Source organism: Bubalus kerabau, chromosome 5 (genome assembly GCF_029407905.1).
Source record: "Bubalus kerabau isolate K-KA32 ecotype Philippines breed swamp buffalo chromosome 5, PCC_UOA_SB_1v2, whole genome shotgun sequence".
NCBI lineage: Eukaryota > Metazoa > Chordata > Mammalia > Artiodactyla > Bovidae > Bubalus > Bubalus kerabau.
In genome coordinates, this window is record NC_073628.1 from 118,718,009 (window position 1) to 118,997,394 (window position 279,386).

Consider the following 279,386-nt stretch of genomic DNA (forward strand, 5'->3'; position numbering starts at 1 on the left):
AAAAGTACATCTTATAAAGACTCTGATTCCTCTTTATAACTGGTACTAACCAATGCCACCTGCTAAGCTGAGCAGGTGGAGATTTGAACACCAAGATCGAGCAGGTAATTAACCACCTAGGTAGGAAGACCTGATATCCCCAGAAATGCCTTCTCTACTCTTAAAATTAATGTGGGAGTATTTTATTTCCAAAGCCAAATTCCCCTGAAGAGGTAACACTTTAGACTGTCTGTCATTTACATCTCAGTGAGAATTTGTTTCAGATCCCGTTCTAAAACTAAGTATTGGTAAGAACAAGAAAAGAACATGACAACCCCACATGGCTTGGAGCATGGATCCCCAGTCTTTCTGGCATGAGGGATGGGTTTCATGGAAGACAATTTTTCCATGAACCAGGGTGAGGGGTAGGGGGTGATTGGGGGTTGATTCAAGCACATTGCATTTAGTGTGCACTTTATTTCAGTTGTTCGTGTGTCTTCACTCCAGCCTCTTCCCTAAACAATGCAACGTGACTACAGAGTTTCTGCCCACAGCACCTCCCAGGAGGTGGTGGAAAGGAAACCCTGGCCTGGGCCCCACAGTGTCCTTCAAGGAGAGGCACGCAGGAGAGACTGACAGGTCAGCTGTTAGCCCTGAGCCAGAGAGCTGCCGTCTCCACGGAGGCGTGCCTGGGCTCCCCCACCCTGGGATGAAATCAGGGTTCAGACAAGGGCCTTGAAGCCATCCATGGACTGACAGCATAATACCCATGACTTGCACAGTATGTGTCTTTCAGCTGCAGAAATAAGGGCAGGGTAATTTTAGCTCCGCGTGTGTTAGCACAACTCCATCTCTCCTAACACCAGACTGGCTCCAGAGACCCATTGTGTCCTTCTGCATCAGGGCACTCAGACGCTGAAGAATCACAGACTGGGGACTTCCCTGGTGGTCCAGTGGCTCAAACTCCATGTTCCCAGTGCTGGGGGCCCAGGTTCGATCCCTGGTCAGGGAATTAGACCCCACCTGCCACATCAAAGATCAAAGATTCCACGTGCTGTAACTAAGACCTGGCATGGCCAAATAAATATTAAAAAGAAAAGAACCACAGACTGCAAACTCCGGGGAGTCAACTGGGGCTCAGGCGGAGAACAAGGCTCAAGGCTACCAGCGGTTCTCCGCCCACAGCCCAGAGCTTCGTGTCCTGAAGTGCCGACCTCTGAACATCCAAGGGGACACGGTGCTCCCAGCATCCGCTGGCTGACGCACAGCTCCCCTAAAAGCAGCTCTGTGCAAACAGAGCACAGTGGAAAGAGGACTCCCCTGTGCGGAACACTCGGCCGGCCAGCATCCTGTGACCCAGAAAGGAAGAGTGACCTAACCGCCCTCCTTCTCCTCCTTTTTCTTTCTTTGGTTTGAGAGGCTCCTCTTTTCCCTGATTTTCTTCCTACTTCTGCAGATGTGCTTTTATGTATAAGTTGGGTGTTTTTTTTTATTCCTTATAGGATATTGTCTACTCTCACTTTCTAATTTTATGGGTCTTATATTTTAGTGGAAAAACCTAGGATCTCATCATTTCCACTCGAACCAATTTTGCCCTCCTCAGCTGTTCTCTCTTTGCTTACCAAAGACCAGGCTCGAGTGCTTAGTGAAGGAAAAGATTAAGAATCTGAACTATGAATATGTACAAGTGCACGTGCACATCTGCACACACACAGACACACACACACACACACACACACACACATATGCACACCCTTGCCACTGGGGTCAGAATGTACACCTGGCTCAAACCCATCTGAGCCAGTTGAAGACAAAGACCTTTCCTCTCTCTAATTACAGTCTCCACATCTAGGTGGCACCTCACATCTGATCGCCTTTAGGATCCAAGGACTGCATTTCCTTCGCTCCTGGTGAACAGCAAGTTACTCCAAAGGGCCAAAGACTGTATGACATACCATGGGATGACCAGGCTTTGGCCCTGGATAACACTCACTGGCCTTCCCCTGTCTACTTGGGACAAGCTACCTACTCCCTGACTTTAAGAAAAAGATACTGAGTTGCAAACTATTGTCAAGTTAATTCTTATTTTTTCAAATCTCACCCCTGCCCCTTAATTGCTCTGTAAGCTCAAGCAACTTCGACATTTCTTTGCCTCGGTTTTCTCCTCTTTAAAATAGAGATAACAAAAATTATGTGTCCCTTAGCAGTCATGGTGTCCAATCAGCATGAAACACCTACAGCAACAGACCCCAACTCTGGACAGCTTATCCAACAAGATAGCACACAGGGTGAAGGGAAAAAACTAGATGCTGAGGTCCTAGAAAAGGCTGGGAAACACCAAGACTCCAGGTTACAGTAATGAACACTGTCCTTAGGGCAGCCCTGTTGGGATTAATCAGCTCCATTCTCTGTTCCCACCTTGTTTCACTCAACTCAGGTTTTGTATTTGCAAGAGAAAGAGCCTGATAGGTCCAGGACAGATCACACACCTGTCTTTGTTAATGGTGGAGGACACAGAAATTACATGTGTGGTATAGGCAATGTCACCCGACTCCAGTGTTCTTGCCTGGAGAATCCCAGGGATGGGGGAGCCTGGTGGGCTACTGTCTATGGGGTCACACAGAGTCGGACACGACTGAAGCGACTTAGCAGCAGCAGCATAAAGCCTAAAATTAAGACCCAGGGATTTCCCCTGGCAATCCAGTGGTTAAGACTCCATTCTTCTAATACAGGGGTCACAGATTTGATCCCTGGTCAGGGAACTAAGATCCCACATGCCATGCAGTTCAGCCCCCCAAAAAAAGAATTTAAAATTAAGACCCAGTATTATATGTGCCTTGACATCTGGGGAAAGTTGGAGGGCTTTGACTGATCTAACCACAATTCTCCTCCCTTTCTGCTCCTGCAAATAGGGCCCCCTAGCCAAATGATTTTTCATGCAAAGATAGGCACAATAAAGGACAGAAATGGTATGGACCTAACAGAAGCAGAAGATATTAAGAATAGGTGGCAAGAATACACAGAAGAACTATACAAAAAAGATCTTCATGACTCAGATAACCACGATGGTGTGATCACTCACCTAGAGCCCAGACATCCTGGAATGTGAAGTCAAGTGGGCCTTAGGAAGCATCATATGAACAAAGCTAGTGGAGGCGATGGAATTCCAGTTGAGCTATTTCAAATCCTAAAAGACGATGCTGTAAAAGTGCTGCAATCAACATGCCAGAAAATTTGGAAAAAGCAGTAGTGGCCACAGGACTGGAAAAGGTCAGTTTTCATTCCAATCCCAAAGAAGGGTAATGCCAAAGAACATACAAACTACTGTACAATTGCACTCATCTCACACGCTAGCAAAGTAATGCTCAAAATTCTCCAAGAGAGGCTTCAATAGTATGTGAACCATGAAATTCCAGATGTTCAAGCTGGTTTTAGAAAAGGCAGAGGAATCAGAGATCAAATTGCCAACATCTGTTGGATCATCAAGAAAGTGAGAGAGTTCCAAAAAAAGAAAACATTTACTTCTGTTTTACTGACTATGCCAACGCCTTTGACTGTGTGGATCACAACAAACTGTGGAGAATTCTTCAAGAGATGGGAATACCAGACCACCTGACCTGCCTCCTGAGAAATCTATATGCAGGTCAGGAAGCAACAGTTAGAACTGGACATGGAAAACAGACTGATTCCAAATCAGGAAAGGAGTACATCAAGGCTGTATATTGTCACCCTCTTATTTAACTTATATGCAGAGTACATCATATAAAATGCCAGGCTGAATGAAGCACAAGCTGGGATCAAGATTGCTGGGAGAAATATCAATAACCTCAGATATACAGATGACACCACCCTTGTGGCAGAAAGTGAAGAGGAACTAAAGAGCCTCTTGATGAAAGTGAAAGAGGAAAGTGAAAAAGCTGGCTTAAAACTCAACATTCAGAAAACTAAGATCATGGCATCTGGTCCCATCAGTCCATGGCAAATAGATGGAGAAACAATGGAAACAGTGACAGACTTTATTTTCTTGGACTCCAAAATCACTGCAGATGGTGACTGCAGCCATGAAATTAAAAGATGCTTGCTCCTTGGAAGGAAAGCTATGACCAACCTAGACAAGCATATTAAAAAGCAGAGACATTACTTTGCCAACAAAGGTCTGTCTAGTCAAAGCTATGGTTTTTCCAATAATCATGTATGGATGTGAGAGTTGGACTATAAAGAAAGCTGAGCACTGAAGAATTGATGCTTTTGAACTGTGGTGTTGGGGAAGACTCTTGAGAGTCCCTTGGACTGCAAGGGGATCCAACCAGTCCATCCTAAAGGAAATCAGTCCCGAATATTCATTGGAAGGACTGACCCTGAAGCTGAAGCTCCAATACTTTGGCCACCTGATACAAAGAACTGACTCATTGGAAAAGACCCTGATGCTGGGAAAGATTGAAGGCAGGAGGAGAAGAAGATGACTGAGTATGAGATGGTTGGATGGCATCACTGACTCGATGGACAGGAGTTTGAGCAAGCTCCGGGAGTTGGTGATGGACAGGGAAGCCTGGTGTGCTACAGTCCACGGGGTCACAAAGAGTCGGACACAACTGAGCGACTGAACTGAACTGAACTGATCCAAATGACTGACCCTCCTTATCAAACAAACCAAGTGCAATTCCTGCCTATCCCTGAGTTGCTGATTTCAGTTCTCTGCCAGCTCATGGAATTATTCAAACAACCCGATCACGTCCTCACATGGGAATCAGCAGGTACCTCATCCTCTTGACACTATAAAATGTGCCTCCCACAGCCCCTGCTGGATCAGTCTTTTCCTGTGTGCAGCCCCTGTGTGAGTTTGTGTGGCCTGTGCTGTCTTCCTCCCCCAGCCTGTGAGTCCACGTCACTAATAAACTTCTATCAGTCTCTCCTGTCTGGTGTCAGGCATCCTGTGTCCGGCCACCCCCATAACCCTGTGGAGGGAATCCCTGCTTCACCAATGGAGTGAAGAGGAGCCCCCTTGAGTACCTGTTCCAGGAGCTGGGTAGGTCCCAAGAGGAAAATCAAGAGCTGTAAGCAGAGACCAGGAGGAATGCAGGTCCAGCAAGAACAACAACTGGCCAGTATATCATGAAAAGTGCTTAACACAGGGCTCGAAAACCAGAAAATGGTTCCAAAAATGTAGGCAGCGGTAACATTATTCCCACATTGTCCCGGAAATCCACAAAGTCTCTGAAAATAAACCTCCCATTGTAGCGTTTTCCACATTTATAGAATACTCTCTGCCTCTCCTCTCCAGACCCATCACTTCATGTCGGTATAGAGCATCAGGCATCAAAAAGCCAAAGGCAGGACTTCCCTTGCAGTCCAGGGGCTAAGACTCTGAGATCCCAGCGCAGAGGGCCTGGGTTTGATCCCTGGTCAGGGAACTAGATCCAGCATGCCGCAACTAAGACCCAGAGAAGCCAAAATAAATAAACATTAAAAAAAAAAAAAAGCCAGAGGCATCATTAGAACAACCACAGCTGTGGGTCCCAAAGCAGGAAGTATAAAGAAGACACTGGCAGCCACCCCCGTGTATGGGATTCCTGAGTTGAGCAGACAGATGAGGCAGTAGAGCATCACACAAGCACCTTGCTCTGCAAGTAACATCACTGCATCAGACTGGAAGGGAACAGGTGATGAACCAATGCCCCCCTGCACAGAGCCACGCCCCTGATTATTTACCTCCTCCAGGTAAGAGGAACACAATTAAAAACACTACATTTGGTGAGCACTGGCCTTCACGGAGAAGGTAATGGCAACCCATTCCAGTACTCTTGCCTGGAAAATCCCATGGACGGAGGAGCCTGGTAGGCTGCAGTCCATGGGGTCGCGAAGAGTCGGACACGACTGAGCGACTTCACTTTCACTTTTCACTTTCATGCATTGGAGAAGAAAATGGCAAGCCACTCCAGTGTTCTTGCCTGAAGAATCCCAGGGACGGGGGAGCCTGGTGGGCTGCAGTCTATGGGGTCGCATAAAGTCGGACACGACTGAAGCGACTTAGCAGCAGCAGCAGCAGGCCTTCTGAGCAGAATGTGTAGCTAGTGCCTGTTGGTTTATCCCAATCACAAACGCCACAGAGCCCCCGACCCAAACATCAACCTGTTGCCTATCGTTCTGCCACCAAAATGTCATTCTTCCAGTTTCTGAGAGTCTTTTTCAGAATAACACAGGTCCCACCTTTTTAGCAAATACCTTACATATGCAGTCGTTTGCTCTCCTTACGCTGAGAAACGAAATAGGACACAGGCTGAGTACCTGACTGGAAGCAGAACACCCGACTAGGACAAGACCCAGGAGGGAGGAAAGGAGGGCTGAGCAGTGGCCGGGGACACACACTAGTGAAAACATCAAGACAGCTACTCAGGGACCAGGGTCAGCCAGCACTGACCCCACCTCGAGCTCTGGGACCATCCAGCTAAGTGATGCTGCAGCCTGGCTTCACCCTAATCTCTGTGCCAAGCACTTGGCTTCTGCCTCAACAGTCAGGGGTATGCTAGCCCCGTCAGTCAGTCAGTTCAGTTCAGTCGCTCGGTTGTGTCCGACTCTTTGCGACCCCATGAATCGCAGCACGCCAGGCTTCCCTGTCCATCACCAACTCCCGGAGTTCACTCAGACTCACATCCATTGAGTATGTTGGCTAAATTCCCAAAATCCCCAGATGCTGCCAGGACCTGGGATTTCAGCTCTCTGAGCATCAGAATCCTAAGTGGGCTTTTCACCATGCCAATCCCTATTCTTCTCCTTTGCTTCCCCCCATCCCAGAGATTTTCAACCGTGTTAGGTTTAGAAATCAAAATTCTTGAGTAGCTGCAAGCACAGCTCTCTGCTGTTTAAGAGCAGTAAGGATAATAATTAAATGCTTATTAAATGCCAGGCACTTTATAAATATTATATTCTTATCTCCTATAATAATCCTCAAGGTGGGCTTTGTACTAAACACCAAACAGACGAGTCTGGCATGTTAAGGGACTTGTCCAAGGTCACACAAATAGTCGATGACAGAGCTGGAACTCAAATCTAATTGCAAAGCCTCAAATACACTCATTGCCTCTTGAAAATGTTTTTCAAGGACATCATCATGTCATAATCATGATGGGAAAGTTAACCATACACCCATGAAGAGTCCATGAAAACATGACAAATTTTTCTGAAATTTTTACTCAGGCGTTCAGGATGTAAACCGCTTGGACAGCAATTTCTGGCCACAGTTGATCACATTACTCAGGTCTCAGAGAGCCAGACCCTGTCCTAGAAGCTAGATAAATAAATGTACCTTGTTGCATCTGAATTCTACTGTAAAATCCTGCTATCTTTTTGTCTGTTTCTAGAATCCTTATTGATACATCTTTTCAATGTGTTCACGTATCACCCGCAGCTAGAACATAAAAATGTCCCTGGCTTGGAGCACCATATGAACAGCATTTATACCTTTTAAAAATGTGGGCATCCTTTAAAATATTCACATTTTACAAGAAACAATACCATTTAGGATGTTCCAACAGAAAAGCATTCTTTTCCTTCTGTTCTTCTATTGTAGTCATGGAGACTTCAAATTTGGTTGAAACGAACAGATAAAATTAAAACCTGCACAAAAAGCTGATATCAGAGCAAATAACAATGACAGTTGATATTTCAGGGGGTTTTGTGTCTGAGGAAATCAATCATTCTACAGACGTTACCTCTTGCTGATCTCTCACTAAGGTAGGGAAAAGACAGGTATTCCTGCCCCAGTGAGATCCACATGGGAACCCCGGTGAAGACCGTGGTAAAGGGAGACCGGGTCTGTGCCTCAGGGAAACACACGGCTGAAACAGACGCTTGCTCCCACCCAGTTATTTGGCATCAGACTGGTCAAATTCATCATCTGAAGTTCATGTTTTCATCAGTCAATTCAGCCACATTGATCTGTATGGACAAGAATTGTCAGATTTATCAACAAACCATGGAGATATACATACACCTGTTCTCCCCCAAACCCCTCTCCCAGCCAGGCTGGCACATAACATTGAGCAGAGTTCCATGTGCTGTACAATAGGTTTTTGTACAGTTGAGTCCCTTCACTGTTCACCTGAAACTATCACATTGTTAATCGACTGTACCCCAATATAAAATGGTTTTGGTGTGAAAAAAATAAATAAATAAATAACATTAAAATAAAAAAAAAACAAACCATGGAGAAGAGCTAAGAATAAACCTCAGGTCGTTCCATTGAATGTGGGGCTTTAAAACACCTCCCCGCCCTGCCAGACATTGCTCACCTTGATGGCTGCCGGTGTCCTAGGGGAGGGAGGGGGTCACTAAAACACAGATCTGATCACCTTACTCCCCCCAGAGACTAGGGATGGACTTGAAACGCTCCCTGATGACACAGTCCTTCCTGATCTGACCTCTTGCCTAGTGTTCTGTGCCGTATCACTTCCCACCCCCACTGCCATGTCATAGTTGTGAGACGCTGTTGGCGACTAGCACTCATTTAAATATTCCAGACTGTTGCCTGGCCATACGACTTCTCACGACCAGATACATATGCCCCAATCTCCACCCACCATCGCCTGTATGAAAACAATCATTTATCCCTCTTTTCTTACCTTTTTAAAACATTTTTATTGTGGTATAGTTGCTTCACAGTGTTGTCCTTACTTTTTTAAAGTAATGTCTTATTGTTTTAGAAAAAAAAGCACATGGAAAATATAGTTAATAAAGAAAACTAGAACAAGAAAACTAAAAGTATATATAATCCCATCGTGCACAGACAACATCTTGTTAGTATTTTGGGTATATTCCTTACAATCTTCTTTATATGAACAAGTAGAGACATTTTCTACCACACCAATTTGAACTTCTGAGACTCAGCTTTAGTGCCACTTCCTGTAAGATGATTTTTCTAACCTTTTCTCCCCCTCATCTTCCCAAACTTAATCATGCTCTCTCCCACTCACCCTTCAGGTCTCAGTTTAAATGTCATATCCTCAGACAGTCCTTTCCTGACCCTCCCCCAAGTATATAACTTACATCACCCCATTTACTCTCTCTCTCTGATAACGCAGTCTTTCTCTTTTATCACTTTATCTGAATTTATAATTGTGTATTTACTTGTGTGTTTATACAGTCACGTCTTTCCCATTAGACCGATAACTTCATGAACGTTGGGGACATATCTTGTCATGCTTATCACTGCACCGCAAAACTGAAACGGCATCTAGTGTCATCAAACACGCAGTGGATATGTTTAATAAACGGATGAATGGCAGTTCCCTTCTCCATACCCCCACGAACGTCTTACCAATCTCTGCCATGTCACTGCTTACGTACTTTATGATACCAGTTGCTCACCACTTAACTGAATGTTCCTGGAATAAAAAGACTGTGTTTAAGTCCCCGACTTCATTCTTAACACATGACCTCACTACATCTCTATCACACAATGCTCTGCCTGTGTCATATGTTCAGTTCTTTTGAATGATTTTAAATGAATGAATGAACTGCTGTATGGGCAGGACAGCTTGCCAGGGTTGCTCTTGGGTGGTCCCACTTCTTGTGTAAATTCTTTATTTCTGGTTTTGCTTAGTAACAGTTTCCACATAATACCAAAATATTGCTGAAAAGTGAAAACATTGCTTCTTGCTCCAGATGTTTCATTTTCAGAAGCCAAACATCCTGATCATTTCACACATATGAGAAATTGAGTGTTTTTTCATCCAGGTGTTTGGCATCTTCTTGGACCATTCAGAAGCAAGGGGGAAAAAAAACAGCATATGCTTTGCCGCTCCACCACCAACAAAACTAAACAAATATAAATAGGTTTAGAGACAACTAAAATAATAATTTCTGTGATTAAAGCTCACATTTTCAGCGCACCATAATCTTTCTACATTTAAAGAGCACTGGTTTACATAAGAGACAACCGTTATGTGGGAATATCAGTGAGTTTTCTTTCAGCTATAAATGAAAAAACCCAACTGAAAATGACTTAAATATCAATAATTTTAGTACAGCACATAAAAGGACGTCTGGAGGTTGGCTAATGCAGCACTTGAGGAGCACCTACAAAGATCCCAGTGCTTTCTATCCTTCTGCTCCGCCTCTCTTAGAAAACATCTTCCCCACAGTCTCAAAGTGGCAGGAGTAGGACCAGGTGTCTCACACACGACCAGCAGCTTCCTTCAAAGAAGGCCATTATTGTGACTTCCCCGAAAGTCCAGTGGTTAAGACTCTGCTTCTACTGCAGAGGGTATGGGTTTGATCCCTGGTCAGGGGCTTCTCAGGTGGCGATAGCGGTAAAGAACCTGCCTGCCAATGCAGGTAGACGCTAAGAGATGCAGGTTCGATCCCTGGGTCGGAAAGATCCCCTGGAGAAGGGCATGACAACCCACTCCAGTATTCTTGCCTGGAGAATCCCATGGACAGAGGAGCCTGGCAGGCTGTAGTCCATAGGGTCGCACAGAGTCGGACACGACTGAAGCGACTGAACACGCACGCACAGGGAATTAAAATGCTACAGGGAACAGTCAAAAAAATAAAATAAAAAGGAAGACAGTTAATCCCATGCACCTTTTTACACTGGTAAAGCAAACTTTAGTACTCTTCCCCTCCCCATCTCATTTCTAGCCCTAGAGATCAAGATTGAGTCAAATGTCCATGCTCAACCTAGTGATTGGAAAGAGGAGTAAGATTAACACAATTGCTTTAGATCAATGGTTTTCAAGCTTTAGCCCAGATGGGAGTCATTCAGAGGATTTGTTAAAACAGACTGCTGGGCTCTACCCTAAGCTTTTGATTCAATACATCTGTGGTGGGGCCTGAAATTCTGCATTTATAGTAAGTTCCCAAATGATGCTGATGCTGCTCAGCCTGGGACCACATTTGAAAGCCTGTGGCAGAGAACAGACATGAACTATCTTCCAGGGATGGGGAGAGGGACAACTTGCCAAGTCCCTTGGTTGACTGAGAGCCATACAGATTCATGATTTTCTTTGCATGGAAGACAGGAGTGGCTATGGGCTGGCAATATTAGGGTCTACCACAGTGAAATAGAATAATAATAGTCAGAATGTATTCATTGTTGAGTCCTGCCCCCAAAGCCACAGGCGCGAGGCCTTGCACCAAGACTGCAGAAGCGGAGCCCAGAACCAAGGTCACCTCCGAAGCTGACTGAGCCCCTTTCTTTTTTGTTATTTTTTTAGTTTTTTTAAAATTTAATTTTATTTAACTTTACAATATTGTATTGGTTTTGCCATATATCAAAATGAATCTGCCACAGGTATACATGTGTTCCCCATCCTGAACCCTCCTCCCTCCTCCCTCCCCATTCCATCCCTCTGGGTCGTCCCAGTGCACCAGCCCCGAGAATCCAGTATCGTGCATCGAACTTGGACTGGCGACTCGTTTCATATATGATATTATACATATTTCAATGCCATTCTCCCAAATCATCCCACCCTCTCCCTCTCCCACAGAGTCCAAAAGACTGTTCCATACATCAGTGCCTCTTTTGCTGTCTCATATACAGGGTTATTGTTACCATCTTTCTAAATTCCATATATATGCGTTAGTATACTGTATTTGGTGTTTTTCTTTCTGGCTCACTTCACTCTGTATAATAGGCTCCAGTTTCATCCACCTCATTAGAACTGATTCAAATGTATTCTTTTTAATGGCTGAGTAATACTCCATTGTGTATATGTACCACAGCTTTCTTATACATTCATCTGCTGATGGACATCTAGGTTGCTTCCATGTCCTGGCTATTATAAACAGTGCTGCAATGAACATTGGGGTACATGTGTCTCTTTCAATTCTGGTTTCCTCAGTGTTTATGCCCAGCAGTGGGATTGCTGGATCATAAGGCAGTTCTATTTCCAGTGTTTTAAGGAATCTCCACACTGTTCTCCATAGTGGCTGTACTAGTTTGCGTTCCCACCAACAGTGCAAGAGGGTTCCCTTTTCTCCACACCCTCTCCAGCATTTATTGTTTGTAGACTTTTGGATCGCAGCCATTCTGACTGGTGTGAAATGGTACCTCATAGTGGTTTTGATTTGCATTTCTCTGATAATGAGTGATGTTGAGCATCTTTTCATGTGTTTGTTAGCCATCTGTATGTCTTCTTTGGAGAAATGTCTATTTAGTTCTTTGGCCCATTTTTTGATTGGGTCATTTATTTTTCTGGAATTGAGCTGTAGGAGTTGCTTGTTATTTTTAAGATTAGTTGTTTGTCAGTTGCTTCATTTGCTATTATTTTCTCCCATTCTGAAGACTGTCTTTTCACCTTGCTTATAGTTTCTTTTGTTGTGCAGAAGCTTTTAAGTTTAATTAGGTCCCATTTGTTTATTTTTGCTTTTATTTCCAATATTCTGGGAGGTGGGTCATAGAGGATCCTGCTGTGATGTATGTCAGAGAGTGTTTTGCCTATGTTCTCCTCTAGGAGTTTTATAGTTTCTGGTCTTATGTTTAGATCTTTAATCCATTTTGAGTTTATTTTTGTGTATGGTGTTAGAAAGTGCTCTAGTTTCATTCTTTTACAAGTGGTTGACCAGTTTTCCCAGCACCACTTGTTAAAGAGATTGTCTTTAATCCATTGTATATTCTTGCCTCCTTTGTCAAAGATAAGGTGTCCATATGTGCATGGATCTATCTCTGGGCTTTCTATTTTGTTCCATTGATCTATATTTCTGTCTTTGTGCCAGTACCATACTGTCTTGATGACTGTGGCTTTGTAGTAGAGCCTGAAGTCAGGCAGGTTGATTCCTCCAGTTCCATTCTTCTTTCTCAAGATAGCTTTGGCTATTCAAGGTTTTTTGTATTTCCATACAAATTGTGAAATTATTTGTTCTAGCTCTGTGAAGAATACCGTTGGTAGCTTGATAGGGATTGCATTGAATCCATAGATTGCTTTGGGTAGTATACTCATTTTCACTATATTGATTCTTCCAATCCGTGAACATGGTATATTTCTCTATCTATTAGTGTCCTCTTTGATTTCTTTAACCAGTGTTTTATAGTTTTCTATATATAGGTCTTTAGTTTCTTTAGGTAGATATATTCCTAAGTATTTTATTCTTTTCATTGCAATGGTGAATGGAATTGTTTCCTTAATTTCTCTTTCTATTTTCTCATTATTAGTGTATAGGAATGCAAGGGATTTCTGTGTGTTGATTTTATATCCTGCACCTTTATAACCGTTGCCAAAAGCCCCTGGATTAACAAGCTTCCTGACTCCTGATTAAGCAAAGATGCCCACTCAGTAAACACCCTAGAGCACCTCGACCAATCCCCTAACGCCAATCTTCCAGCAGGAATTTTCTTTGTCTTGAGGCTATAAAAATTGGCTATTAACTCACAAAAATGCTCAACTCTCAGGAGTTGTCCGCCCACTGGGCTCGCAGGGCCCACTTTATCTCTGCTGTTTGTTCTTGATAAACTCCCTCCTTTCTGAAATGCCCTGTGACTGGAAATTCTCCTGCAACCCGTGCTTGGACTGCCTCAACGTTCATTATTGTTGTTATTCAGTCACTCTGGGTAGCTCACTTTACGATAACTAGCTTTCTGGCCAGGACACTCATCTGCACAGAATTAGGGAGATGATACAAGCACCGAGAAAAGGCCCAGTGCATTTTTTTTATTTGAAGAAATATATTTAGTTGTGTCTACATAGTTAGATGAAGGCCACATGATGTTCTGTTATAAGAAAGTGAAAACTGTGCTCAAATTCAGCCTCAACTGAAGGAGAAAGTTGAGGCTGTTTGGGGAGAGAATAGGTGGATGTAGAAGAGGCTACTGGAAACATCAATAACTTCCCTATGGAAAAGAATTGGGCTCATCTTTCCTCCTAGAACCAACCAACAGGCATCTCCTTCCTTTTATCTGCCAATGACTTGAACTGAAATTGGTGAAATAAAATGATGACTCTGACCTCAACACACAGACAAAATCAGCTCTCCAGCTCATTTCACTGACAATACCCCAGATTAAGGGTGTTTAGCCATTAAAAGGACTAAAAGTCTCATGTTTCAGCAGCTCTGAGAGAGAGATCTGCCCTGATGGACCACCCAAACTCAAACAGTGCCCCCCAACCCACTGTTACTCTTTTTCTGATTTTATTTAGTTATTTATTTGGCTGTGTTAGTTCTTAGTTTCAACACATGTGCTCCATCCAGGAGCACTCAAGGCTCAGCAGTTCTCACACAGTGACATGTGGTATCTTAGTTCCCGGATCAGGGATCAAACCCACATCCCCTGCATTGCAAGGCAGATTCTCAACCACTGGGCCACCAGGGAAGTCCCTCCCACTGTTACTCTTGAGTTCCTCTTCTGTTGTATTTTCCTCTGAGAACTTACCAGGATCTCAAATTACATTGCTGCTTGACTTCTTTATTGTCTGCTTCCCGCATGAGAAAGAAAGTTCCAGGAAGGGAGAAATGTTGTCTGTCTTGATCGCTGGTAGGTCCTCAATTCCTAGATGTATAGTAATTGCTAATTAAATATATGTTGAATGAACAAATAAATAAATACAGAAGTGGAAATTTAAATAACAGAGACAAACCATCTCTGTCTCAAAACTGGAAATCTTATCAGTGATGAGACAGAAACCTATTATCCTAACAGTATATTCATTAACATTTCATCAAATGAGAGAAGAGAAACTGTGAAAACTGTCATCCATGAAGCTGGGATGAGGGACTAAACTGCATACTGAGATTTAGACAAGTCTAAGCATGACCAGAGCTGTGACAAGCTTCACATGAGGGGCTAAAGCACCGCGGGGGACAGAATATGTCCTAAGCTTAGGCAGAGTTGACCCCAGGACAGAGCAGTGTTGAAGGAGCATTTTTGAGGCTGGCCAGGGTTCTGTTTCTCAGGGTTCTCAGGTTCTCCTACAATCATGATCTCATATCTGAGTTCTAGAGAGCGGGGACTAGGGTAAAAACCTAAACGGAACAGAACAGATTCAACAGCTGGTGCAGTGGACAACCAGCAACTGCATCTGGAATGGGAAAGGCTGGAGATACCAAGGACAGGCAGCACCATGGTCCCTTCAGAGACATCACAGACATCTTCATAAGGGAATAGGGGCAAAGCCTTCACTTAATATTAGCAACATTTTCCAAGTCAGCCACACCTTGGTTGGATATCAGCAACAGAGCCTTGAGCAGACATCCTTGGCATGATGGTGGCCATAATACCTCAGTGGCTGGAGACATCACCTAAACTGCTCAGAAAGGAGAAAATCAGTGGAGACAGCTGAGAGGATGAGCTCATGAGTACATGTTCAATAACACAGAATCCAGAACCCCAGAACAATAGGAGAGGAACTAAAGAATAAAAACATGGTTCGATACCTAATATCACAACTCTCTTTTACAGAAAGTCTTTCTACAGTTTTAATTGCCATAGTATGTGTACTTATCAAAATAAAGTGACCCAAATAAAACTAGGCCATCTTAAGGAACTCTCCGCTCACCTGAATCCAGGTGAGAAATGAGACCAATCCATTGACAAATTAGAAAGACACAGGCACATTCACAAATCTGACTGTAAGAGCATCAGATGAAAACAAGAGGTTGTTATGGGAAAATGCAAGAGATTCAGAGGTAGGTTTGACAGCTCTTATCCCAAATCAAAACTGTCTTAAAATTACTTTTAAAAATCATTCTTTCCCACTCCAACTGCCTCCAGCAGTGACTACAATGTCCCCACATGGGCCTCCAACCCAGGTCTCCCGTGTCTCAGCAGCTCCTCATTTCCCACCAGTCCCAGTGTCTCATTATTATTCCCAGCCCTTTGTTCTCTCTGTCTGCTTCCTTTCCTGCCCTCTCCACCCAAGGACAGGAGCTGAACAGCACTGAGCAGCCTTCCTCCTGCAAAGAGAGTATTAGCACTTATGGTCATTTTTCCTCTATCACAGAAATCAAAACCAGAGAAACTTTCCTCTGACAAAAGAATTAAAAATTAGATCCTTTCTAATAATTTATTTATTAAAAGGAAATGTACTTTTATAAGTGATACCAAAAAGAAGAAAATTGAGGTGGATGTAGGAGAAATAGGATACCTTGAAGCCAGAAATATAAAGCTTCTGGATATTCTCAAATCCAAAGGAAAAGGCTCCTTTGCATTTATACAGATTGGGGAAAGAGGAAAAAATGTAAAGCAGGAAATCAATATTAATGCAATATGTTTCTATAATTTACAGCTACTGCTGTTAATAGCAAAGGATATAAAATATGCTACATGCTCTAACTGGATTGCTCACAAAATTGTCTTTTTCCTCTAATCTCCCTGTCTAATTTGACCATACCCACCCCCCCATTCTTTCCAATCTAATTTATTCCACTTACCCTAGGCTCCAATCAGAGTAGGCATAATTGGTCTTAGTTTCTGTGCTATTCATACAATTTCTGCTTCCTCAGATGTTTCTCTTTTAAATCATCTGATAGTTTTACAATTGTTATAAAAATTTTATCTTTAATACTTTATTCAGCATTTTAAATTTTTTCCAAAAGATAAAGGAGATTTGAAGAGGAAAAAAGTCTTTTTTCACTTTCTTTTTCTTTCCTTTTTCTCCCTTTGAGCCTTTATAATTTCTATTTCAGCATCCCAAAAGTTGCAAATGGGTTTTTGAAAAGTGACTGAATTTAACCTCAGATTATTATAGGAAAATGACTAGTCATAAGAAAGCAGTGGACCTACATAGTGTAATTTGAGACTGTTGAAAGCTCTTTCACAAATATCTTCACTAACCTGCTCTATGACCTTAAATTCCTATTATGTAAGAGTATAAATCTTTTTAAAGCATTAGGTTTTCTCTTAAAATGAAACTATCCATGGAAAGGATAATGTCTCATTTCTCTGCTCAAAAATCATCCACTGATATCCCACTAGCTACTAAATAAATTCAAAGTTCTTCAACTGGTCATTCGGGGCTCTCAGAGGTACACTGCCGCTGTTAAGTCGCTTCAGTCGTGTCTGACTCTGTGCGACCCCATAGACGGCAGCCCACCAGGCTCCCCCGTCCCTGGGATTCTCCAGGCAAGAACACTGGAGTGGGTTGCCATTTCCTTCTCCAATGCAAGAAAGTGAAAAGTGAAAGTGAAGTCGCTCAGTCGTGTCCAACTCTTAGCGACCCCATGGACTGCAGCCCACCAGGCTCCTCCATCCATGGGATTTTCCAGGCAAGAGTACTGGAGTGGGGTGCCATTGCCTTCTCCATATATATAGCATGCTAAGTCACGGCAGTCGTGTCCGATTCTGTGCGACCCCATAGACGGCAGCCCACTAGGCTCCTCTGTCCCTGGGATTCTCCAGGCAAGAATACTGGAGTGGGTTGCCATTTCCTTCTCCAATGCATGAAAGTGAAAAGTGAAAGTGAAGCCACTCAGTCATGTCTGACTCTTCGTGACCCCATGGACTGCAGCCCACCAGGCTCCTCCGTCCATGGGATTTTCCAGGCAAGAGTACTGGAGTGGGGTGCCATTGCCTTCTCTGCAGAGGTGCACTAACCCTGACTTTTCAGCATCATTCTCACTACCCTGCCAACCCCGCTCAGAAACTCAGTATCCAACAGAATGACTACACTGCCTCCATCATCACACAGCCTTCTTGCTTGCATCTCTGTATGTCCTCTCCTCTGCTTATAAAGACACCAGTCACTGGCTTAATGACTCATCCTACTGTGGTATGACCTCATCTTAACTAATAACATTTGCAAAGGGTCTATTTTCAAATAAGGTCACATTCTGAGGTTCTGAGTGGGCATGATTTCGGGCGAACAATTTAACCAATTACATGCTCCAAAACTTAATCAATATGTATGATTTCACATCATGGTTTCATGAGGTTCAGGAATCCAGGAGTGCGGATGGTTCTGACTTAGGTTCCTACAAATTCACAGTCCAGTTGTTGGTCCTCAGGCCTCAGTTTCTCACTGCATGGGCTTGGTTCCATTGGCTGCCTGAGTTTCTTCCTGACAAGGAAGCTGACTTCCCCCAAAGTAGTGATTCAAGAGAGACTGAGAGCAAGAGGGACAGAGACAGAAAGAGAGAATATGAGCAAAGGAGTAAGAGTGCCCAAGGCAGAAACTGTGAGCTTTTATTACCAATGTCAAAAGTGACATACCACTACTATGCTGGATTCTTCTGGTCCCCCAGACTGTCCCTCATCATGAGAGGAGATGACACAAAGTCTCCTGGAAACCATGAGGCTGGGATCCTTGGGGGCCATGTTGGAGGCTGCCAGCCACAATAGTAATGCAACCCAATATATCATGAGAGCAATTTTAAAATGTATGTAAATTATTCCTTTATATAATGCAATTTCAGATTAATTTTGCATTGTATATTCAGAACTACTGACAATTCTAAATTTTTAAAGTATTATAGAGGACTTCCTCCGTGGCCCAGTGGTGAGGCTTCACCCTTCAGTGCAGGGGGCGCAGGTTCAATCCCTGGTAAAGATGCTAAGATCCCATATGCCTTGCAGCCCAAAACCCAAAACAAAATAGAAGCAATAGTATAACAAATTCAATAAAGACTTTTGAAATGGTCCACCTCAAAAAAAAAATCTTAAAAAATAATAAAAGTATTATAGAAATATGTCTCGAAGTTAATGACTAAAACAGACCCAAAACATAACAGATGCTCACTACACTCCCCTACAGGGCTGTTGCTAACTTCTCTGGACTCAGACTAGATGTGTCTTAACACTTCTTTGTACACTTCTTAGACCAAGAAGAACATCTAAATCTTCCCACATCTTCAAACCTAGCAAAATAAGCTAGTCATCCGGCAGAGTCCCGAGAAAGAACACACAAGAGGGGACATGGTGATATGAATGCAGATGAATGCTAGGTCTGGGATCCAAGAGCCCCTCAAATGAGGAGCAGTAAAAAGGGCCAGGGTAGCTGTGGGACCCACTGAACCCTAGGAGTCAGGAGAAGGACAAAAAAATGAACTTGCTGATACACAGCACCATGTTGTAGGGTTGAGCTTGTATGGCTGGCATTCTTGGGATTCTAGAAGTAGTGTATTTTCAACTAGTCTGTCTGTCTAGAACTCTGGTAGCCTCGGCTACACAGTGATGCCCAAGGTTGAGATCATGTGACTCAATCAGCCAGGCTTTCCTTAGGCCCAGCCAAAAGAAAGACACATTAACTGAGCTTGAAAAATAAACAACGCACAACCCCACTAAACTAATAGAACGTTAATGTTAACAATTCATGAATAACTAAGATTTGCACACCTTTTAAAGGTTGCACAACAGAGAAACTAGTTAATAAATTGTGAACACTTAGGCACAAGTAAGGAGAAGGAAATGGCAACCCAATCCAGTATTCTTGCCTAAAGAATCCTGTGGACAGAGGAGCCTGGTGGGATGCTGTCCCTAGGATCACACAGAGTCGGACACAACTGAAGTGACTTAGCAGCAGCAGCAGGCACAAGTAAAATAGCTGTCTCTGCTTCCACAACTGCTATTAGCACTGCTTGACTTTTCTCTGAATCTTTAACATCTGGGCCTGGTACTCCTACTCAGTGGCTTCTCTGTAGCTTGCAGTTTGTACTTCTTTGTTAATTGCAGTAAGCTGGCACGGATTGCCCTTAGGAAAGAATTTCATTTGTGCCTGTACATTCAATGCCAATCCTAGAAAAACCCTTAGGTTTCTAAACCTTTGTTTTAAAGAAAATAGCTTTGTATTTTAAAGCTTTCTCTGCAGAATGCTTACCAGTATTCACCAGAAGTAACCCTATCTTCACCTAGGGGTAGAGCAAAGTCTATGACAACCCCCAAGGCCAATGCTAAGGTGCTCCTCCATTGAAATTTCCATTCAGCTGCAATCCTTCCCAGCAAAGCCAGAAAGTAATGCACTCAATGTTAAAGAAACTCTTGCAGCCATCTGCATGGTCATCCTTACAAAGTGAGAAGAAATCTGGGGAAGGAGCCCAGCCACAACAGCCTGTGCATTGCAGCAGGTCCTTGAACTCCAGGGGCCCTACAGCCAGGCCTGAGTCTTCTAATACAGGAGTTCATTATCTTGGACCCTCCTGGCTGAAGCTGGCTTCTTGGATCCCTGGGACCAGGTACCTTCTTCTAGAGGTTGAGACAGTAAAAGATGAATATCCCATTGGCTCTTCCCTCTCTCTTGCTCCAGTATTTCCCATCCCAGCCCAGCAACTGATGGTAAGAGTTAACTTTTATGGGATGATTACTATGTGCCAGAAACCCCATCTAAGCAATTTCCAGGTATCTCTCATTTAAGAAATGACACTTTGGTTAAGAGGATGAATTCAAGTCAAAGTGCCTGAGTTCTGCTTTACCACTTCCTAGCTGTGTGACCCTGGATAAATGAGTTAATCTCTCAGAGCTTTAGTTTCTTCATCTGTAGAATGGGCTAATAATACCCATACTTCACAGGATCAGTGAGAGAATTATGTGAGTTAATATAGAGAGAGTATGTAGAACAGTAGATTATAAGTATTGGATTGAAGATCGTTTATGATGAATTCTGTTTTTTATGATTTGAAGTTTTTCTCTTTCTGACATTTCAAGGCAATAAAATTGACATTCTGCTTTTTATTCATCCTCATAAAATGTGAGCAATTTCCAAATAGAACCTTTACTTGAGAAACTCATGACCTAAATGGAATTAAACAACTAAAAACTCAATGCTAAACAGTGGAGGCCAGAACAGCATTGTAAAGCAATTATCCTCCAATAAAAATATATATTAAAAAGCTAAATACAGGCTATTTTGTTGAATAGTACTAATCTTAGAATACCAAATAATCCTATAAAAATGGGAATTCTGACATATATTCTATATTTCTCCACTTTGTATTTTAATTTATTTAATTTTATAAAAAAAAATTTTATAAGTACTTGTAGCTTCTGAAGGCATATAGTTTTCTCTAAAGGAATTCAGCTAATATATCCCATTATTATAACACTGACATTCTTTCACTATTTGAAATTCCTTAGGAGTGTTTTTATATATAAAATTATAGTTCTCACAGTCATGTTAGTTTTTCCAGAATTTTACTCTTGCAAAAATATATGCTTACACTTAGTTTGACTGAGAGATTTAAGTGAGTAAAATGCATAAAAACATTTTTTACTCCAAGTTACATCTAAACTAAAAATTACCTTTATTTGAATGTTTTAATATCTCGGTATTTCAACATTAATAAGAAATCTGAATAATATGATGTGTTCATTTTACAGATTCTGTTATGCTGATATTTTATGATGGTAAATAAGTGATTGCACAATCACTACTCACACTCAAGCTCACAGACATCAGAAATGATACTGATACAGACATACACATATCAGGGCTTCGGAGAATAAACCTGAACCAAAGGTGAATAGCATGTTTGGCTAAACACCAAAGTCAAGGCTTCAGTGCGTTTCTAATATATTAGAATAGTCTTCAGTCATGAAGGATGATAATTTATAATATAAAGATATGGGGAAATGCTCTGGATAACTCCAAAGTACATAAGACAATATATTTAATTATATACATAATATTAATACGATCCAAAGCATTTCCATCTGAACTCTTTAGATCCTGAAGAATAGAGACTCACCCTAGCAAGCACAGGTAAAAGAAGTTTCATGTAAGGGTTAACACTGGTCAATACAAAGAGTATCAGTGAAATCCAAACACTGAAACTTAACAAAGCTAAAGAAGAGGAAGAAAAAGCAGAAGGGTAGATGTGCCAAAATCCTCATCTAATATGGCAGGGTATCAGGAAATAGTGTCTAAAGTTGTCTGAACCAGGAAAGATGTAAGGATTATCTTTCTGAAGATTCAACAAAGCAAACCAACAAAAGAACTAACAATAATTGCATTAAAATTAGAAGAGGAAGAGAACAGTATAATATTCCTTCTTAATAGGGGGTACTCAATAGATGTATCCTAAAATAACCAATCACAAATTAGCAGGGCCAGTATATTATGTAGAAACAGAAAGGTAACTATTAAAAACACTAAAAACAGAGTCACTGAAAGATGGTTGTCTCTGGCAAGTGGGAATGGAATGAGACAAGCCACTGTGGCCTCTTTTACAAGGCTTGCTGCATGATTTTTTCAGGTCAAGGTTCAGGTATTACCAGGATAAAAAATTTCACATGGAATGGCTAATTGTATGGGAGACTTTCTTTCCCTTGGGCGTTTATGTCTGCACAGATGATAAAGATGTTGGCTTGTCATAACTTCATCTCTCTTCACCCCAGAATACCTTGAGAGGAAGGAAAGTGGTCTGGGTGGGTGAGGTCCTGACAGATTTCTTCCACATCAGAAGGCAGCTCTGCTTCCACCTCTGTCCGGTCTCTCCCTTTCACTCGTTATGTTAATTCTGATTACCGGCAAAAGTGGGAAGCTTCCATTTTTATTTAAAAATCACATTGTGTCTCCAAAGACAGTACAGCGAAATTGTTTCTCATTTACATTTCGTTAACTCCCTCAGTCACATAATAATTCATTATTCTGTGAAAATGTGCATTAGTCTATAATATGAATGGCTTCAAAAAGCAGCATTCTTAAGAAATATAATGTCCTTCCTTACCACAGAAGTCAAACTCTGATAAAATAACATTAACATACTGATAAGCAAATTTTGCACATCAAAAATTTTATATAGATTTAACACTATTTTCAGCTTTTGTTTAATGAATATTAATTTGGAAAGCTATGAAATAATAGGTAATTATAGCTTTACAAGAACACATATTGACATGGAGTTTAAAAGACGGTGAAAGGTGCCTTGTGCTTGCAGTGAGTTTATAATTTAAACACAAAGAAAAATTTTAAGGCTGCCAATCAAATATTCATCAGAAGAAAGAATTTACGGAGTATCTCACTTCCTCAGGGCACGTAGGCAAAGGAGACCCTAAAAATAACATAGGGCAGGTATGGCAGACCGCGTTTAGGCAAAATCCAAACACACCCAAAAAGGGCTGAAGGAGAAAAAAGTTTCCTGAGCTTGAAAGCAAAGCCAACAGGATATAAGGGTCAGGTTTGGAAAAGACAGGGAGGACCGTCTGCAAAGGCCTTAGAAGTAGGGAAAAAATGGGCAAGCCCAAGAGATTGAAATAGTTCCCCACCCTTTCTTTTAGCGTCTTTTTCTTAACGTGAGCAGTCCTCCACTATCTTCAACCCTGACTCATGATAGAACCCACGTCACTCTTGCTGTCCATAAGAAAATCAATCAGGCTAATGGGTAGAGCGTTAACGGGTTATCCTTCTTAAGCAGGGTTTTAACATGCTTTAAAACTTTCTGGAATGCTACAACTAACCAGTCCCATTCCGTGAAATTCTGAGACTTTGATTCAGTCCCAGAAAACTGTATTTTTAACCAGCACTATAAGCAAGTCTGATGTGACCCATCCCCTGACCCACATTTGAAAATTACTGCATTGCACTGAAAGACAGAGGGGTTAGAGAAACCTTCACTTCTCTCTGCTGCAGGAAAATCCACCAGGGCAGGTCTTCTGCAGAATCTCTGTCCCGCATTCTCTCTTCCCGTCCTCACCCATGACTTGCTTTGAAAAATTCTCAAGGATCTTTAATTGTCCGTTCATTTCCAATCACAGGCACTAATCCTTTGGCAAGCTGGCAGTTCCTTCACACCCACTCAGAGATATTTGTAGCCTCTGGAGATCTTAGACAGGTGCTAACCCAGTAATCCTTCATCTAAGAGATTTGACTTCATGCTAGTATTTTTAATTTCTCCAATTTGTTGCTTGTGGTTGACTGACTGGCAGTTGGATTCCATCCTGATTTCTTGTTGACCTGATACCATAAAGTCATTTCCTTCTGCTTATTCCCCAAGCCTTGTGTCACGCATCTGGGCCCATCCCACCCCAAAGAGAGAGGGTAAACCTATCAGTGGAACAGCTGATCCATGACCTTAGAGCTAGAAAAGATGGGAAAGTCTTTGTACAGATCGAGATTCTTGAAATTACTGCTGAAAAAAATCCTCAATCTGCCCTTTTTTCCCCAAAATCCATCCCAATTAAAGTTTACTACTTGTTCTCAGCAAGTAGTAAATGAGTAAAGTTCTCAATGAGCACAAACACAGGTAGTGAAACTGCATGCCAGTCCTCAGCGGTGAGATGGTCACTCAGGTGGTCTAGCATATGCTCATGGTTAACAGATTGTGGCTTAAATGCAAACACAAATTTACTGAAAGCTACTTGAGAATGTCTTTAGACTTCTAGGGTTCTACAGATCAGTTTGAAAACACCAGTATAATAGACTTCTTATCTCTGCCACTTGGTGCCTATGGGACCGTGTTATTGGTACCTAATCTCTCTGAGCCTCACTTTCAACTCAAGCAGATTGCTCAATAATAGGCTGCAGTACAGAGGATGCCCGATGGCTCAGTGGATAAAGAATCTGCCTGCAATGCGGGGCATGCAGTTTGATCCCTGGGTTGGGAAGATCCCGTGGAGGAGGGAAATGGCAACGCACTGCAATATTCTTGCCTGGAGAAGCCCAGGGACAGAGGAGCTGGCAGACTACAGTCCAAACGGTCGTAAAGAGCTGGACATGATTGAACTACTAAGCACGAAAAGCAGAGGATGAATTGCGTAAGGGAGACGGTGAATCGGAAAGACGAGTTGGAAAAGGGATGAGACTAGATCACTAGCAGTGGGGATGAACAAGGCTGAGAGCAGAAAAGGGATGAGACTAGATCGCTAGCAGTGGGGATGAACAAGGCTGAGAGCAGAGAAGGGATGAGACTAGATCACTAGCAGTGGGGATGAACAAGGATAACTCCAGAAGACTAATAAAGAAAGAACTGACATCTGTGACTGACCTGCATGTTTTCCTCAACTATACTCCCAGGATATTAACAGGGGTGTGTGAAAAGTGTGATTCCATCTTTGAAGAAACCTGGGGGATGGGGATTTCATAGGGGTTAGATAGTTTCATAGGGGTTAGTTAGAGCTAGCAAGTAAGATTTATGGAATAAGATTTATCCTAGGATTTATCCTAGGATTTCCTAGGTTATCTTATAGCCCAATTTCTTCAAAGTTGAAGAAATTATGCTACAGTGTGATTGACAAATATGGATGTGCTGTAACAGAAAAAAAGAAAAGCTGCTTGAGTAGACATCCCTGACAAACAAAAGAGCCTTTGACGATAAAAGTGGGATGGCAGCTATAGCAAAAAGAACCACAGTTTCCTCACCCTGGCAACTCCAAAGATGATTTCCTGTAGCACATACCTCAGGTGGAGTCCTGGCTAGACAGCCAGTTGTTACTGTGGCTTCCCAGAAATTACCAAGTGAAGCCATCAACGGCCTAATATAACCAAGTTGAAAGGTCAAACTAGGAACTTAAAATACCCAATATATGGAACACATAGGAAACCCAAACTCAGAAGCAAGTGCATCTCGTGGTTCTAATAGTCTGCTCTGAAAAAGGATTTAAACATCAAAGGTGTGAGTGAGGTAAATGGATTTAACAACAGAATATGATCAGATATACAAATGCTGTGGTTATAGGCAGTGACTCCTCACAGTGTCTGATAACAGGTGTTTTATAGTGTTTTCTGTTAATTAAATCTCAACACAATTTTGTGGCAAGATTATTTGTCTTGTGTTTCAGACAGTCCCAAGTGCATTGGGTAAGAAATTATATACCATGCTCAATATTCCAGGAAATGAATTACCTGGGGGGATTCAGTGAAGATTGCAGAATTATGCTGCTGCCTTTTAATATCCATCTGCTATTTTTTTCATTGGTTTTGCTGACTGTTTAAACTTGCTAGCTGACACAGGACGTCAGGTATGAAACGTGTAAGGAATTTTGGTGGGATAAGACAGATACAACTAGCACATAGGGGTTAGGCTACGACTGGGATTTGGGTCCAGGTGCAAGCCTGGGCCAGGACAAGACTGGGACAATGCACTGGAGCGAGTCTTACCCATTTCTCTAAGCTGAGGCCACACTGAAGCACCAGGAAGCTGGAGACAGCTTGAAGACTAAGGAAGCAAAGCAGATATTGCTAAGGATGATGTCAAGGGTCAGCCACGGGTCAAGGTAAGGAGGAAAGTAATGAAGACAGAGCAACACTGTCCAATAACATTAGGAGTATATGTAGTCACAACACTGACAGACTAACAGAGATGCATGAAACCAATAGTATTCTATTTAATGGCATGGCTAGAACAAAAGACAGCCTGAATACCAAATTATTTATTTTGGCTTCAGATTTGGGTAAACAATAAACAGATCAGTCACAATATAATTGGGCTTCCCAGGTGGCTCAGTGGTAAAGAATCCACCTACCAATGCAGGGGATGTGGGTTCAATCCCTGAATCAGAAAAATTCCCTGGAGAAGGAAATAGCAACCCACTCCAGTATTCTTGCCTGGGAAATCCCATGGACAGAGGAGCCTGGTGGATTTCAGTACATGGGGTCACAAGAATCAAATATGACTGATCGACTAAATAATAACACCACCACCACATATATAAACTGATTCTCTACATTCATAGATAGGTATTGATTTGACAGGAAGCTGAAGAATTCAATCCTAATAGTTATGGTTATTGTTTTTAATGCCTGGTTTATGATACATGCAGCAGAAAAAGCTTTATGATGTCCAGACATCACACCTGAGAGGAAGGTGTTATTGCCAGTTAAAAAGATCAGAATTTGCTCATCTATAAGCCACAGAGAAAATAATTGAAGGAATCTTGGTCTTGTCACAAACATGTTTTCAATAACTTGGTATTCCTACATCCTTCTCTGACTTTGTAGTTGATCCAAATAATTTCTCGAGCATTTTAATGTTGTCTCATTATAAGGTGTGGTTTTGTAAGAATTAGGCTTGACCAAGATGATCTCTCGGTAATAGAATCTACTAATATTAACTAAGGAGATGAGGGAATTGACCTAAATACCCAAGTTAGGAAACAAATACTTAACTTTGTATTGTCAGCACTCAGAGGATGTTGTGAGGCTCAGAGCCTATGATCACTCAGTGTCAAGTCAATAAAAGATCGGGGCTTACTGCAAGTTGAACTTAGTATTTTCTAAGGCAATGCTGTTCATGGAAATATGTGAATCACTAATAGGGATTTCCCTGGTGGCTCAGATGGTAAAGCATCTGCCTACAATGTGGGAGACCCAGGTTCGATCCCTGGGTTGGGAAGATCCTCTGGGGAAGGAAATGGCAACCCACTCCAGTACTCTTGCCTGGAAAATCCCATGGACAGAGAAGTGTGGCTACAGTCCATGGGGTTGCAAAGTCAGACACCATGGAGCGACTTCACTCACTTCACTAACATGCTAATATGAGCCACATACACAATTTTAAATTTTCTAGTGGCCACATTGGGCTTCCCTGATAGCTCAGTTGGTAAAGAATCCACCTGCAATGCAGGAGACCTGGGTTTGATCCCTAGGCTGGGAAGATCCCCTGGAGAAGGGAAAAGCTATCCACTCCAGTATTCTGGCCTGGAGAATTCCATGGACTGTATAGTCCACGGGGTCTCAAAGAGTAGGACATGACTGAGCAACTTTCATTTTTTTTTCCACTTTCAGTGGCCACATTAAAAAAGGTAAAAAGAAAGAGGTGAAATTAATTTGCATGATACATTTTAATATAGCCAAAATGTTATAATTTTAACACATACTCAATATTTTAAAATTATTAATTGTACATTTTACATTCTCTTTTGTTACACCAAGTTGTTGAAATTCAGTATGTATTTTACGCTGAAAACATGTCTTAGTTCAGACTAGCCCTTAACTATTGAGTTAAGGACTCAATAGCCCCATGTGATTAGTGGCTACCATAAGGCCAACAGAGTCCTAAGATCTCAAATGGGTAGTGAAGTTCAAATAGATAGGGAAAAAACACTTAATGAATATATTGTACAACAAATTAAGCTTTCAAAAACATCAAACTGTTTTAACATATATCATATGACACAGATATTATAAGTATCTATGTCAATAGACATATTATAATTATCTGTAAGTAAAGTCTCTGCTTTATTGTTTAAAAAGAAAGGGTTTTTTGTTTGTTTCCAAATTAAGAAAAGGTATCCATTAGTTAATTTTTGTGGTAGAATGCTTCAATCCAACGGGATTTGAAGACCGATGCTTTGGAATAACATGGGTCACACACAGCTCCAAAAACAATGAAACGAGCACAAATTTGATGGGGACAGGGAGGGAGAGAAGGAAGGAGAAAGGAAAGAAAGGAGGAGAGGCGGGTTCTTTGACAATGACAAAGGACCTGGGGGAGGGGCTTCATCTCCACTGCATTTTGCCAAGAGCCAGTCCTGATATTAAAGACGTTTATGGCTCTATACAGCTTTATTGCACTAGTTTGCAATTATTTATCGCTCTGCTCTTTTTATTCACAAGAGACACATCTGAAAGTGTGTCTCAGCTATTTATTCTGATCACCTTGATGACTGATACAGATCACCATGGTCTGCCCCACACAAAAGTATGGGCAGTGACCTACAAATGTCCTTTCTGCCCCCAAATGCCTCCTCCAATTCCCACAGTGATGCCTGAAATCCACAGAGAGGCTTCCTGTGGGTAGAGAGGATTTCCCAGATTTCAGGCATTTGATTGATTATGTTGGTCATTATTTCTGCCAAATCTGTGTGTGCTGTGCTGTGTTTAGTCGCTCAGATCAGATCAGATCAGATCAGTCGCTCAGTCATGTCCGACTCTTTGCGATCCCATGAACTGCAGCACGCCAGGCCTCCCTGTCCATCACCAACTCCCGGAGTTCACTGAGACTCACGCCCATCGAGTCAGTGATGCCATCCAGCCATCTCATCCTCTGTCGTCCCCTTCTCCTCTTGCCCCCAATCCCTCCCAGCATCAGAGTCTTTTCCAGTGAGTCAACTCTTCACATGAGGTGGCCGAAGTACTGGAGTTTCAGCTTTAGCATCAGTCCCTCCAGTGAACACCCAGGACTGATCTCCTTTAGAATGAACTGGTTGGATCTCCTTGCAGTCCAAGGGACTCTCAAGAGTCTTCTCCAACACCACGGTTCAAAAGCATTAATTCTTTCGTGCTCAGCTTTCTTCACAGTCCAACTCTCACATCCATACATGACCACTGGAAAAACCATAGCCTTGACTAGATGAACCTTTGTTGGCAAAGTAATGTCTCTGCTTTTGAATATGCTATCTAGGTTGGTCATAACTTTCCTTCCAAGGAGTAAGCATCTTTTAATTTCATGGCTGTAATCATCATCTATATCATTACCAAAAAGTAAAACCTACACAATTTGCCATAAAAAAAAACATTCTAAAGATACAAACACCACCATTACACTCTACAGTGTTACATACATAACACTCCAAATGATCACGCCTAGCACCAGTGGTAAAAGACCACTTACTAGGAAATAAACGGGTTAAGAATTTCCAAATACTTTAAAAGGTGACTGAAAAAAAATATGAATATCGTAGAGCAGAGGTAGCATTCATAAATAGCTAGGAAAGCCGCTTGAGGAGGGAATCTGGTTTATGTTAGCATTCTCATCTTTACTGTGCCTAAGAATCACCTGGGAAGCTTATTTAAAATATAGGTTTCTAGGTCCCACAGCAGATTTCATAGATTTAGCAGAACTGGGTTGGGTGTGGATATATGCATTTTAATCAAATTCCTCAGGTGGTTTGGATGTAGTCGGTCTGCAAAGCACCCAAGAAATCCTGGGATGCTGTACTGCAACCCAGTAAGAGATGTGAAGCTAAGTCACAGACAACAGTGCCCTGGGGCAGCAGTGGGACCTAATACAGAGCCGATGCACAGGGGCTGGGCTTGGGGAGGGAGAGATCTGAAGGCAGCGCCATCAGTTCCGCTGTTCTGTAGAATGTCCCTTTCCAGATGACCAGAGCTTAATGCAACCATCTATTCAGTTCAGTATAAACCCAGCAACAACATCACTTCAATAGTTATAAATAAATCATATACATCAGCCCTGGATGGAATCTCTCTGCGGGTGTCTCCTGTTTTCCCTCTCTCAGAGAAGATAAAGGTCATGTGCTTATTTAGGGTATTAGGAATTTATATAAAGCTTCCACTTGATCATGACAATCTACATGAAAGATGCGAAATTTCAGGTTGACATAAAAAGGATGGGAAGAGAGTATGTGCTTGAACTTTTCCAGCAAAGTGAATGAATCAGAATGGATCCTATAGGAAAAAAAGTCATTCCCAACAAAAGCCCTCCAGGGCCAGAGATAGAAAAACCTCAGCAGGGGCCTGTCTGCAATTCGAGATACTTTCTGGTTTCCCCTTATCTCACATCAAATATTATGGTTGCTGTGTGGGACGCTTCTAAGATGGTGCCCAGTGAGGCCTGCCCCCTGGTATCCATGCCCTTGTGTAATCCCCTCCCCTGCAGTGGGGTCAGAATCCAGTGACTTCCTTCTAATTTATAAAATAGGGCAAAAGTGATGGGATGTGCCTCTGAGATGATGATAATGGCGCCTGTGTGCTCAGTCCTGTCTGCCTCTTGCATCCCCATGGACTGTAGCCCATCAGGTTTCCAGACAAGAACAGTTGAACTGGTTGTCATTTGCTTCTCTAGGGAGGCTTCACAACCCAGGAATTGAACCTATGTCTCCTGCATTGGCAAGCATGTTCTTTACCAACGGAGCCACCAGGGGAGCCACCTCTGAAATGAGGTTCCACAAAAGTGATTTCCATCTTGCTCATGCTCTCTCTCTGGCTCTTCCTGCTTGCTCATTCTGATGAAACAAACTACCATTTTGTGAGATGCCCTGCAGAGAGGTCCATGTGGCAAGAGACTGAGGGGTTATATCAGTTCCTATGGCTGCTGTAACAGATGAGCACAAACTTGGTGGCTTAAAACAACAGAAATGTATTCGCTCCATTCTGGAGATTGGAAGACTGAAACGAGTTTCACTGACTGTAATCAAGGTGTCAGCAAAGCTGTGGCTTCCTCTGGAGGCTCTAGGGGAGAATCCTTTCCTTGGCACTTCCAGCCCTGGTGGCTGCCAGCATCCTTGACTTGTGGCTGCATCACTCCTATCAACAGCTCTATGGTCACATTGCCCCCTCCTTTCCTGTGTCGAGTCACCCTGTGCCTCTCTTTCGTAAGGATACTGCTGATGGCTTTAAGGAACCACCTAGAGAGCCCAGGAAAATCTCCTCATCTCAAAAATCTTAATCTAGGATTTCTCTGGTGGTACAGAGGTAAAGAATCCACCTGCCAATGCAAGGGACGTGGGTTTGGTCCCTGGGCTGAGAAGATCCCACATGCCACAGGGCAGATAAGCCCATGTGCCACAACTACTGAGCCCTTGCACCTAGAGCCTGAGCTCTGCAATAATGACAGACCCACACACCGCAACAGAGAGTAGCCCCCATGTGCCACAATTAGAGAAAGTCCTCACTCAGCTACCAAGACCCAGGGCAGTCAAAAATAAATAAATAATTTTTCAAAGCCTTAATCTCATTCACAAAAACTTATCATATGGTAAATTTTATATTATGTACTTTACTACAATTTTTTTTTAAATTTTAAGGTCAAAGTCAAAGTGTTAGGTGCTCAGTTGTGTCCGACTCTTGGCACCCCATGGACTGTGGCCTGCTAGGCTCCTCTGTCCATAGGATTCTTCAGGGAAGAATACTGCAGTGGGTTGCCATTCCCTTCTCCAGGGGATCTTCCCGACCCAGGGATCGAACCCAGGTCTCTCACATTGCTGACGGATTCTTTACCACCTCAGCCACCAGGGAAGCCCAATTTTTTTTTTTTTAATTTTAAGATAACATACACATATTTCAGAGACTAAGACCTGATGTCTTTGGGAGCCACGATTCCACCCACTACAGGTGATTCCTAGCCCACAACTAGAGAAGCACTGAAGCCAGTTCAACAGTCAGTGAGGAACTCAGTCCTGCCAAATGACCACTTGAGTGAGCTCAGAAGCAGATCCTTCCCCAGTCCAGCCTGGAGATGACTACAGTCCAGATGAAGCCCTGAAGACAGTCTGCAGAGACTCAAGCCAGAGAACCCAACTAAACTGTGCCCAGATTCCTGAGTCACAGAAGCTATGAGATAATACAGGCTCCTGTAACCAAGTTTGGGGGTGCTGCTACACAGCACCAGGTAACTGACAGTTGCTTTGTCCAGGCTTGTAGGACGTCAATTCATTACACTGTATTCACATCTATCACATGAGAACGGAACCAAAACTGTTTTGCTGATGGAGGCCACCTAAGCCCACAGGCTGCAGTGAGGAAAAGCCCACTTTCTGCAGGACCTTAAACAAGGTCTCTGCGACTTTGTTTCCACTTGTGTTAGATGGAGTTAATGATACTCTCCCAATAGTATTGTTGATAATACTTCATGACATATGTAAAGCAACCTCTTCAGGATCTGGCATATAGTAAGTGCTCAATAAATAGTAGTCTATGTACTATTTTTACATGCCTTAAGAAAACATATGTGGTCTTCCCAGGTGGCTCAGTGGTAACGAATCTGCCTACCAATACAGGAGACACAGGTTCAATCCTTGGGTTGGGAAGATCCCCTGGAAGAGGAAATGACAACCAACTCCTGGGAAATCTCATCGACAGCGAAGCCTGGTGGGCTACAGTCCATGGGGTTGCAAAGAGTTGGACACGACTGAGTGACTAAGCATGCATGCATGCAATAAACCATGTATTTTAAAACAAAATAGAATTAAGTATATTTTAGCATTGCAGATGTTTTAAATGAAAATATTTTTTCTCCAAGGCCAATGACTTGGTGGTCCGTTAAAAAAAAAAAAAAATCTAATATCTCCTATAATGGATTCTCTCATCTCCATAAGCCATACCAGCTGTACTCTGGGCACCCTTTTGACAGTTGATCCTGTTTGAAACATTAAAAACAGTTAATATAAAATATGGACTCAGGAAAGGAAGGAATCGATAAAGAAATCAAGACCAAATTGTTTCAGCTGGAGTCAGTGAACCATTTCTTGACAGAGAGAGATGATGCAATCACTTACCAGGAGAAAACTAACAAAGGACCTTGAAACCAAGTATGAGTCTGGGAAACTGCTCAGCGATGGATGGCAGGTCGATTCAGGTGGCAGGAACAGAATGAAGAGGTGGTAACATCCCTTGGAGGGCGGGGGAGATCATTTCAGAAGCAGTCTGTGGGGAAAAAGGCTGAAGGTTAATGATAGGGGACTCTGAAAGATGTGGAAGCCAGAGAGTTATGGTGACATTCTCTCTCTTTTGCAAAAGGTTTGATCTAGAGTCTCATCCCTGAACTTGATCAGCACTTAACCTCTGCTCTCTCCTCATCCCCGAAATAAGGAATCATCTGGATCATCTCCCGGGTCTCTTTTAGCTGACATTCACAGCCACTGCCCATGTGAAAATGGATTATTCCCTCACACATATGCTCAGCTTACCGATGAACGGTGAAATTCGCTGGGGACAGTCAGCTACTACTCAGCTTCACTTTCTGCTCTTTTTCTAGTGTAAGTTATTATTCATTTAGGAGGAGAATCAGCACTTAATATGTGAGAGAAAAAGCACCCGAGAGATGGCTTTCCAAGGGCCTCTGCACAGCCTGGGAAAACAATTTATCTTCCTCCTAATGCTGACAATAAGAGTCACTGGGGCTTCCCTTGCAGGCTCAGGTGGTAAAGACTCTGCCTGCAAGGCAGGAGACCCAGGTTCAATCCCTGGGCTGGGAAGAGCCCCTGGAGAAGGGAATGGCTACCCACTGCAGTATTCTTGCCTGGAGAATCCCCACAGACAGAGGAGCCTGGCGGGCTACAGTCCATGAAGTAGCAAAGAGTCAGAGATGACTGAGCAACTAACATTTTCACTTTTCACTTTCAACGCTGACAGTAAGAACCACTGCGGCAGCTGACCTTGAGTACTGAGAAGGAAGACTGAGGTGGTTTGGATGGAGGTGGTTACGGCACCAACAGTCATGTCCATACACACACGTTTTCTGGAGTTCAGGGGCATTTGTTTTCTTTTTAAAGGAGAAAGAAAAAAGTAAGTCATATTGTTTATTGCTTTTCCAAAATATTTTATATTTACTAGCTTTTTATTTGTGTCAGAGATTAATATGCATGGGAAAAGGAGGTGCTGAGAGTGTTTCCTTGTTATCTCCATGTTTCCAGGCCTCCCCTTCTTCCATAAGCATAGAGGCTGTCTCAGCAGCCCTGGTTTATATATACAGACACTGACGCTTCCATTCCTGTCAACCTTGACCTCTGCCTCCTTGCACCTACCTCCCAGTCACCCAGCCAGCGGGCAGCCAAGCACAGGCCGCCCCCCAGAAGGCTTTGCAGTTACCTGGCAACAGTGACAATCTGCGAACAGGAAACAAAACAGCAGCAGACACCAGAAAGAGCAGCTTCATCCAGAATCTAAAAGAGGGAACAAGAAGGGAGGCAAATGGCTCTTTTTATCAATGGTTTTTTATCCCCGCCTGTGCTGTTCTCCTGAATCCCCAACTCCCAATTTCTATCATCACCTGGTAAAAATAGCCTCCAATTGGAGAGTTTCATAAGAGCCATAGAGACTCACATGGAAGAGTGTACTTGGGTAGACTCAGTAATCACTCCCTCCCTTAACCCCAGTGTGGAATGCTCAGGAGTTAATCAACCTAGTTTCCATCTGGGCACCTGCTGTGTTTCAATCCAAGGATGTATTTTGACCATCTAATTATCTTTCCAAGATAACATCCGAAATTCTGTGTACTGAGAAGCACTGACAAGCAATTATCTCACATCTTGCCTCCTTAACCGTAATTCTACAGTGAGTAGTCTTTGGTGGGGGTGGGGGTTGGGGGGTGGATAAGCATAGTAGCTAACAATAGCTAACATTTACTGAAAGCTTACTCTGTTCCAGCCACCGCTCTGAACACTTTAAACTTTCGAAACAGTCCAATGAGATCAATATTATCATTATCTCCATTTTACTGATGGAAAAACTAGGGGTCAGAATGACTAACTGTCAAACGTCATACATCCATTAAGAGCAAGGCCAGGATTTAAATTTGCTTCAGTGTTTGAACTCATGTTCTGAATCACCTCGTTAGGTAAATGAAAGCTGGAGACTGTAGGATTTGCTAAGAGGGAGCTTGCCTGAATGGTAAGACAGAGGTGAAAAGCAGAAACTGTAAGAGTCAGTGGATAAAAATTAATTATGCTACAGTCATCTAATAGAATATGATAATCAAAACTTACTCCTCCATTAAAGTGGGATTGTGTAATTATAGGAGAGGCTGATCAACCCTCTCAGCAGAGTTCTGGGAACTACGTAAACTCCCACAAGTCGCAGAGCATATAAATGTCAACCTACAGGGAATGACCCCTGAGGACTCTGTCATCCTCATCTTCTGCGATTTGATGGGCAAAGCAACATGGGCCATGTGAGTCAGCACAAACAGAACGGGGTGTGGAATGAGATGACCAAGTCGCGGGTTGCTTGTCCACACGCTTTGTGATCTCAAAGAAGTCCATTCCATAAACATTCACAGGGCTTACATGTTGCACAGCAAGTGCTGATGTAAGGACTGAGGAAGTAGGAAATCCCAGCCACGCATCATGTGCTGAAGTGGGGTCACAGGCTCAAGGAGCAGGGAGAATTGTGAACAGTTTCCAACATTTTCCATCTCTCTAGACTGAGATGACTAATTGCAACTTCTCCTGTTGTTGTGAGCATCCAACTAGATAATGGCTGCAAGAAGGACTTACGGACTGCAAGAAAGGCATGCAAAGTTAGTACTGATTATCAATGTGAAGATTGAGCTCTTAAAATAATTCACAGATATTATTATCATGGCTATTACCCTGCATGACTTGACCCCTGCCATCCTCTCCAACTTTATTTCTTACATGCTCCCAGTTTCTCTTCTTCTTTGCACAGGCCAGAACTATCCTTGCCTTAGGGTCTGCACTGTCTGAGATGTCCTTACTCCAGTCATCTGGATGGCTCATTCTGGAAGGACCTACAGAGGTCCTTCCTACTCATCCTATCTAAAACATAGAGAACATGTGGGACATCCCTAGCGACCCAGTGGTTAAGACTCTGTGCTTTCAATGCAAGGGGCATGGGTTCAATCCCTGGTCAGGGAACTAGGATCACATATGTCTCACAGCATGGCCAAAAAGTAACAATTAAAAAAGTAATCATAATAAAGGGCTTCCCTGGTGGCTCATTGGTAAAGAATCCACCTGCCAATGCAGAAGACACGTGTTCAATCCCTGGTCCAGGAAGATCCCACATGCCACAGAGCAACTAAGCCCATGAGCCACAACTACTAAATATGTGCTCCAGAGCCTGTGAGCCACAACTACGGAGCCCGCCACAACTAGAGTGCGTACTCGGCTCACCACAACTAGAGAAAAGCCTGCACATCAGAGAAGACCCAGCACAGCCAAAAAGAAATAAATAAAAATAAAATTATAAAAAAAAGAGATGGGTAAACTGGAGTCTGTCCCTGGAAAGTCCCACAGGATCCTGCTTGGTTTCACTACCATGATCATTTTAAAAAATTAAATAAAATAGAGGTGTGTGCACACACACACATACACACACACATATACAATGCACACATATACACATGCATACACATATGCACACAATCACACATGCACACAGATGTGGGCACACACATTCACTTTTGCGTGCACACACATAACTCTGCTTCCACATCCTTTATTTTTCTTCTGCATACTATCTTGTCCTAAAATTGTGTTTTTACATGTTTGCCCACACACCTGTTACCTGACTCTCCCACTGGAACGTAAGGTCTATGAGGACAGGGACTTAGTCTCCTTAATATTCTATTTCTAGTGCCCAGAGCAGTGTCTGACTCATAACACAGTTCCATACTTATTGAGATAGAACTCACATACCACACAATTTACTTCTGGTGCTCCACGGTTTCTAGTATACTCACAAAGTTGTGTAACCATCACCACAACAGGTTTGAGAACATTTTCATCCCCTCAAAAAGAAACCCCATACCCATCAGCAGTTGCTCTCTGTTCCCCCCCAAAGTTCCCACCCCACTAATCTCCCCCACCCTACTAATCTACTTTATTTCTGTGAATTTGCCTATTCTGGACATTTCATGTAAATAGAATCGTACTATACATGATCTTTTGAACATTAAAGTTTAATGAATGAATGGGAAAAAATGTTGAATCCAATTTTTGCCACTCCTTCTAGATATCTGTAGCTCCCCAGATAGTTTCCTTCCCTGAGTTTTGAGCAATCTATTATTCAACCTAAGAAATCAAGAATCCTTCTGGCAAAAATATAGGAAAAAATCTCATTTATTCATAGTGCACTTTTGTTTGTTTTTTAATTGTGACATTTTGACAGGCGTTGAACAGAAGCCTCCCTTAGCACGATCAACAGAAAAAAAGGAAAGGCTGACAGCAAGTAAATACTTGAAAGTCTGAGGGGCCTCTTTATTTACTTAAGAGACCAACTGTTTTCATACACTCTGAATTACAAATGATTTAATTCTAATCTAAGCAGAGGCCAGCGAATCTGGTACTCTGATATGTTGATTACAAATCATTCCCTATTCATTAAAGCAGGACCTTGATCAAGCAACTTCAGCACACATAATTCCCCACAACCATGGACTTGAAAGTCATAAAATGGCCTTTTATTATTTACAAGCATTTCATAATCAACTTCACCAACCAAACTGGCTTTCCCATTCAATTATTTTAAATTAGTGAGGTTTTAGTGCATAAATACTCTTTTCCAACATACACTGTCAAATGATTTCTCATATTTGATTCCAGTAAGAGTAACTGATGTTAGTATCTCAAACTATGAACCGGGCTTCCCAGGTAGCTTGGTGGTAAAGAATCTGCCTGCCAATGCAAGAGACACAGGAGTCGTGTGTTCGATCCCTGGGTCGGCAAGATCCCCTGGAATAGGAAATAGCAACCCACTCCAGTATTCTTCTGGAGAAGGAAATAGCAATCCACTCCAGTATTCGTACCTGGAGAATTTTATGGTGATTGGGTATAACTTCTCACCCAGTGCTGGAATCCAAACCATAGCTTCCCTGGCTTGACTGCATCCCAGTGACAGGGGGCATACCTCTACTGCAGGTATCTCCCTCCAGCATTCCAAACAACATTAATGCCCTAGAGTTGTTCCTTAGAATAAACTCTCCACATATCCTAACTTAAAGATTTAGTGCAAGTTCTTGGAGTCCAAGAAGAGGGGAAGCTTACTTCTTCCTGGCCAGAGCAAGTGAGTCCCCTGAATATCTGAAAACAGATTGCCTCCTTCAGAATTCTTCCCTCAGCTTAAATAAAAAGAAAGAAAGAAAACCCAGGCCATCTCACAACTTGGTTTCTCTCTGCTGCCACCTCCCACCACCACCACCACCTTTCTGATTACCCACCACTGAAGCAGTTCATTTCTGTCCCTCACTGGGCATGCTCAGTCCCTCAGTCATGTCTGACTCTTTGCGGCCCCGTGGAATGTACCCTGCCAGGCTCCTCTGTCCCTGAAATTTTCCAGGCAAGAAAACGGGAATGGGCTGCCATTCCCTTCTCCGGGGCATCTTCCCAACCCAGGGATCAAACTTGTGTCTCTTAGGTCTCCTGTTACCACCAGCGCCACCTGGGAAGCCCATCCCTCACTGCAAATATGCAATATAGGCACTTCACTGTGAACCTTTCCAGTTAAAAGGGGGTCACATGTGCCTCATATTAATTGCTAAAATACCCTCTTAAATGTAAACACAATCTATATGAATTGCCGAGATCATACAGCTAAAACGATCCATATTGAGGGATGTCTATGGGCTTTTCATATTCATGTGTGGGTCAAGGGCTGCTTTGAGATAAAATGAGCAGATCCCATTGAAACAAAGAACAATATCCACTCAGGAGCTCTGACCTGCAAGTCCTATCTTTAGACACATGTAATTTCAGCCGAAGTTATCATGAATCAAACCAGGAAAGCCAGAGCTATTTCAGCAGCTGTGAAAACAAAAGCCATGATATCAAGCTACTTGTATCCATTTAATTTGGAGCTTTCCTGTGGAGGAAAAAGTAAATTTCAACACGCTTCCCATTTAAGGATGCCACACAGAGAATGTTTTGTGTCTTCACAAGTCCTTCCAGAGGGTAATCGGTGCCAAAATATAAAGGGAAGAAGTGACAGCCTATTTTTGTCAGGGCTGCTTAGACATTACCGGAATGAGAATACTGCAGTTCAAGGTCTGATCTGTTTCCATCCTCTCCATTCAAACCCAATAACAAGTTCACCCAGAAATAACCAGGTCGAGGGACTTGAATCCCACCAACTGTAGCCATTTCCAGCCAGGGAAACAACTCTGGTGCAAGATTAGAACCAACCAGAAGCATCAAGCAGTTTCTTTCCAAGAGGCAGCAGCATACAGAAAAGAAAGAAGGCATTGAAAGTTAGTCCAAGCAGCATTAAATCACAGCTCTACCGTTTCTGATGAGTAACTGAGGAAATGACCTAACCACCCTTAGTCTTTAGTTTTTCCATTCTTAGTTTTTCCACTAGTCATGTATAGATATGAGAGTTGAACCACAAAGAAAGCTGAGCACCAAAGAATTGATGCTTTTGAACTGTGGTGTTGGAGAAGACTCTTGAGAGTCCCTTGGACTGCAAGGAGATCGAACCAGACAATCCTAAAGGAAATCAACCCTGAATATTCATTGGAAGGACTGATGCTGAAGCTGAAGCTCCAATACTTTGGCCACCTGATGCAAAGAACTGACTCATTGGAAAAGAGCCTGATGCTGGGAAAGATTGAAGGCAGGAGGAGAAGGGGATGAGAGAGGATGAGATAGATGGTTGGATGGCATCACCAACTCAACGGACATGAGTTTGAACAGGCTCCAGGAATTGGTGATGAACAGGGAAGCCTGGTGTGCTGCAGTCCACAGGCTCGCAAAGAGTCAGATTGAGCAACTGAACTGAACTGAACCATACTGAATCCTTAGTCTGTTTCTTCCTCTAAAAATAGGGTTCTCGATACTTACCTCAAAAGGTTGCTGTAAGTAGCCATGTATGAAAGTGCACAGGAAGTGTGCCGTGAAGTGTGTCTATGAAGACGAGGCCAGGCACACAGTGTTGTTTAGTCACACAGTCGTGTCCAACTCTTTGTGGCACCAGGGACTGCAGTACACCAGGCCTCCCTGTCCCTCACCATCTCCTGAAGCTTGCCCAAGTTCATGTCCATTGCATCAGTGATGCCGTCCAGCCAGCTCATCCTCTGACGCCCTCTTCTCCTTCTGCCCTCAATCTTTCCCAGCATCAGGGGCTTTTCCAATGAGTTGGCTGTATGCAGTATACAGTAGGTTCTCATTAATAGCGACTAACAAACAAATTACAGATCAGAAAGTTGTTTGAAGACAGAATTACAACAGAGTACATGGAGTATGTTTAAGGGCTCTTTTTCTTGGGCTATGAGAACTTAATGAATTGCCCCCTTTCCACTCTGTCTAAAGAACTGGGACCAGTCAACTAGAATGGCCTGCCCTCTCTCCTAGACAACAATGAAGACATAGTAACACTTTCCAAATTTTCTATTTTCAAGCTCTGTGCAAACCAACACCCTTCTCTGGCACTTGTCATGATAACCCTACCCTCTTGACATCAACAATAGTTTCAGATCCCTGACTTTACAGAGGATATTTCTTTCTTTATAATCAATGGGAAGATGCTTAGGTCCATGGTAAACCATTCTTTATATACTAGGCTGAATTCCTTCTGTAGGTTTTCTAGATAAAATTTTTAATTCAGTCACTGGAATTAATTTTTAATTAATTTTTCCTTGGAGTATCCTGTTCTTTGCTTTTTCTTTTATTGGAGTATTCTGTTCTTTCACCAAACTCATCTGTTTGGGAATTCCTCAGTGGACTGATGGTCCCCTGAAATCCACCATCAGTAGATAAATATAGGCTCTCAGTTTTATCAGTCAACACAAAGGCCTTGGGTGCCTTTATGCTAATAAAATAGGCCACATATTCCAGGCTTTTCAGTAAGTTTATCCTCTCTAATCCCTCCCCAGCAGTTCTAGGTCATTATTCCCGTAGATAAGAAAACTAAGACCCAGAGAGTCCCAACCCACCTAATGTCACAGGTCAAGCTAATATCCAGTTGATATAGAGACTAGAGTTCCAAACAGCACTCCCTCCGCTCCATCCCACCTCCTGGCAGAGTTTGGGCTGAGCCACCTGAGGACATTCTTGAGGGATTACCTTGTCTCCTTGGTGACCAGAGGAGTCAGCACATCAGTAAGATGTGCTCAGAGATGGCCAATGATTCAAGGCCCTGACTTGGAATGTCCGCAGGTGGTTCCTCTCAGAAACTGTCTTTCCTGGCAAGGGTAGCCTGTTATCTCAGGGGACGCTTGGTCAGACGGGACAGTGGCAGCTTTGTCACCTTCATGAGAATTTCCTCCTATTGTGCACCTACAGGAGGGAACTATGCAGCAGAGTGACTAAAGAAAGATGCTAAAGTTGGAACTGGGGACAATCCAAGTTGGCAGCCGCTGAATCATGAGGAGATTCTATGCTGCCACTTGTTCCTCCACCAAGCAAAGTGACTCAGTTGTTTAAATCTTGCTGCAAGACACCTGGAAGCTGTTTGTCTTTTTCCAAAGAACTCATTCACGGGGTAAAAATGTAATGATGTTCATTTACCATCATTCTATTACCCTGAAGACCAGATTGCTGCTAATTCAATGCGGTGCTGATTCAGTCGTCATATCACTGAGACAACATTCTTTTGCAATAGATATTTGTGTCCCAGCACCATTTGAAACACCCTTCTGATCTTTTTTTTTTTTTTTAATGTTTGTGTCCCAGAGAGGCAGCCTGATCTGAAGAGAATCGCATTGGTTGTGGGTCTGAGGAGAGTGTGTCTGAAGGTCAGCCCACCACCCTGGGGTCACACCATCCAGCTTGAGTGATACCTGTCTTTCATCTTCAGACTTGTTTCATGACAAACGCAGTTCACCTGGGCTCTGGAACAGTGCCTGCTCACTACTGGCAGGAAGAAGGTGGAAAGATGGGTTGGTAGCTGAACATCTGATAATGCTTGCTCCAGAACGGCCAATGGCCTGGCATAAGAACGCAGTCATTCTGCGGGGCCTCTCTGTGCGCCAGCTTCCCTAACCAAGAACAAGGATAATTACCACAATGAAAGGAGGAAAATAAATGATGGAATAAAGATAATTAATTACACAGTAGTGGGTAATTGGACACCCACCCAGCATGAAACCAGGGAAAGGCTAATTCTGTGAATATATTTATACACTGAGAGAGTCCTTGGGTTTGCTTCCCCCATGCTCTGCTTCAGAGGGCCTGCGGTCTTAGCGAAGAGTGACCATGGAAAGAAAAACAAGCCAAATGCTGTCCTCTCTTCCTTCATCCTTCCCAGGTACCCCAGGTGAGAGCAGCTGATAAAATGCTTATGGAGGGCTTCAAGCTCCTGGGGGATCAATGCTATATGAATAGAAAGTTTTATTATCATGCAAAACACTGGAGAACGGCTTCCCCGGAAATCATCACACTCCAGGCAGAGAATAGATGAAATAATTTCATTTCCTTTCTTCTGATCTCTGGCTAAAAGCTTCTCAGTCATTTAAGGAGGATTTAATCCACTAGTGGACTGTCCCCATTTGAGGACTGCAGGGCTAAAGTTAGTACTGACCTGAACACGACAACCACAAGGGGAAATAGACCATGGTCTGTCTCTACTGCTGCAAACTAGTCGCCTGCCAGTTTGCACACTTTTTCCTTCCCCAAGGTTTGGGGGAGAGTCTTCCACCAGGATTTCTCCTCTGAAATGCCTTCAAGCCAGAGCAAGCTTAGCAAACACTTCTCTCTGGACTTGGACTTTCTCTCCTCCCTTCATTCTCACCCTTTTTCTTCAAAGGACTTACTCCTACTCATTGGCACAAAGCTTGGCTCTCGACAAGTTGAATTGTAGCCCCTTTAAAGACCCTCTTGTAAACAGAACCAATTTTAAGACTCCAGGGAAGAGTCTTGCCAGGGGCTATGGAAGACCTTTTGAGGCTAGCTGACTTACTCTTTTCCCTTCAAATTTCTCCATAAAAGGAGCTTCCAACTCCAGTCTTCATATTAGTCCATTTTTGAAGGCCTCAACTGTATGGTCCAGAGAGGAAGGACCAAGAGAGGCAGTGGACATCAGGCATAAAGATTAACTGATTGACTGGTCTTTTTCTTAGAGAGGGATCTCTTAGGAGATGCATGGGTATTTTCAGATATGTGAATACATATCATTCACGTAGCCTGTTTTTTATGATAATGTTGTTGCTGTTGCTGTTGTTTAGTCACTAAGTTGTGTTTGACTCTTTGCAACCTCATGGACTGTAGCATGCCAGGCTCCTCTGTCCATGGGATTTCCCAGCAAGAATACTGGAGTGGGTTGCCATTTCCTTCTCCAGGGGATCTTCTTGACTCAGGGATCAAACCCATGTCTCCTGCATTTCAGGTGGATTCTTTACCACTGAATCACCAGAGAAACCCTTTTATGATAATGAACAACAGTAACTCATTCAAACTAGTTTAGGTAAAAAGAGATTAGTACAGACCTAAGAAGCCTCCTGGGAATTCCAGAAATGACGCCATAACAGGCTTGGGCCTCCTAGACAAATGGTGGGAGAGTAGATTTGAACTTCAAGTGATCCAGACACTACAGGAGCAGAAGCTCAAGTGCCTTTTTATAGAAAAGTCACTTTTCACATGACTCATCTGGCCCCCATCTGCTTCTTCCTCTAACAACTAACAAATTCTTTCCAAGTGGCTTCATTTAAATACCACTGAGTGAGAATCTCAGTGGTCTGACTTAAAAAAAAAAAAAGACTATTTTTTAGAGCAGTTTTAAGTTCACAGCAAAATTGAAAGGGAAGTACAGAGACTCCCCATATGCCCCCTGCCCCTACACAGGCATAACCTCTTTCATCATCAATATTCCTCACCAGAGCTGTACATTTGTTACAATCGATGAGCCTACATTGACACATCATAATCACCCAAAGTCTGTAGTTTCCATCAGAGTTCACTCTTGGTTTCATGCACTCTATGGGTTCTGAAAAATGCCATAATTACACGGATCCATCATTATAGCATCACACAGAGTATTTTCCCTGCCCTAAAAATCCTCTGTGTTCTGCCTATTCATCTCTCCCCTCCAACCTCCAACCCTTGACAACCACTGATCTTTTCACTGTATTCTTAGTTTTGCCTTTTCCAAAATGTCATAGAGCTGGAATCATACTATATAATTCCAAGCATGTAACTCTTTCAGTTGACTTTTTTTTTTACTAAATAATATGCTTTTAACTTTCCTCTGTGTCTTCGTGGCCTGATTGTGGTCGTTTAGTCATCAAGTCATGTCCAACTCTTTTGCAACCCCATGGATTGTATCCCACCTGGTTACTTTGTCCATGGGATTTTCCAGGCAAGAATACTGGAGTGGGTTGCCATTTCCTTTTCCAGGGAATCTTCCTGATCCAGGGACTGAACCCTCATCTCCTGTACTGCAGGCAGATTCTTTATGGCTTAGCTACTGGGGAAGCCTCATGGCCTGATAGCTCACTTCTTTTTAGCACTGAGTAATAATACTCCATTGTCTGGAAGTACCATAGTTATTTATTCATTCATTTACTGAAGGACATCTCAGTTGCTTCCAAGGTTTGGCAATTATGAATAAAGTTCCTATAAACATCCAAGTACATACTGTTGTATGAACATAAGTTTTTCAACTCCTTTGGATTACACCAAGGTGCAAGATTTCTGAATCATATGGTAAGAGTACACTTCCTTTTGTAAGAAACCATAGGTTATTTCCCAAAGTGGCTGAAAAATTCGTCATTGCTGTTGTTCTTCTTCAGTCGCTAAGTCATGTCCAGCTCTCGCGACTCCATGGACTGCGTTCCCACCAGCAATGAATTAGAGTTCCAGTTGCACCACATTTTCACCAGCATTTGGTGGTGTTAGTTTTCCCGATTTTGGCAATTCTAACAGGTGTATTTAATTTATGTTTCTCTGATGATATATGCTGTAAGCATATTTTTGTATGCTTGCCATTTGTGTAGCTTCTTTGATGAGGTATCTGCTAATGTATTTGGCCTATTTTTTAATTGAGTTGTTTGTTCTCTTATCCTTGAGTTTTTAAGTTCTGTGTATTTTGGAAAACAATCCTTTACCAACAGGAAGAAATGTAATGAAAAATGCTGCCTTTTTCCTTTTAAACACATGAGCTTACCTACTTGGTTCAAAAGAAGAATATTTCTGAGAAAATTGACACTATTTTTTAATCACCTAAGTGTAAACATATGGGGTTTTAAGTTTTAATAAATCCATTACATTAAAAAAAAAAAAAAAGCCAACCCTTTACCAGATGTGTCTTTTGCAAGTATTTCCTCCAGTCTGTGGCTTGTTTTCTCATTCTTGTGACACTGTCTTCACACAGCAGATGTTTTTAATTTTAACAAAGCCCAGCTCGTCAATTACTGGTTTTTAGCAGACCACCCAAATAATAAATTATAGTCTAGCTATAGATTGGCTGGCAATGAATCAGGGATTGTTCTCTCCTCCAATTAGCTGTAGCAAGAAGGTGGGGTTAAGTGGTATAAACACATTGCTCCTGCCCGGGCAATCTGGGCATGAGATAGGAAGCAACAAATTCTTGAAAGAAGCACAGAAGGATGGGCAAACTAACACGGAGATAAAGAGCATATAAGAGGTACAAACTAATTAGGTATAAAATAAGCTACAAGGATATATTGTACAACATAGGGAATGTAGCCAATATTTTATAATAACTATAAGTTAAGTATAATTAAAATTTCACATCACTATATTGCACACCTGTAACATATAATATTACTGTACACCAACTATATTTCAATTTGGGGGAAAAAAGCATGGAGGTGCCATTTGAATTTCTGCATACCACTTCCTCATGGATAAACCTAGAGCAAGTCACTCTCATCTCTGTGTCTCAATCTTCTCACATGTAAAATGGGAAAAATAAATAAGGTTATTGAAAGGATTGATTAAGCAATCCACATAAAGCACTTAAAACAGTGTCCAGCATAGAGCAGCACTCAATAAATGCATGTTATTATTTTTCTTGCCAGTATAGCATTTCTCCAACTTTAATGTGAATATCTGAGGGGCTTTTAAAGTGCAGATTCTGATTCAGTTATACAGGGTGAAACCTGAGATTCTGCATGTCTAATCAGCCTCCAAGTGATGTCAGTGCTCCTGGTTTATGGTTCACACTTCAAATAGCCAGGCTCTGGTACCTAGGACAAGAGGAAGAAAGAATAGACTATTTCTAGGGAAAAGAACTAGAATAAAAGTCTTTAAAGGAAAAAAAAAAAAGCAAACTTCTAGTTCAAAATAAGAAAGAACTTTCTATCAAGTTAAACTGTCCTTAAATGGAATATATAGGCTGCTCCATAAGATAAAAAGTCTCCTCTTCAGAAGCATGGCTGACTTCTTTAAAGTACAGGAAGCAAGTGCCTAAAGCCTATGACTCTTTTGGGAACCTGAAAAATGTTTTCATTTTGATTTCTTTTAAAATCACAAGAAAAATGTAGGTAATAATAATAAATATATGATAATGAATCCAGCCTGGTCTATAGTCGGCTTTATTTCAGGGGAGTCACAAAATGCAATTTTAAATATTTTTTATGAAGCAAAAGGCCAACAAAAGCAAATATACCTGGGACTCATGAAAATGATAACATGCCCCCGACTGGCTGTTTTCACAAGGATTCAAGCTCGAAAGCACAAGATAAAGAATGGAGATGGAGGATCAAAAGGTTCCTTCCAACTCTGAGAGTCAGTATGTCTTTAAAATTCTATGACCTTGCACTAGGTCTGCTAGTCACAAACCTCACACCTGCAAAAGTTCACTTCCTGCCTGTCCCACATTCTCACACATAGACTAGCCTTGTTTATTATTATTAATACAATAATGATATTTATGATTGTGATTATTTACCACTGTCAATGAATTGGCTTGGAAAGACAAGCCACCCCTGGAATTTATCATCTGTCTCTGTCTTCTCCCAGTCTGCTTCCAAAATAAAGTATGATTTTTATTTTTACAGAATACATTTGATTTCAGAAAGATTTTGCAGACATTGCCTCATTTATCCATAACTCACTTTGTGGAAGGAGCTGGAGTTTTGTTTTCACTTTGAAGGAGGGAAATGAAGCCGAGAAACAATTGAGACCTGTGCTTTGAGACTCAGTGGGAGAAAGAAAAATGCCTGGCTAAAATGATAGCTGTGTTTATGATGATTATTGACATGACTGTGGGTGTGAAACATACATTAAGCACTCCTCAATCACTTGGAAGTGATTCTCAACCATTGGTACAAAACGATGGAATTATTTGTGTAGTCTGGACCCTCCCACATCCTTCTCAGAATATCCAGAGAACAGAGCCCCAGACTGATGTTTTGAAGAGTCTCCCTAAGGGACTCCCCTGGTGGTCCAGTGGTTAAGAACTCATGTTCCCATGCAGGGGATGCGGATTCGATCCCTGGTCAGGAAACTAAGATTCCACGTGCCAGGGGCAACTAAGCCAGGCGTGTGGCAACTACAGAAGCCCACGCACCACAACAAAGAGCTCAAGGGCTGTAACAAAGACCCAGTGCAGCCAAAATAATAATAGTAATGGTACAATTTTATAAAAAAGGAAAGCTCCCTGTGTGAGGGTAAACCACTGTGTTACAGCCCTAGAGAAGCATACTGCAGAAGCCCAGGAAGGAGAAAGTTCCAAGGAGAAAATGGCTTGGTTCCCTGGGGGTGCACAGAGAAGGCGTGATAATGCAGATGGAAAAATGTCCTTTGAATTTGAGGGGAGATTTGTGACTTTGGTGAGAATAAGGACTCTGGGCCAAGGGAGTCAAAGCCAGATTACAAAACATTGCTTGCCCTGTACACAGTCAGCACTTAACAGATATCTGAGGAATCATAAACTTGAGAGATGAACAGAAGATGAGGAAGTGGGCAGGGAGAAGAGACCTTAAACCAGGGCTTTTAATCTGAGGTCCACAGACCAGCAAGGGATCCATGCATAGAATTCAGGAAATCTATGAACTTGGAATGGAAAAGAATGATATCTAGATTTTCACTCACCTTTAGGTGAAATTTAGCTTTTCCTTTGATTATGATGGTAGGTATCACACTTTCATAGTAGTAGTAGCTGCTACTTTGTCACCTGTGACAAAGCTAGTTTTTAAAAATTTTTAGGCTGTGCCAGTTCTTAGTTGTGGCGCATGTGGCATGCAAACTCTTAGTTCCAGCATGTGGGATCTCGTTCCCCGACCAGGGATCACATGTGGGCCGCTTGCTCTGGGTGCCCGGTGTCTTAGCCACTGCACCAGCAGGGAAACCCGACAAAGCTATTTTAATGTCACATCACAGTTGATACAATGTTATAAAATGTTGTTTACAGTTACTTTGACATACAAGAGCTATTAAATCCATTTCAAGATTTGATTATTTAATATATTAATAAAAGACACATAATAAAATGAAAACTAAAATACGAAACAAAAGCGCTTTGTGCCAGGACAAGCTTAACTGACGGAAGCCTCCTTCAAGACCGTCTGTCCTGACCCCTCAGACACGAGACAGGCGACACGCTGTGCCTACACCACCCAAATGGTGATGCTGTCTTCAGTCACCTTATTCCTTGAAAGTGAGGGATAAGGAGCAGAGGAGCAAGAGAAAATAACTGGGAAGAGGTGTTTTTTTTTAAAAAAAAAAAAAAAAAAAAAGGTGGGGCAGGGAGGAGGACTTCCCTGGCAGGCCAGTGGTTAAGAATCCACCTGCCAGTGCAGGGGACACGGGTTCAAACCCTGGTCAGGGAACTGAGATCCCACATGCCGTGGGGGCAACTAAGCCCATGTGCCACAGCTACTGAGTCGGCGTGCTCTAGAGCTTATACCCTACAATGAGAATCCAGGGGTCAGGGGTGGGGACAAGAGAAGTAAATACAGCAGGGAGTAGTGAGCAAGGAACTATGGAGGAAGGAGGAAGGCAACCCGGAAATCTCGAGAGCTGACAACGTCCACGCTCCCGAACGCCGCGTCTCCGCCCCGCTTCAGCTTACTCCAGCTCACTGCGCACTGTTCCCGCCCCTGCCCAAGGAGAGAGAATAAAGCCACTGGACGAAACAGCAAGAAGACAGCATCGCACAATGCTCCCCAGAGGCCAAACCCACGTGGGGTCTGTTCTGGGCGGAGCTTTCACAAGGTCCCAGTGAACTGGGGAAATTAATGACAAGGTACTGAGTATGTTACAAAACGAATATATCCCGTTTCAAAGAATGTTCTTTGTTCTGAAATTATGGCTTTTCTATGTTTTTATATTAAAATGTCCTTTTTGTCAAACAGTACTGATATTAGATAACATTTGGTTTTATATTTTAATATTCTTACTTGGAAGAATAAAGTATTATAAGCCCTGTGTCTGTTCCCCAATTTTTAAAACCATTTTCATTGCTCTTGAAAGCCACAAGGCTGGAAAGCACTATCTTATGCATTCTGTTTAACTCACTCTTCTTCTTTTAGAGATGAATTTTCAACAAGCAATGTGGCTTCTGCTCCAGCATGTGGGTTTAGCAGCATATGATTTAGGGTCAGTTTACTTTGGGTTTGACCTCTGCCTCTGCCCGTCTCTACCTGTCTGAGCTTGGGCAAGGAACTTGATCTTCCCAAGCCTCAGTTTCCTCATCCATAATTCTGAATCATTTTTACCTCATGAGATTGTTGAAGGATTAATGAGACAATGAATGTAAAGGTACTTTGTGTATTGCCAAGTAAAGTTATTATCACCATCATCATTTTTATTATTGTAATTCAATATTACCTGATTAATAGCAGAACTTGATTTCACACTGGATTTTGGCTTCCACACTGGGTTTTAGATTCCACACCGGACTGACCCTTGCCCAGTATTCTTCAAACTGTCCCGTGATTGACAGTTCACACTTAGAGAATCTATATCAAATTGAGTCTTCTATTTAGCTCGTGACGCATTAACCATTTATTTAATATTCCTGCCAAAATTGTGTAATCTGACTCTAGTCATGAGGGAACATCAGACAAAACCCAATTTGAAAGACCTCTAAAAAATAACTGGCCTAAATTCTTCAAAAATGTCAATGTCATGAAAATAAAAGGGCGAGAAAACTATTCCAGCTTTATAACTCTGTATTGAATTCTGGACCAAAAAAAGAAAAAAAAAAGCATCACTATGAAAAAAAAAATGAAAGCAACTTGCAAAACATGAGATGTGTAATTAGATAACAGTATTCATTGTCAAATATCCTGGGGTGAATATTCGTCTTAGAAAATATATGCTGGAGTATTTAAGGACAAAGGGGCATGGTGGCCAAAACCTGCTGTCAAGAGGTTTGGAAAAAATATATATAATGTGCATGCTAAGTCATTTCAGTCGTGTCTGACTCTTTGCGACCCTATAGATTGCCTGTCCATGGGATTCTCCAGGCAATAATACTGGAGGGGGTGGACATGCCCTCCTCCAGGGGATCTTCCCGACCCAGGGATCAAACCCAGGTCTCCTGTGGCTCCTGCATTGCAGGCAGATTCTTAACTGCTGAGCCACCAGGGAAGCCCAATATAAAAATATATGATATATAAATAATATGTATAAGAAATATATATACAGAGAAAGATATACAGATATAAAGATATACAGAGAAAGATACATAGAAAGAATATATATACATACATAGAAAGATACATAGAAAGAACAAATTTGGCAAGGTATTACAAGTAGCTGTTACATGTAAGGCACTACGTAGGGCAATAACAGGGCTGTTCAGGTGGCTCATGGTAAGGAATCCACCTGAGAATGCAGGAGACATCAGAGACAAAAGTTGGAAATCTACGTCGGGAAGATGCCCTGGAGGACGGCATGGCAACCCACTCCAGTATTCTTGCCTTGAGAATCCCATGGACAGAGGAGCCTGATGGACTACATACCGTCCATAGGGTCACAAAAAGTCAGACATGACTGAAGCAACTTGGCACTTAGCACGTAGCAGTTAATATAATGAAACCGTGTCTGCACAAACTATGTGAGGGTGACCAGCCTCAATAAATAGTAAGTTCTCAAATTATTATCCCACAACTTCTCTTCAGGAAATTAAAGCAAACTTTCCTTCATTATCAGTTCATTTTTCACTTCCTAAGGCAAGAAAGAGAGGGGAGGGCTCCAGGCAGAAATGAATAGGGGTGGCATTAATGCTCCAGATTCATTCATAATGCATAGGGATTCAAAAAACATGCTGCAGGAAATTTAACCAGGAGCAGGGGCTCAAAACCCAAGTCCCCGTAAACAAATGCCGCCTCTATCTTACTTCTGAAAAGATGAAAGGAGAAGAGATATGTAGATAACAGAGTTAACATTTACCCAACATATCAGCCTCTTGCTCAAATTTCAGAACACATTTAAGAGGTGAGTAATATTATCACCATCTCCTGGTGAAGGGACCTCAGGCTCAGGAGAAACGAAGGGACCACTCAAGATCACTCAGCTATTAAATATCTTAACCAGCTGGAGGAAACAAGTATCCCAGCCCAGGCTTCTTCAAGGTCAAAGTCTATTTCTTTTACTATTTGCAACATAATGCAGCTCTCCTTAAGGTGAGTGATTGCCAATATTTTTTCCATTCCCCAAAATAGTGTTTTCTAAGCTGAAATAGACACCCATTGATTAAACCCAGCAGCCCTCATTATTAATCAGTTTCTCGAGTGAAAAATAAAACAGCAGGTTCCAGCATTTTTATTCTTAGCTCCCTTACTAGGAGAAAGGAGAGATGGAAGGGGAAAGGAAGGAAGCTGGCATCCAAACGCAAGGTGGCTGACTCAAACCCAACTTTGGCTGCCCCTGGATTCCCAAGTGCACAGCCCTTGACCAATTCCACGGCAGCAAAACTTCTGCAACTCACTTTTGAATCCTGGAGCCATTTACTCCTCCACAGTGACAGGGCCTTGGCATTTTGTGTCCCTATTATTAACAATGCATTTTTCCTCAATGGCAACTGGTTAAGGTTCACAGGTTAGAATAACAATGATCTGCCATGTGAGCCCTCTGACCGCCTCACCCGCCCATCAAGTGTCCAGGTGTTCCCACTGCTGGTTTTGACACTCCTCCCCACTGCCTGGTGATTCACTCATAACTGACACTCAAGCCTTCACTCCTCACTGTTGGAAAAAGAATTTCGAATCTCTGGGAGTTCTAACCTTTCCCCATTTTTCTTCTGTGCTGATAAATTCTGGAGAGCAGTAGGGATAACACTAAGACATCCATCATGTTGCAGGATTTAGAAGCTGCTGGTGTGACATTCTCAGCCAGTATATCCGCACGCTAACTTTAACAATGATCTGTGGCTCTCAGCTTCCAGGAATATTGCCTGGATGCATCATTCTATTCCTCCTCAATGCCAAATGCTCTAAGGAAGGCGTTCTGAGTCTCACCCTCTAAAACCCAGGGAGGAGGCAAGCTACAACTAAATCCCAGTGACAACAGTATATTATTCTGTGGGGATGCAGAGAACTCTTCTTTCATTTGCGAAGGTAAGTGGAAAACACTCGGGGCTTAAAAGTCCACAGGCCTTGAAAGAAGACAATTTCAGCTAAAATCTGAGGACATGAAAGTGTTTGCAAAGGTTAGCAAAATCCATGCCAAACAAGTGTCCCATCTTGCTGAATTTCACTGGTTTCTTCCTATAATGTTCATTATTTCCACATTTTCTATTTTTTTAAATTTTTGGTTGCACTGGGTTTTTGTTGCTGCGCTCAGGCTTTCTCCGCTTGAGTCAAAGTGGCGGGGTGGAGGGGCTACTGTTTGTTGTGGTGTATGGGCTTCTCACTGCAGTGGCTTCTCTTGTGAAGCACAGGCTCTAGGCACGTGGGCTTCAGTAGTTGTAGCTCCCAGACTCTAGGGCAGGGGCTCAGTAGTTGTGGATGTGGGCTTAGCTGCTCCGGGGCATGTGGAATCTCCCCAGACCAGGGATCAAACCCATGTCCCCTACCTTGGCAGGCAGATTCTAATCCACTGCACCACCAGGGAAGTCCCACATTTTCTAACACCATCCTTGGATCACCAATAAGGCCAGTCACTTTTTGTCATTAATGTCAATCTGAGTTTGAGTCTTCCTAAAAATTTCAGTTCTTCAACAACTACTTTCAGTTCCTCAAAAATAAAACTCAGCTGACTTAACCATCATTCCATGATAATTAGAACTTCTGATTATGTGAGGGGATGGCTTAGAAATGGTGAGCTGCTATCTCCTGCATCTGACAGTATGAAACAACCCTGACTATTTCATTAGCATTTAACTAGTCCTAAAACCGGAGAAGGCAATGGCAACCCATTCCAGTACTCTTGCCTGGAAAATCCCATGGACAGAGGAGCCTGGTGGGCTGCAGTCCATGGGGTCGTGAAGAGTCAGACACAACCTTGTGACTTCCCTTTCCCTTTTCACTTTCATGCATTGGAGAAGGAAATGGCAACCCACTCCAGCGTTCTTGCCTGGAGAATCCCAGGGACAAGGGAGCCTGTCCTTCATTTCCATTATAATTATGGAATGTGGGCTGCTGTCTATGGGGTCGCGCAGAGTTGGACATGACTGAAGCAACTTAGCAGCAGCAGCAGCAGTCCTTAAACCAGTGGCCTCCAAATAGTTTGCATATGCGTTCCCTGCTCAAAAAAATGTTAAGCATACTTCTTGTATGCTTATAATAACAAAGAGACCCAAATTATGTAAGAGGGCTCAAATACACTGAAGTTTCTTTCTTGGTTGTATAATAATAGCCTGAGCTGGACGTTCCTTGTAAGTGAGTGCCTACCCTCCCAGCACTGTATCACAGATGCAGGTTCCTTTCATCCTGGGCCTCCAACATCCCCAGGACCTGGCCATTTTCTGCATCTAAGCCAGCAGTGGGGAAAGAGTACAAAGGAGACATGTCAGAAGCCTTGGCCCATAACTGATACATATCCCTTCCACTTACCTCCCACTGGGGAGAACTGAGATCCATCACTTACAAGGGGTCTGGGAAAGTTGCCTCTGGCTGGGTAGCAGCTTCCCAGCTACTGTATTTTCTGGAAAGAAGGACAGATTTTGGTGAACAGCTAGTTGTTTGCCATAACTCTCAATTTATTCTTTCCTTTATTCAGTCACTCTTTTTTATTTATAAATGGTATGCTTTGATGCTCAGTCACTCAGTCATGTCTGACTCTTTGTGACCCTGTGGATTGTAGCCCACCAGGATCCTCTGTCCATGGAATTCTCCAGGCAAGAATACTCAAGTGGGTTGCCATTTCCTTCTCAGAGGATCTTCTTGACCAAGGGATCGAACCCACATCTCTTGCGTTTCCTACATTGGCAGGTGGATTCTTTATCACTGAGCCACCTGGGAAGCCCATAAATGGTGTACATATGTGCAAATATATGTAAAGCATTGTACTAATGTGTATACTGTAAAACATACACAGAAATGTACATTAAAAAGATAAGAAAAGTTTAAATAGAAGTTTTGAATGTTCTTCCTGCAGACCATTGAGTTATGAAGATTCACCCCTAGATTTATTACTCAAGACTCTAGTCAGTCCTAGAAGTTAGAAAGTGCTCTTCTAGGGGAGAGATTGAGGAAATGAAGGACATCACCCTCCCCTAGTCTTTCTCATCTCTGTAGATAGCACCACCCACAAAAAAACTGCTCAAGTCCCAAAGGAAGAAACCATCGTCAATATTTCCCCACCCTTTCCCTCCATATCCAGTCCCCAGCTGCTCCTGCCCACTGACCCTCCCAATCAGACCCAGAATCCCACTCATCTTTCCACCTCCAAGACTCCAAACCTCCCCCAGGCATTATCATCTATCTGGACTCTATAGTAGTCTCATGTCCCAAAAAAACAGCCTCTATAGGACAGGCAGTGTGATCTTTAAAGCTTAATAAAGATTAGGTGACTGCCCTTCAAACTCTCCAATGGGCTGATATTTCATATAAAATCTAACCTCCTTATCCAAGCTCACAAGTAAGAACTCAGTAAATATCTCTTGAATATTGTTAAACGTATGCATGGTAAAAAAAAAAAAAAAAAAAAAATAAAGGTTGAAAAACATTTGCCAAAATGTTTTTGGCAAACAAAATGTACTCATCTTCACTCTTCATTTGCTCAATGGCATCTTTCCTAATTGAAAACAAACTTATTCACATTCTGTAAAGAAGAAAGAGGAAAGGGAGAGAAGGAGGATAAGGAAAAGAAATTAAGGGTATCTGTTTCCAGGTAAATTCCACCCCAAGGACCAATAATTCTTTGAATTACTGTTTTCCCTTTCTAATTCAAGCCGATCCTCACTTACTTGCCTTGCAAGAGATTAGTAGCAAGAAAGAAATGGAAAAGATAGTTTATTTTCCAGCTTTCCTTTTTTTCCTCCCAAAGAGCAAAACCCATTGAGGAGAACAGAATTTAATGAAACAAAAAGCCTCAGAGGGAAACTCTGGAGAGGATTTCCTTCCAAGAAAAAAGAAAAAGCTCTGGGTTGAGGGAAGACAGACAGATCTAAGACCTTGGAGAAAAATGCCACGTGTGGCTGGAAGAAGCTGAGAGGCTGTGTCACTCGAAGCTCCAGATTCCTCATGAGTGTCAGGGCCCCAAGAGCCAAAGGGATCCTGTAAGCTGAAGACAGCAGTAGTCTCAGTGGAACCAGTATAAAGACTTGTCCAGTGCAATATGTTGGCACTGCATAAAACCTGAGAATCTTGGCACAGCTCATGGGAAGTGAGAGAGGTTAGACCAGAATGACAGAGGTTAAATTTCCTGTCAATCCAAGAAGCTAGGTGTCCAGAGTCAAAATTAGGTCAATTTACAGAAACAAAAGAAATGTCATTTCTCTTGAATAGCTTTATTTGTGTCCTGAGATTTATACCCACTATATCCTTGTACAAAAACGTTCAAGGATTTATCACCTTCATAATGAGTTCTGATTCAATGTCATAATTGTAATAATGTCACTCTTACTCATATGCGTTCTGATATGCTTTCCTGGAGCAAATGTGTGGAGTAAAAGAGTGGCGGTGGGGGGTGGGGGGAATTACGAGGAATGCTGATGCTGCCCCAAAGGATGCATCTCATGTGTGCATCTTAGCTGGCATGCATTTCAGTGGGCAAAAGGCTGAGAACTGGTGCTTGGCCCCTGTCTCATTCTGACTTGATTACAGTTTCTTGTTTGCATCCCTAACCAGGCTTATTACATAACTTGGGACAGGAGGAGGTGACATGGCTTGGAAGGTTGTGGATCAAGACTTTCTGGGATGGAAATCAAGGTCTGCCAGCTCAGGAAACTATGTATGTGGAGCAAGTTTCCTAATCCCTCTGTTTTATCTTCCGGATAATAACATTCTTACATTATTGAGTTCATTTCAGTCGCTCAGTCGTGTCCGACTCTTTGCCACACCATGAATCGCAGCACGCCAGGCCTCCCTGTCCATCACCAACTCCCGGAGTTCACTCAAACTCACGTCCATCGAGTCAGTGATGCCATCCAGCCATCTCATCCTCTGTTGTCCCCTTCTCCTCCTGCCCCCAATCCCTCCCAGCATCAGAGTCTTTTCCAATGAGCCAACTCTTCACATGAGGTGGCCAAAGTACTGGAGTTCCAGCTTCAGCACCAGTCCTTCCAATGAACACCCAAGCACTGATCTCCTTTAGGATGGACTGGTTGGATCTCCTTGCAGTCTAAGGGACTCTCAAGAGTCTTCTCCAACACCACAGTTCAAAAGCATCAATTCTTTGGCGCTCAGCCTTCTTCACAGTACAACTCTCACATCCATACATGACCACAGGAAAAACCATAGCCTTGACTAGACAGACCTTTGTTGGCAAAGTAATGTCTCTGCTTTTGAATATGCTATCTAGGCTGGCCATAACTTTCCTTCCAAGGAGTAAGCGTCTTTTAATTTCATGGCTGCAGTCACCATCTGCAGTGATTTTGGAGTCCAAAAAAATAAAGTCTGACACTGTTTCCACTGTTTCTCCATCTATTTCCCATGAAGCGATAGAACTGGATACCATGATCTTCATTTTCTGAATGTTGAGCTTTAAGCCAACTTTTTCACTCTCCACTTTCACTTTCATCAAGAGGCTTTTTAGTTCCTCTTCACTTTCTGCCATAAGGGTGGTGTCATCTGCATATCTGAGGTTATTGATATTTCTCCCGGCAATCTTGAGTCTAGCTTGTGCCTCTTCCAGTCCAGCGTTTCTCATGATGTATTCTGCACAGAAGTTAAATAAGCAGGGTGACAATATACAGCCTTGACGTACTCCCTTTCCTATTTGGAACCAGTCTGTTGTCCCATGTCCAGTTCTAACTGTTGCTTCCTGACCTGCATACAGATTTCTCAAGAGGCAGATCAGGTGGTCTGGTATTCCCATCTCTTTCAGAATTTTCCACAGTTTCTTGTGATCCACACAGTCAAAGGCTTTGGCATAGTCAATAAAGCAGAAATGGATGTTTTTCTGGAACTCTCTTGCTTTTTTGATGATCCAGCGGATGTGGGCAATTTGATCTCTGGTTCCTCTGCCTTTTCTAAAACCAGCTTGAACATCAGGAAGTTCACGGTTCACGTATTGCTGAAGCCTGGCTTGGAGAATTCTGAGCATTACTTTACTGGCATGTGAGATGAGTGCTGTGGGTTAAATGTGATCGTTTTAAGGTGCTTGTCAAGCACCTTAAACAAGCACAGTGCTTGTCGCATGATAAGTTCTATTACACATACATGTAAACTGAGGGGCACACAGATCACTTTGCTGTCCACCTGAAACTATTAGAACATTGTTCATCAGCTACGTTTGTTGTTGTTGTTGAGTTGCTAAGTTGTGTCTGATTCTTTGCAACTCCATGGACTATAGCCCGTCAGGATCCTCTGTTCATGGGATTTCCCAGGCAAGAATACTGGAGTGGGCTGCCATTTTCTTTTTCAAAGGATCTTCCCAGCCCAGGGATCAAACTCATGTCTCCTGCATTGGCAGGCGGATTCTTAACCGCTGAGCCAGCAACTGTAGAGTAAAGAGTTATTAAAAATGATCATCATTATTACTAGCTTTTACTATACTGGCACTTGGAAAAGGCTGAGTGAATGAATGAATGAATGACCTACCCTTCAGTGTATTAAGAATAGAAAATTACCAAGAAATACAGAATACTGCTGTCCCAGGCCAAATACTGTGACATTTAGTGCTGCTGCTAAAGCACACACATTCGGTGCTTGTCATTTATCCTGAGGTGGCCTTGAGATAACGCATGGGACACATGGTCTCACTGATGATCACCAGCCAACGCTGGCAAGAACTTCAGCCTTGATCAGTGATGTACTTTGTCGTTATACCCAATAATTTCCACCTGGAAATGCTATGTTCAGTGGAAATCAATCTTGCAATTTTAGCCCCAAGTAGCAGTAGAATAAATCAATTTCAAGAATAATGGGAAATCAAGAAATGTGTATCCTTCTATGGGAGATATATTTAAGACAACCTTCAGCCAACAACTCAGCAGGGTGAATAGTTGGACAGCAGGCATTTGAAAAACATTCAGATTTTAAGAAATGGTGTTGACAAATTCCTTTTCCCTCTTGGGGGGAAAAAACCTCTGCATTGAAAGAAAAATGATGCATGTATGATCAATGGTCCTGTGTTGCTTTCCCATAGAAACACAAAACAAAAGCCTTTGGGCTATCTCTGGGCCTTTACCTATGCTGTTCCCTGAGCCCAGAATGTCCTCCACGCATCTCCTGTCCTCACTCGGTCCCATAATCCCAGCAAATCAGGGTTAACAGCATGGGCTCAAATCCCAGCTCCACGTTTCCCTGGATAGGTGACACTGAACAGGTTACTTCTCTATTACTCAGTTTCCTATGGGGATGAGAACTGTACCAACCTTGTAGGGCTTTTGGAAAATTAAATAGGTTACTATATGTAAAATACTTAGACCACGACGGTTCCTGGAACAGAGGAAGCACTACATAGTCTTCTTGTTCACATCCTAGCTTCAGCTCTGACCTCTTGTGAAGGTTCTTTCATTCTCCTGGGCAGAATGAACACCTCCTCCTCCAGGCTCACACACATCTCTGCTGTAGTATGTATCACCTTCAATCACAACCACCAGTGTGTATGTCTGCCCTGCCACTCTGCAAAAATATGAATAGGAACACCATCATTAGACCCCGGGACTCTTTAGGCCTTTTACCAGAGCCATGAGCATGATAGATGCACAATAAATATTTGGTTACTATAGGAGGACATTAGTTAAACGCTCCTTAAGCTTTTCAAGCTTCCTATGCAATCTTTTTCCTTCCTTTCATGAAACTGTTGAAGAATTGTTGTTGTTCGGTCTGCTTGGAAAGTCAATAATGTAAGGTCCTGAGCTTGTACGACTATCACTGATTTCATAAAAATTCTTTCTCGGCACCACTAATAATGGTGGATTATTGTTGTTACTGAGAAGGCAGAATGACTTGACCTAGCACATGTTAACTCTAGAGATGACCTTTAACATGTTCTCAGGAAGCCTCAATTTCCTCTGCGTTGCTGGGACATGAGACCAATCACAGTCCTGTGCAGAGATGTGGGAGTGGCTACTCACAGCCAATCAGCAAGCGGGATAGGACCTTAGCCGGAAAGTGATGCAAGGAGACTCTGAAAATAGCAAGTCCACGGAAGGCCAGGGGAATTTCACCCTGTCAAAGTGAGAAGGGGATGATGAAATAAGAAGCTTCCCGGCCATTGAGTAGAAAATATCCTGACTGAGTTGGAAGGCAATGAGGAACCAGGGAAGGTTCTGCCCACCTTGGAAAGGCAGTGGAGCAGTCAGGAGAGCACCAGATAGGGGATCCCAAGAATCGAATCTCTCCTTCTGCACAGCACAGGGAACTCTGCTCAGTGTTACGTGGCAGCTCGGCTGGGAGAGGAGTTGGGGGTAGAATGGATACATGTATATGTATGGCTGAGTCACTTTGCTGCCCGCCTGAAACTATCACAACATTGTTAATTGGCTATATAAAATTAAAAGTTTTTAAAAAAAGAATCAAATCTCAGTTCTTCCATTGGCTGAGTTAACTTTCTCCTCTTCAAAACAGAGAATTAAGTGAAGAAAACTGCAAAGTGCTAGATAAATGTAAAAGAAATGAGGACTTCCCTGGTGGTCCAGTTGCTAAGACTCCACGCTGTCAATGCTGGGGGTCCTGGGTTCGGTCCCCAGCCAGGAAACTAGATCCCACATACTGCAACTAAGATCCAGTGCAGCCAAACAAATAAAAGTAAACATTTTTTTAAAATACAAGAAATGATTCAATATGTTTGAAAAAAGGCCTCTTCACTCAAGAACTCATGGAAAGAGCTCCCACCCTGAACAGAAACCTCTCCATCTTCTTCACTCTACGGTGCTTTTCCACCTCCATATATATAGCCTTCCTCCTTTTTGTAGGTCTCTTCCAACCTTAAATGAAGAGAGACCTTCATTTAAGCCTTCATTTAACTTAAGTTAGCAACTTTTTAAGAAGTTTCGAGAGACAAGAGGTTTAAAGGTTTTATCTTGGGATAAAACATTATTAGGAATCTCCTCTTTTGGCTACTACACCTTTAAAACATATTCAACTATACAGTATGATTTATGGCCTATGTAATCTTTAACCTTAAGAGCAAACATTTAAGATGCAAACTTGCAGTGGTGTGTATTGGGAGCTGGTGCCTCGAGGTAGCAAGATTATTTTGCATATCTCTTCCCAGTTTTGTGTTTTGTGATATCATGTTGGTAACTTTAAGTTAGCCATAGTGCATGTATTTAACCCTGGCAGTTGACAAAGGCTATAAATCAGTTGTTGGGCTTTTTTTTTTTCCTCTCTCTAAAATTTGGCTGACCAGCACACCACTGACTGAGCCCCAAAGGACTCAAAATTCCCCCGGCCATCACTGTCCATCCAAACACTACAAAAAGGAAACTGCAATCACGTACACAAATACTAGACAGGGATACAACACTGTGTGGATAGAACAGCAAAAACAAAATGAAAACCCCTGGTGTATTAACTGTACATTCTTATCACATGAGATTCTGACAAAGAGATGTCTTGAGTTTTCTTCTTTTTTGACTGAGAGTAACTGTAATATGCCAGAGAATTTTGAATCAGCCTTATCTGGAGCTTCAACTGAATCTACTCAAAAGACATACAACAGCTGGAATTCAAACATCTCCATTGCACGTTGGAGGTAATAGAATGATAGAATAACTGGCTTGTCAAAATAGGTGACCTCTCATTTTTCCCAGTGAGCTAATGTAGTGTTGCATTTATAACCTTTCAATCCATGATGGTCAACTGAACACATAGTCTTTGCTTTCTCTTACTTCTATTATCTACTCTTTTAAAGTTTAAATGGATTGTTCCTTTTCTTCTGCAACTCCAAACATTATGCTATGTTCCCAAGACTGACAGGGAAAGAGGAAAATGCCTGCATGTATAGACCACTGATGCTTCTCAGGGGTCCTTCTCACAGGCAATTCTCACTTAATTCTTACACACGCCCTCTAAAGTAAGGTGCATCCATTTTCAGATGAGGAAAAAGATGTTCCTCATGATAAGAGCTGTGGACTCCGCACCCTATTGTCATTATTGTTACTAGCCATTGGACGCTGACTATCATAACCATCAACACTCTGCCACTAGGACGACTATAGTAGGGGAACAAAAATTGCCACCGCAAATTGTGCCTCTTTGGCATGAAAATTAATCTAGGCTGGTTATTTTTCAGGCCTAAAAGATTCAGGAAGAACCACTGAATTTTCCCTAACAGACTAAAAGAGTGTAAATAGAAGACCAATTCCAGGAAGGCATTATCATCATTATTGATACCTGTAGTATGAACTAGGGAGGAAACTGGGAAATTCCTGCTCGTAAAAATCCCTCCCTGTATCCCACTGTCTCTGTATGCCCTGCAAACATTTATTTATCAAGTGTTTGCTTTTCCACCTCCATATATATAGCCTTCCTCCTTTTTGTAGGTCCAAACCATTACCCCCAACATCCTCTTTTATCTTTGGCTAAAAATGGAATTTATGATGAGGGCTTTGGCCATTTTGGCAAGTTACTGAGTTTTCCTGGGTTTGTCCAATGTATACATGTTACAGGACTTTCTCCTATTAATCTCTCTCCTGTCTACATAGTTTTTTTAGATCAGCCAAAAGAACCTAGAAGGGTAGAGGAAAATTTCTTCCTTCCTGACATTACCAAACTGCCCCTGCTTCTTAGGGTCATAAAGCATAGGACAAGAACTTAAGTCTCATGTTCAAATACTGTCTCATGTCAACATTTCAAGCAAACCAGTATCTGGTGTTTTTTTTTTTTTTTTCGCTTTTGCCATAGGAAGATTCTCCACCTAGAAAGACTTACAAAAAGGTAAATTTCCCAAACATAGGAGGGAGTTCAAATTCAGGACAGTAAATATTAAGAAGATGATCATGGGCATCTATCCTATTCATAGCAGTCTATTAGCTTTTGAGTCTCCTTCTTTATTTGGTGAAATAACCAAATTCTGATCATCACCATTCCAACATAAGAAAGAATACAAATTCCCAGCCTTCCTGGCAGGTAGGATTCAGGCACGTGCTTTAGTTAAAACCGATCAGGGATGCCATGATAAGACTTTGATTCAGAAGTAAGCCACGAGGAAAGATGCTCTGGCTTTCTGTAGTGGCAGCAGCAGCTGTGGCTGTTTCCCAGGGATTGCAATGGTGTATTTCTGATGTAGAAGCAGCGGTTGTGCAGCAGCAGCAATTTTCTATTAGATCTATGTCCTGGTTTGTGGTAGTGTTCCTCCAGGCTTATCCTCAAGTCCAGTTTTCCAGTTCACTCAACAGTCCTGTGATCCACCCTGTATTTTTTAAATAAAATGCTTTTCCACTTATTCAGCAGGAGTCAGCTTCTACTGTTTAGAGAACTCTGCGTAAGAACAACTATTTTTCTATTTCTCAGATGTGGAAACGGAAGCTTTAAGAGGTTAAATTCCTCAAGATCACAAAGTTAAACAATGACAGAGCAAAGATTTGAAGCAGGACCGTCATAATCCAAAACTCACATTATAAACCAGGAAAGTTACACCACAAGGATGTAAAACTGATGAATCAGAGTTGAGTGGCTGTTGTTTTTTGAAGTTAGAATAAATTATAGAAATACCTAGTCCTGGCAATGGCACCCCACTCCAGTACTCTTGCTTGGAAAATCCCATGGACAGAGGGGCCTGGTAGGCTGCAGTCCATGGGGTCACTAAGAGTCAGACACGACTGAGCGACTTCACTTTCACTTTTCACTTTCATGCATTGGAGAAGGAAATGGCAACCCACTCCAGTGTTCTTGCCTGGAGAATCCCAAGGACGGGGGAGCCTGGTGGGCTGCCGTCTATGGGGTCGCACAGAGTCGGACACAACTGAAGTGACTTAGCAGCAGCAGCAACCTGAAGTTCTGAGATATAAAGTGAAAAAGCAGAGGCCACAACCCAGATCTTCTGATCTGACGTGCTTTCTATGGTACCTCTCATCCACATAATCCTATCACGTTGTTTCTTTATACATTTTGAGATTTTTAAAAATTATTTATTTATTGGTTGCACTGGGTCTTTGTTGCTGTGTATGGGCTCTCTCTAGTTGCAGCAAGCAGGGGTTGCTCTTCACTGCAGTGCGCAGGCCTCTCTTGTTGCGGAGCACAGGCTCTAGGCACACGGGCTTCAGTAGCTGCAGCTCACGTGGGTCCAGTAGTTGCAGCTCTCAGGCTCTAGTTGACCGTGGCATGTGGGATCTTCCCGGACCGCAGATTGAACCTGTGTCCCCTGCATTGGAAGGTGGATTCTTATTCACTGTACCACCAGGAAAGTCTCTTGAGATGCAATTTTAAGTGCAGTTGAATTCAAGACTTATACAGGGAGGCTTTCCATTGTTTCTTGCATCTCACATTTCCCTTCTATACCCAAAGCCTATCTTACCAAAGAATATACTTTGGTAGTTTTGTCCACAAGTCTATTTTTTAAATTATTTATCATTAAATACTTTTATTTCCCTCTCATGCTTGATGATAATTCTGTTGAATATGGATTTCTGGGCTTCCATGGTGGATCAGATGGTAAAGAATCTGCCTGCAATGCAGCTGACCTGGGTTTGGTGCATGGTTGGGAAGATCCCCTGTAGGAGAGAATGGCTACCCAGTGCAGTATTCTTGCCTGGAGAATTCCATGAACAGGGGAGCCTGGTGGGCTTCAGTCCATGGGGTCGCAAAGAACCAGACACGACTGGGGGACTAAGCACACATAGATTTCTAGGTTGAACATTATTTTTCATCAAAAAAAGGATGGAGAACCTCTCCCTCCTCCCTAATGGCTTTCTGATATGAGAAGGGATGGTTGTATCTTCTGCATGTGCTTTTAGGGAAATGGGCATCCATGCCTCTTTTCCCTGCAATCTCCCCACCACCACCCCTGCCTAGGATGCAGACCAGAAGGCCAGAGCTAAAGAAGCCATGGGGGATCCTGAAATAGAAGCCACAAATTGAAAATAACAGAGCCACTCTAGCAGCCTTTGACCTCTTACATGGGAGAGAAGTAGCTTTCTATCCATGTTTTAGGGTATCTTTTTAAAAACCTTTTTATGTCATATTGGAATACAGTTGAGTAACAATGTTGTGTTAGTTTCAGGTGTACAACAAAGTAAAAAGTGATTATTTTATATATATACATATGTGTGTGTGTGTGAGAGTGTGTATACACATATACATGTATCTGTTCTTTTTAAAATTATTTTTCCATCTAGTTTGTTGCATAACATTGAGCAGGGTTCCCTGTGCTATACAGTAGGTCCTTGCTAGTTATCCATTTTAAATATAGCAATGTGTACGTCAATTCCAAACTCCCTAACTGTCCCTAGCCCCCAACCCCTCCCCTCTGGTAACCAAAAGTTCATTCTCTGTGAGTGTGTTTCTGTTTTGAAAATAAGTTCATTTGTACCATTCTTTTTAGATTCCGCATATAAGTGATATCATATGATAGTTGATGTTCTTTGTCAGACTTACTTCACGCAAGTGGTATGACAATTTCTTGGCAGGACACTCTGTTAAATCTGAATTTCAGATAAACATTTTTACTTTAAGTATGCACAATTCAACTCTTAGGACATACTTATACCAAAAAATATGTATATGTATGTATGTATATATATTCACTGTTTATGCGGAACTCAACTGTAACTGAGTATTCCATATTTTAGTTTGAGAAACCTGACAAGCTTAGTCACCCTGCCTAAAACTGGCCTGAGGCCACATATCCAGTCTCTACATGAGCCTCAGCACCCCAGCCCCCAGATTCTAGGACACACATGCAGGTCCAGGAATATTAGCTACAGTTAACACATTGACTCTAAGTTCCTTTTTCATAACGAGAACTAAACTGTTTCACTTACTTTTTCAATACTGGTTATACATATTTTTAATTGCTGACATGTTTTATCCAGACCTCTACATACATATAGGGGGAGAGGAGACTTGTCCATGTCAGCTGTTGGCCATTGTCAGAAATGCTTTAATTACTTGTCATATGCCTCTCGGCCTCCAGCAGAGCAATGTGCGATGCCATCCAATTGAAAGCCTGGAGCACAGAGGGTTGATTGACCCGAATTAACAGGAAGACAAGGGAATGTGCAGGAACAAGCCCTCACTTGTACTCCAGGGATGCTGCCCATCTCAGCAAACGGAATTATTCCTACAGGATGCACTCTTCAAAAGGGGGGCAAACATGCCCCCATTTTAGCTAAGGTTTGACTTTCCCCAAACCTGGGTATCCAAAGATTTCTTCTATATTTGGGAAACACAGAAAAGGAAGCAAAATTTTGACTTTGCTGGGTTTTATTTTCACTGGGCCAACTGAAGATGAGACACTAGATGGTGAGGTAAAAATAGAAAATTATTAACTAAACGGGGTTCAAACAAGTATATTTTAAGACCTTAAATTAGTCAAAACCTAAAAAATGTAAGACACCGAGTCATAGGGTGAGAAAATAAAGTACTTTTGTCTTGAAATGTTTCAGAGAAAGGCCCCTTTCAAAACAGTTCTAAATCAAGTTCTCGGAATTGAAAAAGAGTATTTTGTTTTGACTTTAGACATGGAAAATCCTGTGCACCAAAAATTCCAAAATCCTTTCCAGAATACTCCAGTATTCTGGCCTTTTTTCCAGCAATTCCACATCCTCCATGTGGTTTCAAGGCAGGGCCTAATTTGTCTTCAGCCTCATATTCACCAAAATTCTCAAATTCAGGTCTTTGACCTATCTCCAAATAAAATTTTACTTTCTGTTCTTGTACTCTGTGTTCAGGGTATTCATTTGTTCAAGATAAACATTTAAAATACAACACAACTTCTCAAATTCTGTTTTGGTATGTTTTGTTTTGTTCTTTTTTTTTTCCCTCAGTATTTCAGACACCTTAAAAATTGATTCATGTCCTAGGCTTTCTGCCCCCTTTAAGGTTTTGCTGTTAAAAATTCATGTTGTATGGGCCTTAAAAAATGTGCATACCTCCAAAACATCTCCTACTTGATATGAGTTCAAGAAATAAGGTACATATTCTGCTAAATAGAAATTATTTATAATTCAAAGGAAAATGGAATAGTGCTTTTGATGTGTGTCTCTAAGCCCAGAACTCCTCTGTTGCGTGAGTTCTTCAGTTCCAACAACCTCCACCTCCACCTCCAGCCCCTAGGTCTGTAGAATTCCTGTAGGACTGGTCTGCTGCTGCTGTTAAGTCACTTCAGTCGTGTCCCAACTCTGTACGACCCCATAGATGGCAGCCCACCAGGTTCTGCCGTCCCTGGGATTCTCCAGGCAAGAACACTGGAGTGGGTTGCCATTTCCTTCTCCAGTGCATTAAAGTGAAAAGTAAAAGTGAAGTCGCTCAGTCGTGTCTGACTCTTCGCGACCCCATGGACTGAAGCCTACCAGGCTCCTCTGTCCATGGGATTTTCCAGGCAAGGGTACTGGAGTGGGTTGCCAGGACTGGTCTACCCCATGCTAAAAAAACTCACAGGGTAACAGTGCAAAGTATGACTACTCAAACTCTCAAACTAGATCAAATCAGAAAACCATCGGCTTTTAATACATATTTTACTTCAGAGCAAACCATGTAGCTTGGGCAACATTTGGAAATTACACAAAAGCATAAAGAAGTGGAAAATCCATATATCTCCACCACGCTGATAAATTTTTCTACACAAAACATTTTTAACAAAAATGAAATCCTGCTCTAGAAGATGTAGAATTTGCTTGTTTCCACTTAGCTACATATTGTGAATATTTCCCACCATATTACATATTTTTCTATAGCATTTTAGTAATTACACATGACATTTTCTAAATGTGTGCTATTTCATTAGTCCTTTATTTGAGGACATTTAGGTTGTCCCCAATTTCTCTCAACTCTGTAATACTTAATCTTATAGAAAAGTTATCCTTGCAGTCAGTCATGATTATTTCCTTAGAATAAATTCCCAGAAGTGAAATTGATAAGCTGACGACTAAGCGCATTTTCAAGATTTGAGGGACACGTTGCCAAATTACCTTGCAATACGTTTGTCAGCCCCATCAGCATTCAAGAGCATCTATTTGCTTGCTTTAAGGAATCTTGTATAACTGGGAAGATTATCTATTATGCAAAAGTACTCTTTATTAATGAAAAGGACTGAATCTCCTAGTACATGTAAAACATTATTCAATTTAAAATAAGACTTTAGGAACCCCCTTGGTGGTCTGGGGCTTCCCTGGTGCTCAGACGGTAAAGAAGCTGCCTGCAGTGCAGGAGACCTGGGTTCGATCCCTGGGTGGGGAAGATCCCCTGGAGAAGGGAATGGCTACCCACTGCAGTATTCTGGCCTGGAGAAACCCACGGACAGAGAAACCTGGCAGGCTACAGTCCACGGGGTTGCAAAGAGTAGGACACGACTGAGGGAGTTTCACTTGATGGTCCAGCTATTAAGAATTCCTGCTTCCAATGCAGGGGGCACAGGTTCGCTCTCTGGTCAGGGAACTAATTTCTCACATGCTATGCAGTGGAGCTAAAAAATAAATAAAAGTAATTTAAAAACAAACAAACAAACAAACCTATCAAGGACCATTAAAAAATAAAATATGGGGACTTCCTTGGTGGTGCAGTGCTTAAGACTCCATGCTTCCAATGCAGGGGGCGTAGGTTCGATCCCTGGTCAGGGAACTAAGATCCCACCTGCCTCGGGGTGCAGTCAAAAAACATAGAACAAAAATATGATTTTATGTTTCTGAGGAAATTTTCTGTAGCACAATTAATAAAGAAAAGAAGGCATTTCTCTAGTTGAATATTTTTTAATGGAGGATGCCACCTGTCAAAGAACCCCTTCTCTTTCTGTCTTCATGCAGCCCAAGGGGAGGTGCCAGGGTACCGCAGTTGCTCGGCTCTAATCCATCTCCTATTTCACATTCAGTTTCCCATCATGCACTGGGGGAGCACGGCAGCCTGACATGATGAGAAGCCTCCCTGAAGACTGCAGCCCACACTCATCCATCCCTTCATGAACTCTATTATACTTATTGTCTGTACCACACAATTAGCACTTTATTATATACTGTCTTGTTCTCTAATTGCCTCCACCACACAATTTAGCACTCTATTACATTCTGTCAGATTCTGTAATTCTGTCATGTATTTCTGTCTTGTCTTTCCACATAGATTACGAGTGCCAGAGTGGCAGGGACCCTGTCTGGTCTTGCTTAGGAGTTTCCCACAGACCCGAACACTGTTCCAGGAACAACAAAGTGGGCCTTTGACAAGTGCCATCTGCTTTTCTGGTTGGTGGGGGGTTTGGGAGACTGGTTGATTTTCTGATGGGCTTATTCAAGTCAGCATCTGAGCCATCTAGAACCTGGAGGAGAAAACAGAGAAGGTGCTGGGTTACAGAACACGGCACCTTGGTCGTTCCAGCCACCATCCTTCAGTTCAAACTGCCTCATCACCGACCAAGTCATTTCGTTTCTCTCTACCTAGGTTTCCCTTGTATGTAGAATAGAGAAACCAAAACATGTCACCAGATAATGCCATTTTTTAGATCACATGATGTTTTTCATCCAAAGATTTTACATGATAACACCCTCCCATGGGACAGGCATCACTGTGTAGAAGAGAGGTCATGCTTTGAAATTAGAGAGACTTCTTACCAGCTATGGGATCGTTAACCAATAGTTAAATAAACCTCTTTCTCTGAAACTAAACTCTCATCTCTGAAGTTACTTCAGTGACTGTAATTATTTGTAATATTACTACTGTCCATAAGCTTGTTGGAATATTCTTATTTTTTTCAATTTCTGCAAGTGCCATGCCTCACAGGAAGTGTTAAGAATTATTATTATCATAATAAGTATAACAAACATCTCTGTCTCATACACTAGTTAAAGAGCGTCTGCTTCAGCAGTGATTCATGGATTTTCTTCTTAGAGAACAAAGTCAGGGAGTTACACAATTTATCTTTCTTGGTTGAGGAACTGTTTATGCTTAACGGTCTATCACATGACTTCAGACTTATTCAACTAAATAATAAGTGAAGAAACACCCGATACGGGGCACTAACAAATCCATTCTTCAGCCTGTCACTTTCACCTCTGCTATAAACATGTAGGTGAATGGAGCACAGAGTTAACTTATTTCTCTGAACTAGGGATGATACAAATAAAATATTCTGTCCCTGTGTGTCACTTGCTTTTCCCCCTTTTGATCAACTTGTTTTGCCATACTGTATCCATTTCTGTTTTTGTCTTTGTTTTCTGGATCGGCAGGTACACAATACAATGCAACTAGTCACATAATTGTGACATGTTATTTTCTTAGAACAAGAGCAGTTTAAGCCTCCCCCAAAGTGCTGCTCTAACCCTGGATCTTCTTCACCTGAGGACCCCAGGAGACTAAAGAGCTTTGAATGGCTGCTTTGTAGGATAGATGACCCCTCTTTTTAAAATTATTTTTAATTGGAGGATGATTACTTTACAAAGTTGTGTTGGTTTCTGCCATACAACCATGTGAATCAGCCATAAGTATACATATGTCCCCTCCCTCTTGAACCTCCCTTCCATCCCTCATCCCATCCCACCCTCTAGGTTGTCACAGAGCACTGGGCTGAGCTCCCTGTGTTATAGAGCAGCTTCCCAGCAGCTCTCTCTTTCACACTAGGTAATGTATATGTTTCAACGCTACTCTCAGTTCGGCCCCGCTGGGTCCACAAGCCTGTTCTCCACGTCTGTATAGAGGACACCCTTTAAGAAGAGTTTTCTTCCCTCTTCGTGGGTTGCCTGAATATCCTTTGGGAGAGATGAACTGTTTCCTTTTGCATGCCTGTGCTAAACAACTATTCGATTATTCTCTCGAAAGTATTCACCAAGGTCTGCCATGTAACGGGCAGGGCCTGGGTGCTGGAGAGACAAAGGTGACTACCACTCTCCCATCCAGAGCTGGGGGACTCCCACTGTAGGAACCCACAGTGGGAACCCCCCTTTGATGGGGTAAGCAGAAAGCCTGAAAGATAACTACCACTCAGGGAGATAAGCGTGAATCAAAAGTGTGTGGCCAGGCTGTCAGCCTGAGGCCAGCGTTGGCCACCACTAGAAGTCAACTTTGTCTGATAAATCTAAGGGAGCGGTTGGCCTGGTTAGGAGCTGATTAGACTGAAGGGAAGGGATGGCTTGAAGGTGCTTGTGACAAAGAAATGATAGGAAGGAACAGTCCTGGGGTGCAGAATGGGGCATGGGAAAGAGAAAAACGTCTTCTCTCTGACTTCGGCTCCCTGCCTAAGCTCTATAGACTCATTTCTGAGCCTGTGGACGGACAGCCTGCAGGCAGAGAGGGTAGGGCTAGAGCCGCTGGATACAAGTCATGTCATTTTGAGACAAGGGTGAGAAACTGTGGCCAAGAAGGGGCTTTTCTCTGTGTCTTAAGGCGCTGAGAGAGCAGCTCTGGCTGAGAGCTGCTGTGAAGTGGCTGAGGGGAGACACTGCCCCCCAGTGGCCTCATGGCAGGGGACACCAACTAGGAGCTGGAAGACTAACAGGAAAAGCCGGGAGGGAACACCAGCGGTACCACATGCCTCCCAGGAACACGGGGGGAGACGTGGAGGGAGGGCTGCGCACTCCACAGGTGGGTGGACGCACAGCCAATGCAGTGGGAGCTCTCACCACTAAGACATAACCGTTACCAGCAGCGCTGACGCATAGGTAAAACTTCAGGAAACAGAGGTTCGGTTCCGTTCAGTCGCTCAGTCGTGTCCGACTCTTTGCGACCCCATGGGCTGCAGCGCGCCAGGCTTCCCTGTCCATCACCAACTCTGGGAGCCTACTCAAGCTCATGTCCATCGCGTCGGTGATGCCATCCAACCGTCTCATCCTCTGTCGTTCCCTTCTACATGCACAAAAGTTATGTGAACACCAAAAAAAGCCCTTATTTTCTGGCCACAAGATTAAGCAGAGTGGTACGTACACTAGTTAGTAATGGGTCTGATAGGTAGAGCTATAGGAAGTCCAAGGTAAGTAACAAGAGGAGATTCAGACACAACTTTGGGGGTGGGGGTGGAGACTGGGTGGCGGTGAGCGGGAGTTCAGGCAGACAAGGAGAGGGCTGCTGCAAAGCTCTGGGTGGAGGAGCTTCCAGGAAGATGCAGCCGAAGAAGATGGCCCCGAGGCTGTGCACAGACTGGACGTCAGACGACCAGAAAGGAATGCTCAGAACCAAATTTAAAACAGGACTTCTCTCCTAAACTAAACAAAATGAAATTCTATCCACAAGTACGTGGTTCAATGGAGAAAAGAAGCAAAAACTTCAAACAGCCCTAAAAGGCATGTTGAAAAATAAGTCCCTCCCTTCCTCAATCCCTGTTGCCAGGAGAAATGACTGATAGTTACCGGCATGCTGCTGCTGCTACTAAGTCACTTCAGTCCTGTCTGACTCTGTGTGACCCCATAGACGGCAGCCCACCAGGCTCCCCCATCCCTGGGATTCTCCAGGCAAGAACACTGGAGTGGGTTGCCACTTCCTTCTCCAAAGCATGAAAGTGAAAAGTGAAAGTGAAGTCGTTCAGTTATGTCTGACTCTTAGCGACCCCATGGACTGCAGCCTACCAGGCTGCTCCGTCCATGGGATTTGCCAGGCCAGAGTACTGGAGTGGAGTGCCATCGCCTTCTCGCTAGTATAAAACAACTAGTGAGTTGTTAAAATTCTTAAATATTTCCTTTCAGGTTGATAAGTAGCTACTGCTTCAAGCCCATAAAGTGCTGCCTGCCCAGAATTTCAATCCATCATTAATGGGTTAAAGCTTAGATTCGAGGGGGTCTCCAGCATCCTTCCAGCTTGAAGGCCAGCAGCCATCCTGTTTGTCAATGCCGAGCCAGATAAATATTCCGAAGATCACTGTTATCCTTCCAGATAACCTATTCGCGTATATAGGCATATCCCTACACACATCTTTACTTCTTTTAATACAGATGGAAGAATTGAACACTGTTCTGTGTTTTGCATTTTTTTTACCTGCTTGGCCCACTTTTACAAATGTAAACTGTATGTATTTCTTTCAGAGCTAACATAATCTAGTTATAACTAAGCTAAACTGGCCTGAGAAATGGGGCACAGGAATAAAGAGTGAGATTCTGGAATAACTTATGGGAGCTTTCCAGTAGACCCAGAAGAACTTGGCCAATGGATTCAGTGGAAATACCACTGAAAGCTGGAATCCAAGAGTGCTGGCCTAGGACAATGATGCCCTGACGGCTTGGGTAGAGAGAATGAGGAGGAACAGGGCCAGCAAAACCTCCCTGAGTCTCCCTCCAGAGACCATCCTGGGCTCCTACCCCTGCTACCAGCTGGCAGAGGGGACCTAAGCTTTCCAGACTTTGAACTCAGTTCAGTTCAGTTCAGTCGCTCAGTCGTGTCCGACTTTTTGCGACCCCATGAATCGCAGCACACCAGGCCTCCCTATCTATCACCAACTCCCAGAGTTCACCCAGACTCATGTCCATTGAGTCAGTGATGCCAGCCAGCCATCTCATCCTCTGTCGTCCCCTTCTCCTCCTGCCCCCAATCCCTCACAGCATCAGAGTCTTTTCCAATGAGTCAACTCTTCCCATGAGGTGGCCAAAGTACTGGAGTTTCAGCTTTAGCATCATTCCTTCCAAAGAAATCCCAGGGCTGATCTCCTTCAGAATGGACTGGTTGGATCTCCTTGCAGTCCAAGGGACTCTCAAGAGTCTTCTCCAACACCACAGTTCAAAAGCATCGATTCTTCGGTGCTCAGCCTTCTTCACAGTCCAACTCTCACATCCATACATGACCACAGGAAAAACCACAGCCTTGACTAGACGAACCTTTGTTGGCAAAGTAATGTCTCTGCCTTTTAATATGCTATCTAGGTTGGTCATAACTTTCCTTCCAAGGAGTAAGCGTCTTTTAATTTCATGGCTGCAGTCACCATCTGCAGTGAGAGGTTGAACTATTGGCACCTAAATTCAGGCCTTACCCAGAATCAAACCAGTCTTGGGTAAAAATATATTAAATTTCAAATTTCCCTTACCTCAATGAATTTCCTTTCTTTCAAAAGGGGCACATAATAAATTTTCCTCATAAAAGAGTCAAAATATATTTCTCCTAACTGCTCCATCTTCATCTCAAATGTGAAAAAAAGCATAGGCTTTTTTATTCATGAGGGAGAAAATCCTTACAAACTAAATTTGAACCACATTTTTCAGTATCCTCTACATATCAGAAAGTCAAGACCACTGAATATACATCTTCTTATAGTCATTTTTATCATTAAAGCACAAAAGACTACAATTTGCGGGGGGAGAGGGGGACATAATTTTTCATGTCTAGCTTTTGTGTTTCTATACATCCTTTTTTTAATATTAAGAGGCAAGGATTAAAGAAGATTTAAAATTAAAGATGTCATCTGCATATATTAATGGGAAAGGAGGATGAGGAAGTGGGAGAAGGAAAGGATTGGCTAATATTTTATTGTTTACTGATATTCCCAGAAACTTTCAGTCCAGAAAGGGTTCAGCAAAAGAGAAAGTAATTTCCGCTGATAGACTGCCACCTAGTGGTGAGTTTTTACTTTACTCATCGTATTGGGTTGGCCAAAAAGTTCTTTCGAGTTTTAATCTCGAAAGAACTTTTTGGCCAACACAATACAAGCAGTTACTGAGTTTTGGGGATGTTTTGGGAGACACGCTTATTTCTCTTTGAGATCCCTGGGGAATGCTACAGACTATTGTCACAAGGAGAATGGACTCACTTGTTTGCTTCCCAAAGACCTAATGATCAGGTGGCACAGTGATAAAGAATCCGCTTGTCAAGGCAAGAGACATAAGACACAGAAGAGATGCAAAAGCAGTGCTAAGGGGAAAGTTCATAGCAATACAGGCATACCTCAAGAAACAAGAAAAAAGTCAAATAAATAACCTAACTCTACACCTAAAGCAACTAGAAAAGGAAGAAATGAAGAACCCCAGGGTTAGTAGAAGTAAAGAAATCTTAAAAATTAGGGCAGAAATAAATACAAAAGAAACAAAGGAGACCATAGCAAAAATCAACAAAGCCAAAAGCTGATTCCTTGAAAGGATTAATAAAATTGATAAACCATTAGCCAGACTCATCAAGAAACAAAAGGAGAAAAATCAAATCAATAAAATTAGAAATGAAAATGGAGAGATCACAACAGACAACACAGAAATACACAGGATCATAAGAGACTACTATCAACAATTATATGCCAATAAAATGGACAATGTGGAAGAAATGGACAAATTCTTAGAAAAGTACAACTTTCCAAAACTGAACCAGGAAGAAATAGAAAATCTTAACAGACCCATCACAAGCACAGAAATTGAAACTGTAATCAGAAATCTTCCAGCAAACAAAAGCCCAGGTCCAGACGGCTTCACAGCTGAATTCTACCAAAAATTTAGAGAAGAGCAACACCTATCCTACTCAAACTCTTCCAGAAAATTGCAGAGGAAGGTAAACTTCCAAACTCATTCTATGAGGCCACCAACACCCTAATACCAAAACCTGACAAAGATCCCACAAAAAAAGAAAACTACAGGCCAATATCACTGATGAACATAGATGCAAAAATCCTTAACAAAATTCTAGCAATCAGAATCCAACAACACATTAAAAAGATCATACACCATGACCAAGTGGGCTTTATCCCAGGGATGCAAGGATTCTTCAATATCCACAAATCAATCAATGTAATACACCACATTAATAAATTGAAAAATAAAAGCCATATGATTATCTCAATAGATGCAGAGAAAGCCTTTGACAAAATTCAACATCCATTTATGATAAAAACTCTCCAGAAAGCAGGAATAGAAGGAACACACCTCAACATAATAAAAGCTATATATGACAAACCCACAGCAAACATTATCCTCAATGGTGAAAAATTGAAAGCATCTCCCCTAAAGTCAGGAACAAGACAAGGGTGCCCATTCTCACCACTACTATTCAACATAGTTTTGGAAGTTTTGGCCATAGCAATCAGAGCAGAAAAAGAAATAAAAGGAATCCAAATTGGAAAAGAAGAAGTAAAACTCTCATTGTTTGCAGATGACATGATCCTCTACAAAGAAAACCCTAAAGACTCCACCAGAAAATTACTAGAGCTAATCGATGAATATAGTAAAGTTGCAGGATATAAAATCAACACACAGAAATCCCTTGCATTCCTATACACTAATAATGAGAAAATAGAGAAATTAAGGAAACAATCCCATTCACCATTGCAACGAAAAGAATAAAATACTTAGGAATATATCTACCTAAAGAAACTAAAGACCTATATATAGAAAACTATAAAACACTGGTGAAAGAAATCAAAGAGGACACTAATAGATGGAGAAATATACCACGTTCATGGATCGGAAGAATCAATATAGTGGAAATGAGTATACTACCCAAAGCAATCTATAGATTCAATGCAATCCCTATCAAGCTACCAACGGTATTTTTCACAGAGCTGGAACAAATAATTTCACAATTTGTATGGAAATACAAAAAAACCTTGAATAACCAAAGCAATCTTGAGAAAGAAGAATGGAACTGGAGGAATCAACCTGCCTGACTTCAGGCTCTACTACAAAGCCACAGTCATCAAGACAGTATGGTACTGGCACAAAGACAGAAATATAGATCAATGGAACAAAATAGAAAGCCCAGAGATAAACCCACACACCTATGGACACCTTATCTTTGACAAAGGAGGCAAGAATATACAATGGATTAAAGACAATCTCTTTAACAAGTGGTGCTGGGAAAACTGGTCAACCACTTGTAAAAGAATGAAACTGGAACACTTTCTAACACCATACACAAAAATAAACTCAAAATGGATTAAAGATCTAAACATAAGACCAGAAACTATAAAACTCCTAAAGGAGAACATAGGCAAAACACTCTCTGACATAAATCACAGCAGGATCCTCTATGACCCACCTCCCAGAATATTGGAAATAAAAGCAAAAATAAACAAATGGGATCTAATTAAAATTAAAAGCTTCTGCACAACAAAAGAAACTATAAGCAAGGTGAAAAGACAGCCTTCAGAATGGGAGAAGATAATAGCAAATGAAACAATGGACAAACAACAAATCTCAAAAATATACAAGCAACTCCTGCAGCTCAATTCCAGAAAAATAAATGACCCAATCAAAAAATGGGCCAAAGAACTAAATAGACATTTCTCCAAAGAAGACATACAGATGGCTAACAAACACATGAAAAGATGCTCAACATCACTCATTATCAGAGAAATGCAAATCAAAACCACTATGAGGTACCATTTCACGCCAGTCAGAATGGCTGCTATCCAAAAGTCTACAAGCAATAAATGCTGGAGAGGGTGTGGAGAAAAGGGAACCCTCTTACACTGTTGGTGGGAATGCAAACTAGTACAGCCACTATGGAGAACAGTGTGGAGATTCCTTAAAAAACTGGAAATAGAACTGCCATACGACCCAGCAATCCCACTGCTGGGCATACACACCGAGGAAACCAGAATTGAAAGAGACACGTGTACCCCAATGTTCATCTCAGCACTGTTTATAATAGCCAGGACATGGAAGCAACCTAGATGTCCATCAGCAGATGAATGGATAAGAAAGCTGTGGTACATATACACAATGGAGTATCACTCAGCCATTAAAAAGAATACATTTGAATCAGTTCTAATGAGGTGGTTGAAACTGGAGCCGATTATACAGAGTGAAGTAAGCCAGAAAGAAAAACACCAATACAGTATACTAACGCATATATATGGAATTTAGAAAGATGGTAACGATAACCCTGTATGCGAGACAGCAAAAGAGACACAGATGTATAGAACAGTCTTTTGGACTCTGTCGGGGGGTGGGGGGGAATGATTTGGGAGAATGGCATCGAAACATGTATAATATCATATAAGAAATGAATCGCCACTCCAGGTTTGATGCAGGATACAGGATGCTTGGGACTGGTGCACTGGGATGACCCAGAGGGATGGTATGGGGAGGGAGGTGGGAGGGGGGTTCAGGATTGGGAACACGTGTACACTCATGACGGATTCATGTTGATGTATGGCAAAACCAATACAATATTGTAAAGTAATTAACCTCTAATTAAAATAAATAAATTAAAACAACAACAGCAAGAGACAGAAGAGACACATAAGATCCCAGGGTTGGATCCCTGGGTCAGAAAGATTCGCTGGAGTAGGAATTAGCAGCCTGCTCCAGTATGCTTGCCTGGAGAATCCATGGACAGAGAAGCCTGGCGGGCTACAGTGCATGAGGTCCCAAAGAATTGGACATGACTGAGCACAGACAAATGCAATCATCAGGTAGACAGCAGCAATGCAGGCTGAATGTCTGGCCTTTGTAATTATTTGAAGATTATCAAAGAAGCCCAGCCAAGCAAAATTAATATTATTACATTTCTGTTTTCAACCTATGGCATGCTCATAAGTCACCCTTGCAAGCTGTCAAACAAGGCCCAAATTTTCAAAGGGTTTTCCTCTGATTAGGTGGTGACAAAACATGTGTGCAACCCACTGGTACTTCAGTCTAAAGACAAAACAGAGAATGTCCAAGTCAGCAACAAGGCAGTGTTCCCTGGGTTTAATCCACACCAGGAATAATCCCCTCCCTGCTCTCAGAGGGGCACTACTGTTTTTGTCTGGCTCCTGTGCCCATTGGGCTCCCTAGTTTCACATCTTCTGTGCTGACACCATCCTTCTTAACCACAAAGAGGGTTAAATATTTAATATTAAATATTAAAACCTTAAATATTAGCCAACAAAATTCAATGAAATATCAAAAGGATCATACACTATGATCAAGTGGGAGTCATTCCAGGGACACAAGATGGTTCAACATTCACAAATCAATGTGACACACTACATTAATAAAATGAAGGATGGACTTCCCTGGTGGTCCAGTGGTTAAGAATCTGCCTGCCAATGCAAGGGATGTGGGTTCAATCCCCATTCTGGGAGGATTCCACAAGCTAGGGAGCAACTTAGCCCATATGCCACAACTACCAAGGCCCATGCACCCTAGAGCACACGTTCCAAAACAAGAAGAGCCACTGCATTGAGATGCCTGAGCACCGCAGCTAGAGAGCAGCCTCCACTCGCTGCAACTAGAGAAAGCCCCCACGCAGCAACGAAGACCCAACACAAGCAAAAATAAATTAACTAATAAAAATAAATAAAATGAAGGATAAAAACCATATGACCATCTCAATCGATGAAGAACAAGCATTTGACAAGATGCCAAATGAACTCAGAGACTAAATCACCAAACACCACCAAAACGAACTCCAGCTTTTCAACCAGGCCCTCTGACATACCTGAATGGCCGGAACGTCCAAGAGAATTCTCATAACTGTAAGCCGGTTATACGTTCTTTCCCCTGAATGGAAACAACTCCGGCTCACTTAAGGACACATCTGTTTCTGGTCCACAAAGGATGGCAACACTTTAAGATCCAACTTACCCTCTTTCCTTCATGGATGTGCCCCAGGGTAGCACGTTCAGACAGCATGTTAGCTGCCCGAAATCCACTTCTTCTTTTCTAATAAGGCAACTGTGATAGTTTGATCTATAGTAAGAAATATATATTTGGTCTTCATTCAGTTCCTGGTATGGAGGGCCTAACACCCTTGGAATTTCCTAAGTGATAAGAGCAAATCACTGCAGATGGTGACTCAGCCATGAAATTAAAAGACACCTGCTCCTTGGAAGAAAAGCTATGACCAACCTAGACAGCATATTAAAAAGCAGAGACATTACTTTGCCAACAAAGGTCCATCTAGTCAAGGCCATGGTTTTCCAGTTGTCATGAATGGATATGAGAGTTCGACTATAAAGAGAGCTGAGGGCCAAAGAATTGATGCTTTTGAACTGTGGTGTTAGAGAAGCCTCTTGAGAGTCTCTTGGACTTCAACCAGTCAATCCTAAAGGAAACCAGTCCAAAATATTCATTGGAAGGACTGATGCTGAAGCTGAAACTCCAATACTTCGGCCACCTGATGTGAAGAACTGACTCATTGAAAAAGACCCTGATGCTGGGAAAGATTGAAGGCAGGGGGAGAAGGGGACGCCAGAGGATGAGATGGTTGGATGGCATCACCGACTCGATAGACATGAGTCTAAGCAAGCTCCGGGAGTTGGTGATAAACAGGGAAGCCTGGGGTGCTGCAATCCTTGGGGTTACAAAGAGTCAGACATGACTGAGCAACTGAACTGAACTGAACTGAACTGGCCTCTGCTCACCAGTGCTGAATAGAAATGAGAAGACAGAGTCTGAAGGGGTAGAAAAGAATAGCTTTATTACTTTGCCAGGCAAAGGAGGACACAGTGGGATCCTGCCTTGCAAAACTGTGTGCCCCTACCCAGGAGGATCTGACTTGGAGTCTTGTAACACCTAAGGGTGAGGTCTCTGACAAGCTGAGGTGTGTGCAGGGCCTCAGGTGATGGGTCTCACAAACTTCTCATTAATCTTGCCTCAGGTGATTCCTTGGCTGCTTCTCCCTTGATTAGCAACTGTTTATATCTGCCCTTTGGAACTCAAGGAAGGTCATGGAGGCTGGAGTCTTGTGCTACGTGCTTATTCACTCAGTTGTGTCTGACTCTTTTCGACCCCATGGACTGCAGCCCGCCAGGCTCCTCTGTCCATGGGATTCTCCAGGCAAGAATACTGGAGTGGGTTTCTATGCTCTCCTCCAGGGGACTCTTCCTAACCCAGGGATCGAAACCAGGTCTCCCACAATGCAGGCAGATTCTTTACCATCTGAGCCACCAGGGAAGCCCAATTTCTTTTGAGAAATGGGGGATAAAAAAGAGGCCTCCATGCCCCAGGCCCCCACAGGGCCCCACTCCGTTTTACTTGGAGAGTGGTCAGCGTGGTGAGGGCATGAAAAAATCTTACCCTTTTTCCATGCCTTGCCGTAAACATCTCTTCCATCTGGCTGTGCCTGAATTGTATGTTTCTCTGAGTTCTGTGAGCTATTCTAGCAAATTAATCAAACACCTCCTGGCACAAATATGTTGAAATTGGCACTAGCATCTTTAAACAACCTCACAAGAAAAAAAGGGCAATCTTTGGGGGAAATCACCTTTTACTCACAGTCGGCAGTTCAGGAGCTTGTAATATGACTCCACATCCTCCTCCAAAGATGGAGCCTGTGGCCATTCTGATCAATTACAGTGCTCCAGAGTCTTGAGCTCTTTTCTCTGAATCACCAAGTTTCAACCTGAGTTACAGTGAACAATATACGATGCAGAACCCCAATATATTTTTTAAAAACAAAGAAGGGTTGAAGGGAGTCAGTGCCTCCAAGCCCCACCCTTCTGGCCTCCAGGTGGACAGACACTGCTCTCTGCACTGCATGAAAAACAAAGAAATGGGCCCCGGTGCCTGCTTGGAGCACCTCACAGTGGTGCTGCGGGGCAGAAAATAAAAGCATAAAAAGTTAATGAAGGTGATTAAATAACACTGGATGACAGGAGACAAAATGTCACAGAGTCCTTGCCACTCATCAGAAAAGTATCAGGGTGGGGAGTGATAGTTAGGGAGTTTGGGATGGACATGTACACACTGCCATATTTAAAATGGATAACCAACAAGGACCTACTGTACAATACAGAGAACTCTGCCCAATGTCCTGTGGCAGCCTGGATGGGAGGGACATTTAGGGGAGAATGGATACATGCATATGTATGGCTGAGTCCCTTTGCTGCTCACCTGAAACTATCACATTGTTAATTGTCTATATCCCAATACAAAATAAAAAAGCTTTTAAAAAAGAAAAGTGTCAGAGGACTTGAAGCCCATAGTGGGGTTTTTTTTGCCTTTCCCTTCTTCTAAGGCCTACTCAAGTGTCTAAGACTGAACCTAGGTGTCACCTTCCCCTAGGGAGGCCTCCCTGAGACTCTCTTGCCTCATCATACACACACTAAAATACACACACATACTCAACCAATCCACATGGAGTCTCCCCTCAGTGCTTCTTAATATCTTTACACAGGTCTATCTATCTATCTATCTATATATATAAATAAATGCCTTTCCCACAATTCATAGTTGAGGCTGTGAGTTTCTTCAGAGCAGTTAGTGGATATTGGGATATGCACACCTCTCCCTCATTCTAATGAGACTCTTCCCACCCAACCCTCTTTCTTTCCTTCTCCTTCCAGAAGTATCAGAGCTCCCTGACAACCTAAAGGCTCTTCCTGCCTTCCCTTGCTACCTCCCTCTGAAAATCTCCTGCACATCAAATTCCATGTTAGCATCTGCTTCTTAGCAAACCCTAACACATTATAATAAGGAATTGCCAGGTGGCCCTAGTGGTAAAGAACCCACCTGACAATGCAGGAGATGTGGGTTTGATCCCTGGGTTGAGAAGATCCCCTGGAGGAGAGCATGGCAACCCACTCCAGTATTCTTGCCTGGGGAATCCCATGAACAGAGAAGTCTGGCAGGCTGCAGTCTATAGGGTCACACAGAGTCAGACATGACTGGAGTGACTTAGCACATAAGTGACTTAGCATACATGCACCAAACTTATATAAACATTTATATATTTATATAAATAAACATATGGTAAGTCACCCCAGTCGTGTCCGACTCTCTGTGACCCTATGGATTGTAGCCCTCCAGGCTCTTTTGTCCATGGGATTCCCCAGGCAATAATACTGGAGTGAGTTGCCATTTCCTTCTCCAATAAATAAACATAGTTATTTATAAAATATTTATATCAAATAGATTCAGAATATTGGGTTATTGGCTGGCAATAATAATCCTACTGATTTACATCTTTTGGGTACTTAATTTTTCATCTATTAAGGTGTGACTTTGAGGGCTTCTTGGTGGCTCAGTGGTGAAGAATCTGCCTGCCAAGGCAGGAGACATGGATTCGATCCCTGCACTGGGAAGATCCCACATGCTGAGGAACAACTAAGCCCGAGAGCCACAACTACTGAGCCTGTGCTCTAGAGCCTAGGAGCCACAACTACTGAAGCCCGTACACCTAAAGCCTATGCTCTGCAGCAAGAGAAGCCACCGCAATGAGTAGCCCACGCACCACTAGAGTTGTGCTACTAGAGAAAAGCCCAAGCAGCAACCAAGACCCAGCACAGCCAAAAATGAAAAGAAATACAATTTAAAAAAATTTCTTTAAGTGTGACCTTGAAAAAAAATACTAACATTGTCCCATTAGGATATAATATTCTTTTTAACATAATGAAACAAACAGATGTAACTAGGACTCTTCCCTCCTTCCTTTTTCGCAGGATAACACAGAGTAGCAATTAATAGTATCAGCTCCCAGATGACTTGAGATCAAATCACAACTCAACTGCTCACTGGTTCTATAGCCTTTGGCAAATCACTTAAGCTTTTTAAACTCCTGTTTCTGATCTATAAAATGGGAGAATGCGTCCTCATCTGTAAAGTATGACTTTAAAAAAAAATGGTACCCACCATATAGGATTGTTTTATGAATTCATTAATAAGAAGAGGTGGCAAGAATACACAGAAGAACTATACAAAAAAGATCTTCACGACCCAGATAATCATGAAGGTGTGATCACTCACACTCACCTAGATCCAGACATCCTGGAATGTGAAGTCAAGTGGGCCTTAGGAAGCATCACTACGAACAAAGCTAGTGGAGGTGATGAAATTCCAGTTGAGCTATTCCAAATCCGGAAAGATGATGCTGTGAAAGTGCTGCACTCAATATGTCAGCAAATTTGAAAAACTCAGCAGTGGCCACAAGACTGGAAAAGGTCAGTTTTCATTCCAATCCCCAAGAAAGGCAATGCCAAAGAATGCTCAAACTATCACACAATTGCACTCATCTCACATGCTAGTAAAGTAATGCTCAAAATTCTCCAAGCCAAGCTTCAGCAATATGTGAACCGTGAACTTCCAGATGTTCAAGCTGGCTTTAGAAAAGACAGAGGAACCAGAGATCAAATTGCCAACATCCACTGGATCATGGAAAAAGCAAGAGAGTTCCAGAAAAACATCTATTTCTGCTTTATTGACTATGCCAAAGCCTTTGACTCTGTGGATCACAATAAACTATGGAAAATTCTGAAAGAGATGGGAATACCAGACCACCTCACCTGCCTCTTGAGAAACCTGTATGCAGGTCAGGAAGCAACAGTTAGAACTGGACATGGAACAACAGACTGTTTCCAAATAGGAAAAGGAGTTCGTCAAGGCTGTATATTGTCACCCTGCTTATTTAACTTCTCTGTAGAGTAAGTACATCATGAGAAACACTGGGCTGGAGGAAGCACAAACTAGAATCAAGATTGCTGGGAGAAATATCAATAACCTCAGATATGCAGATGACACCACCCTTATGGCAGAAAGTGAAGAAGAACTGAAGAGTCTCTTGATGAAAGTGAAAGATGAGAGTGAGAAATTTGGCTTAAAGCTCAACATTCAGAAAACGAAGATCATGGCATCCTGTCCCATCACTTCATGGCAAATAGATGGGGAAACAGTGGCTGACTTTATTTTTCTGGGCTCCAAAATCACTGCAGATGGTGATTGCAGCTATGAAATTAAAAGACGCTTCCTCCTTGGAAGGAAAGTTATGACCAACCTAGACAGCATATTCAAAAGCAGAGACATTCCTTTGCCAACAAAGGTCCATCTAGTCAAGGCTATGGTTTTTCCAATGGTCATGTATGGATGTGAGAGTTGGACTATAAGAAAGCTGAGGGCCAAAGAATTGATGCTTTTGAACTGTGGTGTTGGAGAAGACCCTTGAGAATCCCTTGGACTGCAAGGAGATCCAACCAGTCCATCCTAAAGGAGATCAGTCCTGGGTGTGCATTGGAGGGACTGATGTTGAAATTGAAACTCCAGTACTTTGGCCACCTCATATGAAGAGCCGACTCATTTGAAAAGCCCTGATGCTGGGAAAGATTGAGGGCAGGAGGAGAAGGGGACAACAGAAGATGAGATGGTTGGATGGCATCACCAACACAATGGACATGGGTTTGGGTGGACTCTGGGAGTTGGTGATGGACAGGGAGGCCTGGCGTGCTGCGGTTCATGGGGTCTCAAAGAGTTGGACACGACTGAGTGACTGAACTGAATGGAATGAATTAATTTCTGGTGCAACGTGCAATGAAAGACCTATCCTAATGGATTTAAAAGCACTTTGCAAACTAGAAAGCACTTCAGGAAATTCATTTTTTCTAAATGAAATAAGCACTGCCCATTGCCTTTTATGGAAAACTGAGGTTAATTTACATCAGCAAGAGAAAGCTCAGGGAGTTGCTTATGGTTGTGTTTCTGATTTATTAACACAGCACTTGGTATTAGAAAATAAACTCTTGACATTTCTACAAGTGGAGATATTTTGGTTAAAAATACTTTTTCCTTTCAAAATTCTTTCAATTGTTCTCCAGAATAAGCCAGAAAAGCTGTTGCATTAGTAACAAATCCGCTTTTAATATCCGTTCATCTCTTTTTAAAAACTGGAATATAGTGATTCACAACGTTGCGTTAGTTTCAGTGAATCAGTTATACCTGTACATATATCTTTTTTTTTTTTTAAGATTCCTTTCCCATTTAGGTAATTACAGAGTACTGAATAGAGTTCCCTGTGTTATACAGTAGGTCCATATTAGTTATTTATTTTATATATAGTAGTGTGTATGTGTATGTGTCAATCCCAATCTCCCATTTTACCACTCCCCCCTTTCCCTCCTGGTAACCGGCAAGTTTGTGTTCTATACCTGATTCTATCTCTGTTTCACAAATTAGTTCATTTTACCATTTCTTTAGATTCCACTTACACGCAACATCATATGATATTTGTTTTTCTGACTCACTTCACTCAGTATGATAACAATCTCTAGGTGTATCTCTTTCTAACAGGAGAACCTGCTGGGTTGGGGCAGCAGCTGAAGCTGCAAGATCAGGGAATCCCCAAGGGGCAGGCAGTGTTCTCGGCACGCTTCTAGAACAGCAGCCCGAATTTCCAAATCCGTTGTTGCAGGTTCTCGGGCAGAAGGCAGGTTAACACAGAAAGGAGCCCAGAAGCGGAAGGACCGGCCCAGCAGGAGAAAAAGATAGGTGTGGCTGCACCTGAGGGGAGGTGCCGGCCGGACGGGATGAGCGCGCGCTCGGAGAACCCAGGGGCAAGTTCCGATGCTCACAACTGCTGGGGAGCCGGAGCTGCGCCCCTGTGCGCAGCCAGACCCCGGCGCTGGCGGGGACACCCCGGGAAGAGGGAACTCCACCTGTGCGCCCGGCCTTGGGCTGCGGGCGGCGCGGGCGGAACTGCAGCTCCCGGGCCGGGCGGGGCGGGCACGTGGTGCGCGGCTGCCGAGATAAAGAACGCGCTTGGGAGCCGGAGCGCAGCGGCACAGGCGGCCTCGCGGCGGCTGGGTGAGCGCGCCCGGGCGGCGTGGACGGACGCACCGACTGACGGACGCATAGAGACCGACAAACGGGGAATGAGCGCAGAGGGGCGCCGGGGAGTGGACTCGGGGGTGGGTGAGACCGTGACGGCCGGACGCAAAGGTTAGGGCCGGGGAGCTGGGAAATGGAGCCTGGGGGAGTGTGAACGCGACACCCTCTCGGCCCGGGGAGAGTGTCCGGACGGACTGGAAGAGGGAACCGCTCCGCTAGGTTCTGTCCAGACCGCAGAGCCGGGCCTCAAGGATCCTTTTTTTAAAAATAATCAGTCAGCCACTGGGGAGAAGAGAGTTTAGGGATTAAGTGTGATACAGTCCCTTCATTTGATGGGAAGCTGTATTTCTGCATTTTTGTGTGTTTAGTTTCTCTATTTCTGTTTTTATCTTTCCAAGTGTTTCTGTCTTTGGAGTGATTCTCCACGCCTAGAACTGCATCTTCCTCTTCCTCCCCCAGCGATTTTTTTTAACTTTGTTCTTTTAAGAGAGCTTGACTTAGGCAGCTTGAATTCTTTGCATTAAGGATTCTTGTCTGTGGATAGACGTGTTAAGATTTCGAGAATAATAAGTGTTTAAGTAATGATATTCTTAATATTCCTATTTACAAAACATGGATCATTCTCAGTTACCATGGTTGTGATTTTTTTTTTTTTTTTAACTCCATCTCATCCTGAAGCAGTTTCACAGTTTACAAATCCAGCAAACTTTACTCATTTATTTTCCCTTGTGACTCAGCTGGTAAAGAATCCTCCTGCAATGCAGGAGACCTGGGTTCGATGGCTGGGTTGGGAAGGTCCCCTGGAGTAGGGACCCACTCCAGTATTTCTGGCCTGGAGAATTCCATGGACTGTATGGTCCATGGGATCGCAAAGAGTCAGACACGACTGAGCAACTTTCACTTCACTTCACTTCCTGAAGCATTTTCACAGTTTCCAAAGCCAGCAAATTGCTGGTTTATTTAGTGTATTGCTCCGCACAAAGATAGATTTTTGAACCGTTCTTGCCCCCTGATGGCTTACACTGGAAAAGAAGAGCCAGAACTACCTATCTCTGATGTAGTTTTTAATGAAAAGCAAATGTTTGAGGGAATCCTAAAGAGTAAGAAATTATTTTCATTTAGGGGATCAGAGAGTGTCCTCTCATATTTAAGGTGAGTTCCAAAAGTTGGTTATACTGAAGGGGCTGAAATGGGAGATACTGCCATTCTGGGTGGGAGAACAGGCGGGCCAGGATGAGGTAGGTTGCCGCAGAGCACCAGGGACCAGTTGGACTGGTGCACTTTGGGTGTGGAGAGATCTCTACAGACAATAGACCAGGAAATTGGGTATTTGTCCCGCGGAAGCCGGGAAGATGTTAATTAGTATTTTCTGAGCAGGGCAAAATCAAGATCAGAAATGTCTGAGCTACTAGGTTGGTCTGGTAGCCTGCCTGTGTTGAAGAAGAGAGTTGGGGTTAGGACAGTGATTCCCAACTCTTATCCCAAGCCCCATATGTTTTAACGAAGCAAGCTGTATTTAAGTGCACTTAATTTGAGACATAGATAGATAAGTCTTTCTATCTTGCCAGTCCAGGCTTTTGACCATCCTAAGAATATCCTTGTAACTGCCCTAAATATGAAATAAATGCAGCTAAAAGCACAAGAGTATGGAAATCTAGAGTGTACAGCCTCTAGGAGACTTGATATGGAACCCAGCTCTCTGAACTTTTATCTCTTGAACCTTCTTGAGCCCCTTTAGTATGGAGTTGTGCCCATTGGTCTAGATAAGAGGTAATTAACGATGTGTAAGTTATGAGAGGGACAGTAAGCGGAGCGGGAAGGGTTGCAGGGAAAGACGATAACAGATGGAAAGGAAATGACTTAGTCCCTGAATAGAAAAGAGTAGCCAGTGTTTGGGAGGTGGTACCAATGGAGCTGAGATGACAGGAAACGGTGCTGATAAAGGAATGAGGCCCATTGTCTCCTATAGTCAGCAGGCAAGACTTCACGGAGGGGGCTGAACCTGTACTTACTATGTGCCTGGCAGCCTGGCACTGTTAATCACTTTACAAGAATCAATTCGTGTAATTCTCTCAGCACCCCTATAAAAAGTGATTACTGTTATCCGCGCTTACAGAAGGGGAACCTGAAGCACAGAGAGGTTAAATAGTTGTCCTGAGGTCACCCAGCTGGTAAGTGGTAGAGCCAGGATGTGGATGCAGGAAGTCTGACTCCAGACCTAGAGCTCTAACCCCACTACTGTAAGGAGCAAACGAAGACGTTGTTTAGATGATCAGATGGCAGGTTTGCTTTGGGCTCTCCTGAGTTGAGATGCGTGCAGGAGGAGGATGCGTGCAGTTGACGGTGTGCAGTGGACACAGCGTCAGCCTCATTTGGTGCTCAGACCTTCCTTTGGGGTAGACAGGGTCCTGTGTTCTTGGCCTTGCATTTTCCCCATGGGCCAGGTGATTACATTTCTCTTTCAAAACTTCCAACAGGATTTAGTGTCATCTTCAAACTAGGAGAAGTCAGAGAAATCCTAGTATCCTTTGTATCTGGTAAGGTCCCCCTTTATTGCCCTTCAGTACAGAGCAAAACTACTGGAAGGCTTTGGGCTTAATTTCAGGAGCAGAGCTCACCAGGGAGGTATCTGTCTGTGAGGGGAGGCATCATCATTGGCCAGCCACAAAAACAATACGTTTTGCCACCTGTACCCTTTCATGTTTTTGTCCTTGTTCTGGCCTGTTTCTAGCTTCAAGAGCTCACTTGAGCCAGAATCTTGGGGGATACAGAAAAAGTAGAAGAAGTGATCTCTATACTCTGGAAGTTTATGCTATCTGGGGAGATGAGATTAACAGTTATAAAAAACGAACACAATAGGATAGTCCATAATATTACCTTATGTGGGTCAAATTTAAGCATAGTGAGCATTGGTGGTTTTTTGTTTTCTTTTTTTTGGTGCTCTAGGTCTTTGTTGCTGTGCGTGGACTTTCTCTAGTTGTGGTGAGCAAGGGGAAGCTACTCTTCCTTGCAGGTATGCAATCTTCTCATTGCAGTGGCTTCTCTTGTTGCAAAGCAAAGGCTCTAGTTGTAGCTTTTGGGCTCTAGAGCACAGGCTCAGTGGATGTACACAGGCTTAGTTGTTTTGCAGCACGTGGAATCTTCGTGGACCAGGGATCGAACCTATGTCCCCTGTGTTGGCAGGTGGATTCTTACCCGTTGCACCACCAGGGAGTCTGGCATTGGGTTTTTAAAAGTGGCCTCAGAACTATAATATACTCTCTCTTGTTAATTATAGACATCACTAACTTTTCACCAAGCCAAACATCTTTCGTAAAATTGCCACCAAATACTGTCTGATTATGTTTTATTTTCTTCTTCAATTGTTAGACTTTGCATGTGTGGCTTCAAATTTTCATGTCCTCCAGCTCAAAAATTAATAGTGCTTCTATAACTAGTTAAATGGCAGAGGTGGGAGATGAAGCAGGTAGCCTCCTGTGGAATCTAGGCTTTTAACCAGGATGCTTCATGCCTCTCATTGCCTGTTTTGGGCAACTTCTTAGCTTTTTTATGCTGGTTATGAGCAGGTACATTCTCTGCCAGGTGGTGAGGGATCCTTTTACCCCAAATGAGTGTTTGCTAGGTTCATTGTCTCAGCAGAGATCTTTGTGGGAGTCATCATCCAGCTACAATCTGGATACCTCATTCAATCACTCACATAGAAAGAAGAAAGTGAAGTCACTCAGTTGTGTCTGATTCTTTGCGACCCCATGGACTGTAGCCTACCAGGCTCCTCCATCCATGGGATTTTCCAGGCAAGAATACTGGAGTGGGTTGCCACTGCCTTCTCCAGGGGATCTTCCTGACCCAGGGATTGAACCTGGGTCTCCTGCACTGCAGGCAGACTCTTTACCATCTGAACCACCAGGGAAGCCCAATCACTCACATATCCATCACTTTTTAATTGAACACAAGGTGTCCAACAGAACACTCAGTTCAGGGAAGGCAAAGACAAATGAAATCTATTTCCTGTGCTGGGGGAGCTTGGTCTGGTGGGGAAGAGGTGAATGTAGTATTTGTGATGTGATTTCCTAAAGCCAGGGAAACAGGGAAAAACTGATTAAAACTAGAATATGAAAGGATAGTTAGGTAAATCTAAAGATAATTATGTAGCTCACACTGAAGCCTTTTAAGGCTTAAATACTGGTCTAAGGGGAGATTCTTGTTCAACCATATGAAGTTAGGAAAAGACATAAGACTGTCTGTCCCTTTTCTTCTGACCATATTTCAACTTGAGTAATGTCTTTGACTTTGCTGAATTTGGTTCATATTCTTCCTTCTGCTGTTTTTCATCCCTGCTCTCTGAGGTTTCAAACTGCCTTGGTCATCTGTATAGATAAGCCAGGAGTCCTTTCCAACGGTATTGTCCTAGAACATTACTCTCTTGTCTCCCTGTCTCCTGTCTGTAAAATATAGTTTCCTCCTTTAGAGTGTAAAGCTCTCACATTTTACATTCCTCTTGTTTGCTCTGTGTTTGTACACTTGTAAGCATTTTTCACAGTTCTAAACTGTGTAGGAATGGACTTTGCCCCAGAGTTTTATCATTAATTGACATTTCTTGAAGACAGGAAGGACATTATATGTTTTCCAGACATTTAAGCAACTCGATGGCCTCCCCAAAGAAGAAGCTCCAAGGTCTTGTTGCTGCGACCATCACGCCGATGACTGAGCATGGGTAACTATGGTTTGGGACTAAAGGGATCTCCCTCCACCATAATGATCAAAAGGTCTCCATAGTAGCGGTGGCTTGCACTCTGCAGCTTCCACCCCTACAGCGTCTCTGACCCCAGGTCAGAGAAGAGGTCTCTGTATCACAGGCAGTGCAGAGGGAGATGAGATAATATATGGCAGCTCACCTTCCTCCTGGTGTCTGTAGCCCCACAAAGCAAAATTCTGCTTGGATTTCATCAGAGCCCTGCCCATCCCAAATAAGACCAGTGGAGTTGGATGAGGAAAATCTCATTTTAGCAGGATTTGATATCAAGCTCTGGCCTCTAGAAGCTGGGTCTAGACTGTTCATGGACATGATGAAATGTCCTACCCTGAAGAAAGCGGGGAAGGTTTCCCCCCTTAATGCATGTTTTACAGACTCATTTCAATATTGGTTAAATGATGGGGAGCTTGCAAAAGGGAGGTAATAACAGATGATTGCTGAGAAACTGTTACCCAAGCAAGCATTTTCCAGATGAATAGTATGGTGGTACAAGCAGAGTGGTCATGTGCCCCGGGCATCCATGAGCAATATATAAATCCTCCCTGAACATTACCATTAACACAATGGGGAATTGTCTACCTTCTGGATCTGTTTTTGACATGTTAGAAGAAAAGCTTCTCCTTTCTTCCTCTATTTACTTGCAACTATACCTACATTATGGAGTTATGAGTATTAAAATGAGATAATCCATGTAATAGTGTTTAGCGTAGGGTCAGCATGTGCTTAGGTTAATTAGTTTGAATTGCTATTGTGGCATAAGGGATAAATGAAAGATGACGTATTCTATAAGCCTTTAAATAAGACATGTTTTTGGTCTTCTGTTACTGAATTTTTACAAACCTTAACCCTATCCCTTTAAAGTGGATGACATTTCTTATGACTTTTACTGTTCTTAATTCAGAGTTGGCTGTATCACAGTTTTCCTTTAGGTCACTGGAGTTCAAACATTTTAACTTCTAAGATTCTCAAAAAATCACATCTTTACTAGGTCTAAGTAAAATTCTTGCTGAGATGGCATGGTTTTAATAGCACTTTTTTTTTTTCCTGTTGCCTCTCCATTTCCACAAGCGCTAAGAAAGACTGAAGTCAGCTCTTTCTCAATGTGTCAGCTACTTGTTGGGCAGATAAAACAGCAGTCATGTGATTGCATGAGCAGACAGGACTTAACTTCCTGTTATGGAGTAAGATCCTGTTTGCAAGCTCAGAACACTGTATCTGGTTGGTGCTACTTTAACCTTTTTAATCAGATCCCTCTTAGCCTAGAAGTGGCTTGCTTCAAAGTCCTGCTTGTTCATCTGGAACCCTCTGAGTATCTGTGTTTTTGCTCTATCCTGCTGTTTTCCTGGGACACCAGGACCCACACATATTAGAGATAACTAAAATGACTCTGCTTTTCTGGATCCTTCTGTTTCCCAAATACTTCTAGCCCTGTTGCCTCCATTCACTATTTCCTCTTTTTTCATGAATTATTTTCTCTTCTATGACCCTCACTTTCCTGAAGTGTGAAATAAAAATGTGTTTTTATAAGGGCCTTGTAAGAATTTAAATTAAATCAAAATGTGTGTAAGTACATGGTACATAGTAGGCATGAAAGTTTTGTCAGTTCCCTTTTCTCTCCATCTTTCTGCTCCATCTAAACATTCCTATAGCTATGAAGCAGGTTTGGAGCACCACCAAGAGCAGGTAGATATTAACCTACTTGCCCACAAGAGAATCTGTTTTTCTGACATATTTTCTAAGAGACAGGACAGAAAGAAGAGCTACACAGAATCTAACACCTAGAAATTCTGCCCGGTGACCTACCAAGATAGGAGTTTTCCTAACCTGGCTCTTAGAGTAAACCATGTCCTCCATAATTCAGAATGGCTGAAGATTCTTTTTTCTTCATAATTCTAGTGATTCAACTCTGGACATAAGTTGATGTCCCAAAGTGAGGAAATTGGCAGGAAAAAAACATGGTTAAATAGATTTTAGTTAGAATATCTGGGTTCCTAACCCCCAGCTCTGACACCACTAGCTATCTGATGCAGGGGAGCTCTATTCACCTTGTAAAAGTTCTCTCGTATTTTGTAAGGAGACAGAATTCAACCACATAATCTCTAAGGCCATTCAAATGCTGAGAGTCCACAGTTCTCTGGTGTTAGGTTATTAGAGATAGTGTGGTGATCTCCATTAGGAATTTCTGAGTACCTGCAACTGCAGGGCATCCTCCACACTGTAGTCTAAAGAGTTTCCTCATAAATATAATCATTTGATGGACATGAACTTGGGCAAATTCCAGGAGATGGTGAGGGACAGGGAGGCCTGGTGTGCCGCAGTCCATGAGGTCACAGAGTTGGACACGACTTGGCGAGTGAACAACAAAAACAAATTAGATTTACTGTCTAAGAATCTTTCTGAATTCCGTTTTGTCTAAGCCTTGCTGCTTGCATGGTCCATGGACCATTAGCTCCAACATCACATAGGAACTTGCTAGAAATGCAGTATCTCAGGTGCTACCTCATACCACTGAACTAGAACCTGTATTTTAGCGGTGTCCCCCAGTGATTCTTTAGCACACTGAAGTCTGGCATGAACTGGTCTGAAGGTGGAAGCCCAGAACCTGGGATGACATAGGAAGTCCTTTACAGTCTACCTTTCCTCCTACATTTCTTTTCCCCAAAACACCTCATCCCCTTTCTTCTCTGTGCCTTTACACATTTTGTATCCTCTGCCTTTTTCTACCACCATCCTCTCCTTTCCCTGCTCCATTTGAACTTGTCTATTCATCCATTAAAACCATCCCCTGGTTATTCTTCCCCAGTTTCCCTAAAAAGAGTTATAGAGTCCTTCCTCTGTGGTCTTATAGCACCCTGTGCCTACCCTTTCATATTATATCACAATTATTTGTTTATGATAATTATTATAATAGCTGTTTGTTACATGTGTGTTTCTACCAACAGATTTTTTTTTTTCTTCAATCTGGCTGTGCCAGGTCTTAATTGAAGCATGTGGGATCTAGTTCCCTGACCAGGGATCGAACCTGGATTCCCTTCATTTGGAGCCTGGAGTCTTAGCCACTGGACTAACCAGGGAAGTCACCCAACAGGCTTTGAGCTGCCTACCCTTATATATAGATATTTATTGGGTACCAGACACTGCATAGGGACTGAGCATATATCTTATTTATCTTTGAATCTTCAGCATTTCACACAGCATATGGTAAATTTAGTTAGCTGTAATTTCATGAGGAGAGAAAGCTGACATTGATTGGCTGAACACTATGTGTTAGCCTTCATGTGGGGCATTTTAACGGACATATTCCACTTAAATCTTCCTAGCAACTCAGAGCTGTTATGTCTATTTGTGCAGTTGATGAAACTGAGATCCTACAGATTAATGCCTAATTGGAAAGGAAGGTCAATCTCTACCCAGCCCAATTCGTGTCTTTTTCTACATTAGAGTGAAGGACTTTTGTTTTCCTTAGTTGTTTCAAGAAGTCACTTTTTCCACTGGGCACGTTCACAGTCATTAGAACAGAGAGTCCATTTCAGATTGGCCAAAATGTCTGGAAAAAAGTTGTGTTTTCTCCCTCGAAGGCCCTGGACTTCCTCATGAGAATTTTTACAACACGCTGTAGTAACAACAAACCTGTTACCCAGCCAGTCAAAGGGCCCGGCCCGCTGGAGATGGATTTGTGTAGACTGTTGTCTTTGTAACTGTTGCGGGAGACTGAGTGACCCAGATTTCCAGAATAGGACACTTTCCACCTCTGGCAGGGTGGGGTCGTTATAGCCCCTGCATGCTCCTCTCCCAAAGGAGTTTTTAGGTAACCGAGTAGTTATTTTGCCAAAAAGGATGAGTAGCTTCCATCTGATTTTGAAAGCTGAAGTATACACGGAATAGTGTTAGAGTGAAAGTGTTAGTCACTCTGTCATGTTTGACTCTTCGCGACCCCATGGACTGTAGCCCACCAGGCTCCTGTGTTCATGGGATTCTCCAGGCAAGAATACTGGAGTGGGTTGCCATTCCCTTCTCCAAGGGATCTTCTGGACCCAAGGATCGAACCTGGGTATCCTGCATTGAAGGCAGATCTTTACCATCTGAGCCACCAGGGAAGCCCAGGAAAACATTAGATTAAACCAAAAGAAAGCATATTAAAGTGAGTACAGTACCTACCAGGCCTCAGTCACCTGGAACTCTAGAGGTTCCTCCTTGGTGAAAAGGCCAAGCCTGCTCTCGGTGTGTGAGTATGTGGCCAGGGTGGAACTGGGGAGATGTTGAGACTTCAGTGAAAGTCTGCAGGAGCCACTATGTCTGAATCCGTGACGCCAGCATAAACTATTGTCCAGAGACTTTATTTCCGGTTTCCAGTCCGTGATTGGAAAGTCCCTGGGACCTGCCAGAGGTGTCTCCTGGTTGCTTGCATGAGTAGGTGGACATCATCGGTCAAAACCAGAGCCACACAGACAAAGCCCCTGCTGATGGTTCCTGCATCTCAGGGCTTGTTCCAGGTGGGGAAGAGCCAACGGAAGCAGCAAGGGGCGAGTGTGTTGTAAAGGTGTGGTTCCGAGTGGTCACAAATGTCTGAAGCAGAGAGACTTCGAGAAGTTGAGCAGGTCAAGCTGACCTAAACGAGGGTCCTGAGATGAATTGTTTAGGCAGCCCACTCCCCCATCTTAGAGTCTTGCTCAGTGGGACTGAGAGGCCAGGATTTGACATTTGAGCAAGTGGGCAGGGAGGGGCAGTGTTAACGATGCTGGGACATGAGGCATTATGGAAAGCTCCTGCTCCCCTTGTGGGCCTTTCAACTACACTAAAGCGGGCCTTTGCCCATGTGGCACCTTGGACTGGTTGCCTCTTGCATATTGTGGGCAGCGGTTGCCTAGGCATTCTTTGTTTTCATCTCTGTTGTTCTGTTTCCTTTGACAAATACCCTTTGATGTCTATGTTTTCTATATGCCTCAGATATTTTGGTTTCTTTTTGTTTTTTTTAAGGAATAATAAGACGAAAAGAATGTTAATAAGGTTAAAATTAAATTAGTATTCTCTGGCCCCACTGACAAAAATGCAAAAGTGCTAGCCAACTCATATCAATACTTAGTTTTCTTGTCAACCATGCATTCTGCAACATTTAACACACCCTTGCCCCACTGTTTTCCTTTGTTTTCATTCTCCATCCTCGCCACCTATATTTTGATTGAGAACAGGCCACTTTATCTGATCTGTCAGTTTCTAGATTTTCAAACTCATTATGATTTTAAGGAAAAGAGCCTTATTGCCTGAAGTATCAGATCTTTACAAGGTCAGTACTTTTCAAACTGAAAAGCGCATCCAGATCATCTGCAGATCTTGTTACAGTGCAGATTCTGACCAGGAGAACTGTGTGTGGCCTGGGACTCATCATTTCCAGCCAATATCCCCAGATACTGATACCGCTGTCCTGCAAATGACACTTTGAAAGACAAACTGATGGCAAAGTTCCTTTCCAACTGTTACTCCCCTTCAGTTTAACACATATAAATGGCTTTACACCTTCCTCTGTTGTCTTAAATATTAAGTGCGAAAATTCTTCAATTACTAAGATTGGATTTTCTTACTTCCTAAGAAATGATTGCTTCTGGCCACACGGAAAATGTTAAGTTCTCATTTAACCACACCCCAGCCCATCACTCTTCCCCAAAAGGGCCAAAGATAATTAAGTAATTATTTTTTAAATATTACTTGTGACGAAGTTTAAATGTAAAACCTTTGTGGATAGCTAATAAGGTTTTGCTCACATAATTGAGGCACGTGTGGCTGAGTAGAGAAGAAAAAAACCCAGGCATAATTCAGAGCAGGGTAAGAATTTCAGTGTGGTTGGGTGGATTTGAATAACGATTAACGAGACAGAGCAGTGGCTCAGCTGTTAAGAATCTGCCTGCCAATGCAGGAGATGCAGTTTGGATCCTTGCATCAGGAAAACCCCCTGGAGGAGGAAATGGCAACCCACTCCAGTATTCTTGCCTGGGAAATTCCATGAACAGAGGAGCCTGACGGGATACAGTCCATGGGGTCGCAAAAAGAGTCGGGCTCCACTTAGCAACTAAACAATAACATGGATTGAATAATCTAGAAAAGAATAAATGCACATTCTTTTCCGATTTTTTTGTGTTTTTCAGAGAAATCAACTTTTCAGTCATTGGTCGGTATGTGGACTATCTTGTAGAAGAACAGGGAGTGAAGAATGTCTTTGGTAAGTCATCTTTAGGGATTTCTCTACATATCTTGAGCTCAGTCCTTGGAAAGCAGATTACTAGCCTGGAGGTCACAGTGTTATTGTGTTATAGGTTATGGTTGAGCCTGGCTAAGCAGTGTAAGATTTGTGAATTTTTAGGTTCATCAATTTTAGGCCTAAAAGATGATCAGGAGATTATCTAATTTGGTAGTGTGCTTGAAATCGGCCAGGAACTGGGACCCTTTACCAGAGCATTTGCACCTAGAGCAACAGACTATAAAGAGACTGCTGCTGCTGCTGCTAAGTCGCTTCAGTCGTGTCCGACTCTGTGCAACCCCATGGACTGCAGCCTACCAGGCTTCTCCGTCCATGGGATTCTCCAGGCAAGAACACTGGAGTGGGTTGCCATTTCCTTCTCCAATGCATGAAAGTGGAACGTGAAAGTGAAGTCGCTCAGTCGTATCCGACTCTTAGCGACCCCATGGACTGCAGCCTACCAGGCTCCCCCATCCATGGGATTTTCCAGGCAAGAGTACTGGAGTGGGGTGCCATTGCCTTCTCCCATAAAGAGACTATAAGGGACTAAAAATCGCTATGCACATGTGCAACGGGGGCAAATGATGAGCAATAAGATACAAAAAGGCCACGAGCCAGCGGCCACTTTTGAGGTGCTGGGAGCAAAAGCAGGGTGTTGTACACGATCCCCGCACATAGCACACCGAGGGAGTGGGCAGACCACCTATGCCTCCTGCCCAACCCACGGACCCGCCCTCTTGTGACCCCCTTTAAGGACCGGCTTGCCACTCTGAGGAGCGAGCAAGGGTGCCTGTTTCTGCTTCTCCCTCCCTCCGGCTGCATCAAGAGCGGCCATAAAGCCTTGCCTGAAATTCTCATCTGGCCTCTTACCAATTTCCATTGATTAAAGAGTCCAAGGACCCAGGTCTATAGACAGAGGTCGTTTTAGATCTGCAGTCCCCACCATTGTCTTCATCAGTAAACGCCACTTAGGACCACTGGGACATCCCAGTACTGGGTGGTATTGGTTTTCCTGCCATTCATTAAACCCAAATAGAGAACTTGCCTGGTGTGTTCGGAGACTTGCCTGAAACCTGAGCAGTCATCTCTGTCTCCATTTAAAATACTTACTCTCTATTCCTGAAAACAAGGACAGATTTGTAATTACAAGTCATGCCTAACCTTCCTGGTCCTTTTGATAAGATGAAGATGAACAAAAGACTGGGTCTGAAGTGAAGAATGGAAACATGGCATCACACCACCGGCTCCAGACTCTCCTCGGTGTGTCTCCGTGTCCCTTCCTCTTGAGCAGGGGTTTCTGCCCCTGCGCTGCCAGCGTTGGTGCCGGAGGAATGACAGGTATCAGCTGGTCCCCTGACCGACTCTCTGTTTGGAACAGTGAACGGCACGACGGGAGAAGGCCTGTCCCTGAGCATCTCGGAGCGCTGCCGGGTCGCGGAGGAGTGGGTGACAAAGGGGAGGAACAAGTGAGTGGTTCCATCGAGATAAACACCCTTATCTGCCAGGGCGGCAGAGACCACAGCTCTATCTCAGATGACAGAGCATTCCTGCCTTCTGGCCACAAGTCTGGCCCAAAGTCAGCTTGTGGAGAGAGGAGCGCCCTTCATTTCCATGTGGAAGGGCAGCAAGACACTCCCGGCTCTCAGAGATCCCATCGGGTAACCAGAAACTGCCTCTGGTCTGTTCACCAGGCCAGTCCCTTGCTGGGGGTGGGTTCCCTGTCCTTGGATGAGGGGCCGAGGGCCCTGGTGGTTGGCTGCTGGCCCTTCTGCTGAGCTGCTCAGCATCCTTCCCGTCTCAGGGTGGGTCCTGCTGCTTCCATCACATCTTGTCTCTGCAACATGACTCTGCGTGCTGTCTGTGGTGCTTCCTCTCATAGTCTTAGGGAGCTTTCTGTGTCCTCTAAACTTCAATGCAATGATGGATTTTTGTCATAACACTCAGTCGTGCCCAGTGAAACCAATAGAACTGCATCGATTCAATAGGCGCAATGAACCAAGTTTGATTCGTTGTCTGTTACTTTGTGTGTTATGCGCTGTGCTGGCACTGGGGGTATAAAACAGGCTCTCTGCCCTCAGGTTGCTTACCATCCAGTGGAGATGTCAGACCATGAGAACTAACACTGATCCTTCTGATAAATAGTGTAAAGAGGGATCAGAGGAGGGAGTGATTGATGATGCCTTAGATTGGAGGTAAGTCTCCAATCCTTAAATGGCTTTAGAGCACCTTGCATGTGCGCTAAGTCGCTTCGGTTGTGTCCGACTCTGCAACTCTATGGACCATGGCCCGCCAGGCTCCTCTGTCCGTGGGATTCTCCAGGCAAGAATACTGAAGTGGGTTGCTGTGCCCTCCTCCAGGGGATATTCCTGACCCAGGGGTCAAACCCAAGTCTCTTATATCTCCTGGATTGGCAGGCGGGTTCTTTAACACTAGCGCCACCTGAGAAGCCCTTGGAGCACTTTGGGCACTCTGAAATTGTACGCCAAATTTGAATGTCCACATAGGCATTTTCTGTCAGTTTTCAGCTAATTTTCAGTCCGATCCTGGGCCCCAAACAATTAAAGACCGTGGGTGGAGTGAGAAAACAGGAAGGCTAAGGGTAAACATTAAGAAAAGCACCAGAGGGAATTCCCTAGTGTTCCAGCAGTTCAGGAAGCTGTGCTTCTATTGCCAGGGGTGCAGCTTCGATCCCTGGTCAGGGAACTAAGATCCCATGTGCCTCCCAGCATGGTCAGAAAAGCAAGGCACCAGAAATGGGGGGATAGTCAAGTGGGCCCAGACAGAAAACACTCAGAAGGGTTGGAGGGAGATTAGGAGAGAGTCCTGTCACTGCAGGAAGCAAGGTCTTGTAGAGCGTCCAGAGAACATGGGAATTAAGAGCAGGGCTTGAAGGCCAGACTGCCTGAGTCGGCTGCTGGCTCTGCCTCTCGGTAGGTCTGTGAGCTCAGGCTGGTCTTAAATGCCCTGTGCTCTATCAGCCTGGAATGTTAATAGTACCCATCCTATAAGGTGGTGGTAAGGGTCCAAGAAGTGCCTGACACAGTGCTAAGGATTATATAAGAATTCACTGTAATTATTTGTCGTGGGTGCTGTGTCCATTATAACATTTGTTATAATAACTGTTAGATGCTGTGAGAGTCGGCAGAATGGAGGATTGAGAAGGCAGGAAATAACCAGTGACCTCAGAGAGAGCAGAGCCCATCCGGTTATTGTCACAGAAGCAGCTGCAGAGGGGGTAGAATGCAGCAGACACCTGGAAGGGGGACCAGTAAGGGTAGTTTATTCTCACACTCAGAAAAACCTTTGCAGGTGGGGACTTCCCTGGTGGTCCAGTGGCTAAGACTCTGAACTCCCAATGCAGGGGCCCAGGTTCCATCCCCAGTCTGGAAACTAGATTGCACAGACTGCGACTAAGACCCAGCACAGAGAAATAAATTTTAAAAATACTTATTTTTAAAAATGTGCTGGGATGAAGGGAAGAAGAAAGGGTATAATGGATTAGAGAGGAGGAACCAAGAATAAAAAAAGGGTAGTTTATTTCTCTCAGAGTAGGAAAGTCTTAAACATATTTCCATGCTGAAAGGACAGTGCCATTGGAGAAGAGATAGAGTGGAGAACCGACACCTTTGATGGAAGATCTCGGCAGGGCTTGAAATAAAACCAAATGTAGGTAGAGTAGCTCTAGGAGACAGGTAAGAAGCTGGGAGGAACACACAAAAGGGGACACAGCTAAGCACAGAGGTGAGGAGGAGGGAAAGGGAGTCTGTGCAGACTGCCTTTATCTTTGGTGCCTTGGAAGTGAGGACCAAGGACACCTGCCAAGAAAAAGGGGTTGTGGGGTAGAATTTAGAGCTTGAGGTGAAAAGTCAAGACTTGGAGCAGCCTCTGCAGGGACTTAGAAAACGAAGTAAGTCATGGCGGCTAGAACACTTTGGGGAGTCTTTTCCTCCTGAATTGAGAAACTGCAAGTTTGTACTAAAGCCACAGAGTCAGCAGCCTGGTGGAGAGAAGGAAATGCATGATTGTTTTACCCTAAGCCAGGAGATGGGGTAGTAAAAGGTTTAAGGGAGTCATGCGGTAAAGCTGCTGGTGAGGGTAAAAAGCCAGCCACCTTTTCTCCTTTCAGAAATCTTCTGTTATCCTTTACAAATGCAGACCTGATCACAGGACTTCCCAGTGAGATCCCGTTTTACCTAAGACAGCACAAGTCAAGGATGACGGGAGGGCTCAGTGCTCAGGCCTCAATGGGAATGACATGTCTCCATCCCGTGAGAGTGGCACGTGTGTCATTCAGAGTCCCTGAAAGACTCACCAGCGTGACTGAATTACAGCTGAGTCTTACTGATCCTACCCACAGAGGACCAGTCTAAGTGTAGCTTCTTCCCCAGGGACCCTGTGGCACACATCCAAAGATGAACACTTGGGTCTCAGAGAAAACCTTTTTCATGGCCAAATCCTGAGGACTTTCAAGATAGGAAAAAACTTTTCACAGCGAGTTCGTTTCTTATAGGACTGATTCCTGGATGTTTGCCTTAAGGAACCTCTTTATTTTTATCTCCAACCCAAAATATCTCAGTTTTACACCTATCTGCATGTATACCGTCACCATCAAATGCAGAATCTCTAACAAGGCATAGTCAAAACAAGTCCTCAAGTGTTGATTAATCTGTTACTACTTTCAAAATTCTATTGCTTCAGTTCAGTTCAGTTGCTCAGTCGTGTCTGACTCTTTGTGGCCCCATGGACTGCAGCACGCCAGGCCTCCCTGTCCATCACCAACTTCCGTAGTTTACTTAAACTCATGTCCATTGAGTCAGTGATGCTATCCAACCATCTCATCTTCTGTCGTCCCCTTCTCCTCCCGCCTTGAATCTTTCCCAGCATCAGGGTCTTTTCAAATGAGTCAGCTCTTCACATCAGGTGGCCGAAGTATTGGAGTTTTAGCTTCAACATCAGTCTATTGCTTGGTTGGATCTTCAGTTGTATTCCCTGGACTTTTTAAAAAATCCCTGATCAGGTTAATTTTAAGTAGACCACAGTAGAATTCACTAGTCTTAGGAGTGAGATTAGCCAGATATTAGCTAACTGGTAAACCAGCACAAACCAGAATAGCACAGCCCTTTGTAAACTTCAAGTGATGCAACAGAGTTTTCTCTTTTGCAGGTTGGATCAGATAGTAATTCATGTGGGAGCCTTGAGCTTGAAGGAGTCACAAGAACTGGTATGTATGTGGGTCCATCTGGGAGAGACCAGTTGAGGGACCTCCATCTTTATGCTGGAGTTAAAGTCAGTATCACTTTTGCTAAATATTGGATGCTATGCTGGTGCATGTAAGGTCTAGGACCTCAGGGAAGCCAACACGGAGCTATGAAGAGAGCAGCGCAGGTGATAACTGCTGTAGGAGAGCGTCAAATAGGAGACAGAGGCACCTGTTCTATTGGGCAAAGTAAGCATGGGTATGGAGCTATCTGGCTTGCAGGTAAGGAACTTAACTTGAGCCAACCTCAGTTTTCTCTGGGAAGTAAAAGGCAAGACCATCTGCTGGGCCTAAAGGAGATGGAGTGAGTGTTCAGACATGAGAAGTGGTAAAAACTGAGAATGCATGCCTGGAGAATGGAAGAGAAAGTTTAGACAGAAGAAGCTTGCCCCCACCTGTGTTTATAGCAGCACTGTTCATGAGGTCGAAGCAACCTAGATGCCCATGGATGGATGAATGGATAAAGAAAAGGTGGTATATAGTATATACATACAATGGAATATTACTCAATATTGAAGCAAATCCATCTTGTCACATGCTGCAGTATGGGTGAACCTCCTTGAGGACATTGTGCTAAGTGAAGTACCCAGTCACTAAAGGACAAATACTATATTATTCCTCTTACGTTATGAGGTACCCAAAGTAGTCAAATCCACGTAAACAGAAATTAGAATGGTGGTTACTGGGGACTAGTGGGAGGGGGAAAGAAGAGTCATTTAATGGGAATAGAGTTTGTTGTCTGAGAAAAAGCAGCAGGCTATAAAACAAAGAAATACATTTATTTGAGATCTTGTTTTAAATAGAAGTATAGTTGATTTACAGTGTTGTGGTAGTTTCTGGTATACAGCAAAGTGATGCAGTTTTATATATACACACATACAGAGGTACACACACACGCACATACACACACATCTAGATGAAGCAGTTATTACCTTCAGAATTCTATCGTTTGGTTGAACCTTAAATTTTATTCCCTGGGCATTTACTTAAATCCCTGATTGGATTAATTTCAAATAGACCTTGGTAGAACTTAGTAGTCTTGAGATTGAGGTTCCTTAGGTATTAGCTGACTGTCAAACTACAGCCATGCAGCCTGTCTGCATCACTATAAACGTCGAGTGATGCAGCTGTGTTTTCTCTTTTGCAAATTGGATCAGATGTGTATATAAATATAAAGAATATCTATTCAGATTCTTTTTCAGTATAGATTATTACAAGATACTGATTGTTACAAGTCCCCTGTGCCACACAGTAGTCCTTGTTGTTTATCTATTTTGTGGGAAGTAGTATGTATCTGTTAGCCCAGCATGGATGGACCTAGAGAATATCATACTAAGTGAAGTACTTCAAATTTATATGTGGAATCTAAAAAAAATGATACCCAAATGAACTTATTTACAAAACAGGAACAAACTCACAGACAATAGAAAACAAATTCATGGTTATTTGGGGTCTTAGAATTACAAATCAGGGAGCACAGATTCCAGCAGCCACCAGAACAGTGCCCCTCTGGGAACCAAAAGGCAGGAGTTTTTAAAGGAAAACAGAGAAGTACACTTAGTTTCCATAAGTTATTTGCCAAGAGCTCTGATTGGGAGGTCTATATCTTCTTTTTTTTGGTTACAATTTATTGACTGGTCAAGTGTGTCTCAGATATGCAGATGATACCACTCTAAGGGCAGAAAGCAAAGAGAAACTAAAGAGCCTCTTGATGAAGGTAAAAGAAGAGAGTGAAAAAGCTGACTTAAAACTCAATATTCAAAAAACTAGGATCATGGCATCCAGTCCCACCACTTCATGGCAAATAAATGGGGAAAAATAGAAACAGTGATAGACTGTATTTTCTTGGGCTCTAAAATCACTGCAGACAGTGACGTGCAACCAGGAAATTAAAAGATGCTTGCTCCTTGGAAGAAAAGCTATTACACACCTAGACAGCATACTAAAAAGCAGAGACATCACTTTGCAGACAAAGGTCCGTCTAGTCAAAGCTGTGGTTTTTCCAGTAGTCATGTATGGATGTGAGAGTTGGACCATAAAGAAGGCTGAGTGCTGAAGAATTGATGCTTTCGAACTGTGGTGCTGGAGAAGACTCTTGAGAGTCCCTTGGACTGCAAGGAGATCAAACCAGTCAATCCTAAAGGAAATCAACCCTGAATGTTCATTGGAAGGACTGTTACTAAAGCTGAAGCTCCAACTCTTTAGCCACCCGATGCAAAAAGCCAATTCATTGGAAAAGACCCTGATGCTGGGGAAAATTGAAGACAGGAGGAGAAAGGGGTGACAGAGGATGAGATGGTTGAATGCCATCATCGACTCGAATGGAGATAAGTCTGAGCAAACTCCGGGAGATAGTGAAGGACAGGGAAGCCTGCTGTGCTGCAGTCCATGAGGTCATAAATAGTTGGACACGACTGAGCGACTAAACAAGTGTATCTTACTTATTATCAGTAAAGGCACATTTCTGCACATTATCCCAAGATGCCTTTCTCAACAGATAGCTGCTGCTGCTGCTTTTTTTTGTTATTGTCAGCAGGGTCAGCACAGTTCACAGTTTAACAGGATGGAGCCCTAAAGTACAAAATAAAGTTCCTATTGACAACTCCTTCCACAAGTTTCAGATTTGCAGGATGAATAAGTTCTATAGATCTGTTTCTCAACAATGTGAATATATTTAGCAGAACTGAACTGTACACTTAAAAATAGTTAAGATTTTTTTTTAAACCTCACTGTGCAGCTTGTATAATCTTAGTTCCCCGACCAGAGATTGAATGCAGGCCATAGCAATGAAATCCTGGAATCCTAACCATCAGGCCACCAGTAAATTCCCAGTGTTGCGTTTTTCTAAGTCACAATTTTGAAAAATAAATTTAAAGTAATTAAATTTTTTGAAAAGCATTGCCCTAGTGGTGCTAAAAACCAACTAAAGTTGTACATCTTCAGTTTGTCCCATCACCACTCAACACAGCTGTGGAAATTTTCTTCTAGGTGCACTCTTCAATTAGAACATAGGAACAAGAATGCAGAGAGTTACATTGCTCTGGGTTTAGAGGTGAGCAGGTTAGGTGGAGTAAACCTGTGGCGAGGGAGGAAGGAGTTAAAAGTTGCTAGCAGAAAAGTAAATGGTGTGATTTTGAAGCCTTTGTGAATGGGGTAAGTAAAGAAAGCCCAGAGATACCGTAGACTGGACTGCTGTCAGTTAACTGTGGACTGAAAAACATGTGCAGCCTAAAAGGCAAGAATTATATTTTAATCAGCGTCCTTAACTGAGGACTCGGGCCTGGGGTACAGCCACTCAGCTAGCTCTGAGGGACTGTTCCAAAGAGGCAAGAGAAGAACCTGCATGTGTAGGAGTTTCTGGCTGAAAAAAACAAAAATAAACCATGTAGTTGAACATCAAAAGATTATGCTACTGCTAAGTCGCTTCGGTTGTGTCTGACTCTGTGTGACCCCACAGACGGCAGCCCATCAGGCTTCCCCGTCCCTGGGATTCTCCAGGCAAAAACACTGGAGTGGGTTGCCATTTCCTTCTCCAATGCGTGAAAGTGAAGTCGTTCAGTCGTGTCCGACTCTAGCGACCCCATGGACTGCAGCCTACCAGGCTCCTCCGTCCATGGGATTTTCTAGGCAAAAGTACTGGAGTCGGGTGCCATTGCCTTCTCCCAAAAGACTATAGCTTATCACAAAAATACATTTCAAGTTAATTATTTTAGTGCTTTTCTTTGTATGGGAAAGTGCATGTAGGCTTATTGAAACCGTTCCTTTGATATGCATGTTTTTCTCCATCCTGAGTTCTCCTCAGGGCACACTGACCTGGTGGCTGCAGCAGCTGATGGCAGTTTGGCCGAAACACTGTTTACTGAAATGGCAGAGACATTCTTTGTCCACGTAACTTTGATGCTTTAATTCCAGGGAGCACAATGACCCGATCTAACTCCAGCCTCTTCTTGTGGGTTTTGTTTGATCGAGAAGAAAATGGCAACCCACTCCAGTGTTCTTGCCTGGAGAATCCCAGGGATGGGGGAGCCTGGTGGGCTGCCGTCCATGGGGTTGCACAGAGTCGGACATGACTGAAGCAACTTAGCAGCAGCAGCAGCAGCATGAATTCAAAATCGCTTCAGTTGTGTCTGACTCTTTGCGACTCTGTGGACTGTAGCCTGCCAGACTCCCCTGTCCATGGGATTCTCCAGGCAAAAATACTTGAGTGGGTTGCCAGGCCCTCCTTCAGGGGATCTTCCTGGCCCAGGGATCCAACCCATGTCTCCTGCATCTCCTGCATTGACAGGTGGATTCTTTACCACCAGCACCACCTGGGAAGCCCTTGTTTGATTCTATTTCCTGTTATTTGAATGAATTAATTAAGTTTTATTTGTCTATTTATTTATTTTGGCTCTGATGTGGTATTTGGGATCTTGAACCCGTGCCCCCTGCAGTGGAAGCCCAGAGTCTTAACCATTGGACTGTTGGAGAAATGCCAATTAATTGAATTTAGAAATGGGATGCATACTGTATACTTGCAAAACTGCAATTCAACACTCTTAGGCAACCCACAAGTGAAGGCATTACTAAATGATTGCTTAGTAAGCCTAGAATCTGAACTTGAAAACTTAATGTATTCTTTTTGATTTGTTGTTCCTACAGTCCGTCTTTCAATTAAGGTAGTGTATTGGAGGAAATCTTTTTTCTCCCCCTTCTCCTTTCAATTGCCGTTTTCTCTGATGGAAGAGGTGTTAGTTGCTTAGTCATGTCTGACTCTTTGAGACCCCATGGACTGTAGCCCACCAGGCTCCTCTGTCCATGAGATTCTCCAGGCAAGAATACTGGAGTGAGTGGCCATTCTCTTTTCCAGGGGATCTTCCCAACCCAGGGACTGAACCTGGGTCTCGTAAATTTTAAAATATTGTCATATCATGACATGAGAGCCAATGTTGTTCATTGGACTCAATACTAGAATAATATAAAAATAATCTTAGCATAAAGATTAATCCCCTGCCGTGGGATAATCTTGCCAAAGAGACAGTAATATTGGCATCTGCTTAGACATAAGTCTCCATTGGATGATGCCTGAATGGGCCCTGCCATCAACTATCTATGAAGTGGTTTTTGTCCTTCCTTTCAGCTAAGGTTACCCTACTACTCTTGTCCTAAACAATGTACTGAATGATTCAAATATATCTCATTTCAATCCTTTATTAATAAAATTCTGTCCAATGTCCTTGACTGGTCTTTAGACTGTATTCCAGTCTCTTTTTGACTCTTCTGCTTTATTTCCGCAGAAAGTTAATCACATCTATTAGATACAGATATCCATAGTTAATGTGATGCCCCTTTTAGGTAATGGGGCGTGTTTCACACATCTACTGGGTACTTGCTATGTGTTCAGCACCATGACTGATCTGAACACAAGAGTCAATAAGATCTGACATCCTACCCTCAGGGAATTAACTCTAGTTGGAGACCAGTAACCATATGCAACTATCTTACAATGTGGTAGGCTTAGGTACTCTACTTGAAATACATACAAAAAAAGTTATGAGGGCTCAGTGGGAAGAACTGTTCATTTTTGATGAGATAATGTGAGAAAACATCAGAAGAGTAGCACTCTATCTTCTGTGATGTGTATTATCTTTCTACTCAAACTTTCTCAACTGCCTTGCTGAAACCATTGTGGCGTTTCAGGACGGCATGAAGGGTACTCCAAAGAACTCCAGTCCTTTATGTCTCAGTGCAGAAAGATTTCCTCAAGAGGCAAAATGATAGCTAAGAAGTGATTTATTCGAATAGGATGCTTGTGAGGCTTACACAAGAGAGTGGGCAAGAGATTACCAGGCTATAGTTTTATAATCAGAAGAGAAGTGGGGAGGGGTAGAAGACCTTCTTTGTCTTTCTTGAATAGACATCATGCTTCTAACATCAGTTCCTCCTTCAGGTTGGGCAGGGGAGTTTTCTTATCCCTTCATGGTCAAGCTAGGTACACAAATTATTGTTTTTCATGGGTGCAAAGAGTGTGTCCTAACAACTGAGCTCTCTGGGCACAGCATAGGTCTTATGATTGTTGTTATTCAGTCGCTCAGTTGTGTCCAGCTCTTTCCTACTGTTGCAATTGTTTTATTGTTTGGGTCATGTCTCATGCTTCTGCTGCAAAGCAAGCATGCTTGGTTTTGTGGACAAGCAAACCTGCTTTCTGGAGTAATCATTAACTTACAGAGGTCTCCCATTTTTTGTCTACTTATAATCCACTAGTGGCATTAACTATTTAATCACCTGCTTTGTCCCTTTTACTCTATCCCTAACATTTCCAATCTGTAATATAAATTTTGAAATGTGACTATTGTATCTTTGGAGAGGAAAGTCGGTATTATCCAACGGGCTGAACACTGGAAGAGCAATGACATTTGCAAGTTTCTCTATCATGAACAGTTATAGTTTATCAAAACAAACTGCTCATGTCTCCATAGCAAGTTTTTTTTTGTAGTGACAAAGCCTCGGAAGGTTCAAGTTAAATAACACAGCTCACCTCCTTCAAAGGTCTCTACTTTGCAACCTGGGATTTTCCTGGTAATGACATTATTAAATATGGCTAATTTCCCGCTCTAGTGGTACATCAGCTGGCAAATTTGAAAAGTCTGTTGTTAATCTCTAGTATCTAAGTTAGAGGTGAATATAATAAATCTCTTAGGATAGTTGTGATACTGTGATTTATAACAAGAAATAGATTGAATTGGACGAAAAAGCGTTTGTTTTTTCCATAAGATCTTATATATTTGGGTTTTGTCCCATTTCTGGCACAGAGCCCCTAAAACCCTTGGAATTCCCAGAGATAAGAACAATAAAAATGTCTCTTGTTATGTTAATGAGGTGATTTTTGGAAAGCACTTAAGGTTGGGAGCTGGTTGCCAAGAACACCAAGCAAGTGAATTAAGGGGTTGGAATTTTCATTCTCAGCTCTCTCCCTGCAGGGAGGGAAAGGGGCTGGAATTTGAACCAGTCACCAATGGCCAATGATATAACCAATAATGCGTATGTAGTAAAACCTCATTAAACACACCAAAGGATGGATTTCTAGTTTGGTGAACATGTAGAGATTTGGGGAGGATGTGGGAGACGTGCACTGGAAGACGATGTGGAAGTTTTGTGCCCTATGCAACTCTTTGATCTGGCTGTTCCTGAGTCATATCCTACTTTATATATATATATATAAAGTAGACAGTGGTCTCCTCAGTCAGTCATTTCTCTGAGTTCTATAAGCCACCTTAGCAAATTATTTGATCCTTAGACGGGGTCATTGACACCTCCAATCTACAGCCTGTAAGCACAGGATAACATGGCATTTGACGTGAGGGTGGTATTCTTGCCTGGAGAATCCCCGTGGACAGAGGTGGCTGGCGGGCTACAGTTCATGGGATCACAAAGGGTTGGTCCTGAATGAGCAACTAAGCACAGGAGGCTGGTCTTATGGGACTGAGCCCTTAACTCGTGGAAGCTGACTCCATCTCCAGATAGACAGTGTCAGAGTTGACTTGAATTGTAGGAAACCCAGCTGGTGTTTGAGAATTGCTTGTTGGTGTGGAGAAACCCCCACACTCACCCACACTGGAACTGTGACCAGTGGTCTTTCTTCTTTTAAAGGCCCAACATGCAGCAGAAATAGGAGCTGACGGCATCGCTGTCATCGCACCTTTCTTTCTCAAGCCATGGAACAAAGGTAGGTAGATAGGTCTAAACACACAATGCCACACATGTTCCATTTCTTTATGCCGTCGTTCCAAATGCTTGTATTTAACTCATGGAAGTAGAGTCCTATGAACTGCCGTGAAGAGTCTCACAGTATGAGACCGCCGTGGCATAGTAGTTCGGAATTTTCAGACTTCATGCATCCACAGGAGAAAAGACTCCATTAAAGGACTTTGGCTCTTTTGCCAAGTAATCTGATTAGGTCATTCACCAAGCCCGGGGTCAACCTACAGGTGCCTGTGTTTGGGTCAGGTGTCCACTTCTTGTCCAATCAGTTGTGTAGAGTCAGAGTTACATGGCAAAGCGTGAGACCATTTTTCTCCAAAAAAAAAAAAGAGGAATATAAGTGATGGGCATTTTGAGACTACATATACTATTCAAGTGAGTAAGTGATGAACTGGAAAAAAGATTTCACAGAAATACCCATTGCTTTCAAAATACCAAGTTCTTGTTTTCTCTATGGAAACTATTTGTGGTTTCCAAGTATACCGAGTCCTTTTAATTCTTTTGATTAGCAAAAATACAATACAAATTTAAAAGGATTAAAAACACAAGATGTTATTTGCATGCAGTTAAATAAATATTTATTGGTGGAGAGAAAATAGTTGTTAATATAGATAAATAATTTAAATACAATTCAGAAATTTAGAATGAATATTTTTAAAGTTTTTTTAACATGGTTTTTAATTTTTCTTGCATAAATACTTTACATAAAAGACAAAAATAATGCATAATTTTGTCAGAAATATTTATCATAGATAGAAAACTTTTATCACAGCATTCAGATGAAGTACGTTGGATTCCTTCTCCCACTTTTCAGTGGCATCCAAGTGTAAGCAGTCTTGCTAGATTTGTTTATCGTAAATACCTATATAAACAGTGAAGTGCTACCTCTATAGCAGTGCAGTTGCTGTTGAAGCTCAAATTGGATGATGTAGGAAACCCCAGTTCTTCAGTAAACCAAACTGAACTCTGTTCTGAAAAATATAAATTTCTCTCCAAAGGGGAAAAGTACCAAACTCTGGTTGAAATATGCCAGTACTTTCATGTCTTCCCATTTTGAGCAAATGTTGTTTTATCTTTTTGTTGTAGGATTTTCTCAATTACAACTCTATTCTGATCTTAATGCAAAGTTTTTACTATTCACTGACCACACTTACCCTGCTGGGTAAGAGGAAGAGGATCCTGTTTGATGGGCTCCTGGTTTTTGTAAGAGTATTTCATGACTTCTCTTAGTACGTGGGGAAATTTGCACCAGTTTTTTGTTAGTATTTTAGTATAGTAGGAAGGTGAACTTCTTATTTTGGCCCTTCTGGAGAGAGGGAAATAAAACTTTGCATGAAGTGAATTGCAGTAGCAATCTCAGAGATAGTAAGCGTGGTCAAGAATTTTCAGCTTCCGAAATAGATGGTTGCATGTCACTCGATGGCTCATTTTTCACTGGGGAAAGGCAGTGTTTTACACCTGTTCTCACCATGACTTTTCCTGCTGTTCTTTCAGATGTCCTAATTAATTTCCTAAAAGAGGTGGCTGCTGCTGCCCCTGCATTGCCATTTTACTACTATCACATCCCTGCCTTGACCGGGGTAAAGAGTAAGTACCTCTTCTTTGCACGTTTCTTTCCCTTTACCCATCACATTGTACCCTGTTTCACTAAGAAACTCCCACACTCCATCCCATCCCACCCCACCCCGTGTCACAAAAGCATAAGACTGTTGACTAAGATAGTTCCAACTGCTCCAAAATAAGTCACTCATCAAAACTAAGTCAGCCTGGGACTGCCCTGGTGGTCCAGTGGTTGAGAATCTGCCTTCTAAAGCAGGGGACGGGGGTTCGGTCCCTTTTAGGGAATTAAGATCCAACATGCCACTAGGCAACTAAGCCCATGCACCGCAACTAGAGTCTGGGGGCCGCAATACCTAGCACAGCTGGGGGAGAGAAAAAAAATGTCCATCCTTATCAGTCATTGGCACTACCTTAAATGGAATATTTTAAGTATGAAAGACACGTTGACCCCTAGGCACTTCTAGCAGACGCCTTGTGTCTGTGTCACACACCCCTCCTTCTTATATGGGAAGATACAGCCTGCAAACCCCACTAGGACAGTCGGCTTTGTACCCTGCCTCATACTTGGTGCCTGGCACACAGGAAGGTACTCTGATCTCTTCTCACTTTTCTTCTAGCTTTTCTGTCATCATTATTGTACTTCTCCAGCGTGAAGATTGTTACAGTTAGATGAAATTTCTTAGGAGGCTATTTTTAAAATCCTGCTCCTTTTAACTTCCTTAAAAGAAAACACTGAAGTTACGCTTTATAAATATCCATCTATTGTTCAAGGAACAGAAGATGTAGATCTGTAATTTGACAAGTACAGACGAACGAGGAGGCAAGGGCAAGTGATTATGTTCAGTCTGCAGCCAGTTGCAGCTGAGAGCAGCTCCTGGCAGCTCCGTGCAGATGTATGGGGCTAGATGGGGTGTCCTCTGATACTTCCCGGGGGTGTGCAGGTGAACAAGACGTTTATTGCTTTGAACAGTTCGTGCTGAGGAACTGTTGGATGGGATTCAGGATAAGATCCCCAGCTTCCAAGGGCTGAAATTCAGTGACACGGATCTCTTAGACTTCGGGCAGTGTGTGGATCAAAATCGCCAGCAACAGTTTGCTTTCCTTTTTGGGGTGGATGAGGTAAGTCACCTCCTGGCATGTCCCAGCTGGTTAGTTTCCCTCCCAAACAATTGATGTAGCTGCTTATACAGTAGCAACTCTTCTTCTTTTTCATCATAGTAATTATGTTCTTTGTTTCTGTTTGTTTTTTTTTTAATTTTTATTTGCTATTTATACCTCAATAAAACTGAAAAAAGTCTATCATAGCCTCATGATGAGGTTTTTGCCATAATCTGTCAGAAGCAAGTTATTGGTCCCACCCACTCTCAAGGAAAGGGACATATTTAGGGGGTAACAGTAACAAACGGAGATCATGTAGGCCATCTTAGAATTCTGTCCATTATAATGAAATAACTCAATAGGTTACTGAACAGTATTTGTATTATTGGCTAACAGCAATTTGGATGTCACTCTCTAGCATGGGGAACTGGGGTAATGGGCAAAAAACTGCTTTATATGACTATTCCTTGCAAACACTGCACACATTTATTGATAAAAGTTATAAGAATATACAGTTAAAAAAAAAACTGTCATTAAGCAGAAGTTGAATGTAATTATGTAGAGTATGTTCAATGATGTTTATATTTAAAAAGTATATATTTTTATCTGTCAAAACATAATGGAAGAAAATCTTTGTTTCTGATCAGCAACTGTTAAGTGCTCTGGTGATGGGAGCAACTGGAGCGGTGGGCAGGTAAGCAGGACTCGTTTTCCCCAGTGATTATAACTGTAAAATCCGCCCCCAGGGCCATTTGTCACCTGAGTAGTTGTATTTCTTCATGTAAACCTTTTCTAAGAGAAGTTGCCCTTCTTTGCCACATTCTCAGTGAAAATGAATTAAGTAGGGCTTAGCACTTTGGTGGGCTTCCCTGGTAGCTCAGATGGTAAAGAAGCTCTAACTCTACCAACATTATCTTAGACTAATCACTGGATTCTTAGAGTAACCAGCAAGGCAGGAGGTTCTTGAAATTCAGAACAAGAATGTTTTCCCAGTTTCTCATACAGTAACTCAGATCAAAGAAGTTTTATCTTGTTGTACTGGGAACAGCAAGTTCTTAACTCCTCCTCCTCTAATGCAGGAGACCTGGGTTTGATTCCTGGGTTGGGAAGATCCCCTGGAGAAGGGAATGGCAACCCACTCCAGTATTCTTGCCTGGAGAATTCCTTGGAAAGAGGAACCTGGCGGGCTACAGTCCATGGGGTCATAAAGAGGCGGACATGACTTAAGGACTAATTTTCACTTAACACTGTTAGTGACTCAGTCGTTGTTTTACGAAGCAGCTGTTGCAGTTAGAGGTGAGGCACACAAGCTGAAAGCGTGCATAGAACTTGTCAGAAATTACTTGGTTACAAATAATAGAAAACTATTCAAACTAGCTAGTGTGAAAGAAGGTAAGTTATTGTAAAATACTGGGAAATTTCATACACCCCAAGGGGAGGGAGTGCAGTGAGGTCTCAGAGAAGATGAGAACCCAAAACTGCAAAGCTCTCAACTGCAGACTGTTCTCCATCTGTGGTCTTTGGACATGTCTCTATCTCCCTTCTCTCCAGACGGGCTTCAGCATGTGTGTGGCCAGTCATGGTGCCTGACTGGGGCGTCTCAGGCTGTCACTAGATAGTACTGCCAAGTCAGATGTCCACCTAAAGCCCAGTCAGTTGCAACTGGGAGGGCAGAATCATGTGGCCCGATGTCTACTCAGCAAAAGGCCCTGGGACATTCGATTGAGCATGTCCACTGCACACGTTAACCTAATTCATTAGAAATGTGCCTGCAAGCAGGTTGAACTATTTATATTAACTGAAAGTGTATTTTTACCCCTGTGGGAAAAGTACAGGGGAAGCAAAGTGATAACTCATAGCATATCTTGGTAAGCATGGCTTTGATGAAGAGTAGTTGAGTTGGATAATCTTAATGGCTCATTCATCGAGCCAGGATGCCTGAAACAATCATTGTCACACAGGCCATTTCTATTGAAGAAACCTGAATGCCTGGATCTGCTGACTATGGAAGTTCTTTTTAGACTTTTTTTTTCCCTAACCTTCATACTAGGCGTTTTTATTCTGTCAACATAATCTGAAGGCAAAGTACATTTGGTTACACTTCATTTCTTCTTAATCATGATCAACATTCCAAGACCCCTGAGACATTCATGTAACATATTGTAAACTCTGGTGTTTCACATCTGCAAGTAACTTACCTCAGCAATTATATTTTATTCTTCCCTATTTTATTACTGGGAGAAAATATGAACTTCACATTCTTGGAATCCCTTGTATGGACTCCAGGGACTACATGTTTGAAGTACCAACAATATGCTGTTCCCAGTACAAAAAGATAAAACCCTTCTCTGATCCTGAGTTACTGTATGAGAAACTGGGAAAACATCCTTGTTCTGAATTTCAAGAAACGCCTGCCTTGCTGGTTTCTCTAAGAATCTAGTGGTTAGTCTAAGATACTATTGGTAGAGTTAGAGTTTCTTTTTTAAGATGGCAAGAACATCTTATCAGATCAAATAACTCTCATCTCTGTTTTTGTTGAAGTGTGATAGAAGGCGGTACAAAGGGATGGAAAACCTTCTTGACAACTCTGTAGCCTTTCTTTGAGGCATAGCATCTTCAAGGCGAAATGGAGACCACATCTCCCTCACAGGGTTTTGGGAGGATCAGACATGGTTTATGTCAGGCAGTGAAATATAATAGTCAATGAGAGGTCTCTCATATTATTATTATAATCAGTATTCATATTATTATTAGAAACTAGTCTCTAGGTAGCATGTAACCTGACAAAGAACTGAGGTAATCTGCTAGGATTTTCCCCTTTTACTGTGGTGCTCCATTCACCCTGTTCCTCAGCTTAAGGTTTCTAGATGTACCTTAGACATTGCATTTTATCCACAGTTCTTATCTAGCATTGCACCTCTGTGTGTGCCCTAGGTCAGGTGTTGCCCTCAGTCACTCTTTGCCAAATATACCTCTGTCTTTCACTTTTTTCCAACTCTGCCCTTTTTGTATTTTTCCTCCCTTTTCTTCATTCCCTTTAGTGTTCTCTGCCTCCTCTGCACTGCTTAGTATTGCTGGAAAATTCAGAACTAAAGACACTTGATGCTTTAATAGATTAGGGCCCAAAAATAGGCTTCTGGAAGGCTTGGTATATTTTTCCCTTTTAAGCTTCAGAGGGGTTTGCAGAGCTGGGTCTTCCCGCTGAGTTACTGACCTTACAGTATGTGCTGTTTTCTCTTTCTAGTACCTATAACTACCTGGGAAAAAAGACAAAGCAGATGTTGGAGGCTTTTGAACGAAAGGACTTCTCTTCGGCTCTGAACCATCAGGTTAGCTTTCTTTTTCCCTCCTTAGAAATCACGGCCTTTTTTCTTTCCCACTTGAGAATTCTTATTCTCTCTCATCAGCATTCCTACCATGCCTGCCCTCTTTAAAATTGCCCAGCTGCTGCTTTCTGTATTTCCTGTCTTTTTTTTTTTGTTTAAAACCAAATCTGCCCCATTGTCCACACTCCCTACATGTCTAATCAGGACAGGCCCCATACGGGAATGACTCCTTTCTGTTCCTCCTAGAAATGATCTTATTTTTAATCTACATTCAAAGTGTTTTTATGACTGTGAAATAATAGTGATGGGTTTCTGGGTAAGTGACCACATGCCATCCCCTTGAGAACTTCACACTTGAGTCACCAGAGTATATAAAGAAGCTATGAAGCTGGTGACCCAAAAACAGGAGACTTTATCCAAAATCAGAGCAGGTCAATCTCCTTTGCCCTGGAAATGTTGCTGAGAACTTTATCCACCAGGCAGGAAACAAGAGCTGAGTAGGTGATGCAAAAGGAAGACACCAACTTTGAAACAGGAAGAGAAAAGCATCAGGAACTGGTGTGTCTCAGGGAATACCCCTGGGGGAAATGGTGGCTGCTGTTAATGTAACAGGGAGGATAGCCTCGCTGTCTAGAGAAGGAAGAAACTACCAAAGGCTAGAACCAGTCACAGGAGCTGGTAGTGTGTATACTTTAGGTAAACAGAATAAGTTGGAAAGAAAGAGTCAGCACAACAGAGTAACTTCTGGAGGCCCTAAGAGGTCTAGGAACTTTCAGGATCATAAAAGTGACCAAGAGAAGTAGCAAAAAACAAAAATGAGTGGGAATGAAAGGCATAAGGAAGATCAGAGCAGGTGGTTGGTTCCAGTAAGCTCAGATAAGGGATCTTTTGAATAGGACAGGCCACCATCCTGTCCTAAGAATGGACTCATTGGAAAAGACCCTGATGCTGGGCAAGATTGAAGGCAAGAGGAGAAGGGAAGGCCAGAAGATGAGATGGTTGGAAGGCATCACCGACTCGATGGACATTAAGTGTGAGCAAGCTCCGAGAGTTAGTGATGGACAGGGAAGCCTGGCGTGCTGCAGTCCATGGGGTTGCAAAGAGTCAGACAGGACTGAGCGACTGAACTGAACTGGCCACCATCAGGGCAAATCAGGAATTACAGAGAAGTCACAAAGCATCCTGAAGGTTAGAGGGGGTGACCTGAGCTCTAACCAAGAAGAGAACAGGGGGAAGCAGTTGCCAAAGAGTGATTAAATACGTCCCTCCTTTGACTTCCCTGGTGGCCCATTCCTTAGGAATCTACCTCGCAACACAGGGGGCATGGGTTAGATCCTTGGTTGGGGAGCTAAGATCCCACATGCCACAGAGCAACTAAACCCTCGTGCTGCAACTGCTGAGCCTATGCCACAGGGAAAGAGCCAAAGATGCAAAGAAGACCCTGCGTGCTGCAACTCAGACCCAACGCAGCCAAATTAATTAGTTAATTAAAAAAAAAACATCCTTAGCCTTTAGCCCTGAATGTTGAGCCAGCCTAAATCTACTTCCTACTTAAAGTTTAAAACAGCTTATTTAATATTCATCTTTGTTCAGCCTCTGACCAGGTGAGGCTGAAAGCGGGAACGCTGTAAGGACTTAGGAGGCTATGTCACCTAGATTAAGCATTGGCAGGATGTTGGTTTTAAACTAAGGCATGAAGTCTGAATTGTGCAGACTCACGCCATCTCTTTTCATTTATAATTTTCTTCTTTCTAAGTTTCCCAGAAAAAAAGTATTTCTGAAAATTTCAACCTGTTCTGAGCTGAATGGTGGGAAAATCATAGAATGATGTAAACCATGAAATGGATGCGAGATGGACCCTTCCATTTAGTGGTTTCTTTTATGGGTTGACTCAGCTTCCATCTCATCCCATTTTTTCTTTTAGTCCTACTCAAATAAATCATCTCATTTAAAACATTATTGGGAAGGAGTTTAGTTCATCACATTCTATTTTTTCTTACAGAAAGCCAGTGTGAGTGGGTCTCATTTACTTATTTGTTAATATACCAAGGGCTGAACTAAATACATGATTTCAGTAAAGCTGGTCTCTGCCCTAAAGGAGTTTGTAGTCAAGTGAAGAAACAAACAAGTAAAAAGTTAGGGCTAAACTTACTCATTCTCATAGATTTAAATGCCATCCATTATATTTACAAAGTGAAATAATGCATATACAAAGCTATTCCTTATAACATTGTTTATAATAGCACAAGATGGAAACAGCTCACATATCCACCCAAAGAGACGGTTAAATACGTTGTTGTTGTTTAGTCACTCTTTTATGACCCCATGGACTTCTCTGTCCATAGGGTTTTCCAGGCAAGAATACTGGAGTAGGTTGCCATTTCCTCCTGCAGGGGATCTTTCCGACCCAGGGATCGAGCCCATGTCTCCTGCATTGGCAAGTGGCTTCTTTACCACTGAGCCACCTGGGAAGCCCAAAAGACAGCTGGGCACAGCCTAAAGGGAAAGGTCCCACCGCTATGTTTGAGTTTTTTAATGGATCTATTTACAGCCCTTTAAAAGTTTTATATGCACAGATGTGAAGAGATCTCTATGATATATTAAGTGTAAGAAAAAAAAAACAACAAAGTAGAGACTTTGGGGGTTTTTTATTTTTTTATATATTTAATTTTATTGAGTAGCCAACATTATTAATGAATGGTTTGATTAAATTATTTCCACTGAGCACCAAGCTAAGACAAGGTTGGATAGTATGATAGTGAATAGGAAATAAAAGCTTAAAAGAGAAGCAAAATAGAGACTTTTGAACGTAATGTGCCATAGTTTGTCAGGAAAAAAAGAACATATGCATATACATTCTTGGTATTCAAATTTTATTCTGCATTGAATTTTTTGTTGCTTGTATACAATTGATTAAGGGCTTCCCAGGTGCCACAGTGGTTAAGAATCCACCTTACAATGCAGGAGATGCAAGAGACACTGGTTCAGTCCCTGGGTGGGGAAGATCCCCTTTAGTAGGAAATGGCAATCCACTTTAGTATTCTTGCCTGGAAGAATTCCCATGGACAGAGGCACCTGCCAACCTACAGTCCATGGAATCACAGAGTCAGACATGACTGAATGACTAAGCATGCACACACACACATACAACTGAGTAAAACAACATAAAAAGCAAATGTTATTGAAAATGCATCTCTATTGAAAATAGTGAGATGGATGGGGATCTCTTCTTTTTAAGAAATGCTTCATGAATTTGTGGATGAATATCCTTTAATGCTAGAATGAGTTATAGTTCGGCATCAATACTATTTCTGGTTTTTGTTTTTATAGAAATAAGTGCTGTGAAAGCATGATCATATATATTAGTAGATACGAATGGAAGAAACCTTAGTATAAGCAGTGTCAGTTCTTTGAGCAGTTTTTGAGTCATATGCCACACATCACAGAATGCTTGATTATTTAATGATTTTCAACTGACAATGTGAATCACAACATTAAAAGCAACGTTGAAAGGAAAAAATTGAAAACCGTATGATCTTTAAGAGGACTTGTTATTCATTAATTAGAGGAATCACTCTGTCAGCTCTCTTTGTGGATCCCAATACCAACATTTGATTTGCTCCTTTGATTCCAAGAGGTGTCCCAAGGCAGTGATATAGGAGGTATGTCTTTATTTTTTCAAAAGTAGGAGAAGGACTGTGAAAGGGAAAATGGAAAAGGACAATCTACACCTCCATTATGTGTGAATCCTCTCTCTGATCAATTTTAGAAATAGCACTTATGGAATTTGAGTATCTAGAAGTTGATTTCCATAAATCAGCCTTGGCCAAGTGTCCCCAAGGTGTCTTGGAAAGTAATCCAGAAGTTAGAACACCCCAATTTGGAAACAACTACACTAGCTGGTAAGCTTACCTAGGTAGCCTAGATGGGTAGAGGTTGCCTTCCCCACCCTAACTCTGTATGGAACAGTTCCTTCCTTGGAGCTTCTTTTCTTCATGGGCTCGATTCATAAAGCTTATATATACAGAAAGATCTTACGTTGTCCGAGATGGATCTCAGCCATCCTCACTTGGCTGTTTTTCTCCATTCGGTCAGACCTACAGAAAAATAAGATGTGTGGACCTTTGGTTTGAGGTTTCTGTAATTTGACCTCCAAATTCTTTAAATTGTTACCACGGTTCAGTAATACTGACTGTAGATTTGTTTGTTTCTTTCCAGTTTTGTATTCAGAGATTTATCAACTTTGTGGTCAAACTAGGTAAGTTTCCCTCTTTGTCTGGTACTCGGGAGGGTTTGGAGGCTTCCCAGGTGGCACAGTGATAAAGAATCCACCTGCCAATGCAGGAAATGCAAGAGACTTGGGTTCGATCCTGGGTTGGGAAGATCCCCTGGAGTAGGTAATGGCAACCCCGCTCCAGTATTCTTGCCTGGAAAAAAATCCCCTGGACAGAGGAGCCTGGCAGGCTACATTCCATGGGGTCGCAAAGAGTTAAACACGACTGAGCAGCTGAACACACAACGCTGGAAGAGTTTCAGAGAAAGTAATGAGGGACTTTCATCACTTTCTCCGAGGGTTCAATAAGAACACCTTTTAATCAGTTGTAAACAAGGTTCTATCCCTAATGCTAACTTTCAGAGCCAATCCTATAAAACGGTGAAGTAAACCCAGTTGGAAGATCTTGACACCCTTCTGCAAACCTCTCTTCTCCATCTTAGCACTTTACTCACCTTCTTACTCTGTGCACACCCCATTTTTTACCCCTTTTCTTCTAAACCATCAGTACTCCCTCCCTTCCCTTGCCTCTGCTCCTTAAAATTCTACTACCACACTATAGCTGATTTCAGCCTAAGTATTTGGAAGCAAGCAGCTTGAATATGTGACTGACTGACAGCTCTCCCAAGAGTATCTGCAATTTAAAAGTTTATTAACACAAGTAAGCTTGAATGGATAGAGGTTTGAATAATATGACAATGTAAAGTTTGAGGGAAATACCCTGAATCTGAGTAGAGAAACCTCTCCACAGTCTCCAAAGTCTTATCCACAACAAATGACAAATGCCACCATTCACTCCACTTCTGCAAGAACTTGGCCCTTCCTGAGAACCTGGGTCAAGTCCAGGAAAAGTTTTAGGTTTTTTTCTTGGCAGACCTCCTTCCTTCCTTTCAGAGCCTTTCTGCCTCTTCCTGGCAAGTCCTCCCAAGCCCTAAGCACCTATTATGTATTCTGTCCTTCGTTCTCATGGGTTTTCAGCCAGCTCTCTTTATCCTTCAAAGACAATGCTTCCCATTTGCTTTTCCACTTCGATGATTTTGGTCATATTTGTGTGCCACCAGTACTAATGGATTGGCCACAAAGTTCGTTCTGGGTTTTCCATAACTAGAAGGAACTTTCTGGCCCACCCAACATTGTTAGCTAGTATTCTTCCCTTGTCCTAAGCAATACTTTTCACAAAATACCAAAATGGGTTGGTATATGTTCCTAAGGTGCATAAAAGTAGATATTGAACTACTACTAGGTTTTCCAGTTTTTAAAGAACTAAACGTTTACCTGTATGTCTAAGATCACTTTGCATACCAGCAGCGATACTGCAAAGAAGGGTTTTTCTTCCAGTTTTATTGAGATAAATTTGACATACAGCATGCATAACTCTGTTTCTGTCTTTGTTTATTTTTTGTATTTAAGATTCCACTAATATAGTGCCTTTTTCTATCTGACTTATTTCAATTTCATTTAGTTCAATACCCTCTAGGTCCATCTGTTATAAGCTGCAAGCTTTCATTCTTTTTTCAGTTTCAGTTTCAGTTCAGTCGCTCAGTCATGTCCGACTCTTTGCGACCCCATGAACCGCAGCATGCCAGGCCTCCCTGTCCGTCACCAACTCCCGGAGTCCACCCAAACCCATGTCCATCGAGTCGGTGATGCCATCCAACAATCTCATCCTCTGTCGTTCCCTTCTCCTCCTGCCCTCAATCTTTCCCAGAATCAGGGTCTTTTCAAATGAGTCAGCACCTCACATCAGGTGGCCAAAGTATTGGAGTTTCAGCTTCAGCATCAGTCCTTCCAATGAATATTCAGGACTGATTTCCTTTAGGATGGACTGGTTGGATATCCTTGCAGTCCAAGGGACTCTCATTCCATTGTATATAAGAGCGACTTAATAAATATGATAGCCTTATCATGAAGGTAGCTCTCCCTCTCCCACCATTCATAATAAGAATAGGAGGGTCACTTTGCATTTAGCAAAGTATATTCTATGTATTTAGCCAAGCTAGTATTTTCCTTCCCAATGCTCAATTGTTACTGACTGTAACTAAGTTAGCTTAGGAAAAGAAAATTACTGCTCATACCTTTAATCTAAGAGCAATAGCCAGTTAAGAAAATAAATATCTTCCTGTGCCATATTCTTGTTTATTTCCTTAGACCTACCTTCAAAATCACTAATATTATCTTCAGCTGTTTTCTACAATTTCATCTCACTGGTTATATATTTTTCATTTCCATTTTATTTCTTTTTGGTTATTTCTTCCAAATGATCCCATTCTTTATATGTCCTTCTCTTACTATGGCTTCTATTCTTAAATATTTTTATCTCTGTGGAATCTCTTTCAGAATTTTGTGTCATCTTTTCTCGGGATGTGAAATTTGTGAGTTGTGTATTTGCTGGTTCTTTGCAGCTTCTTTTTCCTCGTGTGCTTTATAACTTTTAACTCTGAATTCATCTTCAGAGACAATTGTTTCCTGGGGAATTCATTGTCCTCCAGGTTGTGAGGTGTCTTATCAAGTGATTTTATATCTGCCTCTGCAAACACTTCAGTCACTTCAGTTTCATCAGTTCTAACCAAGTCTTTAGGTATATTTTTTAGTATGGTTCCTGTACTAAGCACATAATATAGATCCAGCATTTATATATGGCACAGGCGTGGGATTTCTTTTACTTCCTTTTCCAGCCATGGACTTCCCTGGTGACTCAGATGGTAAAGCATCTGCCTATAGTGCAGGAGACCCAGGTTCAATCCTTGGGTCAGGAAGATCTCCTGGAGAAGGAAATGGCAACCCACTCCAGTATTCTTACCTGGAAAATCCCATGGACGGAGGAGCCTGGTAGGGCTACAGTCCATGTGATCGCAAAGAGTCGGACACGACTGAGCGACTTCACTTTCACTTTCCTTTCCAGCCACAGCCCTGGCAGAAGTCAGGCTCCCTTGCCTCTTAGGAGAGTTTTTCTTTGTTTGTTTAGTTTTGTATTGTTTTTTTCTATTGCTTTTCATAAAAGACTGACTACCAACTTTATACTGGGAGTTTTAATTCCACTTCCTTGCTGTATACAGACTGAAGGCTTTATCTTGCATTGCAACCCTAATCTAAAACACCAGCACTGAGTCATAAACTATTACCTTAATTAGTGCGTTTCTCAGGGACTTCTTAGATATGCTGAAACTAAATTCTGTCTTAGTAATGAAGTCCTCTATCTTTCAATCCACAGCGGTACATCCCTGAATCAGATTATCCTCATGGACCATTGGCTGCAGCATCTCCCTACCACTTTGACCTCTTTATTCCTGATACCTCTTGTCCCTCTTTCTTGCTTTTGAGGTTGACTTTAAGTCTCACTTTGTTTTATTTTATAATTTATCAATTTGTTAAAAAAGCTTCCAGCATTTGCATATGTTCAGAGCAGCCCTAGGGATTTCCTAAGGGGCTTCCCAGGTGGCGCTAGTGGTAAAGAACCTGCCTGCCAGTGGGGGTAGACACTAAGAGACCCAGGTTCAGCCCCTGGGTCAGGAAGATCTCCTGGAGAGGGCATGGCAACCCACCCAGTATTCTTGCCTGGAGAATCAGTCCCATGGACAGAGGAGCCTGGTGGGCTGTAGTCCATAGGGTCCCACAGACATGGACACAACTGAGGCCACTGAGCATGCATGCAGGGACTTCCTGCATCTGCTCAATCTGCCATATTGACAGAAATACCCCATTTTTTAGTTCCATTTTATCCTGTCCTAGGAATCACTGTAAGAATATGATCTCTTCTCTGGAATGTTTGTGGCAAAGTGGAACATCCCAGCCATGTTTCCTGTTTATTTTTCCTAGGTTTTGGAGTGTCGCAGACCAAAGCCATCATGACCCTTGTCTCCGGGATTCCAATGGGCCCACCCCGTCTTCCACTACAGAAAGCCTCCAGGGAGTTTACTGATAATGCAGAAGCTAAACTGAAAAGCCTAGATTTCCTTTCTTGCACTGATTTAAAGGATGGAAATATGGAAGCTTGTAGCTAGTGTCTATCAAATCAGGGTGTGTACATTGAAATACAATGCACCTTGAATACAGCATTTATTTCTCAAAGACTTTTTAGATGAGCTTGAACTCAACCTTCCTAGCAAATGAAATCTTACAGCAGTCAACAAGTATTTAAATACCTACTATGATCTTTTAAAAGTTTTTATTTGTGAAAGGGCAAAAACTTCAAAAGGAGTCATAGCCCTAAATCATTCAATATTTCACAAGATTTTTGTAGAGAAATTTTTGCATATGTGGATGAGATCAAATCAAGAGGAAAACTGTACTTGATTAATTCCATTTGCCTTCAGGAGCTCCCGTTATCTTAATTCCTGGTTCTTAATTCTATTTTAAAGTTTTCTAATTTTAAACTACTACAATATACTTTCATTTTAATAAATATTCATTTGTAATCTAGGATAACTCTGAGTGATTGCATTTAGGCAAATATTCTAACTGTAATGCCAATTACAATACATCTAACAATGTAACTCAACTATGCACAACTATTAACATAGCAGCAAGGTCCGATGCTGTAAAGAGCAATATCGCATAGGAATCTGGAATGTCAGGTCCATGAATCAAGGCAAATTGGAAGTGGTCAAACAAGAGATGGCAAGAGTGAATGTCGACATTCTAGGAATCAGCGAACTGAAATGGACTGGAATGGGTGAATTTAACTCAGATGACCATTATATCTACTACTGCAGGCAGGAATCCCTCAGAAGAAATGGAGTGGCCATCATGGTCAACAAAAGAGTCCGAAATGCAGTACTTGGATGCAATCTCAAAAACAACAGAATGATCTCTGTTCGTTTCCAAGGCAAACCATTCAATATTACAGTAATCCAAGTCTATGCCCCAACCAGTAACGCTGAAGAAGCTGAAGTTGAACGGTTCTATGAAGACCTATAAGACCTTTTAGAACTAACACCCAAAAAAGATGTCCTTTTCATTATAGGGGACTGGAATGCAAAAGTAGGAAGTCAAGAAACACCTGGAGTAACAGGTAAATTTGGCCTTGGAATACGGAATGAAGCAGGGCAAAGACTAATAGAGTTTTGCCAAGAAAATGCACTGGTCATAACAAACACCGTCTTCCAACAACACAAGAGAAGACTATACATGGACATCACCAGATGGTCAACACTGAAATCAGATTGATTATATTCTTTGCAGCCAAAGATGGAGAACCTCTATACAGTCAGCAAAAACAAGACCAGGAGCTGACTGTGGCTCAGACAATGAACTCCTTATTGCCAAATTCAGACTTAAATTGAAGAAAGTAGGGAAAACCACTAGACCATTCAGGTATGACCTAAATCAAATCCCTTATGATTATACAGTGGAAGTGAGAAATAGATTTAAGGGCCTAGATTTGATAGATAGAGTGCCTGATGAACTATGGAATGAGGTTCGTGACATTGTACAGGAAACAGGGATCAAGACCATTCCCATAGAAAAGAAATGAAAAAAGCAAAATGGCTGTCTGGGGAGGCCTTACAAATAGCTGTGAAAAGAAGAGAAGTGAAAAGCAAAGGAGAAAAGGAAAGATATAAACATCTGAATGCAGAGTTCCAAAGAATAGCAAGAAGAGATAAGAAAGCCTTCTTCAGCGATCAATGCAAAGAAATAGAGGAAAACAACGGAATGGGAAAGACTAGGGATCTCTTCAAGAAAATCAGAGATACCAAAGGAACATTTCATGCAAAGATGAGCTCGATAAAGGACAGAAATGGTATGGACCTAACAGAAGCAGAAGATATTAAGAAGAGATGGCAAGAATACACAGAAGAACTGTACAAAAAAGATCTTCACAACCCAGATAATCACGATGGTGTGATCACTGACCTACAGCCAGACATCCTGGAATGTGAAGTCAAGTGGGCCTTAGGAAGCATCACTACGAACAAAGCTAGTGGAGGTGATGGAATTCCAGTTGAGCTATTTCAAATCCTGAAAGATGATGCTGTGAAAGTGCTGCACTCAATATGCCAGCAAATTTGGAAAACTCAGCAGTGGCCACAGGACTGGAAAAGGTCAGTTTTCATTCCAATCCCAAAGAAAGGCAATGCCAAAGAATGCTCAAACTACCACACAATTGCACGCATCTCACACACTAGTAAAGTATGCTGAAAATTCTCCAAGCCAGGCTTCAGCAATATGTGAACCGTGAACTTCCTGATGTTCAAGCTGGTTTTAGAAAAGGCAGAGGAACCAGAGATCAAATTGCCAACATCCACTGGATCATGGAAAAAGCAAGAGAGTTCCAGAAGAACGTCTATTTCTGCTTTATTGACTATGCCAAAGCCTTTGACTGTGTGGATCACAATAAACTGTGGAAAATTCTGAAAGAGGTGGGAATACCAGAACACCTGATCTGCCTCTTGAGAAATTTGTATGCAGGTCAGGAAGCAACAGTTAGAACTGGACATGGAACAACAGACTGGTTCCAAATAGGAAAAGGAGTACGTCAAGGCTGTATATTGTCACCCTGCTTATTTAACTTCTGTGCAGAGTACATCATGAGAAATGCTGGACTGGAAGAAACACAAGCTGAAATCCAGATTGCCGGGAGAAATATCAATAACCTCAGATATGCAGATGACACCACCCTTATGGCAGAAAGTGAAGAGGAACTGAAAAGCCTCTTGATGAAAGTGAAAGTGGAGAGTGAAAAAGTTGGCTTAAAACTCAGCATTCAGAAAACAAAGATCATGGCATCCAGTCCCACCACTTCATGGGAAATAGATGGGGAAACAGTGGAAACAGTGTCAGATTTTATTTTTCTGGGTTCCAAAATCACTGCAGATGGTGACTGCAGCCATGAAATTAAAAGACGCTTACTCCTTGGAAGGAAAGTTATGACCAACCTAGATGGCATATTCAAAAGCAGAGACATTACTTTGCCAACAGAGGTTCGTCTAGTCAAGGCTATGGTTTTTCCTGGGGTCATGTATGGATGTGAGAGTTGGACTGTGAAGAAGGCTGAGTACCGAAGAATTGATGCTTTTGAACTGTGGTGTTGGAGAAGACTTTTGAGAGTCCCTTGAACTGCAAGGAGATCCAACCAGTCCATTCTGAAGGAGATCAGCCCTGGGATTTCTTTGGAAGGAATGATGCTAAAGCTGAAACTCCAGTACTTTGGCCACCTCATGTGAAGAGCTGACTCATTGGAAAAGACTCTGATGCTGGGAGGAATTGGGGGCAGGAGGAGAAGGGGACGACAGAGGATGAGATGGCTGGATGGCATCACTGACTCGATGGACGTGAGTCTGAGTGAACTCCGGGAGTTGGTGATGGACAGGGAGGCCTGGCGTGCTGCGATTCATGGGGTCGCAAAGAGTTGGACACGACTGAGCGACTGATCTGATCTGATCACTTGGCTGCTCGGTCTAACTCAGTATATCTGCTTTCAGATTAATTACAGTGTCACAGTTTTCCCTGAAAACTTTGGGTTAGGTGAAGACTTGCTTAAGTTACTATAACTAAAGGGCTATTTGGGTGGTTTTCACATAACAAAGGGGAGGCCTTCCGCAAAGATGAATTCATGTCTCTACTTGCTGCTGTAGAGAACTTCCTAAAGCTCAGAGTTTCACAGAACCAAAGATCTCTCTGCTCTGGGCACTGCAACTTCCTCCTTTCCTCACTGCGGGGAAAGTGTCCCCCACAGTGCACTGAAGTATTGGCAGTGAAAACCAGAGTCCCTTCTGCAGTGAGCCCAGTGGCTACTTACTTTCATTTTCCAGTTGCATTTTCAAGCAGTCACTTTTCAGTGATAAAAGGTTTAGGGAGGACCCAAAGGTCTCACTTTAACTTTCTCTACGCACCCTCTTTACTTTTTTCTTTCTCTGGAATGTATAACTGGCTGCTCAGCCTCTGTAACAAACCCAGGTGTGTGGTTTCTAGCAACAAAGTCTGTTGATGGTTAATCCTTAATGATTTTAAACTTGATTATCCAATCTAGTAACTACCTAGGGTTTTATTTTGTTTCCTGTCTGATTAGTCTGCAGAGGAGAAGTGTTTGAAATTCATATCAGTTTACACTGTTTTTAATTTTTTTTTAATTAACAAGAAAACTTGTTGAAATGAGAATTTGAAATGAACAATGGACTCAGTTATCTTTGCCAACCCTTTTAAAAATTGGTCCGGTAGGTAACAGTTGTTATATTTATGTCTCGTCACTGCTTTTACCGACTCAATGGACATGAATTTGAGCAAACTCCAGGATATAGTGGAGGACAGAGGAGCCTGGCATGCTGCAGTCCATGGGGTTACAAAGAGTCAGATATGGCTTAGTGACTGAACAACAACACTCCTTTTTTGCCCAGGAATAACACATACTGTTTTCTCATATTTCTGTCTTCTTTAGGAATAAGATACCTGAATTAGAAATCGAACCACAGTTGCTTATGTGAGCTTATATTCTACCTCATTGAAACTTCTCTGTATAGCTGTTAACTTCCTAAAAGAAGACAAGTGAGGTTTTTTGTTAGTGTTTGTTTCTGAGGACGTCATATCCCTATTTAATGATACTAAGGCCAAATTAATTTTTCAGTGAAAATAAATGCTGGATATCTACTAAGCAAAGAGCTCTGTTTTTCTTTTTTTGCTCATCTGAAATTAGCACTTGGAGAGCTTTTAACATGATTAATGAGATCTTGTGAACACAAAGAGAAAGATGATGGTTAAACAAATGACCAAGGCTGAGTTTAAACTTTGTTATGTTGTTGTTGTTTTTAATAATTTTCATTTTATTTCTTATTTTTGGCTGTGCTGGGTCTTTGCTGCTTTGCACATGCTTTCTCTAGTTGCAGTAGGGGCTACTCTTTGTTGTGCTGCATGGGCTTTTCGTTTCAGTGCTATCTCTTGTTGCAGAGCACAGGTTCTAGGCATCCAGGCTCAGTAGTTGTGGAGCACAGGCTTAGTTGCTCCGAGGCCATGCGAAATCTTCCTGGACCAGAGATTGAACCTGTGTCTCCTGCATTGGCAGACAGATTCTTTACCACTGAGCCACCAGGGAACCCCTCAACGTGTGTGTTCTTTATACACCAGAGAGAAACATTGCGTTGCTGCTAAACCACTAACTCAATAGCTGGCAAAATAAAGTTGAAAATGATACAAAACCCAAGCAGTGATATAGAAATTTGCATTTATTATCATCAGAGATCAGATCACAGTTCCACTCTCAGATTTTTTCCTAGGTTGCAAACTTTTGACTGTGCTTCTAACAGTAGCAGATGGGGAATGGAAAATATCTACGACTCTTGAATGACCCATGTATCACTGTTTGGAACAGAGGCAAATACAATAAGAGAATGCCTTTTGCTAAGTGACTTTAGAGGAACAAGCAAGTCAAAGAGACATAGATTTTAAAAGTTACCATCACTGAAAGATTTGAAGTATTTATGGGGCTTCCTTGTATGTGCAGTACATCATGAGAAACACTGGGCTGGATGAAGCACAAGCTGGAATCAAGATTGCCAGGAGTAATATCAATAACCTCAGATATGCAGATGACACCACCCTTATGGCAGAAAGCGAAGAAGAATTAGAGCCTCTTGATGAAAGTGAAAGGGGAGAATGAAAAAGTTGGCTTAAAACTCACCATTCAGAAAACGAAGATCATGGCATCTGGTCCCATCACTTCATGGCAAATAGATGGGGAAACAGTGGAAATAGTGTCAGACTTTATTTTTGGGGGCTCCAAAATCACTGCAGATGGTGACTGCAGCCATGAAATTAAAAGACGCTTACTCCTTGGAAGGAAAGTTATGACCAACCTAGACAGCATACTAAAAAGCAGAGACATTACTTTGCCAACAAAGGTCCATCTAGTCAAGGCTATGGTTTTTCCAGTGGTCATGTATGGATGTGAGAGTTGGACTGTGAAGAAGGCTGAGCACCAAAGAATTGATGCTTTTGAACTGTGGTGTTGGAGAAGACCCTTGAGAGTCCCTTGGACTGCAAGGAGATCCAGCCAGTCCGTCCTAAAAGAAATCAGTCCTGAAAATTCATTGGAAGGACTGATGTTGAAGCTGAAACTCCAATACTTTGGCCACCTGATGCAAAGAACTGATTCATTGGAAAAGACCCTAATGCTGGGAAAGATTGAGGGCAGGAGGAGAAGGGGATGACAGAGGATGAGATGGTTGGATGGCATCACTGACTCAATGGACATGAGTTTGAATAAAGTCTGGCAGTTGGTGATGGACAGGGAGGCCTGGCGTGCTGCTGTCCTTGAGGTCGAAAAGAGTTGGACATGACTGAGCAGCTGAACTGGACTGAACTGAACTGAATGTGTTTGTGGGCTGGGAAGGTATGTGACATGACTTTTTGTTTTAAAAATGTCACTCTTGAAGCGGTGTGATGAGTAGATTAAAAGACAGACTGGGAACAGGGAAACCATTAGGTGGCCTATTGCAATAGGTAACCAGTGGTGGAGACTCAAACTAAGGAAGTGGCAGCAGTGATGGAGGGGAGGCAGTGGAATAAAAGATATTTAGAAAAAAGAATCAACAGAAACTAGATACGGAAGATACAACTGGCACTCTGTATCTGCAGGATATCTCTGTATCCAAGGATTCAATCAAATACAGAAGAAAAATATTGGGAAAAAAAATTCCAGAAGGTTCCAAAAAGCAAAACTTGAATATGCCACATACTGGTAACTACATAACATTTACATTGTATTTACAACTATTTGCATAGCACATACATTGTAGTTATTAGAAATCTAGAGATGATTAAAATATACAGAAGTATATCCTATAGGTTTTATGCAAATACTGTGCCATTTATTTAGAGACTGGTGAGTCTCCATAGATTGGTATCTGGGAGGGTCCTGGGACCAATCCCCTATGGATACTAAGGGACAATTGCACTTGTATTTGTTATTTATTTCATGTAACAAATCACCCATAAATGTAACAGTTTAACATTGGAAACATTAACTCATGTAGTTTCTGAGGGTTAGGAATCTAGAAGCAGCTTAACTGGGTGATTCTGGTACAAAGTCTTTGAAAAAATTGCAGTCAAGCCATTGGCTAGAGCTTTATTCCTCTCAAGGTTGAACTGGAGCCAAAGAACTCACTTCTGGGTTCACTTACATAGCTGGGCAGGCCTCGGTTCCTTGCTGGCTGTTGGCCAGAGACTTCAGTTTCTCATGACACTATGGCAGCTTTCTTACTCCAGAAAGATCTGAGAGAGTGATCTGAAAGATAGAGATGGCACACAAGTGAGCCAAAACTCAAAACAGAAGCCACAGTCTTTTAAAGCAATCTCAGAAGTGGCTTACTATCCCATTCCGTGTGCTTTAGTCAAAAAGACCAGTCCTAGTAACAGTGTAGGATGGGACTACACAGGGTTCATATGCCAGAAGGAAAGGATGGTTGTTGGCCATATGGAAGGCTGCCTACTCCAATGATAAAAGAATCAGGATTGAGACCCGAGACTCAAAAGCCTGGGGAACGTTAAGGAGAGAGGTTCACCAAGCATTTACATATGATCTGAAGTTCAAAAGAAAGTTTGGATAGGAGATTGAAGTTTAGAGGGTATTCACACATAGATGGTAGTGGAAAGCATGTAAGATAGTCCAGGCAGATGAGTGCTGAGAACAGAACCTGGGCATGACTGGCATTTGGTGCGCTTACAGAGGGAGCTTCATAGGAGTCTGAGATGGAGGGATTGGAGACATGGGAGCAGAGCTGTGCTCGGAGGAACTCCAAAAGCCTCAAATGTGAGGGGTGGTGATGTTCAGAGAAGATCTGCTTCAGAAGTTTCTTTCTCAGAGGAGAATGTTAAAGCTCAGAGGGAAATGGGCAGTTGGCAGATGTCACCAGTCCCCAAAGGACCAGGGTCTTTCAGTTACCCCTGGAGTCATCTTGCAAGCGTGGAAAGCCCTGGAACCTCAGAAGTTGAGTACCATGTGAGGTTCCATTCCCAATCACCTTGTCACTGAGCCCCAGGCTCAGGACACAGGCTCTCTAGGGCAGCTCAGAAGTAGTACAACTCACCATCGCCTGCCTAAGCTGCAGGGCAGGAGGCTGGAGCTGAAAGACTAGCATCTAATTCACCCCTGGTTCAAGGGAAGGGAAGGTTAAACACAGGGCAGCTGAAGGATTTGCCCGGACCAAGGCCAGAGGTGAGCTGATAAATGGTTAACAATTGACTGGCAGAAGATTGGGTGGGGGGGGTAGGGGTGGGGTGTAGCATTTGCCTAATTCCATGGTCTAAATATTCTCACCATGGGATGAGGATCAAGATGACAAACTAAGAAGATAACAGAGCTTACTTCCCTCCGCAAATGTTACCGAGTCCAAGTCTGCTTGCTGCACAACAGGCCAATGATCAGGAGACAAGGTGTTGAGGCAAGGCGTAGCGATTTTACTCAGAAAACCAGGCATCCGAGAAGGTGGCGGACTAGAGTCCAAGACATCTTACGGGGTCTGGATGCTAGCTTCTTTTATAGAACAGAGGAGAGAAGGTGAGGAAGTAAAGTGAAAAGGCAGTAAGTCTTGCAAAGTATCTCCTTTGTACAGCCTCCATTAGGGAAAGTGTTAATTCCTTTTTTTTCTGCAGCCATTCACAGGTGGACAGGGTCAGGATGTTTCCCTATGAGCTGAATAAAGACACTTTAACATTCTGGCAGAGGGGCAGGTGTTCCCCGAGGCCACGATGTACGCTTATAACTTCAGGCAGCATCTTCTTAGTGATTATAGAAACAAAAGCAATGGAAAGCAAAGGTTAGAGTAAAAGAAACAGATGGAACAGGGAATCAGATTTTATTCTTCCCTGTTACTCAAATGAGTCAAAAATACATCTCCACGTGGAACAACTGTTATGGAAAACTAACTGAAAACTGGCAGAAAAACTAAACAACTAAGGCTGCAAGAAAGACTCCCATATAATTGGGAAGAAAAGCTTGGAGTGGAGACCTGTGACCTTGGGAGGGGACAAGGGGTAATGGGGAATCACACAGGTGGCCCTGGGGAGTGAGCAGGTGAAGCCACAGACTGGGCACCCCAGTCCCGGGGTCCTGCCCGGAACAGACAAGCCCCTTTGGCTGCTTGGAGGACCACTAGGACAGATAAAGAAGCTGGGGAAGCCTAGATTCCATTCATGAGGAGTGTGCAGGTACTGGTCTGCCATCAGACAGGGTGGAAAGAAATCTGCCCTAGTGGTTGCTTCTTTGCTGCTATCCCTAATCTGAGCTGGCTTCCCTGATGTTTCAGGTGGTAAAGAATCCACCTGCCAATGCAAGAGACCAGGGTTTAATCCATGGGTTGGGAAGATCCCCTGGAGAAAGAAATACAATTCACTCCAGTATTCTTGCCTGGAGAATTCCATGGACAGAGGAACCTGGCAGGCTACAGTTCATGGGGTTGCAAAGAGTCAGACATGACTGAGCAATTAACACTAGTCTGAGCTAAGAGAACACCCCAGCCCCACATACTCCACAGCACAGCTTGGCAATGAACCTAGTGCCCGGGACCTGGGAAAGACTTGATCTAAAAATGCAGAGGCAATCCAGGGGCCTGGGGTGTGGTCTGGGTGGGGCAACAGTAGCCGTTGTTGGCGCTCACTCAAATGGTGCCACTGAAGCCCAACCAGATTTCTGACAGCAGCATGGTCACTTAAAACCACCATGACTCCTGGTCGCGACCTGGTGAATGCTCTGGCCCACTCACTCCATACCACAGCTTTGCATTTATATGGGATGGCTGCAACACGGGATAAGACATGACTCTGGGCTGCTTCTGAGCAGAGCCACAGATGCCTACACAGGCAGCGCCCACAAGCCTTTCTTACTTCACCACTCCCCCGCTTTGAGGCAAAGGCTCCAGTATGGGGAGAAGTAAAGATATACACACTTAGGGGCGGTAAAGAATCCACCTGCAGTGCAGGAGACCCCGGTTCGATTCCTGGGTCGGGAAGATCCGCTGGAGAAGGGCTAGGCTACCCACTCTAGTATTCTTGGGCTTCTCAACTGGTAAAGAATCCGCCTGCAACACGGGAGACTTGGGTTTGATTCCTGGGTTGGGAAGATCCCCTGGAGAAGGGAAAGGCTACCCACTCCAGTATTCTGGCCTGGAGAATTCCATGGACTGTATAGGCCATGGGGTCGCAAAGAGTCAGATGTGACTGAGCGACTTCCACTTCACTTCAATAAAAAACTTCAAAGATATAAACTTAAACGGAGCAAAGCCAGCCAGAGTCCAACCCCCAGGGCTTTGGCTCGAGCAACTCAGGAGAACACTGCCAGTGTGGTGATAGCCACTGTGCAGAGCGAAAGTCCCATCTCACACCCTGCACAGGCTCTAGCTACTTAACACCAACGATGACCCCCTTTATCAAGGTGATGGTGGCAGGCCCACCCTGAGAAAAGATGTGGCTGCTGTCACATCAAATCCAGCGCTCACATCAAAGACACTGGGCACACAGTCTATATAGGGATGGTCCCACAAACAAACACCTATTCAAGACCACAAGATAACTGTTTCACCTAAATTTATAGACACAGAGAAATGTAAGTAAAATGAAAAGACAAGAACTACTCTCAACTGAAAGAACAAGAGACAGTCTCCAAGAAAATGATGAAACAAATATATGTAATCCATCTACCAGACTATATGAGTTCAAAACATTGGTAATAAAAATGCTGTGTTCTTTATCTACAAGAAAACACCTGTAATCCATTTATGCTAGTTGGGTTTCCCTTATCATAAAATGAACAAAACAAAACCAAACCCTGCTGGTTTAAGTACCCTTGTAATGCAAGTTCGTGTGCCTGACAGTGAGGCCAAACAAACTGAAGAGTCGGAGTTTTGCAGCAGAGAAAAGTTTATTGCAAGGTCATTCAAGGAGACAGGAAGCTTATGCCTTAAAAGCCCTGAGCTCTGCAAAGCACTTTTACAAACCAGATGGGAGGGGGCGGTCTGCGATCAGCTTGTCACAATTCTCTGATTGGCTGATGGTGAGGGTGGTGTCACAGGGTTTAAAAAAATTGGTCCTTAGGCTCCAATTGGCTCATGGTCATAATATCTTCCATTTGCTGGAGAGAGGAGGTTTTTACATCTGCAAAGCAACTCAGGAAATGTACATCAAACAGTATTGTCTAGGTACTTCAGAGAGGAGCTTTGGGGGAACATTTTGGGGAAGGCCTGTCCCTGGAAGCTCCCATGGCGTCCTGCTCGGTTACACCCTGAAAGAGACAAAGAAACAAAAGATTAAGGTGTTTTCCTGAATGGTTTTGTTTTTAGTTGAAGACAGCAAACCCATGAGGAAAATAAGATTGAGTAAATGCTGTGTTATTCTAATCATAGGAGAAATACTAAAACAAGGGATTAACCACAGTGAGCTAGAAGAGTTAGGAAAAAAACTTAAGTGAAAGAGGTGAAAAATAAGGATGGTAGGTATGATGGGGTCAGATAATTGATTAGTCTGGGTTCTCTGGAACAATCCCAACTTGAAATATTCTGTACTATTGCCTCTGTGGGAAGCACTAGAGTTCAAAAATTTAAGTGACTAATAAATAGTTAACAATACAAATTATTCCAAAGACTGAAGACAAAAGGATATCCAATTTGAGCTAAAACCACCTTACAGTTTTTAATCTATTCATTTTAGTAAGCATGTGATACGTACCCCAGTTGTAGCAGGGAAAAACCAGTTCTGACTCCACTTTGGAACTATTTGACTTGCTTTTAGTTGCTTTTGTTATTATAATTATACATAATGGCCTGCCTCAGAGAATCCTGCCCCTTTGCCTGTTTAAGTGTCTTTGTTCAAGAACCCTGTCCATCTGTAGATGGCAGGAAGGAAATGAACACATCCCTGTTTGAGGCTTCTCTTTCTAGGAGACAGTTGCAAGATTAATGGCCTTTCTACTTTGTTTCTTCACCTCCCCCAATCTTGAGTCATTTGTCTGCCATCTTCTTGACCAGTCAGCTCGGAACATAAAGTCATATTCCTTGCTTCCGCCCCTCCTCTCCGATTCATTGGCCTGTCCATGTAGCGGGCAGAGTATGCTTGGACTCTGTTAACACAGTGAGTGGCCTGAGCGAGCCAGGCAGAGTTCCTGCCTTCATTGAAATTATTTCTCTTAGGAGACATTCCTGTTAAGAGTATTTGAATGACTGCAACAGTATCTGTTGAACACCTACTGTGTGTCAGGAACACACAATAAGCCCACTTCACACGGTGTCTAGTTTAACTACCCTAACAGGCCTCTGCGGAGAAGGCAATGGCACCCCACTCCAGTACTCTTGCCTGGAAAATCCCATGGATGGAGGAGCCTGGTAGGCTGCAGTCCATGGGGTCGCTAAGAGGCGGACACGACTGAGCGACTTCACTTTCGCTTTTCACTTTCATGCATTGGAGAAGGAAACGGCAACCCACTCCAGTGTTCTTGCCTGGAGAATCCCAGGGACGGGGGAGCCTGGTGGGCTGCCGTCTATGGGGTCGCACAGAGTCGGACACGACTGAAGCGACTTAGCAGCAGCAGCAGCAGCAACAAGCCTGCCTGGTAGTTCACCAGGAAAAGAACTCGCCTAGCAATGCAGGTGACACCGGTTCCATCCCTGGGTCCGGAGAAGGAAATGCAACCCACTCCAGTATTCTGGCCTGGGAAATCCCATGGACAGAGGAGCTTGGCGGGCTACCGTCCAAGGTATCGCAAAGAGTCGGACAAGACTTAGGAACTAAAACAAAACCCCTATAAATTTAGCACCTAACATTTCAGTTCTGTCTTGGAAGGGCACCTCATCTACCACAGGTCCCTATGACAAAAGCTGCAAAACATTTTGATACATTAAAATGCTACCGGGCCCCCCAAGTCCCCCAAACTTTCAAACAGGAAGTGGCTCTGGTACAGAAGAAAGCCAGGCCGGGACCGCGGGCGCCATTGGCGGCCCCATCTCCCAGGCGACCAGAAGCTAACGGCCGCTACGTAGCCGCAGCCCCGCCCTTCCCTCGCGGCGGCGTGGGCCGCTCCCAGCCCCCAGCTCGCTTTATGCGCATGCGCAGAGCGCTGGCCCCGCCCCCTGGCGCCGCGATCGCAGCCATTTCGCAGCCGCTTTCTTGCAAGTTGCGGTTCGCTCTACCGGTGTCCGTCGCTAAAGGCCGGTGCTACGGACGGTCCTAAGAGGGCTGTGCTCTCGGGCACCAGGAAGGCAGACGAGGGTAAGGGGAAAACGGCCTTGTGGTTTTCGTTGGGCCGGCGTGGGCCCCGCGGCTCTGCAGCCGGGCTTTGTTTGCTGGCACGGGCGGTGGCGGCTTGGAGTGGGGGTGGGGAGCCGCCCCGCCGGGTTCCCGGATTTCGGGCTGCGAGCTGTCCGCCGCGCTGTGCTGCCGGTGGGGTCGGGGGAGCCGCATTGTTGCCATGCTTGTTCGCGCAGCCTTTCCCGGCCGGGTCTGCTTAACGGCCAGGCCGCACTTCCTCCTCCGGCCTAGCGCGGCGGCGCGGCTCTCACCGCAGAGGGGAAGGTGGGGGAGGGGTGAGCCCGCCGAGGCGCCGCGCTCGTCTTAGGGCCCTTCGGTCCGTCAAGCCGCACAGAACGGGCTGTTGTCTCGGGGGCGCTGTCCTGCGGCCGCTGTAGACAGAGAGTAAAGGAGTGAGGCAGCGTCCCGGCCCTTCCTTTCCAGGGGTTGTGGTGGGGGTGGGGAGGCAGTCGGAAAACAGGCGTCTGCAGGTTTCCGTAAAGAGATCGCGAGGAATTAGTGTAAAGGGAGAGAGCCACTTGAGATCGGGTGGCGAGGGCAGGCGTCCCGGAGGAGGTAGACCTTTGAACTGTCGGCCGTGGGGCGGAGGATGCGTCAGCGACGGAGGAGGGGGCAGAACCGCAGAGGCCGAAGGGAGTAGTGAGTGTTAACCGGCAGGCAGGCGTTGGAAACTGAAAGAAGGCCATGTGACTGGAGTGTGGTGAGAAATTAAGGGAAGCAGGGATTCGGGGGTAGCTAGAGTGGAGGAAGTGGGAATCGTTGAGGACGTCATTCCCGTACTCCAGGTGTGCAGAGGGGTAGCAGGGAGATGGGACACCTGCCTTGGAGGCAGAAGTGGGCAGTGGATGAGCAGTGGACTACCTGGCTGGAAATTCTGGGCCCCCAGTTAGGAGCTTTGTCTCTTGGGGCAGGTTATTCTTGACTTAGTTTACTCACCTGTAAAAAGGAAATAATAATAATGCTTTTTTGCACAGCGTTGTAAAGGTTAAGTAAAATAGTTCACGTAGGTGCTCCTTTAAGGATACCGACGGGCACATAACAAGGGATAGCTATAGAGGATCTTCAGGGACTGGGTAGGTCCCACACCGTCAGTTACTTGGTGAATGGTGGTGCCATTTGGGGAGATGGGAAAACTGGGCTTGGGGGGAAGAAAAACAGGTTTGGGGAAGAAATTTAAAGTTCTGTTTTGACTGAGATGCCAAGGTAGCATCCAAATGGGTCTGTTAGATGAACTTGGTTTTGGAGGTTAAAAAGACTATTAATGTTTAGTATATATTTGGTTATCATCAGGGTATAGTTGGTGTTTAATATTATTGAGTTAGATGAGACTACCGAGGGAAGAAGGAATTTGATAGTGTAGTCCTTCATATTCCATGTTACTCGTTCACCTTGAGGGCTTGTTTTTTAAATTAATTATTCATGGTTGGAAGATATCCTTAGCTTTCCACAGCTTTTCGTTGATTGGGTGTCTCCAGGGTTAACTTAGTTGGCAGACAAAGGTCCGCATCATCAAAGCTTGGTTTTTCCAATAGTCAGCTGCAGACATGAGAGTTGGATCATAAAGAAGGGTGTGGATGTGTTTGTGGGGTGTGATAGTCAATCAGTTGTGTCCCAGCTCTTTGTGACCCCATCGACTGTAGCCCACCAGGCTCCTCTGTCCATGGAATTATTCTCCAGGCAAGAATACTAGAGTGGGTTGCCATTTCCTTCTCCAGGGGATCTTGCCCACCCAGGGCTTGAACCCCGGTCTCCTGCATTACAGGCAGATTCTTTACTGTCAGAGCCCCAAGGAATTGATGCTTTCAGATTGTGGTGCTGGAGAAGACTCTTGCGAGTCCCTAGGAATGCAAGGAGATCAAACTGCATCCTAAAGGAAATCAAGTATGTATTTATTGGAAGGGCTGAAGTTGAAGCTCCAGTAGTTTGGCCATCTAAGAGCTCACTCATTGGAAAAGACCCCGATGCTGGGAAAGATTGAAGGCAAAGGAGAACAGGGCTGCAGAGGATGAGATGGTTGGATGGCATCACTGACTCAATGGATTTGAGTTTGAAGAAACTCCAGGAGATAGTGTGCTGTAGTCCATGGGGTCAAAAAGAGTCCGACGTGACTTATCAACTGAACAATAGGGTGACTGTGACTACAAAATAAACTTTTATACTAAGTCCAGTTTGATGACACAAGACTTAGGTGCTAACAGAATACATTGAACATTATCAGAAGACAGACTTAATGCTTGAAATGGGGTTTCTTCTCACAACACAGCAAATTGAATTTGTAGTATATTTTCTCTGGTTCTAAATTTAGTCTCAGATTCTTAGCTAGTAATTTAAATTCAGATTTTAGACTTAGGCTAAATATCTTTTGCTATCTTATAGGGGGAGTAGAGGGAGAATGTTAACAAGTGCAATATTACATCAAGAAGATGTAATATTTTCAAATTTTAATATCAAGGCCTAAAGATTTGGTATAAAATATTTAGGTTCATTAATTATTTTAAGTACTGATTAATTTATATATTTGGATTTACTAACAATATATTGCGGAGAAGGCAATGGCACCCCACTCCAGTACTCTTGCCTGGAAAATCCCAGGGATGGAGGAGCCTGGTAGGCTGCAGTCCATGGGGTCACGAAGAGTCGGACACGACTGAGCAACTTCACTTTCACTTTCCACTTCCCTGCATTGGAGAAGGAAATGGCAACCCACTCCAGTGTTCTTGCCTGGAGACTCCCAGGAATAGGGGAGCCTGGTGGCTGCCGTCTGTGGGGTCACACAGAGTCGGACACGACTGAAGTGACTTAGCAGCAGCAACAATACATTGCCTGCAGCTTTGAGGACAGTCTGCTAGGAGACAGTGCAAATGAGGGTAAACTGTTGGATTTATATATGAAATAATTGATGACCATTTCTTAATATATTAGTTTAGGTTTGAACTTGCCTCCACGGTGGATAACTTGGAAGTTAACTATGCCAGAGTTTCTTCCCCTGTAAAATGATGATATAGTAGGATCAATCATGTATATTTCCCACAGTTGTGAGGATTAGATAAAACACATAAAGTACCCCTTGTAAAAAGGAGATTACATAAAATCTCTTTTAAGAAAAGGTAAAAATCACATGTAGTTACCTAAAGATAACCATTTGGGGGGGGATAATTCTTTGCCAGTCTTGATTTATTTATGCATACTTTTTGTGTAGTACAAATTATACTTTAGTATTCTGCTTTTTTTTTTTTTTTTTTTTAACAAAATGTGATAGATGGTCCAATTTCATCATTAACATTTCTTAATAGGCAATGTTAATAGCAGCATGATAGAGTATCATGGTAGAATATCCTGTGCTTAATATAGATTTTCAGTAAATTTCAGCCATTGGATATTTCCAGCTTGGTAATTTCCACTGTTTACTCTTATAAATAATGCTGTTTTTAACTAACTTGTTTCTTAGGTCTGAAGAAGACAGTTGAATCATGGGTGATGTTAAAAATTTTCTGTATGCCTGGTGTGGCAAAAGGAAGATGACCCCAGCATATGAAATCAGAGCAGTGGGGAACAAAAACAGACAGAAATTCATGTGCGAGGTATTAAAAAAAATACCGTTTGCATTTATGTGACTTTAAGGCTTATTTTATTAAAAGAATAATGTTTTCTGTTTGGAAATATTAATGTGTTGTACATTGGGATATGTCCTTTATTGTGACTTGCCTGCTATTTCTATCATTATAAATCATTTTCAAGTGATATGAAATCAATCATTTTAAAAAAACTTTTGGCTGCACCACACAGCTTGGGGGGGATCTCAATTCCCTGACCAGGGGTGGAGCCGATGCCCCCTGCAGTGATAGCACTGAGTCCTAACCACTGGCCAGCCAGGGAATTCCCTGAGAGTTACTTTTAAAACAAGTGGTAGGTAACTTATTCTAATTAGAACAATGTGTCTTTCACACTTTATGCACTACCAGTAGTGCAGACTAGAAAAATTGGATTAACTGTCTCTAGTTAGTTACTAATCCAAGTAGAAAGTAGGTGCGTTCTTAACTGCTTAACGTCAGAGTGCTTTAAAATAAATACAGGTAGTTTATTCTTTGGCCTTGTAAAATCAGATTTTAATGTGGAACTTAGTGTTGTATTAGAAGAGATTATCTGAGCCACATAAGTTAACATTCTTGCTTTTGGATTAGTTTATCACTGGACAGTATGAATTGAGCATTTTTTATAAGACAGCCTGTGAATTCTTTTAGGTGTGTTATTTTCACTATGTTTATAAAGTATATCTCCAGTAATTAACTGTAATCCCCTAATGGTGTAGTGTAGTATGAATTTTTTAAATCCCAAAATTACCCAGGTCACACTCAAGTATATTTTTTTCTTGAAGGTTCGAGTGGAAGGATATAATTACACTGGCATGGGTAATTCCACCAATAAAAAAGATGCACAGAGCAATGCTGCCAGAGACTTTGTTAACTATTTGGTTCGAATAAATGAACTAAAGAGTGAAGAAGTCCCGGCTATTGGGGTAAGTATGGCCAAGCACTTGAGACACATATTATAAGATTATGCTAATCCAGTATGTATGGAGGCGCAGCGTGATGCTTTTTCAGTGTTGTTTTTAAATAGTATGTTGATGTGTTCCTTAGTGAACCTTGGGGGTGAGTTGTTTTCTCAGAGAACTGGGATGATTTCCTAAAGATTTGGATTTCATTTTCATTATGTACCTGACTTGGGGATTCCCTTTAGTCTGTATGTCTTAGGGTTTTACATATTGTATTCATTCAAAACTGATTTTTCAGAGCCTGTTGTATTTTGTGTACTTCAAAAATAACATTTTAAACAGAAGATAAACATCAGTAACATTTTAAGATATATTTGCTCCCATTGACATTTTCTTAGCAGAGTTAAAATAGTATTTGGTACAGTAGAATATCATTCTTGTGTTTTTGATACCGTAATTATTTTTAATTATGTTGTGTGTATGCAGCAAAAGTTTTAAAAAATAAACTTATTAACTAAAAAGTGAAAGTTTGAATTTTCACAAAAATAGTGGTATTGCTGATGTTTTTAAAAAGTCATAAGTTATGAAAAAAATCACATTATGATTTAAGCAGATGCCTTAGGTATTACATGAAACATCCAGTTTTTATAAAACCTTTAGAATACAAAAACCCAGAGGTTTTTGTATTCTAACTTGTTTATAAAGGTAAAAATACATGTTTCTTACCTTTCCATTGCATTTACCCAGGAATTGAGTTTACTTTCTAGTATGGTGTACCACTATATAATTACAAGATTTTTAATTAGTTTGGTTGAGCCATCTGAAACAAAGAGATTGGACAAGACGACCTTGGTTCTTTTTCAGATATTTGACCCATTGGCCTTTGTTCCATGTGTTATGACCTATTCTAGTTGTGTGTTTTGGTTTTGTTTTTTTTAAGCCTTTTCCTAGGTCTGTTGGTGGCAAACTCTTTGATTTCTTTTATGTAAAAATGTTTTTGTTTTACCTTGAATAGAAGATAACGCAATTCTGAGGTGCCAGTTTTCTTTCAGCACTTCATAGATCATGTTGCACTGTTGTCTGATGAGAAGTGGGCAGTAATCAAATCGTTTCCGCCTATATGTGTTTTCTTTGGTTGCTTTAGTTTTTTCTTTGGTTTCCAGTAGCTTGGCTATGATGTTTTCTTTGTACTCATCCTGCTTGGAGTTGGCTGAAATTCTTGAATCTGTAAATTTTTGTCTTTCATCAAATATGGGAAACCTTTGGCTATTGGTTTTTTTTTTTCCAGATATTTCTTAATTTTTTCTTTTTCTGGGACTTGCATGTTAACATATATGAGAAACCTTTTGAAACTATTTTGGAGGTCCTGGACAGTCTTTTTCTCCTCCTTTCTCTAATTTTCAGATTGGATGATTTCATGTATATGTTCAGTATATGTTAAAGATAATCAGTATCTTCAAGTTCACTAATTGTTTTCTGTTGGTTCCGTCAGTCCCCACCCCCCCTCCCCCGCCGATACTATCTTTTTTTATTATTTCTAAGTTTATTGCCTTTTTTTTTTTAACAGGTTTTGTTTTTCTGGTGGCATTTCTTTTCATCCATTATAAGCATATATTCATAATATGACTGAATTTCTTGTATAGCGTTGAGCATAGTTAAAATAGCTGCTTTAAAATTCTTAACTGCTAATCCTAGCATCGGGGCCATCTCAGGGTTGGGCTCTGTTGATTGTGCTTTTGAGATTTTTCCTCTTTGTATGTCAAATGATTTTGCATTATATCCTGGGCATTGTGACTATTATATTTTGGAGACTAAATAATGTTAGTCCTCCAAAAAGTATTTATTTTGTCATTGTGTTGGCAAGCAGTTAATTTAGATGGACTTACGCGCCAGCACTATCTTTTGAGTGATAGTTCAAATCTCACTTCAGTTTTCTGATCCTGTGCTGGGGGCTTGAAATCTCTCCTACGTATATATAGTTTAAAGGTTAGCCAGAGATTTGGGGAAAGTTTATACACAGAGTTTGGGATTCCTCTTTGTTTCCTTTCTGGGATTTCTTTCTCACTTTCTAGCAGCTTTGGTTTCCCCAAATTCTTATCCTTTGGTATTTCCGGCCAGAAAGACTGGGTTTTCTGTTGAGTTTTAGCTGTCTGAGATGGTCTTCCCTAGTAATAAAAGGCATAATAAGCTGGAATTATACTTTATATTTTTTGCTTTCTCATTTCAAGTTCCTTCTAGAGTTTGCCAGATTTTGTTCACTTTTTAGTGCCCGTGTATAGCTGAGGAGAGTTTTAGGGTTTTTGTTTTTCTGGAGTTCATGTTACCTGCAGGAATTAGTATAGTCGGAGCTACTGGGCCATACCAGAAATAGTATCCTATTTTCAATTTTTTCTTGTTAGCATTGTAACACATTCAGATCTTTTCCGTTAAGACTCCAGCTATGCATTTTCTACTTTGTCCCTCACTTCTACACTGGCCTTCTTGCAATTCGTCAAATAGACTAGCGCCTTTTCCATCTCAAGACTTTTGTGCTTGACTATTCCTTCTGCCTAGAGTGCTCTTTCCCAGCCATCCTGTTGAAAATTACAAATCTGCTGTTAGCCTGGTGGCCTGTCTCCTTTCACTATTTGATTTTTCTCCATAGCACTTACTAACTTCTAGGCTGGTGCTTCTCACCTGGGAGTGATCTTGTCCCCCAGGGATGTTTGGCAATATGTGGAGACATTTTTGTTACAATTGGAAGGGGATGGTGGCATTATTGACATCTAATGGTAGAGACCAGGGTTGCTGCTAGACATCATACAATATACAGGAGAAAGCTTCCTGAAACAAAGAATCATCCAACCCAAAATGTCATTTATACTGAGATTGAGGACCCCTCTTTTAATCTATTTTTTTACCCCTAGATCCTCATACTATAGTTCATGAGAGCAGAAGATGGGGTGGGGTTGGGGGGAGGTGGCGGTTCCTCTGGTCCATACAGTAGGCACTTAATATGTTTTGGTTAGATGAATGAGGGATGAACTTTGGAAAATGTTATATCACAAGCAAATCTTTGCCATACCATCTGTATTTTACCTCCCCATCCTCACCAAACCCTGCTTGTGTCACTTCACTTACCCTTTCACGCAGCAGAATGTACTTGCCAAAAATGACTGATTTCTAAATGCCAAGGATACTTAAACTTTTTTTTTTATTGTGAAAATGTCAGATGTGTGTCAGAGTAAGACTAGGAATAATATCACAAACCCCTGTGTTACAACACTTTTCACCATGACCAGTCATGATTCATCTCTTAATTTCTATCTACCTTCTTCCTTTTGGATTATTTTGTGGCAAATCCCAAACATCCTGTCATTCATCTGTTACTACTTCAGTTTGTATTTCTAAAAGGTAATCCTTTTAAAAAACACAGCAATTCCATTATCAAACCAAAAAAAATTAAGTAGTTTCTTAACGTCCCCAAACATCCAATCAGTACTCAGACTTTCCTGATTGTTCCATGAGTCCATTTTTAGTAGTTTATTTAAATTACGTTCCAGATGTTGTCTGGTGCTACAGTTAATTGATGTCTGGTGTTCTCATCACTAGATTCTCTCTCCCTCCCCCTCTCTCTCTAATTTTTCTTTGGAATTCATTAAAGAAAGCATGTTATTTATTTTTTAGTTTCCCACACTTACAGATCTTGCAGATACAGCCCCCTGGTATCATAAAGTATTTCTCTGTTCCTCTGTTTCTCATAATTGGTGGTTAGAGACTTGATCAGATTTCAGTTTGATTGGAGTAGAGGGGCAGGCACAGGAAATCTCTGTGATGAAGAGATTTGAAGTCTGATGAAAAGATGAAGTCTACTCCCATCAGGAGGAGGCACGTGATGGGACGTCAGCAGCCATTGATATCACTGTGGATTTAATTCTTCAGTAAATTTCTTTGATTTTTTTAGTTCAAATACTTTTATAACAAGAAACCACCTTTTAAAAAAACAGAACTTCTCTTTATCAATAATTTAGTTATTCTGGGGTATAATTTATACAGAAAATGTTAAGATAAATGTTTTATTCTTTCCCTTTAACAGTTAAGTTCATCCCTAGTATCTTCTAAAGGTTATCAATTAGGTATTATTCCCAGAATTATTACGAACTCATTGATTCAAATATGTAACATGTTAATACAATCATTAATTTTTTTGTTGCTGTTTAAGTTGTCCCATTTTTAGCTGGTAGGACCTTCTTCAGATTGATTTTTTTCAGTTCATTTAACCTTACCACTTGGTCTGATCATTTTCTTGTTTTGCGGTATATCATATGTTTGACTCAGCTTGAATTTTACTATTACAGATGTTAAGATCCCTGGTTCTTTTTCCTGGGGGGTGGTGTTTAGAGACCACAAACTGAGTGCCAAGAGTTACTACTAAATTGGTCATTGTTTTAGCCTTTTCAGTGTACAAAGCTTGGGAAAATTTTTTCCAAGACAAGGTATATTTTGAGTTCAACCTGATGCTTCCAGTTTAAATTCAGAATGGCAAAAATAAATAAATAAATAAATAAAAAATAATAAAAATAAATTCAGAATGGCAGAGCTTTTTCTCACCCTTCATGTGCATCTGTTTGTTATCCCCCCAAACCAAAACTGTGTTTCCTTGCAGAGCCCTAACATAATTTCTCTTGCTTTATTCAGTAGTACATGTACAGCAGTCTCATGCTATAAATTCCAGTGCTATTATCAATAATGCGATTACTGGAAAAGTTAAGTTTTTGCAGTTCTTTTCATACTTAGGGTATATCCTACTTGTTGTTGTTTAGTCACTAGGTCATATCTGACTCTTTGCAACCCCATAGACTGTAGCCCATCAGATTCCTCTGTCCATGGGATTTCCCAGGCAAGCATACTGGAGTGGGTTGCTATTTCCTTCTCCAGGGGATCTTAACTCAGGGATCAGACCACATCTCCTGCCTGGCAGGAGGATTCTTTACTGCTGAGCCACCCGGGAAGAAGCCCCCATATCCTACTGCAGACTTACAAATGACTGCACTTTCATGTTGAGATAATTCCTCTTTGTGATCATTCTGTCATCTCTATCCTCTGGTTTATTTTCGTTTTGCTTTAATTTTTAAGGATCATTGTAAAACTGGACAATTAAATAGTTTCATAATTTTGTTATTTAGAAAAGTCTGACTTCTGTCCCTGCCTCCTCCATCTGTTTTCCTGTTGGGTTCTTGTTTTTTAGTTATTAGTCAATCTTCTTTTTTCTAACTATAAGCCAAAAAAATATGTATATTAATATTCCTTACCCCAGCTCTTTATTTTACTAACAGTATCTTGTGAACACTTTTCTTTTTCTTTACTTACCTGCTTTTCACTTCAATAGTACCATAGTTTATTCAACTAACCTGTACTGATGGGTTTTTGTGTTTTTTACTGTTACTTAAAATGCTAAAATGAATAGCCTATGTATTATGCGTGTGTATACATACAAATTTTTGTATTTTTGCTTATCTGTCTTAGGGAGAGATTTGTTGAAATGGAATTGCTGAATCAAAGGATATTGCATATGTGCTTTTGCAGGCTGTTACCATTTTCTTTCTCTGTAGGATAAGAGTTGAATTATTTTGCATTTCCACCATTTCAGTCATTTCCAGTGGTTCTCAGCAGGCAGTTTTGGCATATCCCCCCAGTCCCCATTGCATTTTTGACTAAGAACCGGGGGAGGGTTGCTACTGGCATCTAGTCGGTAGTCCAGGGATATTGCTAGACATCCTGTGATCAAAGCATCATTCCCGCTTTGGCCCAGCTGTTCATTCTTACTGGAGCTGTTCGTAATTGCCCTCCACTCTTCCCCAGTAGTGTATTGGACACCTTCCACCCTGGGGGACTCATCCTCAGGGTCGTATCTTTTTGCCTTTTCATACTGTTCATGGGATTCTCCAGACAAGAATACTGGAGTGGGTTGCCATTTCCTCCTCCGGTGGATCACGTTTTGTCAGAACTCTTCGCCATGACCTGTCCACCTTGGGTGGCCTTGCACAGCATGGCTCATAGCTTTATTGAGTTATGCAGAAAGGTAAATGATGTATACAGCATAAAGTGATCCCAGTTTTTGTGTGAAAATTATATACATCTACATAATTACGTAATCTCCAGAGAGAAAATTACGGATATTTTTACTACCCTTACCTTTTCTGCCTGAAATGAGAACATAATAGTTTTATAATACTGAAAGCCAACAATATTAATATTATGAGGAAAAGAGGGGGTGACACATGGGCCTCCTCTGAGTTTTAAAGAATTTAATGGTCTCTGAAGGCAAAGTTACTGACCTTGCCTTGACTTTTCCTCTTGCAGGTAGCACCCCCTACACCCTCAGCTACTGATTCCTCTGATACCACAGCAGAGGATGGAGGTGTACCGGGAAACCTGGGAGGACCTCTTCCTCCACACCTGACTCTCCAGGCAGGTAAGGACGTGAATGTGTGCACATGACCGAGAATAAGATAGACTGTCCTGCACAGTCATCCTCTTTTTCTCACTTGGACAGATAGAAATAACTATTCTGAAGTCCTAATGTGGAGAGAACCCAAGATCTTCATAAGTTTGCAGATACTACCAGGCTACTTAATCTCTTAAAAAGTGGTACAGCTCAATTACTTCCTGTCAATAGATTTTGATCTCTGGATAGATTTTGCACAGGCTAGAATATTTGGTTAAAGGGGTTTTATTTACTGCCCTTTCTTGTTTTTAACTTGATTCCTACCAAATATTGTAGGCTTGTTTGTTTGCCATATGGGTCCCGGTCACTGCTGAATTCTGTATATATCAAAACTTTAATTAGTGTGTCCACTGTTGGGTCAGTTACCTGGAATATTTGTCAAATTACCTATGTGTCAGATCCAGTGTTTATGAAACAAGGATAACAATGTTTACTTACAAGATTATTTGAGTAAACTTTTAAAAAGTATTAATAAACAGTTTTAGGCAATATTAACTACAATTTTTACTCTGCTTTCTCATTAAAATTCATCACTTTTTAACACCTTTTTAACTTATTTCCATCTCTAGCACTAGCATGTAGCTTTCTTTCAGGGTCATATCTAGTGAAGACACAGTTACCAGTTAGTCAGTTACTACATACGTAACAGCTTAAAACAGAGCTACATGATAATGTATGCCAGGTTATCAGTCACTGATGATCATTACTAGCAGCACCCTGCTGCATACCATCTTTACAGTTAGCAATTTTAGACCTGTATTCAGTGAGGTAACACTTTGTTAAGTAAGTGAGAGATTTCAGGTCCATTTCCAAATAACTGAAATCTTGAATTTCTAATAATAGAGCTCTGAAATCTAAATTAGGAGTAGTTTTAAAAAATATTAAGGGTGTTTGTACAATTAAAGAACATCATTTTCTTTCCATAATAGAAAATAATTCTGGAGGTGGGGGCTCTGGCTATGTGCCCACCTGGGATCGAGGTGCCAACTTGAAGGATTATTACTCAAGAAAAGAAGAACAGGAAGTCCAAGCGGTAAGGATAAACCCTGTATTACATCTCCTAGAGTGTGATTTAGGACTTGGTTCATGGCACAGTTTGAAATATTTGCAACTTTATAATTTAGTGATTGTTTTAATTATTTGAGACTGATAGTTCACACAAAACACCATAAACCTAGGGTACCTGTTGATTCTGGTCAGTAGAATTGCCTGTGAAATAAAACTGTTTTTCCCTGGTATTAATAAAATGTCTCTTCATCTGCTTTGTAGGAAACTTAGTTGCCTCAGTAAACCTCATTTCTTGAGCACTTGCAGTAAACGTGCTTTGATAAGACAGCTTACTTTTCTAACTTGATAGATACTTTATTTTTTTGGCCGGATAGATAGATACTTTATTTTTTTGGCTGTGTGCAGCATGCAGGATCTTAATTCCCTAACCAAGGATCAAACCCATGCCCTTGTAGTGCAGAGTCTTAACCACTGGACCACCAGTGAAAATCCTTTCACTTTATTTGTTTAAAGTTTTTAAACCAGCCTAAAGAAATTGGTCAAAGGTTTCTTAGGAACAGTTTAAATGTGTAATGCATTAACCAATAGCTTGTTTATATGATAGGACTGTCACATGGAGTAAGAACTAGTTCTGGCTCAGTTTTGACTAGGATTAAAAGCTGTTAAAAAGACAACTTCCGCACTTTTAAAGCATGGTACAAAGAAATTGTTGTTATAGAATTGTGTATCTTAAATATACATAGCATCATGAAGCCAAGTTTAATTATTGATTCAACAGACTCTTGAATCTGAAGAAGTGGATTTAAATGCTGGACTTCATGGAAACTGGACCTTGGAAAATGCTAAGGCTCGTCTGAACCAATATTTCCAAAAAGAAAAGATTCAAGGAGAATATAAGTACACCCAAGTGGGTCCTGATCACAACAGGTTTGCTTGTTTCACTCTTTTCCTTCTATAGTAAGTTAGGGTTTTGTAGAGTTATTGTTCTGTTCTTGTACGTGGCATATGGTTCAGTTTGTGGATGAGTAGAAAATGGTGAAAAGATAGGTTATATTGACCAAGAAAAATTGTCACTGATGTGTAATGTACAGTTTGCTATGGTTTTCTCTTAGGAGTGTGATTTTAAGAATAAAATCACAAAAATTTTCTGTGTAAGAATAAAATCTGCTATTTGTGTTGCTAGACTTCTGGTTCTCGTTTGAATCTGAGAGGCAAAAGCCTCAGTAGTAGCCTCAAGTAGTGGTTTGTCCATGTTTGACTTGAAAGTCAGCCAGAGGTAGTGAGTTTGTTGTTCTCTGTGGTGTTAGAAGCAGTTATAATGTTTATTTCTTTAACGTGTCAAGTTAGACACTTCGAGTCTTCAGAGATAGATGGTGTTACATCTAGAACCAAATTTCCCATCGGCTTTGAAAGTTGCCTGTGTTTGAGTCCTATTAGTGAAGTTTTAAGGGCCTGTTGTGAAGCTGAAGGAGAGCCTCCATCTTTGTATGTGAGTTAAATTGGCACACTTTTGTTCTGTTAAATTTCATAAACTGAACATACAAGGAGGAGGAGGTTCTCACAGTGACAGTATGTTTCTCAGCCTGCTTGCTGTTCTTCCTGAGAGCATTCCAGGGTGTAGTAATTATTACTCCCAGGAAGGCTCATATGGATAAGATTCTTCTGGGGGCACTAATATTTTATTGAAAGGGAGGGGATGTTTTAATGAAAATCTGGATGATTTAATTTGCTGTCCTTATATGAACTAAGTCAAAATGCATCAAAACTGTTTTCTTTAAAAATCAAAGTGTTGCATCTAGCAACCCTAAAATAATTATTACTGAACTAAAACTTTGATATTGCTCAAAATGATATTCAGAGCATGGTTCCCCCTGCTTCCCAATGTTTTATTCAATTCTGAATTCTCAAATACTTAATTTTGACCTCTGACTTTATTAAACCATCAGAAATTATAAAAGAAAGATTGGTTTGTTGATGATTTTTTTTTTTTCAAATTTTGTTTTTCTACACTGATCGGGCTTAGTAGCTCTTGATAACTTGAAGGGCAGTTAGATAATTTAAGTATGCCTGAAACTTATTGTAAATTTTTTTTAATATCTTAATTGATTCTGATACAAAGAGTTAAAGAATTCAGGCTATGACAAGGAAGGCAGAGGCAGTTGGGGGAGCTTGGACAGCATTGCTCTTTGTATGTCCTTTAAAGGCATAACAGACAGCAACACTAGAGGTCTGTGTTCATACACACATGTGCTGCTGCTTAGGCTGAACTAAGCAATCACATGGGAAACTATTGTAAACTGATTTCTGGTGTTGCTGTTCCCCCCTAGGTGGAGGAGAATGAGATTGAGTGCTGACTTTAAGCCTGGCTGAGAAACATACTGGCATCGGTGTCATTAATGAAAGGGTGGATGTTGTTTCCCTGAAAGCCAGTGGCCTTTGACCCCTGAAGCCGCTGTGCCTGAAGGTCAGTTCACGAGGTATAGGAAGGAATCTTAACATTTTTTTTGTAAGTCTCACCTGACCTTTTATTCACAGCACAAAGCCAAGGTTAGAGTATACCTGAGCAATGGAAAGATCAGAAAGCATAGTTTCCAAAGGGCAATTTTCCCCTTTTTAAAGCCCAAATTTATTCCCTAGTATCTGCTAGCTATTTTAGCTATAGTTTTCAAAAATATTTTGTTCTCCGAGACTTGACTTAAATAAACTAATTTTTTTGTTGTTATTAAGGGCTACTTCCAACTGCAGGCAGATACCAGACCTCTGTCTCCAGCCACTGACATGGGCTCAGTGTTCTTACTCCCATGTGTATGTGTGCATACGAGCCTATTTTTAGCTGATCGTAACAGATTGAAATCATTAGTGGGTGGCCCATGCAAAGAATCGTAAAACAACCACAACTATAGTTTAAGGAGAGTATTGGACTTATTTTATTTCTTGGCCTCAAGCTAAGTGGAAAATTCCTTTTCACTGAATGTTTTCTAGCTATTCAGACTGCAGCCTTGAAATACAGTTTAAAGTAAGTAAATGTGGAATCAGAGCTCCTAACATTTTCTTTCCATGAACAGTTGGCTCATCAAGTTTGATTACAGCTGTCTCATGCCGTGTGGTACATTATTTGACATTTATATACTTCATTTGTTCTAGGAGTGAACAGAAATGTTTACAGTGGTTTTTTGCTTTGATTTGCCTAAGCATTTGGAAAGCCTGATTTAAGAATCCTGGATTTAATAATTCTAATGGTGAAATTTCTAACCTTGTTTGTATATGTTGTTACAGGAGCTTTATTGCAGAAATGACCATTTATATCAAGCAGATAGGCAGAAGTAAGTGTTACTGCTTTCCTGATATTCTGAGTCTTGTATAGCTTAGTAGTATTCATTATAAAGTCTTGAGCCACATGTATTATTAATTTGACAGAGTCCATGCTATAAGGTACCATTTAGGGTGTTTTAGAATATTAGTGATTAGCAGGCCCAGTTTCCCAGTTTTACATGTTGAAAGATTGTGTTATATTGTATTTCAAAGGGTAAGAGGTGGTAGGCTGCTGAGGAATGTGCCAGTGTCAAAGAATTAATCTTTCCATTGTTACAGAAAAGATACAGCTCCTTCAGGTAAAACTTAGTGACATTTAGAAAGGAGTTAATCAGATGATAGGATTGGAGGTCTAAAGGTGAATGTGAGCATTTAAGTGTCATAGAGTCAAGAAAGAAAGTTGAGAAAGTTACCCTTGAGGCATTTAAGGAACCAACTGGGGTTATTCATAAAGGAAGTAAAAAGACAAGCATGAGCATGTATTCTTAGGAAGTTTAAAAGTAGGCAGTGTGTCATGCTTGAAAGTAAAGAATAGCTCTGTGTACCTGATTTTGTCTCTAACAAGTTTAATGATTTCAACTAAATCATACCTGTGTTGCTGGGACTCAGTTTACCTCACTACAAGTTGAGAGAAGTGGGTAAAGATTCTTTCCAGCTTGAGAATTACGCACTTATGTGTAGTGTATAATTCTTATGACTTAAGTGTAGTGTATCAAAGACTTAGAAAATCAAGTCTTTGAAAGAAGCACTAGGAGATGATGTTGAATTTTTTTAATCCTAGACTTTTAATAATACTTTGAGTGGATAGGAGTTTTAAGCTTTTTGGAACATAGCTACAGTCATTTGTTTACATCAGGGAATAGCAAACTTAGTAGAAGTCCAGATAAATATTTTAAGCTTGGTGGGTCAAATATATGACACATTATTATTTCTGTCTTATATTTATGAACTCTTTACAAACATGATAACATTTCTGGTTCTTGGGCCCATAGTCAAACTCTAGTTGAAGTGTTCTTAGTAAATGGCTTCACTCTTGAGAGACAGAATTGAGTAACTGTGACAGAGACTATATGGCCTTAAAGCCTGAAATATTTTTTGACCCTTAATAGAAGAAAATTGCTTGACTCCTGGTCTAGGCACTTTGGACCCATTTTCATTCCTTTGATTTGCTTTTTAATCCTTTATTTTTCAGAAGTTAAATTCTTCCCGTTTTAATGCTATATGATGTTAATAATGACAGCTTTGTTAAAATAGTTTATTTGCTTTTAATGTAAAGATTTGTATGTGGTATGTGTCTTAGTGTATGCCTATAACCATGATGGTCAGCTGTTAATGGTATTGGTTTGAGTTAGCAGTTAGAATGAAAAGGAGCTTAGAACTCATACTCCATATTTTAGGTCAGCTTTTGTACCCTAACCTCCTAGTTGCTTATGATGAGATGTTTCTGTACTTAGACAATTGATCTTTTTCTCTTTGGTCATTTTGAACTTAAATTATAGGGATTTTTGCACGCGAACATGGATCAAATAAAAAACTGGCAGCACAGTCCTGTGCGCTGTCACTTGTCAGACAACTCTACCACCTGGGAGTGATTGAACCTTACTCTGGACTTACAAAGAAGAAAGAAGGAGAGACAGTGAGTCTTTAGACTTAGTAGCCCAGAGATAATATGAGATTGAGTTTTGCTGTTGTTTAGTCACTAAGTCTTGTCCCACTCTTTGTGACCCCATGGACTGTAGCCCGTCAGGCTTGTCTGTCCATGGGATTTCCCAGGAAAGAATACTGGAGTGGGTTGCCATTTCCTTCTCGAGGGGATCTTCCTGACCCAGAGATCAAACCCTGGTCTCCTGCATTGGCAGGCAGATTGTTTACCGCTGAGCCACCAGGGAAGCCTGTGAGATTCAGTTCAGCTTCTGTTTAATATTTGGCTAAAGATGTTTCATGATTGTAGGACTCTTGCCTCAAGAAATGGAAATGGCCTTAATCCTCATCATTAAAGTAATTCTTTCACCAGGGAACTGACTTCTTGTCTGCTTTAGGTCTGTTGTAGGCCTAGTATCAACTCCATACTCTTAACCCTCCCGTAGTAAATCCGAGTAGTGTTTATATGTATGTTACACGATTCTGATGACTCTCCCTTTTCTGTAGGTGGAGCCTTATAAAGTGAACCTTTCTCAAGATTTGGAGCATCAGCTGCAGAACATTGTTCAAGAGTTAAATCTTGAGATCGTGCCCATAGTAAGCATACAGCTACTTAGTTCTTCACCTTTGTATTGACCTCCTTCAGTCAGACAAGCAACTGATATTTTTGGTTTTGTTTTTTTTAATAGCCTGAAGATCCCTCTGTGCCTGTTGCACTCAACCTTGGCAAACTGGCTCAGTTTGAGCCATCTCAGCGGCAAAACCCAGTGGGTGTGGTTCCTTGGTCACCGCCACAATCCAACTGGAATCCTTGGACGAGCAGCAACATTGATGAGGGGCCTCTGGCTTATGTGAGTGCAACACTGTTGTTGAGATCAGACTTCTGTGTTTTATTTTTGAACATACTTCATTAGGATGTCTAGTTTTAAAGAAGAAGCTGAATTATGCTTTTGTGTGACTTTTGCTTTCCCATTTTACAGGCCACTCCCGAACAAATTAGCATGGACCTCAAGAATGAGTTAATGTATCAGCTGGAACAGGATCGTGATTTGCAAGCAGTAAGTCTGAAGTATTTAAACATATGGTGCTTAAGAGCTTCAAAACAGTGAATAATATATTTTTGCCCTTTCTAGGAAGGCAAATTAAAGATACTAATCTAACTGATAATCCTAGTTACCTCTGAGGATAGGAATAGTGAGTTAAGGGCCTGTGGTTCTTAATGTAAATGAAGAGATGAAGTATAATAACTTTCCATGTGTGTGTGTTTTGGTGTTTTCTGAATAAAGCGACTTAAAATGTTTAGAAGAAAGGTAATGTATATGTAATGTCCAGGATAAAAATGAGGAAAATAAGGATGCGGATAAGGCCAAAAGATATTTTTCAGAAATTTAATGGAAAAAGGCTGTTCAATTAGAGGTGTGTATGTGTATGTGTATATATATATACACACACACTTTTATCAAAAAGTATTTTCTGAGTATTAAGCCAATGGGAAGGAGTAACTTTTCCTAGAGATGGCAGGTTTTTTTTTTGTTTTTTGTTTTTTTCAGAATTAAAATAGTTGCTTCTGATATGTATGTTGGTGGACATGTGAAGTGTAACTTTTCTAATACAGGTCTTACAGGAAAGAGAGTTACTGCCTGTGAAGAAATTTGAAAGTGAAATCCTGGAAGCAATTAGTCAGAATCCAGTTGTCATTATTCGAGGTGCTACTGGATGTGGTAAAACCACACAGGTTCCCCAGTTTATTCTAGATGACTGTATCCAGAATGACCGAGCAGCTGAGTGTAACATTGTAGTAACTCAGGTAAGTTACTCAAGCCAGTTTATGAGGCATGTGCCTGTTGTGAATAGTGTTTGAGAGGTGGAAACATCTAGAAGGCCAGAGCATTCCTAATTCTTTGATCAGCTTCCCTTTGTAGTGACATAAAATTCTGAAAGTTGTAGAGCATTAGGCCCCTTTAAGTTAAAAACAGAAAAAAAGGCATGAAAAGAATTTAAGTTTTGTGTTAATCTCTGGTATCTTTCACTGATAAGGTAAACTGAACCATATGGTAGATTCTTACTGTCTGGGCTTGAAGGGAGTCTTTGAGCCTCATTTCAGTTCAGTCACTCAGTCGTGTCTGACTCTTTGCGACCCCATGGACTGCAGCATGCCAGGCCTCCCTGTCCATCACCAACTCCCGGAGTTTACTCGAACTCATGTCCATTGAGTCGGTGATGCCATCCAACCAGCTCATCTCTGCCACCCCCTTCTCCTCCCACCTTCAATCTTTCCCAGCATCAGGGTCTTCTCAAATGAGTCACTTTTTCTCATCAGGTGGCCAAAGTTTTAAGAGTTTCAGCTTCAGCAGCAGTCCTTCCAGTGAATATTCAGGACTGGTCTCCTTTAGGATGGACTGGTTGGATCTCCTTGCAATCCAAGGGACTCTCAAGTATCTTCTCCAACACAGTTAAAAGCATCAATTCTTCGGTGCTCAGCTTTCTTTATAGTCCAACTCTCACATCCATCCATGACTACTGGAAAAACCATAGCTTTGACTAGACAGACCTTTGCAGGCAAAGTATTGTCTCTGCTTTTTAATATGCTGTCTAGGTTGGTCATAACTTTTTTTCCAATGAGCAAGTGTCTTAATTTTATGGCTGCAGTCACCATCTTCAGTGACTTTGGAGACTGAAAAACTGAAGTCTGTCACTGTTTCCATTGCTTCCCCATCTGTTTGCCATGAAGTGATGGGACCAGATGCCATGATCTTAGTTTTCTGAATATTGAGTTTTAAGCCAGCTTTTTCATTCTCCTCTTTCACTTTCATCAAGAGGCTCTTTAGTTCTTCTTTGCCTTCTGCCATAAGGGTGGTGTCATCTGCATATCTGAGGTTATTGATACTTCTGGCAATCTTGATTCCAGCTTGTGCTTCATCTAGCCCAGCGTTTCTCATGATGTACTCTGCATATAAGTTAAATAAGCAGGATGACAGCATACAGCCTTGACATACTCCTTTCCCAATTTGGAACCAGTCTGTTGTTCCATGTCTAGTCCTAACTGTTGCTTCCTGACCTGCATACAAATTTCTCAAGAGTCAGGTCAGGTGGTCTGGTATTCCCATTTCTTTGGGCCTAAAATAAGGTAAAACAGAGAGTACTTTGTCCTTAAGTTTGCATTCAAAGCTTGATTATCTTACCACCATAAGGTTCAGTAAAAACCAATCAGAACAAGAGTAGGCAAGATAGAAAAACAGATAAATGATTGACTTTAGCCTTAAGTTTGCATTCAAAGCTTGATTATCTTATCACCATAAGGTTCAATAAAAACCAATCAGAACAAGAGTAGACAAGATAGAAAAACATATAAATGATTGACTTGAGCAGAATGCTTATTATATGCTGGGTTCTGTTGTAAACAATTGATATTTTTGAGCTCATTTAAAGTTTATGACTCTTAAGATGTAAGTACTGTATCATTTAGTATTTTTTTTTTCAGTAACTTGAGGCACAAAGAGATTTAAAAATTGCCCAAGATTAACACAGGAGGTGGTTGAAACTAGTATTTACAACCAGTCTGCCTTAAGTATTCACCATTTTGACTGCCACGTTCGGTTACGTTACCAGTTATATGCAATGCTAGCAAGTCTGTCCCACAGTTAAGGAAGAGCTAATTACCCTTCCAAGTCTTCTTAGGTAAAGTGGTTCCTGTCAGCTGTAACCCTGTACTTCTGGCATTTGGAAGGAGAGCATTGCAGGTAGCCGGATACCACCTCCTAGGCTGACTAGAGTTGACTTAGGGATTCTTAACCTGGAAGGTATAATTGATACTCAGGGGAGCGTCTTGAACCTTGAAATAGAGTGGGCCCCCTCCCCCAAAAAATTGCATGTACATTTATGTGGACATGTGCAAACCATGCTTTTAATGTGTCTGAAATGAATATATGTCTTAAAATTGCCCTGTATATTTTATAGGAGAGTTGGGTTTGGGGAGGATCTAAAAATCTTGACCAAAAAGAAATGCATTTAAAATTGATGATATTGTAAGCTTGAAGAGATAGGATAGGTGTCCATTTTTCTGGAATAGGACCCTTAGCTTTTTTCTTCTCAAACTATTCCTTGATTGCCCTTCTCACTCCCCAAACTAGCTATGATTTCTTTGCCTCACAGGAGATGTTCTAACTCCCAACTACACCTATCAGTAAAGGACCCTTCCTCTTAATACTTACCTTTCGGGAGACCTGTTGTTCAGGAGGATGCCGTTTTACAGAACATTTGAGTTCTGTTCTGCCCTCCCTGTGCTACCACTTTCCATTTACACTCAGAACAATCCAGCAATATAGGCAAAAATGCAGACTCCCAACAAATGAGCTGAACACCTGTATTTTCACTCAGAAGTTGTTTGCATGTCATGAGTAGGAAAAAACTAACTCCTGCCCCAGGAGGAAGTGGTTTTTTTCACCTTCTATCTGATTTACCAAATCCAAGTTGTTCCAGACAAAAATGGCTTCTGTTTGTTCTAGACAGAATAGTTTCTGTAATATGGTCTTCAACTTTGTATGATTTGCTCACTAACTTGTGCCCCCTCCCAAATAAACTTGGACAGTTCCAGTGGGCTTCATCTGTAAAATGCACAGATTTCTATAAGTAGGCTGTAACAAATGGCAGCCCACTCCGGTACTCTTGCCTGGAGACTCCCGTGGACAGAGGAGCCTAGTGGGCTGCCGTCCATGGGGTCCCTAAGAGTCGGACACGACTGAACGACTTCACTTTCACTTTTCACTTTAATGCATTGGAGAAGGAAATGGCGACCCACTCCAGTGTTCTTGCCTGGAGAATCCCAGGGATGGGGGAGCCTGGTGGGCTGCCGTCTATGGGGTCGCACAGAGTCGGACGCGACTGAAGTGACTTAGCAGCAGCAGCAACAAATATAAAACCAAGGAAACTAGTGTGGAATGGTGGATCAAGGTTTATTCTCTCGTTCCATATAAAACAGCTTTCATTTATTCACTAGTTTTCCTTTATTGTTATATCCTTCATAAAGTAGTAAATTTATGGAGTTGAAAAATGCTTCAGAGAATTATTCCATCTTTCTTCTCAGAGTGGAGTATTTACAATAGATGGTCACCTAACTTCTGCTTGAAAATGTCCAGTGGTGTGGAGGTGTAGCCTGTGTCTTCTGATTCCAGGACAGCCTGGAAACATTTAGTCTAAATCTACATGTACCTTTGTTGCTCTGCTCACAGGATATCATATTAGCCATAGTATCTACCAAGTATAATGTTGTTTTGTATACTTGGATGATAGGGAAATCTTTGGAAGTTTTCAGAAAAGTCAAGGCCCAACACTTAAAACATAAACCCATAGCATCATCCTTATGATTCAGCCTGTTTATTCCTACACAGCAAAGGATGAGATTGTTCGCGTTCTTAGTAGCTCGTACATCTCAGTTAAATAGTTCTTTAAAGGTGTGCCTTCACTTAAAACAACAAGCTCTCTACCACGTGTGATCGGTTTCGCTATTGAGATCACTTGATACCATTAAGAGTTAGGGCCAGTGGTGAAGAAATTTTATTTTATAAAAACCTTGGAATCACTTTATATACAGAGTGAAAAACAGCATTTTAAACATGTCTGCCATAGAATTAAATTTTTCTTTTTAAATTTTGGAGCTTTCTAAATATATCACTATTATTCTTTCTGTTGATTACTGAACTGCCAGTGGGTCAGGTTTACTACAGTAATTTAATAACCCTAATAAGTATAACTGTAATTTTGTAACATTTAAAATCACTTTTTTTGTTTGTTTCAGCCCAGGAGAATCAGTGCGGTTTCTGTGGCAGAACGAGTTGCATACGAGAGAGGAGAAGAGCCTGGAAAAAGCTGTGGCTATAGTGTTCGATTTGAGTCCATACTTCCTCGCCCTCATGCGAGTATAATGTTTTGCACTGTAGGTCAGTGACAGGTTTTATTTTTGCCTTCCACTTGGGGTGTACATTGTGTCGTTTGTGAAGAAAACTTGATAACAGCACAGAAGGACTGGAAATGATGAATAAAGAGTCCAGTCTCAGAATTCTTGTTTAAACAGAACTTTTGGCCGTTTTCCTCTTAGAGAGTATGATACACTTCTGGTTTTGTAGCACAGAGCAAATGAAATCAACTTAGGTTACGAGAGTAACATCTTTTTCATACTCTTCATTAGACAAGTGTGTTTCAGAGTACAAATCAATAATTTATACCAGTGATTGTTTCTTTTCTAAAATGCTGGAGTTATAGTAGTTGAAGCATGGATGATTGTCTGGAAATTTGTTTCTTTGCACTTTTTTATACCTCCCTACTTTAACATAGAAGCTCATCTCCAGTGTTTGCTCTGATTTTCTTTTCAAGGTGTGCTCCTAAGAAAACTAGAAGCAGGCATTCGAGGAATCAGTCATGTAATTGTAGATGAAATACATGAAAGAGACATAAATGTAAGTAACTAGAGAGTTATAGTAAGGTACTGATACTAATACTCTGAATAAAGAGAGATCAAAGTAGAATATCTTTATTTCCATTTTCCCATAGCTTACAACTTCTGACAAAATTATGTACTTTAGTCACTAAGATATTGGCCATTCTGTTGTAGCAAAGTCGTTAAACCCTATTTTTGTTAAAGCAGAGTTCTAAAAGTAAAGACCTCTTATTGTAAAGTAAGTATAATTTCAGTGATTATTAAGCTATAGCATAATTCAGCAACTGAATGATTTATCACTGAATATCTGATGGAATTTTAATGATCAGTTTTTCTTTGAGTTGAAAATTTGTGATAAATTTTACTTTTTTTTTCTTTTGGCCATGTGGCTGGCGGCAGTTTTCTGACCAGCATTGAACGCACCCCCATAGCAGTGACAGTGCTGAGTCCTAACTGTCGCCCCACTAGGGAATTTTAAAATTTAATACAGTTAACAGTGTTTTTTGGATATTTGTAGTTTTAGTCTTTTTTGATGTTAATGGTAATAATACCAGAATTAAGAAAAACTAGATTTTTCACACCTGATCCTTTTGGTTCTTTGCAAAACTTATATAAAATTAACTTTTTATACAGTGTATAATTCAAAGATTGATCCCATAAAGCAGTGACTCTTTTCTGTGGCACTGTTTTACATATCCAAACAAAGATGTTAGTGGATGGACAATAAGTCATTCAAACTATTGCCAAACTGCTGTTACTTAAACATTCGTTGGTGCTCCTCCTTCTTAGCAAATCCTTCCATTGCCGTTGTTGTTAATCATATTTAGTTTTAACAAAATTGATCTTTACTGTTGTGCTACAACAAAGTTTGCCTGGATGACCTTTTTAAATCACAAATCTAGCTGTTTGGTTGGATAACATATTTGCTGCTTTTGTCATTCAAAATCCTTTGAAAATGCAGGGTTCCTCCCCCTCTAATCAATCAAAATGTTTCAGTATTATCTTTACTAATAGGTAGCACACAAATGTTCTTCCAGTTTAAATTATTCCAGAGAAACATTATGGATTATTGTTACTAATTTCCCCCAAAATAAGTGGTTTTGGTTAGCTTTTCTTGAAAGCTTGTCAGGTCTATATTAATGTATTGTTCATTCAGTAAAAATGGAAAAACAACTTGGCAGAAACTTTGTTCTCTTTCAGATGAACCTAATCTAAACTTGTCACTTTAAGAGGGAAAACCCCAAAGAACTTATAAGACCAATTATTAGAAATATTTAGCAATGTGGCTGGATAAAAAGTTAATATACAAAAGTGAGTTGCATTGTATATGTTACCAACAGCTAGAAGACAACTAAAAAGATACCACTGTACTAATCAGAATGTCAAACACCTAAGACTGACTCCAACAAAAAGACATGCAGAACCTCTATAGGAAAAATAAAACTTCATAACAAAATACTAGAAAAGAGGAGGTTGTATTCATGGCTAGAAGGACTTACGTCAGTTCATCGGACGTTGATCCACATTTGAATGTCTAATCACATTTCCAGTAGGTTTTTTTTTTTTTAATGGAATGATTGTAAATAGGGAGGATTTAATGACCAAAAATAACCAGGACTCCTATAGAAGGGCAGAATGAAGGCTCTTGCTTTACAGATCTGGGACTTAATTTGAAGCTCTAGTAATTGAGATAGTGTGGCACGTGAGGTGACAGTTTGACTGATGGAGTAACAGAGTGTAGAAACAGATAGTGTGGTGTGCAGCTTTGGTGTAGTAGAATGAGTGATAGATGTCAGGTTAGATCAGTGGGAAAGGGAATGGACTATTCCAAGAAATGGAGCTGGAAACAAATGGTCATCTATAAGGAGATACTTGAATAGTTTTCAATCCTTACCTCATAACCAAATACAAAGATCAACTGCAGGTAGAAAAGGATCTAAGTGCCAAAGCAATTTTAAAACTCTAAACTAGAATATGTAAGTAGACATCTAAACAGCAGTACCCAGTAAAAATATAATGTGGCCCACACATGTGATTTTTAATTTTCTAGCCTCATATTTTAAAAGATGAAGAGAAATACAAAATTAACTTAGTATATCTAAAATTTTCATCATGTGGTCAATATAAAAACTGTCAAGGCTTTTTGCATTTTCTTTTTCATGTTAGATCCTCAAAAATCTGTGTATTTTGCTCTTAGAGGACATTTTAGTTTAGATCAGGCATATTTCATGTCCTCAGTAGGCACAACTCTATGGGGCAACAGTAGTCCCAGTCCTTCTAGAAGAATTTCTTAAAATGTGAGATGCATTAGCCATGAAAGAAGACTGACGTGTTCATCTAAATTAATATTAGTTTTTCATTCAAAAGATACTTTAAGGAAAACCACAAGCTTGAAGATTGCAATATAGCCAACAAAGGATTAGCAATATATAAACACCTCCTGCAAATTAGTAAGAAAAGTACAGATGGCTCAGTATAGAAATTTGAAAGAGGAGTTATATTTGGCTAGTAGACATGATGTGGGTGGGGTGTTGCATCTCATTGGTGAATAGGAAAGTACAGACTAAGACCATAAGACTTCTCCTTCATATCCACTTGATTAATAAAATACAAGTGATGATACCAAGTATTGAAGAATATAAATGTCATCAGGATCTCTTATCCATTGCTCCTGGTGGTTTATGAACCGGTGAAATACCTTAGGAAAATATTTGAGCATTATCTCCCAAAGTTCAACATTTCACACCCTCTGAGTACAGTTCCACACCTACACTTACTCATGGAAACTTGGATATGTACCACAGGAGGTGCGCACAAGAATGTTCAGAGGGCGAAAGTTTGGAAGATTAGATCCTGAAAACAACATAGATACCTGCAGAGGGCATCCCCAGAAACCTTCTGGTGAATTAACGGGTATATACACACATTGTGATATTTAAGTAGTTTTGTCAGACTGATAACACACGTTGGTGAATCTTAGCAGTGCTCTAGTGTGTGAAAAAGGAAATCCCAAAAGATGACATAGAATATCGTACCTTCTCATAAAGTTAAGAATAGGGAAATTTAAAAATTCGATGTATTCATGCATATATATGTCTGTGTATATGTATTTAGATACACATATAGATAAGAGGAAAGTTTATGAAAAGTAATAATAAAAGATTCAGAATGATGGATCTCTCTCTAGCTTGGGGAGGCAGAATGATGGACTTGAAGACCATAGCCAGAGAAAAGTTTGTCAGAGATCCACCTTTAATGTTGTTTGGTAGGTTGATGGAAACTCTACATTATTAAATAAGTGCCTTGATTATTATTTGTTTAAATGGACTAAGTACAACCTTTACAACATTTTTCAGATTAGGTTTACAGGTGATTGGAAAACTGATTATAGGCTCATCGTGACTTTCTCCCTTTCTTTAAGTAAAGTTTGTGCAACTGAAAATGTAAATTTCATTGAAAATTTCCTCTCATTAAATTTTTTTCTTCTCCCTTCCCCTACCCTGATAGCACTCATTTCGAATCCCCACAACAAATAGGCTACAACTGTTGTTAAAAAGTACTGTTACTGCATCCCACTGTAACCCCTCATCTTACAAGCCACCTAAAAAACCAAATTTCCCCGATGTCTTGTGCTTATATAACTCAGAAGTCTTTTTAGGTGTGTCTCATGAGCAAGGACTTCTTAATTCATTTGTTTTTCCATTTGTGTTTATGTTTTAATAGACTGACTTCCTTTTGGTCGTGCTGCGTGATGTGGTTCAGGCTTATCCTGAAGTGCGCATTGTTCTCATGTCTGCTACTATTGATACTAGCATGTTCTGTGAATATTTCTTCAATTGCCCAATCATTGAAGTTTATGGGAGGACTTTCCCGGTTCAAGGTAAAATATTGTGGGAATAGGGTGGGAGGGTGAGCATTTTTTGTGCAGTAGTGTGTAGTTTTCCTTAATCCTAGAGATAAGAGTAATCTCAAGGATATTTAAAATAAAGTCTAAAATAGGGTATCAAATACGTCATAACATTCTTGGGGTTTAGTCAAGCAGTAGTGAATGATCTCAACTTGAGTTTATGTATCCAGTAGATTGCCTATCCTTAATAGCTAAACTTTTAAGATTCTGTACAGTCAAGTGTAAATTACTATGGCCTATATATATTCATGGAAAATGCTGTTAAAAGTTCAAGCTTCCAGGGCCAAATTAACTAGAGAATCAATCTTGTGTAGAGCAGAGCAGGCAGATTTTGGAACAAGGTTAAGGTGAATGTTTGTCAAATTCATGCATTTCTGATTGTTAAGAACTTCTTTATTTGGAAGATTTTTATCATCACCATATTCTATGATGGTCATCTAATAGCTTGGTTTTAAAAATGAATTACTTGGTACAGTCTAATTTGAAGACATGAAAATAAGCTAAAAAGTTTTCAGTGTACATATGGAATGATGAATAGCTGTGTCAAGATGCTAACTTTTGAAATTCAAAAGGTAAGAGTAGCTCTGAAATAAAAGTCAGTGCACTCATATCTCATGAGGGTACAGTTAGTAAATCCCAAATGGCTTTGCATGCATACTGGGATTCAGAAAATAAGTAAGTGGATGGCAGGTGGTGAGAACCAGGTTAACTGCTGTAGTGAGAGGCTATATAGGTGAGTATGAGGGAAGACTTGAATAAACTGTGGTATTGGATTACAGTTGTAGACATCTGTAAGAACTCATGTTCTAATAGAAGTAAATAAATGCAGACAAGTCTGGATCCATGAATTTGTATATGTATATTTCCTAGCTTTGTCTGCTGAATACGCCTAGAAGTAATGACATTCTAGTATGATACCCAGATCTTGTTTCCAATACCATTCTCCAATTAAAGGAACCAGATGTCCTTAAAGAAAACTGATTCTGAGGCAGGGAATACACAAGATGAGCCTAAAACATCTTATAGTACCAGAAAGTAAGGAAGTGCTTAAAAACAGTGAAGGAGTCAGAGGGACATAGGAGTCAGCTGTAAGCTCTCAGTGGCCAAAAATGGAATAGTTGGAACAGAAAAATAAAAAACAGTATTGCATTATAACCTGAAGTATAAAAATAGGTATCCATGGGGTCTCAAAGATTCAGGCACGACTGAGCAACTAAACTGAACTGATTAATTTATGCAGTGGTTGAATAAATACCTGGGTAATAAAGACACAGCTCTCATATGAAGAATTACAGAAAGAATTATGTAGATACTCTTACTCAAAAAAGTGACTCTTTAATTCTTTGTATCTTCAGTGTACTCTGCTTAATGACTTGCTTCCAAAGAGTAACGTAGGGAAATGGGGAAACAAGTAACTTGGCAAACAGTGCCTCACCATGATCAAGTTAATATCACCAGTAAGGAGTCATGTTGATATGTACCTTTGATAGAATGTGATGAGAATGGTACTCTGGGGCTCTTTCGTGTAGTGGCTAAGTGTTTATAGAGTATGAGACATTTCCAAAACACTTCTGGAACACTTCAAAGAACCTCAGGAGCATAATTGATCAGTAGGTGTTCCAGCTGTTTGCACTAAGGTCCTTCTTTAGAGTAGTAACTGAAAGGAACCCATTTTATAAGGATGGACTATGGTTTATTATTAATTTCTGTCCACATGTAACACACCATGGGAGTATACAATATATAGCACAGTATGCAGTCCATGAATGTTGGTGGATACCCTGACTGGCTTTGTGGGAACATGTATGTATAAGAGATACCTCACCCCCTTCTTCAAGGTTTAAGAAATGGGAACACTGAGTTTGGTTGGGAAAACAGGGTTATTGCCCCTGAAATGCCTTGGTAGTTGTGAAAAATCAGATTGGAGGGCATGAAAATAATTTTGAATTGTGAATTAGAGGATGAGTTTTAAAGACTGCTCATTCTGAAAGTTGCTGTTATTTACCCGATTATATTGTCCTGGCAGAATACTTTTTGGAAGATTGTATTCAGATGACCCACTTTGTTCCTCCACCAAAGGACAAGAAGAAGAAGGATAAGGATGATGATGGTGGTGAGGATGATGATGTAAGTGAATTTAATGGAGAATTTTCATTATGGGCAAAATTTTTATTACAGAGAATGATTGCAGTAAAAAGATACAACAAGTTAACATTACAAAAAACCCTCTATAAATTAACTATAATATCTATCTTTGAATTTGCTGATGTATTTGAATTCACTGATGTATTTTACTCCAAAAAATTCCACATTCAGTGAAAAGTTTTTCATACGAGTTTTATCCCTGGCATAAAGGATTTTTAAAAAAGGAAAGAGGAGGATATTTAGTAACTATTTTGTATGACTTTGCTGCTCTATTTTCCATGAGCCATAGCACCTGGAAAACTGGTAGGTACAATCTTGTACCCCATCCCAGATGTACTGAGTCAAAATCCACATTTTAAGAAGATCTCCACGAGACCCATATGTACAGTAAAGTTTTAAGAAGCAGCAGTTGTAGTCCTTGGTTACACAGACTATATGGTGATGACATTAGCACATGGAGAGAGTATTCAAGTGGGGGATCATGAGGGATTTCCTAAGAAGAAACAGGGAAGAAAAGTTGACACTTAATTCATAGTGCTTAAGAGTTGGGCCAGTGATATTTTAAAACGCGTCTTAAGTCTGGAAATGTGAGCAGAATGAAGACTACACAGCAGCCAACAATGTAGAATATAATAAACATAACCTCAGACTTTTTTTTTTTTTTTGAGGATTGGTGGTTTTAATCAGACAATTTGAAGATATAGATGAATTATATTGTGAATTATGTTCTCAAATCTTCTGATGAATTAGAAAATTTATGGGGGGGGGTGGGAATCATAACAAGTTTGTTGCTCGTTACTGAAGGTTTGGGTTATCTTTGTTTCTCAGGCACACTTTTTGGAAAATACCAACCATAGTATTTCAGATGAAGGTGATCCAATATCCTGTCTGTAGGTCTCATTTTAGGATTAAAGGACTTAATATTTAGGGTGAGATGAGTCTGGAAATTACACAGAGAAGCACTGTGTATATATAAAGTAATTATACAGTAATTGATACAAAGAGAGGATCATAGAAGCAGTTCGTTAATCGGTAAGGAAAATATTTTTGAAAAACCAAGTTTATAGTCAAAAGAGAGAAACTTGGTAGAACGAGCCATTAGTAGTTTCAGTCGAATGAAGAGTTTGTGCTTTGAATTTTAGTCATGTCCTACGGGGCATGTTGGTCAGTGGAAAAATTCAATAAGCCAGTATGCAGTAGTTTTACATTTTTAAAAATTAAATTTCTTCTATATGCTAAATACAACTAAACAGCTAAAGATAATAAGGATATTTAGGTGTCATTTGAACATTGAGAACACATCTACTTAGTTGTGAGCTGTGGTAATTGAGACAGTCCAAAATATGTTTCCCTATTTTTTGCAGGCAAATTGCAACCTGATCTGTGGTGATGAATATGGTGCAGAAACAAGGATAAGCATGGCTCAACTGAATGAAAAGGAAACTCCTTTTGAACTCATTGAAGCTCTACTTCTGTACATTGAGACCCTTAATGTTCCTGGAGCGGTGTTGGTCTTTCTGCCTGGCTGGAATTTGATTTATACTATGCAGAAGCATTTGGAAATGAATCCACATTTTGGTATGAGTCTTTCTTGAATTTTCAACTACTTGAGAGTGGGAAATGAATGATTTTGCTTGTTCCGTAGCCAGTATGTGAAAACAAAGTTTAATGCATCGATTTTTGTTTAAAAAGTACATAATGTAGGCAGTTTTAAACTAGGCTCCTTTTTAAGACCTGAACTTTTCCATATTGTTACAGGAAGCCACCGCTATCAGATTCTACCTCTGCATTCTCAGATTCCGCGAGAGGAACAGCGTAAAGTATTTGATCCAGTACCAAGTGGAGTAACCAAGGTAACAGGGGTGCAAGTGCCTTAGATATTAGAGACAGACCTTCAAAGAGCTATCCAAAAAAGTTACTTGTAAATGATCTAAATTGAGGAAGAAAAACATAGGTCTTTTCTTCATGAATTTAGTGGTTTTTCCAGTTATCCAGTCACTGAGTGATTTTTTTTTTTTTTTTAACTTTTGTAATTCTATTGTCACTTACTACATAGGCAGATCATTCTTTTTGAGTACATAATAAAATATTTTCCTAAGTGTAATTTTTTAAATATCATTTCTTCACAGATTATTTTGTCCACAAATATTGCTGAGACAAGCATTACCATAAATGATGTTGTTTATGTCATTGACTCCTGCAAGTAAGTTCACAAGGAACCCATTGCCTGGGATATAAGAAATCTTTAGAAAGTTCTATGTAGTGTCTAAAGTCAGTTAACAGAATCAGAACACTTTAAAAGTCTATTCTCTTACCATCAGAATTACTGTGCTGTATCTCTGTGTACTGAGTTACAGGCTACTGAGTGATTCTTGGTGTTGATCATCATATCAGTTATGGTAGAAAGTGACAGAGCTTAATGTTAGCTTCTGGCTGCTTCTCACTCTTTATCTGCTGGTGTTTTTCTCATATGCCATTGGGTGTTTCCATCGACCACTGCAGTGCAATAGTGAGCTGTTTGGTGTGTAAAGATACCCAATATTTAGGTTGTGACAAATGTCCTACTTGTAGGACGCTCACTTAGAATTAAGACTTTGTATTTATATGAGATGGCCTAGGACACAGCCAGGGCGGCACTGTGTTACAGGTAAGGTAATACACAGAGAGGACAGAAACGCCAGAGCTTGGTTCTGTCTAGCCAGCTTGTGCTGCTTGTCTTTTCTGTATAGTCCCTAAGCCTGTCCTGGAAGTTGAAAAAGATTTGCCAGTGCCCATGTCAGGCCAACCTCAGTCATTTAGTGACAGCTGCCTGTGGGTGACAGTGACAAATTCCGAGTTTGCTACAGGGCTCCAAAAGTACCTTGCTAACAATGCTTGGTGAGGTAATTAGAAGTACTGCATATTCCAGTTTAGCACATAGTCTTTAGATCATAGGTTGCCTAACAGCTATAAACTTTGGAATAGAATTGCCTTGAATAATTATCACTTAGTTACCTATATGTGCCATATCCTGTTTAAATGCTATATGTTCATTAATTCACAAAATGTTTATAAATAAACACACTCTGAGGTAGGTGCTAGTATTATACACATTTTCAGATGAGGAAAAGGAGTCACAGAAAGATTAGTAACTTGGCCAAGATCATCCAGCTGCAAGTGGCACGTATGTGTTATATCACCTCATGGTAGGTTGGCAGCTTAGAGAGTGCAGAGTCAGCTTCTTGGTGCTGCTTACAGACAGACATTGCAGGTAGGCCTAACTATCTGGAAGCACCTGCCACTTAGTGGAAATATAATAGCCATGTATTGATAGTCGTGTGAGTTTTAGAATTAACCACCCATTCCTATTTAGGCAAAAAGTGAAGCTGTTCACTGCTCACAACAATATGACCAATTATGCTACAGTATGGGCATCTAAAACAAACCTTGAGCAGCGGAAAGGACGAGCTGGCCGTGTGCGCCCTGGATTCTGCTTTCACCTCTGCAGCCGAGCTCGTTTTGAGAGGTAAGACCAATTCTTGAGTGAAGAAGGAAGATTTTCTTTCAGCCTTTTTACACACACAGCCCCTCCCCACACCTCTGCCCTGACATAACTTAATGAACTCAGTACATAGTGCTTTCAGTTAAGTTCATTGCAGGAAACTTAGCTTAGATGTAAAATTATGGTGAGAATGAGATGAAATTAGAAATTTATCAACAATGGCATATTTGATACTGGTATACTGTTTATTGATAATCTTTTAAAAGCATGGCGTGTTTTCCCCACCAAAAAAAAAAAAGGATATATGTGCAGTATTCTGGCACCACATAGGGAGTACTGATATTTATGAAATGATTAGCTTTCTGAAAAAATATGTTAAAATAATAACACTTTTGTGTTTATAGACCCCACAACCACCCAGCACATCACCTCTGTCATATGATCTGCCTCGTGTGTGAGAGACAGAGGGTGTTGTTCACCTAAGGAAACCAGAGCCTAAGGAGCTTAGCAGACTTCTCCAGTGCTGAAATCCAAGTCTGTCAATGCCTTGTCCATTTTGCATTTATACCACAAAGCCTTTTGGGGAATGTTAGTGGATGAGACCAGTTGCTTTAATACACTTCTCTGGGGCATAAGCGCACCATCTTCTCAGTTTCTTGGCTCTCCAAATCAAGTTGTATTCCCTGTGTGCCTCCCCGGAACCCCCCCTCCCCAATTTTTTTAAATAAAAGAAGTATTGTCCTTGAATTACAGACTTAAGATACCTATTTAGTTGTATGTTTTCTGGAAATCAGTGTGGTGTACGTTAGCATTAACAAGTTGATAATAAAGGTAAGTTAGGGGTGTGTGTATTTACCACAATGAAGAATTGTGGGCCAGACTAATTTAGGTCTAGATGTATATAACACTGAATAAAAATCAGAGCTTTGATTTGTTTTTGTACTGGTAGCATGGCTCCCTAGTAATTGTAAATGTAGGTTTATTTGAGCATCAGAAATTAATGCAGGCAACTGGCTGCAACATGATACTTAGTTCTTTTTAAAGATTGAATTCTCCCTTAACTGAAGGAACATCTTGGAGTAAAATCAGCTCACAGCTAGTAACAGCATGAATAGATTGAGATTTTTGTTCTTTTTTTCTGTAAGATAAAGTATAGGTATGCTATATGCGTTGATGTAAACCTGATTTAAGCTGATCTAAGTCTTGCCAGAAATGTTTGCATTCACCTCCAGATGGTCCCTCTGAATCTTCATTACAAGTAGTTCATGTAGAATAAGCCTGAATTAGAAATGTAGGGACCTGCATTTTAATATTATTTGTACCTATTCACACTCTTTAGGTCTTTATTTCCCCATTCTACAAAATGAGATTAAGTTACTTAACCTTTTTGTGTCTCTTTCCTCAGCAGGGGGAAAAAAGGTAGTATAATGCTAATTCCATAGGATTTGTTTGAGAATTAAGTATGTCAGTAATGGAAAGTATTGAGAACAGTGCTCTGCACACAGTAAACTCAGTAAATACTATTGTTAATTTATTTGTGTAGTTTTTATTAATAAAATTTTAAAAGGGAAGAGAGTCTTTGTAGTAAATATAAGTGTTCTTTGGTAATTGTGGAAGGATGAGGGAAGGGCCTGATTAGCTCTCTGCAAGGTTTTTGCTAATTAAACGTGTGTGTACACAAAAGAAGACGGTTATTTTATGCTTATTTTCTCTTAGACTCGAAACCCACATGACACCAGAGATGTTCCGAACACCATTGCATGAAATTGCTTTGAGCATAAAACTTCTGCGTCTGGGAGGAATTGGCCAGTTTCTGGCCAAGGCAATTGAACCTCCGCCTTTGGATGCTGTGATTGAGGCAGAGCACACACTTAGAGGTACCCACAAATAGAGATCTGCCTAACTCATGTGAATTATACCATCTGTCTTGTCCTGATAAATAACACTTCACAAAGGAATCAAGAAGAGGATACAGTCCACAGGACTGTGATAGTAAAACTTCCAATGTTGCTTAATGTACTTAGTATGATCAGTATATAAAATGAGCAATATAAGGTAAGAAAGGGGGTAATATGAGTCTCATTTGGGGAAAAAAATGGAGAAAAAGTAGATGTTATTTCTTAACCAGTATTTAAGATCAGTCTGAATTATTCATGATGCCCACAGCATTTTATGTACATCTCTTAGAACCTCTTTGTTTTCTAATCACACTTAGAGAAACAGTATATAGTGGAAAAAAATAAGAACATTGGAGTCAATTTGAATTTTTAATCTCATGCTCATCTGCTATGTGAACTTCAGAAATTTATTCTCCAGATTTCATTTCTTTCTAAAAATTATTAACAGATGGTGTCAGACTTGTAGTTACAGCATGTTTTATGCACCTGTTATAGTTATTACTGTACTTACAGACTTCTCATGGACGGTACTCAGCTTTATAGCCTACAGGGCCTAATTCTAGTGCTTTCTTCGTTAATTTTGTTCTGTTTTTGAGTGAAGAGAATTGATATGGGCATAATCCTGGCAGTTGGCTTGACAAATGATGAAAACTTCAATCAGTATCTAAGTTTACAGAAACTTAATCTGTAAAGTTAAGTTTCATCTTCGCCGCCGGGGTTGAAGGGGTGTTCGTTACTGTTTCTGCTCACAAAGAAATCTCTCCCCACAGAGCTTGATGCGTTAGATGCCAATGATGAGTTGACTCCTCTAGGACGAATCCTGGCTAAACTCCCCATTGAGCCTCGTTTTGGCAAAATGATGATAATGGGATGTATTTTCTAGTAAGTGCTTTGTTTTATTGCTTACAACTAAATGGTAAAACAGTTTCAGAATTTTATCCCCCTCCCAGTAAAAACAGGATGGGCCCAAATAGAAGAAAAAGCTTAAATATTCCTCAGTAGCGAAGTGGCATACTTCAGATACTGAGGAAAGTGTGAAATGAGAAGAGACTGTTCTAGTAGATGGATACCTGGGCCTAATTTGTTGAGACGAAGAGCACAGATTTATCAAGAGAAGTGCATTTCCTCTAGGAGGTTAAGCAGCTGTCCAAGAAAGAGAAAGTTTTGAAGATTAAGAGATTTAGTAAAATGAGGGAGAATGGGAAAGGAAAATAGAATACTTGGTCAATTTATGGTAAATAAGCATCCATTAACATCAAAGTTCATTATGTTTTTTTCTTTTTGCATCTGGAGAGCAGCTGTAAAATTCTTTGTTAAACCAATTTAAGTACTAAAAAAGCAATATGATAGCTATACCCTGACCCACAATTGACTGTACTGCGTGAGTTGCTGGAACAAGAATGTGGTTTAGACTGGTTTTCTCATCTCTTTCAGTGTGGGAGACGCTATTTGTACCATCTCTGCCGCCACCTGCTTTCCAGAGCCATTCATCAGTGAAGGGAAGCGACTGGGTTATATCCATCGAAATTTTGCTGGAAACAGATTTTCTGATCATGTGGCCCTTTTATCAGTATTCCAGGCTTGGGATGATGCTAGGTATGGGCTTGAAAGACAAAGATTTGTAAGATTTGAATGAACTGTCTAGTTTGTAATCTGTATCTAGTTCTTTAGGCTTTGAGCATAACTTCTTAACCTGTTTATTTAGAATGGGTGGAGAAGAAGCAGAGATACGTTTTTGTGAGCACAAAAGACTCAATATGGCGACACTAAGAATGACCTGGGAAGCCAAAGTTCAGCTCAAAGAGATTCTGATTAATTCTGGATTTCCAGAAGGTAAGATTCTCATATCTAAAGTACCTTATTAATATTATATATTCACATTGACAGTCCAGTATATTTTAGCTTTAAACATAAGGCTTTTGCTTTTTTTGTATTCCTAGCTATTTCTTAGGTTTTTGAACTCTGGTGATAATCAGCTTTTCACATTAATTGAATTTTTTTTTAAGGATGCAAAAGGTTATAATGTTCAAATTACAATTTTGTACAAAGATGATTAATAGATGTTTTGAGAATTGTACTACTTTGGGAGGTTTTCTTTTTATTGGATTACAGTTGATTTACAGTGTTGTGTTAGGTTCTGCTGTACAGCAAAGTGAATCAGTTATACATCAGTCTTTTTTAGATGGAAGGGTGTGTTTTTATTTCTAATCCATTTACCTTGTGAAAAACATGGGCCTAGCTTTTTGCACTTCTAGAATTAACCTTAGGTAGTGGTTTGTGCTGATCTGTTCATTCTTAGATGTGAAATAAACTCTATTGCATTAAATTTTAATTGGCTTTGAGTAAGTTTTAATGGACAGCTAATCATAGAGGACTTTGATATATGATACTGGAATAGTAATCCAACTGTTCATTTCCTGTGTGAATTTGGACTATTGTACTTCTCCAACTAGATTGAGACAGAGTTAATTTTCTGAAACATTGAGAATTGGAACACATAACCAGAAACAGCTAGTTGAAAGACAGAAGGACTACCTTCTGGGCCATATCTAAATAACTAAACATTTTTCTTCTGTTGTAAACTGACTAAATTTGTACTTTTAAAAATCAAAGGAAAATAGGACATTTTTGTATGTTAGACTCTTTACAAAATTCCTGAGATGCAGATATGACCCCCATATGAGGCAACTGGCACAGAGGTTTAAATTACTTGTCCACACTCATTCAGTTCAGAAGTTTATAAGACTGGTATACAGGCTTTTTGGGACAAAGTTTATCCATACTCTTACCATGATACTTTCCATGTGATGGGCTGGGCATAAATCATTGTTTGGGTGAAAACATCAGTGTTTTTCTAGTGTGTTCCTCTTGGTCATCATTTCGTCTTCTGCAGAAGGAACAGCTTTTTAAGAGCAGCAGGTGGAATACTGGTCATACCAGTCTATCTCTAATCTGAGAGGAGATGGTTAATTGGGGCATTTATTTTTAAGTACTTCAAGCTTACGTTGTGTCTACAAAAGAAAACAGACGTTTTATTTTACTAAAATTGTGAAGACTCAGCAGAATTTCTCCTTGCATTAATCTGAGTGCAAAAATGCTAAGAACAGAGACAGTTAAATGGGCTATTTGAAAAAGAGAATGAGGGAGGAGTTAATTCATATAATTGTCATTTAATTTTGGTAAATTCAGTGTTAGAATTAGCCAGATACTTGATTATTTTTTTTTTTAATCTCCTTCCTCTTAACAGAGTGTTTACTGACACAAGTGTTTACTAACACTGGACCAGACAATAATCTGGATGTTGTTATCTCTCTCCTGGCCTTTGGTGTGTACCCCAATGTGTGTTACCATAAGGAAAAGAGAAAGATTCTCACCACTGAAGGGCGTAACGCACTTATCCACAAGTCATCTGTTAATTGTCCTTTTAGCAGCCAAGACATGAAGTACCCATCTCCCTTCTTTGTATTTGGTGAAAAGGTAAGAAAAGAGAGGTTTAGAAAACTTTTACATTTAAAATCCAGATTACTTTATTAATGTGTAGTGGGGACATGAGTTTTAGTTCATTTATTAGTATATGGTAGTTCATTGACAGTTGGAATGTCAACTTTCTCCTCTTGCCTCTTTACCTTCAGATTCGAACCCGGGCCATCTCTGCTAAAGGCATGACCTTAGTCACCCCCTTGCAGCTGCTTCTCTTTGCCTCCAAGAAAGTTCAGTCTGATGGACAGCTTGTGCTTGTAGACGACTGGTATGGATTTTCAAATGTGAACTCGCCTGAATTTTTAGAATTGAAATGTAGTGGAATTCAGCTGCTAATCTATTTGTGAAATATGGCAAAATTGAAGGGCATAAACAATGTGTTTTATAGCACTATCTTTTCTTGAAGAGTAGTATATCCTAGGCTTATGATTTGTAGTTGACAGTGAAGTCTTAAATTGATTATACTTGCAGAGGCAGATGCATTAAATCAGGGGTGCCTACCCCCTGGGATCCAGTGCATGGTGATCTGAGGTGGAGCTGATGTTGTAGTAATAGAAATTCAGTGCAGAGTAAATGTAATGCACTTGAATCTTCCCAAACCATCCCACCACCACCCCAGTCTGTGGGAAAAGTGTCTTCCACAAAAATCGATTCCTGGTGCCAGAAAGGTTGGGGACTGCTGCATTATTCATTGGAGCCCCATCCACTGCCATGAATACCACACTAAGGAGTTAGAATCTAATTGGAATTCGGATGCCTCTTTTTTATGTACACTTCATATTGCTTAGAGACTAGTGGTGTCTGTGTAGTAACCACTTGGCAGAATTGAACAGAACTTAATGGTTAGTAGGCTCAGTCATATTCATGAAAATTTACAGAACTCTGAGTCTCTTATTTCATTCTTTTATTGGAGGCTGAAGTGATCTGTATTGCTAAGAGTACTTTGCTTGGTAGACTTCGTGGTTCACAACTCCTGCCAGTAGCTAGCAGTGAAATTTAAGAAGTTGGTTTAGCTTATTGTTACCCTTCATACCTGTGTTTGCTAAATCTAGGGCCATTACATTTGTTGAAAGTACTGTTACTTGGGAAAGAAGTTAAATTTATCCCATCACTTGCCATGGGTGAAATTGGGAGATAATAGTCCTTTTCTGTGTGTACCTCCTCTCATTTTTAATCATTTTTGCCTAATTTAGGATCAGACTGCAAATATCTCATGAAGCTGCTGCCTGTATCACTGCTCTTCGAGCAGCCATGGAGGCTCTGGTTGTTGAAGTAACCAAACAGCCTGGTATCATCAGCCAGTTGGATCCTGTTAATGAACGTATGCTGAACACAATCCGCCAGATCTCTCGGCCCTCAGCTGCTGGTATCAACCTTATGATTGGCACTACACGGTGGGTACCACAGTAGCTTGTCTTTGAACTAAGCAGAAGAGACAGTGGTCTTACTCTACATTTAGTTTATGGAGGCCTTGTTATTTAAGTTAAAATTCTATACACATTCTAAATGAAGTTTAGTTCTGGTTAACACATTCAGAGAAAGAGTGTTAATGATATGTTACACCAGTGCGTGCTAGAGATAGAAAGAGATCTTGGAAGTACATATAGAGTCCAGGATAGGTCCCGTGACAGGAAAAAAAGGAAAAATGATGAGGGGTTAAATTGCTGCTGCTTCAAATGAAAAGCATCAGAGTTTAATCTTTAAAATGTTTTATTTGCTTCAGTTTTTTTCACCTTTAAAATTTTCTTTGCCCAGTGATTTTTACTCTCAAAATTTTTGATACCTGCAGAAAAGGCAGAACAGTAGTTACAGTGAACTCTGTTAACTTAGGTTTCAGTGATTGTTGGCCTTGTGTGACACTTGCGTTGATGTATACATTACACACATACTTTCGTTGAATCATTAGTGATTCAGTTGCAGGTGTTACGACATTTTACATCAGTATGCTTCATGTATCTTTTAAGAACATGGCTATAAGTCACATCCCCAAAATGTGTTAAAATAACAATATCTAATATACAGTCATTAAAATTTGTCATTCAAAAATATTTTGCAGTCTCCACATCAAAAATCACTTAACTGCATTTGGTTTTAAAGTGTTAACTTACTATACAGAAATGCTGTGTGCTTTATGGATTCTGGCATTCCATTTTGGTTAGAACTGAGTTAAGTTTTCCTTTGAATTAATCAAACATAGCCCTTAGGGTGTGGCACACTGTGCTAAGTGCTTTTAGCTTATTTTAATACCTTAATCCACCTGTGATGTTGGTAGATCATTATCCCTTTTAATATAAATGAATAAACTAAGCACAGGGAAGTTAAAACCCAGATCATCCAGCTAGTGAATGGTAGAGTTGGATTCTCAGGCCGACAGGATGGCTCCTGAAACGGTGCTCTCATAAATGTGGTCTGCCCACAAGGTCAGTTGTACAGAATAATTGAGAAAGAATCTTCAGAAAGAAAGATGGAAAATACGTGTCCCAGGCATGGTATAAATGCAGTACTCATAGATGTTTAGGAGATATAACTTTTGTCAGGAAGGGGTGGTGATCAAGAAGCCCTCACATACAAGCTGCTCTGTGAAGGACAAAAGGCCAGGAACTATTAAGGATGGGATAGAAATAAAGAGGTTAGGTTGTGTGAATAAAATGGTGGTCTGAATTACAGGGGAATTGAAAAATAACAAGATTAGAAAGATTTGCGATGGAGTCAGTAAGTATTGGTGATGGATTAAAATGGGGAGAGCAGTGTAGTGAGGGAATGAAGACAGATCCCACCATGTTTCTGGCTCTTGGACAGCAGCTGAGTTGGTAATGCTAGTGTCTAAGAAAAGCTGCACAGGAGGAGTGAGCAGATTGGGGTATGTTAAATTGACATTTTGGTGAGACATGTTGATCTTTTGCAGTTTTTCATTACCCTCCTTTCTTTGCCATATGAAGCCGATTTAGATGTAAGTAAATTACCCAAAGGCATTTTGCAAAGACATTTTTCAGAGTTAATACAGGAAAATATTTTGTGGTAAAGGTCAAATGATTTATTGCCAGGTCAAATTATTACTTTCTTAGAATGCCATATATTTGAGATGAGTGAAAGTTGTAAGCACATGCCAAAATTTTAAGATTTTTAAAATGAACCAGTAAGAACTTTAGAAAAACAGATATTTACAGATACGCCTCCTCTTGTGTCTATCTTGGAGTTTAGTAGATTTATTTCATTTCAGCTTAATTGGTGCACTTGGCTGTATTCCCTTTGTGTACTAAATATTCAAATACGACTAAATGTTAATATTTTGTGACTAGTTGAGAAGTATTCAGGATGTTTTACTAAAGTGGTGGTTTTGTGCTTTTCCCAGGTATGGAGATGGTCCCCGTCCTCCCAAGATGGCTCGTTATGACAATGGAAGTGGATATAGAAGGGGAGGTTCTGGTTACAGCGGTGGGGGCTATGGCCTTGGCGGCTATGGCACTGGAGGCTACGGAGGTGGCGGAGGCTATGGTGGTAGAGGCGGCTACAGTGGCGTTGGCTATGGGGGTGGCTCCAACTCCTTTCGGGGAAGCTATGTTGGAGGAGGTGGTGGTGTTGGCGGCGGCGGTGGCGGTTTTAGAGGGCTTTCCCGAGGTGGCTATAGAGGTATGTCAGGAGGGGACTACAGAGGGGAGAGTGGAGGAGGATACCGAGGATCTGGAGGGTTCCAGCGAGGAGGTGGCAGAGGGGGCTATGGGGGTGGTTACTTTGGACAAGGAAGAGGAGGTGGAGGCTATTAAAGTTTAGTTATGTCAGTGTCTATGCGTAGACAGTTTAATAAAAAAGCATGCTACCCATTTTCTCAAGTTATTTGCTGCCAGTAAGTAAACCCATTTTCCACTTGTTGTGTAGTTCATTGTAGCTTAAACTACTAGACATTTAGTTATATTAGTGATTTTGTTTATATTATGTAAAATATAATCTATAATAAAGGTACCACAGTTTGTATTTTTTTTCTTTCAGGAGTTGAGAACTGTCTTTAAAATACTTGATATTTTCTTGACTTTAGTTTAATACAATAGAAAATAAAGTATTACATTGAATACTGGCCATGTATAGTTAATTGTTGATCTTACACATTAGAATAATTTTACAATGCCAGTTAATTACATTCATTAGTTTTAAATGTCGGGAAAAACTACTTCATTTCATAACTATACCAACTGATGTCATTACCTACAGTAGTTAGAATAAATAGCCTTGGAATGCTGTTGTTATTCTTGCATTAAATACTGGCCGGTACCCAATTGACATGAATCTCTGTACCTGAATAAAACTTTTGACCTAGGACTGAGTATTTTTACTTTTTCCCAGGCTTTGTCTTTGAAAAATCTAAGACCAAGGTCAGCATTCTCTTTTTTCATGGTTAGTAGTTTCCAGTATTAAAATTAATTTTAATTAAAATTTAAAAATTAATCCAAAAAACTAAGGTAAGCAAAGCTTCACCAGTGCATAATGTTTAGTGCGTAACATTAACATGTATTTCAAAGGATATTTGTTAAGCTAGGTTATTTTATCGGAGACGTTTATACACTTAGTATATACTTTGTTTCCAGTGAATTTTCACATTCCTCATTTCAGTAGCACAGTACAGAATAGTAGAGATTACCGAGTCTTTCCTTTAGGCAGAACCGAGTTCACATCTTAATGCTGCTGACATGTGAGTGATCTTGGACAACTTATATTTTGTCTTAGTGGCATTTTCAAAATCCTCTTCTCGTGGATTACCTTCAACAGTTAACTGCTGATAAGTCCGATTTATTTATAGACTCTCAAATCTGTATCTCCAGCTGAGGTTTTCTTTCTGTGCATCAGACCTTTGTAAAAAAAACTGCTTATTGAACAATAGATTGCTGTCCAGAAACAGAACTTTCCAAACTGAAGAAAACCCCCTAATTCACTGCATCTTGTGTGTCTCACAAAGAATAAATTAGCAACTTGCTTGTACCTTGTGCTGCTGAGGAGTCCTTTCAGTCCTTTGGTTTGTAGCCACCTGCCACTTTTACTACTTGTAATAAATTGACAAGAGACTCGAGTATTATGGTTCCCATTCTGTTCTTTAGTTTAGCTGAGACTTCACCATAGCTGCTGCTGGCATTGCAGTGGAGCAAAGAAAACCCCTTACCAAAAAAGGGGTTCTAATTCGTCCCTTTTTCTTGTACACCACCACTCTTTTCATCTTGATTTGTCCAGTCTTTACCTCCAAAATCCTAACCTTTCCATCCCCAGCAACTATGATGAAATATCCTTAACAGTCCCTGCATTGTTTCTCTGCATAAGCAGAGACCCACTGGGAGCATTCCTGTAAAACAGTTCACATTACTACTTGCAGTGCACAGCACAGTGTGGAATCCAGTGGTTACTAGGACCCAATGCCTGTACTCCAAAACCAGTAGGCCAGCCAGGTACATGCACAAAGGGGGAAGACAGAGCAGAAAAAACAACCACTTTAAGTTCTGAATCAGAATCTCTTCTAAATGTGTACAAGCTATGTGTTGGTTGGTCCTGGAGGAGGAAGCTTCTTAAATCCCATTTGAGGAGTAGGGTTAGGATTTGTCATTCCTTGACTTAGAAATGGGTGGTAAGCAGAATGGCCCTTCAAAGATGTCCACATCCTAATTCCCAGAGCCTGTGAATATGTATCGTGCATGGCAAAAGGGGCTTTGCAAGTGTAACTTAAGACCTGGAGATGGGGACATTACCCTGGATTATCTAGGTGGGCTCAATCTAACCACGGTTCTTAAAAGTGGAAGGGAGGGGGCAAAAGAGTTGGGTCGGGGAGGCAGAAATTCAAAGCAGGAAAGGGACTCAGTCCGTTGTTGCTGTGGCGTTGAAGATGGAGGGAGGAAGACAACCCAAATGCAGTTGGTCACTAGAAGCTGGGAGGAGCCCCCAGGTGACTACAGTTCTCAATCCTACAACCGCAACAGCAGAATTCTGCCAACACTCAAGTGAACAAGGAAACAAATCCCTGAGAGCATCCGGAAACACTGATTTTAAGCCCAGTGGGACCCATGCCAGGCCGCAACCTACAGGACTGTTTGATAATAAATTGGTGGTGCTTTGGTAGGACTGATGTTGAAGCTAAAACTCCAATACTTTGGCCACCTGATAGGGAGAGCTGACTCATTTGAAAAGACTCTAATGCTGGGAAAGATTGAGGGCAGGAGGAGAAGGGGATGGACAGAGGATGAGATAGGTTGGATGGCATTATCCACTCGATGGACATGGGTTTGGGTGGACTCCGGGAGTTGGTGATGGACAGGGAGGCATGGTGTGCTGTGGTTCATGGGGTTGCAAAGCCTCGTAATATGCTATGATGGAGAGAAAAAAGTAAGGATGGGAAGGCAAAGGAGGGAGAAAAATGATCAAAGTTCTTAGAAAATCTTAAAAACACTTTGTGTATGCTTCAGTGAACTGAGAATGGGGGGCAGGAGGAACTGTTTTCTGAAGAAGACCTGAGAAGTAGTTGGTTGGAAACCAAAGGAAGCAACCAAAAGGAGGCAGGTGACCAATGATTGAGAAGTTTGTTCATGCAAGGCTGTTGCTTTCTGTTCACTCTCAAGAGGGTCTATCTGTCCATCAAACTCTTGTCCATCGAGTCGGTGATGCCATTCACCCATCTCATCCTCTAGTCCCCTTCTCCTCCTGCCCCCAATCCCTCCCAGCATCAGAGTCTTTTCCAGTGAGTCAACTCTTCGCATCAGGTGGCCAAAGTATTGGAGTTTCAGCTTTAGCATCAGTCCTTCCAAAGAGCACCCAGGACTGATCAAATTACAAATAGTTTGCAGAAGGAAAGATGAAGGGCTGAAGCCTGTGCTTATTTCCTTTTATATCCTGAAATCAGTGTAAATTGTGCTTTGTGAAAAAGACCAGTTTCTTTTAAGAAAACACCCTGTTGCAGAGCACACATGGCAATCCAATATAAAGGTTATATTTTCTAGCTTAATTTGCACTTAGATAACAGCCATGTGATTAGGTTCTGGCTGGGGGCAGGGGGCATAAAAGTTGAAATAATGTGTATGACTTAGTAGAGAGGTCTTATCCCTTCTGCTTGGCTTGAGCAACAGTTGCTATCTTAGACCATGTGGTGATTTTGGATGAAAACCATACAAATGGAAGACAGAAGAAATTTGAAGCACTCTGAATATCTAGCACTCAACACCTAATGTTGAGTACCCATGTGGAACATCTGCTAGTTCTATAACTGAATATCTCTGAATTTCTGGAATATAAGTAACAATACTTCCAGATTTCTTGAACGTAAGAAAGAAATACATCTTGGTTTTTGTTTTATTTTGACTTTTTGTGTTTCCTATAGTTAATCCTATGTAACTGTTATCTTATTCCAGTTACCTGCACAGATATGTAGGAATGAATCAGGAATTGACCATAAATTGGCCAGAAACTACATTAAAAAACTAATGCTTCTTATTGGACTAAGGCTATAAGAAACAATATTCAGGGACTTCCCTGGTGGTCTAATGGTTAAGACTCCATGCTGTCAATGTAGGGAACTTGGGTTCAATCCCTGGTCAGGGAACTAATTCCTCTTGCCCTGTGGTGTGACAAAAAATTTGAAGAATTTTAAATCATGTTTGCTTTTGGAATGGGTGGTGATGGTATTACCATTTAGCTTTTAGGTTGTGTGATACTTCAAAGACTTTTTTTAAAAAAACATTAAAATGAATCTTCAGTGAGAGCATTAAATACAGCCAGGTTAACTCACCTAGTGTGTGTGAGTCTTCCAGGTGTGTGCAACTCGTGATCCCATGGACTGCTGCCCGCCAGGCTCCACTGTCCATGGAATTCTCCAGGCAAGAATACTGGAGTGGGTTGCCATTTCATTCTCCAGGGAATCTTCCCAACCCAGGGATCAAACTATAGGGTCTCCTGCATTGCAGGCAGATGCTTTACCATCTGAGCCACTAGGGAAGCCCTTAAATATTTAATTTTTTAATTAAATAAAATTTGAATTTAATTAAAACAACCATTTCTGTGGGATATGAGATTTATTAAACAAATATCTGAAATATAAAACTTTAAATCCAGATGCTTCAACTTGTTACTATCCTAATATCCCCCTTTACGTTTGCTTCTATTTTATTATTGTTCATTTCCAAATTCAGATTTTGCATTACTTTGGAGAGCATGTTATCATCTCTTTTATCTCCTGAAGCAGCCCCTTTGTTGGGGGCTTCTTCTGCTACAATAAACAACTGTTGAGTTGGTTGAAGAATGCTTACTCCATAGCCATTGTTGTTGTAAATGTGATTACTAGTCATCTTCAATTTGGGTGCTGGAAGAACCTGTTAAATTATTCAAGGAAGTTGGGTTTTCAGTAATTTCTATAAAACTATGAACTAATGAGCATTTCATAAGCTCTAGAACTTAATTCTTGAGCTCACACATTTCCTTAAAACAACTGAATCTCAGTTTTGAACAAGTGTTATTTTCCTCATGCTGGATTAGTGTAATATTAACTACAAAAATGTTTGAGGAAATAGTATATGAAGTTTTCAAATTTATCGTTAACTATACAAGTCAAGAGAGGGACCTAGAAAGGTAGAGTTTACATAAGTAGAAAAGAATGGGAAAGCATTTCACTTACAAATTATTGCTATTTATGTTTTAATTGGTTAGCTTAAATTATTTTACAACTTTTGAACAACTTAAATATTTCTTAATATATTTATCCTCTTTATTTGCTTTACTTAGCCAAATGTATTAACACTACAAGCTGGTTCAATGAAAACAAAATCTAAAAAGAACTTACCCCTTTCTCATATTCAAAGTTATTTACTAAGAATTTAAGTTGAAATTATTATAAGACTAAATTTGTTTCCTGTCAACTATCATCTAAATAGTATTTTAATTGCTTGTACCATACTTAACAGACTAAAATTTAAGGCTGAAGCTAATATCTTGGTATCTTTATAATTCTTATGTTAAAAAATATGAGAATACCTTCATATTAACTCCACCTAAGGTGCTTTTTGAACTGTCACAGGTTCTGAGGTTATTACAGTGATGAATTTCATTTCTTTCCAGAATGGCTACGCTCCCAGGATACAGTTCAACACCAGCACCCTGTAAATTAAAAGCAAATAAAACAATCTACAAAACACATGTACACCTCCAAAATTTTCTTTAGACTTGAAAAATGTAGTTCTATATTAGCAATCTAAACATATTAAGTTACATGAAAATACAAAAGTACAATTTATTGTGGAAATAACATTGAAAACAAACTCTGTGTCAAAGAATCATTAGACCTATAGGAAGGCTGAAGTTGTATGGACCATTACATTGCTCTCCTCCCACCCGAATCATGCCTTAGAAGGGAAAATCTCTTAACAGCAGTTATTCTAAGTAGTTATAAAAATTAATGTATATGTACTTTAAATCCTTCATAATGCTGCTAAAATCTGTTAACCTGACTCAAAATCTGTTTATAACCGCTGATTCCTAGATTTTTTTAAAAAGCACACATCAACAAAACTCATTTCTTACTTTGGCAGTTCACTTTCCTCAGTATACTAAGTGTATAAAACGACATGCTTGTACTTGTTCTTGTTTAATTTACTTTTATCAGTTTCCAAGCTTAATTATAATTCCATTCAAAGATAAAACAATTGGTACCTTCTGTTTACATATTAAGATCACTCAAAGTTATATACAGCCAATAAAGCCATAAATTTTGTAAAATAAAATACCTGGGCACCAGTTATTTCACTGTCTGTAAGAGTCAAAGCAGCCCCTGTAAGAACACATACTCCTGTTCCTTCACATTTTAATACACAGTTTTCTAGAGTCATGTGACCGGACTCTACCACCACAATCCCATCAACTGTTCCTTGTTGTATCAAAGACAGATGCATTAGCTTCACATTATCAGCTTTGGACACCACAAAACTGTCGTGAGAAGGTTCAGAAGTAATCATAATTTCCTCTCGCTTTCCAATTCCTGATTTATAGGGATAAAAATGCATAATTAAATGAGTACTTTCAAAGCTTAAAGCCCATTAGTCATTCAGTAATACTTGCTATTACAAGTAACATTTGTAATTATTCAGTCAACCATTTAGACACTTAACTATAATGTAGTCTTGTTTCCTTATTTTGATGCCATGATGGAACAATCTGGGTTTATAATCAACCTAAATGTACCTATGGTATTTAACATACTCATTCCACTACATATTTCCCTATATTACATAGTGAGCAGTAATCTACAAAATGTGTAAGATCCAGAAAGTATCTTACCATAACCTGGTTTCAAAATCATAATAAAAAAGACTGGCAGAGACTCTTGAATTAGGTTATAAGATTATTGTAATCGTGTCTATAATTTTGCTCTAGTAGTCGCAATCCTCTAAGTTTAACATCTATCCAAAAATGAGGGGCTGTATATTGAAGGCAACAAATTTTTAAAATTAACAAATATCCTTATTACCCATATAGTTCAGCAAAGTGAACATTACAGTCATCAAAATCTAGTGGAAATTATGCTCAATTTTTGAAATGATAGCAAAGTTGGTCATCTGTCTTGTCTTTTGGCCAGACAATGGGAATAACCTTAATGTAAAAGGGCAGAACCAAAGTCACTAAATATGTTCAGAATCTAAATTTATTAAACTCTGCTTTTTTACTTCTAGTTTAGTAAGTTTCCATAGGATTAAGCTTTTAGAGAAAATACTGAGTATATTTTAATATACCTTTACATTTGGGTTTTCTACTAAAGTAATATGAAATGCTGTGGGGACAGAAGAGAAAAAAGTAGTTCAGGTAAAAAATAGAGCTGATTTTTTTTTTTTTTTTTTTTATTCTGACTGTTTATCATGGGGAAGCAGTCTCATTGATCTGCTCTGGTGCAGTATGTCCAAAGGAGGTAATCTGTACAGATAATACACTACTGGACAGGTGCGAATGCCTGTGCATGCTCAGTTGCTCAATTGTGTCTGACTCTTTGTGACCCCATGGACTGTAGCCCACCGGGGTCCTCTGTCCATGGGATTATCCAGGCAAGAATACTGGAGTAGGCAGTATTCTTCCCTCCTCCAGGGGATCTCCCCAGCCCAGGGACTGAACCCTCATCTCCTGCATCTTCTGCATTGGCAGCTGAATTTTTTACCACCAAGCCACCTAGAAGCCCACACTGGACAGGTGAGAAAATATTAATTGGAAAAGGCACATAAGGGATTTTCGTGAAACCCCAAACTGTTCTAATTTCTAGTAATCTGATTAACCATGTTTATAATATACAGTTTGTCCAGAATGCACTGCTATTAAAAGATTAAAAAGGATGCCATGCTAACCCTTTATAACAATGTCATCAGTCAATAAAGCAAGATTTACAGCTTGATATTCTCCTGGAAAAATAACAACTGTATCTCCACTGTAACAGCTATCCAAAGCCAAATCCAAATCATCATGCTGTTGGAGAAGTGTGTCTGGAGATAAGTCCTTTACCTGAAAAGAAGAAATAGAACAGTAGGTCCAACTGACATAGGTCATTTAAATCCGCTAACTCCTCCTTGGTAATGTGCTTTTTCACACTGAAGTGAAGTGAAGTCACTCAGTCGTGTCCGACTCTTTGCGACCCCATGGACTGTAGCCTACCAGGCTCTTCCATCCATGGGATTCTCCAGGCAAGAATACTGGAGTGGGTTACCATTTCCTTCTCCAGGGGATCCTCCTGACCCAGGGATCAAACCCGGGTCTCCCGCATTGGAGGCAAACGCTTTAACCTCTGAGCCACCAGGGACGTCTTGTTTCACATTATTTTATAGGTAATGCATGGTTTAAATACTGTGTATATTTATGTTCATTAAATGTTCAAAGAACAATGAAAGGAGATTTTCCTTAAAATCCCGAATAATTTTTACAGCTACTAAATACAGCCAGAAGTTATTGTGACCTTTACCCCCTAAACTCCCAACAGTTCTTTGAGATAAAGTATTAGTATACCCTTGTAATGTTAAAAAATTGAAACTCAGTGAGAGTGAATGATTTGCCTATGGACACAGAATGAGTGAGTGGTAAAGCTAAACTTTAGGTCTAGGTTTTGATGACCCCAGATTTCTTTCCTATTGGAAACTACTACTTTATTTTCTTTAACTCAAACTGACCCTAAAATTTTGGTAAACCATCAAAAATTTATTATAGATTCTAAAACTAAAATGAAAAAGTACCGGAATTTGCACTGGGAGTAGAAAAGGTGAAAGAACTTCATTATTAGAACCGGTAAGAATGAGAAACTTTAAAAATAAAATTTGAAAACTAAATATATACCATGAAAAAATGTCTATTCTTTTATCCCAATACAAATGGCATTATCATTCATGTCTCTTTTTTCTTATTATAAAAAATAGAAAATTGAAACAAAGCATAACAAAAATGGAAATTTTAACAAGTTTTTACCTAAATAGAATATATTTATGAAGCTATTTTCCTTCTTGTCTTTTTCCTATGCATATACTCACATGCATAATACTGATGTATCATTAAGATGGATGCAGATGATTTTGAATCCTGATTTTCTCATTACATTATATCACACTTCCCCATGTCTTTAAATATTTTTTCAAAACCTAATTTTTTAAAGTTATGTAATAATACATCATATAGATGTGTATATATTTATTTATTTGACTGCCTGGGTCTTAGATACAGCACATGGGATCTAGTTCCCTGATTAGGGGTCGAACCTGGGCCCCCTGCATTGGAAGTGCAGACACTTAGCCACTGGACCATCAGGGAAATCTCGATGTATCATAATTTATGTTATAATTTTCTATCCTTATTTAGATGGCTTATAATTTTCCAATATCATGAAAATACTACCACAAATAAATTATGCACATCTCTGGTTATTTTTTAGGGTAAATTGCTAGATTGAGAATTGCTGTCAAAAGGTATAAAACATTTTAAGCCTCTTGTATACATATTGCTAAACTGCCCTCCAGAAAAGTTTAACCAATTGAAACTTGATCTGAGAACTCACTTTTCTTTTCTGCAAGCTCATCAGAATGGGGTATCTTTTAAATGTATAACAATATTTGCTATTTTAACAATTTTCGCTGCCTAAATTTAATTTTCCTTGATAAGCGGGAGTGCTGCCTAATTTTAGTTTTCCTTGATAAGCAGGAGTGAACATTTTTCTAGAAATATACATATGAAACTCTTACAGTAATCCTAAGTCAGCAAACCAAGATAGTCATTTGTGTTTGTATTACATCTTACGTACTCTTATACATCTGTGGCAAACAGCACAAGGATTATCTCTGTAAATAAATGTTTTGGAAAAACTCTAGAAGCCATCTAATTTTTTTTCCCTAAGTTTTTTGTTTGTTTGGGTTTTGTTTTTTGTTTTGTTTTGCTGCGCCATGCTTGCGGCTTGCAAGATTTTTATTCCCTGACAAGGGATCGAACGCATGTCGTCTGCACTGGGAAGCTTTGAGTCCTAACCACTGGACCACAAGGGAATTCCCATCATTTATATTTTTCTTATTCCTCCTTACCTCAGAAGAGGGACTGGTAAGGAAACTGACCTTTGTTTTACCTCCCTCACTTCATGGCAAATAGATGGGGAAACAGTGGAAACAGTGACTATTTCTGAGGGCTCCAAAATCACTGTAGAAGGTGACTGCAGCCATGAAATTAAAAGACGCTTACTCCTTGGAAGGAAAGTTATGATCAACCTAGATAGCATATTCAGAAGCAGAGACATTACTTTGCCAACAAAGGTCCGTCTAGTCAAGGCTATGGTTTTTCCAGTGGTCACATATGGATGTGAGAGTTGGACTGTGAAGAAAGCTGAGCGCTGAAGAATTGATGCTTTTGAACTGTGGTGTTGGAGAAGACTCTTGAGAGTCCCTTGGACTGCAAGGAGATCCAACCAGTCCATTCTGAAGGAGATCAGCCCTGGGTGTTCTTTGGAATGATGCTAAAGCTGAAACTCCAATACTTTGGCCACCTCATGCAAAGAGTTGACTCATTGGAAAAGACTCTGATGTTGGGAGGGATTGGGGGCAGGAGGAGAAGGGGACGACAGAGGATGAGATGGCTGGATGGCATCACCGACTCGATGGACATGAGTTTGAGTAAACTCCGGGAGTTGGTGATGGACAGGGAGGCCTGGCGTGCTGCAATTCATGGGGTCACAAAGAGTCGGACACGACTGAGTGACTGAACTGAACTGAATGACTCATAGGATAGACTTCATTACTCCTTTTTATAGATAAGGAAGTAAGAGAAACTATGTAATTTTTTAAATCCAACCCAAGTATTATGAAGAAAAACTATGAATCAAACCTAGATTTCTATTATTGTAAAGCTTATATTCTTCACCACCACACTATCCTGCCTTCTAGACAAAGAAGGAACAGGATAGAGTCCTAGGATGAACAATGGGGACATTGATATTTCTCCTAAATATAGGAGAATAACTAATGTTGAACTTTAGTTTAAGCACTGAAACAAATACTGCTTATCTCTGTTAGGAATGATTCAGAAGTCAGACTGAGTCTAAACCTAAAGATAGAATTTAGGTCTCTCATCACAATTTGAGAGACTAAGGAAGTAAAGATATATTTAGTTCAATTGACTGGAAGGATATCTAGGACATTAATTCAATAGAGAATACAGGAGGACTAAGGACAGGCTGTGTACAAAAGAACAGTAAGTTCAAATTTAGGGTGTTGTCTTTTAGTGAGACATAAGGTAAAGATGCTGAGAAGAACCTGTAGTGATGTTGATCAGCAAAAAATGCAAGAGGGGATAAATTTACTGAAAAACCACTGCATGCCAGGCTGCTAGGTATTTTATACATAGGATTTAATTTCATCCTCAGAAAAATAAAGTTTAGTGGTGGTATTGGTGGTGACGTTGTGACGGTGGTGGTAGCGGCGGCGGCCATCACACTAGCAGAAAACGTTTATCAAATACTTACTATGTGCTGACCATTATTCTAAGCACATGACAAATGTGAATTCATATAGTCTCTGTAAATAAAGAACACAGTATTATCCCTATTTTACAGACGAGGAACTAAAGCGCAAATGGGAAAACAGCTTGTTGTAAATCACATGATTAATAAGTGCCAAAGCCAGACTCTGCATCCAGGCAGTTTGGCTCCAGAGATCATCCTCTTAAATCAGCACAGTTTTTCTCTCTTTTTAAAGCACTCTGAAAATAAAGAAATTGGGGTTCAGAGTTAGGCTGCTTGCCCAAAACAGGCTATTTAAACACTGGGCTACCTGACTACAAAGTGCATGACTTTTCACTACACTGCTTGTAAAGATCACCAGCATAATGATAATGGGCATGGATTAAAACTGTTTAAGGAGAGTATAGAGCAGGAAAAAGACTAAAGAATCTTCAAAGTTGAGAAAACTGTTAAAGGCTTATATACACAGCTGTGACTAGGTACACCAAATTAAAATATGTTGTCCACCTCAAAGGTAAATCTAAAATCAAAGATCTGAGCAAAGTAGAAATTGATGATGCTGCCTTCTCAGAGTGGTCTTCCTCTCATTGTCCTGTGGTCTGAAGTTTGTGGATATTTACTTACACAAATGAAGACAGGGTTGCAAAGCACTGAATAAAAATCACAGAAACATTTTACTGTTATATAGGAAAATAAAGCCAAAAACATTTAAAAACAAATAAAAAGATAGGTAAAAATAAAAATATTTTAAAAGGCTAGAGATAAAATCTATACCTTACTTTACAATGATGTTTCAAAAGATGTTTACAAATAAAATTGGTGGAATAATTAATGTTATTGAAAATCTGATCCAGTAAGCAAATCAAAGGAAATTAAATTTTATTTAAAATAATAAAAATTGGTAGGATAACAGATAAGACCAGTCTAATAGGCCAGGCTTTATCTCTATTCATTCTCCTACTAGGTATTAAATACCATCCTTTCTGGACTTCTTTTAGTTTCTCATATATACCCCATTCTCTGCCAAACATGTACTCATTTACTATTCAATGAAAAATGCTCAGCACCCACCTTATGCCAATCATCATGCTAGGTGACTACATGAATGGTAAACATACTCCCCTGGCTCTTAATAGCTAGTATATTAATAGTAAACGAGACAGACGTTCAATAGGTAGCCACAGAAAATATTTAACACAGTTATGATAAGGAAAAGTGACAGTAAGGGAACAGGCAGGGTGCACAGTATGTAGTCTATGTATTCTGGAAGGTTGAGCAAGTTTTTTTCAATGGAAACGACATTTAAATTGAGACCTAAAGGACATACGGTAGCTCTCTCAAACAACGTGGTATACGCCAAGACGTGGTTTAGTGAGGGAGGAAGGGGTATATGAAGGTGATGAGGGGACGATAAACTCTCAGAAGATGGTAATTAACAACTGGGTAGATGGTAGTGCCATTTACTGAAACAGAGAACACTAGAAGATAATCTAGTTACTCGATAAGATCATGAATTTAATTGCGGACACTGAGTTGAAGTACTCAGGACATAATTAAGGGGTGATGAGCAATAGGTAGCTAGACATACCGGTTTGGGGCTCAGAACAAAAAATGTGACTGTGGATACACATTTTAGATTATTAGTGTATATATAACTGAAGTCATGGGAAAAGGCAACATAAATCACTTAGGCATATAGTGCAGAAAAAAGATAAGTTCCAAGCATTTAAAGGACAGGAGGAGAAAAAATACAACAACTAGAGAGATTGAACCAGCAAAGTATGATAACAGAAGACAATGAAAAACTATTCAAGGAGAGAGCTGTGAAATACTACTGAGAGGTCAAGTGAGATGACTTAGAACATTTCCCCACTTGGGCTAGTTAAATTTACACTCATCCTTTAGGTTTCATCTGCATTATTTCTTTCAGCCAGCGTTGCCAGAATTCCTAACTCTGCTTATGTACCCGTCCTAAGTGCTCCTGTATATACTCCTATCGTAGCATTTACTATTATATTATTCTGTGTTGCAACTGCAATAGCCTATTTACTTGTCCATGTCTCCACCATAGGGCTTCCCAGGTGGCTCAGTGGTAGAGAATCCGCCTGCCAATGCAGGAGATGTGGGTTTGATCCTTGGGTTGGGAAGATCCCCTGAAGAAGGAAATGGCAACCCACTCCAGTATACTTGCTGGGAAATCCCATGGACAGAAGAGCCTGGCAGGCTACAGTCCACGGAGTCACAAAAAGAGTCAGACATGACTCAGCTTCCACTAAACAACATCTCCACCATCATTCAAACTGCTCAGATGTATGGAAGAAGCAGGACTGTGGGTCTGGTTCAAAAGTGTATCTCCCTCAAATGCTGTATTTCTCATATTTCTCTCCCATAGGTGCTAGCATAGCACCTGGCAACAAGATTAGTACTCTGTAAATAGTTGTGGACATTTATTTATTTCGTACCTACTATATGTCAATCACTGAGCTGGGTGTAACAGAGACATTAAGGTCAGACAAGAATCCAACCTTCAAAGAGTTTGTTTTCTAATTATATGCAGCTAAAACTTAAATGAACAAATAAGAATAAAATGTATTACTTACCATGTCAGTAGTCATCACTTTTGCTACGATATGTGTTATAGTCTTTCCAAAGTTTCTTTTTCCTTTCCTACGCCTCAGAATTCTTGGAAAGAAAGGTCCATGAACTCTGAAGTTGAAAACATTTATTTTAATTAAATCAATATGAAAAATACTTAAGGTACACCTACTTGCAAGCGCTAACAGCCACAGGAGGGGATATCAATGCGGCTATTGAAAGGTTACTGGGCTCTCAGCCATCATAGCAGCATTTCTGTATCTTGAAAAAAATGTAATTTATTTTTGATAACGGCTCTTAAATCTTTAAAATATCCGCTTTATTTCATTTTGACTCTTGGATCTGTGCTGTTATAAACAAACCCAATATATGATACATTTTAAGGTGGAGTGCAGTAAGATGTGTGGGTTTCACTGTGTGTGTTTGCTTTTTGTTTTCCTGCAACAGTGGGCGTCAGTGCTTTTTCATTTAAGGCTACTGCATGTGTCAAACACTTCTGCATTTATTGTAATTTTTAAAAAACATATCACCTTTTATAGTTGGGTGAACAGATTTTTGTCCTGCATCTGTCCAGTTTATTTGCTTTTTAAACATTAGTCTCTGGTAGTAATTTACGTAGAATAAAAGCATTAAAAAGAAAAAAAAAAAACTTGGTACTAAGCATCTTTGAGTAATAGGTTCCGTTCATTTTGAGCTTCTTGAGAGCAATGAGCAATTTGAGAGTGATGGAATAATTGAGATCTTTTAAATAACTGAGTGTTTAAACCATTGAACTCTGAAAATCTGCATGCAACTCACTACAATCAATACCTCAATCATCTTAACTTTTCAGTACAGTAGAAAATTTCCTGATTATACTTTCATAAAACATTGAATTGTAGACACCCAAAGCAGAGATAGGTTATGTCTGTGCTACTGAGGTATAAGAATATTTGGGGATCTGCCTAATTTGAGAGACTACGTTTAATTAATTGTTTTTGTATCTATGGAGAACTTATCCTTTGAAACAGGATAAGTTGGCTGTTGGCCTCCATCAAACAATTCTAGCTTCTTTCTTCATTGTTTTTAACTGATTGCTATTCAGCACTTTTAGATAATTCCATTCTTTGTCTTCTTTCTGCTTTCCTTTACAGTTCCTGTTTCCTATTAATCATTTAAGTGTTATCAAAAGAAAGAAAAAAAAATTGAGTATAACTTTTATCATTACTGTCAGCCATATTTACCGTATGGGTAATCTTTTGGGTTCTCTGCAGCACTTTGATTATCACTTGATGCAGCATTAATACCAATATTTTTCAGCTTATGTTTCAATTATCAATATTTAAAATAATTTATTGGTATATAATTAATTTATAAGGTTGTGTTAGTTTCACGTGTACAGCAAAGTGAATCAGTTATGCATGTACATATATCCACCCTTTTTTTAGATTCTTTTCCCATATAGGTCATTACAGAGTATACAGTAGAGTTCCTTGTGTTATAACTGTAGGTCCTTACTAGTTATCTATTTTATATACACTTTGCAGTGTGTATATGTCAATCCCAATTTACTTCTCTCCCCTCCCCCTTATACCCTGGTAACCATGAGCTTGTTTTCACATTTGTGACTCTACTTCTGTATTGTAACTAAGTTCATTTGCACCCTTCTTTTTAGGTTCCACATATAAGCAATACCTCAGTTACCAATATTTTTGTGAAGCTTAACATTTCAGAGAACTGTTCCTATGTATTTATCATTCCAATGATTGAATTTTGAACTCTAAGATATTAGCAATGTCCTCCAAAGGAAAAGTTTCATTTAACATTTCAACATCAAACCCATTCAGCACTTTTATACCTATTTAAGCAAATTTTGATTTGAGAAAGAGAACTACTCATACATTTTTTTCACCATATATATAATTACTAGTTGCTCAAAGAGTAAAGCATCTTACATGCAGGAAATAGTTTATCATACAATCCTAGCTTTAAAATTAAAGGTTTATGTCAGTGATTTTCAAAGTTATATTTTTAATAAGGTATAATTTACATAACACTCATTTTAAGTGAGCCTCTCTATGAGATTTCACAAATGTATACAGCCATTTAACTCAATCATGTTTGTGATCTTCCGTTTGTCACGGTCCTACAACTCCCCACTCATCCCAAACACAGAGGTGGGTACCAGCTGCCACTGTTCTGCCCACTTCACTTGCTTTGCTGTTTTCTTTACCACTGACTCATTCCTCTCATTTGTGACCGACAGTCATTGAGTGTGTGGGTAAAGATAGGGAATACTCATATTGAACTCACTCTGATGGCTCTAACCTGTGTGAACATAACCTATTTAAAATTCAACAAACAAAATCCCCAGTTTTTTATTATGAAAAATTTCAAACATATCCAAAGTAGAAAAAAATAGTATATTTAAAAGTAGAGTATATATATATATATATATATATATATAATATATATCCATCCATCACTACTTTCGAGAATTGTCATTTATCTCATTCTCACATTTTCCCCTACCATAATCACCAAAATATTTTAAAGGAAATCCCAGCTATGGTTTAATTTGACTTGTAAATACCTCAGTATGTATACCCAACAGGTAGCCACTTTTTAAAAGAGCATAACCACAGTATCATTATTACACCAAATAAGGTTAATAATAGTGCCCCTACATCATCTAACACCTTGTCTGTGTTCAAATGTCTGCACTTAGCTCTGGAAGATATTTTTACCATTGGTTTATTTGAATCAAGAGCCAAGCAAGGTCCATACACTAAATTTGATCAATATATCTTAAATATCTAAATCTATCTTTTTTCATTTATACTAATTACCCATTCGCTTTTATGATGTTAATTTATTTTATTTTTAATTACTGGCCCTGCAGCATGTAGGATCTTAGTTGTCCCACCAGGGATCGAATCTGTGTCCCCTGTAGTGGAAGCCTGGAGTCTTAACCACTGGGCCACCAGGGAATTCCCTGATATTTGTTTGTTGATCTATAGAATTTCCCACAGAATTTGGCTAACTGAATAACAAGGCATCATTTCAAAAGTTCTTCAATCCCCCTGACATTTAGATCTAGAAGCTTGGTAATATTAAGATTCAATTAAAAATCTACCCTCTGAGCTTTGAGGACCAGCTGGCCAGAATAAGAGCCTGGAACTGCAGAAGAGACACACACACTTAGAATTGTTGCCTCAAACTACCCGGTATAAAAGGAGAAGGAAGAGGTCAAACCCTGCTCTTTCCAGCCTTTGGAAGAAGTAGCTGCAATCAAGGAGAAATGTAGATCAGTGGGCGTCACTCATTTGTCAGGAGCTCATTTCTCCTTCTTAGGGCAGAGCGCAAGGCCAAGACTACCATTCTACTGCAGGGGTTTTGAACCCATCAGGAGGGTTCTAGAGAAGGCTCAACTGATGGGCTTCAGGTGAATAAATGTTCTGACATTTCATCCAAAAAAAAAAGATTATAGGTGGTACTATATACTATTGTCGGAGAAGGCAATGGCACCCTACTCCAGTACTCTTGCCTGGAGAATCCCATGGACGGAGGATCCTGGTAGGCTGCAGTCCATGGGGTCGCTAAGAGTCAGACACGACTGAGTGACTTCACTTTCACCTTTCACTTTCATGCACTGGAGAAGGAAATGGCAACCCACTCCAATGTTCTTGCCTGGAGAATCCCAGGGACGGGGGAGCCTGGTGGGCTGCCGTCTCTGGGGTCGCACAGGGTCGGACATGACTGAAGTCACTTAGCAGCAACTCAATCATAACACTCAAGATATAGAACATTCCCATCGTACAAGTTCCTTCATACATCTTTGCAGTCAGTCCTCAGCGTCGACTTTCAGAAACCCACTAATCTTTTTGTCATAGATTTTCCTTTCTTGTAATTTTAATTGGAGGATAATTGCTTTACAATGTTGTGTTGGTTTCTGTTATATAGCCATGTGAATCAGCCATAAGTATACATGTGTCCCCTCCCTATTGAATCTCCCTCCCACCCCTCACCCCATTCCATCCCTCTAGGTTGTCACAGAGCACTGGGTTGCGCTCCCTGCATTATATAGCAACTTCCCATTAGCTCTCTATTTCATATATGGTAATGTATATGTTTCAATGCTACTCTCTCAATTCGTCCTTCCCTCTCTTTCCCTAGCTATGTACGCAAGTCTGTTCTCTATGTCGGCATCTCTATTCCTGCCCTGCAAATAGGTTCATCAGTACCACTACCTTTTTCGTAATTTTAAAATGGAATTTTAAAGTAGAATATGCTATGTACTCTCTTGTGTCTGGAGTTTTTCAGTCAGACTATTTTGAGATCCACCATGTTATTCTGTATATCAGCAATTTCTTTACATCACAGAAAAATATTTCATTATTCAGTTCAGTCGCTCAGTTGTGTCCGACTCTTTGTGACCCCATGAACTGCAGCACGCCAGGCCTCCCTGTCCATCACCAACTGCTGGAGTCCACACAAACCCAAGTCTATTGTGTCAGTGATGCCATCCAACCGTCTCATCCTCTGTCGTCCCCTTCTCCTCCTGCCCTCAATCTTTCCCAGCATCAGGGTCTTTTCAAATGAGTCAGCTCTCTGCATCCGGTGGCCAAAGTATTGGAGTTTCAGCTTCAACATCAGTCCCTCCAATGAACACCTAGGACTGATCTCCTTTAGGATGGACTGGTTGGATTTCCTTGCAGTCTAAGGGACTCTGAAGAGTCTTCTCCAACACCATAGTTCAAAAGCATCAATTCATTAGGATTTTCTATATACAAGATTATGTCATCTGCAAGTAGAGATAATTTTCATTTTCCTTTTTGGATCTAGATGAATTTATTTCCTTTTCTTTCCTATTGCTCTGGCTAGAACCTCCAGCACAACTGAATACAAGAGTGGACATCATTGTCTTGTTCCTTATCTTAGGCGGGGAAACATCCATTCTTTCATTGGTAAATATGATGCTATAGGATTTTCACAGATGGCCTTAAACAGGTTGAGGATGATCCATTCTATTCTAAGTTTTTTTAGAATTTTTATCACGAAAGAGGAATTTTGTCAAATGATTTTTCTGTAACTTTTGAGATGATAATGTGGCTTTATTGTGTATTATATTGATTTATTTCCATATGTTAAACCAACCTTGCATTCCTGGCGTAAATTCCACTTGTCATAGTGTCTAATCTTTTTCATATGTTGTTAGACCCAGTTTGTTAAAGTATTATTGAAGATATTGCATCTATATTTACTTATTTTATTCATTTATTTTTTATTTAAGTCTTTTGGCTGTGTCCTGCAGCTTGTGGGACTTAGTTCCCTGACCAGGGGTTGAACCCACATCCTGTGCATTGGACGCTCAAAATCTTAACCACTGGACCACAAGGGAAGTCCCTGCATCTATATTTATACTGGATATTTTCTGCAGTTTTCTTGTGATATCTTTCTATAGTTTTGGTATCAAGGTGATAATGGCCTCATAGAATGAGTTGGGGAAGTAATCCCTTCTCTTTTTATTTTTTGGAAGACTTTGCAAAAAAAAAAAAAAAGGTTTTGGCTTCCCTGGTGGCTCAGGGGCAAAGAATCCACCTGCCAACACGGGAGATGCAAGAGACACAGGACACTCCCTGGTTTGGGAAGATCCCCTGGAGTAGGAAATGCAAACCCACTCCAGGATTCTTTCTGGGAAAATCCAATGGACAGAGGAACATGGCAAGCTGCAGTTCATGGGATTGCAAAGAGTCGGACATGACTGAACAACTAAACGCATACACACAGGTAGGGTTTCTTTACCCTCTTGGCTTCTTTCAAGATTTTTTCTTATCTGTGTTTTTCTTCAGTTTAAGTATAATATGCCTATTTGCACATTTTGGGAGTATTTGTCCTACTTGGTGGTCTCTAAGCTTCTTGGATCTGCGGTTTGGTGTTTTCATTTAATTTTGGAAAATTTTCACCATTATGAATTTGAACAGGGAGGCCTGGTGTGCTGCAATTCATGGGGTCGCAAAGAGTCGGACACGACTGAGCGACTGATCTGATCTGATCTGATGAATTTGAATTTTTTTTTTCAGTTGCATTTGCTTTCTTCTATTCTAGTATTCCAATTGCACATGTGCTACATTCTTTGAAACTATTCCACAATTCTTAGATCTTTTTTTCATTATTTTTTCTCTTTGTATTTCAGTTTGAGACAATTTCTCAAGCTTTCTGATTCTTTCCTCAGTTGTGTCCCATCTATTCATGAGCCTTTCAAAGGAAGTTCTCATTTCTATTTACAGTGTCTTTGATTTTTAGAATGATCTTTTAATTCATTCTTACAGTTTCCATGTTTTGCTTGAACATTATCCATTTTTTTCTTGCATGTTGTATACTTTTTTCCATTAAAGTCCTTAACATATTAATCATAGCTACTTTTTTTTTTTTTGGTTGCACTGCATGGCGTGTGGGATCTTAGTTCTCTGACCAGGGATCGAACCTGTGCCCCCTGCAGTGGAAGTACAGAGTCTTAACCACTGAACTGCCAGGAAAGTCCCAATCATAGCTATTTTAAATTTCCTGTCTGATAAATTCCAAAATCATAATTGAGTCTGTTATTGATGCTTGCTTTCCCTCCTCAGACTTGGTTTATTTCCTTGCCTTTTAGCATATCATAATTTTTTTTTGAAACCTATGCATGGCTAACAGGAAGTGAGGTAGATTAATTATTAATCCAACCAGGAGGTAGCCTATGTTTATTTGCTGTAGCTTTATGTGTCAGAGGCTTCAAATTCCTGTAATTTCCAATTTTCAGTCTCTGTATATCTTCGGGCTTCCTTTAGAAGCCCCAAACTACTCTTTAGAAGAGTCTGTGTCTTACAGCTCTTTTAACTATAATCCAGTTATTATCCTGGAATCTTGTTGGTATGGTTTTAAGATTTAGCAGAGAGGAAGTGTCTATACTCTTGTGATTACTTATTGGTCTTTTACTGAGTCTATGTCCCTGGACTGTGACCTTCACAACTGTTCTAAATCCTCTTTTTCCCCAGACAGGAAGGCTAGAAGGGACTAGAGTCAGAGAAATGCCTTTCCTCAAGGTGGCAAAAAACTCTGGTAAAGACTTTTCTCCTGGAGAATAGAAGATCTTTATTATGGAGAATGCTCTGGGTATATTTCATAATGGGTACTTTTCCCTTCACCCTTCCAGAGTCATAACAGAATCTTTCTTGGCTCTTCACTGAGAACCTAGTGAGACTCCTAGAGGTAAAACCCCACAAAGGTATGGGATCTCACTAATAACTGCAGCTCCCTGTGAGTTTCTTTCATACTAGTTATCATTCAGCATCCAGCAATCTATCAAAATTACCATTTAAATGTTCTTATAATTTATGGCTCTAGCTGGTTCTATTCAAGATAAGCAGATCTTAGCTGTGACTCTCTGAATTTACCTTTCTCCAAATTTTAGGGTGGCAGTTTGTCCTGTGATCTCAGTTCTCTGATGGTTCCAAGAAAGTAATTTTCAAGTTTGTTGAGCTTTTTTCTTGTTGTAAGGATAAGGATGATAACTCACAAGCTCTTTGCATGTCAGAGCTAAATCCAGAAATTCTTGGTTCTTTTTTATTATAGTTTTCATTTCTCTGTTGAGATTCTCTGTTGCTCAAATTTTGGGTCTCACTCCTTTTGCAGCTCTCTCACTTTCAGAATATCCCAACTAAATTTCCAGCTACTCTGTCAGCCTTGAACTCTGTCCTTTGTGTCACCTTGAAACAGTAAGATGGCACTTTTTTGCTACCTGAGCTATTAACAGCTGGTGATGACCCTCAAACCAAAATGCCACAAATTCTCACTCTCTACTCTGCATTTTATATGTGGACAATGTCTCCTGACTCTTTTCTTATGCTTTGGCCAAAATTAAGAAGGTAAAGAAGAAAGGTAAGGAAAGGACTGGATTTATGAGATTTTTTAAAAATAAAAAACCCCAGAACATTGATTTCAGTGAATTCAGCTCATATAAAAATAATTTTCCAATACTGGTAGTTGTGCCTGTGCTTATCTCATAAATTCAGTTCAGTTCCGTTCAGTCGCTCAGTCGTGTCAGACTCCTTGTGACCCCATGGACTGCAGCACACCAGGCTTCCCTGTCCATCACCAACTCCCAGAACTTGCTCAAACTGATGTCCATTGTGTCAGTGATGTCATCCAACCATCTCATCCTCTGTCGTCCCCTTCTCCTCCTGTCTTCAATCTTTCCCAGCATCAGGGTCTTTTCCAATGAGTCAGTTCTTCGCATCAGGTGGCCAAAATATTGGAGCTTCAGCTTCAGCATCAGTCCTTCCAATGAATATTCAGGACTGATTTCCTTTAGGATGGACTGATTGGATCTCCTTGTAGTCCAAGGGACTCCCAAGAGTCTTCTCCAACACCACAGTTCAAAAGCATCAATTAGATGTCTATTTTTATAACTTATTTCAATTGGGGTGATATATGACAAGTGATATGATAAAAGAATGACCATGGAAGATGGAGGAATAGGACAGGGAGACCACTTTCTCCCCAATGAGTTCATCAAAAGATCATCTGAATGCTGAAAAACTTCCACAAAACAACTTCTGAACACTGGTGGAGGACACCAGGCACCCAGAAAGGCAGCTCGTTCTCTTTGAAAGAAGGTGGGACAAATATAAAAGATGAAAAAAGAGACAAAAGAGTTAGGGATGGAGACCTGTCCCAAGAAGGGAGTCATAAAGGAGAAGTTTCCAAATAGCAGAAAACCCTCTCACCAGTGGGTCTGTGAGGAGTTTTGGAATCTCAGAGGGCAACATAACCAGGAGGAAGAAAAAAAAAAAAAACAACCCACAGAACACACGCCTAACTGCAGCTCCCAGCGGAGAAGTAGCCCAGATGCTATGTCCACCACCAGCGAGTGGGGGCTGGACAGGGAGGTGCAGGTTGAACGCTTAGGGTAAGAACCAGGCCTGAATGCCCTGAAGACAATCTGAGGGACCTAACATGAGATAGCAACCCAAACTGTGGGATAGCCAGAGACAGAAAAAGAGAGAGAGAGAGAGAGAGAGAGAGAACTTTCGGCAAAAAGCTCTAACCTAAGGCACAGCCTGGCCCACTCACAGAACAAAGGATTGCATAAAGACCAAAGGAGAGCTAGCCGGCTCTGGACCAGCCCCTCCCCTTGCCAGAGGCCGAGAGGCAGGCGGGCGAAAACCAGAGCCAGAAGATGAGAGGCAATGTTGGCCCCAGAGATGGCATCCTCCACCAAACTGTGAGCAGGCTCCGAGTTGCTAACCAAGTCTTCCTGGGATCCTGGACAGTTGGCATCTGCCAGGAGGGTTGCAGCCAGACATCAGCTCCCCAGAGGAGACACATGGCACACCTGAGACGGTGCTCTCCTGGCGCACCTAGGAAACCAAGCAGCTGGGACTGGGGAGGTGATTAAGATGCACAGCCCACCTGGGACAGTATGCTCTCCAAGCACCTGGTCACCTGAGCTGCTCGGACCTGGGAAGGGCACAAAACGCACGCCCAACCAAGTCTGTGCCTTTGTGGAGTATCTGAGAACCTGAACCTGAGCATCTAAGACCTGGGAAGTGTACGAAATGCAGGGCCTGCTTTGGACAGTTCTCCTGCAGAGCCTGAGCAGTGTAGACCAGGAAAGCACATGCCGCCATGAGCTGGGGCAAACCCAGTGTGGTCCATAACAGAGCACTCCCCACACATGCCAGTGATATTTGTTTGCAGTGTTCCTCCCTTCCCATAGCACAACTGAACAAGTGAGCCTAAATAAGTGACCACCTTTGCCCTCATGTGTCAGGGGGGAGATTAGACACTGAAGAGACTTGCAAACAGAGGAAGCCAAAATAAACAAAGAAGAGGGAACCACTCTAGAAGTGCCAGGTGCAACAGATTAAAACCCTGTAGTTAGCATTGACTAAGCATTGGAAGGGGCCTATAGACCTTAAGAAGAAGTACAAGCTGGAACAAGGAACTATCTGAAACTGAACTGACCCCACACTGCCCTAAACAGCTCCAGAGAAATTCCTAGATATATTTTTACTATTATCATTTTTTTTATTTTTTTACTTTTTAGATTTTTAAGTTCTTTATTAGTCCTCTAATTTTCATTTTTATAACCTACTGCTACTGCTGCTGCTGCTAAGTCGCTTCAGTCGTGTCCGACCCTGTGCGACCCCACAGACGGCGGCCCACCAGGCTCCCCCATCCCTGGGATTCTCCAGGCAAGAACACTGGAGTGGGTTGCCATTTCCTTCTCCTGACAAAAAATTAATCTCAAAGATAAACAAGCAGCTCATGCAGCTCAATTCCAGAAAAATAAACGATCCAATCAAAAAATAGGCCAAAGAAGTAAACAGACATTTCTCCAAAGAAGACATACAGATGGCTACCAAACACATGAAAAGAGAGAAAGGCAAATCAAAACCACAATGAGATACCATCTCATGCCGGTCAGAATGGCTGCTATCGAAAAGTCTACAAAGAATAAATGCTGGAGAGGGTGTGGAGAAAAGGGAACCCTCTTACACTGTTGGTGGGAATGCAAACTAGAACAGCCACTATGGAGAACAGTATGGAGATTCCTTAAAAAACTAGAAACAGAACTGCCATATGGCCCAGCAATCCCACTACTGTGCATACACACTGAGGAAACCAGAATTGAAAGAGACGTGTGTACCCCAGTGTTCACTGCAGCACTGTTTACAATAGCTAGGACATGGAAGCAAGCAACCTAGACGTCCATCAGCAGACAAATGGATAAGAAAGCTGTGGTACATATACACAATGGAATATTACTCAGCTATTAAAAATAATGCATTTGAATGAGATGGATGAAACTGGAGCCTATTATACAGACTGAAGTAAGTCAGAAAGAAAAACACCAATTCAGTATATTAACACATATATATGGAATTTAGAGAGATGGTAACAATGACCCTATATGCAAGACAGCAAAAGAGACACAGATGTAAAGAACAGACTTTTGGACTCTGTGGGAGAAGGCAAGGGTGGGATGATTTGAGAGAATAGCACTGAAACATGTATATTACCATATGTGAAACATATTGCCAGTCCAGGTTCGATGCATGAGACAGGCTGCTCAGGACCAGTGCACTGGGACAACCCTGAGAGATGGGATGGGAGGGAGGTGGAAGGGGGGTTCAGGATGCAGGATGGGGGACACATGTACACCCATGGCTGATTCATGTCAATGTATGGCAAAACCACTACAATATTGTAAAGTAATGCCTCCAATTAAAATTAATTAATTAATTAAAAAAAAAAAAAAAAGAATGACCATGCAATCTTTTTGTTTCCATTTAAAATAGGGCAGGGCTTCCTTGGTAGCCCAGTGGTTAAGAATTTGCCTTGCAATACAGGGGATACTGGTTTGATCCCTGGTCTGGGAGGATCCCACATGCTCTGAAGTGGCTGGGCCTGTGCGCCACAACTGCTGAGCCCGTGTACCCAGAGCCTGAGCTCTGTAACAGGGAGACCACCATGGTGGGAAGCCCTTGCATTGCATCAAAGAGTGGCATCTGCTCGCTGCATCTGGAAATGGCCGGCGCACAGCAATGAGGACCCACACCTACGACAACCAAAAAAATGAATAGATAAACAAATAAATAAATCTTAAAAAAAAAAAATAGAGCAAATTATTACCGGAGGCGTAAATCTTCCCACATTTTCAGTAATCCACAGAGCATTACTATCTCATAGTACTTTTTCCAGCATTCAACAGCTTCTGCTGCAGATGGATCTTCTTTAATATTGCTCTGATACTCAATGAGTTCAACTCTCTTGTTTTTATACTTCTCCAAAGTTTTTTTGAAACGTTGTGCAATAGGGCCAGGTATAGTTCCATCTTGTATATCACACCACCTGAAAAGTATCAGTACAGTGACAATGTTTATCTTACATAATGTGATGAGTAAGTTTTTAACTATACTTACAAATTAATTCTTTCTTCAATCAAAGCAGTATAATTCTCACAACTTTCTTCATCATCCCAGTCTCTCCAAAGAAAGTCATAAAAAAACCTATGACAAATCAGATTGAGATGACAGTGATCAAAATCAGCCAGTACCATGTTTATAATTAAAAAGATATCCTGATGTCAGAAATCTTTATATGAATCTTAATTGTTTAAAAAAATCAGTCAGTTCAGTTCAGTCCCTCAGTCGTGTCTGACTCTTTGTGACCCCATGGACTGCAGCACGCCAGGCTTCCCTGTCCATCACCAATATTTCAAAATAAACTTTCAGTGAACTAATATTAAAAGTAAAACTTCAAACATTAGATGATCTGCATTATATTTCAAGTTACTACAGATAATGTTTCTTGAAGTGGGATTATAAAATTCATGTTCCATATTTCATAGACTGTGGCTGATTTTGTTTACCAAATGAATAATATCTGAGATAGAATCATATTTTATATTGGGGGAGTATTAGGAAAACAAAGACATGCCCCCCAATATTCTGTATTATGCTTACATATAGCTTCTCTCAAATTGCATCAATGTGTAAGAAGCAATCATAATGGGGATGATGACATCTGGTACTTGTAATGCTTTTAAATGTGAAAAATGAAATCTAATATATTTAAGATGCCTAAATATGAGCAGAATATGGTGGTTTTGTTTTTTGGGTTATTTTTTTGCCACCCCTTGCAGCCTTCCAGATCTTAGTTTCCTGACCAGGAATTGAACCTGGGTCCCATCAGTGAAAGCCAAGGAATATACCAGAATTTAGTGTGACTTATCTCTAGAAGTTTTAAAATTCAATTTTTGTAAAATGCAAGATCAAAACCCAGCAAACTTATTGCCCACATAAAATACCTCCACAAGAGAGAATATTTTAGGTACAAATATGTACACTGAAAATAGAAAAATTGATTTCAGCAGTGAGTAAAAGTTAAATAAAGTACCTATATGAACAAGACTTACATATTAAATCAACTTTTTAAATATGAGAACTTTCAGAAGTAAAAAGCTCTAATACCTTACAGCTTCCAAGGCCAAAGCAATATCATGTAAATCAGAATCTTGTCCTTCAACAGGGTACACTTCCAAGAGAGACACACTATGCTCTAGTTCTTCCAAAATCTCATCAACCAAATCTCTTGGAATATTTGCAATGTTAGAAGAAAAGGGCTCAGCAACAGAAACAGTAACCTTGAAACAAGACGATGAGCTCTGGCTTGGTTTACAAGTTACCTAAGATAAATATAAAGTTTGTAGTTGTGAATGAAAGTAAATCACAAAGATTCTTCCTCAAATATGAGCTACTTATAACATTTCTTCTTTTAAATTTTTATGACTTCTCTAACAGTCAACGTACATAATAACAATAGATCAATACAGAATAAAATATCAATACAAATTTTCAAACTACTTCTTAAACAATTATTAGTATTTAAGGTTCATGAGAGGAACTGTCTCCTACATAATTTCTAATTTTGAGTTGCCAAACTTTTGGATTTTATAAAACAGTAGTATTAAAAAAATTTTTGGACTAATTTTGCCACGAAAGTGTCTTAAAATATCCTATTGTCTATATTGGACTCGGAAGCCTGGCCTGCTGCAGTCCACGTGGTCACAAAGAGTCCAACACTACTAAGCAGCTGAACTGATTATCTGTATTACAGTATTAGTAAAAGAAAGGATTGCTAAGTTAAGTTGCTTCAGTCGTGTCCGACTCTGTGCGACCCCATAGACGGCAACCCACCAGGCTCCCCCATCCCTGGGATTCTCCAGGCAAGAACACTGGAGTGGATTGCCACTTCCTTCTCCAATGCATGTAAGTGAAAAGTGAAAGTGAAGTTGCTCAGTCATGTCGGACTCTTCACAACCCCATGGATTGCAGCCTACCGGGCTCCTCCGCACATAGGATTTTCCAGGCAAAAGTACTGGAATGGGTTGCCATTGCCTTCTCCATAAGAAAGGATTATAAAATACCAAAAAAGTACAATGGACATAATAAAAAAGTTGAGTCCTAAAAAGAAAAGTAAAAGGTTGAATAAATTTAGTTTCATAAACAACACACTTGTGTTTTCTTGCCTTATTTCACCACAATAGAGTGATAACCTCTAGTATGTCTGAAAATAAGTGCATGAAATCACTGAGTTGATAGAAGCTTTATTTCTTTTTAAAGTCTTTATTGCCATTGTTACAATACTGTTTCTGTTTTATGTTTTGGTTTTCAGCGGGGAGTCATGGGGTCTTAGCTGTCTGACCAGGGATCAAACCAGTACACCCTGCATTGAAAGGAGAAATCTTAACCAATGCACAGTAGCTTTAAAAATTAATAAATTACACTAAGTATTAGCATAAAATATAGAATTACAGAAGTTGGTACAAATGTTCAGCTGTAAGATGAAAAAGGTTTAAGGATCTAACATATAACATAGTGACTACAGTTGATTTGTTATTCAGTCACCAACTCATGTTCAACTCTTTATGATCCCATGGACTGCAGCACTCCAGGCCTCTCTGTCCCTCACCATCTCCCAGAGTTTGCTCAAATTAATGTCTACTGAGTCTGTGATGCCATCCAACCATCTCATCTTCTGTTGCCCCTTTCTCCTCCCGCCTTCAATCTTTCCCAGCATCAGAGTCTTTTCAAATGAGTCAGCTGTTTGCATTAGGTGGCCAAAAGATTGGAGCTTCAGCTTCAGCATCAATCCTTTCAATGAAAATTCAGGCTTGATTTCCTTTAGGATTGACTGGTTTGATCTCCTTGCTGTCTAAGGGACTCTCAAGAGTCTTCTCCAACACCACAGTTCAAAAGCATCAATTCTTCAGCGCTCAACTTTTCTTATGGTCCAACTCTCACATCCATACATAGAAAAACCTTAACTTGGACTATACAGACCTTTGTTGGTGAAGTTATGTCCCTGCTTTTTAATATGCTGTCTAGGTTTGTCATAGCTTTTCTTCCAAGGAACAAGTGTTTTTTAATTTCATGACTGCAGTCACCATTCACAGTGATTTTGAAGCCCAAGAAAATAAAATCTGCCACCTTTTCCATTTTTTCCCCATCTATTTGCCATGAAGTATATGTATATATGACTTCCCTGGTGGCTCAGACAGTAAAGCGTCTGCCTACAATGTGGGAGACCCAGGTTCAATCCCTGGGTTGGGAAGATCCCCTAGAGAAGGAAATGGCAACCCACTCCAGTACTCTTGCCTGGAAAATCCTATGGACAGAGGAGCTTGGTAGGCTACCGTCCACAGGGTCACAAAGAGTCGGACACGACTGAGCGACTTCACTTTCACTTTTTCACATGTATGTATAAAATTATCATGTTATACACTCTATCTTACAATCTTGTCAATTATAACTCAATAAAACTGAAAAAAATAAACACTACCAATAATAAATTTTGAACATTTTCAAATACATGTCCAATAAAAGTATTACTTTTTTTTTTTACATATACAGCATTTTGGTGCTTAATTTATTAAAAGGAATCAAGTTACGGTCAATTGACTGGTTTTCTTACCTAACCATGCTTTCTTTCCTTCTCTTTTTTAAACTTTCTATTTTGTATTGGGCATAGCCAATTAACAAACAATGTTGTGACAGTTTCAGGTGAACAGCAAAGTGACTCAACCATACATATACATGTGTCCATAATTTATTTTCATATAACACAGAATTGAATTGTTTTCTGATAGTATGTAATGTAATGAGTTTCAAACACAATTTTTTTTCTTGTCACCAAAACCACAGATTTGAAATATCTATCTGAAGTAGGAGTACCACTTGTGATTGTAAATATTAATTTCTACACAGGATAATTGACCTTTAAGGCAATCAGATTTACGATGTCAAATATGCTACAATATTTAACCTGCTACTGCTGCTAAGTCACTTCAGTCATGTCTGACTCTGTGCGACCCCATAGATGGCAGCCCACCAGGCTCCCCCGTCCCTAGGATTCTCCAGGCAAGAACACTGAAGTGGGTTGCCATTTCCTTCTCCAATGCATGAAAGTGAAAAGTGAAAGTGAAGTTGCTCAGTCATGTCTGACTCTTAGCGACCCCATGGACTGCAGCCTACCAGGCTCCTCTGTCCATGGGATATTCCAGGCAAGAGTACTGGAGTGGGGTGCCATTGCCTTCTCCAACAATATTTAACCTATAGACCTATAAAAGCAAAATCTTAGATAAAAGCTTGGAAGTAGATGTATTATACTAAAAAGTCACTTTTCATAGGAAAAAATTTCAAATTTTACCAGTAATTTTCTGATCTAGTTTATTCTTTCCTAATATAACTAAACCTCATAATTCAGATAAATGAAGATTAAAGATAAATAATGGGAAAAAAGACCCAAATTAATTAAAGCCTAATTTACTAATTTTTAAGAAGTGCACTTTTATTTTTACATTATTTGAGCAATTGAAAGTAGGCTAATAAATATTATCTAATACTATGAGATTTGATTTAATGATAACTGTTTACAGGAAAATGTGTGCAAATACCCCTCCTTACCCTCTTTTTACACTGTTAACTTGTTAAGAAACTTAAATAGATGTAAACTTTTGTGAACCTTTAAGTATCCAAGCCTCAAATTTATAAAGTTACATTTTGGTCTTAAAAAGAACTGATAATTTCATGCAAAGAAAAAGGATCAGGTGAAAATTATTTACCTCAACCAATATACCAACAAAAGGGATAGAAGATTCTTCATATTTCACAAAGAATAACTCAGGATTAGCTTTCCAGACTCCAAGCCATCTGTCTTTCAACTTTAATTTTTCTGATAGATATTTACTCATAGCATCATCAGCATCTTCTGCCTAGCAAAACAAAAATATGTACACATATATATGAAATTATAGATTTATATGTAAGTATTTTTACTGATTTCTATTTAAGTATGCAGCCCATATGCCCTTAAAATAATGAAAAACTCAGAAATAATAGATTTTAACTGAATCTATATTTAATGAAAAATAGAAACATTAAAAAATTAGAATAAATTTAAAAGATATCTATTCACTCAATAGAGTAATTCAGAGATGAGACATCTACTTATTATTTATTTTTTAAGTAATTTGTTTTATTTATCTACTAAGCAATTTCAGTTCAGCCACTCAGTTGTGTCTGACTCTTTGCAACCCCATGGACTGCAGCATACTAGGCCTCCCTGTCCATCACCAACTCCCGGAGCTTGCTCAAACTCATGTCCATCGAGTTGGTGATGTCATCCAAACATCTCATCCTCTGTCATCCCCTTCAATCTTTCCCAGCATCAGGGTCTTTTCAAATGAGTCAGTTCTTTGCATCAGGTGGTCAAAGGATTGGAGTTTCAGCTTCAGCATCAATCCTTCCAATCAATGTTCAGGACTGATTTCCTATACGATTGACTGGTTGGATCTCCTTGCAGTCCAAGGGACTCTCAAGAGTCTTCTCCAACACCACAGTTCAAAAGCATCAGTTCTTCAGCGCTCAGTTTTCTTTATGGTCCAACTCTCACATTCATACATGACTACTGGAAAAACCATAGCCTTGACTAGTCAGACCTTTGTCAGCAAAATAATGTCTCTGCTTTTTAACATGCTGTCTAGGTTGGTCACAGTTTTGCTTCCAAGGAGCAAGTGTCTTTTAATTTCATGGCTGCAGTCACCATCTGCAGTGATTTTGGAGCCCAAGAAAACAAAGTTTGTCACTGTTTGCAATTGCCTCCCCATCTATTTGCCATGAAGTGATGGGACTGGATGCTATGATCTTAGTTTTTTGAATGCTGAGTTTTAAGTCAGCTTTTTCACTCTCCTCTTTCACCTTCATCAAGAGGCTCTTTAGTTTCTCTTCACTTTCTGCCATAAGGGTGGTGTCATCTGCATATCTGAGGTTATTGGTATTTCTCCCAGCAACCCTGATTCCAACTTGTGCTTCATCCAGCCCAGCATTTTGCATAATGAACTCTGCATATAAGTACATAACCAGGGTAACAATATACAGCTTTGATGTACTCTTTTCCTGATTTGGAACCAGCCTATGGTTCCATGTCCAGTTCTGACTGTTTCTTCTTGACCTGCTGAACATTCTTTAGTATTGCTTTTCTTTGAGATTGGAATGAAAACTGACCTTTTCCAGTCCTGTGGCCACTGGTGAATGTTCCAAATTTGCTGGCATATTGAGTGCAGCACTTTAACAGGATCATCTTTTAGGATTTGAAATAACAACTGGGATTCCATCACCTCCAATAGCTTTGTTTGTGGTAATGCTTAAGGCCCACTTGACTTCATATTGCAAGATGTCTGGCTCTAGGTGAGTGATCACACCATCATGGTTATCTGAGTCATTAACATCTTTTCTGTATAGTTATTCTGTGTATTCTTGCCACCTCTTCTTAATATTTTCTGCTTCTGTTAGGTCCATACCATTTCTGTCCTTTATTGTGCCCATCTTTGCATGAATGGTTCCCTTAGTATTTCTAATTTTCTTGAAGAGATCTCTAGTCTTTCCCATTCTATTGTTTTCCTCTATTTCTTTGATCACGTAGGAAGGCTTTCTTATCTCTCTTTGCTATTCTTTGGAACTCTGCATTCAAATGGGTATCTCTTCCCTTTTCTCCTTTGCCTTTCACTTCTCTTTTTTTCTTAGCTATTTGTAAGGCTTTCTCAGACAACCATTTTGCCTTTTTGCATTTCTTTTTATCGGGGATGGTCTCGGTCACGGCCTCCCGTACGATGTCACGAATCTCCGTCCATAGTTCTTCAGACATTCTATCAGATCTAATCCTCTGAATCTATTTTTCACTTCCACTGTATAATCATAAAGGATTTGACTTAGGTCATACCTGAGTGGACTAGTTGCTTTCCCTACTTTCTTGAATTTAAGTCTGAATTTGGCAATAAGGGGCTCATGATCTGAGCCACAGTCAGCTCCTGGTCTTGTTTTTGCCGACTATATACAGCTTTTCCATCTTTGGCTGCAAAGAATATTCTGCAAAATCAATATGATTTTGGTGTTGACCATCTGGTGATACCCATGTGTAGAGTCGTCTCCTGTGTTGTTGGAAGAGGGTGTTTGCTATGACCAGTGTGTTCTCTTGGCAAAACTCAGCTTTTGCCCTGCTTCATTTTGTACTCCAAGGCCAAACCTGCCTGTTACTCCAGGTAGCTCTACTGTAATTATACATACAAAAACATGGTTATTATCATGTTTAAAAACCTAGTCATGAATTTTTCTGAACTTTAAAGATTTAATGACCTATTTAGAATTTACTCAGCACATAAAATTTTAAAATAGAAATCCATTCTATAAAACAAATGAGCATACTAAGAATTCAATAAATATTTTGCCCATTTGGTTTTCTGCATTTCAATTCAACTACCTCAGGATGATAATGTAGAAATTCAGACATTAAACCCTGACTGATTAATGACACAGTAAAACAGGAAAAGGAGTTTGTCAAGGCTGTATATTGTCACCCTTCTTATTTAACTTCTATGCAGAGTACATCATGAGAAACGCTGGACTGGAGGAAGCACAAGCTGGAATCAAGATTGCCAGGAGAAATATCAATAACCTCAGATATGCAGATGACACCACCCTTATGGCAGAAAGTGAAGAGGAACTAAAAAGCCTCTTGATGAAAGTGAAAGATGAGAGTGAAAAAGGTGGCTTAAAGCTCAACATTCAGAAACCTAAGATCATGGCATCTGGTCCCATCACTTCATGGCAAATAGATGGGGAAACAGTGGAAACACTGGCAGACTTTATTTTGCTGCTGCTAAGTCGCTTCAGTCGTGTCCGACTCTGTGCGACCCCATAGATGGCGGCCCAACAGGCTTCCCCTTCCCTGGGATTCTCCAGGCAAGAACACTGGAGTGGGTTGCCATTTCCTTCTCCAATGCATGAAAGTGAAAAGTGAAAGTGAAGTCGCTCGGTCCTGTCTGACTCTTAGCGACCCCATGGACTGCAGCCTACCAGGCTCCTCTGTCCATGGGATTTTCTAGGCAAAAGTACTGGAGTGGGGTGCCATTGCCTTCTCCAGACTTTATTTTGGGGGGCTCCAAAATCACTGCAGATGGTGACTGCAGCCATGAAATTAAAAGACGCTTAATCCTGGAAAGAAAAGGTATGACCAGGGCCCTGATAAGGCCTATCTTCCTTCAGCTCTCAAAAAAACTGGAAAACGTTATGTGATCTGTTTGAAGGAAAAATCGAATTGGAATTCCTTTAACAGGGCCTGGGAACCTCTATCAAGGTGGAAGTCCTGTAAGCGTGGAGTAAATTTACTTTTGTGACATGCAGGTTCTTCGTGCACTCTGTGCCCACATCCGCACGGAAGGTGGCCCCGAGTCCCTCGGGGCCCACTGTCTTCTTGTCCTCACCTTGTAGCCCTGCAGCACTTCGTCGCAGTACAACGCCACCTTCTCCTCCCGCCACATCCCTCTCATGGGGAACACGCACACCGGGGGCAGCGGCTGCGCCTCCTCGTCTTCCTCGGGCACTGAGAGCAGGGGCTCCTCTTCCTCCTCTTCTGGCCCCTGTCCCGGGCCCTCGGCCTGAGAGCCCGGCAGGAGCTGGAGCCGCCGCCGGGCCGCCTCCCGGCCCGCTTTCCCCTTCACCGGGCGAGGGGAGGCCACCACCGACCGCACCGGGGGCGCGGCACTCTTCAGGGCCGCAGCCATCACCAAGTCCCCGGTGAGCGCCGAGACAATCTTCTCGCCTCGCCGGCCGGGGCTGACGGCTCGGACCGCGTCCTCAGGCACCCGGGACCCCGACGCCATCCCCTCAGCACCCTGCGGGCCAGCGGCAGCCGTTAGTCATTTTTCCGGCCTGGGCCGCGCGGGTCAATGGGCGAGCCGTACCTGCAGGTCCCGCGACGAGCGCGGCGGCTCGAGGGCATGCCGCCCGGAGGGATGAGGTGTTGGCCGCGGGTCCGAATCTGGGGGTTGGCGGCGGGTAGGAATGCTGTGGGGAGCGACGGGGGCGGGACGCGATGGAAGGAAGGTTCTGGGCGAGCTGTTGGCGGGCGGGGGAGGGGCGCCACAAGATGACGGCCCGCTTGGCGCCCGCTGGGTCTGGTGATGGTGGTGGTGGTTTAGTCACTCAGTCTTGTCCGACTTTTTGGAATCCCATAGACTGTAGCCCACCAGGCTCCTCTGTCCATGAGATTTTGCAGGCAAGAATACTGGAGTGAGGCGCCATTTCCTTCGCCAGGGGATCTTCCCCACCCAGGGGTTGAACCTGGGTCTCTTGCATTGCAGGCAGAGTCCTTACCAACTGAGAAATCAGACGCTGGGTCTAACCTCACCTTGCCCTCTTCAGAACCGTCTCTTTAGAGACGGAATTCTCTCCCAAAGGAAGATTTTCGTAGGGTCCTCATACGTTTTCAGGGTGATTGTGGGACACCCTCCACATCTTCATAACCTAATATATGTAGGTGGTACCTAACCCTCCATGCACACGTGTCTGCTCAAATACAGCCTGAAAGAAAGTTTATTTTTATACTGAGTGGCAATGGTAGCTGGACCTTTCTGGTTATTGCTAGAGGAAAATCTAGGGACAAATCCAGCAACCTAGGTTTCCCCCCAATTTTTCACAAGTTTCCCAAAATAAAATTTTCTTTACATTTTAAAGAAGACACTTTCTGCCAAGAAGGATAGGTTTGGTCTGTTTTCATGTCCCTTTTTTGCTGCTCAAAATTCTCACGTGAAAGGATATGTTTTGTAACAGTTCAACTGCAGGCAAATTTCCAGCTGGGAGTAATGTGTGCAAATGACGAACGTTTTCACAATAAAAGTCTGCTCAAGATGGTAGTTTTGGAGAACAGAGACCGTTCGTTTCTGTTATTTCTTCTATTGAAAGTACTGTTGAGCCAATTGGAATAACTTTTGTTTACAGTCTAGCTGTGAAATACTGCGCTGGGGCTGACAGTTCCCACGGAGAGAAACAGCATTGGGAAAACACCTGCCTGCCTTCCCGCTCATCTGGAAGGACACTGTGTTAAATTTGCAGTTTATTTTGAGGAAAATATTAGTATTAATATCGTGTAACTATAGTTCAGGGAATAATTACAACATTCATCATATTTGACTCTTAAGCTTATTCCTTTTGTCAGAAGTCCTGGATTTTTAAAAAATTATCCCTAACTATAGATTTTACTCCAGAGAAGGCAATGGCAACCCACTCCAGTACCCTTGCCTGGAAAATCCCATGGACAGAGGAGCCTGGTAGGCTGCAGTCCATGGGGTTGCGAAGAGTCGGATAGGACTGAGTGACTTCCCTTTCACTTTTCCCTTTCATGCATTGGAGAAGGAAATGGTAACCCACTCCAGTGTTCTTGCCTGGAGAATTCCAGGGATGGGGGAGCCTGGTGGGCTGCCGTCTATGGGGTCGCACAGGGTCGGACACGACTGAAGCGATGCAGCAGCAGCAGCAGCAGGCTTTTTACTCTTTAGGTTCAGAGTAACAGAGACCACTTGTCTTAGTCAAAAGTTAAAAAAAACAAAAACAAAAACAAAAAAACCTCCTACCAAAGAAAAAGAAAGAAAAGAAAACAATTTGTTAGGAAGCTGCTGTTTGCCAGGCAGTGCATAGATGCCTAAGTTATAGAAACAAACGACAAGATTCTTATCTTCATAATCCTAGTGAAGGGTGCAGATGGGTGAATAGGTGGTAGGTGGTTGTCTTTGGTAAGGACCATGATAAGAAAAAAAAAAAAATATATATATATATATATATACACACACACATATACATATATTCTTCACACTGTGAGAAAAAGGTCTTTTCTTCCCAGAGGTGATACTTAAGCTGAATCTTGATTCTGAAAGCAGTATCTGTTCCCTGAGCCAATTTGGCAATATGGAAAAGCATAAGAAAAAAGAAAATTTAAGTAAATTTACTTTCAATAACAGGCAATAACAATTGTTAAATTTTGTAATATTTTTTCAATATTTTTTCCTATCACATTGTTGCCAAGTTTTGATCCTAATAATTTAATTTTTTATTTAGTGTATCATAAACATTTTCTTATCATTGCAAATTATTTAAACACATAATTTTCAATAACTACATTCAGTTGTTTGGTATGGATATAATTTCCATAAACCTATGGTTCAGATATTCGTTACATTAATTTGTATAATAATAAATATACCATTTTAAATATCTTTGTGCATAAATTTTTGAAAATTTCAGATCCCCACCCACCAGAAAAGTGGGGTTCCTGAACCATTTTAAGGCTTTCAATATTGAAAAATTGTTTCCCAAAAAGGATGTATTAATTTCTACTTCCATTAGCAGATAAGACTCCCAGATTGGCCGTGTGAATGGCTCAGAGGTTAAAGGGTCTGCCTGCAATGCAGGAGACCTGGGTTCGATCCCTAGGTCAGGAAGATCCCCTGGAGAAGGGAATGGCAACCCACTCCAGTATTCTTGCCTGGAGAATCCCATGGACAGAGGAACCTGGTGGGCTACAGTCCACAGGGTCGCAAAGAGTTGGACACAACTGAGCGAGTTCACTTTCTTTTTCACTTCTATAGGTGTCTAAGGCAGGGGTAGAATGGGGGTGGAGTAGGGTAAACATTCTAGATGGAGAGAGTTGTTAATGGTTTTACAGAGGAGTAAAATAACTTGGCCAAGTAACTTGGTATTCTTGGAACAGAGGGGGCAAATTTGAAAGACATGCAAAAGTCATATCACAAAGAGTCACATTGAATTCCAACCATATTGATAAACTGTCCCTTGCTGTGCTTGGTTGCTCCGTCGTGTCCAGCTCTTTGCAACCCCATGGACAGACAGGCCACAGTCCATGTGGATTCTCCAGGTAAGAATACTGGAGTGGGTTGCCATGCCCTCCTCCAGGGGATCTTCAAAACCAAGGATCAAGCCCAGGTCTCCCGCATTGCAGGGGGATTCTTTATGAGTCATATGAGTCACGAGGACTGTCCCTTATCCAGCATTATATTCCACTCTCTAATCCAGCACCTTCAGTATCTATTTCCAGATAAACTTTCCCACTACCTGCCAGTACATATGGGCCACTCCTTCAGTGTCCTTGTCTTCCCTTGGCAGACCCAGTGCTTCTCTGGCTGGGTTATGTTGTATCTTAATCTTATTTATTAGACTAGTGGCCAGGAGGAAATATGGGTGGATCATCAGGAGTGGCGTAAGACACTTACATAAGACAGAAGCCTATGCATCATCTCCAATAGGGGAGCAGGCTTTAATGGGATGCTGTGCACCCAGAAAGTTCAAGGGAACCTGGGGATTCAATATTTTCAAATGTGTCAACCAGTATGTCTCCAAGACTTAGGATCTTATTCCTTCCCAATCAGAGCCTCACTTTGGCTTAGCAGTCTTGCTCTGGCTGAGAACTCCACCTACTCTGAAACTTCATTACTCTTACAAAAACCTGGAGCTGTGTTTTTTCTGTCCTTCAACAGTGAATTAGTATTTTTATTTGCTGTACTGGAGGCCTCTGGCCTCAAACCTTAAACTGGCAATTAATTACCTCAGCCTTTCTTTGTCTTATGCCTGTGAAGAGAATAAATAAGACTTAGCAAGAGCCATTTGATTCTATTGTCATTGTTCAGTCATTCAGTTGTGTCCAACTCTTTGTGATCCCATGGATTGCAGCACGACAGGCTTCCCTGTCCTTCACAATCTCCCGGACTTTCTTCAGACTCATGTCTGTCGAGTTGGTGATGCCATCCAACCTTCTCATCCTCTGTCATCTCCTTCTCCTCCTGCCTTCAATCTTTCCCAGCATCAGGGTCTTTTCCAGTGAGTCAGCTCTTTGCATCAGATGGCCAAAGTATTGCAGTTTCAGCTTCAGCATTAGTCTTTCCAATGAATATTTAGGGTTGATTTCTTTTAGGATCGACTGGTTTGATCTCCTTGCAGTCCAAGGGACTCTCAAGAGTCTTCTCCAACACCACAGTTCAAAAGCATCAGTTCTTCAGTGCTCAGCCTTCTTTATGATCTAACTCTCACATCCATACATGACTGCTGAAAAAACCATAGCTTTGATTATTCGCACCTTTGTCAGCTAAGTGATGTCTCTGCTTTTAAAATAAAGCATAAATAAGGTTGAGTGCCGAGGAATTGACTTTTTCGAACTGTGGTGCTGGAGAAGTCTCTTGAGTCCCTTGGACACCAAAGAGATGAAATCAGTCAATCCTAAAGGACATCAACCCTGAATATTCATTGGAAGGACTGATGCTGAGGCTGAAGCTCCAATATTTTGGCCACCTGATGCGAAGAACTGACTCATTAGAAAATATCCTGATGCTGGGAAAGATTGAGGGCAGGAAGAGAAGGGTGCGATAGAGGATGAGATGGTTGGGTGGCATCATCGACTCAATGGACATGAATCTGAGCACACTCTGGGAGATAGTGAAGGACAGGGAAGCGTAACGTGCTGGGATTCATGGAGTCACAAAGTGTCAGACACAACTGAGCAACTAAACAACAACAACTAGGTTTTGTCATAGCTTTTCTTCCAAGGAGCAAGCATCTTTTAATTTCATGGCTGCAGTCACCATCTGCAGTGATTTTGGAGCCCAAGAAAATAAAACCTGTCACTTCACTTTTCCCCCATCTATTTGCGATGAAGTGATGGGACTGGTTGCCATGATCTTAGTGTTTTTGAATGTTGAGATTCTATAGTGCTTATAATTACCTCTTTCCCTAACTTCTCAAACTCCCGATGCTGTACCACCAGTGAAGCCCTTCCCTTTCACCCACAGTGAAAGTTTTAACAACTGCACCTGCCTATCATACTAGGAGCTATCAGTATTCCACCTACCACCAATGACAGTGTCCTCATTGACAGTTGGTGATCCAGTTCCAAAATATTATCTTATAATCTGCTTCCATTGGAGAAGGAAATGACAACCCACTCCAATAATCTTGCCTGGAGAATCCTATGGACAGAGGAACCTGGAGGGTTTGCAAAGAGTTGGACACGACAGAGCGACTAACACATAACCTGCTTTCTTATCAGCTGTTTTAGGTTAGGTCTTCTGGGAATCAGATGATGATTTGCATAAAGAAAATTCGAGGAAGTCTTTTTGAAAACCACATCTGTAAGGGAATGAAGGAAGTGGAAATGGCAAAGAGAGCTATTGAATTCTGATACTTTTAAAATGAGTCCTCAGCCACTCCTCCTGGCAGCTCTGGACTGGGATGGCCCTTTAGTTGAATGGGCCGCTGTACCTCTGGATCTTCCAGTCATTGAATGTGAGCTGCTCAAAAAGAGAGAGCATCACCTGGATGTGGCAGCTCCCTTTATAAGAAACTGCTAAACTGTTCTCCAAAGTGGGCTGTTCCATTTCACATTCCTTATAGCAATGAGTGAGAACTCCTGTTACTGCATATCCTCTGCAGCATGCAGTGGCATCAGTATTCTGAATCTTGTCCATTCTAAGGGATGTATGGTGGTGGCAGCTCCATGTGGCTGAGGCTAACTCCCAGAGAGGTATACAGATGTGAGTCTTCAGTAGGCAGCACTCTCAGCAGCTGGGAGAATGACTGTCTTGGTTCTAAAAGAGGGGTGGGGGCAGCTCACCCCAGTATCCACTACTTGCAGTTATCAGAACTGGGATATAAGATAGAATAGAACTCTACAAAATTGGACTCAGTGCTGATTCATCTGAGCTATTGGTCTAAAAGAGTGTTAGCTGCAGCACTTGAGATTATTAAGTCAATCAATTTTAGCTCCGGGAACTAATGGGGAATTAGGCACCCTCCCTGGACTTCCCTGGTGGCTTAGACGGTAAAGTGTCTGCCTATAATGCGGGAGACCCAGGTTCAATCCCTGGGTCGGGAAGATCTCCTGGAGAAGGAAATGGCAATCCACTCCAATATTCTTGCCTAGAAAACCCCATGGATGGAGGAGCCTGTTAGGCTACAGTCCATGGGGTCGCAAAGAGTCGGACACGACTGAGCAACTTCACTTTCACTTTCCTGGACTTACAGAGTATTAGTAATCCTTTCCCTAAGGCTGAGAGTCAAGGATTTTAAGGGATGGAGACATGCAAAGGATTTGAAAGTTTGAATGCCCATGTAGCTGATCTCACTGAGCTCCTGTCTTTGAGCTTACTTCTCCTCTAGCACTTTTTCTCAATTCATTTCTTTGCTTAAGTTAATTTGTATAATGAATGATCAAGAGCATGAACTCTGGCCAGACTTCCTGGTTTCGGTGGCTTGGCTGTGATATAAAGGTAAGTTTCTTCTCCTCTCTATGGCCTTAGTTTCCTTACCAGTAAAATGAGACTCAAATAAATTTGTGGTTAAAAAAAAAAAAAAGTACAAATGAACTTATTTACAAAACAGAAATAGAGTCACAGATGTAGAAAACAAATTTATGGTTACCAGGGAGGGAATGGGGGTGGGGAGGGATAAATTTGGAGGTTGGGATTGACACATACATACTACTACAAAAAATAGGTAGCTAATAAGAACCTACCATTTAGCACAGGGAACCCTACTCAATGCTCTGTAATGACCTAGATGGAAAAAGAATCTGAAAAAGAGTGGATATATGTATAACTGATTCACTTTGTAGCAGAAACTAACACTAAATCAACTATACGCCAATAAAAATTTAAAACTAAATAAAAATAAATAAGTTTGTGGTAATGAGGTAATATGTTTATCTATTTAGTTAGTCCTTGTCCGTCTAGTCAAGGTTATGGTTTTCCCAGTGGTCACATATGGATGTGAGAGTTGGACTGTGAAGAAAGCTGAGTGCTGAAGAATTGATGCTTTTGAACTGTGGTGTTGGAGAAGACTCTTGAGCGTCCCTTGGACTGCAAGGAGATCCAACCAGTCCATTCTGAAGGAGATCAGCCCTGGGATTTCTTTGGAAGGAATGATGCTAAAGCTGAAACTCCAGTACTTTGGCCACCTCATGCGAAGAGTTGACTCACTGGAAAAGACTCTGATGCTGGGAGGGATTGGGGGCAGGAGGAGAAGGGGACGACAGAGGATGAAATGGCTGGATGGCATCACCGACTCGATGGATGTGAGTTTGAGTGAACTCCAGGAGTTGGTGATGGACAGGGAGGCCTGGCGTGCTGCGATTCACGGGGTTGCAAAGAGTCGGACATGACTGAGCAACTGAACTGAACTGAAGTACATCATATCTCTGTTAAATCAGTCAGTACTTTTTCACAGCGCTTAAAACAATTTTCATATTTGATTAGTAATTCTAACTAGCAAGGCCTTGGTTGCTAAATGAGGCCAGTTCCACTCTATACCCTGTGAAGAGGAGAGTGGGGGTGGAGTGGGTAGGGTAGGGTGTGTGTGAGAGGGGTACATATTTCCTTGATTTGGTTTTCCTTGCCATTCTCCAGTAGGAGAAGGCAATAGCACCCCACTCCAGTATTCTTGCCTGGAAAATCCCATGGACAGAGGAGTCTGGTAGGCTGCAGTCCATGGGGTCGCTAAGAGTCAGACATGACTGAGCAACTTCACTTTCACTTTTCACTTTCATGCATTGGAGAAGGAAATGGCAACCCACTCCAGTGTTCTTGCCTGGAGAATCCCAGGGACGGGGTAGCCTGGTGGGCTGCTGTCTATGGGGTCACACAGAGTCGAACACGACTGAAGTGACTTAGCAGCAGCAGCAGCCATTGTAGTAGTAAAATGCATGATTTTGATAGTTGAGTAGTGCCCCAAAGTGAAAAGAGCAGGATGCTGCCAGGCCTGTGTGGACATTAGAGCTCCAGCCAGCCAAAAATGAGGAGTCTGTGGGTTCTGTATACATGGCTAGTTTCCACATTGGGGTTTTGTCGAAAAAACCTCCAGGTTTGTCTTGTTTCTCACAAGGATCTTGAAGGGGATGCCTGGCTATCAGTTCAGTTCAGTTGCTCAGTCGTGTCCAACTCTTTGTGACCCCATGGACTGCAGCATGACAGACTTCCCCGTCCATCACCAACTCCCAGAGCTTGTTCAAACTCATGTCCATTGGGTCCATGATGCCATCCAACCATCTGATCCTCTGTAATCCCCTTCTCCTCTTGCCTTCAGTCTTTCCCAGCATCAGGGTCTTTTCAAATGAGTCAGTTCTTCACATCAGGTGGCCAAAGTATTGGAGTTTCAGCTTTAGCAGTAGTCCTTCCAATGAATATTCAGGGATGATTTCCTTTAGGATGGACTGGTTGGATCTCCTTGCAGTCCAAGGGACTCTCAAGAATCTTCTCCAACACCACAGTTCAAAACCATCAATTCTTTGGCGCTCAGCTTTCTTTATGGTCTAACTCTCACATCCACATGTGACTACTGAAAAAATCATAGCTTTGACTAGATGGACCTTTGTTGGCAAAGTAATGTTTCTGCTTTTTAATACGATGTCTAGGTTGATTGTAGCTTTTCTTCCAAGGAGCAAGCGTCTTTTTATTTCATGGCTGCTGTCACCATCTGCAGAGATTTTGGAGTCCCCAAAAATAAAGCCTGTCACTGTTTCCATTGTTTCCCCATTTATTTGCCATGAAGTGATGGGACTGGATGCCATGATCTTAGTTTTCTGAATGTTGGGTTTTAAACCAACTTTTTCACTTTCTTTCACTTTCATTAAGAGGCTCTTTAGTTCTTCTTTGCCATAGCAGAATTGAATTTGAGAAATATAAGGTCCTGGATATCTTTCTTTCTCTCTCATTCCCAGGGATCTGAACGCTAGCCATTGTCCTACCTTGTTCCTGATATTCTCTTCACTCGCACAAGCCCTTCCTGCTTGTCTCCACCTGTCGACATTCCTCTAGGCCATGTTCCAATACATGTCCCTTGTACTGACTAAAAGAGAAACTAAAGTTTCTCTCCTCTGTGCCCTTTTGTACCCTTGGAGTGCGTAAATTTTTTTTTTTTTTAATTTCTGGTTGAAATGTGTATTTGTCCTTCTCCCCTGTTATCTCCTTGATGCCCACTATAGAACTTTTTTCAGCACAGAGTTCTCACATTACCAGTTCTTAGCACATGTAAACTTAAATTCTTTAGATTAATGTGAATATTTGTAAACTGTTTTTCTCTTTGAGTTAGGCTATCTGGGTTAACTCCACAGGTTGTCTCCAATATACAAACAATCTAAATGTCAAAATTTTATTTAAAATTTAGAACTCATTAATTTTTATCAGAAAGTATTTCTGATCAAACCTTCTTTTTCTTCCTAGGTCACTTTGAATAGAAAAAGCAGACTTGTAAATTCTTTCAATCCTGAAGCCCCTGAATATTAATACTTTGAGGGCTTCTTTAGTCTTTTTTTGGTCTTCAAGGGAAAGAACAAAGCCCTGATGAGTAATAACAGCTGCTGCTGCTACTGCTGCTAAGTCTCTTCAGTCGTGTCTGACTCTGCGACCCCATAGACGGAAGCCCACCAGGCTCCCCCATCCCTGGGATTCTCCAGGCAAGAACACTGGAGTGGGTTGCCATTTCCTTCTCCAATGCATGAAAATGAAAAGTGAAAGGGAAGTCGCTCAGTCGTGTCCGCCTCTTAGCGACCCCATGGACTGCAGCCTACCAGGCTCCTCTGTCCATGGGATTTTCCAGGCAAGAGTACTGGAGTGGGAAATAACAGCTAGCCCTAGGCAAAACAAAGAGTAGATAAAGCTTACTGGCATTTCAGAGATTCACCCTGCCTCAGAGTTTTCTTGATATTTCCTTATTATCTCAAGGAGGGACTTGAAGTCAGGAACAGTGCAGACCCACCTGGAATAAATACAGAGATGGAATAAGAGGCTGGAGTGTAATAAAACCAGTTTTGGAATTGGAGGAAGGTACTGGAGAGATAGCAGAGACCTGGAGGATTTGTGAAACGTGAAATAAAATAGAGTCACTTATGGCAAGGGGTTTTAAAATGGAGCCGGGAGGCTACTAAGGAGGTGGACCTTATGCATGTCCTCACCATGTGGAACCAGGATTTTTTGAACTGAGCCAAACCACAAGTCGTTCAAAGACTCTATGAGAGCACCTGCAACTTGTCACAGGAACAGACTTTTACTTCCCTCTAGAGATAGCGGCTTCACTTTCACTTTTCACTTTCATGCATTGGAGAAGGAAATGGCAACCCACTCCAGTGTTCTTGCCTGGAGAATCCCAGGGATGGGGGAGGCTGGCGGGCTGCCGTCTATAGGGTCACACAGAGTCAGACACGACTGAAGTGACTTAGCAGCAGCAGCAGCAGAGATAATCTTGGTATTCAGTCATGTTTAACCAAGATTAGCTTCTGCCTCCAACTCCAATTAAAAGTCTTTGTAATGCAAACCTCCCTTCTTTGCCTTTAAAAGCCCCTGACTTTTACTCCCTAGAGGGATATTCTTTGGGTTGCTACTGGAATCTATACGCCTTGAATGGCAATTCTTTGATCCCCAATAAAGGTTTTTTTGCCTGATTATGCCCTTCTAGGTTTCTTTGGGTTGAGGAGTGTCAGAAGTGGGATCTGAAGCCCTCTCAAGGCCACAGGACTGATACCTCCAGGAATCGGTGTGGTACACCCAGACCCTCTTGCGTTCACTGTTTTCACAACTTGCCATCTCCTTCGACTAAGTTGAGGCTGAGGTCTCCGCCTTTCTTTGGGATCAGGTGGGCAGACGCCCTGGTGCATACTGACTGTCTCACTGTGCCACTTCATCACTATGCTGCTAGAAGGATTTCCCTTCCAGTGAGTGTTCTGTTTCCTTGGCATTCTTCTTTAATTGTGGGACTGTCCTCTTCTAAGTTCTCCCAAGTAGCCTCCCTCAGGGACCCAAGCAGATTTTAAGTCTAAAAACTATGGTTGTTGGAGTTTCCTGGTTGCCTAGCGGTTAGGAATTGGTGTTTTTAATGCAAAGACCGAGGTTCAATCCCTGGTCAGGGAACCATCCCACACGCCACATGGAAGGGCCAAGATATAAAAAATAAAACTAAACAAAAACCCAAAAAACCATGGTCCTTAATTATATAAATTCCTCTTTCAATGGATTAACAACACCAAATATATTTAAAATTACAGTGGCCACAGTGGAGTTCTTCTGAATTCCCTAAACTTATTTTTCTGCACAATAAACTTGAGAACTACAGAACTAAGCAGATTGAATGGGACATTTTAATTGGTATTTAGAAGCCTATAAATGAGTCCAAGATTCAAAATCACTTCCCTCCAAGATGAAAATTTTAAACTTTCTGAGTAGGTTTCTCAATCACAAAAGACTCGTAACTCTTCTCTGTCACCCCCCTGCCCCCCCACCCCTCAGTCTGCCCTTTGCCCACACCTCCTCCACGTCTGCTTCCCTTTACCCTTCCTTTGCTGAACTCGCCTTTTAGTCCGGAAACCGCAAGACCTCCCTTGATCTTCCAGCCCAACCTCTTCCACTTAAACCATTTCAAATCCTTCCCTTTAAATTGGAACCCAATACTGAAGGCCCCCTTTTATTTATTTGGCCGCACTGCACAGCTTGCAGGATTTTAGCTCCCTGACCAGGATGATTGAACACTGGTTGACAGCATAGAAGTATGGAATTTCAACCACTGGACCTCCAGGGAATTCCCAGAGCACCCTTTTAAATGTAACTTACACACTTTGGACAAAGGCAGAATTGCAAGATATGGCCAAAGAATTTCCTAAGGTTACTGAAGGCCTGGCCATTTTGCAAAGGAATTTAGCATTGTTATCCAAACCTGTGAGCCCGTGTTTCCTGATCTTTATCAATTAGTCCACATGCTCATGCAAGAAGGTCAGGCTCAACACTTGATGGCTAAAGTGTTAGCTGGAATCATCCTCTAGAGAATCTTCAGTGGATCATGATGACTGATTCAAAGCTCAAGAAGTAGCAAAAACCTTACATGAAGCCATCTCCCGGGCCTTCCCAAAACCTGTTGATTGAAATAAAAATCCAAGCATGCACTCAAGGATTGATGAACCTCTGCATAACTATTACAACTGACCTAAAATTGTTTTTAAGGAAAACCCTGGACTCCCTTTAGATGCAGAGTCACTAAGGTGGCCTTTAACACCTTGTTCATAAACAAGCTGTTCATAAACAGCTCAGATGAAGATCTCACCATTCTAATAAAGTGAGCACAACTCAACTGGGAAACCAGGCATCTCCCAATGTGGTTAATCCAGCAAACAAATCAACCTGGACTATTCAAAATTCAAATAAAAAGCCACTAAAATCATGAATTCACAGATTCAACAGCTAGCAGCTTCTCTCTAGGGAATTCAACAAATTAAATTAAAGCCTTCAAACTCTCAAATTTTCTGCCATTTTTTAAGAAACCTGGTCATTGGATAAAGGATTGCCTTAAACTAAAACACTGTAAACAATTCTCCCACGTTGAGCCTTCAGCTTCTCTTACGGACAGAACCTGCTCCAAGACAAACAAGGGGTTTTTCCAATCCTTCCCTCTCTTATGGGCAAAACCTCTCTTATAACTGGAAATGAAGTCCTTACTGTCTTAATTGACACTGAAGCCATAGTATTCATGCTCACCCACACCAAACTCTCAGATGATGAAGAATTGCCTGCAGTGCGGGAGACCTGGATTCCATCCCTGAATTGGGAAGATCCCCTAGAGAAGGAAATGGCAACCCATTCCAGTATTCTTGCCTGGATAATCACATGGACAAAGGACCCTGGTGGGCTACAGTCCATGGGGTTGTAAAGAGGTGGACAGGACTGAGCGACTAACACTTTCACTTTCACACCATCCACAAGCAACCCCTTCCTCAGAGCACATTCACATGGAGACGATGTCTAGTAAACCCCTTATAGCTTATAAGTCCCTTACCTTTCCCACTGGGCTCCTTCCAGGACAGCTATTCCTCCCTCCTGGTCAATTCTGCTCCTGTCAACCTCTTAGGGAAAGACTTTAAAAATATCATGCTGCCATCTTTTTTTCCTCTAAAGGGAAATTATCCTTGAAATTGATATAACCTCCTCAACAACTCATGGCATTCCAAGCTCCTCAATCTCATTAGCAGTTTTTGCCCTTAAGACAAGTTTCTAAGATAAACTTAAAACTCCCCAAAGAAGTCCCTGAGAAACTCTGGGCAAAGTCCACAACCAACATTGGGTGGATTCATTCAGCAACCCCAATTCAAATTTTTGCATTTTCTTGGGCTCCAAAATCACTGCAGATGGTGATTACAGCCATGAAATTAAGACACTTGCTCCTTGGAAGAAAAGCTATGACCAACCTAGACAGCATATTAAAAAGCAGAGACATTACTTTGCCGACAAAGGTCCATCTAGTCAAAGCTATGTGTCCAGTAGTCATGTATGGATGTGAGAGTTGGATCATAAAGCTGACCACCAAAGAATTGATGCTTTTGAACTGTGGTGTTGGAGAAGACTCTTGAGAGTCCCTTGGACTGCAAGGAGATCCAATCAGTCCATCCTAAAGGAAATCAGTCCTGAATATTCACTGGAAGGACTGATGTTGAAGCTGAAATTCCAATACTTTGGCCACCTGATGTGAAGAATTGACTCATTTGAAAAGACCCTGATGCTGGGAAAGACTGAAGGCAGGAGGAGAAGGGGATGACAGAGGATGAGATGGCTGGATGGCATCACCAACTTAATGGACATGAGTTTGAGAAAGCTTTGGGTGTTGATGATGGACAGGGAAGCCTGGTGTGCTGCAGTCTATGGGGTCGCAGAGTCGGACACGACTGAACAACTGAACTGAACTGAATTCAAATTTAAATTGACTCTGGTAAGCCTTTTCCTAATATTGAACAGTATCCTTTAAATCCTGAGGCCTTAGCAGGAATTAACCAATCATAGAGGAATATGAGACACAAGGCTCCCTAGTTCCTGGCACCAGTCCTTGTATTACACCCATTCTCCCTGTTAAGAAATCCAAGGAAGAGGGTAGAGATTTGTCCAAGATCTGAGGGCTATTAATAACGTTGCTATCCCTTGTCATCCAGTGGTCTTCAATCCTCACACCCTTTTAGTGGCAATTAGTGAAGTGAAGTCAGTCGTGTCCGACTCTTTGCAACCCCATGGACTGTAGCCCACCGTGCTCCTCCTTCCACGGGATTTTCCAGGCAAGAGTACTGGAGGGCGTTGCCATTTCCTTCTCTAGGGGCTCTTCTGTGCTTAGTCATTTAGTCGTGTCCGACTCTTTGCTATCCTTTGGACGGTAGCCCACCAGGCTCCTCTGACCATGAGACTTTTCAGGCAAGAATACTGGAGTGGGTTGGAATATCTACAGAGAATAAATTTTTCACTATACTAAATCTCTATAATGCACTTTTCAGCATACTTTGTGGATCCTGCTGCTGCTGCTGCCAAGTCGCTTCAGTCGTGTCCAACTCTGTGCGACCCCATAGACGGCAGCCCACCAGGCTCCCCTGTCCCTGGGATTCTCCAGGCAAGAACACTGGAGTGGGTTGCCATTTCCTTCTCCAATGCATGAAAGTGAAAAGTGAAAGTGAAGTCGCTCAGTCGTGTCCGACTCTTAGCGACCCCATGGACTGCAGCCCACCAGGCTCCTCCATCCATGGGATTTTCCAGGCAAGGGTACTGGAGTGGGGTGCCATTGCCTTGGTGTGATCCTGAGTCAATCTTTATTCATTTTCATGTGGAAAGGACAATAATACACCTGACTACACTGAAAGATTTTCTACTTTTCACAGATCCTAAAAGCAGATTTAGCATATGTCGATTTTCCTCAAGTGTCTACCCTCTTAAAATATGTTGACGAACTTCTTTTCTGCTCCTCTTCCAAGGAAGCAAGTGAGCAAGATAGGATCTGTCTCCTCAAGCTGTTAGTAACTAAAGGTCTTCAGGTCTCTAAGGAAATGACACCTTGCTCAAATTCAGGACACTTGATCTCAGATCAAGGAATCCTTTTAGAACCTAATAAGATTCACAGGGTCTCAGATTTCCCACAGACTGAAAGACAACTTCAAGGATTTTGGGGTCTTGCCAGATACTGTAGGAACTGGATACCTAACTTTTTCTTAATTGCCCAATCTCTTTATGCATTGCTCAAAGCTGAAAGACCAGATCTCTTAGAGGGGGAGGAAAACACATTTTACGGCTTTCCAGAACCTGAAAAGCAGACTTCTCAGTCTCTGCTTTAGGACATCCTAATTACCAGCTTCTTATTTTCCTCTTTGTATAGGAAGGGGAAAAGAATGCCCTAGAAGTGCTTATTAAAAGGCACACAGGTCAACATTGACCCCTTGGCTATTGCAGTCAACAATTAGACCCTGTAACCAGAGGTTTTCCCGCATGCCTCAGAGCTATTTCAGTGGTAGCAACCCTTGCAAAATCAACTGATCAAACAGTTATGGGCTGTCTACTCATCATCTGTATTCCCCATGTGATATAAGCCTGGCTCAAGTCTCATCACCATAAACACCTTTCTGCAAGCCATCTTACTGCATATGAAATATGGTTGCTGACTTCTCTTCACATAACCCTTTCTCACTGCAACAACTTGAACCCTGCAAGCCTGTCTCTTTACCTACTCACCAAACTCCTCATGACTGTTTGACACTGACTCAGCAGTTATTAATCCTTAGAGCTGACTTACAAGAAACTATTATTACTATTGCAGAGATTGCATGATTTATGGATGTTTCTTATTTGAAAAATGGCAAAGGCGAATATTGTGCTTGGGTATGCAGTCACCTCCTCCTTTGAAGCTATCGAGGCAGCCCTGCTGATGACTGCTACTTCAGCCCAGCACACAAAATTCTATACTTTAACTAGAGCATGCATGCTAGCAGAAGGCGAAACTGTGAATATCTATTCAGATAGTCACTATGTCTTTGGGAGTAGTTCATGTCTTTGGGGGTAGTTCATGACTTTGGCATGCTTTGGAAAGTAAAGGGAGCAGGGGGAAACTAGATCAAGAATGGAAATTGGGAAGATTCAATTTCCGTTTGTTCTAGCCATCGTTTAGGTGTGTGGGCATTCAAAATTAAATTCAGCTGACTTCTGAATTAGCTGACCTCTCGGTAAAGATCTGAAGGAAGTCAGAGGAAAACCTTCGACTCTGACAGCTGCAAGGGGAGAAAAGTTTTCTGTTTCACCCAGTCATTCCCAGAGTACAATTCAAATATAAAGAACACAGGTAAATAAGGAGTAGCTACAGTTTTATAAAGTCCTTAATGTTGCTAGCATATTATTTTCACATTTTTATATATGTTAAGCATTTATTTTTTTATGTAGTTAATTTATTTTTTAATTGAAGGATAATTACTTTACAGATTTTTGCTATTTTCTGTCAAACCTCAACATGAATCCGCCATAGGCATACATATATCCCCTCCCTTTTATTTAAATAAGGTTTGTATTGGTCAGAAAACACTGAGTGAGTGTATCTGAAGCTCTAGGAATTGTAGAAGTTTCATATGGTGGATATATGGTTTTTATTGTTTTGAAAGGGCCCTCAATAGGATGCTGTGAAATATAGTTATATTTGTTTTTCCTTTTGGTTTTCTCAATTGAAAAAAGTAGATATTAGTAAACACTCCAGTCAGCAATTTAATTTTTCTCTCTTAAAACACCAAATTTCCCGTCTTCCTTAACTTTTTGTTAACTTTGTAAACAAATATTCTGAATCTTGGAAGGATACAGGAACATTCTCTGATAAGCATGTATCTCCTCAAATTAGCCAGAAGAGGGTACTAGAGAGCTTCTGCGCGGTTTAATCCCAAAGGGCTGGGTGGAGCCTGAAGCATTCCTTTAGTCCCGCCGGCTCCAGCCCTGACTCAGAAGGAGGCTACACACCAGTTTGCTAAAGGACAAGCTCAGGCACATTTCTTTAAAGTCTAACATTTCTTTCACCTCAAATGTGATGTCTGTTAAATCTTCAAACTTTGGCAATGAGTGCTTACTCCCTGATACTTGTTTTGTGTTCTGCTGTTGCTTTAGCTCTTTTTGAGGTAAACACAGGATTTTAATTTCATTTTACATAAACCACCCAAAGGAAGAGAAGCACCAGACATGTTTCAGGGCACACGCATTCCACGAAAGAGAGGCAGTGCGGGCTATGGACAAAGCACACCCCGAAGCCGCTGACTCTAGTTCCTCTGGTGAAAAGCTAGTGGCCCAAACGTGCCTCGATGCCCATCAGAAGCCTTACACTGCAATCTTGACAATAAAGGACACTAAGAAAGACAATAGCTAATTAGCCTACGTTTTGAAAAGTGCACAGATCTCTAATAGTAGAGCAAATATATTTAAAATGGATAGTGACCAACGTAAGAAAGGCACCCTTAACCACTGTGGATGAAAGTAGAAATTGTTAAAGACTTTTAGGAAGGCAATTTGGCAAAACTTTTCAAAATCTTAAATGTGCTTACCTTTAACCCAGTAATTCCATCTTTAGAAATCAATTCCCTTGTGTAGGTGCACAAAGATGTTATACATAACGATTATAGTGATGACGATAATAGCGCTTAGCACTTACTATGTGCCATAGTAAGTGCTGAAGCTGAAACTCCAGTGCTTTGGCCACTTCATGCGAAGAGTTGACTCATTGGAAAAGACTCTGATGCTGGGAGGGATTGGGGGCAGGAGGACAAGGGGACGACAGAGGATGAGATGGCTGGATGGCATCACTGACTCGATGGACGTGAGTCTCAGTGAACTCCAGGAGTTGGTGATGGACAGGGAGGCCTGGCGTGCTGCGATTCATGGGGTCGCAAAGAGTCGGACATGACTGAGCAACTGATCTGATCTGATCTGATGTGCCATATATGGGAGAAGGCAATGGCACCCCACTCCAGTACTGTTGCCTGGAAAATCCCATGAATGGAGGAGCCTGGTAGGCTGCAGTCCATGGGGTCACTAAGAGTCAAACACGACTGAGCGACTTCACTTTCACTTTCCACTTTCATGCATTGGAGAAGGAAATGGCAACCCACTCCAGTGTTCTTGCCTGGAGAATCCCAGGGACGGGGGAAGCTGGTGGGCTACCATCTATGGGGTCGCACAGAGTGGGACAAGACTGACACAACTTAGCAGTAGCATGTGCCATATATAGTTGAAGAACTCTATTTATGCTGATTGGTTTATTTCTAAAATCCATATTCTCCACTTTACTGTTGAGGAAACTGAGGCACAGAAAGGTTAAGTAACCGCTATGAAGTGAAGAAGCCAGGATTCAAATGCACACAGTCTTAAGTCCAGAGTTCATGCTCTTAATTGCTACAGCCTGCAGTATGTTATTCCTACTGCACTGTTTATAATAGCATAAAACTGGAAACAACCTACATCTGTTGCTGGTGGTGTAAATAACCGATGGTAACACCCAATTTACCAAAATAAACCCAATTTGGATATGCTGACTCAGAAGGGGCCCCAAAAACATATTGTAGAGAAATGGGGAAAAGGATAAGAAGCAGTTCTCAGAATAATACAGATAATATCCCATTTATGGGTTTTTAAATTGCAAATTTATATTTGGACATATATAAAAACATTAGTAAAGGGATGGAAGGACCTAAAGACATCAAACTATACTCGCTGTCACCTTTGGGGAGGAGAATGGTACTGGGGATGGGAGTGGTTGTAAAATGGAAACTTTATCTTCTACCCCATATAATTCTGTATTACTTAAATGTTTTAAAATAAAATATATTTATGTACTACAGTAACACCCTTTCAAAGAGAGAAAATGGTATAGAGTAAAAATAGAAATGAATATTAGCAAGCAGTCCAATCAACCCCTTCACATCACAAGTGAAGAAACCGAGGTATTAGGAAGTTAAAATGGAGTGTGTCTTGTTATACGTACGACAGCTGAACTAAGCTAGAGACTGCCAGCCTGACTCCTGCCCCAGGCTTCTTTGTGTTATACTGTTTTGTCTTTCCCTGGTGAAACAGCTGGAAATGAGTCATGCACCATCTTAATGTGATTTCACAGTTACACTTTATCTCAGAGATTCATAATTATGTGGGCTTTAGACAGTTTTGGAAGGATATATAATGTCAGTCATTCGATCAACTAATATTTATTAAATCAGATAATTAGACATTAATAATTAGGCGCTAATTGCTGTGTGCCAGGTACTGTGCTAGGCTCTGGACATATAGCAGTCGCCCACATAAACACAGCTGTTGCCCTGAAGGATGTTGAGAAAGTGTTTATCACATTGTTGCTGTTTACTTGGGGAGTCGTGTCTGACTCTTCTGCGACTCCATGAACTGTAGCCCTCAGGCTCCTCTGTCCATGGGATTTCCCAGGCAAGAATTCTGGAGTGGGCTGCCATTTCCTTCTCCAGGGGATCTTCCTGACCCAGGGATGGAACCCACACCTCCTGCCTAGCAGGCAGATTCTTTACTGCCGAGCCACCAGGGAAGCCTGTTTACCACATTACCATATATGAAAAAAAAAAAAAAACCAAAAACACTTGAAGCTGTATATGCAGAAGAAAATCCACAAACATGTTAAGAGCATTATCTTAGGGATTTGGGGGTGGGTGGGTTATGTGGTTCTTTACATAGTTCCATGTTTTCTTTTTCTTAAAAGTTTTCAATTTGCATGTATTTCTGTCATAATAAAAATATATTTTAAAGAATCAAATAGTAGCTCTTTGTCTAAGTTTTGAAGAGTATTGAATCATATGAAAAGAGAAGAAGGCCTTTGTACTAGAGGAAATAAAATGTTTCCTAAGGGGACAAAAAGGCTTGGGCTAGCTCTTCTACTCCTGACTTTAAACTGTCTATGGAATTCCCAGAGTAAAGGCTTCCCAGAGGGCATAGAATGGAGGTGGGAGACAACTTTTGTCGCATTATTCAGGAACATCAAGCATCAACTTCAAAGGAAAGGGCACCGGGAGCCGGTTCAGTTAGGCCTCAGGCTCTGGCAAAAGACTGCTCTCAGCTCAGCCCCTGTCAAGCTAGGCCATTTTGAGAAGCGTTATTGGCCTTTCTGAACTTCGGTTTCTCCATCTGTAAATGGGAACAAGTATAGAAATTGTATCATTGTACAATTGTATCATTGTACAATTGTATCATTGTACCACCATCATTCCCTGGTGGTATAATGGCTAAGCCTCTGAGCTCCCAACCCCAGGGCCCTGGGTTTGATCCCTGGTCAGGGAACTAGATTCCACCTGACACAGCTAAGAGTTCGCACGCCCATACAACTGAAAAAAGATCTCCCATGCCACAAGCTGGTGCAGCCAAATGCATAAAAATCAATATTAGGAAAAGAAATCACCTCCTTGGGTATTTATAAGAATTACATGAGATGATGTTTGTAAGAAGCTCAAAGCCATGGCTGACACACAGTTGTGCTTAGTGGATGTTATTTGCTGCCAAGTTCAGCAGCAGGATCTTATTCTCACTTCCCTGACCACCCCCCTGACTCCCACCCCCCGCGACACACAGTCCACACGCCACATAGAGACCCTCACACTAAAACACACAGACTGCAGCGCAGAAAAAATGTCATCAGTGCAGTTTTAGACTGTCATACACATTAGCTCCTATACTGAACAGTCAGACTAGAAATAGAATTACGCTGAATGTCGAAATACAATAAAAGAGAACGATACATTAGGAAAAAAATTTCACGTTATTGTTTAGGCTTCCTCTGTGTTCATAGAAAACGTGATAATATTTTACAATATTCATTGCTTCATTTTCCAAGTCCCTTAAAAATAACCAGTAATGAAAAGACTCTGATAAGGCAAGAAGGCTTAACCCTGAGTGCTGGGACTCTCAGATGAGCAAAGGCTTGGGTGCTCCCCTGACAGGTGACCAGCAGAACTATTCAACTTGAAGAGAACCCATGCCCTTGGACAATGAGGACGTCCACGGCCCCTCTGGTGACTTAACCCTTATTCATCATCTAGCACCGGACGTTGGTGCTCCAGCACTTTGATGCTTTGAAGAACCATTTGTCAAATACACCAATGCTATTTGTGTAATTATACAGCCTCTGTATAATTTTGAAGGAAAGTAAGGCTATTCAGTAAGCCTCCAGGGAAATCATAAGATTTTCAACATGTAGCCCTACTACTGAGATCTCTCTTACAACCACAAAGGGATCCAGTCTGAATACAGAGCCAGTACCAATAAAAGCAGAAAGAAAGAAAACCAGAGCCCTGAATCAACCATGCTTGAAATTTGTAACTACCTCTGGTCTCTTCAATTATATGAGCCAATAAATTCTCATGCTTTAAAAAAAATTACCAATAATGGATAAACAGTGGTAAAACAAGTGAGTTTCCTATTCTGGTTTTGAGTCATAGAACCAGATTTTTTTTTCTTCCAGTTTTATTGAGCTGTAATTGACATACGACACTGTAAGTTTAAAGGTGTACAGCATAACGATTTGACTTACATATATCATGAAATGACTATCATCACAGTAAGTTTAGTGAACATCTATCATTTCATGTAGATAGAGAACAAGAAACAGAGGTTTTTTTTCCTTTTTGTAATAAGAATTCTTGCAGTTTACTCTTAACAACTTTCGTATATAACATACAGCAGTGTTATCTTATTTATCTTACAGCTGGTGTTATCTTATTTATCTTACAGCTGGAAGTTTGTACCTTTCACCTTCATCCTCCCCTTCCCCATGCTTCTGGTAACCACAAGTCTGATCTCTTTTCCTATGCTTGTTTGTTGGTTTTGAAGTATAATTGATCTACAACACTGTGTTAGTCCTTATAACACAACATAATGATTTGATATTTCTGTCCACTTCAAAATGATCACCATGATAAGTCTAGCTATGATATGTCAGCATGCAAAGACATTGCATAGGTCCTGGCTACATTCTCCACACTGTACATTTCATACTCATGACTCACTTATTTTGCAACTAGAAGTTTGTGCCTCTTAATTTCCCTCACCCATTTCTTTCCTCTCTCCACCTTCCTCCTCTGTAGCAGCTACTTATTTTCTGTGTGTTCTCTGAATCTTTACCTCTGTTTCTATTTGTTATGTTTGTTCATTGGTTTTATGTTTTAGATTCCACATACAAGTGAAATCATATGGTATTTGTCTTTCTCTGTCTGACTTATTTCACCCAGCATAATGTCTTCCAAGTCCATTCACATTGCTGTAAATAAAAAAATTTATTTCCTTTTCATGGCTGAGTGATATTCCTATGTGTATTGTTCCTATACAATATTCATCTGAAGACCCACCACAGCCAAAAATAAATTAATTAATTAATTTAATTTAATAAAAAAATACACTTTGGTGTGACTGTCTAAGTCCATGCTCCGTAAATTCGGCTCTATGACAGATGCACATGTGTGCATATATACATGTGTGTTTATATACACACATGTATTTATTGATTAATTAATAATGATTTTCGGCTGTGCTGGGTCTTCATAGCTGCAGGTAGGCTTCCTCTAGTTGTGGCGAGTGGGGGCTACTGTTCCTTGTGGTGTGTGGGATTCTCACTACAGTGGCTTCTCTTGCTGCGGAGGATGGGCTCTAGGGGGAGTGGGCTTCAGTAGTTGTGGCACATGGGCTTGGTTGCCCTGCAGCATGTGGGATCTTCTTGGACCCAGGATCGAATTGGTGTCCCCTGCATTGCAGAGCAGACTCTTAACCACCACCAGATCACCAGGGAAGCCCCCAAACTCTTAACAGTAGTATATTTGCTCCCTAACACTAGGAATTACAAATCCTACATCCTTTGGAATACTTTTTCAATTTGGATTCATCTCATATGTATTAAAAGTCTAAGCCATAAGCATGTTTTACTGAGGGACATTTTCTAAGTCAACTTGCTAGTTGCAGGTTTGGAAGGCTCACCAAGTGGAACAACTGCTGCTGGGTGAGAGGTACCAGAGTGCTGGGTGGCCTGGGACTCCAGGCAGATGTGGGCTGACGGAGCGACTGAGAGTCCAAGGGAAGTCCGTGAAGAAGCACTGTCCCAGGGAGTGACCTAGCCATCTTTCTTCTGCATTTGTTGCTGGAGGAAACATACCAAACACTAAGGCAAGGGGGAACGCGGTACGTTTTAGATAAGGAATGCTTGACCTAAGCCAGAATTTCTCCATTTCCTTCTCTTTGCCCCCAGAGAGAGTAAGAGGGAAAAAATGTGTGAGTGTAGAGGTGAGTGGGAAGTGTGGTCACGTCTTTGCCTTATAAATGCTGAAAACGTGAATCATTGAATATCTTGTGCTGGCTTCTGCCTGTTCAGATAACAAAAACCATCTTCAGGCAGCCCAGGGAAGAATACAGTAGTGGGGATTTGGAAAACTGAGCAAGCCCAGTTCAAAGCATTTCCAGTTTGACTTATAAATGTAATTCATTTTATCTTGTAGCCTTGAAAAGTTAATATCTTTCAAAAAACTTAGAGTGAGAGGGTAGCTAATGAAGGAGAGAAAAGAATGGAATGATCTGGGGTAGAATGACTTGGCATGGGCTGGAGCCCCACCTCACCCCATCATCCAAAACAACTGAAGATTCCATTCCATTCATAATCCAGTGCATATTCCCAGCCTGAAATTAAAAGACATTTGCTCCTTGGCAGGAAAGCTATGACAAATTTAGACATTGTATTAAAAAGCAAGAACATCACTTTGCTCACAAAGGTCCATACAGTCAAAGCTATGGTTTTTCTATTAGTCATGTATGGATGTGAGAGTTGGATCATGAAGAAGACTGAGCACCAAAGAACTGATGCTTTTGAACTGTGTTGCTGGAGAAGACTCTTGAGAGTCCCTTGACTGCAAGGAGATCAAACCAGTCAATCCTAAAGGAGATCAACACTGAATATTCATTGGAAGGACTGATGCTGAAGCTGAAGCTCTAGTACTCTGATGTGAAGAGATGACTCATTGGAAAAGGCCCCGATGCTGGGAAAGATTGACGGCAGGAGGAGAAGTGGGTGGTAGAGTATAAGATGATTAGATAGCATCACAGACTCAAAGGACATGAATCTGAGCAAACTCCAGGAAATAGTGAAGGACAGAGAAGTCTGGCATGTTGCAGTCCATGGGGTCACAAAGAGTCAGACACAACTTAGTGACTGAACAGAAAGTATTCTTGCCTGGACAGGAGAGTATTCTGCCTGGACAGAGTTCCACGGACAGGAGAGCCTGGTAGGGTCAGACACGACTGAGAACAGACACAGCCCCCTCTTTTGCAGCCCTATCAGTCTGTGGGTTACATACCATAACATTCACGTGCTTTAACCCAATATCTTTTAAAAACTTCTTTTAATAAACTGCTTAAATATCCGAAGTCAGTTTCTGTTTCTGTTATTTGTGACTAAAAACTGATTGAGCTTTTTACAATCATGAAATGATTACAGCATTTTCTTTGGGATATTTTATTGCCATTTTTATTATCGTAATTAAGTCATGCACGAGTCTGTCTTACATTGTTGTTCAATTGCATTTCTTTGACATGCTTTGTAACACCCATGATATATTTTAAAAATAAGGAATATCACAAAGATGGCATAAGTCAACATTAAAGTAGACTCTCTTTTAAGGACCTCCACCTAAGTGACCTACCTGATGACCACAGCAATAACTCTTAGGGTGAGGTAGCGGCTCTATTATGTTTGAGGGGTTTGTTTTTCAGATTTAAAAACATTTTTTTCTGGCCGCACTGCCCAGCTTGTGGGATCTTAGTTCCCTGACTCAGGCCCTCGGCAGAGTAAGCACAGAACCCTAACCACTGGACCACCACGGAATTTACTGTTCTCAGACCTTTTAATGTCAGTTAAACTTTTTATTGTTAAACCTATATCTAATCTGACAACTTAAGCTTCCCAGGTGGCTCAGTGGTAAAGAACCTGCCTGCCAATGCAGGAGACAAGGGTTCAATCCTTGGGTTGGGAAGATCCCCTGGAGAAGGAAATGGCAACCCACCCCAGTATTCTTCCCTAGGAAATCCCATGGACAGAGGAGCCTGGTTGGCTATAGTCCATGGGGTCACAAAAGAGTCAGACATGACTCAGTGACTAAGCAACAACAAAATTTGACAACAAGTTGAAGTGATTCGATCTTATTGCAAGTTTCCAGTGCATTCAACTTACTTTTCACAGAAGCAATTTTCTTTCTTTTCGTTCTTATATTTTTTGATTTGGGTAACTTAAAAAATTAAATTATGTACTTAAACACAGATGGAAATGTCAGAGTGAAATGTTGCCAATCAGAAAACCCATTTTTGGAGGCTGCTCCTGTCTAATATCTTTGTGGTATAGCATTAGGTATATCTGACACTATGTCAGTGTCAGAAACTGGATTGCTCCATGGACATATCTTGCTTATTAACAGAAGGGAAACTGAAGACCAACTTAGGAGCCTAAAGCCATTTGAGACTTCAATTGAAAATTGACAGGTGAAACAGAGGAACAAACAGTCTCACCCAATTGAAGAATCTGGTATAATATCTAAACGATAACAAAATTAAATCAGAAATGACAAGCTCCTGGGTTTTTCTGTTGTCTTTTCTTTTATTGTTTTTGTAATCTGAGGTCTCAGGTCTTAAACATGAAATCAATTTATCTAGAAATCTTGTGTAAAAATGGACTGGGATTTTACAGTAAAACAGTAAGATGTGGACAGTATTTTCAAAAGGTATTTTAAAGATAAATCTAATCATGCCTTTTTGGCATTCAAAACTCAACCTAAATCCCACCACACAAAGCTATACTGCAAGAAACAAAGGTCCAGAGCCTAAGAGAGATAGAGGAAATGAATACTCTCTAAAAGTTCTTCTAGCCAGAAAGTAAACGTGGCCAAACAATGGAGCATGGTTGTGGTATTTTTCAGATATGAGCTAAATTCAGTGTGGTGTGTTACCACGCACAATTTGCTCAGGATGAAATGTCCCAGCTAACAAGAAGATGTGGGGAGGATCACCGGTTTACTTTACCCGCCACCGTAAAGTTTAGAGGAAGATCCAGTTTGGAAGTTATTTTTCCCATTCTAAGGTTTACTTTTGGTTTCTAAGGACTCCATGCTTCTCAGGGCATCGAGGCCATGAACAGTTTGGTTTTCACTGTAAAGTTACAGTAAATAATGTTGGTGGTTTTTAGAATCACATAGAATAAAGTTGCCTTGTCAGCAAGCTATTAGAAATAGACTGTTGATTAACCCCTGTAGAAGCTCTGATGTTTAAACTTCTTGAAGTAAACATTTGCAGGTCACAGCGGCATCTCGGTAGGTTTGACATATCACTTCAGGTGGAGAGGTGTTAAAAGTGTTCATGGTAAACTACTCATTTGATCGACGTTTCTGTTCCCCATGTTTGATCTGAAAGTGAATTAAACTTATCAATGAAACCCTTCTCTCAGATTCTAAACTATAAATTCAAAACAATTTCAAGAAAAATATTTACTACTTTACAATTTTAATATGGAACCATGATTTCTGAAATTGTGTGCAGGCGAAAACTACGAAATCTTTAACAAGTTTTAAAAACATTTTAAGTGTGTTGGCTAAATTTCTAGAACCATGGTAGCGGTTGAAACATTCTAGTAGTTGTTAGATTTCTGGAAATAATTACCTGCAAGGAGATTAACACCTCTCAACTCGTTAGTGACCTAGGTCTTCTACCCTATTGTTCTTTGATAAAGGGGCTATTCATTCATCAAGCTGGACCCACCCAACCAAAGAGACTCTAGGTGGTTGTTCAGGTGGACTCCAGGTCAAGAAAAAGGATTGCTCATTTCCTCAAGACAGAACTTTTGATCAGTGCTGTGTGGCTAAGCTAAAAAGTTTGATGGGATTTTAAACAAGGTTTTAATGGCATTTCGGAAGCCACCACCAAATACCCTCTGCTAAGGAAGCCAAGTATTGACATAGATGGAGTCAGACAGGAATTTATTCAGGAAATTACTACAATATGCATAGAATTCTTTTGGCATCTACTGTCAAGGTTGATGAATATTTTACAAATAAATTATTCACTTTGGCAAACCTGAGGATGTGATATGGGTCTTATTCACAACTGTCAAGCTTTAGTAACTTGACATGACAAAACTTGACAACTTTTGTCAACTTGACAACTTGATAAAATGGGGTTGAGCTTGCAAGATGCTGCGGTACAACAGACAAAAAGACTAACAAAGCTCTTATTCCCCTGGACCTCATAGTCTTGTGGTGGAGACAGACTGTAAACATCTTTTTACAATATATTTTTACAAACTGTGATTCGTGTTTTAAAGGAACCAGGGCACCGAGAAGAAGATAGCGGAGTGGAACTAATTAAACAGAGAAGTCAGCGAAGTCTTCTCTAATTTGGGACTTTTTTTTTCCTTCTGTTTTTTAAATTAAAGTATAACTAAGGTACAATACCTGTAACTTACAGGTGTACAATATAGATTCACAAGTTTTAAAGGTTATACTCCATTTATTCCCTGGAGAAGCAAATGAAACCCACTCAAGTATTCTTGCCTGGGAATCCCATGGACAGAGGAGCCTGGTGGGCTACAGTCCATGGGGTCGCAAAAGAGTTGGATACGACTGAGCGACTAACCAACATCAACAACCACATTTTCCGTTTATAGTTATAAAATATTGACTATATTCCCTGCGTTGTGCAATATATCCTTGTAACTTGTTTTATACATAATAGTTTGTGTCTCTTAGTCCCCTACCCCTAAATTGCTCCCCTCCCCATTGTTAACCACTAGTTTGTTTTCCATATCTGTGAGTCTGCTTATTTTTTTTTGTTATATTTATTACTTTGTTGTGTTTTATAGATTCCACATATAACTGAGATCATACAGTATTTGTCTTTCTCTGTCTGACTTATATCACCTAGAATAATGCCTTCCAAGTCTATCCATGTATCTGCAAATGGTACCTTTTCATTCTTTTTTTATGAATGAGTAGTATTCCACTAGAGATACACCACATCTGCTTTATCTGCTGATGGACACTTGGGCTGTTTCCATGTCTTGGCAATTGTAAATAACGCTGCTATGAACATTGCAGGTATATGTATCTTTTCAAGTTAGTGTTTTTGTTTTTCCTGGATGTATACCCAGGAGTGCATTTGCTGGATCATATGGTAGTTCTGTTTTTAGTTTTTTGAGAAACCTCCATACAGTTTCCACAGCAGCTGTGCCGATTTACAGTCCCATCAACATCAACAGCGTATGAGGGTTCCCTTCTCTCCACATCCTCACCAACACTTGTTATTTGTGTTCTTTTTGAAGCCATTCTGAGTTGGGGACTTTTCAACTGAGACCCCAATGATCAAAAGAAGTCATTCATGGGAAATCCAAGAGGAACAAGGCTTGTAGAGGCAATGTAAGTGCAAAGGCCCTACAAGGCAAGTCTTAGCATGTTGTAAAAAAAAACTGACAGAGGCCTGTGTGACTGAAGCATCTGGACCAGCTGCAGTAGGAAGAATAAACTGAAGGATTATAAGAACAGCAGTGTTTATGATCAGTTATGGTGTTGCAGAAGCACAGCTGAAGATGAAAGTGGTTCAGGTAGGGTAGGGGCAATAAAGGTGGAGAAGCAGGTTCAGATTCAGGATATATTTAGAGATAGAGCCCACAGTTCATAGTGATGGATTAGATGGGTGGGGATGAAGGACAGGGAAGCATCAAGAGTCAGTCCCAGGCTTCTGGCTGTAGCAACTGAAAGACTAGTATCCTATTTACTAGGATGAGGGAGTCTGAGTAGACTAGGATATATGGAGGAAAATTCATACGTTCACTTCAAACACGCTAAATTTGAGAAGACTCTGAGTCATCTGAGCAGTTAATCATACAACTGGAGTTCAGAGAGGAAAGCTGAGGACCAAAAAATCAGTGTCTAAAACAAATAACTGGCATTTAAAGTCATAGAAATGGATGCGTTCACCTAGAGTAATTATGGGTAGAGAGTGAAAAAAGAAAGGGCTCAGGAAGGATTCCAAGGAACTCTGTGTTGAGAGGCAGAGGTAGAGTGGATTAGGAGGAGCTGGAAATATAGACCAGGAAGGAGCTACCATTGGAATGTGAGCAATGTCAGCCGACTGTACTATGCTGACCCGGGCAGAGCATCCAGGGAAGGAAAAGCTGAGTTGGAAACTGCTGAGGGACCAAGCACAATGAGAACGGAAAATTACCCATCCGCCACTGTGGCGGCTTTGGTAACCTTGACGAAGGCCTTTCAGGTTAGCTGAAGGACCAGAAGTGGGATTAGATCCTAGAACCCGGAAATTTCACTTCTCAGTTATTGGAAACAAGAAACTCTTGCATGAATGCACCAAGAGGCTACACACACCAGATGGTCATAATTACTTTGTTCACTGGAGTAAATTACTTGAAATGACCCAAACTTGCACCTTTGGGAGAATAGATGAATAAATGGTGTGTATTCAGAGAATGAAATAGTATAGAGTAATGAAAGTGAATGTTTTAACATGGGTAAATCTCACAAACTTAATGCTGACCAAAAAAAACACACAAAAAAACCCAAAACCTTCCAAAGGTCACAAAATAACTGCAATATAATTCCATTTATATAACGTTTCAAAACTGAAGAACTGAACAATATATTGTTTAAAGATACATATTAATAAAAAGGAAATGATAACACAAAATTTAGAAAGCCTGTTACATAGGCCATATAGGGATGCTCAAAGTTTATATATGTGTTATATATATGTATCTTTGGTGGCCTAAAAATAGCCACCTAGCTTCAAGGCAGCAGCAATGAGCACTGTTAGCACCAAGATCGTGATCTCCAAATATTTTGTACTAAAAGTAACAAGGACACTTTGGGAAAAGAAGGAATTTCAGGTATAGGACAGGGAATGTACAGGACAGGCTTGAAAATCTTGTCTTAGACTGCAAGGAATGCTTTGAGATTGCTAAGAATGTGTCCAAAGAACTCAGAAGCCTAACTGAAAGGGCTCCCAGTGACAAAGATGGAAAAGTTTAGGCAGCCATAGGGATAAATACTGCAATAGATTGGAAAACATATCACATAAACACCCAGACTATTATGTTTGTTTCATCCATGTTGTTGTATGTAGAAATGATTGGTTCTTTATAACTGTTATATTCTATTGTATGGATGAATATAATTTATTATGTTAACTATATTTAATCTATATGTTATAGTGTATAATAATATTATTATATATTAGTTTAATAATAACAAAGAGACATCACGTTGCTGACAAAGGTCCATATAGTCAAAGCTAAGGCTTTTCCTGTAGTCGGGTACAGGTGTGAGAGTTGGACCATAAAGAAGACTGAGCACTGCAGAACTGATGCTTTCAAATTGTGGTGCTGGAGAAGACTCTTGAGAGTCCCTTGGACTGCAAAGAGATCAAACCAGTCAATCCTAAAGGAAATCAACCCTGAATATTCATTGGAAGGACTGATGATGAAGCTGAAGCTTCAATACTTTGGCCACATGATGTGAAGAGCTGACTCATTAGAAAAGATCCTATTCGGAAACATTGAGGGCAGGAAGAGAAGGGGGCGACAGAGGATGAGATAGTTAGATAGCATCACAAACTCAGTGGGCATGAATTTGGGCAAACTCCAGGAAATAGTGCAGGACATGGAAGCCTGGCATACTGCAGTCCATGGGGTTGAACGGTCAGGCACGACTTAGCGACTGAAAAACAAAGCAATAATAATTATTTATCATAATTTTTGTGGCTGTTTATTATTTATCATAATTTTTCTGGTTGTTTATAGGTTGGGACTAATAAGAATAATGGTGCCACAAATTTTCTTATAGTTGTCTTTTTACCATACATTGTACATTTGAATATCTTCATTTTGGAATCTTGAATCTTTTTCCAATTTTTCTATTAGCTTCTTTCTCTGTCTTATTGATGTGTAGTTCTTTATAGATTCTGGATACAAGTTGGTTTATCAGTTGCAAGTATCTCCTCCAAGTTTGTGGCTTGCTTTTTCCTCCTGTCTTAATGCTGTCTTTGGTGATGAAGACAGGTTCCTAATGTATTCCAATTTATAAATGGTTTCCTTTATGGCTAGGGCACTTTGTGTCTCACTTATGACCCCAAGATTTTGAAAATATTCTTCTAAATTACTTTCTTGAAACTATTGGTTTATCTTTCATAGTTAGACTTTTAATTCACCTAGAATTAATTTTGTAGATAGTGTGAGATAGAAGTCAATATTTACTTTTTCCTAAGTGATACTGTTGTAGGATCATTTTTTGAAAATATTATTCTTTCTCCACTACTTTGTGATGCTGCTTTGGCATAAATCAAGAATCTATAAATGTTTGATTCTGTTTTTTAATTCTCTGTTATGTTCAGTCTATTTGTCTATTCTGTGTCAATGCTACATCATTTTATTATTGTAGCTTTATTTTGATATCCAAGGGTATATATCTTCCAACTTTGTCTTCAAGATTTTTTGGTTATTATAGAATTGCCCTTTGCATTTCTTCATACATTTTAGAATAGGCTCATCAATTTCCATGAAATAAAAAGCCATTGGGATTTCTGATAAGGGATTACACTAAATCTTTGGGTTAGTTGGGTGAAAAATAACTTTCCAATGTTGATTCTTTTAACCTGTGAACATGGCATATCTCTCCATTTATGTAGGGCTTCTTTAATTTCTCTTAAGAATATTTTAAAGTTTTCAATGTAAACATATTTCTTCATAAGATTTATTCCTGTATAATTTGATGATTTTCTTGATATTGTGTCATTTTTAGTATTTATTTTCTAATTGTTCTCATATGGAAATATAATTGATTTATGCATATTGACCTTGTAATCAGAAACCTTGTAAAATTCTTTTATTAATTGTAATAGTTTATCAGCATTTCTTTTGGATATTTTTAGATACAAAATCATGGCATATCTGAATAAGGTGTGTTTTATTTATTTATTTCCAACCCATTTGGTTCTTATTTCTTTTTACTATCTTCCTACAGTGGTTATGGATCCAGGGATATGCTGAATAGAAGTCGTAAGAATGGTTTCCTTATTTGTTACAGATCTCAGGGGAAAAGCTCTGAACATTTCACCACTAAGTTAGGTGTTTGCTATATGCTCTTGTTCAGCTCAGTTCAGTTCAGTTGCTCAGTTGTGTCCGACTCTTTGTGACCCCATGAATCGCAGCACGCCAGGCCTCCCTGTCCATCACCAACTCCCGGAGTTCACTCAGACTCACGTCCATCGAGTCAGTGATGCCATCCAGCCATCTCATCCTCTGTCGTCCCCTTCTCCTCCTGCCCCCAGTCCCTCCCAGCATCAGAGTCTTTTCCAATGAGTCAACTCTTCGCATGAGGTAGCCAAAGTACTGGAGTTTCAGCTTTATCATCATTCCTTCCAAAGAACACCCAGGACTGATCTTTAGAATGGATTGGTTGGATCTACTTGCAGTCCAACGGACTCCCAAGAGTCTTCTCCAACACTACGAGATATCTTTTATTATATTAAGAAAATTATCAGTGGACTTCTCTGGCGGTCCAGTGGTTAAGATTCTGTGCTACCACTACAGGGGACATGGGTTCAATCCCTGGTCAGAGAGCTAAGAACTACATACATTGCAGTGTGCCTAAAAAGAAAGAAAGGGAGAAAGAAAGACAAAAAATTCTCTTCTACTCTAGTGTGTAGGAGTTTCTCTTATTTTAAATTGTGAATGGGTACTGAATTTTAGCAAATGTTTTTCTTTTACATCTGTTGTCACAAACATCTGCTTTTCTCCTATGTTCTGTTAATATGGTAGAGTAATTTATTGCACTTAAAATTTTTGTGTGCATGATGTTTACTCCAATAATTAACTCAGTTTTTCTTCATTTCCAGTATATGCTTTGAGGAAGCTATACTGTTTCCATAGCAGCTGTGCCATTTTACATTCCTACCAACAATGTTCAGGTTTCCAATTTCTCTATATCCTTACCAAATCTGGTTATTTTCTGTTTTTTTTTTTTTGTTGTTGTTGTTGTTAATAGCCATCCTAATGTATGTGATGGCTGTTAACCAAAAAAAAAAAAAAAAAAAACAAACAAACCCAGAAAATAACAAGATTTGGTAAGGATATAGAGAAATTGGTTAATAGCCATCCTAATGTATGTGACGGAGAAAGCAATGGCACCCCACTCCAGTACTCTTGCCTGGAAAATCCCATGGATGGAGAAGCCTGGTAGGCTGTAGTCTATGGGGTCGCACAGAGTCGGACACGACTGAAGCGACTTAGCAGCAGCAGCAATGTATGTGAAGTGATATCTTATTGTGATTTTGATTTGCATTTCCCTAATGATTAACAGTGTTAAACCATTGTTGACATTTTAAAATATCTGACACAAATTATAACTTAACTGCCCAGATAATGGAAAGACCTTAAAATACTTGATCTTCATTTTCCCTTTTACTGCCTTACTTAAAATACTGTATAATTTAATGATTATCATCATATAATTTAATTCTAGCTGTAGTTTTATATCCCGTGAGGTATTATTATTGTTTCACAACAATAAATAATGCAGTCACTATTGATTTAGTTTCCCGAAAATGAAAGCTAAGAAACGTGCTCTGGGCCACCTTTGCTGTTCTCTCGCCCATTTCTCCTGTTTCCCTTCTCTGCTCTGTATCACAAGGAATTACATTTCCCAGGCCCCCTTGCTAACTGCTCCTCTGAGGTTCACCCAAATGGATGGCACTGGGAAGAGACTGAAAGGTACGAGGGAGGGAGAAGCCAAGGTATTTTTCTCTTTCTCACTGTTTTAGTGAAAAACAGTGATATCTCCAGCAGTCGCTGTGCGTTTCCTATACCTGCAGCTGCTATGGAGGGACCCTCTCCTCTGGGGTCCTAGCACCCGCTGGACACTCCCTACTTTGTATCCTCCTCCTGCCTGACCCTGGCCTCTAGGCTCTGGTAAGCCCTCCCCTCCCATTGCCCCTGCTAGTACCGGAGCTGCCCCCCTAACCCTGTGAGGCTTGTCAGTGCCTCCATCACCTACATAACCAATTCCTTGTATTAAAATCCCTTGGTTCATAGGTCTTGTGGTTTCGATTTCCTCACTGGACCTTGTTAAGCTCTACAGAACTCATTTTTTCACCAAAGTATCACATTAAGAAGATGATACATATTCAGGGAAAAGATCCAAAAAGAGGAGTACAATAAGGTGTGCATTCATTTTTTAAAAAATAATTTTATTGATTTCTTTCTTTTGGCTGTGCTGGGTCTCCGTTGCGGCACAGGCTTTTCTCTAGTTGCGGCGAGCGAGGGTTACTCTCCAGCTGCGGTGTGCAGGCCCCTCGTTGCAGTGGTTTCTCTCCTTGCAGAGCACGGGCTCTAAGGCATGCCGGCTTAGAAGCGGTGGCACGGAGGACTCAGCAGTTGTGGCTTCCAGGCTTTGTTGCTCCTCAGCATGTGGGGTCTTCCTGGATCGGGGATCGAACCCACGTCTCCTGCATTGGCAAGCAGATTCCTTACCACTGAGTCAGCAGGAAAGCCGGGTGTTGGCTCATTCTAATTCTTGAGAAAGGTGTGGGTTGATTTCTGTTCTAGTATAAACCTGGGAAGCTCCAAATCAATGTTTGCCAAATGGGAAAAAATAAATACATTGGTATTTAGGGGAAGGAAATGTTATTTTTCAGAGTCTAAGTTACATGTTTAAAACAATAGAATGCTTAAAAAAGAAAATGTTAAGAATATATAAAAATAAGCCAGTTTCCTCTGGAATACTGCAGATCGTTATTTTCTTTATGAAAAAATTCAGTCCATACCTATTTAGAAAGTAAAAATATTCAATTATGTTTTTAAAAACAAATTTAAATTTATTGTTTTAAAATTTAAATTAAATAATAAAAACATATGGGGCACCTGTTTTGTGCTAGATAAATATTATGAAGCATGAAGTGAAGTGAAGTGAAAGTCACTCAGTTGTGTCCATCTCTTTGTGACCCCCATGGACTTCATAGTCCATGGAATTCTCCGGGCCAGAATACCAGAGCGGGTAGCTTTTCCCTTCTCCAGGGGATATCCCCAACCCAGGGATCGAACCCAGGTCTCCCACATTGCAGGCAGATTCTTTACCATCTGAGCCACCAGGGAAGCCCAAGAATACTGCAGTGGGTAGCCTATCCCTTTTCCAGCGGATCTTCCGACCCAGGAATCAAACCAGGGTCTTCTGCATTGCAGGTGGATTCTTTACCAGCTGAGTTATGAGGGAAGCCCATTATGAAGCATACAAAGACAAATAAGACAAAAATAACTTAAAAGACAAGACACAGGAAGAAAAAAATATGCATGTCTAAAGATGTGAAAGTCCATGTTTAAGATCTCGCTTCATTTAAATTTAACTAACTTTTATATAATAACTATTCTGTTTTATCATGTCCTGTGTTGCGCTAAATCACTTCAGTTGTGTCTGACTCTTTGTGACCCTATGGATGGTAGCCCACCAAGTTCATCTGTCCATGGGATTCTCCAGGCAGCCTTGGCTGCTGCTGCTGCTGCTAAGTCGCTTCAGTTGTGTCTGACTCTGTGCGACCCCAGAGACGGCAGCCCATCAGGCTCCCCTGTCCCTGGGATTCTCCAGGCAAGAACACTGGAGTGGGCTGCCATTTCCTTCTCCAACAAAGTGAAGTCGCTCAGTCGTGTCCAACTCCTACCAACCCCATGGACTGCTGCCCACCAGTCTCCTCCGTCCATGGGATTTGCCAGGCAAGGGTACTAGAGTGGGTTGCCATTGCCTTCTCCGCCTGCCTTGGCAGGCGAGTTCTTTACCACTAGCACCATTGGGAAGCCAAGAAAGATTTAATGTTAGGGTACAAGTGACACAGCACTAATTTCATCTTCTACCATTTTCCCTTTTACTCTCCGGTTTCTGCTATACTGGACTTACTACTATTTTTATACCTTGAACAAGCTAAGCATGCAGCAGAGGCAATGGGAGATAATACACAAAATACAAATAGAATACATAAAAGAAATAAAATATTGATGATGGGTGCTAGATTCTTCCTTTTTTGTTTTAGAGAAAAGAGTTACAGATTTGGAAAAGTACTAAGCTAGAATGAGCACTGTAATGGATTGGAGTTAGAAGCATTGGTGTGAACTTATGGATTCCAGTGTTTTCAGGGTATGGAAATACATGTATATATTTATATGGGATATATGCATTCCCTAATTCTGACCTAGAGCATCACCCCTTTCCCCCACATCCAATAGCAACAAGCACACCAACAGCGCAAAACTTGGCTTCTACATGCTATTCTCCGCTGAAAGGAATCAGGACTCCTTATAAAAATAAAAACAGCTGAGTCCAGACTTGGTGCAGCAAGAGTGAAAGATGAGTCTGAAATATTTTATTATGCCAGACTGAAAGGAAGTACTCAAAGGATGATGGGGACATGTCAAAAGGACACATAAGTTGATTTGAAAAGAGTTCTCACTGGCCAAAATGGACTGTTTGAACAACAAAATAATGTTTGTAACAGTTATGATTCCATGCATCCTTATTAACATAAATTAATAAATGAAAACATTGAAGGTGAGAAATGGAATATTTCCTGCCTTATCAGTAAACAAAGGATGTCACAACCCTCAGCAATTGCAGCCCTCCTTCATCATGAGCCATTTTGGGGCTGCAAAGAGTCAGACATGACTGAGCGACTGAACTGATCATGAGCCAGTGAGCCCTAAGGGAGCTCAGGAAGGAACGAATACCTGTCACCTAGGAGCCATCAGCCTGCAGCCACTCCTTAAGGTGTTTTAGTTTAGTCACTAAGTCGTGTCCGACGCTTCGATCCCATGCACTGCAGCACACCAGGGTTCCCTGTTGTTCAGTCTCCCAGAGTTTGCTCAAACTCATGTCCATTGAGTCAGCGATGCCATCCAATCATCTCATCCTCTGTTGCCCCTTTCTCCTCCTGCCTTCGATCTTTCCCAGCATCAGGGTCTTTTCCAATGAGTTGATTCTTCCCATCAGATGGCCAAAGTATTGGAGCTTCAGCTTCAGCATCAGTCCTTCCAATGAATATTCAGGGTTGATCTCCTTTTTAGGATTGACTGGGTTTGATCTCCTTACTGTCCAAGGGACTCTCCAGAGTCTTCTCCAGGACCACAATTCGAAAGCATCAGTTCTTTGGCACTCAGCCTTCTTTACGGTCCAACTCTCTTATAGGATATACTTCAACAAAAACAGTAAAAATAAGTTATGGTTCTTGTTTTTCTAATTGCATATCCTCCTTCTTTACCTTTCTATTAATAATTAACACCATATGGTAAAGGTAAACTCTTCCTGAGATAAAGCTAAGATAGTAAAATAAGCATATGCATTTGATGACCTTACTTTCCAAACATCTACTAAAATAGTCTAGCAAATATAAAATGGATATGTTTTGCCTAACCCTGGAAAATAAAGACCTATCTCACATATGTATCTCATGGCTCAAGGAGTTTTCACAGAGCTAACATAACCAAGAAGGGAGCACCAGCCTGTTGGCCATTTTGATGCCCTGGAGAAGGGCATGGCAACCCACTCCAGTATTCTTGCCTGGAGAATCCAATGGACAGAGAAGCCTGGCAGGCTACAGTCTGTGGGGTTGCAAAGAGTTGGAGTGACTAACACAACTAACACAACCCAACCCAACCCAACCCAACAACTATAGCAAGATAGGAAATGGCTTTGACTCATCTTTTTTGCTTACTAGGAGAACTGGCTGGTTCACAAATACTTATTAGCCCCCCACCCTGAAGGAAGCCTCTTTACAGGTTTGCCCCCAGGGAAAACATGCCTGGCCCTGTTCTCAAAATCACTCAACAAAGAGGAAGCCTGCGTGGAGACTTGCTCCAGGGAGATTGTGATCAGTGTAGCTGAAGACACTGCTCCTGCTCAACAGAAGCAATCCGAGAATAAGCAAAATATATTTTAAACAAACCCAGTTAAGACAGATTGTAACTGAATGAATACCAAATTATGGAAAATTAAATGTGTGAATTAGGGCTTGGTCAGTTATCCCATGCAAGTGGGTGTGTGTTCAGTTGTGTCCGACTCTTTGGACCCCATGGACTGTAGCCCACCAGTCTCTGTCCATGGGATTTCCCAGGCTAGAATACTGGAGTGGGTTGCCATTTCCTTCTCCAAGGGATCTTCCTAATCCAGGGACAGAACCCGTCTCTCCTGTATTGGCAGGTGGATTCTTTATCTCTGAACCACCTGGGAAGCTCCAGTTATCCCATAAGGAGAACAAAAAGGTTTTGGAAATTATTAGATAAAAGTTAAGAACATAGTGGAGAAAACCACTAGACCATTCAGGTGTGAACTAAATCAAATCCCTTATGACTATACAGTGGAAGTGAGAAATAGATTTAAGGGACTAGATCTGTTAGACAGAGTGCCTGATGAACTATGCACGGAGGTTCGTGACATTGTACAGGAAACAGGAATCAAGACCATCTCCAAGAAAAAGAAATGCAAAAAAGCAAAATGGCTGTCTGAGGAGGCCTTACACATAGCTGTGAAAAGAAGGGAAGCGAAAAGCAAAGGAGAAAAGGAAAGATATACCCATTTGAATGCAGAGTTCCAAAGAATAGCAAAGAAAGATAAGAAAGCTTTCCTCAGTGATCAATCCAAAGAAATAGAGGAAAACAACAGAACGGGAAAGACTAGAGATCTCTTCAAGAAAATTAGAGATACCAAGGGAAAATTTCATGCAAAGATGGGCTCGATAAAGGACAGAAATGGTAGGGACCTAACAGAAGCAGAAGATATTAAGAAGAGGTGGCAAGAATACACAGAAAAACTGTACAAAAAGGATCTTCACGACCCAGATAATCACAATGGTGTGATCACTCACCTAGAGCCAGACATCCTGGAATGCGAAGTCAAGTGGGCCTTAGAAAGCATCACTACGAACAAAGCTAGTGGAGGTGATGGAATTCCAGTTGAGCTATTTCAAATCCTGAAAGATGATCCTGTGAAAGTGCTGCACTCAATATGCCAGCACATTTGGAAAATTCAGCAGTGGCCACAGGACTGGAAGAGGTCAGTTTTCATTCCAATCCGAAAGAAAAGCAATGCCAAAGAATGCTCAAACTACCACACAGTTGCACTCATCTCACACGCTAGTAAAGTAATGCTCAAAATTCTCCAAGCCAGGCTTCGGCAATACATGAATCATGAACTTCCAAATGTTCAAGCTGGTTTTAGAAAAGGCAGAGGAACCAGAGATCAAATTGCCAACATCCACTGGATCATCAAAAAAGCAAGAGAGTTCCAGAAAAACATCTATTTCTGCTTTATTGACAAATTTCTGCTTTATTGCTTTATATGCCAAAGCCTTTGACTGTGTGGATCACAATAAACTATGGAAAATTCTGAAAGAGATGGGAATACCAGACCACCTGACCGGCCTCTTGAGAAACCTGTATGCAGGTCAGGAAGCCACAGTTAGGACTGGACATGGAACAACAGACTGGTTCCAAATAGGAAAAGGGGTACGTCAAGGCTGTATATTGTCACCCTGCTTATTTAACTTCTATGCAGAGTACATCATGAGAAACGCTGGGCTGGAAGAAGCACAAGCTGGAATTAAGATTGCCGGGAGAAATATCAGTAACCTCAGATATGCAGATGACACCACCCTTATGGCAGAAAGTGAAGAGGAACTAAAAAGCCTCTTGATGAAAGTGAAAGTGGAGAGTGAAAAAGTTGGCTTAAAGCTCAACATTCAGAAGACGAAGATCATGCCATCCGGTCCCACCACTTCATGGGAAATAGATGGGGAAACAGTGTCAGACTTTATTTTTTTGGGCTCCAAAATCACTGCAGATGGTAACTGCAGCCATGAAATTAAAAGACACTTACTCCTTGGAAGGAAAGTTATGACCAACCTAGACAGCATATTGAAAAGCAGAGATATTACTTTGTCAACAAAAAGTCTGTCTAGTCAAGGCTATGGTTTTTCCAGTGGTCATGTATGAATGTGAGTGTTGGACTATAAAGAAAACTGAGTGCCGAAGAATTGAAGCTTTTGAACTGTGGTGTTGGAGAAGACTCTTGGGAGTCCTCTGGACTGCAAGGAGATCCAACCAGTCCATCCTAAAGGAGATCAGTCCTGAGTGTTCATTGGAAGGATTGATGTTGAAGCTGAAACTCCAATACTTGGGCCACCTGATGCAAAGAGTTGACTCATTGGAAAAGACCCTGATGCTGGAAAAGATTGAGGGCAGGAGGAGAAGGGGACGACAGAGGATGAGATGGTTGGATGGCATCACCAACTCAATGGACATGAGTTTAGGTGAACCCCGGGAGTTGGTGATGGACAGCAAGGCCTAGTGTGTTGTGGTTCATGGGGTTGCAAAGAGTAGGACACGACTGAGTGACTGAACTGAACTGAAGAACATAGAATGTAGATGTTAGTAATCTAATGTTGCCTTTAATGAATTGCAGAAAGCAAAAAGGAAGAGAAATGAAAAAGCAATAGACATTTATAAGTAGCTATGCAGTAAGGATCACTAAAAGTGATGTAACCTAGATACATTCTGATAAAATTTAGAAATTTCAAAGACAAAGAAAAGTTACATATGTCAAGAAAGAAGAATACTTTTCTACAAACTAAAGATAATCAGATTGGATTATTCCAGATTTTCTCACTCTTTGCGACCCCATGGACTATACAGTCCATGGACTTTTCTAGGCCAGAATACTGGATTGGGTAGCGATTAACTTCTCCAGGGCATCTTCCCAACTCAGGGATCGAACTGGGGGTCCCCTGCATTGCAGGCTGATTCTTTATCAGCTGAGCCACCAGGGAAGCCCAGATTATCTCCAAGATGGATGAAATACTGGAAACAAGTCAAATATTTCTTAATAGAATTTATAGATTATTTTTTAGAAAGAATGAACACTTTTACAATATTTAGTCTTTCTATCCAAGAACATGATTCATCTCTCCAGGTGTCAGATTATCTTTTGTGTCTTTGAGTAAAATTTTTAGTGTTTTCCATTTGGGCCTTGCTCATGTTTAATATGGAGAAGGCAATGGCACCCCACTCCAGTACTCTTGCCTGGAAAATCCCATGGACGGAGGAGCCTGGAAGGCTGCAGTCCATGGGGTCGCTGACGGTCATACACGCCTGAGTGACTTCACTTTCACTTTTCACTTTCATGCATTGGAGAAGGAAATGGCGACCCACTCCAGTGTTCTTGCCTGGAGAATCCCAGGGACGGGGGAGCCTGGTGGGCTGCTGTCTATGGGGTCGCACAGAGTTGGACACAACTGAAGTGACTTAGCAGCAGCAGCATGTTTAATAGATCTAATCACTGGCGTTATATGGATTTTTATTTATTTGTTTTTCCATTGTATTTTTTCATTATATTTTATAAGCAACTATTACTGGTACATATTGTTACAGATAATGACCATTTGTCTGTCCCATTTCAAAATGTGCATTTTTTTCTTCTCTTACTGTAGTGTTTAGCATCTTCAGTACAACGTTCATACTATCACTCTTTGCTTTTTCCTTCCTTGAATGGGATTGCATTTAATGTTTCACAATTAAGTACATTTGCATGTTGTCTGATAGGTCAGTTTTATCAAGATATATTCCTAACTTACGAAGTGTGTTCATAGACATGGAATTTTTATTGAATTATTGTTTGTCATTTTTTGAAGATCACTTTTAACTTTAATCTGTTCATACAGTGAATTTTATCCTTAAATTCTGTAAAGTTGATGCATTTTGATATTCCTGTGATAAACCCAATTACGTAAAGTACTCATCTATTTATTAACTGTAAGATCTACCTTTCTCAGTTCAGTTCACTTGCTCAGTTGTGTCCGACTCTTTGTGACCCCATGGACTGCAGCATGCCAGGCCTCCCTGTCCATCACCAACTTTCAGAGTTTACTCAAACTCATGTCCATTGAGTCGGTGATGCCATCCAACCATCTCAACCTCTATCGTCCCCTTCTCCTCCCGCCTACAATCTTTCCACCATCAGGGTCTTTTCAAATGAGTCAGATCTTCTCATCAGGTGGCCAAAGTATTGGAGTTTCAGGTTCAACATCAGTCCTTCCAATGAACACCCAGGACTGATCTCCTTTAGGATGGACTGGTTGGATCTCCTTGCAGTCCAAGGGACTCTCAAGAGTCTTCTCCAACACCACAGTTCAAAAGCATCAATTCTTCGGCATTCAGCTTTCTTCACAGTCCAACTCTCACCTCTATACATGACTACTGGAAAAACCATAACCTTGATTAGATGGACCTTTGTTGGCAAAGTGATGTCTCTGCTTTTTAATAATGCTGTCTAGGTTGGTCATAGCTTTTCTTCCAAGGACTGAGCGTCTTTTAATTTCATGGCTGCAGTCACCATCTGCAGTGATTTTGGAGCCCAGATAAATAAAATCTGTCACTGTTTCCATTGTTTCCCCTTCTATCTGCCATGCAGTGATGGGACCAGATGCCGTGATCTTAGTTTTCTGAATGTTGAGCTTTAAGCCAACTTTTTCATTCTCCTCTTTCACTTTCATCAAGAGACTCTTTAGTTCTTCTTCACTTTCTGCCATAAGGGTGGTGTCATCTGTATATCTGAGGTTATTGATATTTCTCCCTGCAATTTTGATTCCAGTTTGTACTTCGTCCAGCCCAGCGTTTCTCATGATGTACTCTGCATAGAAGTTAAATAAGCAGGGTGACAATATACAGCCTTGACGTACTCCTTTCCCTATTTGGAACCAGTCTGTTGTTCCATGTCCAGTTCTAACTGTTGCTTCCTGACCTGCTTACAGATTTCTCAAGAGGCAAGTCAAGTGGTTTGGTATTCCCATCTCTTTAAGAATTTTCCAAAGTTTATGGCAATCCACACAGTAACTTTCTAGTACTTAGCATTTTTGCATCTTTGTTCATTAGCAAGACTGTATAATTTTGGGGGGTTTGCTATAACTGTATTTTAGAGCTAAAACCATGGTTATGTCTGATACATAGAATGGGCTGGAAAGATTTTCTTAACCACATGTTTTTTTTCTTATCTAAAACACCATTTATTTATTTTTATTTTACTTATTTATTTGGCTGCTCCAAGTCTTGGTTGCAGCATGCAGGATCTAGTTCCCTGGCCAGGGATCAAATCCTGATCCCCTGCTTTTGGAGCTCAGAGTCTTAACTGCTGGACCACTAGGGAAGCCTGTTAAACATATGTTTCTAAATAGTTTCTATAATGTTGAAACTACATGAAGAAATTGTATAAAACTGGTTAATTGTTTTAGAATGGTTCTTTAACAGATTTCAATTTCTTCTAAAGTTTTAATGTATCATTGTTATTACCCCTTCTTGAGTCAGAAGTAATATTTATTTTGTGCTTTTCTAGTAAATTGTTCATGTCAAATAGCTTGTCAAATTAATTTTCCATAATAATTAATATTATCTAAGAATGACTACGGAGAAGGCAATGGCACCCCACTCCAGTACTCTTGCCTGGAAAATCCCATGGATGGAGGGGCCTGGTGGGCTGCAGTCCATGGGGTCGCTAAGAGTTGGACACAACTGAGCGACTGCACTTTCACTTTTTACTTTCATGCATTGGAGAAGGAAATGGCAACCCACTCCAGTGTTCTTGCCTGGAGAATCCCAGGGACCAGGGAGCCTGGTGGGCTGCCGTCTATGGGGTCGCACAGAGTTGGACACGACGGAAGCGACTTAGCAGCAGCAAGAATGACTAATCTCATTATATTCATTTGTATCCCTTTCTTGCTTTTAATAGTGTTCAATGATTTCTACTAATTTTTTATTGGTTAGTCTTACCAATGGTTTTTGTTTTATTGATATTTTCAATAGAGATTGAGATTATTTTTATCCATTAAGATTACATTTTATATTTGGTTTTGGTTCTTCGTTATCAGTTCACTTCTTTGTTCTTCTAGTTATTCTTTCTTTATGGGGATATTTTTTGTTGTATTTTCCTTTAACATTTTTCTTAAGCATCTCCATTTGTTTCGATTTATTTTGGCTGCACAGACTCTTCATTGCAGTGCATGGGCTAAGTTACCCCAGAGCGTGTGGGGTCTTGGTGCTCTGACCAGGGATTGAACCCACATCCCCATTACTGGGAGGTGGATTCTTAGCCACTGGATCACCAGGGAAGTCTCTCTAATTTCTTAAATGGAATATTTAGTTCCTGTATTTTCTTTTTAATTTAAAATATTTTCATCGAAGTAATATATACAAATAGATAAATTATCAAGTAGTACTAAAGACTTAAACAAGAAATACTAGTCTTTCCTCTTTCTGCCACCAAATATAACTCCCTAGGGGCAGCCATTTTTAATTCTTTTAGCTGTGTCTTCTGCTATTTATCTCCTTCTTTTTTATAATTATACCTACCAACTTATCACTTTTAGACAGACTGTATAGATTACTTATTACAGTAGGTGAAGATTTACCTCTGTACTTCCTTTCTTCCATTTTTAAAGAAACTTGCTAAAGCAATAGCTGATGTATATATTTTTCTGATTGTGTAAATAGTATTTACTATTCAGCCAAATAATGTCCCTTAAGCATGCGTTTTTTTCTGTACACCTTTCTAGTTTTCCTGCAATTAATAATTGATTCCTTTTTTATTTGCTTGTGTTTTTTCTGTACCTAGCTTTAATTTCTTTTCAACTGCTCCTACCATTTATTTTTCCAATACACTTAGCAATAATTTTTCCAAATGCCTAATCACATCAAATAATCTATGATTTCCATTTTTATTTTGCTGGGTGCTTTTCCCCAAAGTCCTCCTGACTCTAACATGAACTGATTGCCCTCCAGGCCTGGTGTACAGCTATTAAGATGGACCATTTCTTTATCATCCTCCTATAAAGGACCTCCTGTTCTCTAGGTCCCATGTGTATTGTTGTAGATTCTTAACAATCTGGAGCATAAACTCTAGCTAGTTTAAATCCCAAAAAGTTTATTTGATTTGTACAATCATTGAAAGAGCTAAAGGAAGAACCTCTGGTCTGGACTTCCAGGACTTCTCCCAAGGTAATACATAGAAATAGGTAGTGGCAGACTCTGTTGTGATCAGGAAGTTGCTGAATCAGGAAGCTGCTTCCACAATGGCTGGCACCAGAAACAGGCCACCTCTGCCACATCAAAAGTTGCTGAATCTAAAAGCCTCCTGCTAAATGGGAAGATCCCTGGGAACCAGGAAGCCATAGCCGCCAGCTCTTCTTCGCCACCTGTATCAGTTTCTACCCTCACATAATTCAGTTTCAAATTCTTTGTTTCAGCTTGGCTCAACCCAAATAATCTGAATATGGAAATTTAGCTGCAACTTGAATGTAAATCTGGAATAAGGGACTTTCCTGGTGATTCAGTGGTTAGCCTCCGTGCTCTCAATGCAGGAGGCCCAGCCAGGTTCTATCTCTGGTCAGGAAACTACATCCCAGCTAAGAGTTCACATGCCACAGCTAAAAATCTTATGTGCAGCAAGTAAGACCTGGTGCACTCAAAAAGAATTTATTTTTAAAATCTATTAAATTCTGGAATAAGTATCTTTCAGCTTTCCAATCTCTGCATTTCAGAAAGGCATTCTGGGACAAGGGTGAAATAGGTGTTGTGCAAACCATTCTACAGTATGTGTGCTAGGCCTCTTGGCGACCCAAAATTCATTTGTACACACCCTTCTTCTCATCTTTAAACTTCCAACAACCAGCTATTCCCACTCAATATAATGCAACAAAACTTTGTACAAATGAGAACATCCTTACCATCATTCCAAGAGACCCCACATCTTCTCAGCCACAGCGTCCACCTCGGAGTGATGCTCTTTTCTACTCTAGCTCAGTCACAATCCTTGTCTGAGAACGTGTGACGTGTGGACTCACCACTAACGACACACCCTATATAAAACAGCAGAGGAAAAGGGAAAAGCAAGCAGGAAAGAATATGAACTCCCTAAAATGTTAAGTTGCCATAATAGCCTGGATCACCTGCCGGGATTTCTACAGGAAAGGTAAATACACTTTATTCCTATTACTTTTGACTTGTTTAAGCCTCTGTATTTTCAGCCTAACATGTAATCTAACTTTTACAGTCACTCAACAGTAGCAATCACTAAATCAGCTTTGACAAGAGAAAGTCCATTTTGATGAGCTTTTTCTAATGTGGGGTGGGGTGGAGAGTTGAAGGATCATTTCATGTATATAGCTTAACTGAATCTCCTTGTTATCAGTTGGAGTTCTAATTGGAGTTCCAATTGTTATCCTAACTGGAGTTCTGTCCAGTCCCTGATCATCAATCTAAACTATTGCATAACACCATAAATCACTGTTGATTTTAACCTTTGGCCACCATCCTTCCAGGCAAAGCAGATAACCCATATTGCTGTTTAAAGCTCTTCCCCCTAGGAGGTAAATTATTTTTCCAGGACCCTTATATAAAGTTCTAAGTCTTTTTTGTTGTTCTTTGTTTGTTTTGGTGAATTTATAAATCTGTTATTATTTTTCCTGCTTAACAGTGTGTTATTTTAAAATTTCTTTTCTATCTTTTCAGTTTTATTGAGATATAATTGACATGCAGCCATGTATGAGCTTAAGGTGTACAACATAATAACTTGACTCATATATATGATGAAATGATTACCAAAATTAATTTAGTTAACATCCACAATCTTATTCAGATACAAAAAAGAGAAAAATTTTTCTTCTTTGTGATGAGAACTTTTAGGATTTGTTCTCTTCAGTTCAGTTCATTCGCTCCGATTCTCTGCGACCCCATGAATCGCAGCACGCCAGGCCTCCCTGTCCATCACAAACTCCCAGAGTTCACTCAGACTCACGTCCATCAAGTCAGTGATGCCATCCAGCCATCTCATCTTCTCCTCCTGCCCCCAATCCCTCCCAGCATCAGAGTCTTTTCCAAGTCAACTCTTCACATGAGGTGGCCAAAGTACTGGAGTTTCAGATTTAGTATCATTCCTTCCAAAGAAATCCCAGGGCTGATCTCCTTCAGAATGGACTGGTTGGATCTCCTTGCAGTCCAAGGGACTCTCAAGAGTCTTCCCCAATACCATAGTTCAAAAGCATCAATTCTTCGGCGGTCAGCCTTCTTCACAGTCCAACTCTCACATCCATACATGACCACTGGAAAAACCATAGCCTTGACTAGACGGACTTTTGTTGACAAAGTAATATCTCTGCTTTTCAATATACTGTCTAGGTTGGTCATAACTTTCCTTCCAAGGAGTAAGCATCTTTTAATTTCATGGCTGCAGTCACCATCTGCAGTGATTTTGGAGCCCCAAAAAATAAAGTCTGACACTGTTTCCACTGTTTCCCCATCTATTTCCCATGAAGTGATGGGACCAGGTGCCATGATCTTCATTTTCTGAATGTTGAGTTTTAAGCCAACTTTTTCACTCTCCACTTTCACCTTCATCAAGAGGCTTTGTAGTTCCTCTTCACTTTCTGCCATAAGGGTGGTGTCATCTGCATATCTGAGGTTATTGATATTTCTCCCGGCAATCTTGATTCCAGCTTGGGCTTCTTCCAGCCCAGCGTTTCTCCTGATGTACTCTGCATGTAAGTTAAATAAGCAAGGTGACAATATACAGCCTTGACGTACTCCTTTTCCTATTTGGAACCAGTCTGTTGTTCCATGTCCAGTTCTAACTGTGGCTTCCTGACCTGCATACAAATTTCTTAAGAGGCAGGTCAGGTGGTCTGGTATTCCCATCTCCTTCAGAATTTTCCACAATTTCTTGTGATCCACACAAAGGCTTTGGCATAGTCAATAAAGCAGAAGTAAATGTTTTTCTGGAACTCTCTTGCTTTTTTGATGATCCAGCAGATGTGGGCAATTTGATCTCTGGTTCCTCTGCCTTTTCTAAAGCCAGCTTTGTTCTCTTAGCATCTTTCAAACACACCACAGAGCAATATAAACTGTAGTCACCATATCGTACATTTATATTCCTAGTACTGTTATTTTATTAATTGAAGTTTTGTACATTTTGACTACCTTTATCCAATTCACCCCCCAATTCTCGCCCCCAACTCGAAGTTCTAGTGCTATGACAGTCTGCTTCTTGCTGGTACCAGCATATACTCCAAAAGCCATCTGCAGATCAGGCTTGAAGTATTCTTTGTCAGTTAACTGATGATAGTAGATTTCCACGAGGCCATATGTGTGGTTTAGGGAGAGAAGTCAGTATGTAGCATAACTGATAAAGAATGAGCCACCTGTTACACAACTCATCTGTCCTTCAAGGGCCTGCTTCAAACCAAATTCAGTCGCTGCTTCCATTTAATGATGGAGTGTGCTGGTCATGTCCAACTTTTCACTGTGATGGATTGAAAAGAAAACACCCAGTTTGTGATGAGTAACCAGGGTAATTAATCATTTAATGTGTTTAATCTTTATCAGGACCCAATTTAGAGATTTATTAAGAGATACATAGAAGAAAAGGAGAGTAGTTATTTGCTGAAGAGAGAAGGACCTGGTGATAAAATTCAATGGAGCTTTGATAATGATTCTCTTGTTAGGCCTGCCGCAGATTTCTACACAGAATTCCAAGACAGTCCATGGGTAAAGTCAATTGCCATTGTATTTTCTGTATATGAAAGATCAGATACTTGCACTGAAGCCTGGCGCAGCTGACATCCTTCTCTTCCTCTAGGTCTATTCAATGTCAGTGTCTTTATAGGTTACCTAGGAAACGTCAGAGAATGTATACCCAACTATGTTACATATTAGTTAAAAACCATTCCGCCAAGTGTTGTGCCTTTTTCTCAAAGTAGAATTGCAAGGTGCATCGCTGTATATTTCTTTTTGGAAAGAATATCCTCATGTGACTAAACAACTGGAATCTCAGAAACTTTCCTGAGGTGGCAGCACCATGCACTTTTGTGGGACTTACTTTCCATTCTTTGGCACACGTGACATCTGCTTACCAAGACAGTGAAGGTGTACTGCTATCCACATCAGTGAAAGCAAGGTGCTTCAGCTTAAGACAGAAAAAAAATGCACTTATCACATCAATATCTGCATACAAGATGTGGCATTTTGTTGATTTGACTCAGTAAAGAGATCAAAGGTGCAGCTGTATACTGTTCCTAATATAATTAAGCTTATGATGCCAGAACCTATTTGTCTTCTGCACAGGTGAATGTCAAGTTCAATGCAGATAAGATGAGGACTAGTACTCTTGTTTGTTTCAAGTCTTTTATTAAACCCTTTCAAGCACTGACTTCTATGATTCTCCCAGAAATTTAGAATTGCTTTCAGTTTGCTGTTTTGATTGGGAAGGCTGTTCTACTTGGCCTTTTCTTTACTTTCTTTCTTCTTCTTCTTTTTTTTTTTTTTTTTTTGGCCACTTGCAGGATCTTAATTCCCTGATCAGGGATCAAACCCGGGCCACAGCAGTGAAAGCACCAAATCTTAACTACTGGATCACCAGGGAATCCTCTACTTGACCTTTATCTGTTGTAATAGCCTTTATTACTTGGATTGGGAGCCAATACTAGAATTCTACCAACCGCTGAGTATACTATTCCAATTATATACTCTAGAATAGTGGAAGAAACCAGAGGTGGGCTTGTAAATATCAGGACCCACTGTAAGATAGACTCGAACCCAACAGCATTTACAACATGACCTATATAAGCCAAACTCAGCCGAGTGACCATAGTAAAGTTCTTGGTTCCCAGGGATTCATGGCAGCTCAGCACTCAGTCCATAATCCATGAAGAGTATTTCTCTTTCCCCAGTGTATTTACCTCAGCAAATGACACACGGTCTTTCAGAAAAATCCAGGAGCTTCATTTATTCATTTCTTTCATCCAAGGGTAATAAAAGCACCTACTTTATTGGGCTGTTTTAGGGGATCTGAGAGAATAACTATAAAGCATTGCATAGTTCCTTCCACATAATATATGATCATTAAATGCTGATACTTTCTTTTTTTGATCCTAGCAGTGGAGATAGAGGGAGAAGCAGGTAGTACCATTTAAATCTAAATGTTGATTTTTAGTGTGTACATGTACACACTGGTATATTTAAAATTAGTAACCAATAAGGACCTACTGTATAGCATAGGGAACTCTGTTCAATATTATATAACAGCTCAAATGGGAAAAGAACTTGAAAAAGAATAGATATATGTAACTAAATCACTTTGCTGTACATTTGAAATTAACACAATATTGTTAATCAGCTATGCTCCAATATAAAATAAAAGGCTTAAAAAATGTTGGCTTTCAGGCTAGGTGATCAGGAGTCCAGAATCTTGGGTTTCACTGTGTAATTGTGTCAAATACGGTCACTACAGTACATTCAAAAAAAGTGACCTTCACGTGAAAGCCATTCAAAAACTATCTAGGCACGTTTGTGATTTTTTTTTCGTGTATGAGGTTTTAATATACACTAAATTTTCTGGAAAGCAAGAGTCATGTAAATGAAGCTATAGCTATTTTGTTTTGTTCAGAACTTCACCAATACTCATTTCATTATTTTGGAAAAATTATGTCACTAACCACAAGACTGCCTATGATCTTTTACCTTCAAAACAACACATCTATGTCAGCCTATATTTGTAGCTATTTTACTCAAGGTGATTCCACATATAGACGTAGACATATGACTGACTAGTTTGCTGCTCTGTCTCCTGGTAGGAGTTGTGTTTAAGCATTTACACACTGAAATAGTAATACCTTCCCTTTCCTTCTTTATGTTACAGTTAGAATACTATATTGATTTAAGAAAATAATATGTATAAGTAGATTATATTAACTATGAATTTCATTTCAGAACAAAGGGGGTATTACAAAAAATTATTATAAAAAGGGGGCATGAGGTCAAACTGGGCTGAGAATCACTGTTTCATATAATACCAAGGAATTTCTGTTATCTCAGCTTAACTCAGCATAGAATACATTAAATCAAAGCCAACAATTAGAACTATTCTCAGCTGCTTGAATTAGCTCACTGAATCCAGCATCTCTTATGGATACATGCCAAGTGATAAATTCAGCCCAATCTAAAATTATGTTCCTGCCTCCTGATCTAACATCCTTAGAATTCATTACCACACATATTCACTGTCCAGGATTTGGACAATATAAATGAACACTTAGAAGCAGCCTGACAGTTTTTGACTCTGTGTACCCTCCACTCCTACCCCACACAGGCTTAAGATCTACTGCAGCAGGTATGGCATTTGCTCAGGCCTTGCCTTCAGTAGACACAGTCTTTAAAGTCATCACAGATGGCAACAAGTGTTTTATCACTGGTGCTTGGACTAGCAATGTCCCATTTTTTCTCATTATAATTTTCCGATATTGTTTCATAAAAAAAAATAGCTCTTCTTGCATTTTGTGGAAGAGATCAAAAATGGAAATTTTCTTCTGAGTAATGCTAGATAATTTCAGAATTATATTTTACCCCCAAACCCTCATTGGGTTGTTAGTTAACAAATACTTGTCGAGTATCTACTATGTGCTAGACATTAGGTAGGTGTCAGGCCTGGAAGACTGGCCTTGTCCTTGCTCTCATGACATGAACCACACGGCAGGCAGGATCTTGGTTCCCAACCAGAGATTGAACCTGTATCCCCTGCAATGGAAGCGTAGAGTCTTAACCACTGGGAAGTCCCTCCCATGACATGTTAAAGATACTGTTTGCTTCCTAAGATCTGCAGAACCCTTTTCAAGGTCCACCCTTAGGTTTTTTGGTTTTTTATCTCTTTCCTCATTTCTTCATGAGGTGAAATCTTTCCAGGCTTTATATTTGTCTTAGTCAAGAACAGTGACAGTTGAATGGGTTCTGGATTACACCCGAGTGTCTGCTAATTTAATCCAAACAGCATGTACCTACTGTATACAAAACATTGTACTAGGAGGTGTGGCTAATAATCACAGTTAGTGCTTACTGAATGCTTAACAGGTGCCAATTACTTTCAGTTTCTCTTTTTATATTTTTTTTCAGTTTCTTTGCATGTATAGCTTGTTCAGTCCTCAATTGCTCTACGAAGTTTTGCTATTATTCCCCCATTTTATAGATGAAGTAACTGAGGTATTAAGTGGCTTAGAAACTTGCTCAAAGTCACACACCAGTAATTAAATTCAGCAGCTCTACATCCAGGGCCAGCACTCTTCACTTCTTTGTGATAAATAAGACACCAAGTTGAAAAATATGACTTGCTTCAAATAACTTGCCATCAAATGGAAGCTTTGAAAATTACTATGGCTTATTATTAGTTAAAAAGAGAGAGCTAATTAAAAAAAAAAAGAGAGTCAAGATATATGAAGTTTTTTAGAAAAACTAGCTCAGGTAATTTTTCTGTTGATTTTTTTTCTCTTTCATTCTTTTTTTCCCTCTAGTGATTCCATTGAAATTGTGCTTATCTGTGTTGACTGATTCTTTTATCTTATGATTTATCTTCTCTGCTAAAATGAAGAATCCCTTGAAAGTTGGGACCACGTATTATTTTTTTATCCTTAGCACCTAATATATAATAGAAGATTGCTAAGTACCAGGATTAAATAAATTATTATATTCAAAATAAGCAGCAGTAATTATTCATACTTAGTATTTACCAATACATGTCACCTAAGGGCACAACAATGTTTTAACACCTTTGATGAGATAAGTTTTGAAAATATTCTCATAAGGAGAGTTGAACATTATTATCCTGTATCACAATCAAGGGCTTAATTGTCAAAAGGTCAAGTGGCTTACCACAAGTTACAGAGGAAAAAACAGCATCTAAGTGTTTCTCTTTTTATTACAAAAAAAGGTTTCCCCCCAAGTTAAGTGAATGCACATTAAAAAAAAAAAAAGCAAAACCAAGAACAACAAAGATACTTTATCAAAACCAAGCAATATTTCATCACAAAACATTAACTTATATTAACTTTATATGAGTAAGTTATTTTGAAAAGCAACTATAAAGATTGTGTTCTGAAACTCCTTTCCATGCTATTTTTGTGTTCTACACATTATTTTAATAATAAGGGCTATATCCTCCCATGAGATCTACGGGCGGATATGAGATAAGCCACAGATGAGTTAACTTGTTTTGGCTTAAATAAGGAAATGTGGTTGGTCCAGATGCTTCCATGTCCAAGCACATCAGGATCTAGTAGGCGATAGAAATTGGGCTAAGACTCAAATAAGAGGGGTGGTTTTAGCTAATAGCAAAGCCTATTCCTTCAGTGTTTCTGTAGACAAAACTTTTTTTTTTTTTTTAAGAAAAATATTATTACAACATAGTTATAGAACAGTTCTTGGTAAAAAAAAAAAAAAAACTCCAGCAAAGGATGCTCATAGAATCTCACATCTCTAACTGGAAGAAAGATTTACTTTTACTTTGTATCTGTTCCAATGACTGTTTCTCAGTCTCTGTTCACAGCTTCACTATCCTCTAAACTGACCAAGTTGGAAACCTCAAATTTCATCTCCACGGTCCCTTTTACCTTCCCCTCCCATGTCAGAGGTTTTCCAAGTCCTGCCCATTGTGTTTATTAAGCAGATTTCTCTCTTTGTCTCTTTTGTGAACTCTATGACAGTCTCCTACCTGGTATTCCTGCCTCCAGTCTCTCCTCTTTCTAGTTGCTTTTCCTCACCGATGTAATACAGGGATTTATTTACCTGAGGACCACCAGCGGCTCACCCTTGCCCACAGATCAGAATACAACCTCCTTAGTATGGTACTCATGCCCTCCCCAATCTTTATCATCACCTTATCTTCTTCTACTTTCCTGAAACCCTAGACTCTGACTACAAGTGTCTTCTTGCATTCCCCAGACATCTGTTAACACCTTGAGTTCATCCACACACATGATGTTCCCTTAGCCGGCAAAGCCCTTCCTCTATACTCATCACATGGCTGATGCCTAGACTTCCTTCAATTTCCAGCATAAACATGACCCCCCTGTGAAGGAGTTCTCAACTTTCCCAGCTAGTGATTGAATCATTCTCATTCCAAACTCTTGCTCCTCACTGAGTAGTCTGTCGATGCCCTATGTTTTCCAGCTCCTTTCTAACGAGGTGGGGCCATGTGACTGCTTCTGGCCAAAGAGCCATGAGTGGAAGTGATATGTGCCAGTTCTGATCTGAAACACCTAAGAGCTGGTACATGACTTTCCAAAGCTCTCTTCTGTCAGTTAACTAGGAAGGTCTTGTGATGAGATGGCAGAACCACAAGATGAAAATGGCCTAAACACACCACATGTTGGGGAGGGTGTAGGTGTGCTCTGGAAAGTCCTCTGAAACTGCATTAGAGTTCACATAAGTGAGTAATAAATTCTTGTTGGTTAAGTCACTGAATTTTAGAGTTTATTCATAACCTCACATATCCTATTTCAACATTTTGTGTCTTTATGTAGTCTTTCATTATGCTGAATACAATAACGTGCTAATTGTTTTTCTCTTGTACTATGAACCCTCAAGGTCAGACATTATGTCTTATTTTGCATCTAACATAGTCATATCGACCAAAACTGAACTTGTTGAAAACTGACTCAGCATACTTAAACCTTATCCCCAAACCTATTCTTCTTCCAGCATTTCCTATCTCATTAAATGATGTCACCATTAACCCAGTCGCTCAATCCAGAATCTAGACATTTCTTTCCTATTGTCTTCTTAATCTTCTAAAGTCAAGAAATAAACCCAGGAGGTACTTATTCTACCTCAAAGGTATGTCTTTCTCCATCCCCTTATCATTATCGATCTCCTACCAGGATGACAGCCATCAACTTTCTAAATGGCTCTCTTCCATTTTTGATTCATTTCTCATCTGCAATGAGAGAAATGTGCTTTAAAATTTGGAGATATTATCATGTTACTTCTATGCTTAGGTAGCTTCCAGTTATTTAATGTTCCTTCAATAACTTCCAGTTATTTCTGTATTTATGTCATATTCCATTTCACTTTATGAAATTCCATTTCACTTTTTTTGGGTGTTCTGAGACCCGATGTAGTGGTGAAATGGGTAAATTCCCTACATCAACAAACAATTCTTGGACATCAGAAGGGTGTGTCCAAGAATTCAACTTAATTCTGTCACTATCTATTGAGAGATAGCATCAGATTCCACAGGTTAAGGGTTCAGTCTTACAAGATTACCACCTCCCTACACACACACATGCACACACTTCAGACACCAGTTGCAAACCCAGGCTGTTACCCATGCTTCTGACCAACTAGCTAGATTGGAGCTTCCAGTGACCCCCTCCTTAGACTTCAGACTCCATTCCCAAGTCCAAGTATTACCTATATTTCTCTGACTGACTTGCTATAAACCAGAGGTTCGCACAGCCACTTCTTAGGGTTTGATGAATTTTGCTAGTTTTTGTTCAGTCACTCAGTCCTGCCCCACTCTGCAACCCCATTCCCCAGCATGCCAGGCTTCCCTGTCCTTCTCCATCTCCTGGAGCTTGTTCAAACATGTCTGCTGAGTTGGTGATGTCATCCAACCGTCTGCTGTAGTTTTGCTAGAGAGGCTCACAAACTCAGAGAAAATTTTCGTCTGCTAGATCCCCAGTTTATCACAGAAAGATATAACTTAGGAGAAGCCAGAGGGAAGAGATACACAGGGCAAAGCATGGGGAGCCACTCTACCAGCATCTCCATGTGTTCACCAGCTGGGAAACTCCCTGAACCCCTTCCTTCTGAGTTTGAATGGAGGCTTCACTACTTAGATGTGACTGATGAAATCATTGACTACTGGTGATTAAATTCTATCTCTAGTGCCTCTCCTCTCCTGGGGATGATGGGAGGGGGAGAGGTGGGACTGTTCAGTTCCAAACCTCTAATCACAGGGCTGGTTCCACTGGCAATCAGCCCTCATCCTAATCAGTTCAGTTCAGTTAAGTCTTTCAGTCATGTCCGACTCTTTGCGATCCCATGAACCACGGCATGCCAGGCCTCCCTGTCCATCACCAACTCCCAGAGTCCACCCAAACCCAGTCCATTGGGTCAGTGATGCCATCCAACCATCTCATCCTCTGTCGTCCCCTTCTCCTCCTGCCCTCAATCTTTCCCAGCATCAGGGTCTTTTCCAACGAGTCAGCTCTTCACATCAAGTGGCCAAAGTATTGGAGTTTTGGCTTCAACATCAGTCCTTCCAATATCAATATTCAAAATAAAAACCCAAAACCTTGGTCTTTAACTTCAGGTAATCTGGATTATAAAAGACATATCTCTTATGAATTAAATTAGGCACACACATGAGAATTTATTCTTTGCTTGTCACTGACCCTGTCTGTGCTAAGAAGGACTCTTTCCTTGGCTGTATTGCCTCGGCAGTGGGAAACATTCTATTTTCTGTAGCTTCAGTGCTGCTGTGTAATTACGTATCCCAGATAGAGGGATAAGATGGATCAGGATGGCAGCCTGATGGCAATGACTCTTTAATGCACTCCACAGACACTGATGTTTTTATAATTAGCGGTCTTAAGATGGAAGTTCCAGAATAAGAAATATTCCAGTGTTTCAGGATAATGTAAAGCTATCCTGTTACTTAAAATGATCCTAAGCACAAAATGAGGAAAAAGTACTGTAATTCTTAATTCTTACACTTTACTTCTATAAAAATGTTCAGATGTTACACATGCCGAGTGAAGAAAATCCACTCTTAAAATTATCAAAAATTAAACTTTAAATACTTAAAATCACAAGATTTCAGAGCTGGAACATACTTCAGAACTACAGGCACAAAGGGTTTTCCCATCTTGTTGTTGTAAGTATTTGAGATTTTCTGAGTTTCTAAGGATTTGTTTTTGTTGGCATATTTTAGAGATCAGTGAATATTAGATTGTTGCAAACAGGTATATTAAGATATAATTTATTCCTATTTTTAGGATCTGCAACCAATTGAGAAAAAAGCAGACTCTGAAGACCTTCAGTATAAACAAAGAATCACACTTTCTGAGACATAGCAGATTTACTTTGCATTGACTGCAACAAGGTAAAGGTAGTTTTTTAACAATTGTATTAGCCCAAGCTATCTGGACAGACCATAGACTGGGTGGCTTAAAGAGCAGAAATTAATATTCTCACAGTTTTGGAAGCTTGTAATTCCAAGATCAAGGTGCTGGGCAATATAGGTTTTTGGTGACAGTTTTCTTCTTGGCCTGTAGCCAACACCTTTTCATTGTGTGGCAGAGAGAGAGAGACAGAGAGAAATACGGAGAGAGAAGGGTGGAAGCACTTGCTCTCTCGTGTCTCTTTCTATAAGGGCCTGTCAGACCAGGGCTCTACCGCCATGACCACATCTAACCCTAATCGTCTCTTCAAGTCCTAGCACCAAGCATCACCACATTGGGAACTAAGGCTTCAACATATAAAATTTGTGTGTGTGGATGTGGGAGGGGGGTGTTGGGAACACAATCATTTGGTCCATAACAATAATTTAATGAGGTTTTTTTCTGTCTTGAAGCACTCTGGCTATTGGAAGTTGCCATGGCACCAATTTCCAAAGTATGTTATTTTCTTTTTCTTTTTTCCCCTTTTTTACATTCTGTTTTTTATTTCCCCAATTTCAGCAGTTTGCTTTGGCTTTAATTTTGTAACATACTGAGAAGAATTCTTTAGAAGTTTTAATTTTCTTTTCTGCCTAGGAAGCCATATGGAATGTTTCCACTTATTTGCCTTATGTGGTGATTGTATTGTATTCCTGCTTTATAGCCTGGAGTACTGCTGCTGCTGCTAAGTCACTTCAGTCGTGTCCGACTCTGTGCAACCCCATAGACGGCAGCCCTCCAGGCTACCCCGTCCCTGGGATTCTCCAGGCAAGAACACTGGAGTGGGTTGCCATTTCCTTCTCCAATGCATGAAAGTGAAAAGTGAAAGTGAAGTCGCTCAGTCGTGTCCGACTCTTCGCGACCCCATGGACTGCAGCCTACCAGGCTCCTCCGTCCATGGGATTTTCCAGGCAAGAGTCCTGGAGTGGGGTGCCATTGCCTTCTCTGAGACTGGAGTACATGCATTGCTTAAACTCAGTATGTCACAGGGGTCCTTTCTATTCAGAGTGTCGTTTCCCAACTTATTCTAGAATGCGGGATCAATGCTTCCATTAGCACACATTTTCAGATGCTATTAAAAACAAGAGTGCCTTATGCTTAAGAAGTTCTACTGATGTGCATGTAAAACTGGACATCTAAAAGGCCATCCATCCAGCTCTTGGAAAGAAATTGTCATTCTTGTATTCAGTGAATACTCGGATGTCAAATTACTCCCTGGAATGACTTTTCCATAAAATCAGTTTGAATCAGTATTAATTCTTGCTTCAGAGAAGCATAACCTTTGTGGTTAACAAATGAGTGTAGTGAACATACACCAAAGATCAAAAGTGAAAAGTTAGCAGAAAATTATTATTACTTCAGTCAAACATGACTGGATAAAGGGTTGAAGGCTCTATTCCTAAAATTTTAAAGCAAGTTAAGGACTTCAATTCCTGTATAATATACTATACAGTTTAAAACATGTGATGTGTAGGAAGATGATTGCTCAGCTCTGCAGTCATTAAGTTACTTGGACATTAGACAGGTGACCTTTGGGTGAAAATGAACCCTTTCCCCTTCATGTGGAACTAACACCGAATAAGCTTGTCACTACAGCATATTTATGAAGTCTGAGTGGTTTAACATTAAAGTTTAACTTTTAAACTTTAATAATTCAGGTGGCGGCCATGGAAAAAAATGGCATAACTGTGTGCATAACTTAAGGCAAACTGAAGTTTTCTTTCCCTCAGTTGATCTTATCTGTAAGTCATTTCTTTTTGTCATAGAATTCAAACTAAGACTATAATGTGTATTTTTATATAATCATATTTGTCATAAACACTGTTATTTGTAGGTTATTTCTGTTATGCCTATAAATTGTTTTTAATTTTTTTAAATTGGGAAGAACTTTATGAGAAAAGCATCCATTCAGGAATAAATGCCTCATCCTTACTGATGTAATCATCAAGTCTGGGTCAATGTTAATTTGATAATATAACACAACACGCACGAATGTCTTTGCTAAGTCAATATGATTCGAGAGGCAGTGGTATGTCACAGTGAAGACAAAGGCTCTGCAGTCAAACTGTACATGTTTGAATCTCATCTCTGCCACTCACTAGCTCTGCCACCTTAACTAAGTTACTGAACCTTCCTGTGCTTTCATATGCTTACCTATAAGACGGACTGGTATAAAACTACCTACCTTGTTGTTGTTTAGCTGCTAAGTCTTGTCTGACTCTTTGGCAACCCCATTGACTGTAGCCCACCAGGCTCCTCTGTTCATGGGATTTCCCAGGCTGGAATACTGGAATGGGTTGCCATTTCATTCTCCAGGGGATCTTCCTGCTCCACGTCTCCTGCATTGCAGGTGGATTCTTTACTGTTGAGTCACCAAGGGAACCTAACCTACCTCATAGGGTTATTATAAAGATTAAATAAATTTATATATACTGAGCACTTAAAATGTGAATGCAACCTAGAAAATTCCAAGTAAGCACTTGTTATTAGTATGCACAGTGGTTAGGAGCATCAGCTCTAGGGCCAGGCATCCTGAATTTAAATCCAGACTCCACCAGCAGCTGAATGACCTTGGACAAATCATTCAATATCACAGTGCCTTAGTTTCTTCATCTGAAAATGTGGAAACCAGGTATGAGGACTAATTGAATTGATAGGGGCAAAATGCTTAGAAAAGTGCCTGAGATGTAGTAAAAGTGCTAAGTAAATATCAACTATGGATATTATTAACACAGTGGGGAGACTAAATTATATTCATGTCTCCTAAATATCAAGTGAAATATGATATCAAATGAAAAATGTTATATCCTGTTTTTCCAGCTTGGAGAATTAACTTAAGGTCACATATTTTTAGTAGTAATATGACACCAAACATCTCTCCTGCTTATTTTGAGAATGTCTTTCATTTTCTGGGTCCACATGTTGTGGTAAGTCCAAGAATCCAAGGATTGTTACTCAGTTTCAAGAGGTCAGATCTGATGGCCTTTTAGTGCTATGGAAAGGCTATTGCTGCTCCAGCAAGATATACACCTTCAGGTTACTGGATCAGAGAGGTTCTAGAGAGATTGTAGAGAGCCAACCCTTTCGAAACTCATCAGACCTCCAAGTCCTCTTTCTCATCTCCCTCCATGGGTTGACTCCATGATCTAAGCAAAACAATCACCATAATAAACATTAGATTTCCTAAGGTCCCATTAATTATACTTTAAAGAACATTATAATAAGACACAGTATAATGACAAAGATCACTACAAACCCCCCAAATCTTTGGAAATTAAATGCATACTCATAAATGACCTACAAGCCAAAGTAGAAATTAGTAAATATTTTGAACTGAATAATAGTAAAAATGACATGGTAGATTGAAACTCATGGGATGTAGCTAAAGCAGTGTCTAGAGTGAAATTTGTATCCTTAAACATATATATAAAGAGAGAAATGGCTGAAATTAATTCTCTATAATTTCATATAAAAAAGCTAGAACAGAATATCAAACTCAAAGTTGAAGGAAGAAAATAATAAAACAGAAATGAATGACATTATAAACAAGTAATAGAGAAAAATTACAAAGCCCAAAGCTGGTAATCTGTAAAAATTAATTAAACTGATAGATTCTAGTAAGTAATAAAAAGAGAGAAAATACCAGTCTCGGGAACAAATAAAGCTCCTGCAATCATTGAAAAGAGAATAAGAAGTTATTATGAATAACTCTATGCCGATGAACTTGAAATTTGGAGGAAACTGACAAATTCCTTAAAAAACACAAGTTTTTAAAACTGACTATAAAATAAACAAAATTTAAATAATTCTATATTTATTTTAAATATTGAGTGTACTATTAAAACGTCTTTTCCTATCCTATTCACCTCTCCCCAAAACCAGATCTAAATGGCTTCACTGGTGAATTAGTTCAAACTCTTAAAGATGAAATAATACTTAAAACAATTCCTCCAAAGAATAGAAAAAGAGAAATAGTTTTCAACTTGTTTTTCTAAATCCAGCATGGTCTTATTAATAAATCTTTAAGAAATATTAAGGAAAAAAAGGACATTTAATATAGATGAACAAAATTCTAAATATAATATTAGAAACTAAATTCAGTGATAGATAAAGCACAACCAAACTGAGTTTATACCATAAATAAAAGTTTATTTGAAAGTGAAAGTGTTAGTTGCTCAGTCATGTCTAACTCTGCAACCCCATGGACTGTAGCCTGCCAGGCTCCTCTGTCCATAGAATTCTCCAGGCAAGAATACTGGAGTGGGTAAGCCATTCCCTTCTTCAGGGAGTCTTCCCGACCCAGGGATAGAACCTGGTCTTCTGCATGGCAGGGAGATTCTTTATTGTCTGAGCTACTTTGTTTTTTCTTTTAATGTAATTTGCACACTAAAAAAATAATATCATATGATGTACAAAATAGAAAAGCATTTCAAAAGATGCAGAAAAATCAGGACCAATTCCAACATTCATTCATAATTTTCTTAAAAAAATATTTTTATCTAACTAGGAGTATAAAGGAAATTCCTTAATCTGATAAAAGGTAAACAGAGAAAATGTACAACAAACATATTTAATGGTGAAATGTTGAAAAGTATTCCTCTGAGATCAGGAACAAGATAAAGATGTCTATTATCATCATTTCTATTTAACATTTAATAAAAAGTCCTAAACAATGCAGGTTGAGGAAGAAAAAAAAAGAACTGAAAGATATTTAAAACGAAAAAAATATCCTATCTCTATGCACAAATGGCCTGACTGTATAGCTGGGAAATCTAAAAGAATTTTCAAAGTATTGGAAATAGCAAGTGAATTTAGCAAGGTTTTTGGGTTGCTAGATACAAGGCCAATATAAAGTAACCAATTGTATTTTTATACTCTAGTAACAAACAATAGGATGAAAAAGAAAATACTTAGCAAAATATTTAATTTAAAAGTATGCAAGATTCTACACAGAAAACTATCAAACATTACTAAGATAATTTAAAGAAGGCCTAAATTAAATGGAGGGACATATCATTTTAAGTGATGGAAAACTCAATAATATATATATATTGTTTCTGCCTAAAGGAATATATAGAATTGAATGTAATCACAAGCAAAATTCTAGGTAACTTTTTTTTTTTTCTGTAAATTGCCAAGCCAGGTTTTAAATTGTTTGGAAAAGTAAAGGGTCAAGAATAATCACCATGGTCTTGAAGGGAAAAAAAAAATGTTGGAGAACATACACTACTTGTTATCAAGACTTACTACAGAGCTATAATAAAACAGAATACAGATAACTGAATCAGATTAGTGAGCACTTGATTAGTGATAAAGGTAATAGTGCAGAGTAATGTTGGAAAGAATAGTCTTTTCAATATTAATGATTAAGCAATAGGGCAGCCATATGAAAAAAGGTATCTTCACCTCTATTTCATACCATACAGAAAAATCAATTCAAGGTGTATTCAAGTTTTAAACATGGAAGATGAAACAAAATTTTCAGATCATAGCATAATAAGATATCCTACTATCTTTAAAGATTTTTTAAATGAGTATAAAAACACTAACTTTTTTTTTTTTCTTGGCCAACCCTGCAGTTTGTGGAATCTGTTTCCTGACCTGGGATTGAACCTGCACCACGGCAGTGAAAGCACTGAGTCCTAACCACTGGACCACCAGGGAATTCCCAAAACAATACTAATCTTAAAGTTCAAAATTAGGTTCAGTTCAGTTCAGCCGCTCAGTCGTGTCCAACTCTGCGACCCCATGAATCGCAGCACTCCAGGCCTCCCTGTCCATCACCAACTCCCGGAGTTCACTCAGACTCACGTCCATGGAGTCGGTGATGCCATCCAGCCATCTCATCCTCTGTCGTCCCCTTCTCCTCCTGCCCCCAATCCCTCCCAGCATCAGAGTCTTTTCCAATGAGTCAACTCTTCCCATGAGGTGGCCAAAGTACTGGAGTTTCAGCTTTAGCATCATTCCTTCCAAAGAACACCCAGGACTGATCTCCTTTAGAATGGACTGGTTGGACCTCCTTGCAGTTCAAGGGACTCTCAAGAGTCTCTCCAACACCACAGTTCAAAAGCATCAATTCTTTGGCGCTCAGCCTTCTTCACAGTCCAACTCTCACATCCATACATGACCACAGGAAAAACCATAGCCTTGACTAGCCGGACCTTTGTTGGCAAAGTAATGTCTCTGCTTTTGAATATGCTACCTAGGTTGGTCATAACTTCCTTCCAAGGAGTAAGCGTCTTCTAATTTCATGGCTGCAATCACCATCTGCAGTGATTTTGGAGCCCCCCAAAATAAAGTCTGACACTGTTTCCACTGTTTCCCCATCTATTTCCCATGAAGTGCTTGACCAGATGCCATGATCTTCATTTTCTGAATGTTGAGCTTTAAGCCAACTTTTTCACTCTCCTCTTTCACTTTCATCAAGAGGCTCTTTAGTTCTTCTTCACTTTCTGCCATAAGGGTGGTGTCATCTGCATATCTGAGGTTATTGGTATTTCTCCCGGCAATCTTGAGTCCCGCTTGTGCTTCTTCCAGCCCAGAGTTTCTCATGATGTACTCTGCACAGAAGTTGAATAAGCAGGGTGACAATATACAGCCTTGACATACTCCTTTTCCTATTTGGAACCAGTCTGTTGTTCCATGTCCAGTTCTAACTGTTGCTTCCTGACCTGCATACAGGTTTCTCAAAAGGCAGGTCAGGTGGTCTGGTATTCCCATCTCTTGAAGAAATTTCCACAGTTTCTTGTGATCCACACAGTCAAAGGCTTTGGCATAGTCAATAAAGCAGAAATAGATGTTTTTCTGGAACTCTCTTGCTTTTTTGATGATCCAGCGGATGTGGGCAATTTGATCTCTGGTTCCTCTGCCTTTTCTAAAACCAGCTTGAACATCAAGAAGTTCACGGTTCATGTATTGCTGAAGCCTGGCTTGGAGAATTTTGAGCATTACTTTATTAGCATGTGAGAAGAGGTTATATTAGGGATTTCCTTGGTTGTCCAGTGGCTAAGACTCTGTGCTCCCAATGCAGGGGGCTCAGGTTTGATCCCTGGTCAGGAAACCAGATCCTGCATCCCACGATTAAGAGTGCAGGTTGTAACTAAAGAACTGGTGCAGCCAGATAAATAAATATATTTTAAAATTAGGTTACATTAAAATGAAGAATTTCTTTCATCAAAGGACTCCATTGAATGAAACAGTATAGTGGGGGAGTGGCCAAGATGGTAGAAGAGAAAGACCCTAAACTCACCTCCGGCAAGGGTTCATCACGGTTACACCTATTTATAGAGGAGCTATTGATGAGGAAGATCTGAAAACTAGCAGAAAAGATCTTATACAACTAAAGATTGAAAAAGAAAAAATACGTGTAGGAGGGATGAAGACACAACATAGTCAAAACGTATACAACCGGAGTGGGCAACCCACAAATGGGAGGATAATTACAGTTATAAAGGTTCTCCCCAAACAGTGAGGGTTCTAAGCTCAACAGTGGACTTCCCCAGCCTAGGGGGTCCTGCACCAGGAAGAAGAACCCACAGAACATTTGGCTCTGAAAGCCACTTCCTTTCAGGAGAACTAGAGGGTGGTAAGAAATAGAGACTCCACTGTTCAAGGGCACACAAAAAATCTCACCCTCTGAGAATCAGGGTGGAGCCAGTAGGTTGAAAAGATCCTAAATCACATCCACCTGTCAATCTTGGAGAGCCATCTGAAGAGGCAGGAGGCAGCTGGAGCTCAGCTTTATTGATTGGACATAGTGTTCTACATCCCTTATTTTCATGTATTCCTTACCTACTTATTGTGGATATAGATGATTAAAAAAAAAGTAGTAATACTTTTATCTTTTAACCTTCCTACTAACCTTGGACATGGTTGATTTATCACCTTTATTATATATTTGCCTTTACCCATGAGAATTTTCTTTTCATAATTTTAATATTTCTAGTTGTGGGCTTTTCTGCTTAGAGAAGTCCCTTTAACATTTCTTGTAAAGCTGACTTCATGGTGCTAAACACTTTTAGCTTTTGTTTGCCTGTGAAAATTTTGATCTCTCCTTCAAATCTGAATGAAAGCCTTGATGGGTAGAGTATTTTTGGTTGTAGATTTCCCCCT

The 279,386-nt window shown here is 40.9% G+C and overlaps 3 protein-coding genes and 4 long non-coding RNA genes across 12 annotated transcripts; 2 read left to right on the forward strand and 5 right to left on the reverse strand.

Moving 5' to 3' along the window:
• Positions 1–7,151: 7,151 nt before the first annotated feature.
• LOC129654054 (uncharacterized) lies at positions 7,152–8,795 on the reverse strand. The gene is made up of 2 exons (XR_008715361.1): positions 8,598–8,795; positions 7,152–7,914 (listed from the first exon to the last, which is right to left on the reverse strand). It is a non-coding gene; the product is annotated as an uncharacterized LOC129654054 (long non-coding RNA).
• A 659-nt stretch (positions 8,796–9,454) lies between these two features.
• Positions 9,455–33,123, reverse strand: LOC129653328 (uncharacterized). Its single transcript, XR_008715065.1, has 3 exons — positions 33,014–33,123; positions 14,345–14,461; positions 9,455–10,504 (listed from the first exon to the last, which is right to left on the reverse strand). It is a non-coding gene; the product is annotated as an uncharacterized LOC129653328 (long non-coding RNA).
• Positions 26,427–124,814, forward strand: NPL (N-acetylneuraminate pyruvate lyase). 4 transcript variants are annotated; one of them, XM_055582885.1, is made up of 14 exons: positions 26,427–26,430; positions 86,098–86,126; positions 90,781–90,864; positions 97,044–97,117; positions 98,318–98,395; positions 98,514–98,601; positions 102,299–102,356; positions 110,022–110,097; positions 111,627–111,719; positions 112,663–112,811; positions 113,438–113,484; positions 116,035–116,119; positions 120,335–120,374; positions 124,206–124,814. In XM_055582885.1, the coding sequence occupies exons 3-14, from the start codon at positions 90,797–90,799 to the stop codon at positions 124,388–124,390; spliced, it is 1,041 nt and encodes a 346-aa protein (XP_055438860.1). In that variant the 5' UTR covers positions 26,427–26,430; positions 86,098–86,126; positions 90,781–90,796; the 3' UTR covers positions 124,391–124,814. The 4 variants fall into 4 exon arrangements, with proteins under 4 accessions (XP_055438860.1, XP_055438859.1, XP_055438863.1 ...); XM_055582884.1 differs by lacking the exon at positions 26,427–26,430 and having other exon boundaries at positions 85,916–86,126; XM_055582887.1 differs by lacking the exons at positions 26,427–26,430; positions 86,098–86,126 and adding an exon at positions 89,144–89,163.
• A 10,401-nt stretch (positions 124,815–135,215) lies between these two features.
• On the reverse strand, positions 135,216–136,638 carry LOC129653331 (uncharacterized). The gene is made up of 2 exons (XR_008715066.1): positions 136,038–136,638; positions 135,216–135,594 (listed from the first exon to the last, which is right to left on the reverse strand). It is a non-coding gene; the product is annotated as an uncharacterized LOC129653331 (long non-coding RNA).
• A 784-nt stretch (positions 136,639–137,422) lies between these two features.
• DHX9 (DExH-box helicase 9) lies at positions 137,423–180,210 on the forward strand. 3 transcript variants are annotated; one of them, XM_055582889.1, is made up of 28 exons: positions 137,423–137,573; positions 141,061–141,193; positions 141,988–142,128; positions 148,447–148,558; positions 149,521–149,624; positions 150,378–150,526; positions 152,876–152,922; positions 154,411–154,547; positions 155,060–155,149; positions 155,242–155,403; positions 155,533–155,610; positions 156,168–156,359; positions 160,347–160,488; positions 160,922–161,004; positions 164,709–164,865; positions 166,919–167,019; positions 168,402–168,615; positions 168,796–168,890; positions 169,167–169,240; positions 170,390–170,542; positions 172,235–172,395; positions 173,187–173,298; positions 173,851–174,012; positions 174,122–174,249; positions 175,664–175,893; positions 176,049–176,164; positions 177,090–177,290; positions 179,249–180,210. In XM_055582889.1, exons 2-28 carry the CDS (start codon positions 141,083–141,085, stop codon positions 179,658–179,660), a joined length of 3,864 nt encoding a protein of 1,287 aa, XP_055438864.1. In that variant the 5' UTR covers positions 137,423–137,573; positions 141,061–141,082; the 3' UTR covers positions 179,661–180,210. The 3 variants fall into 3 exon arrangements, with proteins under 3 accessions (XP_055438864.1, XP_055438865.1, XP_055438866.1); XM_055582890.1 differs by lacking the exon at positions 137,423–137,573 and adding an exon at positions 139,173–139,493; XM_055582891.1 differs by lacking the exons at positions 137,423–137,573; positions 141,061–141,193; positions 141,988–142,128; ... (1 more) ...; positions 149,521–149,624; positions 150,378–150,526 and adding an exon at positions 151,929–152,063.
• A 3,767-nt stretch (positions 180,211–183,977) lies between these two features.
• Positions 183,978–214,224, reverse strand: SHCBP1L (SHC binding and spindle associated 1 like). The gene is made up of 10 exons (XM_055582892.1): positions 213,813–214,224; positions 210,117–210,266; positions 206,464–206,678; positions 205,414–205,500; positions 205,124–205,342; positions 193,471–193,576; positions 187,239–187,392; positions 185,637–185,887; positions 184,888–185,010; positions 183,978–184,229 (listed from the first exon to the last, which is right to left on the reverse strand). Exons 1-10 carry the CDS (start codon positions 214,209–214,211, stop codon positions 183,978–183,980), a joined length of 1,956 nt encoding a protein of 651 aa, XP_055438867.1. The 5' UTR covers positions 214,212–214,224.
• Positions 214,225–248,472: 34,248 nt separating this feature from the next.
• On the reverse strand, positions 248,473–249,341 carry LOC129654055 (uncharacterized). Its single transcript, XR_008715362.1, has 2 exons — positions 249,139–249,341; positions 248,473–248,838 (listed from the first exon to the last, which is right to left on the reverse strand). It is a non-coding gene; the product is annotated as an uncharacterized LOC129654055 (long non-coding RNA).
• Positions 249,342–279,386: the final 30,045 nt, after the last annotated feature.

Coding starts and splice junctions, on each gene's coding strand:
- NPL (XM_055582885.1), top strand. CDS start 90,797: ATGGCCTCCCCAAAGAAGAAGCTCCAAGGTCTTGTTGCTGCGACCATC. Junction 97,118..98,317: donor GGGAGTGAAGAATGTCTTTG/GTAAGTCATCTT, acceptor CCTTTTGATAAG/ATGAAGATGAACAAAAGACT. Junction 98,602..102,298: donor GTGACAAAGGGGAGGAACAA/GTGAGTGGTTCC, acceptor TCTCTTTTGCAG/GTTGGATCAGATAGTAATTC.
- SHCBP1L (XM_055582892.1), bottom strand. CDS start 214,211: ATGGCGTCGGGGTCCCGGGTGCCTGAGGACGCGGTCCGAGCCGTCAGC. Junction 210,267..213,812: donor AAGTGCTGCAGGGCTACAAG/GTGAGGACAAGA, acceptor TTGTTTTGCTAG/GCAGAAGATGCTGATGATGC. Junction 205,501..206,463: donor TTGGCCTTGGAAGCTGTAAG/GTATTAGAGCTT, acceptor GATTTGTCATAG/GTTTTTTTATGACTTTCTTT.
- DHX9 (XM_055582889.1), top strand. CDS start 141,083: ATGGGTGATGTTAAAAATTTTCTGTATGCCTGGTGTGGCAAAAGGAAG. Junction 154,548..155,059: donor AGAAGAAAGAAGGAGAGACA/GTGAGTCTTTAG, acceptor CCTTTTCTGTAG/GTGGAGCCTTATAAAGTGAA. Junction 168,891..169,166: donor TACCAAGTGGAGTAACCAAG/GTAACAGGGGTG, acceptor ATTTCTTCACAG/ATTATTTTGTCCACAAATAT.